The following is a 242,390-nucleotide window of genomic DNA, read 5'->3' on the forward strand; positions in this document are numbered from 1 at the left end:
TGACATTCTGGATTTGGACGGCAATAAAATCACAGACTAACCCCTGTAAATGTTTACAATACCGTACGACCATATGAGAAACAATTAGCGTCCGAATAGGGATAAACTGACAGTATGCTTTCACTGACCTTTGAAAGGGTTCTGCGTACAGCGCCGTCTTTCATTTAGCACAACTTTTCCCTGTATCGCTGCCATAGTTTGAGCTATAATTTACTTTAATTTTATTAATTACTTTTATTCCCTTTAAATAGACTTCTAAGCATTTACTGCATAATTGTTTGCCAGCTGATGTACCTTTGGTTAATATAATTAAAAAGCTAACAACAATCAGTGTAATTACAATTTTATTCTGTGCATGAAAACACTTGAATTAGCCTAATTGAACACTGTGTGTATTAACTTGAGAATTATATTCATGTAAAGACGTTTTTTTTTTTTTTCCAGTGGTGGCCACCTGTTAACAGATAAGGCAAAGCTAACAAACTTCCGAACGTATGACTTACTGAAGGTATACTTAACTACATTTCGGTATTACACGTATTAAAGCTTAAGGTTTAACTTAAGAACGACGTAGCGTTAAGAAGATTTTGGGAAACGCAGCCTTGATCATTTAGAGGCCAAATTTGTGTATCAAGCTTTATAGGGTTAATATGTTTTAAACATTTGCGGTTAATATTGAAGATGATGAAAAAATATTCATTAGGCTTGTTTCAGATTGCTTGTGAGGGCTGGTGTTGTAAATTAGAGCTTTGAATGTGTTGTTGCTATGGATGTGGGCTGAGTGGAATGGGTTAATGATTGCTTGTTGGTTTGGGCATTCATTGGTCTTTCGCTGTTGATTGGGTTGACACTTGTGTAATTTGGTTCACTAATCACTTTTGTTTTCCCAGCACAAGTTTGTATTCATTTTCTTTTAATTAGTTTTAATGACACCAGAATAAACATCCATACATATATATGTCTTTGGAGGAATTTTGAGTCACAAGTCATGGAACCAAACATTTCTATTTCTATTTTATTAGTGTCACGTCTGCAGTGGGCTGCCCATCCATCCAGTGTGTTCCCTGTCTACGGCACAAAATGCTGGGATGGGCATCCCTGTGACCCTACAGGACAAATGGTTTGGAAAATTAATGCATGTATATTGGTGCTTGCAAGCATCTCTGTTACTTTTACTGCAATCAATTATATTGATTTGAACACAGGCTTGGATCTAAATATTAAAATCTAGCCACTAACTCATCACACATCATTATACTATGGACATGAATGAGACCCCATATCAAACAGCTCATTGAGGTGTGGAGTGCTGTTACTTTTATAAACTCAGAATAACAGTTTTGTCATGGTGATGATAAAATGGCCATACACTGATAGACGGACCCAAGCCCTGAGACATCACTGAGACTTGGACACGTTTGCTAGTACCTAGAACACCCCAGCATTGGCAACCACCAAAAAACATCATAGCAACTACACAGCAACATGGTAAAATCTAAAAGCTTTTGCATAGACAAACTTATCGGTAACACTTTATTTAAAGGTGACGTAGTTACACGTTATTACATACTTACTATTGTAATAACAGTAAATTATGCATAATTACAAGTAACTAACCCTAACCGTAACTCTATAGTAAGTACAAGTAGTTAATTGATATTACTCAGGAATTATTTGAAGTACAATGTAACTACTCCACCTTAAAATAAAGTGTAACCAACTTATGTTAATTTATATATCGCTTTTCACAATCCTATTGTTTCACAGCAGCTTTACATAAAATCATGATGTAAATATTTATAATACCTTAATATCTCAATGCCTTATAGTCGCATGTAGCTGATTAGAGCTGGGCTAAAACATATTTAAAATTTTGCAACAATGCAAGCAATCGAGCAGTTGAGATATAGTAAATGTAGGCTTACAGTATGTAAGTAAATGTGTGGATTAAGTTGGACATACTTTTAAATCCAACTTTATATATAGAGTTTACTCTTTTCCCAGTTGACCTGAAGACCCAACTGGCTGTGAAGCCCTCGAAGGGTAGGACTTTGTACTGACTTCGAACCCTCGAACGCAAAAAACACAGGTATGGCCTGCATTGCGGAAGGATAGAGATCTGAAGTGCATGTCCTTCAGATCGAACGCTGTAGACCCATCTTTCTTGGGTACAATGAAGTACGGGCTAGAGAAGCCAGTCTTTATATCGGTTGGAGAGACTGGCTCAATCGCATCTTTTGCCAATAGGAAAGGTGGAGGACAGGGACCTGGCTCGGAAGGACCGAAGGCGGCCCGAAGTGGGGTCTGAGTGTGCGGTGCAACACTTACCTGTCTCCACGTGACGGCAGGGGGTGCGTGAGAAGGCGTGACCGGGTCCTCGAACGCATCCAAGTGCTGGCTGGCGATACAATAGGGGGCTGAGGGGTGCAAGGCTTTACAGGGTTGCACACCGCCAGTCTGGCCCTCTTGGGACCCAGGAACAGAGGAAATTGCTCTTTCATTAAAAATGTGGGTGCCGCTGGCTCTGCTTTTTTGGGAGCCAGCGGCGGAACGGACACACACACAAAAACAAAGAACTCCACCTTGCCCTCCTCTAGGGGGAGGGAGTGGATCGGTGACCAACTCCAAGAGCTCTTCCCTCCATCCCTGAGTGGCCCGCTCAGGAGCACAACACTTGGCAGCGCCTGGAGTGGGCTGGGCGCCCCATCTGCGGCCGGCTCCATGCTGAGGCCTGGGTGGAGGCTGCTGAGGCAGTCCAACGGGAGCGGAGGCGGTGGCAGACGGAAGCCCTGAGCGACGAGCAGGCGGAGGATCTGCCACTGGCGGACGGGTGGAGGCAGCAGCGGGCCGCCGGGGCAGGATGTGCTGGATGGCCTCCATCTGCTTCTGGGCGGCAGAGAACTGTTGGGTAAAGTTCTCTACCGCATCGCCAAACAACCCAACCTGTGAAATGGGGGAGTCCAGGAACCGAACCTTGTCCGCATCCCTAATGTCTGCCAGGTTGAGCCAGATATGGCGCTCCTGGAACACTAAGGTGGACATCGCCAGACCGATCTCGCGAGCTGCAACCTTTGTGCCTCGGAGGGCGAGGGTGGTTGCAGTGCGGAGCTCACCCATGAGCTCATGGTCTGGTCTACCCTTGTGCTTGTTCATGAGTGCCTGGGCCTGGTGGACCTGAAGCAACGCCATGGCATGCAGAGAGGAAGCAGCTTGTCCACAGGCTTTGTAAGCCTTGCCCGTAAGGATTGATCAGAACTTACAGGCCTTAGAGGGGAGACGAGGATCCCCCTTCCACTAGGTAGCGGTCGCCGGACACAGTTGCATCACGACAGACCGCTCCACTGGAGGGATAGTCTCATAACCCTTCGCTGCTCCCCCATCAAGGAGGAGGAGGGGAGGAGCTGCTTAGGCGGTTTCTGGCAGAGAAAGGTGCCATCCATGCTCTCGTAAGCTCCTCATGCACTTCAGGGAAGAATGGTACTGGGGTGGCGGACTGAGAACCAGCTCGGCCCGCCCCGAGAAACCAGGCATCCAACCGAGATGGTTCCAGACACGGTGGAGGGTTCCACTCGAGCCCAACCGCCTCGGCGGCCCTTTTCAGCGTAGCTGTCATCTCTGGATCCAGCTCAGGCAACACTACTTTTGCAGAGGGAGTTAGTGCAGCCAAGTCATCATCTCCAAAGCCCAGCTCACCCTCCAATGCTGCGATGGACATCCTGTCCTCGTGAGGGGCCCCGAATGAAACGGCTGGGCGGTCCACTACAGAGGGAACAGCGGGCTCAGTGGGGAGCTCCACCGGCTGAGGAGTGAGGGATCCACAAGGCTTTGCTGGGCGAGTTACCCCTCAATGTGATCCTCAGAAAACCCAACCCACACGGCATATTAGCTTTCGTCTAGGAAGTTGTCTGTGTATACCCGCGCTGCGGGGCGGGGCGAAGCTCATTTTTACAATACTCGAAGATGACAGGCTCCCTAAGCGTGATCCGTGATCCCAATCAGTCGACACGTCGACTACGTCGAACGTGAGCGACTGAAAGGGAACCCGAGGTTTTGATCCATTTATAAAAATTTGATGTAGTGACACACCTAATTACTATTTGGTGTATATCAAAGATAAATGATGCATGAAAATGACAGGGTTAAAATTTCAATCATATCACCCACCCTAAAGCATTTTAACTGAGGAGGAAAGTCATGGCATAATATTTATACATAACATTGTACATAGTACATAATATCTTTAGTCCACTTTCCACAGAGTTTACATCATAAACAGTAAGGCTTATGTTTAATTAAGGATACTTCTTTGTATTACAATGATCATTTGTAATAGCTAATGAACTAAAAACCAGAGAAAATGATTACTAATTATATTTAAAATTAGACTATAGACTTAAATAAATGAAGGCAATCCCTGGAGAATCCATTCACTTTAGCTGTGAAATTGACCAGGAAATCTTTCACCCATAAAGACTTCACAAAAGGAATCTGAAAGGTCAGAAAATTGCAGCAGAAGATGTGAAAATCTAACCCAAAACCTCCCAACGTGGCAGTTTTGTGCCAGAAGTTCAATGTTTTACAATCCTCAATTGGCGAATAAATAAATGAAGGCTTCTTTTGTTCAAACTTAAACCAGATAAGCTGTACAGCACTGCAGTGACAGCACAGTGTGTGTGAGTGTGTGTGTGTGTGTGTGTGTGTGTGTGTGTGTGTGTGTGTGTGTGTGTGTGTGTGTGTGTGTGTGTGTGTGTGTGTGTGTGTGTGTGTGTGTGTGTGTGTGTGTGTGTGTGTGTGTGTGTGTGTGTACATTGTGGCAGAGTTTGATGTCTCAGACGCACTCCCAGATGTTGACTATTGCAATATTAAAGTATCTTGTGTAAATGTCACTGAGTGCAGTAAGTGAGCGTGAGAAGAGAGAGTGGGGTGCATGAGCGAGAGGAAGATGGAGGCAGGTGAGACAGATTAACTACGAGTAGAACAGAATGCTAATGTACTGCTGACTCCATACTGTGCAGTATGCTATGTTCTGCCTATTTGGTAGAAATAGTATGGTAAGTTTCCAACTAGAATTTTATATTCCCTGATGTGGGTGATTTCTATTTGGTTGCTTACGGGCCAAAAAGAGCCATAGATTGCAGTGAAGTCTTTAAATAACTTTTAAAGGAACCATAGATGCCAATTGAGAACCTTATTTTTAAGAGTGTTCAATGTAAATCTATAAGTAAATTCTACATAATTTACTATATGACCCTGTCATTTCAAAAGAGTTCCAATTCTTTCTTCTGAGAAGCACAAAAGATGATATTTTGAAGAACTTTGTGGGCCAACTTTGAAGTGTCTGAGATTTTTTCAGAATATCTTCTTTTGTGTTCTACGGAACAAATAAATGCATACAGGTTTGGAACGACATAAATTATCGTTTTCATTTTTTTTTCAGGAATCATTGAAATTTGAATGTACTACCAGAGATGGTCTTATTGGGAGATACAAGAATCTGTGGCGCTGTCATGTTACAATGTGTTTAAGTTCTGTTTTGTGATCTGGTTTCCCCCTGTCTTTGTGATTTTGGTTTAGTTTTGTTAGTTTTTCCCGCTCCTCGTTTGTGTTCAGTTTCTTCACCTGTGTTCAGTAAATTATCATATTAGTCCCTGTTCATTTAAGCCTTGTGTTTTCCCTCAGTGTTTGTTGGTCATTGTCCGTGTATGGTTGTGTCTCTGAAGTCCTGGAGTTTAATTTTGTTCTTGTATGTTTATAGAAGTTAATTTTGTAAATAAATCAACTATATCGCAGATCCAGTGTCCTCGTCTTCAGCTACCTGCACACAACCTGACAGAACGACCAACCTATTAAAAAAAAAGATGAGCCGAAGGAGGAAGAACAAGAAGGTGAGCCCCATGGAAATACCAATCCTCTTCCAGAAGGAGCTCTCTCTTGAGAAGTATGCGGGGCGTTACCTAGACCTCTATGATGACATGACTCAGGGTGAAGAGGAACTGAAACAGAGTTTCTGGGGTGGTCTGAGAGACCCGCTAGCCCAGATAATTCTGGTAAAGGACCTAAAAATGTCCTTCTTGGAGTTTGTGGATCACACGCTGTGGGCGTGTGGATCCAACTACCTCGTAGAGGATCTCCCACTCCAGCCAGTTCCAAGTCCGGTATGCCCTGAACCCATCCCCTGCCCGCCAGAGCCTGAACCCATCGCCTGCCCGCCGGAGCCTGAGCACACCACACGTGAGTCCACACGAGAAGACACAGCGCTGATTGTAATGTCTGCGGCGATTCTGTGTGTGTGGGCTACACGCACATCAGCTCTGGCCCATGAGTCCAGTTCCAAGTCCCATGATGTGCTGGTCCCGTCCAGTTCCGAGTCCCATGACGTGCTGCTCCCGTCCAGTTCCGAGTCCCATGATGTGCTCGCCCCGTCCAGTTCCGAGTCCCATGATGTGCTCGCCCCGTCCAGTTCCGAGTCCCATGATGTGCTGGCCCCGTCCAGTTCCGAGTCCCATGATGTGCTGGCCCCGTCCAGTTCCGAGTCCCATGATGCGCCAGAGCCCGTTGATCCTGCGCCAGAGCCCGTTGATCCTTGCGCCAGAGCCCGTTGATCCTGCGCCAGAGCCCGTTGATCCTGCGCCAGAGCCCGTTGATCCTGCGCCAGAGCCCGTTGATCCTGCGCCAGAGCCCGTTGATCCTGCGCCAGAGCCCGCTGATCCTGCGCCAGAGCCCGCTGATCCTGCGCCAGAGCCCGCTGATCCTGCGCCAGAGCCCACTGATCCTGCGCCAGAGCCCGTTGATCCTGCGCCAGAGCCCGTTGATCCTGCGCCAGAGCCCGTTGATACTGCGCCAGAGCCCGTTGATCCTGCGCCAGAGCCCGTTGATCCTGCGCCAGAGCCCTCTGATCCTGCGCCAGAGCCCACTGATCCTGCGCCAGAGCCCACTGATCCTGCGCCAGAGCCCACTGATCCTGCGCCAGAGCCCACTGATCCTGCGCCAGAGCCCACTGATCCTGCGCCAGAGCCCACTGATCCTGCGCCAGAGCCCACTGATCCTGCGCCAGAGCCCACTGATCCTGCGCCAGAGCCCACTGATCCTGCGCCAGAGCCCACTGATCCTGCGCCAGAGCCCACTGATCCTGCGCCAGAGCCCACTGATCCTGCGCCAGAGCCCACTGATCCTGCGCCAGAGCCCACTGATCCTGCGCCAGAGCCCACTGATCCTGCGCCAGAGCCCACTGATCCTGCGCCAGAGCCCACTGATCCTGCACCAGTCCTGTCCAGCCCAGAGTTTCCTTTGCCGCGGGTCCTGCCCAGCCCAAGACCCTCTTTGCTGCCGGATCCACCCTTTCCTGTCAATTTCCCCATTAAAATTTTGGGGGGGCGCCCACCCGAAGGGTCCTCACCGCCATGGCCGCCCGAGGGTCCGACAGCTCCGCCCTGGACGCCCGAGGGTCCCACAGCTCCGCCCTGGACGCCCGCGGGTCCCACAGCTCCGCCCTGGACGCCCGAGGGTCCCACAGCTCCGCCCTGGACGCCCGAGGGTCCCACAGCTCCGCCCTGGATGCCAGAGGGTCCCACAACCCCGCTCTGGATGCCAGAGGGTCCCGCAGCTCCGCCCCGATCACGCCCAGAGCCTGCTCCGCCCTGGCCACGCCCACAGCCTGCTCCACCCTGGCCACGCCCACAGCCCGCTCCGCCGTGGCCACGTCCACAGCCCGCTCCGCCGTGCCACGTCCACAGCCCGTTCCACCCCAGTTCCCCGAGCTATCAGCTCCGCCCTGGAGGGTTCCCTCTCCTGTGCAACCGCGCCCTCGTCAGCCTCCAGGGCGCCCACCCTCCCACCCTTTTGGATGTTATATGGCACGAGGACGCGCCATCGGGGAGGGGGGAGGTACTGTCATGTTTCAATGTGTTTAAGTTCTGTTTTGTGATCTGGTTTCCCCCTGTCTTTGTGATTTTGGTTTAGTCCTGTTAGTTTTTTCACCTGTGTTCAGTTAATTATCATATTAGTCCCTGTTCATTTAAGCCTTGTGTTTTCCCTCAGTGTTTGTTGGTCTTCGTCTGTGTATGGTTGTGTCTCTGAAGTCCTGGAGTTTTATTTTGTTCTTGTATGTTTATAGAAGTTAATTTTGTAAATAAATCAACTATATCGCAGATCCAGTGTCCTCGTCTTCAGCTACCTGCACACAACCTGACAGGCGCTACCATTAGAGAAAGCATAACGGCTAACTTTGATCATGTGTGCCTTGATAACCAATCACATTACAGCCTCGATGTCATTGAATTTCATTCAGAGTTATGCGAAAGTCAATGACTGTTTGCTGATACCATAGAAATTAATGAGAATTGCTGTAAACTGAATCATACCTGTCGCGCAATTATCCGTGATAAAAGGTATATGTTGTGGTGGTTTATTATGTTTATATGCGACAGTCATCAATGAGGAGCTGCCGCCTTACCTATCATTTTGTTGTTTGTATATGAAATGATTAAAGTTATGTTTATCTTTTGCCGGTTCCCGCCTCCTTCTTCCCTGAACTTTAAACTTTGTTACATTGGTGTCAAAACCCAGGAGGAAGGGTGGATGTGCTGTCAGAGAGCCCTCGACGCTGAGGGGGATCGCGGCACTGTGGAGATTGGGCAGCATGAAGGATCGGTGACCGCCATTGGCTGCCCGAGGCGGTTGTGCTGGAGCGTTTTTTTTGGAGCAAGGTTGCCGTGACCAATAAGACGAACAGAAACTTGTGACCGCCATTTTTTAAATAGCAGCTAATCGAGCTAATAGCAGCTCGATTGTAATCTCCATCTATGCAAATCACAGCGAGCTGCACGAACGCCGTGATTGGATGCCATTGTAGGTTTGCAAAGCCATTAGCATCAATAGTAACGCAACAACTGCCATTGTCAATGGAATTATAGTTTGAGATGCATCGGAGCTGCGGGAGTGTTTGGAGAGCATACAACTCCTTGAGCTTTTGGATTGCTCTCGCAGTGCTTTGATGTCATCCGTCGATCGGTCTGCGAGAAGCCGATGCATCTCGAACAAGCCTGGTGCGTTTGTGTTTGGCGCTGCCACACTAGGGTTGCTGGGCAACATGAGATGTATACAGTAACGTAAGACCTCGTTCTGTGGTGACTCTCTGGCCTGTGGAAAGGCAAACCGGTTCTTAGGAGGCTCGTCAGTCGAGTCAACTCCGAACCGGCAATAGCTCTGGCTCTGAACTAGCACCCGGTTCATGCTGGTGGAAAAGTGGTAAGAGCGAAGGAACAGGGAGTCAGAGGAGCCATCATTGTCCACCAGGAGGCAGAGGAGTACGGAGCCGTCCACTTAGTAGCGTCCAGAAGCATCATATGGCACCGCAAGTGAGAGCCTCTCGGCTGGTTGAGGACCGAGCGGCAGTTTGTCCGGGAAACGGACCAAGATTATTAACTTTTTCCTCTCTCCTCTCTCGTCTCTGTCTCTCCTCATCCTTCCGTCTCCTTTCCTCTTGCCTCGTCCATCCTTACCTCCAGGTTGAGGGGGTGGCTGGAGCGCCATATTGTTTATATGCAGCAGTAGTCAGCAGCAGCCTTAGGCCATGTGTCCACCAAAGCATTTTTTCACACAGCTGGCGTATATTTCCAATTGTTTTCAATGGGAGCGCCGCGTTTTTTAAACGCCATGATTAAACAAGGTGCTGAGCATTTTTTTCATGCTGAAGCGCTGAGCGCCCGCCGTTTTTACCGGTCGCCGAGAGTTGAAGAATGTTCAACTTTGGGTAAAACGCAGCGATCATCACTGTCACTTTTTACCCAGCCGTCCAATCACAGTGGAGGAGGGGCGGGACAAATACAACACCGACCAACTGTCACAACTTTCTTTCTGTACAACGACATCAACCAGCAGAGCTAACTGAACAAAATGGATGAAAAATGAAACTTTTTTTATTATTAAATTATCTGTGAAATCAGTTACAAGTTAACTGTGCCGCGGATATTCTGTATCATAGCAACGAAGCGTCTCAACTAAAAAAACGCTACACTGCCAAAACCCTCTCAAGCGGCCACAGCTAGGCATATTCAGCAGAGCGCCCAGCGTTTTCAGCTGACTAAAAACACTTTTGGTGGACACACGGCCTTAAAGTCCCCCTGTAGTCAATAATTGTATCCCTTAAAATCTTTGATCACCTAAATGACATATTTAAAAGTTTTTTTCCTTGAAAAAAATGTCGTCTTAAAATAGCTTGAATGTAACTCTACAACCTAGCCTCATTTAGTATACGTGGTTCTAGTATACGTGGTTCTACGTGGTTCTAATATGCAAATGAGCCCCGCCTCCACTCACTCACACAAGCTCAGAGATCCACTCGTTGACGATCACACGTTGACGTGATTGGTTACAAGGTAGTTTGTGACATCAGAAACACCAGTGATTTCAAACCCCTTTTTGAGACTGTCTTTGATTTTAAGGAGAGAATACTCACTAATGGTGTTGACTTGGTTCGTCTTAAAGCATATTAAAAATGCCACACGTTTCCATTACCCATCAAATTGCGCAAAATTTAAATTGCAAAAGGAAAATACGCCCAATGGAAACACGTCGATTTCGCAAAAACTCCCCATTTATCGCTGTAATTAGTTGGTTTTTCAGGCAGTTTGAAAAAATAATATTTTGCAAAACTGCAATGGAAACTTTTTTCCGCATTTACAGATCACCTGAAGTAGATGGCACGGTATGTTTGGACAGAAGACAAGACAGAGTCCTTTATTAAACTTAATTAATTATGAATACTGAAATAAAGAATACTGAATTCTAAACAACAAAGAAATGCAACAATTTATCAAGACCTTGAATCAGATATGAGGGAGAAACACCCAGAAACATCTCATACACAGCCGCTCGCAAGTATAAGGGGCTTTAATTGCCATTAATGCTTGGATAGCACACCTACGTCTCCTTCCATGAAAAACAATGGCTAGTGCGGTGGCTGTGATACATGCAAACCTACCAACATCCGTTGCCATCATTTTGTAACCGTTTTTTATTGACATTCAGAAAGTATGGCAAAAGTTTGGCGCAAATCTGTAATGGAAACGCGGCTATAGACATATAAACAACATTAAAAGCTTGATTTTCACTACAGGAGGACTTCAAACTAGAATACAGATTTTTTTTTTAGTATAGTCTACTTTAATGTTTACCTGGAATCATCAGACAGTCATATACCTTCCCCGGGGCTTTGGTTTGAGGATGTTGTTAAAGTAGTGAGGTGTCACAAACAATCAAGCACTTTCACTCTGTGTGCTGCATGGCCCATAGTGCTGTACTCATATTTGGCTTTTTAATAATGAAACGCTTTTTTGGAAAGGCAAGATGAAAAATTCATACAGAAATCTGAAGATATGCCATGAAATCAAGCCCAACGCTCTTACTGACACCGGTGGGGTCACACTCACTCTCCACGAGCTCAATAATTCAGCAGTGAGAGAAGATACTATAGTAAACCTAAAAGTGTGAGACACTTTAACTTACTACAGCCAGGTCAGACTGAACTGCAGCAGGCTTTCATTCATTATTGGCACTGATGTGAAGACATTTGTGTGTGCGCACATGTGCTTGTATGTCTGCCCCATTGCAAGAAGCTTCTGAAATAATAAGCGGTGCGTGTTAGCAGTCACCACTAGACCTTGGGTCACAGCCAGAAGGGGCCAATTATAATTGATGGAATCTCCTTGATTTACTGTTCCATTCATATCCATTTGTGTCATGCTCCATATATCACAATTTCCTATGCAAATGATCCGCTTACACATCACTTTGATTAATGACGCGTTGACAGTCGCATTAGGGACGTTTTACGCGATGCTTTCAATGTACAGTATCCTGGTGAGAAGCAGTAGGAGTCGCACTGACATCTGGTGTGCTTTACTAGGCACTGCAGGAGAGAAATAAGGTGTTGCCTTTGGAGCATTACGTCATAGGACATCGTTAAGATTGTTTTAATAGCCTATACCTTGTTCAATCCGCTTCTCCTCATCTTTGTTCTTGTTTAGCAGCTTTACATCATAGCAGGAGAGTTTCTAGCCTTTCGTCAGTACAGGCCCCCATCAAAAAAGGGACACTATATATATAAATACTATTTTTTATATACTGTTTTTGATATTAATTGTCTTTACCTGCTGTATAGACTGTTGTTCTTTCACAAGCTGCACATATGACAAGCCGTTTTAGCTTAAATTGGACCCAGCGTTACTCGTCGTAATTGCATTTTTACTAGTAAGAATTCAATAATAGATCTCTACAATTCAATTCTTACTAGTAACAATTCCAATTAGAGAGCTCTACAAATTAATTTTTACTAGTCATACGTCTCCATTGACTTCCATTCATTTTTAATTAGAGAGCTCTACAATTGAATTGCTACTAGTAAGAATGCAATTACAGAGCTCTCTAATTGAATTCTTACTAGTAAAAACTAATTAAAGATATGTATAATTGCAGAGCTCTGTAATTGAATTAAAGAGCTCTGCAATTGCATTCTTACTAGTAACAACTGAATTAGAGAGCTCCGTAATTAAAAATGAATGGAAGTCAATGGAGACATATAACTAGTAAAAATTAATTTGTAGAGCTCTCTAATTGTATTGTTACTAGTAAGAATTGAATTAGAGAGCTCTGTAATTGTAATTCTAACAAGTAATAATTGAATAGTACAGCTCTCTAATTCAATTATTACTAGTAAAAATGGAATTACGACGAGTAACGCTGGGTTCAATTTAAGCTAAAACGGCTTGTCATATGCACACGCGCAATGAGCTGCCTACTTCTTGACACGATAAGATATTTGCAAGTTTTGTTTCATATACAAAGGATTGCAGGTGAATATCACTTCATCAAGCGCATTTGTTTTCTGTCTTATACCTCGTTATGGTGTAAGAAACCGTTGCAACAATTCGGTGTGAGATTGAACTGCCCGAATGAAACAAACTGAATCGCGTTTCAGTCCCGATTATGATTCGATTATGGTAAGCCGGTTGACTTTTATTCATTCCCAGGATGTGAATTCAAGACAATTCAATTTTCACTAGTTAAAATGGTAATTCTCTTGATATCAGGAATTACATTTCCACTAGTAAAACTGGTAATTCTTGATATCAATGACATCACTCGCTGAAATACGAATTCTTGATATCAAGAATTAAATTTCAACTAGTATAAATATTGGCTAATTCTTGATATCTGTAATTGTATTTTCACTATGTCTGCCATTCAAATTAAATTGTTGATATCAAGAATTGATTTCTTACTAGTTGAAATTCCCATTTCACATACTGTATCAGAAATCCAATTATTACTAGTAAAAATATATTTATATACACTCACCTAAAGGATTATTAGGAACACCATACTAATACTGTGTTTGACCCCCTTTCGCCTTCAGAAATTCCTTAATTCTACGTGGCATTGATTCAACAAGGTGCTGAAAGCATTCTTTAGAAATGTTGGCCCATATTGATAGGATAGCATCTTGCAGTTGATGGAGATTTGTGGGATGCACATCCAGGGCACGAAGCTCCCGTTCCACCACATCCCAAAGATGCTCTATTGGGTTGAGATCTGGTGACTGTGGGGGCTATTTTAGTACAGTGAACTCATTGTCATGTTCAAGAAACCAATTTGAAATGATTCGAGCTTTGTGACATGGTGCATTATCCTGCTGGAAGTAGCCATCAGAGGATAGGTACATGGTGGCCATAAGGGGATGGACGTGGTCAGAAACAATGCTCAGGTAGGCCGTGGCATTTAAACGATGCACAATTGGCACTAAGGGGCCTAAAGTGTGCCAAGAAAACATCCCCCACACCATTACACCAGGACCACCAGCCTGCACAGTGGTAACAAGGCATGATGGATCCATGTTCTCATTCTGTTTACGCCAAATTCTGACTCTACCATCTGAATGTCTCAACAGAAAATCGAGACTCGCCAGACCAGGCAACATTTTTCCAGACTTCAACTGTCCAATTTTGGTGAGCTCTTGCAAATTGTTGCCTCTTTTTCCTATTTATAGTGGAGATGAGTGGTACCCGGTGGGGTCTTCTGCTGTTGTAGCCCATCCGCCTCAAGGTTGTGCGTGTTGTGGCTTCACAAATGCTTTGCTGCATAACTTGGTTGTAACGAGTGGTTATTTCAGTCAAAGTTGCTCTTCTATCAGCTTGAATCAGTCGGCCCATTCTCCTCTGACCTCTAGCATCAACAAGGCATTTTCGCCCACAGGACTGCCGCAAACTGGATGCTTTTCCCTTTTCACACCATTCTTTGTAAACCATAGAAATGGTTGTGTGTGAAAATCCCAGTAACTGAGCAGATTGTGAAATACTCAGACCGGCCCGTCTGGCACCAACAACCATGCCACGCTCAAAATTGCTTATATCAACTTTCTTTCCCATTCTGACATACAGTTTGGAGTTCAGCAGATTGTCTTGACCAGGACCACACCCCTAAATGCATTGAAGCAACTGCCATGTGATTGGTTGATTAGATAATTGCATTAATGAGAAATTGAACAGGTGTTCCTAATAATCCTTTAGGTGAGTGTATATACATACACTCACCTAAAGGATTATTAGGAACACCATACTAATACTGTGTTTGACCCCCTTTCGCCTTCAGAACTGCCTTAATTCTACGTGGCATTGATTCAACAAGGTGCTGAAAGCATTCTTTAGAAATGTTGGCCCATATTGATAGGATAGCATCTTGCAGTTGATGGAGATTTGTGGGATGCACATCCAGGGCACGAAGCTCCCGTTCCACCACATCCCAAAGATGCTCTATTGGGTTGAGATCTGGTGACTGTGGGGGCCATTTTAGTACAGTGAACTCATTGTCATGTTCAAGAAACCAATTTGAAATGATTCGAGCTTTGTGACATGGTACATTATCCTGCTGGAAGTAGCCATCAGAGGATGGGTACATGGTGGCCATAAAGGGATGGACATGGTCAGAAACAATTCTCAGGTTGGCCGTGGCATTTAAACGATGCACAATTGGCACTAAGGGGCCTAAAGTGTGCCAAGAAAACATCCCCCACACCATTACACCACCACCACCAGCCTGCACAGTGGTAACAAGGCATGATGGATCCATGTTCTCATTCTGTTTACGCCAAATTCTGACTCTACCATCTGAATCTCTCAACAAAAATCGAGACTCATCAGACCAGGCAACAATTTTCCAGTCTTCAACTCTCCAATTTTGGTGAGCTCTTGCAAATTGTAGCCTCTTTTTCCTATTTGTAGGGGAGATGGGTGGTACCCGGTGGGGTCTTCTGCTGTTGTACCTTGTACGTTCTGCGCCTCTGAGTTCATAAAAAGCCCAGGTGAGTAAGAATCAGTCAACTAACACGGTGAGTAATGTCTTGTCCTGTTATTGTCACCTGCACTTCATGTTACATGTTTAGCATAGCCTTCCCCGTCGGCAATATAGGGTTTATATGTGATAAATGCAAGGAAACAGTCAGGCTGACGGAGAAGATTTCAGAATTAGAAACACGCATCCAAATTTTTATTGAGGATAGTAAGTGTGCTAGAGCTTTAGATTCTATTTTGGATGCGCCTAGCATAGTGAACTCTTTACATGATTCGGTTCCGGCTGAATTATTGCCTGTGCAGCCAGGCAGATGGGGTGACAGTGAGGGATCGCTCTAGTCGCGGATCAAAAAACCACTATTCTGTTCCAATTACCACAACAAATCGATTTGCCCCACTCAGTGAAACACCCACTGAGAATTCTGTTGATTGTGCCCTGGTAATTGGCGATTCTATTACACGGAACGTGAAAATAGGGACACCAGCCAACATAGTCACATGTTTGCCGGGAGCCAGAGCGCCTGACATCAAAGCAAATTTAAAAGTGCTGGCCAAAGCTAATTGTAAATTCTCTAAGATTGTTATTCACGTCGGCACTAATAATGTTCGACTCCGCCAGTCGGAGATCACCAAAATTAATATTAAAGAGGTGTTTGAACTCGCAAGTACGATGTCAGGCACTGTAATTTGCTCTGGCCCCCTTCCTTTTCGAAGGAGTGATGAGATAGTTAGCAGATTGTCATCACTCAATGGCTGGCTGTCTAAGTGGTGTCCGCAAAATAATATAGAATTCATAGACAATTGGAAAAGTTTTTGGGGCAAACCTGACCTGTTGAAAAGAGATGGGATGTAGGGGATGGTGCTGCTCTTCTCTCTAGTAATTTGGCTCATAGTCTTAGAGACAAAACATGACAATCTGGGGCTCAGGTCAGGAAGCAGACAAACTGGCTAAACCGAGCGTCTGCTAGCGGCCTCGCGTCACCAAGGTCAGATAAATCCCATCACATAGAGCCTCTTTCACCTAGATATCATCATATAGAGACTGTTTCTGTTCCCCGAATTTGGAAATCCAAAAAACGTCCAAACCGATCTAAGCTTAAAAATGTAATTGATATTCAACAAATAAAAAATAGATATAATACAGATGAGCAAACGATAAAGCTTGGGTTGCTGAATATTCAATCCATTACTTCAAAAGCGCTCATAGTTAATGATATGATTTCAGATTATAACCTAGATGTGCTGTGTATGACAGAAACCTGGCTAAAACCAGACGATTACATTACTTTAAATGAGTCCATCCCCCATGATTACTGTTATAAACATGAACCTCGCCTTAAAGGAAAAGGGGGAGGTGTTGCTTTCATTTATAGTAATATTTTCAAAACCATTAAAAAATCTAGTTTTAAATATACTTCTTTTGAAGTGTTGGTGCATAATGTAAAAATATATAATGTAAACGATAAATCAAGTTTGAGAATTCTGCTGGCAACTGTATACAGGCCACCAGGGCACCATAAAGATTTTATAAAAGAATTTTCTGACTTTCTATCAGAATTAGTATTGACTGCAGATAAAGTCCTAATTGTTGGTGATTTTAATATACATGTAGATAATGGAAAAGATGCAATGGGATTGGCATTTAAAGACATTCTTAACTCTATTGGAGTTAGACAACACGTGTCAGGACCTACTCATTGTCGTAATCGTACTCTAGATCTAATATTATCACATGGAATCAATGTTGATGCTGTTGAAATTCTGCAGCAGAGTGACGACATCTCAGATCATTATCTAGTCTCATGTAAATTACATTTAGCCAAGGCTGCACAGCCAACTCCGTGTTACAAGTATGTTAGACCTATCACTTCTGCCACTAAAGATTGCTTTATCAATAATCTTCCTAATCAGTTTCATCGTCTCAGCATCCCAGATAGCTTAGAAGAACTTGATATTGCAACAGAAACTTTTAACTCTCTCCTTTCCAGCACTTTAGACACAGTTGCTCCGTTGCGCTTAAAGAAGATTAAAGAAAATAGTCCAACGCCATGGTACAACGAGCACACCCGGGCCCTTAAGAGAGCAGCCAAAAAAACGGAGCGCAACTGGAAGAAAACAAAACTAGAGGTATTTCGGATTTCATGGAAGGAAAGCTCGATTGCTTACAGAGAGGCTTTAAAAGCTGCTAGATCTGCTTATTTTTCAACCCTATTAAAAGAAAATAAACATAATCCAAGGTATTTATTTGAAAAAGTGGCTACACTAACGAAAAAGAAAGCTTCAAGCCCAGAAGTTTCCAAGAAACACAGCAGTAATGACTTTATGAACTTCTTCACTTATAAGATTGATAATATTTGGGACAAAATTATAACTATGCAACCGTCTACTACAGCATCACATCAGGGAGTGCATTATAGTCTCCCTGAGGTAAAATTTGATTCATTTGTTGCCGTAGGAGAGGAAGAATTTTGCAAACTCGTTAATTCATCTAAATCGACAACATGTATGTTAGACCCTATACCGACTAAACTACTGAAAGAGATGCTTCCAGAAGTCATAGATCCTCTTCTTAACATCATTAATTCGTCTTTGTCTCTAGGATACTTACCAAAAACCTTTAAGCTGGCTATGATTAAACCGCTTGTTAAAAAAACGCAACTTGATCCTACAGAATTAGTCAATTACAGGCCGATCTCAAATCTACCTTTTCTGTCAAAGATATTAGAAAAGGCAGTATCCTCACAACTGTGTTCCTTTCTTGAAAGAAATGGTATCTGCAAGGATTTCCAGTCAGGATTTAAACCGCACCATAGCGCTGAGACAGCTCTCATTAGAGTCACAAATGATTTGCTCTTATCATCCGATCATGGTTGTATCTCTCTATTAGTGTTACTTGATCTTAGTGCTGCATTTGACACCATTGACCACAACATTCTCTTAAATAGACTAGAAACTATGTTGGCATTAGTGGAATTGCATTAGCATGGTTTAAATCATATTTATCTGACCGCTATCAGTTTGTAGCAGTAAATGAAGAGATGTCTTATCGATCACAAGTTCAGTATGGCGTACCACAAGGCTCAGTACTACGACCGCTGCTGTTCACTCTGTACATGCTACCTTTAGGAGATATCATTAGGAAACATGGAATTAGCTTTCACTGTTATGCTGATGATACTCAGCTCTATATTTCTTCCAAACCTAACGAAACTCACCAATTCACAAAATTATCGGAATGCATAGTTGATATCAAAAATTGGATGACTAGTAATTTCCTACTACTAAATTCTGAAAAAACAGAGATTCTACTTATTGGACAAAAAACTTCCACACGTAATAACCTAGAATACCGTCTAACACTTCATGGCTGCTCTGTTAAGTCTTCGTCGTCAGTTAGGAACCTGGGTGTGCTCTTTGATACCAATCTTTAATTTGAAAGCCACGTGTCTAGTGTCTGTAAAACCGTATTTTTCCATCTTAAAAATATATCTAAATTACGTCATATGCTCTCATTAACAAATGCGGAACAACTGGTTCATGCGTTCATGACATCAAGGCTAGATTATTGTAATGCTCTACTGGGTGGTTGCCCTGCACGCTTAATAAACAAACTACAGCTAGTTCAAAACGCAGCCGCTAGAGTTCTTACCAGAACCAGGAAGTACAACCACATTAACCCGGTTCTGTCAACACTGCATTGGCTCCCGTTTAAACATCGTATAAATTTTAAAATATTGCTGATTACTTACAAAGCACTAAATGGTTTAGCTCCCCAGTACTTGAGCGAGCTCTTAACGCATTATAGTCCTTCACGTCTATTGCGATCTCAAAACTCCGGCCAGTTGATAATACCTAGAATATCTAAATCGACTGCTGGCGGTAGATCATTTTCCTATTTAGCACCAAAACTTTGGAACAATCTACCTAACATTGTCCGGGAAGCAGACACAGTCTGTCAGTTCAAAGCTAGACTAAAAACACATCTCTTTGACCTAGCACTCACATAACACTCTATAGACTTCTATAATTCAATATTAGGCTGCTTAGATTAGGTCAGCCGGAACTGGGAACACTTCCCTTAAATCCTGATGTACTCGTTACATCATAAGAAGAATGGCATCTACGCTAATTTTAGTGTCTTTGTTTATCCCAAGGTTTTCCCGCAGCCTGCCGGATCCAGGCCGTTTCCAGATCTGACGAAGGACTTTCGCCTGGACCCGAGAACAATGCAGTGCTGAAGTGCCAACTAGCCTCTCCCTATGGAGGATCCCTATACCACTCTACAGATAAAGCGTTGTGGAATTTTTCGGTTTGCGTACCTACCCAAAGTGATAAGATAAAATAAAATTCTGCATCAAAATTTAGACAAGACCAGTAGTTTGTTTAGGTATGGTTTGTAAGGAATTACAAACCTGCGCACATATATTCAAACGCACATAACTATAGAATCAATTCTTAATGCGCATGTGAACGCCATCAGCGTCTATCACAGGTTCACGTTTAAAGTCTGTTTAGAGAGAACGATGTCGTCTTAGCGGCCCCTAATTTAATAAAAAATGATCATTTAGACGGAAGTGAATCAATCAAAAATAACTTTAGCTGGAAAAAACATTTTTCAAGAACCACTATAAAACCAAACCAATCTCTGTTACCTTAAATTATATGTTTATCTCTGTAAAGCTGCTTTGAAACAATCTACATTGTTAAAAGCGCTATATAAATGAGGATGACTTGACTTGACTTGACTGCCGCATATTGGATGTTTTTCCCTTTTCACACCATTCTTTGTAAACCCTAGAAATGGTTGTGCGTGAAAATCCCAGTAACTGAGCAGATTGTGAAATACTCAGACCGGCCCGTCTGGCACCAACAACCATGCCACGCTTGTTAATTGGTAGATATTAACACGCATTGGTTAATTAGATAATTGCATTAATGAGAAATTGAACAGGTGTTCCTAATAATCCTTTAGGTGAGTGTATATCAATAATATCAAATATTTTTGTGAATATTTTGTCATTTACTATATCAAGCTGTAATTGTCAAATGATGTGAATAAAATAATTAACTATTAATAACATTTGCTAGCTATACAAATTAGCCTTACAACGAAGTAGTTAGCTAATCTTATTTCAAAAATACTTAAAATGTCTTTTCCACTACAGCTCAAACAAAATACATAATTCAAGATGTTGTGGAAATGGCATTTGCTGGTTTAGAAAAAATGACAATTATCCTGTGAAGTACAGTATATGATGGAGATTGTAACATTTAGAGTTAGCCTCAGTCTCCTCCTCAGCATCGTGATGTTTCGGGCCAAAGATTTATTATGGACCTACAAGGCCCTGCGGACACACTCTTTGGAAGATCCGTCTGGTCACACACTCTCAAAGCTGCAAAGGTGTTCAGAATAAAGGATTAGCGCTGTAGAGTCGCCTGGAACAAATAACATTTCTCGTTTCCTCATTTATTTCACACTCTGCCAAGAGTCACTGGCACACTTTCAAGAGTTGTCCATCTATCTGGGTTTCGGGCCATTACAGGACATTAGTTCTGCTCTTACACTTTTTACTCCTAACTGTATCAAAAAGGGAACCCGTAAGACTTTCGTTCATCTTCGGAACTCAAATGAAGATCTTGATGAAATCTGAGAGCTTTCTGAAACTACTACTTTAACACTTCAAAAAGTTATCCATTATCCATTAACTAAGTTATCCATTAACTAACCCATTAAAGGATTAGTTCACCTCAAAATGAAAATTTCCTAATAATTTACTCACCCCAATGCCATCCAAGATATCCATGTCTTTCTTTCCTCAGGGGAAGAGAAATTAAGTTTTTTGAGGAAAACATTTCTGGATTTTTCTTCGAATACCGCCCCACTCAACCGTGAGAAGAAGAATAGTTCAAATTGTATTGGTCGCTTTGTAAACAGTGGGGTGGTACTTCCGCCGGCACCGGCGACATCGAGCCTGGCATTTCAACGTGATGACGTAGTTCCCAAAACGCTGGTTGTCATTGAAGTCCATTATTTGAAGAAAAATCCAGAAATGTTTTCCTCAAAAAACTTATTTTCTCTTCCACTGAGGAAAGAAAGACATGGATATCTTGGATGGCATTGGGGTGAGTAAATTATTAGGAAATTTTCATCTTAAGGTGAACTAATCCTTTAAGAGATTGTAAAACTAATCCCTATGAATTGAGCGGTTTAGTCCAAATTTTTCTGAAGAGACGATCGCTTTATATGATGAACAGATTGAATTTAGGCTTTTATTCACAACATTGATCATCTCAAGATCAGCTCAAGCATTTCGCTCGACTTGCAAGAACAAATTAGGTTAATTCTCGTGTTACGCAGCATGTTTGAGCTTCTGCAAGAACCAATGAGGTTTGTTCTCTTGCGTAAAGCACATTCGGTTGAGCTTCTGTTTGTTTACTGATCAATGTTTAAATATGAATAAAAGCTTAAATTCAATCTGTTCATGATATAAAGCAATCGTTTCTCTTCAGAAAATGTAGAATAAACCGCTCAATTCATATGGATTAGTTTTACGATCTCTTAATGAACATTTTGAAGTGTCAAAGTGGTAGTTGCGTAGCTGTCAATGGAGGGACAGAAAACTCAGATTTCATCAAAAAGATCTTCATTCGTGTTCTGAAGATGAGTAATTAATGACAGAATTTTTATTACTTTTTAACCTTTTTTTGAGACAACACTCAAAAGATATTGCAATGGATCTAAACAATGAAATGAACAACAATGGCATCATAATAAAGAAATATCTAAAAATGGCTTTGGAAGGAAAGATATTTTTATATTTATGCTTTGGATTGTTCTTAATGCACAACAATGCATCTCATTTATTCTTATAACAGTGCATTTCATTTCCGCTCTATAATTCATTTTATTACAAAACATTTTTTGGCAGAGACAAAAACAACATTTAAGTTATCAAGAATTTTTTTTTTAAAGAAATCAAAACATGCTAATTAGAACTTTAACATAACATACGCAGACCAAACTCAAGCCAAAAGACAGACACAGCAAGCTCACCCTTTATACATCAAATCATATCTATTTAAATTTTGCTATCAAAAATGTACATTTGTATAACTAACAGTGCAAGTGATCTTATAAGAGCAGATGACTTGTTCTTACTGACAAATTAAACAACAATAATCTAAACTACATTAAGCAGAAAACCATTAACACTGTGCATAAAGATATAAAGAGCAAGTAAAAAGAAATAAATACAAAAAATTACTGTTTTAAAGCCCAAAACACTGACATGACAAACTTGTGCGACAGAAGAAATCAAAATTCAAAGTTACCTAAAACAATAGTGTAAATTCAGTGTGTTCATCATCCCTTAAAAGACAAAGTCAAACTCATTTTCATAATACAACGTGACGTAACTCTGCTGAAAGATACTTTGCTGAGCAAAGTCATGCATTTGAGCCCCTTGGAGATACAGATCAGAATGTGCTGAAATTGTTCCACTCTTTTCACAAACAATTGCACAATTGCATTTTTTCCATCAATGTAAAGCTGATAGAAGCATTGCTTGTGAAAAACAAAGGCATAAAACCCCCCGACTTATGCATCTCATGTGCAAAACAGTATTACAGCCAATATTATCCTCCATTCAATGATTATTTCGGCAGAAACAAAAGACGAATATGATATTTCAATAAAAACAGTGCCAACAATCAATCTGAGTGTTAAATTGTTCATACCTCCCAGCTTCACACCTCTTAAAAGAAAAGCGTAGTTTATAAAACAATGTTGGAGGTGTTTTACTGGGACTCGACGCCTGTTTGCATCTTAATAAAACCGTCAGCTCAACACGCAGTCGGAATCCTAAATGTTGTTTGGTCGATTTCTACAACGCACACAGCAGAAAGACTCTAACCTTACACGAAAATGCCTGAATGCTTGTACATCAAACTACAAGTTGAAAATATTGCAAGACTAACGGCTGTGAAGATGGTTAATAAAAAAGAGAAATAGGAAGGGATGCCATTGCTATCGCCATCTTCCAGCGTGGATGTGACTGTGAAAGCCCTTAAGAATGTGAGGGATTGATTGCTGTCCTGTGAACCTCAGCCCTTTCAGTCGATATATAAGAGTTGAACAGGCAGTGGATGTTCAGATCCCTCAGCTCAGTAGAAGAGACAAGAGTGCACACTATTAAAGAAGCACAACATTTCAAGTACACTGATAAAGATGATGGCGATATGATTTTGAAAGCCACCGATTCACATAAACAAACTTTTTGAAATCAGTCGGGGTTCAGACTACACGATATCAGCCTGATTTTGGCGTTTGACGTAGGGTGTTGTGGTGATTCGTAAACGACAGTGGCCGTTGCTGGCGAACGATAGCGAAGGCGCTTCAGCAACCCGCTGAGTACTGGAATTAGCATTAAAGGGATAGTTCACCCAAAAATGACAATTCTGTCCGTTTTTACTCATTGAAACTTGCCAGCCCCGAAAAGTCATTAAAGACATCGTTAAAATAGTCCAAGTGACTACAGTGGCTCAATCTTAAGTTTATCAAGCGACGAGAATACTTTTTGTGCGCAAAAATTTCCTCGAGGTCCACAGAGAAGGAAATGAATAGTTGAAACAAAGTTGTTATTTCTGTTGTTTTTTTACGCACAAAAAGTATTCTCGTCGCTTGATAAACTTAAGATTGAGCCACTGTAGATACTTGGACTATTTTAACGATGTCTTTAATGACTTTTCGGGGCTGGCAAGTGTCAATCCCTGAAGAAGCCTATGGACTAGTATGGAGGAGTGATCCAGCTCTCAGATTTCATCAAAAATATCTTAATTGGTGTTCCGAAGATGAACGAAGGTCATACGGGGTTGAACAACATGAGGGAGAGTAAATACTGACAGAATTTTCATTTTTGGGTGAACTATCCCTTTAATGCTAAAACACTGCTTCGCATCTGAAATCGCATACTTCCCTACTATAGTAGGCAAAAAACAGTATGTGACAATAGAAGTCAGAATTCATAGTATTCATGAAAGAGTAGGCAAAAAGTACACGGATGATCTACTACTTCCGGTGAGATTCTGAAGTGTGCATATGATGAACACTTTACTATCCCATGAGGCCTGGTAGGCCAGATGCTGGTAGGTCACATGATAATGACAACATAGCAAATGTAGTACATCCAGATTACATTAATACACACATTCATACTTTATAGAACATACTTTTTTAGCAGTCGTGAAGTAATTACTTATTCAAAATAAGTACCTACTCAAGACAGTACGCGATTTCAGACGCTGACAGCATTTATTTCGATAGATAAGAGTATTTGTTTACACTCGTTCCTGAAGTCAGTCACTAGTTCCGCCTTCCCTATGACATCAAACTTCGCCTTCCCTATGACATCAAACTTCGCCTTCCCTATGACATCAAACTTCGCCTTCCCTATGACATCAAACTTCGTTAAAGACGGCATGCAATGATTGGTCGAGAAGCAATGTGTAGTCTGACATGTTTCTTTTCCACGACACAAGAATTAAAATCTGACACAGTGACTATCGTAACGGACAAAATATTTTGTATTCTTCTAAACCCGGCATAAGTTAGTGATGGTATATAAAATGATCTCTACACACTTCACATGATAACTAGCAATAAAAACACACAAGGCAGAAAAAGGTGAATCTCACAGAAACTGTCAAGAAACGTCCAAGTATATTTCACATCAAAAGCACCAAAAGAGAAATTATTTTGCATTAAAATTTTTTAAACAAATTATAGTACTCCTTTTATTACCATAATAGCAAAATTAATATATGATAAAATGTAAGTTTAATAATGTTTTCACATTAGTAAAATTTTAGTCGCATTTGTACACAATTTAATTGATTATAATTTTACAAGTAAAGAGAATGAGAAAGATTTTTTTTACAATTTGGGAAAGGGAATTGTGGTTAACCATCATTTAATGGTATTTAATAGTCCATATAATAAATATAATATAATATATTTTCTTTCTATATCATTTTTTCTTGTGATTTTGAGTAGAAATACAACTGAAATTTCTTTGAGATTCACCCAAAAGTGTGGGTAAGAGGAAATATGTCAATTGACACTTATTTGTCAATTTCCTTGACAAGTCCTGTATTGTAACTGGTGATTCAGTGACTTTGTAAGGTCGGACTTCATAGGTTTCTAAAAATGTAAAACGTTTAAAATACTATACCATGCAAACATCGAGAAAACTTCTGAAAGTAGTGATATGTAAATGGCCTGTACATGATTCACATAAAGCTTTGCTCGTGGATCATTAAAATACATTAAAATGCAAGTCCACTCTAATTCTCACATATGGCTTTGCTCTCTTGTGGCTTTCTTGACCACTATTCCCTAACATCTCATCTTTCCCTGATCTCAGTTTTACGCGTTTCAGTCGTCTTTGCGGTTAAAGAACTCTCTAAATGGAAGTGGATGCCCACCACATGACATAGCATTTTTACATTCATTTTTTACATGTCTATAGTCTCCTCAAATGATGAAAAAAAATAAAAATAGCGATGGAAACGCCATCTGAGTTTCCTTTATAATGTAGATCATTTCCTTGGCATCGTGTTCACAGAGTCACTGCGATTAAAAATCCACTTTTCCTCCAAATGACTTGAAAATATTGAACTTGCCAGCACAGGGTTTTACTCCTGAAGAGTTGAATTTGTTGGCATATCAAGGTTATATTATTTCACTTAGTCTTTTTCATCCTGCAAAGCCTTTGCAACACATTCTCTCACCACATCAGAGCAACGGGAGCTGTCACAGTTTAGGACCCTCGTGGGGATTCAGAGATTGGCTATTCTGCGTCTTGGAATGGGAAGCGGATGAGGAAGAGGAGGAAGTTGAGGAAGAGGATGAGCTGCGCCTCGTCTCCACACCGGTACTGGTCATTTTCATCTTCCGACGTTTAGCTAGCGGCGCATTGTCGACGCTCTTAAGGAAAAAACCCTCACGCTTCCCCCGGTTAAATGCCTGTGGGAACAAAGAGATATGATGATGCAAAGTTTTTTTAGTGAGTGGCTAAACAGAAGAGTCAAGAAAATTCCAGGTGAGTGATCTTTCAATGGAGGGACACAAATCTCTCAGGTGTCATTAAAGTGCCTCTATTATGCATTTTCGACTATTACATTTTACCTGTGTAATATAGCTGTTTGTGAATGTAAAAGTTCTGCAAAGATTTAAGGATCAAAGTGCACACGCACCAATAATGTGATTATTTCCAATAAGATGTAATTGTTTTACATGACACAAGCAGAACTTTTCACTCCTGTTTACATGTAGTTTTCACAACTCTGATTATGTTAAGTATTGTGGTTATTTTTACCGCCATTATTCGCATACCCCTCAGCACAAATGATGAACACATGCAGTAGGCATGTTACTGGACACTGTTTTAACATACTTTGATCAAATGCAAAACAAATTTCTAAGGACGTATTGATATTATTCAGCGATTAAGGTGTTTACATGCCTGTTAATTGCAAATAAAATCAGCATACGGCATATGGTTTAATGTGAGTGTGGTTACTACGCTTATGAGCTTAATCGCATTACTTTGATTGGAGAATTGTGTTTACATGAGGTACAGTTTAATCGCAATAGCCTACGGTCTTCATTGGCTGCCCGCCAACGTCTACTTTGAGGCTGTCTTTGGTTCTCTGCAGTTTTAAGGAGAAAATACTCAGCAATGGTGTTGACTGAATTTGCACATGGTTTGTCTTAAAGCATATTTAAAACACCACATAGATATATAAACAACATTAAAAGCTTGATTTTCACCACAGGATGACTTTAAGTGTTTGTTTGTTTTTTTACCTTGGATGTATGTAAACCTATTGTAGGAGAAACCTTTAATATAGAATAGAAGCATAATAGATGCACTTTAAAAATATAATTTGTGTTTCGAAGATAAACAAAAGTCTTATTATCAATGTATTTTGTACTGTATGAACTTGTTAATCTCCCTTATGCTGAGGAAGGAAAGGATGTACCAACATCAAAAATAATAAAAGCAAACATTATTTTTTGTTATTCCATTTGGTATGGCTATTAACTGTACATAACAAATAACATTCCTCATGACAAGAATTTTACTCTGGTGCATCACTACTCAATACAGCAGACAAAAACGCAAAAACTTGACCTTATAGGTGGCATTGACGTAGGTACGGACAGTCGGGCCGGTGGACTCCAGAACATCAGGGGTGCAGAGAGGGGTGGAGGACATGACGCCACCTCCCTGAAGCCAGGCGTTCTCTTTCAGAGCCGAGAGCTTCAGCCGTCGCTCAGGATCTACGGTTAACAAACCTGTGAAGATGAAGAGGGACATAAAACTTGAGATGGAAGCTAATTTTGGGGCTGCCAATATAAGGATCCTTCAGCCACTAAACCACCATCTTCAGGGACCATCACACTCTTACCTTCCATCAGGGCACTGAACCTCATCCATCTCAATCTAAATGATCAAATGACAGCTATAATAACAAGCACTTGTGCTGAAATTGGACTGAAATGCGTTTGAGTGCCTGCGGGTCCCTGATGGCTGGGTAAGGAATCACTCATCGAAAGCTTTGGAGTGGTATAAAGGTATTAAAACGTATTTCACAGCTATTTCAGGCTGTAATCAATAGAGGCTCCAAGTATTGGATGAATGCAAGTAAATTTCAAATGTCTCAGTGCTCTAAACCCATAAAGATTCCAGTTCAGTAACTATGGATGATCACAACCTATTTTACAGAAGACTTAATAAACTAGAAGATCCTGTAGTAAGGGCTTTTCTGAGTGAAACCTCAATTGAAGCCTAATCAGAAACCTGATTTAAATGACACACATTCAGGTTATTCAAATGAATTTTCTGTGTAGGGAAGGATAATATACAATCTCAGAAACTGCCTACTGATTTTGGGACAAAACAGGCTACAGAACTGAAATAAGTGAAAGGGAATCTATAGCTATATTCAGACAGTTATCGTTTTACACGGGGACATAAGGTAATTTCCAAATTTACTGGGGCTAGTCTGTGATTTTATTGCCATCTGAATCCAGAATGTCAGTGTTTTTCTCCCACCACCTGCGCAAAAGTTATTTTGTACACTTTTACTACTGAAATGCTGGAAACTGTTTAGAGGAATAATAATAAAAAAAACTTTTAAAATGGGTAATTATTATTATTATTATGCAACTACTTATTTTACTAGTTGAACAAGCAGTTGGTTCCAATGTTTACCTTATGTGAAGAGGTTGTGTTGACATGTTTCAGCTCATTTACGGCTTGTCAATTTTCCTATTTTTAGGTAGGATATATACATTTATTCAAATGATAAATAAGATTATTATTTTCCTATAGTAAAATTAAATATGAATTTATTCATATTATTTAAATAAGTGCACCTGTACTTTTGGGGCCAGAATACGCTTATTTCACGCAGCCGTTATTGTGAAATCGATAACGAGGCTCCGGTGGGAAGAAAACCGGAAGTGTCGCCTTTAATAATAGGAGAGTCGCGAATGCGATGGCTTATTGTTGTGTTTAATGTAGAAATTAGTTATTCTAAAAATGTACATACATTTCTTTCATACTTTAGACTATAAACAGTGAAAATCATTTATAAATTTTTTTTTTCAGAAAGTAAAAAAAGAAGCAGGAACGAACTATATGCATATCCTATATTGGAAATTAACATCCAATAGTGTAAATCGCGGCAGCAGCTTCAGGTTGGTAGTCCAAGGCATTGTTGTTTATCTTTACTTCCGGGGTTCTTCCCAATGGAGCCTCGCTTTGGATTTCAAAATAACGGCTGTGTGAAATAAGCGTATTGCACCACATTTGTGTCATCAAAATGGAGTACGTTTACTTCTGTTGCTAGGTAACAACAATGCAGGAGAAGGCGGCAAAATGGATAATGTTGTGTGCGTCACTGTTGCGCATCAGCTCATCTACTGCAAATGCACTACGGTTTATCCCTCCACTCCGCTTGCAGTGTCAGTCCAGCTTGTAAGGAAAGTGAGTGGGCACACACAAACACACGTTGGGTATCCATGTTTTATGGATACATTCGGGAGTTATCCAAAGCACATCAATTGTTACAGGAGTTCCTCAGGGATCAGTTATTGGACCTCTCCTCTTCCCCATTATACAGTATATCACAGGGACACAGGCACATGGTTTGTCCTATCATTTGTATGCTGATGACACTACTTATTTTATTTTTATTCTATCACTAATAATATACAAACTCTGTATTGTATCCTCTAACCTTAAACCTATTAGTAACGAAAATATTTCTGAATTTTTACATAAAACATTTTGTAAGATTTATTAGATGTTTTCCTCATGGGGATATTGTGGGGAAATTTTGCTCCCACAACATATGCTTTAGCAGGACCACACACACAGTTTGACTAAATCATACGTCATCCATAGCGGTTCATTTTCGATTGCATTCATATCAGCAGCGAACCATAACAGAGATCACAGGAACCCCAGTCCACCTTTTTATGTAGACTGAGGTAAACCAAACTGAAATGAATCCAGGTGTTCAATATTAATAATAATAAATTCATCATTTAACTACATTTTTTTTTTACTGCCCAAGTTTACCTCTCACTAGATCTTTGGCCTCTTCGGACACACCCTTCCAGGCTTCTCCATCCAATGAGAAATCTCCCTCTTTAATCTTATGCATGATGTCAGCTGCATGCGACGATGTCATGCCTTTTTTCTCACTCTGGAATGGAACTTGACCAGAGAGCATGGTGTACTGACAAAAAAACAAAAAAACATTTATAATATCAGCATGTTACATTAAATTTTTGTTCTTACATTTTTTTAACAAACTGTTTTTCTGAAAGTCTGATTTTTTTTTGAGAAGTATTAGTAAAGTTTACTTTTGGAATTTATCAAAATACCAGAGTAACATTTTCAAATAAATAATGTGTTAATTTTCTCTATTTAATCAATTAAACGTAACATTCACCGACACTGACCTCTCCCCTGACTAAAACAATATGGCAGCCCAGGCAATACATATAAACACTCACACCTACCAAAATCACCCCAAGGCTCCAGAGGTCGCACGCCTGGTCATATCCTGAGCTGTGGAAGAGCTCAGGTGCGGCATACTGCAGGGTGAAGCAGGGGGTCTGCAGGGGGGCACTCCCGCTCCCGGCTGGAAACAACCGCGCAAAACCAAAATCAATCAACTTCAACACGGAGTCATCCGTCTCATCAGCAAACAGCACGTTCTGCCAGTGGAGGTGAAAAAAAAGAGAGACAATACGTGACAAACTGCTATGCATTAACACAACAAACCACAAGAGCTTCTATGTTACAGTCATTTGACTTCATGTGCATGTTGTGGCACTGTTGATCCAATTATGATGCATCGCAATGTATTGAAACGTGCAATGCGCATCATATTGTGAGGCAGTTGATCTAAGTGAAGGTTGAAAGATCTAATTTAGGAAAAAATCCCACTGATGAAGATTAATGTCGACAGTCGTCAGATGTTGACGGCCCATTAAAATTCCACAGCGCAAAGACGAAATCAGCACATGGATAGCTGAGCACAGAGTGAACGCTGAAAACAAAACATCACAGAAGTCAAATCAAGCAAACTATGAGTGATGATCACACAGCTGACGGGAGATCTGATTGAGAGAATGAGAAACTGACTAAAGCAAGGCCAGTTAGTACTGCGACAGATGCCAGCATATTGCTTTCCTCAACGCATGACAGCATCCTTTTATACGTTTAGAGAAAGAATTGATTAAATAGGCACTAAGGCTGCTCATTTATTCATTCTATGTTAGTCCATCCTTGCGTTCATTTATCGGTTTGCGGTTCTATTGTTCAAACCTCAACAAATCTACACATTTGTTGATGCATATCAATTCTCAACAATCGAAAACGTTTCACTATTCATTTTTTACTCATTTATTGATAAACTGATACCAGCTTAGCTTTTTCACTCTCTTCTCTCTCACAGCGAGTTGAAACACACCGTGTGTGTTTTAATTAAATAAGTGTGTGCAGCTCGGTTCACAGTAAATGCAGCTCAGCCCATTTTCTGCATATGCTGTGAGTTTAATGTGCATTTGGGACACATGCACCAGTTGTGCTTGCTTTATTTTTTCCCACATTCGCCAACATTTTTGTGGACAGATGATTACAGCATTTCGCTAGATTTGTAATGGGAAGGTATTGTATTGAAGTTATACATTGGAGTATCGTGACAACATTAGTATTTGTGATGCACTGACATTTTAGCAAGTAGAAATTATTTCAGTTTTGACCAAAATATTTTTGGAGAGCCAAAATCATTGACTGACATGGTGATCCAATCCAAATTTTATATATGCAGATTTATTTTTTACAGCCATTTTTGATCATATTTACTAGGGGTGCCATTAATTCTGACCACAACTATATATATATATATATATATATATATATATATATATATATATATATATATATATATATATATATACACACACAGTTGTGGTCAGACTTAATGGCACCCCTAGTAAATATATGATCAAAATTGGCTGTAAAAAATAAATCTGCATTGTTTAATCCTTTTAATGTTTCATTCAAAAAGTTTGCAAAAATCTAACCATTTCATTTAAGTAAAATAATTGAAAGTGGGGGGAAATCACATTATGAAATAAATTTTTTTCTCCAAAACACGTTGGCCACAATTATATGCCCCCTTTTATTAAATACTTTTTGCAATCTCCTTTTGCCAAGATAACAGCTCTGAGTTTTCTCCTATAATGCCTGAGGAGTTTGGAGAACACCTGACAAGAGATCAGAGACCATTCCTCCATACAGAATCTCTCCAGATCCTTCAGATTCCCAGATCCATGTTGGTGCTTCTTCTCTTCAGTTCAGCCCACTCATCTTCTATAGTGTTCAGGTGAGGGACTGGGACGGTCATGGCAGATGCTTCATTTTGTGCTCCGTAACACATTTTTGTGTTGATTATGATGTTTGTTTTGGATTGTTGTCCTGATGGAAGATCCGACCACGGCCCATTATAAGATTTCTAACAGAGGCCATATATCTGAACAAGATGTCCAGGACCTCCATCTAAAAAATATGCCCACAACATTAAAGATCCAACGGTATATTAAATTGAACACATGGTGTACTTTTTACCCTTGTTTGCACCAAACCCATCTAGCATGTTTGCTGCTAAAAAGCTCTTTTTTTAGTTTCATCTGACCACAGAACCTAGTCCCGTTTGAAGTTCCAGTCATTCTGACAACTGAATATGCTTTTGAGAGTTTGTTTTTGGATGAGCGAGGAGGATTTTTCTTGAAACCCTCCCAATACATGAGTGGGGATGTAGGGGTTGTTTGATTTTTTTTTTGGTGGGCTTCTGACCCCAAGACTCAAGTAATCTCTGCAATTCTCCATCTGTGATCCTTGGAGAGTCTTTGGCCACTCAATCTCTCCACCTCACCGTGCATTAAGACAATACAGACACACATCCTCTTCCTGGCAGATTCGTAACATTGCCCTGATGGTCAAAACGGGGATTTTCAATTCTTCAGCTATTTTTTTACAGTCACTTTATATTTTGTGATGGCCAATAATCTTTTGCTGCACATCAGAACTATATTCTTTGGTTTTACTCATTGTGATGGATGGCCTTTGTGTTTCCTCATATTTATACTCCTGTGAAACAAGAAGTCATAGCTAGACAATTTCATGTTCCTAGTCACCCTGGTGTGTTAAAAAAAAAAGAGGTAAATATTAATGGGAATATACTTCAGATATATTTTACTCGTAAAAAATTCTAGGGGTGCCAATAATTGTGGCCAACGTGTTTTGGAGAAAAACATTTATTTCATAATATGATCCCCACCCCCACTTTCAATTATTTTACTTCAATGAAAGGATAGATTTTTTATTTATTTTTTAATGAAAGATCAAAAGGATAAACAATGCAGATTTACAACCATTTTTGATCATATTTATCAGGGGTGACATTAATTCTGACCCCAACTGTGTGTGTGTGTGTATATATATATATATATTATATATATATATATATATATATATATATATATATATATTATATATATACAGTGCTTAGCATAAGTGAATACACCCATGCTAAAGTTGACTAAAAAGAGGAATAAAAAAAATATCATCTTTTGGAAATTACCTAGAGTTTGGCATGGGGTTATTTCAGTTAGCCTAACAGCTGGTTTGATTTGCATTGAGAGATGATCTTATGGAAAGTACCCCATGCCCCATGGTGAAGGGTATGTGATGATTTGGGGCTATTTTAAATCCAAAGGCCAAGGGAACTTTATCAGGATGCATATTATCCTGGATCCATGAAATAACTGGCCTTTAAAAATTAAAATCTGCCTGTCTCTATGGGAATATAACATAGGGGTGTGCTGACTTATGCCCCCTGTATTTTAAGAAAGAACATTGATTTATTTACGATACATTATTCATTCACAAAGAAAATTGGTGTCCTTAAAGGTTGGATTTTTCTTCATTTTTTTAATTAAGGCATTAATATAAATTTCCAAAAGATGGTTTTTAATTCCTCTTTTTAGTCAACTTTAGCATGGGTGTATTCACTTATACTAAGCACTATATATATATTAGGGATGTGACGGTGAGGATATTTTCCCACACGTTAATCGACGTGTGACAACACCAATAATACCGGTATCACCGACGGGGGCTTTTAAATTAAAGGCAAACGTAAAATGTGCGCGTTTGCATGCACGGGCATGCATAATGGTGCGGTCGTGCGGAAGAGAATTGTTTTGTTATTGTGCCCTGAATTGGCGCTAATTTGAAAACGAAACCTTTTTTTTTTTTTACATCGCTTATAAAAAGCTGGTGTGGCAATGTGCACTTCACTTTCACTTTTAAATTAGTGTCAATTCATCATTCGCAGGGAGTTTGATTGACATTCGATCTGACCAATCAAAAATCCACCATTTTTGTCCGACAAAGCAGTCAGGAGGGTTAGTAGATTAACTTTGGTGGATTTGAACTTGGCTTTAACTGAGGCAATCTGTCACGACACATTAAAGAGAGACAAAACGGTAGGCATATTTATTGTTTAATTTTCTTTGACTGACCAAATTTGAAAGTTCAGACTTTGTTCCATAATATTACCTGCTCAGTCCTGTCTGTCACGCATTCATTTAAGACTTTATTTAAATAATTTAAGAGTACTCTTATGAGGAAACTCGACAAAACTCGTTCAAGCCCGAAAGAGAACTCTATACAGACGCGCATTTTTTTGTTTTTGTGGGTCGTGTGTGTGTGTGTGTATAGGAGGCAGGACTTAACGGATACTGCGTAATTGCGTTAAATATTTTAAACCCATAAATTCTTTTTTTTTTGCGGTGCCGCGGTGGGCAAGTGATGAAACCGGTGTTGCTACTGAACACCTTGTAACACCGGTAACACCAACTATCATAGCAAGCCTAATATATATATATATATATAAAAGCTGTGACGTAGTTATTCTGGTTCTTTTTTTTTTTTGGGCTAGTACAAGTTCTGAATGGCCAGTAACTTAAATAATTAGTAGCCAAATTGGCCGGTGAGTGAAAAAGTTAATTTCAAACCCTGGTTACAAGGGTGTTGCTAGTTAGGGGCTAATTCCTTTTGCCCTAATAGAAATCGGTAACATCTGTAATTCTTTCTCTCTGTATCTCTGTACCTCTGGTTTGAGGTCTCGATGTACGACTCCAGCCTCATGCATGTAGCTGACCGCTGACACCAGGCTCTTCATCAGCTGACTGGCCTCCCATTCTGCAAACATCTTCTTTTTCCTTATTCGCTCCAACAGCTCGCCACCACGCAACAGCTCCATGACCAGATACGTATGGTACTGGGAGAGATGGAATGTAGAAAATGGGAGCGAAAAATAAAAGTAGTAACATAAAAGGATAAGGTTTAAAAAAAAAAAAAAAAGCAATACAAGAGACCTAAAATGTATTATATACATGACCAGGTATGTATGCAAAGGCAAAAAAAGAGTCAAAGTACTAATTTTAATCAAAAAACTCAAATGTTTTTTAAGGATATGGTTATGACTAGTCTAAAACATTATAATTCGCTTAAAAACAGAAGAATTGTGAGAGCTAGGTACATGCTGCAGTGGAAAAACATACCTGATCGGTATAGACCTCGTGGAGTGTGACGATGTTCGGGTGAGATTCACACTGGCGTAGTGCTGCGACCTCTCTCTGAGTCATGGCCTCCATCCTACAATGACAGAAAGACTCAGAGTAGGAAATCGTCAACAATAACATTGTAATTGTTGATTTAACGATGTGCGAACTGACATTATCAAGTTATGTCACTCATTTTACGAAAACACGCCTTTCACTGCATGATGTATCCTATTATAATGCAGTTAAAATGCCAACAGAAATTCTTTTGCGCATCTTAGAGCAACAAACACCAATGTTTCATTACTGAATTAATCAGCTTTTTTAATGCATTACAGGGCTCTCAAGTTTTGAAAAGAGGCAAGAGTGACACCCAGCCGAGGGAGGATACATTTTTTTCATTGGTTTTTGCTTTAAATCTTACCCAGATACAATAGTGCTATTTTCTGATTGGCTATTGTGTAGTTCGACGAACAACACCAGAGGCGACGCGCTTGATTCCGCGCGGCCAGAGTTTTGGGCGCTGCGGCATATTAAATATATTACAAATAGTTTTTCAGCGTGAGAAATACAATGTGTGGCGGGAGAGCGTGACAAAAGACCGAAATGAGTGACTGTCACGCTCAATGCGTGACACTTGAGAGCCCTGCATTATTTGAGTGAATGATTAATTAATCCATTAACAAAGACACTTTACTTTAGTTTCTGAATGAATAAGACGTTCTGAACGAATCATTTGAATGAATGATTCAATGGCTCACTCATTAAGACCGTTAGAAAACTATGCAATATTATTTTTCCATTTAATTATTAAAGTTCTGTACTAATTCTAAATACGATAAATAAACCTACTATACCTGAAAAACTTCATTTATTCAATTCATATTTTTGTTATATTATATTTGTCCTATTGTTTGTAATTGGCTTTTTTCTTAGAGAAATTAGATAAAACGACACAAAATAATATCATGAAATAAGTTCATATTTATGATTTCATATTTAAAATTTTTCATTTTGTTTCAATATTCACTTTTTTTTTTACTATTTAAAACTCATAGTATTATTTACGCAATTGTAAATGAGGTGCAAATGTGCATATGCCACCTCTGAGCCATATTAAATGCATAGATAAGCAAACATGTACTAAATGCCACTTCAGATGCAGCTTCTGTGCCACCTGTGCAGTGCAAAAATGCCTTTTGTTGATGATGATATTATTGGATTGGTAGCAGCCCTATAATGTTGTATTATTCTAATTTAGTTTATTGATTAAATGTAAGAATTTGACAAAAGATGATTGATACATCATAAAGTTTAGAAACAATTATTGAAAGGCCTAAATCAGCCAAGGTACAAGCACAAAAACACACTTAGCTAAATATTATCGTTATCTACAAAATCCCAGAAAATATAGATACACACATTTTCTCAATATCAAACACCCCTAGTGCTAAAACCTTGTAGATATTGTTTTACATTAAAGGGGGCTTATTTTTTTCAGTAGTTTTGAATGACTTTTCTACTAAACAAAAATATATTTTTAGAACATTGTGTTTGTTTTCTCCTGATGCTTACCTTTGTTAATTCATTCATAGGAAACCTCAAGTAATTACTTTAAAACCTCAAGTGATGATATAAAGTATGTGATTTTTAATGTGGATTGGCTATGAACAAATCTGGTTTAATGTCTCTACCTTCGGCTGATGATTTTCACAGCGTATTCCTGGCCACTCTGCCTGTGTCTGCACTTCCTGCAGACAGAAAAACTGCCCTCGCCCAGTGGCGACCCCAGCAGGCACAGCTCATAATGCTGAAAGAACTGAGAGTCCTGAAAAAAGACAGAAGAAACAATGATGTTTTAAATTTTTTACCCATCCAAAAAAAAAAACTATTTTCAAAGATTTTTTTTTTTTTAAACAGGCAGCTGTGTACCTTTAGCATAGAACTGCGCTGGACTATAGCAGAACCAGGCCGGTCAACATTCACATGAGCGTCCAGAACATCCGCCATAACCACATTCTTATTGAACAAGATAGAAGGAGCCACAAAGGAGTAGCCCTGAGAGAAAGAAGAGACTGGATCACTACAAAGATTGATTTGGTAACAGTAAAATCCCTGCTGAGAAAAAAAAAAAAACAGGCTGAACCAGCCGAAGTGGCTTGTTGGTTTTAGATATTCTGGCAGAATATTGTATTCTTTAAAAAAAAAAAGTTCTGTATAAGAAGATTTGGAATGACAAGTTGAGCAAGTAAAGATTTTTCACTTTTGGGTGAATTATTTCTTTAAACTGGTCTAGCTGGTCTCCCAGCCTGGTAAAGCTGGTGTTTGGCTGGTTAGACTGGTCTGGTTTGGCCAGCTGAGGTTAGTTCAAGCTGTATGTTTCAGCAGTTAAAGCTGAATAAAAGAACATCGTGGAACAGAGTATACATGGCAGAGAAGGTGTTGAAAAGAGTGTGTTGTGACTTGATCTAGGAGACTAGGTATTAAGTTACCAAACTGAAACTGTATGTGTACAGTACAGTTACGCTATCTGTTGCTAATAATGGAGGGTTGTGGCAGGAAAGAAGATTTAATGTATTGTATGCATGCATGTATCTCCATGAAAGGGACACAGGGACAGGTGTTTGTGTGCGCGCGAGTACCTGAAACAGTCGGTCCGTACTAGGTGGTGTGCTGGCAGGGGAATAGACCGGATCCATTCCTGTAAACTCCTCGGCAAAGTTGCCCACATCCAACTCATTACGTAGTTCTGGTCGGAATGGGCTCTGAACCTTTTTCTCTGCCAAGTCCGACCAGTTTAACCCCTAGGGAGACCAACCAGTTGAGGTTTGTGACAATCTATAGTGACACCAAAAAGTATCTGGACACTTATGCCACTTAAATATGTATGAAGGTCACTGTATTAGATAACAAAGTATCAAGTACCAGTTGTTTGTTTGTTAAAAAAAAAAGATTCTCAAAAAAAGATTTTCTGAATAAACATTTGTATACAACGAGGTTTGTTTTACAGCTAATGAGGGGGGGGGGGACTTCATTTTATCCATTGGTTGGTGACTGGATTGTAAAAAAGTGAGAGAAGCATACCAGAATAGAGGCAGATATGAATGCAGTTAGCTTAACTGCAGTACATACTTGCATACGTAGGCAGAGACAAGTCATATCACAGGAAGAGCAAGTTATGACATTTGATTAAAGATTGTGGATTGTGAAACAGTTGGGCTTTACAAAAAAAAAAAAAAAAAACTTTTTCAAAGGAGGAAGCAATGAAACAAACAATATTGAACAATATTATTGAACTACTCAAAACCAATAAACAAGCATTACAATTTCATACTGTTAGTAAAAGGGTTAGCCGATCATATGAGTAGGCATTAACAGGTCATTTGTGAATCAGATAAAGGACAAAAAGCAATGTAAAACTAAATTATGAAAATGATTGGTGCCATCACCGAGCCCTGTTGTTTTTCAACCCTTCCCAACAACCACCTATAACAACTACTATTCACGATCTTATCCATTTCTGATGAAAAAAATTTAAACAAATCAAGCCACTCCTACATTTTCCCACCAAAAAAAGGTCAAATCAAAGTAAAATGGGTTGCAAACACAACTACTAGAGAGAAATAGAGAAAAGCTGAGACAAGGATTAAGAAATCATTAAAGGGATATTTCACCCAAAAAATAAAATTCTGTCGATATTTACTCGCCCTCATTCCGTTCCAAACCCATAAGACTTTTTAAAATCTTTTTGATGAAATCTGAGAGCTTTGAAGCTTCAAAAAGTTCATAAATAGATCGTAAAACTAATCCATATGAATAGAGCGGTTTAATCCACTGAAGTTCATGAAGACTGCTTTATTTGACAAAAAGATTGAATTTAGGCTTTTATTCACATATTAACATTGAAATTTGGACTAAACCGCTCAATTCATATGGATTAGTTCCACGATTCCTTTATAAACTTTTTGAAGCGCCAAAGTGGTAGTTGCGTAGCTGTCAATGGAGAGACAGAAAACTCTCAGATTTCATCAAAAAGATCTTCATTTGTGCTCTCAAGAGAAACAGAAGTCTTACAGTTTTGGAACGACATGAGGGTGAGAAATTAATGACAGAATTTTCCATTTTTGGGTGAACTTACCCTTTAAATAGACATGAACAGTCAAACTGCACCATCAGATAAGCGCTAAATAAATGGCACTGTCTCGGTCAATGATCTGAGCCCTCCAAAACTCTTTCGGACGAAACTGAACATTGATTTTCTCATTGTTGGTGCATCACTAATTAGGAGATTACAACCAGATTAAACACAGAGATCAAATGTGTGGAATAAAAACAGCTGAAAAGCAAAAAAAAGAACCTTGAAGAAAGGATGACATTTGATATCCTCGGCTCCTCGGGGACCGGAGCCCAATCTCTTATGAGGGTCTTTCACAAGTAACTTTCGCAGGAGATCCTGAGCCAAGGGCCCAATGATCGAGGGGAATGGAGGCTCACAGCGCAGGATGCGTCTGCCAGAGACAGAAAGCTACTTTAATTCTGGGAAATAACTTACGAGATGCAATCATAACAGTATCACTGGCAGTTCAAACACTGTGTGTATATGGACGTGTGGAGAAAAATATTGGGATCAATGGAGGTTTGCCTGTGTGTGAGCGAGACTCACTTGGACACCTCACTCTGGGAATTTCTCTCTCCTTCCAGAGTAAACGGAGACGCTCCCGTCAACAGCTCAAACATCAGAATCCCCAAACTCCACCAATCCACTGACTACAGAAAGGGAAAGAAGGAATTATTACCACTATTTTACACGTCATCAATCAAAATGTGGAGAATCTCTCGAAAGCCTGTCAATAGCCCTATTAAGATGGTAAATGTTTCTCATGGGCACATCAGGTCAATACAACATTTACAGGGGCTAGTAGGTGATTTTATTGCGGTCTGAATCCAGATTATCTGTGTTTTTCTCACACCATTCAAGTAAAAATTCCCAGGTTGAATTACAACGTTTTTGCCCAACACAAAGGTTGTGTGGTAATTTTGTCATGCGAATCCACATCTCTGAGTTTACAAATGACAACCTTTATAAAGTTATTGAACCAAACTGAATCAACGCTGAACGGACTGAATAATGACTGTTTACTATTGTCTTTTTAGAGCTGCTTTAACAGCAGAATTGAATTCTTTTTGCATCATTGAATCATCATTTTCCTGTTTATCACTGTAAAGCTGTTTTGAAGCAATCTATATTGTATAAAGCGCTATATAAATAAAGGTGACGACTTAAATCACCATCCGTGCAAATTTATTTTTACAGACATTCCCACGAGAAACAATTACCGTTCGAATAAGGATAAAAGCATGCCATATTTTTGGTATATTCTTGACCAAAATCAAGAGTATAAATGTATATTTTGCAAGAAATTAAGACGGACATTATGTAAAAAAAAAAGTAACAAATTTTAACCACAAATTCTCATTACAGTAATCTTCACCCAAATTTGTAATACTTGATTTTATGGCTATAATATGGAAAGAGAGATATATTATTTAAAAGTTAATGTGTATATTTTTATGTAACATTCTTTAACAAATCTAACATTACAAATACATTCTTCCATCACACCTTAATGTGCAGAGGCAAAATATAATTAAGACATTTGTAGGATGAAAATTACAGTAGGAGAATCATTTATGTAAATAGTAGCAATGTTTCCATACACCTATTTTTATGTGCATTATGGGATATCGCATTAAAAAAATGTTTGATGGAAATGCCAAGATGCACATAAATTCTAAAAATGCACATAAAAAACTTTTGCGCTCAAATGTGGTGGATACATTTTTATCCGATATGACAACATGCACATAAACTACAATGGAAACACATTTATCAAATAAATCCCTCAATGCAAAACAAAAAAACTCACGTGACTTTGCCTTAACAGAGGATGTGATTGGATAACTGGACTAACCAGCGGATCAGTTTCAAAGTCTGTCATCAGAATGATTTGGTATAACGACCTCCCAGAAGTGCCTCTCATGAATGCATTTTCAAACACTAGGTTTTCATTTGCAAAAACGCCAGTCATTTACGAAGCAGGAAAATAGTGCCAAAGTGGCTTCCCAGATTGCAGCAACTTTAATTTTAATAACAGATATTTTGTACCAGTTTCCCAGGAGGTGACAATTTGAACACATGGATGGATGGAAACTGTGCTTTATTCGTAAATGTTTTATACCATATTCCAGATTCAAATTCAGATTGCTTTATTTAGTGCCATGTCAGCATCCAAGGCTATCTACACCAAAGGATGATCAATTTTTAAAGTGTCCATTGCTTGAAGGCAAGATTTAGAGTCTGTAAAATTATAGAATCCTTTTGTTGTGTATTTTCAATATGTCCCAAAGCTAAAAGTAAAGCACGTGCTTCAGCAGAGAAGATAGAACACTGTTTTGGAATACGGATTCCATAGCGTTGATGTCCAGTCAGCCATATTCCCATTTTACAGATAAGTTAAATTCACAACTTTCGATGGTAACATCCAATGAATCCAGTGAATGAGAAATACAACTCAAAAAACCAAAAACAAACTGGTTACATTTCTAATATTTTGGTAGCACTTTATTTTACAGTCATGATCCCCATGTACACATATGTACTTCTTATAGTATTTACAATAACTTTGTAATAACTAAGTACTAATCCTGAACCTTAGATTACCCTTTACTTTCTTGGTAAGTAAACTGTAAGTACATGTAGGGGCGCATTTGTTGCGTAAAATAACATAACAAAATTTAAAAAAATTCTTTCTGCAATTATATCTCTCTTTTTCCTTTCGATTCTAAATGTTACATGCTTTTGTGAGATTAGTCAGATAATTTTCTCTCACCTTGCCATGACCAGCTTTCCCTCTGATAATCTCTGGTGCCATGTACTCTATAGTGCCACAGAATGAGTACGTCCTCTCTTTCTACACATGAACAAAGCATATCAGCATGACAACTGCACACTGGATTACAAGACAATATGGATACAATGAGAGAGAAATATAAACTACAGTTATTATTTATTCGTTTTTATTTCCTCACCTCCTCTTCCAGAAACTCTTTACTCAGCCCAAAGTCTGTCAGAACCACATGACCATCACTGTCCAACAAGATGTTCTCCAGCTTAATGTCCCGGTACACAATGCCAAGCTGGAAACACAAAACCAAATAAGGTTCTTAGAAAAACCTGATAATCTGTTAACAGTCTCCATAACAAATATCATCATAATCTCTTTTTTATAGCGAACACAATTTCAAAGTTTGATCTAAATTTTTTATTTCAGTTTGATAAAAATGTATAATAAAATATTATTGATAATTATAGCTAATTATATTTCTCCCAAGCAATTATTACAAGTGAACAGTATTAATCAAATTTAATTAGTTGCCTAAGTGATTTTAACTTCACCAACTTGTATATCTGTAAGTGTGTATCTAATATTTATTAAATGAAAAAGTGGACAGGAGACACTACAGTAGCTAGTAGTACCTTGTGTAGGTGCTCCAGGGCCAGAATAATTTCCCCCACGTAGATCCTCACCTCATCCTCGGAGAAATGATCTCTCTGATACAGGTGCGTAAACATCTCTCCTCCACTCACATAGTCTTGCGAAACAAACACACACTCACAAAATTGTCCAAACAACATCAACTTACTTACTTACGGACGAATAGCTAGAAGTCAGAGGTGGGTGGAATGACCAATGTCTTAAATCATTGGGGATGAGTCATTTTACATTACAGTAACAGCATATATAACAACAGTTGTTATTGCTGAAAACTTGAAGACTACACCATATATACACACACATATACATAAACCTAAAACTAATATATTTATACTTGAATGTGATTAATAGTAATTTGTGCTATCAAATCGATTAATCGTATGTAACATAAAAAAAGTTTTTGTGTGTATATATATATACACACACTATATTACTATATTTATAAACTTTTATGTTAGATGTGATTAATGTAAGACTGAAATAACTAGTTAAGGAACGATCACTCCTCGAGTGGACAAAGGGCCCTGCTGAAAATTACCATCTGAACAAGTCTCACCCCAGAATCATTCTAATCTACATCTTTTACCTTGACCCCCCATTCTCTCCCCACTTCTTTTCCCTCATGCTGAAATCATCTGAAATTCATCCAAATGGTTTTAATGTGAACTATTATCATACAGTTTTATACATGTTTGGTATCATTTGAAATGTCTCCGTGCAGCTGGTACAAATGTCTCATTCCCAAAGAAATAAACCAAAAGGTAATAAAGTTTAGAAATATCTTGCACACAAAAGGGTGTGACTTTCAGGCAAATGGTCGTCTACTCACAAAAGTTGTGACCTGCGAATGCAAATTACCATTGATAGCACATGTTTACATTTGAAATGAGTTCTGGCTATATAATGTGAATGCAGCAAAAGAATCAGGGCCTTTTCTGTATCTCAGATGCCAAACTCTCAGCTTCATGTATTTCTTAAATCTCGGGTTAACATTTCTCCTCTTTATTCAAGAGCATTTGAAATTTTGTATTGATTATCTTTGAACTGATTATGAAATTGTTATGATACATTTACCTGACATAATAAATTGTTACATTTGATTATTCTAACTGACTTTGACATTATTTACATTAGAGTTAAAATGAATAGTCAAACATTCCCTCACATTTAATTGATGCACGTATATCATTAAAACCTTTTTCATTTATCGAGTCGGATGAAATAACGAGTTAATACATATGAGAAAATGTATTGAATTTAATCAAAAATACTTTGCCACGAGAAAAGACCTTCCGTGCTGGTTGGATGACGGACTTTGGGCGGACCGAGCGCGAGTTTACAATTAATCAATTTGAGAGCTCAAATTTAACGCCACTGTAAAAAAATACTCAATACACACCTGTGTGTGCGCTGTAAAAAAAAAAAATTCGAAGTTGTAAATAAAACATGCATATTTTTTTAGGTCCGTTTTACAAGAATATACTAATTCAGTCTTTCTACTTAAAAAAAAAATCATTATGTTAAATTCATTGTTTCTTTGTGATTAATTGTGAAATATACCAGTAATTTCTATGTAAAAAGTCAGTCAAATTGCATATTAATGCTGGGTAACGCGTTATTTCGATAGCACACTCCGGTGCTTACCTAGTATGAGATGCAGTTTGGTTTGCGTCTGAAAGGCGTAATGGAGGGTGACCAGGAAGGGTGACTGGCGAATGTGTTCCAGCACCTGTCGCTCTGTTCTAGTGTGCTCAGCAGTCTTTGCCTTCTGAACAATGGCTGCTTTCTTCAGAACCTACAGGGGGAAAGACCGTAAAATCATTTCATATTAAGAATGTGACACTCAACAGTAATAATAAATACGTTTTTTTACTTTATTTTATTTCATGTAATAAAAATGTTTTTTTATATATATAGTTTTAGTTAATTATAATAAGCATGTGAAGAACACAACAACAACAAAAAAGTGGTGGTAACATTATTTTTTAAATAATGTCTCATTTGTTAACATAAGTTAATGTACTAACTAACATGAACTAACAATGAGCAATACATCTGTTACAGTATTTATTCATCTTTGTTAATAAAAATAGTTGTTCATTGTTTGTTCATGTTAGTTCACAGTGCATTAACTAATGTTAACAAATACAATTTATGATATTAGTAATGTATTAGTAAATGTTGAAATTAACATTAACTAAGATGCTGTAGAAGTATTGTTCATACTTAGTTCATGTTAACTAAAGTAACCTTATTGTAAAGTGTTACCAAAATGGTGATTTCATTCAAATCTGCTGTAACAGTAGACAAGTGAGAGCTGTATAAACTAACATAATGGCCAGTTATGTTCCAGCAGAGTATTTATTTCTATGATATGATTGAATTATTTAAACATACCTGTATTTTTAAAAAGAATGCCCCTTAATGAAAAAATAATGATTCGGAAACCTTTTAAGCACATTATAACTCTAAGAGCATATTTTTGTTTGTTTTTACTAATTGAAGGACAAGCAAAAATTCATGTGTGATAATAGACAGTACAAACCTTCATGGCGTAGAGTTTGTCTTTATCATGGCCACTGATTTTTCTGACCAGGAATACTTTCCCGTAAGCTGATAAAGAGAAGGAAAAGAATAGATGCATCTACTTAAAGGGATAGTTCACCCATTGTGTATTAAATAAAACCTCGGCTTCTGGGTAATTTCTGCACTCAAACGAACAACGTTTGAAATCAAATGCCCCTAAGAGTCACTGCATCTGCCAAGTAGACTGTGATAGAAAAATATATTATGAATTATACATAAAATAATCAAATGCTTCCTGTAATTAATTTGTTGTTTATAAGGCAGCATTAAAGATGCACAGTGTTCGGGCGTATGCTAGGTCTGATTACATGTCTGGAGTCTCTAGTTGATTATTTCACTGAATGACTGAAGAAAAAAAAGTGTTTGGCTCATTTGCAGTGAAAAAGAAATGTTGGAGATATAAAAGAGAATATTAACATATACTTTGCTGCTAATTTATGTATAAAATGTGTTAGATATACTCCATAATTACAACCTCATGGCCATCATTCATGTGATCACCTTCTTTCATAATCACTTTGTCTGAGTATAAACATTCCCAATGATCTTTACGGGATGGACAAACCAGTTACGGGATGGGACAGGACAGTGCAGCGCTCTCACCTCCGGTGCCAAGCACTTTGAGGAGTTCAAAGTTCTCCATGCCAACTTTCTCAGTGTATCCTGTGAGGTTTGCTGGGAAGGGACAAACAGTGTGTATTTACACAACAAATCTTGCTCTCGACCCTTTAAATCCCCCCACATACATATTTAAATAAATATGATATACAGTGCATGTAGACATCTGGCTGATAACCTAAATGACTGAAAACATAAGATGGACAACTCTTTAACGTTCTGTCATTAATTACTCACTAACTCAACCTGTAAGACTTTTGTTCCTCTTCGGAACACAAATGAAGATCTTTTTTAATCTGAAGATCTTCTGAAATCTGAGTTTCTGTCCCTCAATTGACAGCGACGCAATTACCACTTTGACCCTTCAAAAAGTAAAACTAATCCATATGAATAGAGCGGTTTGGTACAAATTTACTGAAGAGACACAACCGCTTTATATGATGAACAGATTGAATTATTGAACATTTTATTCACATTTAAATATCGATTAGCAAACATAAACAGAAGCGTAACACGAGAATGAAACTCATTGGTTCTTGCACGTCAACTGAACATGCTTGAGCTTAAATTTACCACTGATGTGTGCCTTGATAAATGTTTAATTGTGGGGGGAAAAAAGCCTAAATTCAATACGTTTGTCATATAAAGCAAGTCTCTTAAGAAAATGTGGACTAAACCGCTCAATACATAGCCTATGGATTAGTTTTACGATCTCTTCATGAACTTTTTGAAGCATCAAAGTGGTAGTTGCGTAGCTGTCAACGGAGGAACAGAAAGCTCTCAGATTTCATCAAAAAGATCTTTATATTTTGTTCCGAAGATGAACGAAAGTCTTAAAGGTTTGGAACGAAATGAGGGTGAATAATTAATGACAGAATTTTCAATTATGGGTGAACTTTCCCTTTAAATACAATGGTCAAGTGGTATTAACATCAGCACACTACCACCACTTTTTGTAAGGAAATCAAAACACATCAGGGTAAATGAATGCAGTCACCTACCATTAGTGATCTCGAGTTTAACAGTGCAAACTTTACGGCTGGTTTCTCGGTCGGAGTCCTCGCCACTGCCACTACTGTCTCCTGACATGATGGCTCTGACTTCTACAGTATTTGATCAGTAAAGTGATTTTGACAGCCCGCTCTTCCAATGCACAAACATCTATATTATGTACAGCAAAAGTCGACGGGTTTCTGTTATAAAGCGAAACTTTGCAATTTATGACAGGGTGAATGACATGTTTTTGTTTTTGTTATTATCTCAGCTCACAAATCCCTTTGACATCCTGCTGTGAACACTAATCTTCATGCACGACCTAAATATTAATCTCCACTTTTGTTAGGCGCGCGGGCACAGCGATATAGTTTAATATCTTTTAAAACAAGGCGACGACACACGGTATATTCAACACTTGAAATGCAGTTAATTGATTATTATGTGGGCCATAAATGGCTGTTATTTCCGTATTTCCAACTTCGACACAACTGACGTGAGGTCGTCTGCAACCGCAGTGAAGATCGCTGTGCGAGTGTTTACGTTTCAGCTGATCTCGTTATCGCTGTTTTAGCTTAAACCCAATAAAACAAAACGATATTTGCTCCGCTAACGAGTTATACTCTGGTAGCGTACGTGCTAACTATCAACGATGACAGATCACGTTAAAAATGTCCTTAACAGCGGATTGACTAAAGCTGAACAAACGTATTTAAGTCCATTGCACCTTCCTTTCGGGTGTAGTTATGCCTGACTCGCGTTAAAATGTGCGCTTGTTGTGAAAAGGAAATTAATTGAACGATAAATTCCTGGAAGAAAGTGTAGTAAGGACCATTTCAGCTACGGAAGCCGAAGTAGTGCGGCTGTCTGATTCGCGAACCAATGGTTGTTATGAACCGGTTCTTTTTATTGATTAAGTCGAACCAATTCACCTCTTAAATTACTCGAATTATGAACTTGACTGTGTTCATTTTCTTTAGGATCGAAACATAAAAAGAGAAGTGCTGTATTTGTTTATATTTTTTGTTACAAAACATGACTTAAACCCAAAGAAAACCCTTTTGTTCTATGACTCGAAAGAATCACTTTCTGAACTGGTTCATTAAAATGAACTGTTTGAATGAACCGATTCGCTAAAATGATTCTGACGTTCCGATGGCAAGTGCCGCTATTGGAATCGGTTTCAGAGATGTGTGGTTGGGTTGGGTGGGTTGGTTCTTCTGTGTAGGTGGTGAAAGAGAAAAGCTGGTGCAATACAACTAGCCAACTCTCGTACTAAGGGACAGCCTCTCCCATAACGACACTTTATCTTGCACACCCTTTTTGAATCTCAAGTTGTAGGCTATTTACATTCTACGTCATGTGGAAGGTCGATTTTGAGTTGTAATCATTTAGATTGCATTTAATTTAGATTAAGCTTGTTATTGCTGACAGATGAGAGAGGTTAATAAAAAAAAAAGCTTGAATGCATAACACTTATAGCAAGGCATATTGGCACACTATATGGGGTAAGTTGTCACAGAGACAGTAATAGGAATAGCTTACTTCAAAACTATCTAAATATCTTTTTATCTTTAAATATATTGTAGGCTATTTGAAAAACAGAATATGAAATACAAAACAATTTATTTGTATTATAATATATTTAAAAGACATTATGTTTTGAATGATTCCTCTAACTGTTCCATGACAACCCTTACCCTAAAGTGTTCCAACATGGCTTTGCTATTCACCTTATTTTTCAGGTAAGTGTGGGCGCGGCCATTTGTGCGGCTTCCTGTGTCATTCGCTTCCAGTTATTTTTTAGCTGTACAAACCAGCTTGTTATGCTGCTTGATATTGCAAACTGGTATTTCTTACCATATTACCTTAATTATAAACATGCTGGTTTTTGGCACAAATAGTTTTACAATTTACTGCACTTTGATTCTTCTCGTTATTTCCATATAGCGGCTAATAAATCGAAAGTCTTGCACATTCATAGAAAACAATTTACTTCCGCATTGAAAAATAAGGTGGATAAGAGGTTCATGCAGGGCCTAAAGCTAACTTTTTGCCAAATCTGCCAATGGCTGGTGACTTAAGAAAATGTACCAGCCATAAATATTTTTACCAGCCATGAAACATAGATTAATCCTTATTAAAGTTACAAAAGTTATTCAGTCAAGACCAATGAGTGATTGTTCTTTGTCTCGTGTTGTTTGATTAACATTAAAAACAGAGACAGCAGCAGGAATACAGTATAGGCTGCTGTCACTTTAAAAACTAATGCACAGGTTTTATTTATGTTCACATAAGACATAACTGACGATGTTATGTTTACAATGATACTTGCCAAGACGGGAATTTTGACATAATTTTGTTTGAATATATCTGCTCAAGAGCAAGAAGACGTGAAAGAGAACTCAATTGAGATGTAGATTTCTGGGCGCACACGTTGGATATTTTTACAGTGTGCGTCTAAAAAATAGAGCTACCTTTTACATCTTCTTGCGCTTGAATATTTAAATTGACCAGGCTTAAATTTTCGTGACGTTGCAACACTGGGCTGTCAGCTGTCACAAACATTGCTTACATTTGTTCATGTTCATGTTCTCACATATTTGCATTGTTAGGATTTATAAAAATGTTACCGGCCAACTGGCTATTGACCGTTTCATATAGACCTACTCGCAAACACCGATTTTTACTCGCATTTAGTGCTTGGCGAGTGTTAAAGGTCCAATATTGTCAAAACTGAAATATCCTGGCTTTTTTCATGATAACAGAGGTTAATGAAACTACCATATGAGTTTCAAAACAGTCGATCCACAGACAAATGTACACTGCCTGCATAAAGTAGCTGTGCCTTTTCAGGAGCTGTTGTGGCTTCTGTATAAATGTGATGTCAGAACTACTCAGTCACCACCCCCACCAGTGGTGGGTCACACAGAAAACAACAGGCCAATCAGAAGAGAGGCTCATGAATATTAAGTAGACAGGCCAAAATCGACAAGTCCTTGGCAGAGCTACTGAGAAAGGAGCTGTAAAAATATATTGAGAAGGTTTTTGGTACTTATACCGCAAATGTATATTCTTAAGGACATCAAAACCTAAAATAAAACTTCAGAAAGTTGGGACCTTTAATTTTAGGCCCTGGGTTCATGCATACACACATTTTTGTTGTTGTTGAGGACAAACACATTACATTTTAAAATATATTAAATATTTTTAAACTGTGTTTTTGAAAGGCAGTGAGCATCAGAATCACTTTATTGCCAAGTAGTGCTTTCCCACACAAGGAATGTGCTTCGGTAACAAGATGCTACCATGGCTGCTATAATCAGCGCCAACTTGAGAATAATACAGCATGACATGAGGAGAGGTGAGGAGAAAAAAAAGGCGACCCCCAGACTATGCTCCTGTAAGGAGTACAGTCTGGGAACAGGAAAAAACACCTCAGCAACATTAGCACATAAACAGTACAATCTACAACATGAACAAGACATTGCAACACGTGTGGGGAGTGGGGGATGAAGTTAGTCCAGCCCAGGCAAGCAGCCATCCGGTCCTGCAGACCCCCCTGTCAAACTGGGGATACGAAGCGGCGAATGCGGGGGATGGGGTGTGGGGGGGGATGCATATTTGTGTATATGTATGTTCATTAGTGTGTAGGCCTGGAGAGAGTCGCTAAACCAGCACCATAATCTAGATGCCTCAGCATAAGAGCATAAGAGACTTCTTTCAAAAACATTAAAAAAACTAATTATTCTAAACTTGTAGTCGAATGCAAGTTGTATACTATATATATATATATATATATATATATATATATATATAGGCTAAATGGACTGACATGAATTGGAGTTTGGACATTCATCTTCCCTCCTGGTGTTAGTTATAATCGGATGCAGTGTGTGTGAGTGCTGGTGCAGCAGTTTGTGTATTAACAGATTAGGGCAGGTTAAAGGATTAAGGACGCAGACACACTGGGCTTTCACTGTATACTGTCATCAACCATCATCTTTCATTATCCTGCACCTGCCTCGGACATGCAGATACTTATGTACATGAGAAAGTGGGTGCGTATCTACCCAGCTCATGTGATTGTGCAGATCTTTCTGCTTGCTTATTGTATGCATAAATGCACCTCTGTGTTAATGTGTACCTGTGAAAGTTTGAAAGAAAGAATCGATAAAAAGACAGAAGTGTGGGGGTATGCATCTATTTCCACAAAATATGCACTACTCAACGAAGCAGTTCAAAATGTCAGATTTTATTAGACCTGACAGTAGTTTTCTGCGAGTGCAGTACAGTGTTTCATAGCAGAGCATTGAGTATCATCTACACCATTTTTTAACACTTACAATGCATTTAATTCCATGCTGTATGCAAAACCAAAAATTATTTAATGACAAGTATTTATGTTTACAACATGCAATTAACACTGAATGAGAAAAAAATATGAAATTGTCTTCAGATTTTTAATAATAATTTATTGAATGAATCATTTCCAGCATCAAATAATTTGCTTATCCACATTACAAGCGAAAATACAACACAATCAAAATCATCAGAACATATTTATTAGGGTACGTTCACACGACAACGATGTACTAAAAACAGAAAAGTTGTCAAAACAATCCCGTTCTCACGGATCTGCGAAAACGATTCAAAACACTGTATTCTGCTGCTCTAGGCCAGTAGTTGGCGATGTCACTTTGTAAATAAACCCTATGTCCCTATAGACTGAACACGTAAAGCGCATGCGCATGACGTCAGTGTTTTCACAAATTCGCATAGTTGTAGTTTAGAAACAGAAACGAAGAGTATCATTTACAAAACTTGCATTTTGAATCCTGTTTTCAAAGGTTCGCGTTTCCAGACCCCCAAAACATAATTGTCGTGTAAATAAACGTTAAAAACGCATAAAAAGTTTCCCATTTTTAGTTGAACATGGTGTTGTGTAAACGGCCCCTTAATCAGCAATGTGGAGATTTCTTAGTGGTGCTCACTGCAGTGCCAAATGATTTTAGCTCCTCCCCTCTGGACATAATGGGTGGAGCTTGACCTCCAGCTCCACCTCTGTCCTAATGGGTGGAGTTATGTTTAGTGATAGGGTTATGGGTAGGGTTAGGGTGTGGTTGGACTGTCTAGCTCCACCCATTGGTTTTGCAGTGAGCACCTCTCAAGATTTTAGGCCAGTGAGATTTGACAGTGGGCGGGGCTACCCAGTGTGATGCCAAAGAAATAGAAACCTAGTATCAATGTGTTCTATCGTTTCTCAAGGTTGTTGGCTGGTTAGAACAAAATTTGTTTTGGAAGAGAAAGCTTTATCGTGTCATGGGTAGTACACAGTGTAACTACTATTGTTCGAAGGAGCTAAACCTTGTGAAAAAGAAGTACTTTTAGCATATTTTTAAAAGGAGTACTTATCAATGAAATAATATGGTCAAGTGCAAGTTGAATTTAATGTTTTCAGATATTTAATGTCATGTTATACACAATTAAATACAAATGTATTTAGTTTACATTTCTGTTAAATGTGAGTATGTTAAATGTGAGTAGTGCTTTTTCACCCATTTAAGTAGGACTTATGTAATTTCATAATTACTTCTGTTGTTTTTTAAAGTGCGCTGTCGAATGGTAAACTAAAATATGCTTTAATTTCATTTCTATTGAAATGTGTATGTCATGTATTTAGATATACAAGTTGCAATTTAGTATATTTAAAAATATTTATTTAAATGTAATATCGAATAACACTACAGTTAAAATTATAATAAAGTACTTCACATGTGATCTAGTATGTTAGTTAACACATCAAAATAAGTGTACTAATTTAAAGCACAAAAAATTACATAAAGTCAAATATAATTTAATTTTGACAAATATAACTTAGTGTACTTGAAAGTGCACCCTCTTTAAGAATACTTAAGTGGCCTTTTATTTCATTAGTATTATGTTACCTGCAAGTACATTTTTAAAAATGTTGCTTTTAAGATTTGAAGTACACAAGTGCACATTCATTACAATTAAGCACATTTCTTTTTCACAAGGGCATTGTTTTGCATGTTTCGGTTATTCCAGATTACAATCATTTACAAAGATCCATATGGTAGCAGTAGTATATTACTGAATCAGCCTTTTTTAGGTGTATGATTTTGTAAATGGTAAAATAATGTAAAATAACTTTCAGTTAACACAACTGCTCAGTAACTCTTAAATATTCAACCATTAATGATGGAAATGTAAGCACATTGCTAGTCATTTCCCAGGCAGAGCTGCACCAGGTTTCTCCTGACAGGAATGAACAGACGTTTACTCACCCCAAGGTAATAAAACATTAGAGTGCTGCAGAATTGGCAGTGTAATCATTCATCATTTAAAAGACTTCTCACCAAATTGGGTGAAATTTTGATGCTGTTCATTTATTTCAGAAACAACCATTTTAGAGTGTTAACGAAGTATACAACTCTTTGAGATGTGTGTTTAGGTCAATACAACGGATATATATGTATATAAAAATACCAAAACATTAATTAATTGATTGATTAGCTGTCAGCACCCTCAGCCTCCAGCTGGACCGATTTCAGTGGTCCTGATTCTTTAGCTGGTTCCAGACGCCCCTGCTTCGGCTTGGGCTTCAGGAGGGTTTACCTGGTTCAGCAACAGGAGCTTCAGCAAAGGATCCAAATACTCTATGATGGTCTCCTTCACTCCTTTCTCAAGCAAGTAGCCCTCGGTTTCGATCTCCACATTCTCCTGTCCAGCAACGGCCTCCATAGACGTCTGCAGGAGGCGCACACTGGCCAACACTGAGCTCTGTATAGACGAGATGCCATTGATATGGAAAAATGGGTAGAAATGGCTGGTTAGTACAGGTATAGTAGAAGTCAAGTTACAAGTTATAAAATATTAACTTAAAAAGATATTTATTAACAAGAATTTCTGGGTGTTTATTTGTCAAATTGTGTTCAGTCTGAAATTATATATACTAACCTACCAACACTGTATGCACTGAAATTGCCTTTTTTTGCCACACTTGGTAGCCCAGTTATCACAAATGCATTTCAGTAACTGTAATGAATGCACTGCAATGAATTACTGTAAGACAGAACTTATTCATATCAACTGAGGTGATGTTTGAATTTAGGGTAACACTTTGCAATAAGGGCCCATTAGTTAATAAAAAATACTGCTGTTCATTGTTAGGTCATCTCAGTTACATTAAATAATATTAACAGATACAATTTTAATAATGCGTCAGTAATTGTTGAACTTAACATTAACTAAGATTAACAAATGCTTTAGAACTTTTTCATTGTTGGTTCATGTAGTTAAAAAATGTTAACAAACAGAACCTTATTGTAAAGTGTTACCAAATGTAACTTTTGTAGTATAGGGGTAGTTTACAAAGAAATGTAAGTAAACTAAACTGGAAAATGAAATTGGCTAAACCTTGTTGTCCACAAACCAACTGATATTAAACAGCATATTTGATTTTTAATGCGAATGAAAACAAAGTTGTGATCTGTTCAATGTCCATTCAGTGGGTTACTGTATGTTGTCTTGAAAGGTGGTTGAAGGTTTGATTTTCAAAACTCATGCTAGATATGAGCTTGTTTGTTTTTTGTTATTTTTGGAAAGATTCAATATTTCCTATTCTACCATACACAACACTACTACAATCCATTGAATTCATTGGTATATCTATCCGTCGCTAGTCTCAGCCTTAGCTGTCATGACCACGCACTGTTGACTGGGCATTTGATGCATATGGCAAACAAAATTGGAAACACTTCAGGAGTTTCGAAGTCGTCATTTGATTGGTTGAATTCTACAGGATTTCCGGGAGACATGCGTCTTGCGTTCTTTAACATTTCACCTGGAAACAAAGCCTTTGTGATGCCAAACCCCCTCATGGCAGAACAAAGCTGTCGTGGTATGTGACAATGAGCGCTTATCAAAAGTTGACGGCATACTTCCAAGAGTTTTACATGGCGGTCTGTTATTATTGGGACATCGACTTTACATTTTCACGACCTAAACATGGCCCTGTACCAAATGAACTGTGATTGGTTGCTTTACATGTCAGTCAGACGGCCTCTTGGTTGGTCCTTGGCCAATGAAAGCTGCAGACCTTCTGCCATCAAACTGAAGGTCTGGCTACGTGAGACTAATCGCTCTCATTTTAATTTATATTTAAATAAATATGGTGTCTACCCTGATTAAGATCCATTGCGTACATGCAAACCTGTGACAATGTACCTGAATCATAAAGACAGACAGAACTGCAGCTCCAATGGTGTTCATCAGACCCATGTAATAGTTGACCAGGGCTTCTCTGCAACCACGAATGAAGAGGTTGAGTTCTTCGGTCTCATGCTCGTAGTTGTAGTGGGCAGAGTTGTTGGTGATTTTGTATTGGATACAGGGTCTGGGAGAACTAGGGTTACAGCAACTGAAGGGCACGCCGTCAACCAAGTAACGGCCATCCACATTGCTCTTAATGCGGCTAAAGGATTGAAGATGAAGAAAATGGAAGAAAAGAGCACTGAATGATTGCAAACTGTTACGGCAGGTCATATGAGATAGTTCTAAATTGCTGCTCATAAAGTTAAAAATAGATCTCAAAAATATCTTAACTTAAATTTTCCTCAGTTGTACTTTATGCTTTTTATTTATACCTTTGTGCTTTTATACAGTGATGTTACATTTAACATTTTCATTGGCGAAATGTGGTCATTTCAATAACAGTAATTCATGCAACTGGGAATCTCCCACACAGATTTTTCAGTTCCATTTGGTCACATGGACCACATTGACCAATAGTAAGCTGCTTGGTTTAAAAGTGACTTTTGTGTGAGCTACATCGCTACACTATTGACAATAAACAATGGACCTTTTTGCTGACAAATTTCGCTAATGTGACTGTACATTTATTAACAGACACATGAATGTCTGAGTCAACGTTTTCACCTTTGTCTTGATAGCATGGCTATAAAATGTCATATAGCCTTTAATAACATCTCTCACATGTTTATTTTTTTAGCATTGTTGGGAGGAGTAAAATTTACTTATGTGGTTTCAACAACCAGATGCATTTACACTTGTCCAGTTTCGTCTGGAATGAGTCTAGATCATCTCATGAAGTGGTTTGAGTGATTGGATTTAAATCCGTCTCAAATGCGTTTCGGAGGGTATTTACATCGGGTCTTTTCAAGATTGGATAGCTATGAAGTGACCAGGAGTAAACAGGCCCTAAGGTAACTACATCGGTTAAGGTTAGGTATAGGGGTAGGTTCAGGGTTAGTATCTAGCAATTATCCAGTTATTGTAATTACTATAATGAACATGGGGAACAGGACTGTAAAATAAAGTGCTACCAATTTTTCAGAACTAATTTCACTTTTCTAAGCCATTTTGGTGGTTTTTGTGGAAATTCAGTATAAAGTCTGAAGTTCTCCTCAAGTTCACATAGGTGTCCTAAGCAGAGTAAGCGCAGAGATAGTTTACCCCAAAATGCCCAATACCATTTACCCAATTACCAAATAAAGGGATAGGTTACCCAAAAAGTTTAATTCTGTCATCATTTACCTACCTCCATGTCTTTCTAAACCTGTTAATGCCCATACAATAAAAATCATGGTGTGCAATGTTGTTTTGGACCCCAAAATCATTGCATGGACAAAAACAGTTGAACATTCTTCAAAATATGTTCTTTTGTGTTCTGCAGAAGACAGAATGTCATACAAATTTGGAACGACCTGAAGGTGTGTAAATGATGTCAGAATTGTAATTATTCGATGAACTGCTTTATCACTTTAACACTTTTAATTGACATTTTCTTTGACTCACTCCTTAACTTCCTTAGAGCTGAAATCCAGGTAACGGTTGCTGATCCACTGCACCTCAAACCAATCCCTGTAGTCGCTGTTTCCACAGCACTGGAACTCCATCTGAAGACGATCAATGGTCTGCTTCTGGTAGCAGCGGCCAGGGGTGTCGGTGTCCTTGTAGAAGCGAATGCCGTTCTTCAAGCCGATTTTCAACGAGGACTCTAGGCTGCCCATCATGGCGTAACTCAAGATGACTGAAAACAGCATGAGGGTGGTGAAGAATATCGAGCATCCATAGAAGGGCTTTAGGAAGGTTTTCCATTGTGGGAAACGCCCCGCATCTAGGGCGTCCTGGCAGATTCGACTGGCAAAATAATTAATGCCCATTGAAGCCAGACCCACAATCAACAAGGTGTTGGGCACACAGTGGATGTCTGTGTTGTCCATTACCTAAAGGACAGGAGGATGTTGATGTCAGTCCATTTTGAGCTCACTGTGTATATTGAATTTGCTTAAAGGGTAAGTTCACTCAAAAATCAAAGTTTTGTCATTAATTACTCATCCTCATGTCGTTTCAAACCCATAAGACTTTTGTTCATCTTCGGAACAAAAATGAAGAGCTTTTTAATGAAATCGGAGAGCTTTCTGTCCCTCCATTGACAGTCTATGCAACTACCACTTTGGCGCTTCAAAAAGTTCATAAAGAGATTGTAAAACTTATCCTTATGAATTGAGCGGTTTAGTCCAAATTTTCTGAAGAGACTCGAACGCTTGATATGATGAACAGATTGAAACACAACACGTTTGAGCTTCCACAAGAACCAATGAGGTTTGTACTCGCGCGTCAAGCCGGTTCGGTTTGCGCGTCAAGTTTCTATGTTCGCTGACCAATGTTTAAATGTGAATAAAAGCCAAAATTCAATCTCTTCATCATGTAAAGCGATTGAGTCTCTTCAGAAAATTTGGACTAAACCGCTCAATTCATATGGATTCGTTTTACGATCTCCATAACCTTTTTGAAGTGTCAAAGTAGTAGTTGCGTATCTGTCAATGGAGGGACAGAAAACTCTCAGATTTAATCAAAAAGATCTTCATTTGTGTTCCAAGGATGAACGAAAGTCTTACGGGTTTGGAACGATATGAGGGTGAATAATTAATTACATAATTTTCATTTTTGAGTGAACTGTCCCTTTAAACAAGCTTTGGAGAGTGAGCAATTTTTTATTAGAGTAGATATATAAAATCAGTGTAGAATAACCCCTAAATTAGCTAAGTATGTTCAATAATTTTTTGAGAATAAGAGAAAGCTGATACATTAAAAGCACTAAGTTTTGACTTTGTTTTCCATTATGTTTACAGAGAGATTCGAGTGAATTTGATAATCCATTGGGACTTGTAAACCAATTAGTAACTACCTAAGCTTCATCAAAGTATTTTTCCTTGCTTTCTTTAAAGAAAAAAATATATATTTAAATCAGAATCAGTGTGTGTGTGTGTGTGTGTGTGTGTGTGTGTGTGTGTGTGTGTGTGTGTGTGTGTGTGTGTGTGTGTGTGTGTGTGTGTGTGTGTGTGTGTGTGTGTGTGTGTGTGTGTGTGTGTGTGTGCGTGTGTGTCAATACAAATATTGGTGTGAGTAACTAGACAAGTATGGCCCTCTTCAGATAGATGTCACTCTTTATCAGCAGGTTGATTATGACCCATCTAGACGGTCAAACCAGCTCAAAGGACAGTTCCTTAAGCCAATTATGACCGGCTTAGATAATATTTATATTCACTTGGGATAATCCATGTCAGATATTTCTGAATCGTTTTAGCCCTTAACATAGTTATTTATTAATTACTAAGATCATTGTCAATTTACAATAGAGCTTCTATAAACTTCCATGGACTAAATCAAGGCCATAAAAAAAAAACACCTTTGTACAAAAAGTTAATTTGCTACTGAATGCATCAAAGGCTATTTTAAAGCTCAAAGCGAATTATTGCATAGTACATGGAATTATTAGCAAAAAACATCAAGCAAATGAAAAATATGAGGGTTAAATGGATACCTCTCCCCTCCTTCGAAGCTCAGTCTTTAGGAAGCATCCTAAAGTGAAGGTAATCGCTCCACCCAGAGTTGACATCCATGAGAGCAGCCACAAACCCTGGGCCAACTTCACCCTTTTCTGAAAAGTGAACTTCATCTTACCCACAACCATTGTGAAAGAGTATTATGATGTAAACTTGAGAAAAAGGGAAGACTAGAAGAGTGTGGAAAAATACAAAACGTTGCCAAAATGTGAACTCTTTGAAAGAAGTCCTGAGAATCAGGTTGGAACTGCTGGAGGTTCAAATTTTGCGGGAAAGAAAAAGAAAAAAGAAAACTTTGTTTGTTTCAATCCGTTACACTTCCTTTGTTAGAATTTAAGATCAATTAAATTTCATCCAAACAACGCAGCCGCTATTCTGTATGTCGGTGTCACTTAATCCGTTAGCAAATTTCAGTCCAGGTTTTTGTGTGGTGATCCCCCCCGTAACGATGCTAAAATGAGCCAGATGCCCACTCAGTGGTGACCGTGGTGCCCTTCCACCTCCATGCCCATGCTTGGGTGAGACACACTGGACTTGGCCAAAGTTAGAGGTCTTGTGCGTCTTACCTGTAATCCATAAACTATCCTATTACAATGGTCCTCTCCAATGGGAAACAAGGCCACTGTCTGCTCAGCAAAGCAAGCCGTGCATCGCTGCATTGCATCTCATATGTAGAGGATAAAGATGATGAATAACGACAAGGAAGAGATTGAAAGGGTTATGATAGCCAGCCGTGAAGAAAAGTGGCAGCCATTGTGCTTAAAGCTGTCTTTAAAGTTGATAGATGTTAAATTTTGACTGCATACGGTGCTGCATTTTGTAGACTGTAGAAATTATTAGGACCGTTGCCTTCCTTTAAAGTTCAGACTTCCCTGAGTATAGGCGGCCATGAGAGCATCCAAAGGGAAGATCCTGTTCTTGTGCTTAAATACAAAAACACCCATTAAGATTGATAGAAAAAACGAAAAAACTGTAATTCACACATTAACGATCTTCATCAATTTTCTGCTCTGTCCAACCCCTTTGTGTGAAGGATAGCAAAACGACGTTACGCATCAACAAACTTCACTTCTCTTAAAAAATGAAGGATTCAAAAACTTTTATGAGAACCGAATTTGTTTACAATAAAAAAATATTTCAATCATGACAACTCTCTGAACAGTTTTAGGGCCAGATTTACTAAATAGGGCAAATTAGCGTGAGAGCACAAAATCATAAATGCAAAGATGGGAGTGGAAAGTTCTGCGTGTGATTTACTGACTAAAGAACACAGATGTGGCTGGATACTTTCCATAATGACCAACGCAATCCATCAGTTAGCATCTGGTTTAAGACGTGCTTTTTTGGGGGCAGTAAATAATGACGCAAACCTTAGTAAATCACCTTGCATGATTCATATAAATACTCTCCTCCCATTAATTTAGCATCTGAAAGGAAAAACTCCTACAAAAGTTATTCCAGCAGCCATATCACCCTGTAGCCCAAGACCGGTTGCCAGCTGAAGCTAAGAAGGGCTGAGCCGGGTCAGTACCAGGATGGGAAACCTCCTGGGAAAACCAGGTTTCTGCTGGAAGATGTGTTAGTGAGGCCAGTAGGAGGCGCTCACCTTGTGGTCTGTGTGGGTCCTAACACCCCAGTAAAGTGATGGTAACAATATACTGTCAAAGAGCACCGTCATTCAGATAAGACGTTAAACCGTGGTTCTGACTCTCTGTGGTCATTAAAAATTCCAGGATTTCCTTCGATAAAGAGTAGGGGTTGAACCGCGGCATCCTGGCCAAATTTGCACCTTGGCCTCTGTCCATCATGGCCTCCTGATCATCCCCATATGCTGATCTACCGTACACAACACTACTACAATCCATTGAATTCATTGGTATGTCTATCCCTTACTAGTCTCAGCCTTAGTTGTCATGCCCACGCTTCATCACTGTCTCCTCTCAACCAGTAAGCTGGTGTGTGTGTGAGTGTGGTGGGCGTTCTGGCACAGTATGGCTGCCGTCGCATCATCCAGGTTATGCTGCACATTGGTGGTGGTTGAGGAGATTCCCCCTTCCATACTTAAAGCACTTTGAGAACCTATAAAAGTGCTATATAAATGTAACAAATTAATTATTAGTCAGCCGCAAAAAATAACTCTGCCCATGCCTTTTTTGGCACAGTTTATTCACTGTGTGTCTTTAGTGAATCCTAACAGTATTTTTTTTACGCCAAAAGAGGGTTTGCACTGGCACAAGCTGTTAGTTAATCTGGCCCTTAGCATGTTATTTAATATTGCAATGTTAATGTATTTGGTCTGGCTGGATCTGCAACGCTGCTGCTGCTACAGAGCAAGTATGGACTTGTTACTGCTATAGATACACAAGTTGCTGTGAGCCTGTAAGATATGCTGCTGCAGGATAAATAGACATACATAAATCCCGAGCAGATCTAGACAGGTGGAGCTGGGGGAGGTGGAGGGTTTCAGAGAAAGCAGGACTAGCCCACAACAAACAATGAACCAGACTATTTAAATGCTGAGCAAGCAATCTCATTGACTGCACGATCAGCAGAGGCCAATTAGCTTGTGCCATGCTGTAATGATGCAATATCAGCCTGCGCCCTCTAGAGTGTCATGACTGAAATATAGATTACAAGTGGGGAAACACCTTGGACAGGGCTCACACACCAGTCACAATTACATTCACACATACAGGCAGTTTTTGTCTCTCCAGTTCACTTATCCTGCATGTCTTTGGTTTGTGGGAGGAAACGCTCGCTGACAAGGCGAGAACATGCAAACTGCGGGGTACAATACTTCAAAAGCGTTTATTAATATTAGCTAGTGATCATTTCAAAAATTACTAATTCATTTTTAAAATCAAAAGTTTTATCTGTAAACATGAGTTATTGCACTGTGAACTTTCTCACTTAACATTAACAAAGGTTAATAAATGCTGTAAAAATATACTCATTGTTAGGTTATGTTAGTTAATGCATTAACTAAAGTTAGCAAATGAGACCTTATTGTAAAGTGTTACCGTGATGTGCTTACATGGATGTAAAATAAACTTTGCTGAGATGTCATTAGCTTTTGATTTGATTTCAGTTCTTTAATCCATATCTTATTCCAGCTTAATTCTTAAAATGACTATAGGCTACTAAGTCATTTAAATGACTAGTTGACATGAAATACTTTGGGGAATTTTAATTTAGTCAATGTTTGGTGGTGTGACATGTTAAACTGCATTTACTGTAAGTTTATTCTGATTTTAAACAACATTCATATTAATTGGGAGACTACATGAAATATTTTTACTTTTAATCATGCTTTTTTTTACACTGAAGGGCAATATAAAATGAACTATTATAAAATGAACTATTTAACTAAAAAATAGTAACCAAAGTATACTCATACAGTATATAATAATTTATAATATGTATTTCAATTTTCTTTTCTATTATTTATGGATGTATCTTTAACTGTGTCTTTATTGTCAGGTTTTTAGTTATAGGAATTCAGGTGCAATTGTTTGTAAATTACTTAATACAACTGCATACAATACCCACTGAAATGAATATAAGAGGCTTACAACATTAATATTTGTTTTACTTTCATTTATTTATATCAGCATAGTTATAGACATTAATACAAACTGCAACAGCAAGGCAATATAGGATGATGCATTATAGAGTTTGTAGAAGCGGGTGCACCGTTTCATAAACAAAATCAAAATGACATTCTACTGCAAAATCCTAGGAGTTTTTTTTCTTTCTAAAAACAAACACGATGTTCTTATTCTTTAATGTTCTATTATATTGTCATACACACAAACAACATGCATTACATTTACAATTTATTTTACATTTTTCTAATGGAAAAACATATGGAATGAAAAAAATTGCATGGAAAATGTTTTTCTTATAACCTTTTGCTTTTAAAAAAAACTGTATGTGAAGTATAGTCTTAAAGACAGGACTCCGTTTACCTTAGTTTTTCACTCCTCCCTTAATCAATCAATGTTTTTATACCTATTTATACCTCTTCAAGTTGCTGCTAAGGTTATCAGACACAAATAAAGCTTTAGAAGTAAGAGTATTAGAATAATTACAAATGCATAAGCACATGCACTCAAACAAAACATTAAAAATGCAAATAAATATTGAGTAAATATGAATATCTACTAAGCAGGCTTTACAGCTTAAATTATTTTGTCTTTAAAAATACCAAACCCAAGAAGTATACGTCTGACTAGAATCAAGAAAACAATGTGAGATACTCTTGTGGCATCAAGATCTTTAGGGGATCAAGCGTTTTCTACAGGTGAATACGTCAACAACACAGAAAATCAAGATGGAAAATCAGATCAATGCGGATCTTTCAGTGGTGAAATATCTTTCACTATGATCTAAAACTACAGAAACAATCTTTAAAGTCGTCAAGAAATAGCATTCGCAACCCACTTTACTTCTCTAATGAGTTATTATTGCTACTGAAACTGGATGTTCAGGGGGAAAAGGCAGGGACTTGATCCATCAGGAATTAATTAAAGAATGAAAAGAATGCAAGCAGACCTGAATGTGAGTGTGCAGATGATCCTCATATTAATTTCAGCCTCCCTTCGCTGGGAAGCGAGGCTGAAAGTCAAATTCACCCATTAATTTTTCGTTACTCTTATTGCTGTAATCTTTATTACATTAATAAGCAATAAACATCAACCAGCATTTAATTGCTACATTAACTATTAGCAAAATGCTTTATACAGTAGCCCAAAAACAATGACGTATTAATCACTTTTTTTATTGCAAAGTGAACAGCTTGACGAGAAGTCGTATATAAAAGCCTGTAGACTGATTTTTTTGTGAAGGAAATGTAAAGGATGTAGCGTTTACGCGCGCTCCTGTGAGCCTCTCTTCCATTCAATGACACATGCAATGAATGCTTATACAATGTTCAGGAAAATTATGAAAGAGCCATTCTGTACTGAAATATCAATGTGTCATGCAAAGAAAAGGGATTCGTTCAAACTATAGTCTCACATAACCAGATCTATAAAGTCCGTAGTCTCAAATATACTTTATAATCAAACATAACCTTAAAGGTAAAAAAAAAAAAATCATTACCTTATCTATCTGTGAAATGCAGAGCTGGTTTAAACAGATCCACATTGCTATGATCAAATGCTTTCTTAACTGCTATTTTGTCATTTTTGTTATTGAGAGGAAAGTGAGCAGCACATACGTTCGTCTAAACGAATCAGCAGCGTGGATGTTTGTTAACAATATATCGCTGCAAAGGTATTTACAAGTTTTTTTACTATTAACCGAAGAACGAAAAAGAACTTCACTGTGTATATCACGTTCAGTCTCTTCTAGCACAAGCAATAAGCTGCTGGCTGCAGTTCACTTAACGGCCACCGGTGTCGCTATCGCTAATAACAAGGGTTTCTCAATTCTACACATAGCCCCTTTAAGACTTCACTACATCTCAACCTAAATTCCAACTTCTTACAATTAATTATTTTTTTTTTAATTAGTGATGAAATACGTTGCCAAAGTGCCTTTGCCACAAATATTTTGAAACCATAAGTGCTATAATAATAAATGTATAATAAATATTCACCATTTTAAAATGTCACAAGTGTGTACTCTCTCCATCATGAATATAGTGGTTGAGCATTTTTTGAGCAGACTCCAGACCAACCATCCCATTTATATGCTCTCCAACACCACGGCTGTTCGCTTCTCTCCAATCACATTCAATCTCATCCTCGTACAACACTTGCCTGGTGCAAACTTGTGATTGGTGGAGGTCCATCATGGATTTATGATGATCCTGCTGCTGCTCTTGCTGCTTCAGAATCCCTATGGAGTGGATCTCTTCCAGACTAGTAGAGAGCACACGAATGGGAGAGCCCAGATTACGTACATCTGTGATGTGGTAGCCATCGCAATCTGGATCATCAGGACCCTGATTGAAGCAGCCCAGGCTTACATCGTCGATAGGAATCGGTAAGGTTTCGGGGTGGACGGTGAACTTGAGATGTGGTATCTGTAGGCCGTGAGGAGGTTGATGACATTTGCTCTCCTCACCCCCAGATTCGCTCTCCGTATCCACATTTCCCTTTGAATATTGGTTCACCCCCTCCCAACAGCCTTGTCTCTGCTGCCATTGGTAATACGATGCATTTCCATGATTTCCCTGCGAACCCCTCAAGACGCAGATCTGTGCCTCCTCTCCCATTTCTGACCAATCAGATTCCTCCTCCTCTGGGAGTGTTCCCAGCGATTGGTCGTCGCCATGCATTGAGACTTTGTCGTAACGATCACTATCCATGAACTGAACTGGAGGTGGTGCGACTGGAAGTGGAGTTATGGGATCGTCAGACTTCAAATGTTTCACCAGGGCATCCTGTAGCATTGATGTCACCTATAGTATAATGGAAGGGTATTGGAACGTCATTAAATTAAGGAAAATAATTCTGATTAGAGGCATATTTGGAATAACCATGAACTAATTATTGTACATAAGAATTAATGTAATATAACGGTAGGGCTGGGAATCGATTAAAAAAATTATTAATGCTTGGTACACACTACAAGATATTCTGGTTGACTTTGGACCGATTTCTCCCTTTCGACAATCCTAGATAAAGTCCCGATTATCTTGATGGCTTTATAGATTATTTTATCATATTTTCCTGTGGTGTGAGGCGTGTAAAGAGTGACCAAACCTGCTCGGAAGAACATTGCCCCGATCGCTAATTGTAAATATTCAACAGTGGCATGTCAATATAAACATTACTTATTATAAAAATAGCTAAATCAAACTCTCACATTAATGGTCTCTAGACTGTGAATGGTCGTTTTTGCCGCAGACAGTTGATCTGTGAGCTCAGAGATTCGCTGGTTCAGGCGATCGCGCTCTCCATCCATATTCTGTGCCTAAATGGAAGTAACAAGACAGACAGATGTAACAATAAAGTCAAATTTAATACAAATACAGGTTGTTTTGAATTTGAAAGTGCTTGTGTAAATCAATGGTTTATTGATATTATGAGATTGTGAATTCATTAAAACCAATGTACTTAATTCCTTAGGGTGGAACTAAGATTGAAGAATTAAACTGCGCTTTACCACACAATGCAGTTTTTTCTCCAGAAGGTGGTTGGTTTGTTGTGTGCAAGAGTAGTTGTCCTGAAGTCTGATGAAAGAGAAAGAAAGAAAGAAATGTCCTTACCCTAATACACTTTAACAGAATAACAAGAACTGTAATGTAAAGTTTTCAGACACTTAAAGGGTTAGTTCACCCAGAAATGAAAATTCTGTGTGTAATTACTCACCCTCATGTTGTTCCAACCCAGTAAGACCTTCGTTCATCTTCGGAACACGAATTAAGATATTTTGATTAAATCTGATAGCTGTCTCACTCTTTCATAGGCTGTTAGGTAATTGCATCTGCCGTCCCAGAAAAGTTAGTAAAGACATCGTTAAAATAGTCCAAGTGACTACAGTGGCTCAACCGTAAGTTTATCGCACGATGAAAATACAGAAGACTTTATTCAACTATTCATTTTCTTCTGTGTGTGCCTCTGACGTGAGTTCACGAGAGCGCCACGACCCATACGCGAGAACTAAGATGACACAGATGTGTCTCGATTTAGTGTTTAAAATGATTCTAACTGTGCATTTCCTGGATGTCCGAATCGTGAGAAACCAACAATAAAGCGTAAAAGTGCTTACCAAAGCCGCAAAATGAATGGCTTACCTTTCACACTTTCCCATCAAATGATCTTCTCACTTCTCGCGTATGGGTCGTGGCGCTCTCGTGAACTCACATTAGAGGCCCACACAGAAGAAAATGAATAGTTGAATAAAGTCATTATTTTTGCGCACAAAAGTACTCTCATGATATAGGCTACTTAAGGTTGAGCCACTGTCACTTGGACTATTTTAACAATGTCTTTACAAACTTTTCTGGGTCGGCAGATGCAATTACCTAGCAGCCTATGAAAGAATGAGCCAGCTCTCAGTTTCATCAAAAATATCTTAATTTGTGTTCCGAAAATGATCGAAAGTCTTGCGGGGTTAATTACTGACAGAATTTTCATTTTTGGGTGAACTAACACTTTATTTGCATGTTAATTCATTAATTATTTACTTAACTAAATAAAAATATGTATTATAGTTCAACGTTATGTTAAATGCACTTGTGTGCAAAGTGTTTTTTTTTTACCCACTTAAGTGGGACTTAAGTACATCTTCATCTTAAAATATGGTTGAAGTGTACTGCTGAATGTATTGACAAGCATTTATGATAAACTAATGCATAATTTTATGCAATTTCTTGTAGAATCTTGTATGTCATGTATTATATATATTTGTAGTTACACATTTGTAATGCTGAAGTTGTAATTGAAAATATTGAAAATACATTTACTTTAAAGTTTAAATGTTTTATTAAGTACCACACTACAATTTAAATTGTAATCAAGTACTTTACATCTGCTTTAGTCAACACATTAGAATAAGTGTACTTCTTTCGAATGACAAAAGATTGTTAAAAGAAAGGATTTATAATATTGAAATCATGAAAGTGTACTATTTTTAAGTACACTCAGTTGGCTTTTTAATTAATATTATATGAATTTCTTTTTTGTAAATACATTTAAAATCTGAGGAACACACATTCAGTACTATTAAGCAAACTTCTTTTTCACAAGGGAAATTTGGGTTTGCTCAGATGAAATATTAGAGAAACCTGCAGGGCTCTTTCTCTTGTTGGAGCAAATCTTATAAAACTATTAAAAGCTAAAACAACACATTAATTGTTAAATGCCATAAAAAATCTTCTTTTGTCATGAAAAGTCATGTCTCATATATCCTCTTATAAAAAAAAATACATCTGTTGTGTATGAAAAAAAAAAATTAGTGTATGCAAAATGAATAAATGGAGGATGTGCACTGCCTTCCAGACCACAAAACCTGACTGAAAGTTTGAGCTCAAATCATGCTAAAATCAGCTTTTTTTGGACTGGTTTATTTGATGTGCATGCATTATACATTAATCCAATAGAATAGAATAGAATAGAATAGAATAGAATAGAATAGAATAGAATAGAATAGAATAGAATAGAATGTGCTATATAGCACAGTACAATTTAGTCTTGTGTCTCACCTTGTGAACCGCTCCAATAAGCTGTTTAGCTCTATGCGAGTTCTTTGTAACTCAGATTCAATCAGCTGGTGGCCAGTTTTGAATTCAGATCCCATGCATTCCATTCGCACAGTGGTCTGCAGCAAGCTGTGGTGGAGAACCTCATTCTGCTCCTGTAACATCCTAGATTGAATCGACAGACGTTAGACAGACAGACACCTCCATGAATAGAATCACATATAGACTGTAAGAGACACAGTGCTTCTATGAGTGATGGCATCCCAGGAGGGGATCATTTACATCTGAGTGTATCTTAAAGCAAGTTGTTTCAGTACCAAACAAAACTGAATAGCAATTTCCAGACCCAAAGTTTAGCAGGCTGCATGCAAAAAAAAAGAATGCAAAAGTAAACAATGGACTCACATTAATCTCTCCAATTCTGAGTCCTTTTCCTATGCAAAGGTGAAATTGGTTGCAAATGTGGAAAACCCAACAACAATTGATATAAAATATGTATGTTTTCATTCTACTTTAACACTAAAGATAAATATACTCACTTTTAGGAATGAGGATGACTCTTGGTAGCTCACTGTCGATTGGTCGTCCTGGATAGTGGAGCTAGCGGATGAATCTGACTTGTTAGAATGAGGAGAAGTGGACCGCTGGCCAACTGGAGAGTGGCGAAGATGACTCGGGCGATCATCATTGTGATGATCCTCTTTGAAGTGGGAATGATAGTGGTTTGATTCAGAATGAAAGTGGTGATGTTCTGTATTGGAATGCTGATTCTGCGATTCTGGGTTGTCATGGTAATGATGGTGATCTTGAGAATGATGATGGTGGGATTCTGGTTGGGAACGATGATGAGATTCTGAATGCTCATGATGTTGAGGATGGTTAGACTCTGCATTGGAATGGTGATGGGAATTTGAATGGGAATAATGGTGGGATTCTTGAGATTTGTGGTGATGGTAATGATCAGGTTCAACAGGGGGGGTTTCATGACTTCCTGAGGGGATATGGTTTGGGTGAGATTCCAGAGGATCATGTTCACTGTGGTGGTGGAGTTCTAAACGGGAAAGGTGTCCTTTAGGATGTGATGCGTTGTGATCTTGGGATTCTGAATGTACGTTAGGATGATTTTCATAATGATGGGAATTAGCGTGAGCAGGGCCTTTTGGATAACTGTCAGATGAGTGATGGTGATGTTGATGAGGACTATGGTGAGAGTCAGTATGAGAAGAATGATAATGGTGTTCCGGTGTAGGAGATGCATTATGAGAATGAGAGTGTTGGCGATTTTCAGTGTGAGAATCAGAAGTGTGATGGCGTTGGATGGTGTTGGATGAGTGATTAGGATGGGAATGATGATGATGATGATGGTGATGGTGAGATTTGGGGTGAGAGGACTCATGGTCAGAATGATGGTGTTGCAATTTCACATCAGACTGGTGGTGACTTTCTGTGTCAGTAGAAAGATTAGTTGTACTACCATGCTCTCCATGGTGGTGGAGAGCAGGAGGCGAATAATAGTGGTGAGATTTTGAATGGGAATGATGGTGGGAAGGTTCTGAAACTGAGCTGCTGTGACTTCCATGGTTGTGAAGTGGCGGTGAAGGTGAACGTTGATGGTGGCTGTGGTGGTGTGATTCTTTGTGAGAAGGATGAGCTTCTGGATGGGAAAGATGATGGTGAGTCCCTGACTTAGAAGAGTGTGTTGAGCTGCGGTGAGCTCCATGATGGTATTGTGATGGAGAGGGTGAATGATGGTGGGAATCTGAAGGAGAATGATGGTGTGGTGATGGGCTATGATGAGTTCCATAGTGCTGATGAGATGGCGATGGTGAATGATGGTGATGAGATTCTGGATGGGCATGATGGTGATGAGGTTCTTGATGGGAATGACGGTGATGAGATTCTTGATGGGAATGATGGTGATGAGATTCTTGAGGGGAATGACGATGGTGGTTTTCTGATTCTGGAGAACAAGGACATGAAGGTGGGCTATGATAATCTTCATTGTGATGGTGGTGAGAAGGAGATGATTTGTGGTGTGAATTTCGATGATTCGATGAATTGAAATGTTTCTCTTTGGGGGCAATTTGGTGCTGCTTCTGACCTTTGTGACCACATTCAGTCCCAGATGAAAGACATTTTGAGGAAGAGCTAGTATTGCTTGTATCACTTCTTGCACTGTCATAACGACGCCTGGGAACAGCCTGATGCTGTTGTTGATTGATGAGGTCCCTTTCAGAATAAGGATGCTTGTTGGAGCGGGAGGTCTTGCTTGAATGTGAGTGACGTTTGGAATGGGAGTACTTACTGGAGTGCGAGCGTTTGCTAACATGGGAATGAGCAGTTGAAGTTATGGAGCTAGCACTGCTTCCCGGCCGGCTTCTAGTAATTTTTGACTTCTTTTCACTTTTATGTTCAGGCTTTGGGGACAATGTCATTGGAGACGTTGAAGTCTGTCCAGGGCTCGAGGGCCTATGGACATCTGTTACCCCAAGGGAAGTAAGTCTTGATGGGCTAAGCACCTGCCTTGTGATTTCGTTCAAAAAGGCAGAAAACTTTATCTTCTCCTTCACAAAGATCTTATGGGCTTCTTGTTTCCTTTTCTCCCGCTCTTTCTCATCCAAGTCTCCAGCACCAGCATGATCCACTCGCCTGGGCAGAACCTCCATAGACTTGGTCTTTCTTATGTTTGCAGCCGCTTTAGCGTGATTCTGTTCTTGCCCCCTATTTCCCTTTTCATTCTGTTCTCGGGAATATGTTGCCTTCTTGGCTGTCCCTCCACCCTTTTCTTTGACTGTCAAGTTCTTTTCCATGCTTGTAGACTTCTTCTGTTGGCCAGTAGCTTCCAATAAAGGCATTGTATCTGCATCATCCTCATCATCCCCATCATCCTCAAAGGCTCTCCGTCCTCTGCTGATATCCATACATGATTGTGAGTGCTGTGGACGTCGAATTTCTCGCTTGGACTCGGCAGCCAATGGGGCTTTTTCCAGACTGGCTTCAGATGACCAAGAAGAACCAGAGGAAGAGGAAGACGAAAAACTAGAATTGGAAAAATATGATTTGGAGGAAGAAGATGAAGAGGAATTGGAGGAGGAAGATGAATCAGAAGAAGAGGAATCGGAACTGGATGAGCTTGATGAAGACTTTGAACTAGAGGAAGACCCAGAAGAGTTTGAGGAAGTCACTGAAGCTTTAGAGTGAGTTTTCTTTTTCGGTGTGTGATGTTTATCTTGAGGTTGTTGATAATGAGGATGGTGATGATGATGGCTTTTAGCTTGGGAGTGATGATGGTTATAATGCTCATGAATGAGATGACCACTGCTGCCATCTGAGGCACTATAGATGAAAGTGAAGAAAAATTATTAGTAGCTCTTACTAAGGCAGGAATCACTGTTACTACTGCTTATTCAAAACTCATGACTTATAAACTTATAAATGATGTATGAACTCATCCCACACCATTTTTGCTTGGGCTAGTCAGCAACTGCTTAGCAATGCCCATCAACCATTCAGGAGATAGTACTTGCATTTTGATCCTGTGTACACCTGGTATTAAGATGCGTTTTGGTCGATCGGATCACAAGTAGACAAGGGAGACACACTTGTTTAAACCTGGTATTTTAATCCATCTCTTTTATCCACTTTGAACCACTTCCGTCCTGATTTCTTCAAGGAAAGGGTCTATGGGTGGGGAAATTAAATTTTTTTTTTTAGATCTTTCGATCTAATGGATAAAATAATCTTGTGAAATTTACATATGTACATGACCGGAGACAATGGAAAAACATCGGGAGAGTATCAGCTTTTGTTCCTGATCTGACAGCCGCAAGACTACGCCGAACGCTGTAAGTGTGTGTTACAAATCAGGAATGTTGAAAGAACATTGTGCTCGGTACAATTTTCGTATTCAAACCAAACTTGGGCCTTCAGCCAACAAAGTTTAAATCCTGGTTGGCTAGCGCATTTCCCATAAAGTTTACACATTAGATCACTAGCCGGTAGAGTAGGCAGTTTTTTATGACTGTTTGAACGCATTCAACCACATGAGCGTTTACTGTATGAAATGCGTTTTCGATGACTTTCAGAAGTGGTCGAAAGTGGACAAGCTCAAAACATTTTAGTTTTAAGTGAAGTGACGTGAAGGCCAAGTTTGTAGTTGAGTAACCCACACTCGAAATTTGTCACAATTAGTTAGTTCTAGTTAGTGCACAAACATTAGGAGCAGTGAGTAGTGAACACAAGAGGTGAACACACACACCGCAAACCATGGACATACACACCCGGAGCAGTGTGCAGCCATTCACTGTGGCACCCAGGGAGTGATTGGGGGTTAGGTGTCTTGCTCAAGGGCAACTTAGTCATTTCCTGCCAGTATTGATAATTGAACCCGCAACCTTCGGGTTACAAGTCTGACTCTCTAACCGTTAGACCACGACTGCCCCCACATTTAGCGTCATCCACTTGTGATCCGATCGACCAAAACGCATCTTAATGCCAGGTGTAAACATGGAATAAAAATATTTTTTGTATTGATTCTAATGCTGTATTTATCTGCATTTTACAGTAATACAATGTTGTGCTTTAAGATAAATGCAACCCCCATGTGTATATACATTATGCACATTTATATTTATATATAAACTACTTTTTTTATTACATAAATTAACAAAAGTGCTTTTATTACAAATACGTGTAAATCTATCACCTCTTATCTTCATGTTCTTCTGGAAGATGTGCACCATGGCGATGAGATGAGTGCCGACGCTCATGGTGAGGATGCTGATGGTGTTGACTATGGTGATGTATCTGATGATGAGCCATTCCCTCTGTTCTTGCTTTTTCTCAGAAAGACAATGGAACTGAATTGAATAGGTCTTGAGTTGTAAAACTGTTGCAATTTCCTTGATTCCAGAGCAACAAGGCGTCCTCTGCCTCTCAGTGGGAAGTACTGTGGGAATATGTTAGAGGTATGATAGTGCTAGTAATTTATAAAGTTAAAAAAATCAGTAACAAAAAGACAAAAGATGTCCACATGGTAAAGCATGTCTGACAATTAAAACTATTAGAACATCTGAATAAACTACTGACGTTTTAAGCATTGACATTTAGATTATCTAAACAAAAGTGTTAATATAAAATATACTTGATCTAAGACAAATAAACAGGAATTTTAAAAATTCTTAAATACTTGAGAGTCTAATAAACTGTACTACATATCTCGTTAATTTTATTACTCTACATAAAAAAAAAGTCAGCTTGTTGCAATATCTTACCGTAAAATGGTTACAGAGAAAAGAAGCCAGACTTCCTCAAGGGATCTAAGAAAAATAAGTATTGAGTAAAACCAATTTAAAAGCACAATTGCAATACTTAATTCCAAAGGGAAAAAAATACGAAAATGCCTAAGCCACACCAAACAAATGCTGCGTGTTTGAAGGGTTCAGGAGAGATGATGAGAGCTCTGCTATTTTCACAACTTTTCTATCCATGTTTGTCCGTCCCCTTTATTTGACATGGCTGATTTTCCAGCAGCCATCAGAACAGTGTGAGCACCAGATGTCAATAATTCCTATCACTGTCTGAAGTGCCCGTGGCAAATTTGTGCCACAATGGTAACAACATCAATTTAAAGCTAAAATAACTCTTGAAGGGGAGATTATTTTCCATTATAGGCAGTGGCTAGTTCTTATTATTATTATTGAGGCATCAGATTAAATAAGATGCATGCATGATTTTATTCAATTATATATATATTTAGGTTCTTAGAGATTATTTATAAATGTTTAAAAAAAGAGTTCATCTTTTGATTTGACCTTGTATATGGTTGTTAGGTCATTTAAATAAAACGTTGATAAATTAGTAACCTGACGTAGTACTTTTTTTTTTTTTCTCTATGTTTCATAGTTTCCCTTGCTTCAGGCCTGGGTTGTGTGTCTGTCATCACTATTGATGCATATGTTAATGCAACAGAGATGAGGATGGAATCATTGAGAATCAATTTAAATTTACAACATTAAACATAACACACGTTCGCAGGCACATGTTTTCCCCTCACCATCCAAGCCAAGATTTAACAATGTGAAACATCAGAATCACTCCACTGAAGTCATAAATGTCAAAAAACATTGATCAAAAAAAAGATGAATACATATCTTCACAAAAGTTCAGTGTGTATAACAAATACAATCGCAGATGGTACTACTTCATATTACTCACAGCCATTGTCATATAAATAAAAATAATCAACCTTTAAATTATATAGACTGAATGTTAAAAATTTTCACAGAAAAAAAAAAAACCAAATGTAAATATCATCAAGACTTACAGTAAGCGACTTCCCCTATGCTTTAGGTATGAAATGCAATTTGCATGAATTTTGTTGCGTCTCAGGGACACGAACAAATAAAGTGTAAACAAGGACGAAATTCCACTATTGCAAATCCTATTGATTTTCATGGTTTTGTCTTTTCCTGAGCAGTGGCTAAAATTTGGATACGTTCATCTCAGAGTGTCCTCTAGCTTTCTTAAAAGTCTTTCTCAAAACCTGACAATGTCTATTTAGAGGACCGGAGTGCAAACGCTTTGACCAGACTGCAACTTCAGTTTATTTATTAGAGCTGATCTGGCACTTTCTAAAGTTTCATAAAACTGCATCATCAAACAATTTTTTTAATGTAATTTATAATTCTACTAATTATTTGTAGGAAAACAATATAGAGACTATGCTCTGCTGCACTGTCTAACAATGCCATTTATTTGAAGACTTTAATGCTAAAATAGTGCAACATCGTGTACCTTTTTGCTTAAATAAGGCACATAAGGATGTTTTAATGCTAAAATACACTGTAACAAAATATTTTTCAAAGGCTGTAAATAAAACATTACTGGAACAGGTTTTACAATAAATTACTTTTTCAGTCTTTCTACTTCAAGTAATGTTTAATTTAATGTATTTCTTGCTGTTTCTTTGTAATTATTTGTGGAATTTATGAGTAGAAATTTTTTATAGTCAATCCTAACTTTTTTCAGTGCAGTTTTGACAATATTCAACTGTGATAACCATATTCATAAGTGCCAAAAACACCCCTTTTGCTTAAATATAAGCGAGCATCATAGGGAATTTTAAGCTCCTATTATAAGCGCATGAGCAGATCTCCAGTGTTTGCTGTTATGATGCGTTTCCTATTTGTTTATTCCATTCCGTGCTAGAGACAATCAATGATAAATTGTGTAACACTGGTCAGGCACCCAATCATAATCAATGTCAAACTGCAATGAGATTTAACCTTCAGAAAAAACAAATGGACACAGACCCAAACACAGCTGAGCCCTGAATGAAGGCCAGACAAGGACGATCATTTCCCATCAACTTCCTCTTATTATATAATCGCAGAATGCACAGAATTCATTGCCAGCATGTCTTCAGGAAATATTCACCTCTCATTGATTATTGTTGTACAGCCAAACAAGATTTAGCAGTCCAAAGGAAATTCTGTAATGTTAAGTTACATTATTCTATTAAAATATATACACACACATAAATACATATATATATAGCCTATATATAAACTTCATTGATAAGTAGTATTCACCCCATTATTGCTTAAAGGGATAGTTCAGCCAAAAATGAAAATTCTGTCAGCATTTTCTCACCCTAAAGTTGTTCCAAACCTGTATGAGTTTCTTTTCTCTGTTGAAGATGATAGTTTGAAGAATGTCGGTAACCAAACAGTAGTCTGGCCTCGTTGGCTTCCATAGTATTCTTCTTCCAACTATGGAAGTCAATGGGGACCAGAAACTGTTTGGTTACCAACATTCTTCACAATATCTTCTTTTCAGCTCAACAGAAGAAAGAAACTCATACAGGTTGCAATTTTCGATTTTGGGTGAACTATCCTTTTAACAGCCCAGGCTAGATGAAGTTTGCAGTTAGAGATTCACACTAAACAAGATATACATGTGGTCAAAGTGAGTCACTCATGTTCAGTTGCTTGATTGATTGCACAATAAAACTTTGGATAACACTATTTCGACATTCTACCAGCTATAAGTAACTTTGGGTGTCAACTTATTCTAACCCGAACCTAACGGTCGACTAATATTCTGCTGCGAGCTAGTTGACATATAGTTGCAAATTAATGAATGATAGTTGACATGAAGTAACTTATAATTAATAGAATGTCTAAAGTGGAGTATCGAAATAAAGTGTAACCAAACTGTGTGATGGTTTCACATTAGTCTCATTTATTTCCCTCATCACATAAAAGATCAGACAACGAAAGACCATGTTAAATAAGACATTTATTTTAAACAAATATGAATGACATCATAGCTCGATCAGTATAACAATCGATCTCAGCATGTTAACAGATCTCTCTTCACACAGGCACTGCTCCACCATAGAGCAGTCAGCTTCTGTTACTGATGGATGGATTGTGTGTTTACAGACTGATTAATGTACAGAACCTCCGACATACCGCAAAACAAATGCTCTGGAACCATGTCAGAACATATTAACACTAGATGAACAAATGAATACAGCGATGATCAAGTGCTCTCTAGTGGTGAGGCTCAGGAAAACAGGACTTGAAGCAAAGATTGCTCTGTTTTCCACTGGTAAAAGGTTCCTATGTACATCTAAAAACATTTATAGCTCAACTAATCTAGAATTTAAAGTCTATTAAAGTTTCAAAGTAAATGAGACTTTATGAAATTTATCCAGACATAATTTATGAATATAAATGTAATACGAGAAGAGCATGACAACGGTCAAGTGATCATCCCTTCTGCCACCAAAGGATCAGAGGAAAAACATCTGAATTTTACAATCTCTTACTCCTCCAAAAATGCTATTTATGAAAACATTAGGCCACTACAGTTGTGTAGTGATGAATAGTGATAACGCACATTTAAAGGAACGAGACAAAAAAAGCCTACAAAGGGCTAAATGATTTTAACCAACTAATATGAGAAAGTGAAATAAAGACCACCTTCAACAATATGTTTTTTAATGGTGAAATCTCTGAATGATGACTGTAGCATCGGGAAATTATCAAATTATATAAGGACAAAACATTTGTTTGATATTTAAAAACATGCTTTAGTTAAACCATCAAGATTTTGCAAGCAGGAACAAACAGATGACAATAAAGCATAATGAAAAACACTTAACCTAGAAGATGTCAAATATGGCGTGTCCTGAAAATGTCCAGAGCGCTTGAAGCTCCTTTTGAAATTTCATTCAACAAACAGATCAAAACTTTCCGCTTCCTCGAACTCTGCATTCAACTTTGCGGCAAGAAAATCCAACTCTGACATCTGAAAGAGCAGGAAAAACAATATTTAAAAACTGAATAAATAAGAAGTGTTTAATAAGGGGAAAAAGTCATTTACGTAACTTAATTTGGTGAAGCAGAAATTACACACTTCACCTTTAAACTGATCGAAATGTTTTATTGTATCATACGAAAGCTCGTTTCTGCCATTGAATAAAAATATAGAAGTCTTCTCATAATTACAGGTTTATGTCTCATAATTCTAACTTTTTTCTCGGAATTCTGAGCCTACATCTTGCAATTCTGTTGTTGTTTTTTTTGTCGTTGTTTGTTTGTTTCCGCCACGGTAATTGCGACATTTTATCTCATAATTTAGACCTTTTTTTTTTTCAGAATCCAGAGATCAAATCTCATATTTATTAACTAGGAATTGTGCAAGAAATATCTCACAATTCTCAGTTTAAACAGGACAAAAAGTCACAACAACATTCTTTATATTTTTATTCCATGGCAGAAAAGGAATCCTTCCCCGACTCTCTCTCACCTTTATCTGTTGAACACGCTTCCTCCTGGTGGTCTTCTTCCCCAGACAAACACCAGGGATGTTTGGATCCACTTCAGGAGGGTGTGAGGCACTGTCCTCAGCAGCGGAGGCGTTAAAAGACCCCAGGGAGAAGGACGCAGAGCCTAGAGGAACTATTCGAGATCTCTCAGTTTTACGCATCACCTCTGGTGTCTGCAGCCTATCGAAACCAAACAGGGTCTCTCGGTTGTTGGGAGAAGAGGAAGGTGCAGGCTGGCATTTGGGGCTTTCAAAGGACTTGTCCCCCACACTCAGGCGACTGTAGGAGCGCCGCACTTTTTGGGACCAGACGGGGTCCTGGTCTGCTTCTTTGGGCTGAGAAGAGGGCGATGAAGGAGGCATGATGGGCGAGAGGATCACGGTCTTGAGTGATGTTGCTACAGCTGGGGATGATGTCAAGACTTTGGAGAGCTTTGTTGGCACTTCAGACGAATGTTCCACATTCTCCTTGTTACTGTCAGACGGGGCCTTGAAGAACATTTGTCATATGATAACATTATCGATTGGTGGTACAGTTAAAAACAAAAAGCATGATATTGGGCTTGTCAGAATTACCTGAGTTTTCCTGGGTGCAATCTTCCTAACAGTGATCGAGCGTTTCACAGCCACAGGTGCAGCCTTAAAAGTGACAGATATTACACATCTATTATAAAGAGCTAAATCACCAAGTTTACTGTTGCATGATTCAGTAACACTTTATAATAAGTATAAAGTACTTGTAAATAATTTACAAACTCTTCATTTATAAGTGTCATCTCTACAATAATAGGCTCTGTAGACTAGAAATAGTTCTTTCTTCATTCATTGTCATTTGAATTGAAGTTGTTTATGCAGATAAAGCTTTCTATCCTAAACTTGTGTATTTATGGTTCTACCAAACATACATTTACTTGCATTTGAATAGACGTGAAAACAAACAATACTAATGTAGTGACAGCATCTAAAATGTAAATTATTTACTAGAGGTGCGGGAGAAAAACAATCTATTCACATTTGAATCGCAATTCTATCTTCTACCGATTCGCATCGATTCACAAATTTCGAATATCGATTTTCTAAAGTGCGACACTTCTTTAACTTCACTGTACTGCTTAAAGTTGTTGAAACGTTATTAATCCCAATAAGCCAGGAAAAAGGACTTGTCAGCTTAATAATAATGACTAGCATGGGAAGAAAAACTAAATAAATTTCAAGATTTACCTTCAATTCAGTCAAACAGGAAAAGTAACAAAACAGTAATCCAGAATTAAATCTATATTAAATTATATATAATATTTTTGTCTTGATGACTATATGTAAACATCTTTTATGTAAAATATCTTATTCAGGACAGTACTAAATTAAAAAAAAAATTTCTTTCTAAATAAAAAAACATTCATTTTGTATAATCCCTCATTATTGTTAAATTTGTAATAAAATAATTAACATTTAGCAGATTCTGCAAGGTGTATGTAAACTTTTGAGCACGACTATATCGTATGCAGGTGTGGAACCATAAAATGTTTGTCCAATCACTACTTTTGGATTGAATTACACCTGCCTGTCAACTTCTGTATTTTCATACATTCGCACAGCTGCTAGCGCAGACATCACACGCATCAGCGCATTTTATGCTATGCAGAGTTAGACAGACGTCAAAAACTAACAGCAGCCACCTTATATGGTTCCTCCTGAGCAAAAACAATGAGCTTATGCTGCGTTCACACCATAACTACAGTCATTCGTAAAAGATGGAAAACAGTGACGTTATACTCAGAGCGGTTCGTGACTTGAATTTATGCGTTTCAATGCCAACACTATCAACGGAGAAATGAATCTGCAGCTGTCAGCTGATACACGTCAGTGCTATTTAAGTCGTTTATGTTCATTATTATGTGCTTTTGAGACATGAGGCTGTTTAACGCTGTCTCTCCTGACACTTTTTTTTGCTCCTTGCTGTACGTGTTGTTTGTTTTGAAGGATTCATGGCTATAGAGATGCTCTGAAGGGAGGATGGGATCTTATGCTTTCAAAGATAGCTTACTATTGCAAGACTCTTGCCTACCCTACCTTTAACGGGATAGTTCACCCAAAAAAAAACACTAAAGTTGTATGAATTTCTTGCTTCTGTTGAAAATAAAAGATGATATTTTAAAGAATGTTGGAAAACCAGATATTTGATGGGACCCATTGACTTCAATAGTATGTTTTTTCTCCATTATACTATTGCCTATCAACTGTTTGGTTTGCTATATTCTTCAGAATATATTCTGTGTTCAGCAGAAGAAAACTCATACAGCTTTGGAACAGCATGAGGTTGAGTAAATTATGACAACTTTCATTTTTGGGTGAACTATCCCTTTTATCACGACATTTCTGTTCCGTGTAACTTCTGGTGAGAAGAAAATGTCAAATATTATAATAAAACTTTGACAAAAATATTACACATTTCTGCAGTCCTATAACAGAGACGTTTTGTCGGAGTACTTTCTAGTGAACTCACATAGACTGTAAAATTGAATAGAGATTTAAGTCACTTCCGTGTTGGTTTCAAAAGAGAGACGGGAATGTTGCCGCGCTTGTGAACTCACCACAACTTTAGAGGCCAGATTTTCATCATTTGCAGACAATCTGCAGGACCTCCTTCGTGCTGGACTCGTTCCATTCGACTCTGAGCACAGACAAAAATATTTGTTTTTTAAAAAGACAACAATATTTGTGATTTACTCACACAAAGTAGAACATTTTTGTATTATAAAGCCATTTTAACTTTCACTCCCATCCACTATTTCTCCCATACGACCATTCGCTAGCATTAACAGTTAGACAGTTACGTTAGCAGCCCTGTTAAAAGTTAAATGTCGTGCTTGTACACAGTAACGTTAATAAGTTAACACTCACTTCTGATTTGATCGCTGCTTTTCCTCGACGTTAATCGCGTCGTTTTGTTGCTCATCTTGCGAGACAATCCGGATCCAGACACTAAAGCAGTGAGCTTACACTATGAACAACACACGAGAAACTTAAAATGCGACAATCACAACAACAGCAATGCTGCATGTATGCTAACAGAGCTGTACCTTTGTTTTACGTACACTAATCAATATCTGACTGTGTTGTATGGGATAATATCAAACAAAAACACGTTAATTAAAAAAATCCGTCTCTTTAGATATAAACGATTCTGCTCTTCTTTCAAATTCGCCCGCCTTCCCATGTAGTAGCAGGACATGGCGGATGCAAGGGGGTGGGGCTAAGCAACTACTTCCGGTGGGTTAAATCGTGTCTTCCTTTGGGGGGCGCTTGGCACCATAAAACCGCTTTCAAATATCAGGATGTTTTTGGTTGATACTGTTAGACTATAAAGTATATTTTAAATGTAATTACTCGAAGTGTTAATTCCTGTCATACATATGAAAACTGGCCAAAGTAATATCGCTGAAAAATGTAACCGGCAGAACGTGAACTCTGTTGACAAATAATGAATAGGCGTGAATAGGATATTTGGGTCTTTTTCAAAACTTTCCCCTAATGGGATTCTTCGGGGCTTTTTCCCCTTACTCACATACATAATTAGCAAAAACGTCATTATATTATGCTCCGTTTGTCCATGCTAAAAAACAATTTCAAAAAACGTGTAATTTTTGTTTGTCTTGATGTAAGTAATCGACTTGGTAATTTCCATGGTGATATCTAAAGGTTAAAGTTTTTACCCTATTCACGTGAGAAAAAGAATGAATAGGCTAGAATAGGATATGTTTGGGTCTTTTTCGAAGCTTTCCCCTAATGGGATTCTTCGGGGCTTTTTGTTGTTTTGTTTAACTCAGGAGTCAGGACATATTGAGGATACAAAATCATTTAAGTTTGCTTCTGTTGCAATTTGTAGGTTGACCCCCATTTTGACTTAAAATGACTGGACTATAAATGTCACCATGAATTCAAAACAGACAATACTTTTTTAAATCTTTTTTGCAGTTTTAATATTATTATTTAGCCGTGCTCATCATCATTTTTACAATTATTTTTTTACAATTGATTTTTTTATCAAAAATAATTATCTTACGTGTTTCTGGCACGAAGGCGGGGCAACCTGTTACTCACATGAGATCACGGGAAACTATCCGACAATCCAATAAAAAGACTAAACTAAGTCCCTTTTTTCATTAGGATTATGTCGGATATAGGCTTCTACGCCACAATCGGGAAGAAAAACTTTTGTTTAATGCAGACTTTTTCCCCCTATTAAATAAATGTGGGAGTTTTTTTTAATAGTGACATAAATATAAACCATGTTGCTAAATGATATTCAGTATAATAATGCAAGTTATTGTTGAGTGTCGATGAAGGGGTTATTTATCTTTACCGTGTGGCCAGTTAGGTACATAAAGAAAAAATGTTTGGGAAAAACAGTTCACTCTTGACAACATCAGACAATTTTATTTGAAAATTATGTTTATTGTTACTCACTGCTTCGTTTATCAGGCAGTTTCATTTTGAAAAAACATGTCTGGCTTTGAGAAGAGCCAAATAGCCCTACGTTTTCTACAGACAGTTCGGGAAGTTTTTCAGGGACATACACACATATTTTAGAGCAGCACATTAGAATGAACATGTAACACGACAAAGATTTTTTTTGCACTTAAAATATATTTTATGAAGTTTCTTTCCATTCGATTTTCGCCATTTGACATTTATACAAATACATGTCTCACAAACAACAAGGGAAACATGCTGACTTTACTGAAAACAGCCCCCCCTCCGCCTCATACCTTCCAGATCTATACAACTTGTAATAAAGTAAAAAAAAAAAAAAACAGTAAGATGATGGTTACTTGTTTTTTTCCACAATTATTTTTGGGTAAACATTTTCCTAACAGTCATCCTGAAAGATACAGACACACAGACACATTTAGTCGTTGTTTAAAAAAAAAAAAAAAATTATGAGATATAATGAAATTTTCACAATCCTAGAATAACTTACTCTTTATATTACTTCTCTTACAGTATCCAAACTGTGACGTGTGAAAGGCTGTTGAGAAGTCGAGCCTCCCTTCCACTAGAGGTCAGCACTTAAGTTGAAACACCTGAACACAAACACCTTTAAAGAAAGTACCTCAATTCCACATTTTCTGGTTAACCGTAAAAACAATGATCATTTACTACAAGGTACTTTTTCCAGGTACTTTCCTCCGAACAGTCATTCAGTGCAATAAAGGCAGGTAAAATTGCCACTGAGTAAACTATTGATGCTTGCTTTAAAGTGACTGAAATGTTTAGGCTTATATGGTGGTAAACACACAAGTGAAAAACCACACAAACTCACAATAGTCTTTTGTGCACTGTTTGATTCAAGGCATGTTATTGCAAGTATAAATGCTGCGGGATCATGGTAGCAAAACCCTAGAAAGTCTGATCGTCGTTGCAGGAGTCTGTCCAGTGGCCGAAGACCTCACAGATGTCACAGTAAGGTCGTTCATCGCTGGGACTGCCGTGGTAGGTGGTGTGCGGGGGGGAATCCAGCATCTGGTCCTGGGTGGGACAGTCTTCGGTGTCGTGTTGGTCGAAGCAGTCGCATATGTCACAGAAGAGACGGGGAGGGGGTTTCTTTTTAATCGCCATCTCAGCATGACTAGGTAGAAAAGACAAGGCTCTTAGACGCTGTGTAACATGAACTTATGTATTAACAGTTTTTTTAGCCCAATATACTTGTGTAACACATTTTATCTGCATATTAACATGATAAACTGAACAAGGCCAAACATGGATAACCCAAGCTGAAATAATCCAATTCAAATCATTGAAGTAACGCTCTTTACATTTAGGAATACGCCTCTATAAAATTAAGTACACACAATGACTTTTTGTTTGAGGAACTACAAAATCTTTGTTAGTCAACTAATATAAAACCAGTAATTAAGTTAACTGAAACGTTTGTTGTGTTTGAAGATTACATGAAAATAAATGAGTGGATTTTGGGATTGTATGCTGGGATTTACAGAAATAAAAAAGCACCTGTTATGAGTGTCTATTTCGGTTGCACCGTTTCCGTTGAGCGCTGCTTCAGCCATCTTCTCTAGTTTAGATTTGAGGTCTTCGTTCTTCCGCTGCAGTTCCACAATAACCGTGTTCAGGAATTCAACCTTTCCCAAAGAAATCGGCAAAGTCAATTAACATGATTCAATAAACCCAGAGAGGTTGCTTTTAGAGATTATATTATGGCATCTATTCTGATACCATTGTTGATATGTAATATTGCAATGCCAACTTGTTAAAATTAGATTTCTATTTGTAGGATTTTTTAGATATCTGTAAATGACTAGTACATTTTTTTTTAAACTTTAATTGTTAATTGATTTTTTTTTTACTAAGCATGGAAAAATTTATCATCCTGTCAAATCATTTTGAGAGTCAAAACATTAAAATGAAAAACGGACAACAAGATTCTGACAAGATGAACACTTTGGTGAATTTTGGTGGTTTGATCCAAAGTTTGATCCAGCAAAGTCCCGTCTGAGTCGTGTTCGACAATCACGATCACTAAAGTTTTGCCATGAAATCACTCTGCTTGTATCATTACTTTTTTTATTCTTAGTTTTATGTCAGAAAACTGAATAGAGGAAACAGTCTGGAAACACAATTATTTTTCCATTCGGTTTTTTCAGAGTTTTTTCAGACCTGGAAATTAATCAAATCAAATCACATTCCATGCTTTTCTAAACTGCGTAGGGACCCTGAATTCATTTGTGCAACTTTTTATTAAGAATTAATAGATTATATCACTAATATTATACATGGTTAATGCGAAAAGTGTGTGAAATGCCTACAAAAAAAACCAAAAAAAAAAACCTTTATTACTAATTTCTAGGAACAAAACAACTTTTTTTTTCTTAAAACACTGTAACTGTGCGTTCACACCGCCGCCGGCGAGAGCTGCAAAATTCTCACTCGCCGCCCTGCCAGCGACGCCGTGCAAAGATTCGTGGACGCTCAGGTGCTCTAAAGTAGATCGAATGCTTGGTCTTTTTTAAAACTTCATTTAAAGGGGCCGCAAAGCAAACAAGCATGTCGATCGTTATTTTTGCAGAAAATTGATCAATGGAAAGAACTTAACAATTACAGTGACATGTTTGCTAACGAAATTAACCAATTAAAAGCCATGTGTGTGGTGTGGCTTTTGTGTTCATGGTTAAGTTCTATTCTAATTTACATTCCCGCAGAAAAAAAGTGTATTAGCGCGAAAATCTTGCCTATAAATAGTGTTGCGCGCCTTCTTATTAAATTCAAATGATCAACGTCTCTATTTCGCTTGGGAACTAATGTGGTCGGAACCAAAGTTTACAGACTGCGTTCTCTGGAATCCTCTCAAATCCTCTCCTCTCATCCTCTTTCTACACTTTCGATTCTGCCGCCGGTTGCGGCCGAACCGCGTCATAGCTCATTACCATAACGATGATCAGATTTCAACTTCTCCTCGCCCTCTCGCCGCCCAAGACGCGCCGCGCCACCCTCGCCGGAGCTCGCCACCGGCTCTCATTGAAAATGAATGACTTCCAGCCACTTTGACGTTCTCGCCGGTGGCGGTGTGAACCCACAGTAATTGTTCACTCTTGTAGGTCAGTGGGCCAAAAGAGCAGTATGTCAATATAATGATGGGTATAATGTTCGGAAAAAGGTCCAGTCTGCATACCTGATGCTCAGCATTCTCCTTCGCCTCCCTCCATGTTTTTAAGACAGAATCATCTGGTTGGAATGTAAAACACACACATATAGATAAAACAAAATCTATAGTCTTACTGAATTTTACATTTAACCCATGATATTTATTTTTAACTGATTGAATAGAAACATGCTGGTTTAAACTAACGATGAAATCCTGTGTGGAGTGTTACCTGAGCTGGTGCCGGTGCTCTGAGCGTCCGCTAGACTTTTCTCGAGAGCCCTCAGTCGCTCCTGCAGATGAGTGTTCTCACTCTTGTGGGATTTCAGATTGGACTGCAGCGTCTCTGTCGTGTCACGCAGACCTGCTATCTGCTTGCAAGAACCACACACACACACTTTAGCAAAACTGACATTTTCACATACAAACTCTAATCCAAAAGGACGTTACCTCATTTCTCAGAGATTCTAATTCTTTGTCCTTTCCTGAGATCAAGGCACTCTGTGTTTGGAGAGATTGCTGAAGTGCTTCCTTCTTTTCTGTCTCTTTTGTTAAAGTGCTTTCCCTGTGCAGAAGACAGATTGTATGTGTGCATTCTGCATCCGTTAAAACGGCAATATAGGGTCAGCATGTCTATATTAAAACACAGAGCAAGGACTTCTATTTCAAAATTGCTGTACATTTCCTGTACTTGCTTACCTCATTTTTATCTTCTTCAATTGACTGTTGAGGCTGTCACGCTCATTTTTGAGCTGCATTAAGAGTGAACAGAATATAATATTTATGCACAATGAAAAGCCAAAACCCTTATTTAATCCATATTAGTATTTTCAGTGATAAAGTCTGGTGCACTTTTCAGCTTTTTCTGCCCAAGTACCACTCACTGAGACATTTCAACTTTTTTGTTTTGCTCTTATGGGCAATTTAAGTGTGGATTTATCTGAAAATTAATACAAATAAACTGGCATGGAAAAAAAATGTAGATCATATTTACGCAATATTATATTTTGCCAAATCCTGTGCAGTGTCATTAATGCCTCAGCTGGAATCAGGTAAAAGTAATAAAAAGCTTGAGATTTCTACAGACCTGTGGCTGTCTGCCTATTCATGGCATACAGGAGCGCACTACTACATACTGTATATGATGTGCTTAAAACGTAACCCTACATTACCCTATTTAAGGAAGCCTATAACAACATCACATTTATTACTTGCATATTATACATTTAAAGTACAACCACAAGCAGCAATTACCGGGGTCCAAGCACCAAAAGTTCATGTGAACAAATATGCATGGTGATACTCGTGATTTCCTTGTATCGTTCCAAATATTATGTGTTTTTACTGCAAAGTCAACTTGAATCTTGTATGTCCAGATCCTGAGATTTAGGGTTTGATGTAAAATCTTACAAAAATACATGATAGCTCAAAAAGGAAATCATGAAAAATTCAGCCATTCAAACTGATGGTAAAAATTAGACCTAAAAAGATTTATTAGCCATTGCAACATTAGTATTACAGCCCTCATCTGTCATTCACAATTTGTGATATTTGGCAAGTTTCCTCAGACTGTCCTGTTGGAAATGTGCACCAAATTTTGTGAAGATTGGACATTCCATTCACAAAATATATAATATTAATTTATAATTAGTCGCTATAGGTCACACCCACAAATATATCGGCCTAATTTGAAGAAACTTGACATGTCCTCAGAATCTCCTGATGTCTATGCATCATGTTTTGTTCAGTTTGGACATTGCAGATATACGTAAATTAGTAAAAATGGGCATTGCTTGACTATTTAATTTGCTCGTATCTTTACAACACTTTGACCAATCAAAATTCTTTTGATAACTTTCCATAACCCTCAGGTCATTGTTGTCATAACACACTACGGTAAGTTAGGTATAAATAAACTAAAGTTTTGCAAATATATAGAAGAAATTTCAATGCGTTCTTCGTCAAATTAATTTAATTCCATAACTGTTTGTCGACATGCTCTTAACATGATGTGGTTTGATTATCGTTTTAAAAAGTAGGTTTTTCTGAAAATCAGAAGAAAGATGTGAATATATTGGCTTTTGGTGGCGCTAGAGGTTTTGAGTTAGAGAATCCAAATTTGCTGTGGTGTTCAGACTGTCCTTTAAATTTCATAACTTTCATACAAGCGCTTCTATGGGCTGCTATAGACTCAATTGCGAGAGGAGGAAGAAACTAACAATAACAAGCCTTTGGTGCTTGGCTGCTAATAATAATAAAAATAATAAATCTGAGTAAAAACAATAGGGTTTCATGGTTCATCCTCAAACCCCATATAAGAAAATCCTACAAATACAATAGGATTACACTTAAATACACTTCATTTCTGTCCATTACATTAAAGCCAGCTCTTGATTGCATAAAGCCACCAAATTAATTTACTTTGGATGTTAAAATATGTTCTCAAACTGGGATAACCATTGTGTAATGTGTGACAATTCTTCTCGAAAATCATAAAAAAATTAAAAAAAAGATTATATAAAGAGCCATAATACCTCATTCCTCAGAGAGTCTAATTCTTTGTCCTTTTCTGAGATCAAGGCACTCTGTGTTTGCAGAGATTGCTGAAGTGCTGCTTTCTCCTTTTCAGATTCACTTGTTAAAGTGCTTTCCCTGTACAGAAGACAGATTGTATTGTACGATGTGTGCATTCTGCGTTCATTTGGGGGTTGAAAAAGTCTCTATGCATGACACCATTACAAACAATTTCTGTTTCCTTACCTCATTTTCATCTCCTTCAACTGATCATTCAGGTTGTCACACTCCTTTTTGAGCTGGATTAAGAGTGAATAACATTTAGGGCTTTTAGCTCTACAATTAGCAAATTAATCATCACAAAAAAGATACAAAGGGATGGTTCACCCAAAAATGAAATTTCTGTTCCAGATGACACTAGTATCCAGTGTCCAGATAATTGAGCTGAATTCATTTTTGGTAGATTTTAATGCTGATGTTGTGCATGTTTAAGTTAATATTTTATGCCTTAAAGGGATAGTTCACCCAAAAATGAAAATTCTGTCAGTATTTACTCTCCCTCATGTTGCTCCAACCCCGTAAGACCTTCGTTCATCTTCGGAACACAATTAAGATATTTTTGATTAAATCTGAGACCTGGATCACTCCTCCATAGGCTTCTTCAGGGATTGAACTTGCCGGCCTCGAAAAGTTATTAAAGAGATTGTTAAAATAGTCCAAGTGACTACAGTGGCTCAATCTTAAGTTTATCAAGCGACGAGAATACTTTTTGTGTGCGCGAAAACAAACAAAAATAATGACTTTCAACTATACATTTCCTTCTCTGTGGGCCTCTAGTCAGTTAACGTAGAGTGATTGCGTAGTGCTACGTCACACGTAGGCTCACTATTGGCCGACGCTGGTCATGTGGGTGATGCGTGTGACGTTTAACAACAGAAGCTTACGCTATTACACTAGTGAACTCACTCGAGGCCCACAGAGAAGGAAATGAAGTTGAAATAAAGTCGTTATTTTTGTTGTTTTTAGTGCACAAAAAGTATTCTCGTCGCTTGATAAACTTAAGATTGAGCCACTGTAGTCACTTGGACTATTTTAACAATGTCTTTATTAACTTTTCGGGGAACAAGTTTCAATCCCTTAGAAGCCTATGGAGGAGTGATCCAGCTCTCAGATTTTATCAAAAATATCTTAATTCGTGTTCCGAAGATGAACGAAGATCTTACGGGGTTGGAGCAACATGAGGGAGAGTAAATACTGACAGAATTTTCATTTTTGGGTGAACTATCCCTTTAAGGCATAAAATATTAACTTAAACATGCACAACATCAGCATTAAAATCTACCAAAAATGAATTCAGCTCAATTATCTGGACACTGAATACTAGTGTCATCTGGACACTGAATATGTTAGAAAACATTTCAGATGCAAAACAATCAAATCAACGAAATGACACACATTATACAGTTAACATACATTTAGTAGAATGTTACTGTCTTTGTGGCTGCTGGCAAGGTCCATGGTTAGCTTTTCCTTCTCATTTTTCAGAGCATCCACTGCCTGGGTATTTTCAGCAGCTGCTTGTTTTAACTCCTCACTGAAACACAACCAGCGTTTACTCACAACACAGAGAAACATAAAACAGTGTGAAGGAATCTTACACCACTTCTAAAAATAACTATAAATAAAAGCAGTTGTCAACGATTCTCTAACCTTTCCTAGAAAGCTGTAGTGCACATGTAAATGGGTCGACTGTATGGTCTGACATGATCGTGCCATTTATGAATTAGGCTATATATGCTAACAAGAATAATGCATTACTACAGGTAATGGTGACATGTATTTAGTCGAGGATGTGGTTTTCACACTGACCATTATAAAGGGGTGTAAATATTTGACCTGACAATTCTTTAAACTGTGAAATCTGGATGGGGAAAAAAATATGCATTAGAATTTATTTCTAAAGCATCTTAAGCATCTGTGCTGGAGATAGATAAAAGTTTACCTTAAAATATATGTGAAGAATTGTATTTTGAATGCGTTATACATTGGGTATTATTGTAATGATTATAATTGGTTTATTAAAATCCATAATCAATGCATGGAAGCCCTTTTCCTCCCCTAATTTTATACATAGTTGAATTAAAAGTCAATGAAATTCCAGTAAAAGATTGAGATAATTTAGCATTAATCCAGCTAGCTCAGCTATATTTATGGTCGGAAAAATAGAAAAAGTAAATAAATAATGGTAACACTTAAGTTTAGAGTTCAATTCTCACTATTAACAAGTTGTTTATTAGCAGGCATATTACTAGAATATTGGCTGTTTATTAGTACTTATAAAGCACATATTAATGCCTTATTCTGCATGAACATATTATACATCTCTTAATCCTACCCATTACTTAAACTTAACAACTACCTTGATAACTATTAATAAGCAGTTATTGGGACTTTATTGAGGCAAAAGTCGTACTTAATAGTGAGAATCGGACCCTAAACTAAAGTGTGGCCTAAATTATATATACATTTTTTTTACAGAGTTTTAAAAGTTTATCTTTGATTTAAAAAAACCTCTTCATAAGAATCAACCGAAAAGTAAAGAGTCCTAGAGTTTCAGAGTCCAAAAATATGCTTCAAAAATATGCTTCAGAGATATTGGACTCATGCATATGCTTCAGAGATATTGGACTCATGCATAAAGGGAATAAAGAAGGATCTTCACCCATTAACGCAAACTTGTGGGTTAATCTAGAGGGTAAATATCAATGAAAAATGACTAAAAATTCACAATTCTACAAAACAAAGAATTGCAGTGTGATAATGGTAAAGACACTCACATCTCTTTACTGAGGCTGCTGATCTTCTGACTGTCAGAACTCACATTCTCTTGATACTCGGAGTTCTGCTTTGTTAGAGCATCCAGCTACAAAAAGTACACAGAAAAACATTTAGAAATATTTTGGCCATCTTCTGATCATCAAAAAATATACACCACATACGGCAAGGACAACCTGAAGCCGGCACTAATAAATTATGAATAATTTTGCACACATCTTTACATAACATTGTCAGATAACACAGAAATAATATCGACTCCTCCCAGTTTTCATAAAAGAATGGAAATAGCGCAAAGTGGAGAAAGACATTCTGCAGGTTTAAAATCAGAAATATTTTTGTTAACACATTTTCATGGATTATTCAGTAACACTGTGCTATTTGGGTTGTAAACATGTCTAAAAATAATCCGTGACTTTATAGATGGATGAATTTCTGGGTGTGCATTACTGAAAATTTCTGTGTGGATTTTTACCCCTGAAAACAGCCTGTTGTTAGTATCCTTACTTGTATGGTTACTAGTTTTACAGGGTTGAATGCATAATACTCATATTTAAGATTAGTAACAATTTTATCACAACAGTCTCATGTAAACATGTATTTTGGTTATTATATAAAGAGCCATAATACCTCATTTCTCAGAGAGTCTAATTCTTTGTCCTTTTCTGAGATCAAGGCACTCTGTGTTTGTAGAGATTGCTGAAGTGCTGCTTTCTCCTTTTCAGATTCACTTCTTGAAGTGCTTTCCCTGTACAGAAGAGAGGTTCTATAATGTGTGCAATCAGCATTCAATGAAAAAAAGAAAGAAGAAGTAACATTTAACATCCACGGACGCTTTCCATTGCACAAAATGTTCTTTAAAATTGAAATTAAAAATTTTGGAACTTTTTGGAACCTTTATTTTTAAGAGTGTATGGACACCTTATGGTGCTTCTTAAATTCTATTTAGAGTTTGAAAGTTCCTGTTCCCTGTATTAATTAATTGTATGAAAAAGAGCAGCTTGTCTGCTAAACATCCTCTTCTGTATTGTACACAAAAAACAAACAAGTCCCTTTACGGCATTTCAGGGTGTAGGACTGACTGGGATAAAAATAAAAAAAAATTGGCATGTCTATGGGTATTACAGTATTTTAAAGTGCCTTAAATTATGCTTTTTCAGATATTACCATTCATGTAGTGTGTAAAAGAGCTGTTTGTGAATGTAAAAGGTCTGCAAAGTTTCAAAGATCAAAGTGTAGATAAATGGAGTTAATGTCTCCCAAAAGAAAGAACCGATTCTGAACTGCCTGAAACGTGTCGTCAGTAATTCCAGTCTTACTTCCTGCATGAACCTAAGTGCGTTTGTAACATATCTGCATAATGCCAGCCTATGGTCTTCATTGGCTGCCCGCTAACAACATCTCCTTTGACCCTTAAACACTGTAGTTGTAGCTGAGACTGGAAGAGTTTGATTTGTGCTGTTGACATGTTGAGAAGACAGCGTTTTCTGCACTGCGAAAAAAATCCACTTTGGATGCACTTCCAAAAGATGATGAATTGATACGTTAAAACCACCGTAATCATTACAGTTCATATCACTGTGTGTACAAGTCCTGAGGAAGATACAGAGCTGAAATTCAGATATGCTAATGGTGGTTTGGTTTCCTGTAAGCGACTGGGCCATCCGACCAATCAGAGGAGAGGAAACGCTCAGAAAAGGCGGGGTTTAGAGAAACAGAATCCTTGAATGAACTGTTTCAGACACTGTGAGAGAAGATTGAAGGGTTGGTCAAAATCCCTTGCCTCTTCAAATACATCTATAATCATATCATTTTGAATGTATATACCTCCTTTATAAAAATCAATAATCAAATATATTCATTATCACATCATAATTTTTATATTCTTTGTGCTTGTGAAATTATATTGTCTTAAATGCATGTGATGCAAGTAACCAGTTTCTTTTAGGTGCATTCCAATCTTACTTTGAGATTGCACGCAGTACACGCAGGACACGAAGGCCACGTAACCCACAAGGCTGTTTGTCTCTTTCTCTGGTATCAGTAGAGGGTCCTAAAGGCAGCGTGGACACATATGATTCTTCGCTGGACATATGGTCAAGCTATATTGAGCGTTACTATATCGAACTTTAATTGTTGTATTAAAATGTATTCTTTCCAGTATATTTCCTTCCTTCGGAGTAAATGCCAGTGATCTGTTTTTCTCCCAAATGAGTGAATGTTTTAGCATTATGTTTTGGTATACTTAACTGATAATAAGGAGCTCAGACTCTCTTCAGCCTTGATGGGAGCTGTTATTTGCTAGTGTCTGTTATGTGTGTGTGTGTGTGTGCGTATGACATTCTATGTAGGTTCTGGACGTTCGGACCAGACACCCCGGCGCCCTTCTCTAACCTGCAAGGCCACCACAGACCTAAATCTAATGAGTGGACGACAACTATCCTGACTAATGGCGATAGGCACCCCTATCTCCTCACATGTGTTAAATTGTTTAGGCTCTTAATGTTTCTTAGCCAATGAGAATCATTCAACCTGTAAGCAATGACGTAGCTTAGACCTTGGAAATGGTATAACTGCTGTGATCTTTGTAACTGTAAGCGGGGCGGCCTACGAACTCCTGTGCGAGTATTGAAGCTGACTTCTGCTGATGAAACTGCAAACTATCTTCAGTAAATATTTTCTTTAATTTTTTATAATTCTGACTCTGGGTCTTCATTCTTCCTATCTGGTTGTGGGTCTTTAACTGTACACCCCTTACAAGATCCTTATACATAAACTTGGTTTTGACAACTAGGGAAAGTTCCTTACCTCATTTTCATTTCCTTCAACTGATCGTTGAGACTGTCACTCTCCTTTTTGAGCTGCATTAAGGTGACAGTGAAGAGAATTTATTTACTTCTCACAAAATAGTACATATAGCACAATAATAATAGTACATATAGTATATGAGCACAAAATGATATTCAAGTTATTGTTAGGTTAGGAATAAAAATACTTTGCCAACAAACTACAAAGTTTACAATAAAATGTACATAAAAAATGATGGTTATTATTTAATTTAATTGAACAACTTTTTTGTCACTTTGACAAGTTTGAAATAAAAAATTGGAGAAAATAAATTATATAAAGTATTTCCTTGTGCAATATAAAAGAGTAAAATATTACATGTCATTTGGTTAACATACATTTAGTAGAATGTTACTGTCTTTGTGGCTGCTGGCAAGGTCCATGGTTAGCTTTTCCTTCTCATTTTTCAGAGCATCCACTGCCTGGGTTTTTTCAGTGATTTCTTGTTTTAACTCCTCACTGAAACACAACCAGGATTTGTTTACGCAACAGAGACACAACAACTTATTTGGCTTATTATTATAATTTGTATCACACAGAAATTACTCAAACTACACAAGTTCAACTGATAAAGAATTGCAGTGTGATAATGGTAAAGACACTCACATCTCTTTACTGAGGCTGCTGATCTTCTGACGGTCAGAACTCACATTCTCTTGATACTCGGAGTTCTGCTTTGTTAGAGCATCCAGCTACAAAAAGTACACAGAAAACAATGAGCAACTTAAAACAAGCACTAGTTAATATCAATGATATTCCAGTCACTCCAACTAGCCACTTTGGTGGATTGAATTTGATATCATATATTCATTTTCCAATTGTAGCCTTTTAAAAAGCCATCTGAAATAATAAACTAACTGCAATTAGGAGGTCGGTCATTTGCCGTCCAGGGCCCAAAGCAGTGGAACGCACTTCAACGCCGCCTACGAAGCATCACCATGTTGAGTGTTTTTAAATCGCAGTTAACACATTTATTTACACAAGCTTTTAACACGTAGCCTCTGACTTGACTGCTATTTTTATGTACTCATGTTTTTATATATACTGTTGTCTATTGATGTTTTTACTGGAAAGCGCCTTGTGCACCTTTTGGCTGTTGTAAGGCGCTCTACAAATACAATTTGATTGATTGATTGATTGAGTGCAATGTAGGGTTGTCAAAAGTATAGATTTTTTGATACATATTGATACTGAAATATCTAAAACGCTTCCAGTACTCACTTTGTATGGAATAGATACACGATACCAGCTTCGCTTTGTCACGCTATCGCTCCGACAGCAAGTTAGAAACAAGCCCGCCTCCCTTCACTCACTTGTTTCATTTGCTCTGGAAGAATACCGTTGCTGTCACAGGGCTTTAATTTCAGCGTGGGATTGCACGTATTGCGGATTTTATGCTCACACCCAAAGTGCTCACACATAAAGCCACCTCTCAATATTAAAATTGAGTTTTTTTCATTGCATATTGTGCTTAAACAATCAAATGCACTCAAAACAGTCAAAATGCTAGTCTTAGCGAGTATTCCCGTAAACACGGTCAGTTTTATTTTAGGTGAACATAAACATTTGAGAAAGAAAACGCATGTGTAACAGTACAGGCTCTGTGCATCAGGTCTTAAAGCGACAGAAGCCTAATATCCCTGCTGTCAAATTATGAGATAGCATTAAAAATATCTATATGGCAGTTTTCCCCATGGTATCGATTGTGGCAAGTAAACATGCTGAAGTGGCTAGTAACTTTGGAAAACCACTAGCCACAGTGTCTGGTGAGCAAAAAAGTTAGTCAAACCCTGGTCACAATGACTAGAAAATGACTAGAAAACTCAGAGGTGCTGAATGTAATAACGTTTGAAATACTGTAAGTCTTCCTGTCCTCGGCATGCACTCACCTTGCCCTGCATTTCTTGCATTACGTTTTTGAGCTGTGTCACAAGGGCCTCAGTCTCAGACTTGTCTTTCTGAAGTTGAAAGTTCTTCTGGGTCAACTGCTCCAACGAGGCCTGTGCAGTCTGTTCTGCTTTCTCTGAGGCCTAAGTGCAAATTAGCAGTGGGGACAAAGTTACAGTAGCAGCTTTATTTTAATTAACAAAAATGTTTTAATAGTTTAAATCATTGTTAACCCAGGACTGCATAATTAAAGTTTTGAAAACAGTGGGAGTGAAATGACTGCAACATAAAACTACAATACGTTTAAGTGTCAAAGCATCATGAGACTCAGCTTATAGGAACGGAATAGATGATTATTCTTAACAAATCATTATATATATATATATATATATATATATATATATATATATATATATATATATATATATATATATATATATATATATATATATATATATGTGTAGGGCTGGGGCGGTATGGAGTTTTTCTAACCGCAGTTGAAAAGCAAGATATTCCCACGGTATAGCGGTAAACCGCTTTAAATAAAGCAAATATAGCAGACATATACTCAGGAGGACGTGGAGGCGCGGGCGTGATCTCTTGTGCGTGAACTGGAGCTCGTCTCATAAATGAACTTGCCTCACAGACATGAGAAATAAATAGAAAGCTTAATGTCTACTTTTAAACAAAATTCAAAACGAAATAACATTTTAGGCTACAGTAGCCTCAGGTAAGTTCAGGTATGCCGATGTGCGTTATAGGGTATTTATTTATTTATTTTTATCCCTGTGCGCCGATCAGAGAATGAGTTCACTGCTGTTATTCTGGGGATACAACATAGCCAATAGGCTATACTAGGGACTTTAGCCTTTAAATATCTTTGCTGCATTGGATCAGCCTGCTTTCTAGAACAGCCAAGAGCTTTCTAGCCAAGAGCTTTATAGCCTCGTGGCAGCAGCGCCTTGCATCGCTCAGACCTTAAAACAGTCAGCCAAAACGTTGGTGTGGAAAGATGATGAGTTTTGTAATGCGGTTGCGTATGAAATAATAATAGCCCATCCGCGCATCTTTAATACAAATGGAATGTTATTGTGTCACGGAATATTGCGCTCCCCAACTAGCGAAAGCTCGGATTTGCTCCATCTTTTGACAAGTTTTGTTTAGAAAACCTTAAATCCATGCAAGACACAATGTCATTAGAATCAATTAATCCATGTCATTAGACAAAATGTGCACATGTGCAGACCAATGTTTTATACACAGGGATGTATATATATATATATATATACACACACACATATACATACATATAAACATATATACATATATGTATTTATTTATTTATTTATTTTTAAAACAAGTTAATCAATAAATGTAGAAGTGTTGTTCAGACCTTTACTTACAACCCAGTGCATCAATAAAGAAGCAAAAATAGTCCCATGGTCTTACCGCAGCTTTTTCTTTGAAGGTTATCAACTCTTCAATCTGTTTCCTCAGCTCTAGACTTTCATCCTGAGACACACGGAGCTCCTGTTGTACTTTTTCAAACTCGCTGTGTAATTTCTGCATTTCTTTTGAATGGTGTTCCACAGCATCTGCAAGCGCTTTCTCTCCCAATGCATCCATGTCTTTGGCTTTAGCCTGATTGTCTTCAGCACTCTTCTCCTGAGGAGTCACGGGGGAAAAAAGCCAATTTTCAGGTTATATTAGAGACTCATTGACCAAGAACATTGAGAAAGGGGACTTGGTCGAAAAGTAATGATTTTTTAAAATGTTGAAAGTGTTAAATCATTACAGTTAGTGGCACATTTACACGACAACGATGTACTAAAAATAGAAACTTTTTTCCTTTGCATATTAAAAACGCTGTATTATGCTGCCAGGCCAGTAGTTGGCGATGTCACTTTTTAAAAAAACAATATGCGCCTATAGACTGAATATGTATGTGAATGGCGTACACCATTTTCACAAATTCGTGTTTTTGTACAATAACAGTATCGTTTTCAAAAAACGGCACTTTGAAACCCGTTTTCAGGAACCCAAAATGTCGTTGTCATGTAAATAAATAGCAAAACTGCATAAAAAGGTTAACGTTTTTAGTTGAAAACTTTGTCGTGTAAATGGTCCCTTAAACACCAGAATAAAACGATGCCTTTATTCCAATTGGTAGCAATACAGGTGAGATTGAAAGTTGAAAAGTTCTCACCAAAAGCTGAATCTTCTCCTGTAGGTTAGAAAGTTCTGCTCCGTGTTTCTGCGTGAGGATTTTGGCTTCCTTCTCAGCCTGGACTTGTGCTTGAGATCGACTCTCCTCGGCCTGAGCTGCCTTCTCCCGCTCCTCTGCAAGCTGGTTCTGAAGCTCCTCTAGTGTCCTGAAATTAGATATGATTTGTAAATTAAGTACGATTTCCTCAAATAAGGTTTGATATGTGATTGTGCATTTTAGTCCTCCAAAATATGATCAAATGTGGTGTAAATGTTAGGCCCCACAAAACAAATCAAGCTAATAATATAAACTGAGGTTAAAGTGCCCCTATTATGCAAATAATTTTGTTTTGTTTTCTAAAAGAGTCGGTTCGTTCAAAGATTCGGACTCTCTAAACCCTTCCTTTCCGTTAGCCTACTCAGCTCTGATTGGTCAGGTGGCCCAGTTTTTTTTGTTTGTTTGACGTACATTGTAGATGAGATGTTAGTTGGAGTTAAACTGATGTGGTATCATTGTTAAAATAAATTTTAACCACTGACTCTTCACATCCTCATCCTTTTGAAGTGCATGAATTTGCTTTCGCAGTGCAGAACACAGCGTCTTCTCGACATGTCGCCAACACGAACCAAACTCTTCCAGTCTCAGCTGCAACTACAGTGTTGGAGGGTCAAAGGAGATGTTTTTGCAGGCAGAAAATGAAGACCGTAGGCTGGCATTATGCAAATGTGTTACAAACTTACATAGGTTCATGCAGGAAGTAAGACTGGAATTAGTGACTTTCTTTTGGGAGACATTAACTCCATTTATCTACACTTTGATCTTTGAAACTTTGGAGACCTTTTTCATTCACAAACAGTTAATATTCAAAAAAGCATAATAGGGGCACTTTAAAACTTAAAACGTTTACTTTGTTTTCTAAGCAGTTTCATCAAATATATTAAAAGCACACCTCTCTTTCCGGTTGATTTCCTCATTCAGCTTTGTTATTACAGACGAACTGTCTCCCGATGACTTTGACATGTCCATAATGTCATTTTCAAGTTTAGTCTTGTCTTTGGTCAGCTGTAGACACCTTTCTTCGTTTGCTTTCAAATTTCTCTGTAAACCTTAAGATGAAACAAGATAGCAATCATACATGTATATACATACCGTAAATAACAGAAATAAAAACATGACATTTTAATTAGTTCCTCTTTTGATTCATATATTGATTGATGAACTTGGTACTGACCAGCAAATTGACTCTTCACATCCTGTAATTCAGCAGAAAGAGATGTGTATTGTTCATCTTTATTCCTGAGCTCCTCACGTAACTCTGAGATAGATATTAATCGTCACACTGAGTGTAAAGTTCATTGAGCTTTATAAAGTCTTACATATGTTAAGGTCTAACTTTGAACAATAGAGTAATCTGTGCATGGACATACATACCTTGATTAGTCTGAGAAGATTTGGCTTGGTCGTTAGATGTTTTTTCAAGATTCTGTTTCTAGAAAATTAAGAATGTGAATTTATTTGAGGACCATACCTGAAACATTAATTATTTGTTAATTAATGATACACCACACAACCAAAATTATTGTATATTTTGTTGTGTGGTGTATCAGAGGGCCACCATAGTTGCACATTCATTCACTCACTGAGTCAGTCAAGGTGGTTCCTGACTTAAACTCCTATACATGCTAAACATAGACTCCAAATCCCTGCCACTCAACCAGACTATAACCAGCTGTGTCATTATTTATGCCGTTCACATGCACCTGTGATACTCAAATATGAAAATGCTGTCATCATTTGTTCACCCTATAATTGTTTCAAATATTTTTACATTTATTCACTTAGCTGACGCTTTTATCCTAAGCGACTTAAAATTGCTAGATATGTCAGAGGTCGCACGCCTCTGGAGCAACTAGGTGTCTTGCTCAGGGACACATTGGTGGATCTCACAGTGGATTCGAACCCGGGTCTCTAACACCAAAGGCATGTGTCTTATCCACTGCGCCATCAACACCCGATGTATGACTTGCTTTCTTCTGAAGGTCATAAAAGACGACATTCTGAAATGTCCAATGTGGTTTGGACCCCACTGACTTTCATTGTGAATGATGAAAGAATATTCATTTTTGGATGAACTATACTGTTAAGTACTTTTATTTTCAGTTACTTGAGTGCTTTTGCTGAAATATTTTTTGTCATGAGATACTTTTAACTTGTACTTTCACTAGTCAATTTCCGTAGAGTTACTTACCAGCTCACTAACTTCTTGCTCCAAAGTGCTCTTTTCCTGCAACAGGCCATTCAACTCTTGCTGTTTAACCTCTAGTTCTGAGTTCAACCCAATGACCTAAAATAAGGTGTACCACCATAATGAAGGGAAATGATAGGGGACAAAACATGAGTAATGTCACACACAAAAAACTCACAAAGACCAGTGCCAGTCATACAAAGTGGAACTTAAAAGTAACTTATGGAAAATAAAATCTCAGAACACTGGTAATGTTAACATGATGTATCATGCACTAGGGCTGCAGAGTTTTGGGATTTTTTTCTGATAACAATTGTGTTGCGAACCGGGCCACTCGTTGAAGCTGCAAACCCTGGAGGATAATGAGCTGTTCAGGTGTAAATGAACAAAGTGCTGCGCTTCCCTCTGAAACACGCAGCACGTATATTTACTTCCTTAAATTGCAGTCTTTGTGATTTAATCACACCAAACCATATTGCAATTATAGGTTTTATTTTGTTTTATCATGCAGCCCTATTATGCACACATGAAATACACAATAAAAATGAATGAATGCATCACACTTTTTACTGCAGGACCTAGCAAAACCTGGTGTATTGTGAACCATTAAAAAAAAATGTTGACAATACTGATGCCCATTCTGACTCAATGCACCTTGAATGTGTGCAAACTGAAATTAAAATTTAAGAACTATGGCGGATGGAAATATCAGCATATGAGTCCTACAGAACTTCTTTTATCATTAAGCTTGACAGCCCTAGTATCCATGCGAAGATTTAATGTGTCAAACGATAAAGAATTTGCTCTGTTATTTATCTGTTGTTATTCTTTAGAGCAAAGTTGTTCACACATTAGCGTGATAAAGAGATGATAAATGATAAATGAAAAGTGAATGAATGAGAAAATGGAGAGCTGGATGTGCTTGATAGTAGCTAGCTAACACCCTGCTAGCACCCTGACCCCGTGAATGGAAGGTGAGAAGAGAATGACTTATCAAATGTATCCAATAACTGGCAGATTGATTCCAAAGATATGTGACAAATTTGAAAGAAAATGGCCACCAAGGTTGCGATCACAACTTATATGGGGTGTAAATGTAGGGCTGGGCGATAAAACGATAACGATAATTATCGCGATAAATTTTTTCTCGATAAAACGATATCAAGAGGTCGATAAATGTTCGATAATGTTTATGCGCAAAAAGGGGAACGAAACTTGTTTGAACCGCGCGCCACACAGACCATTTATCCGCTCGGTTCAAAGTCCAAACCGCAGCACAGCGCGAGCTCACTAGAGCAGACGCGTTTACTCTGATCGGTCAGAGTGAAGCGCTTCAATTCAGCGAAGAACACAAATATCCAGTTTAAACCAGTTTAAAGGCAGATGAAACAGCGCTGACTAAGACAAACGGAGAAACACTGTGCGCAACGATACAGTCAGAATCTGAATTGATACTGAATCCATTTACCATGGATTTACTAACTGCACCATGAAATGTGGGATATACATATTGAATTGTATTATATTATTAATGTAGACAATGTATTAAATGACGAATGGAATATAATTACAGTATTTAATCATGTATTTAGGCTACAGTTTTTCATACAAATACCATAGAAACCATAAAGTTACATTTTGCCATGATAGATGTGCTTTAGGCTATGCCTGGTTTTATCTGTGGTTATCATGATATAAATGCATGTTACTGGATGACCAATGGTTCATTTTAATAAAACTCAAACAGTCAGAATATTACATTTTGCCAAATAAAAATGCGGTCATTACTTTTTTTTAAGAGATGTTACTGTTTTTGTTAATGAACATAAATTTAACATAGTAGTATTATCTTGAGTTAGGGTGCAGATTTACTGGCAATTCACTGTCAAATATGCGTTTCGAGACAAAACATGTAATATTAATATTGCAGCCTGCACTGCAAACTGTGCTGAAGATACGTGCCATCAAAGTCAGGCAACACAAACCTGTTTCAAGACTTGAAACAATATCCTCCATTAGCACATGCAGAAACTAAGAAATATATTTTTCTATTCAGATATTTATTTTGTTAAGGAAAAATGACAAATATTTGAATGTTCTACCTGAGATTTGTGAAATGTTCACCTGTTTGGCAAGTGTTTGTCACGATATGTTCTGACAATAAAGAGTAGTTTAAAAACACAACACTGGTTTCTACAACTTTCACTTAGGAGCAAAAATCTCCCTTTAAACTTGAAAGAAATAAAGATTTTGACGTTTATCGCGATAATTATCGATATCGACTGATATAAAAAAAATTATCGTGATAATTTTTTTGGGCTATATCGCCCAGCCCTATGTAAATGATTGTATATTATGTGATGTTTCACTAATACACAATGTATTTTATATCTCCTCATTCTGAACAACTTTGCCTCAAGAACCACCGCAGCCAATCAAATTGTTTGTTAAATATTTGAGATTACTTTAAAAAATACTTTAATAATCCAGTACTAGGTTTTTCGATCAACGTCGTCAAAACCAGTGTAGTACAAATATAAGACTCCCTAGACCAATAATTATCAAAAAATGTTGTACTTTAGTATTTGAACGGCTATAACAGGGTCATTTAAATTATGGGCATGACCAAGTACCCAAAAACCTATCATTCCTAAATAAAACAAAAACGTTTAGGTGAGAGGTTCAGTGGTCAGATTTTAAATTCCTTGTTATACATGTTCTACATGCATACTGTGTATATTACGGTCCTGTAGTTGTGGATTAAATGGAAATGAAGGCCTACCTTTTCTTCCTGAGATCTGGCTTTACTTTTTGCCTCTTCTATATTGGTCAATAACCTTTGCATCTCTTGGTTTCCTTGACTGTGCTGTGACTGCAGAGTCTGAAGGGCTGTGTTTTGCGCCAAAACTTCTTGCTCCTTTTCATGAAACTGCTGAGCTAACTTAACTCCGGTGTCCTCTAGCTCTTTCACCCTGATCTCAGCATTGTGAAGTTTTCCCAAGACATCCTCCATTTCCACCAGGTGCTGCTCCTCCGCCTTCTCCAGATTGGTGCGTAGCGTTTCTATCAGTCGTTCGTTCTCTTCAGTGACTCTCAGGAGTTGTGCCTTGTGTTCTTTGGCTTCACTCGTGCTCCCCATGGCTTCAGAAGCATGCTTGTTAGTGAGCTCCTCAAGCTCAAGTTTATGTGTCGATTTCAACTGTCCCAGAGCATTACGTAGCTCGGTTTCACCAGCCTCATGGGAGGCTTTGAGCTCCTCCAAGACTTGCTGGTGTGAGGCCTCTGCTGATACCAGTTTAGCACGCCACTGCTCAATGATTTTTGAGTTCTCTTCCTCAGATCTTGCCAGCTGACCTAAAAGCTTCTCATTATCCTTCGACAAGTGACCTGAGGCTGACTGGAGCTGTGACAAGGACTCGCCATGTGCTTTCTCTCGAGACTCAAGCATCTCACGCAAAGATAACAGCTCTGCTTGGTGACTGTCGCTCTGAGCGGCCAGCTGTGTACGGAGGGAACAGAGCTCCTCCTGGAGTGATACCACGATAGAGTCAGGAAACCCATCCTGCCCTGGAACAGCTTCCAATGGCTTACGAAGAGCAGCAACCTCCTTATCCCTCAACGCAAGATCCCGCTCCAACTCCAAGATACGAGACTTCTCAGAGACTGTGGCCACCTAAAAGAAAAATTAGTTTTTTATCAAACTATACATGCTGTATGGATAATTGAGAACTTATTTTACGGTATGTATATGATCATCTTTTCAGGTTTAAAAGATGTGGATAATTAGAGGTTTTCATAAAAATTAAGTTCACCTAAAGGCCATGACACACCAAATCGACATCAAAGAAGTAGTGGCGATAAAAGCAAACTGTGTTGGTGCATTGCGTCACCATTGTCTGTGCCAAAAAGTTGCACTTGAACACACTGCAAAGACTACAGACAATGGCCTTCCAGCATGTGCATGAATCATGTTGATCACTTTCTTCCTTCCAAACAGCAATGTCATTATGAAAATATTCCTGTATTGGAATGCTCAGAACATGTAAAATTAGAAGAGCCTTCTGTGTGCACTCTTGACTTCATTGTTTGCTTGCTTAAATCACTGTTATTAATGCACGTTTGATTATTGAAGAGCCAATCAGAGTGGTATCTTTCACCGACTGCCAGACGCTGATTCAACATGCTCAATTAGCCAAAAAGCTTCCAAAAAGTGTCTGACCAGTGCTGACAGTGCAACAAAACGGCACAAAAGCTGACAAACACTTAACAACGGCCCAACTTTGGCCAACCATCAAGCTTGGTGTGTCACAGCCTTAAGCTGTAGTACTAAGTAAAAATCACTGAAACAAGAAATCTGGGATTGAATGGGAACAACCACCAACCCCTAAATTAATCATCTAAAAGGGTTCCCACACTTAAATTGATTTTCAGGAGCTTGTCAGTTGGCACTTGATGGTTGCAGGATCAAGGTTTTGTTTTTTTTGTTTTTTACATTGTTGGGCAGATTTTTATTGGTATGCAAGTTTTTACTTCTAAATAAAAACCTTAAACCCACGGTTCTACACAACCACTCCCTAATAGCAATATGAAACATTTTAGAGCAGAGAAAAAAATTAACAATGTATATTCCCTATACAACTTTCTAAGGTTGTTCTCATTTCCATGGGACAATTTTTAAAAATCCCCTGATTTTTTTTCTGGTTTTCTGTAACTGTGGGAACCCTGATATAAAAACAAATTTGTGTTCTCCTATACATGTATATATATTAAGACAGCACAATGGAATTGCAGCAATGAGATATTTAGTCTGTGTTAGTAATCATTCATCAAATTAGTTATTAATTGGAATAATTGAACAACATGCAGTGAAGATCCCTGCAACACCCTAACATGAAAAAAAAAAACTTCTTAGCTGGGGCACTCAAAAAATATTTAGGCCTAAATTTAAGATTTATTCATCTGAATTGCATATAAAAATGTAATTCATTAAAAAATTATAAAAAAAATTCCATCCATTTGGGTTACACAGTTTTAACAGTTTATTAGAATAATAATAAATAAAAAGAATAAACTTATTGCGATAAATATCTGTCAGTCATACATCTACAAGAAACGGGTAAGATTTCTGCACTCAAAAAATCTTGCCATAGTTTATTAACTATTTGCATCTAATTTTATGTAAATAAATTGTATACAATTTATTCAGATTGATTAGAATCAGCATAAATGTTCAATGTGAAAAAATTTATTCAGTTAAAAAGTTTGAACATGGTTAAAATATGGCTAGCTGTGGAATAAGCAATATGAAATGAATGCAATTGAAATTTGATTTATAGAAGAGATGAGTCCCACAGAAGAGATGAATCCGATTGGTTCAAAGCGCGTTTTATGGGTAATCGCTTTAGTGCCTGGTTACAAATCAGACAAAATCACTTTATTATAGAAGTCCTTTGAACTACATTTTAAATAAGTTAAAATGTCTTTTAACTTATGTTTCATATACTAGTATATAATCAAAGCTATAGATTGTGAATTTAAACATTTTTCCGATCTTAGTGTTTTTTAGTTAGCTTAGATAGTAGCATATCATGCAGCTATTCGATGAGCGTGCTAATGTTAGCTGAGCTTTACCTGAGCTTATTTTGCCTTAACGTATTCACAGCAATTCGTAATGCAATTATAATTGTCATTATTTTTATCCTAATAATCAGCGCAATATGTTGTACAAATTTTGGTATTAACAGAAAAGAACCATGAAATAATGTTAATTTGAGTTTATTACTGTTTTTCTTATTAACAGTTTATACATTTAAATAAATGACAGATGAGAACCGATTTAGATCAGGCATACTAATGGCCTACTAATGGAGTCCTAAGCTGGGACCCATCTCTTTAGTGGGACTCATCTCTTCACCACACCGTTCTTTGTTCTTTTCTCAAAGTAAAGCTTAACTCCAAGGTTTACAGAGTCGCGGCCAAAGCCGATTTGAAAGGCTGCTGTTCGCCAGCAGCAGCAGCCATCTTTGTTTTAAAGTAGCAAATAATTGACACGGAACCGTCGCAACTCTGCCGTCATTATGTTAAGCCCGCCCACCGACTCTATACACGATGTGATTGGCCAGACTAGAGTTTGGTTTTTCCAGCTTGCAAGCCAACGGAGAGTTGCTAGACGACACTTGCTGCAAAATAAAATTAGCTGCCGCTAGATTTCTAGGCTAGATAAATATATAAACCTGGTTATTGTGTATTTAAACACATTCAGATTAATTACGTTTTATTTATGTATGACTGACATATATGCATCCACATTAAAGGGACATTGTGTAGGAATCTCTCCCATCTAGCGGTGAAATTGTATTTTGCATTCAAACGAATTGTGCTCTCCAGCACCTCGCTTTTTCAAATGCGTGTTGCATCTACGGTAGCTGTTATGTACCAAAAAGCTGTGACAGGATGTCTTCTAATAGCACTTCGTCGAGTTTCCCTTCGGATGAACAGGTTGGTTATTTCAAAAAACTGCAACTTGACGCAACGAACAAACGAATGTTACAGTATGAATAATAGCCTTTTAAACTTGCCGGGGCAGTGACAAGCGCCTCTCACTGCTCTGCTCCTCCGTTTCTGCTGCTTTCAGTGACGTGACGCTGGCTCTGAAAGAAAACGTGTTGTGGAAACGTGTTGGGCTAGTACTTTTTGACCCTCTCTGCTATTATAGTTTTTCAAGATGGCGGAACGACATGGAAGCATCCGTGGACCTACCCGTCACGTGTATATAAAGATAATAAATTCTTTGTTTAGGAGGATAAGTCAGATAATTGGCAGAAGTATTTGTACAGCATTGAGGACATATTTATGAACAAAATATTTATTTTAGATAATAAATACCTAAAAAACTACACATAGTCCCTTTAAGAATATTAGTTAACAGATGTTTCCATCTATGCGTGTAGAGATGGATAAATGCAAATTTTATATGCAATTTAAATCCATACATCTTAAATGTTGGCCTAAATTTTTTATTTGAGTGAGCACTGTAGCTCCTGTGACATATCTTCAGTGATCCTTGACCCGTAGCCCAGGTGAAGCTCCATTACCCTAGAGTCTTCTAACTCCCTCTGAAGTTTGTCAGCTTTGGTCTTTTCAAAGAGAAGACTCTGTTCAAGCTCCTTAAGGAGGGCATGCTCCAGCTGCGTCTGCGTCTGTTAGTACAGAGAGGGGAGAGGAGAAACACAACCAGTGCCACCATCACATGCCAGCCTTATGCAGAAAGACGAGGGGTGAGGAGGAAAGTTGTGGAAATGTAAACCAGTAAAAGAGAAGGATGGTGTTGTGATGAATGCAAGTCAGATCAATGCCACAGCTGAGGAAAGTGTGAGGAAACTTTGCAGCAGAGCTCTTGTCAATGCTTAAGGACATGCTGATGATGGCCAAATTAATAAAAACACCAGAAACTGAGCGCCATGCAGTATTATTGTGATTGAGGGTTAGGAACAGTAACAAAAATGGTACTTTGACCACAACAAAAAGCAGAGGAACAATGGTGGGAGGAAAATCTGATAACTTAGTTATTCCAGTTATAACTAAGCTCTAAATCAAATGAAACTTAATTATACTAATCTCAGAAGAAGAAGAAAAAACACGAGACCTTCATGTAGGTTAGTGAGTGACTTATGAGACTTACAGAATAATTCATAATTTCTTTCCATAAAAAAAAATCAAAAAACTTATTAAAAAACACAAAAATAACACCATGTACACATTGTGTGGGCTTGATGATGGACTTCAAAAAAATTGGTAATTTAGCCATCTACTTAATTTTTTATATAAATTCACTTCTATAACAACTGACCTTTGTTAATTTAGAACAGTGAAACAAATTTACATATACTGTTAGTGTTGCTACAGCTGTGTTTATATACACAATACATTCAGAAAGTATTCAATCCCCTTCATTTTTTAACATTGTAGTGCCTTATGCTAAAATGTCTTCATTTCTTTCACATTAATCTACACTCCATTCATCATAGGCACAAAGCAAACCCTGCTTTTCTCCAGACATGATGTTTAGAACTGAGGTTCATCAGATCACAGAATCTTAGGTGTGTTTTTTTTCTGCACTTTATTTTACAGTACATGTACTTACAGCGTACTTACCTAAGAAAGTACAGGGTAATATAAGGTAACTACATGGGTTCAGGTTAGGTTTAGGGGTGGGTTCAGAGTAAGTACCTATTTATTGCCCAGTTATTGCAATTACTATAATAAATATATCGTATAGGGAACAGGACTGTAAAATAAAAAGCTTTTTTTTGCTAATTCCCAGAAGGCTTTCTTGTATCTCTCCACAAGCTCCAATACTCAATAGCCGCGTTTCCACTGCCGGGCCAGGGCCGAGCCGTGCTAGTGTGAACCAGGGCCAGTGGCATTTCCACTGTCACTTCCGGGGCTTGATCGGGGCTTACTCAGGGCCAACGGCCAGGATTTCTGGCCCGTCGAATACCTTGGGCCAAAGCGGGCCAGCTCGGGCTAGAGGCGTGGGCAAAGTAAAAGGCGGAGTTTATCGGTGTTAGGGAAAGTTATGGTCTGCGGCAAAGCCGGCAAGATGCACATTTCACTTTTTTATATCGCGCAAAAATAATCGCTGCTCGAAATGGAGAATTGACTGTACTGGTCTGTCGAAGATACCAAAGCTCTTCTGAGCATTTGGGCAGAAGAAAGGGTACAACGTCAATTTGACGGCGTGTGAAGAAACGAGGATGTTATAAAATACATTGTGCTGAATTTTCTAAGCTAAGCATTCAGCGAGCAACGCTTCAAGTTCGGGAAAAAATAAAAAAGTTGTGGACGCAGTATTGTACAAGCCGATTAAAACGCACAATGGACAAAGCGGAGCTCAGAGATGAAACTTTCCATGGTTCGACTTGATGGACGGTGTGCTGGGTCACCGTCCCTCTGTTAGTGGCGAATAGCGAGACAAGTCGGACACTATTGCAGCCACGGCCGGTGAGTTAATATACATGCTATCTTCCTAACTTAAAAAGTAAATAAATTCATAATACCCGCTGAAATCGGTTGGGTTATATGACATTTGATCCAGAAAGGCGTGTTAGGGGCGGTGTTTAGGGCAGCGTTGCGGGGCTACTGGCCCGGCAGTGGAAACGCAAGCCCGGTGCTTAAGGCCTGAGGCCACTGGCTCGGCTCGGCTCGCTTTTAGCCCTGGCCCGGCCCTGGCCCGACAGTGGAAACGCGGCTAATCAGAATGACCATCAGGTTATTTTTAATGGCCTTCCTGAGATCTGTGCTGCAACAAAATCCAGGGTGTGGCACAATAGTTAAAAAGGAAATGAATGAACTATAACTAATTATAAATATTTAGATCATCTGTAGGAATTAACTTGTATGTAGCAGAATTAATACCACAAAAAACTAACCAGGGCTGCGTTTTCCCCAAGCATCATAAGCCCTAAGTTGATCGTAGAAACCATTGGTGACAATTGTTCCACGATCAATTTACGCTTACGGCGCTTTTGGGAAACGCAGCCCTGTTCACCCAGTGAAAACTCAGTGTTCATTTTTTTTTTTTTTTTCATTTTAAGAAATGTTCATTTCCGGGCCGGGGTATGGGAATTAACTTCTTACTGTACAGTACGACTCAGAGCATGTAGCCAAAATCTGCATGATTAGGGACTCCAGTACACGAGCATGAACCACAAACAACTTTATGTGTGACAAGAAGACTTTATTAAATAGACTAAACACTTAGACTAATCTAGCATACATACACATTCATGCATACAGTTTAGCAATGGAAAGAGAGCTGAAGCAGAATACAGGAAAGCAAGAAGTTATCACAAATTCAGCAGATCTAAAGCTTTGGGCAAACCATCAGTTTCTTAGTTCTAACCTAACACACCCTTCTTTCAAAGGGGTAAGGGACACTTAATATATCAAATAATGAGACTCAGTTTGATACACGTCGGAGTATAAATTGAATAATGTGTCCTGATGCAATTTTGATGAGGCTCCATCTGATCTTTGCTGAAGTTGTCTTGATGAGAGAGACCCAAAAGGAGGATCTCTGATGAATGAAAAGACAAGGCCGTAACCTGGCACAAACTTAGGGATCCTTAAAAGACTTCTAGCTCAGCACACACTCTAGTGAGCCAATTAGGAGTTGTATTTTACGAGGGAAACTTTATGATCCTTTGTCTTCTAACGGGGTGTTTTCATAAGATATTAGATTAGGTGTTAAGAAAAGAAACTTTTAAGATTATTCTAATACTAATATGTAACCGAGTTAGCAAACTGTGAGTTAAATAAATATGAACATGCTATACATGTACTTATTAATAAAATTGCATACGCAAAACAATGTAAAAGGAAAATCTGGGATACATGTTTAAATGTACTGGGATACATGTACAAAAATGGGATAGGAAAACTGGATACATGTTTATACATCAAGTCATTTTATATAGAGATTATATAGAGTTAGAAAGGGCTTACTTGCCTTTCAAAGTGAAGTGAGTGAAACTCTCTCTAAACTCCTTTAATTTATAAAACCATCTTATCTTGATGATTTCTCTTTGTTGCAATGGTAACCAGAGGCCCGGTTTTCCAGTTGAAGTATTGGGAGTAGTTTACAGAAACTCTACACATAGTTAACTTTTTGGGTGAGGGGTATCGTAGATAATATTTGTTAAATATGACAAATAATTGTGTGTCTGATCTGTCGCAGTCACTACATTCCCCCCTTTTGCACATTGTTGTCTGACCTGTAGACAACAGCGAGCAATGGCAAAGGAGCAGGAATATTGAACAGGTATCTGGTGGGCTCTCTGGTAATTCGTGCCTCCCACAGTCGTGGTTGATGCTGTTCTCAGGTTATGGTGTAGGCTGTCGCAAGGTGTAGGTGTCCAGGCTGTGCTACAGGTGTCGAGACATTGTCACCTGTCATCCTGCCAGGATTCAGAAGTTCTTTCTTCCCAGTAGTCCTCAGGTGAGTTCTGTTCAAGGAGTCTCTTGCTACTATCAGCAGCTCCTGTAACTCGGGAGGAGGCAGGTCTGGCTGTCTTCGTGCAGCCAGATCTGTTTGTACCTGTTTTGAAGAGTGTTGAGGTGGATGTTGCTGTCGACTGCTGCTGGATATCCAGTGAGATTTCTAGGGTATTATTCTAGGGTATGGTGGCGTTCCATGCTCTGCTGACTGGAAGCTCTTGTATATTTTTATTGAAGGACTTTGCGTTGTAGCAATTCTGTGTGGCTTCTGGTGTCAGCTGGGAATTTTGGATGTTCCTCAGACACTCTGCGTCAATGTGTGTTCGTGGACATCACGGTCTCCTGCAGAAGTTGATGCAGAGTAGAGTAGTCATTTCTAGCCAAATGTGTTGAGGTCTTTGACGGATACTCCAAGTGCCGCTTCAGGGTTCCTCTGAATGAATCCTTTTTCTCTGGTGGTTGTTGAGGCTTTCAGGAACCCCTCCCCACCTTCGTGTCTTGGTTGGAGGAGTTTGCTCTGCTGATCGCATGTAGGGGAATGAGATGTCTCTCCAGCTTTGATTCCTTTTGCACCAGTTAAGAGTGTCTCAGTTCTCTTTGGACCATGTCAAGTTCGTCTTAGCTGTTGTCCAGCTGCTGCGTCAGAGCTTCAATTCTAGCTCTGGATGTTTTCAATTGACTTTCACAGGCCCCAATTCTGGCGTCTTTGTCCAAGAGTTCAGAATTTTGCAGTTTTTAACAGTGATTCTTTATGAAAAAGTGTTTTTTCAACCTGATCTTGTTCAGCAGTTGTCAGAGTCTTTTGAAGTATTTTGATTTCATCAGAGTCCTTGTGTCTGGCCTGAGCCTCGATCTCTAGCTGGTCTGTGTTTCTTTGAGCACGTGTCAGCTCCTTGCGGGACTCTGTGATCTGTTGCATGAGGTTGTTTACCCCCTGTTTCAGATCCATGAGGTTGTGGGCTAAGGAGATGATAACCTTGGTCAGCTCTGTGTGGTTGTCCTCGCTTGGGTTATGCGTCATTAGTCCCCTTCCCTCGTTGTCCAGTTGCTTTTGGCTCTCAGCACACCTGGGTAGAAGGATGTTCCTCATAATGCCTTGCCAGGCCTCCAATTCTCCTGTCTTGACAGTTAGGTTGAGCACCTGTGATATTCTGGCACACTTGTGGTGAGAGTAATGGACAAGAGACTTATGCAAGACCAAACTGACTTTGAGCAAAAGGTGTAGTGGGACAGCTAGGTGTATAATGCACAGCTACGTTTTATCAGGTGTGGTTATCAAGTGAAGTGCGTACTCGAATATTATTATCTTAGCTGTGGATAGCAGGATGCTTAGATTTGTGTGAATCTGAATAGATTCGTTGAAAGAGGTGTAAGCAGGGGTTTACTTGTTGACTTAAAACTGTTCTTATTGTCAAATTAAAACACAGAACTTACTGATGGTTCAACAAAGGCTTGGTTTCTGAAGAAACAAGAGGAGAAAGCAAGAGGAAGTGGATAGCGTTTCTATTCAGATTGTGTTTATTAGTGGTGATCAAAATTATAGTTATGCCTTAGCAATCATTTAGATTGTGCTTGTGTATCAGGGTCAAAAAATTGGAGCAACTGCTGCAAATAAACAAAATCAAGAAGGAAAGTATGTTTAGTTTCTTTTGAGGTTCAATAAGATAATGAAACCAAACTAGAACTAGAGGGGAAAAAATAAGGACTTGATCACCACACGTGTGTTCCCAACCTTAAAGTGGATTAGACCAGGGTGCTATTAAACATCCTCAATAACTATGAAAAATCTTAATGCATAATTGAGGTACTAGCATTCAGGAAGGAATGCACCTAAAAAGGTTACACTAAAAATTAGCTGAGATTAATTAAATATAAGAAAAGAGAAAATCAGAAACCAGGGAGTAGGTTGAGAGGAGATGGTTATTCACTTCACACTGCATCCACACAAGCTGCATTTAAAAGTTAAGCATACAATGCTAATTTGTAATGGTAATAGTTTGGCTTAAGTGCTTAACGGCGTTAAGTGAGGGGTGCTTTCAAATAAGGCATACACAGTCCATTAACATGTGTCGCTTTCACTTTTAGAAATCTACGACGTTGTTCTTACATTCGGTAAAATCCAAATTTTACTAATGCTTTTGGTTTTCTGGTACTTGTTTAAGGAGCAGTTACAAATCTTAACTATTATTTAACACTTGCTTAAGCATACACAGTTACGTGCCCTTACACAGTTACGTGCCCTTACACACAAATGAGGCACAGTTTACAAATTTAATTCCATTTGACAAGTGAAACAATAATATATACACAATAATAATAAAAAATATGCATATATGAAGTTAGATATGCTTGTAGATATGAAGTCAAAATTTAAATGAATGGCATCGATCTAACTATAATTTAGAAGGCCTTTATGATGTAGAATGAGGAACATTGTTAGAATCTACCTTCATTACACTGTACTGAACAGATTAAGAAATTCTGCAATGGGGATTTTAATCAACCAAAGCAGAATAATTCATTCTGGAACAGTTTATACATACCGCTGAGCTGAGATTACTTTGTCAGAAGAGAATTGCGCTTTAACACTGACATTAGGGTTTCTACTCTAAAATCAGATTAACCTTAACCACTGATACCATTTGAACATATGCTGAAATGCATTAAGACTCTTATAGCCTGTTTACACTTGGTATTAAGATGCATTTTGGTTGATCAATCACAATTGGACGATGCTAAATACAGGTGTAAACGGGGTCTAAAACGTTTTGAGCTTGTCCACTTTCGCCCACTTCCGGATTGCTTTCATGGTGCAGATGCTCATGTGGTTGAATGTGTTCGAACAGCCACAAAAGACCGCCTACTGACCTAATGCATAACCATTATGGGAAGCGTGCTAGCAAGATTTAAACTTTGTTGGCTGAAGACCTATGTTTGGTTTGACTTTGAAGACGAAAAACGAACCAAGCACAATGCTGTCTCAGCATTCCTGAATTCTAACACGTACTCACAGCGTTCGGCATGTTCTTGTGGCTGTCAGAGCAGAAACCAAAGCTGATGCTCTCCGCATGTTTTTCCGTCGCCACCGGGCACGTTCATGTATAAATTGCGTGAGCTTTTTTTGTCCATTAGATCAAACGATCTGACAAAATAATTTACATGCCCATAAAACCTCCCTTCAAAGTTATCAGGTTGAAAGTGGACAAAAGAGACGTATTAAAACACCAGGTGTAAACATTGTGTCTCCCTCCTCTACTTGTGATCCGACTGACCAAAACACATCTTAATGCCAGGTGTAAACAGGGCCTTAATTACATTAGAGGTGTCAAGCTATCGCTTTATCTGCATTTAGAAGCCAGCAACCTCCATGCGTATTGCATGTCGCGTCCTATTCTGACCGGAATTATCAAATGCACACTTTTAGGCTGACAGTGGTTTAAGCTCATAACCTTTGTTTAATCATGCACAAATTAGCCCAAAAGTGAAATATGATTAATTAATTATACACCAAGATATAATTAAATATAAATATTTAGATCTGCAGTAATAATTAACTTGATGTAGAGAATTAATACCATAATCAACTAACCTGTTTGTCTAGCAAACAGTGTTAATTGTTTATTAACTCAAAAAATGTTCATTTCCGGGGTATGGGAAATAACCTTAATAGTACTAAGAGCATGTAGCCAAAATCTGCATGATTCGTTATATGAGCATGAACCACAAACAATCTTATGTGTGACAATGTACACACTTTAATCTAACATACACACACATTCATGCATATAGTTTAGCAATGGAAAGAGAGTTGATGCAGAATACAGGAAAGAAAGAAGTTATCACAAATTCAGCAGATCGATAGCCTTGAGCAAACCATCAGTTTTTTTGTTCTAACATCCTTCATTCAAAGGGGTAAGGGACACTTAATATATCAAATAATGAGACTCAGTTTGATACTTGCATGTCTCGCTCATTTGAATCTGATGCAATTTGTTGAGACCCCAGCTGATCTTTGCTGAAGTTGTCTTGTTGAGAACCAAAATGAGGATCTCTGATGAATGAAAAGACAAGGTCGTAACCTGGCACAAACTTAGGGGTCCTTAAAGACTTCTAGCTCAGCATCATCTTCACATCAGAATTTCTCAGAATCCCCCTTGTGATCGGTGACCACATGCGAGGATGTCACACATTCAAGAAGTTAGTGGGCAAACAAGGAGTCGTATTTCCGGAGAGGAATTTTACGATCCTTTGTCTTCTAGCAGGGTGTTTTGCATATGAAATAGGATTGGGTGTTAAGAGAAGAAACTTTTAAGATTCTTATAATACTAACATGTTACAGAGTTAGCAAAAAGTAATGTTAATTTATTAAAATCACAGTTCATAGATACCCAACATCCTATACATGTGATCTTGGTTAACTACAGTGTGCAATTCTGAATAATTCCTTCAAATGAGTTTGAATTGATACGTACGCAAAACAATGTAAAACGAAAATCATGAGAAAGGAAAATTGGATCCATCTTTATACATCCGAGTCATTTTATAGATAGAATAAGAAAAGGTTTACCTGTCTTTCAAAGTGAAGTGAGTGAAACTGTCTAAATTCCTTAAAGTTGTAAAACCACCTTATCTTGATGATTCTTCTTGATGAGACCTGGTTCTCCATTTGCAGTTTTGGGAGTTGTTTACAGAAACTCTACACATAGTTTGCTTGTTGGGTGAGGGGTATAGTGGATTATTTGTTAAATATAAAGTGCATGTCTGCATGTCTGATCTGTCTCAGTCATTCAATCAGCTCCCTAGTTCTGATCAAGGAGTCGGCCATTTTAAACTTAATCGCAAAATCCTTGTGCACTGAAACGTTCGCTCCCTAAATAGTCCCACAATGCACCATGAAAACGATACTCGGTTACTAACGTAACCTCGGTTCTGTCTAGAGAGGGAACGAGTATTGCGTAAGTTTAGCTTACGCTACGGGAAAGATTCATCTTCTCGAGATACTGAAGCCAAAAAATTATCCTTAATTTTGTATTCCTTGTCAACGCAGTGCAGCAGCTAGCAGACCTAGAGCAGGCCATCTCGCGTGCTCATTGGCTGCCCTGCGGGCAACTGCTGCAGCCTACCAGTGAGCCCGGCGTGACGTCACGCCCAATGAAGGGCGCCCGCGCCTTCATAGCGTCACAGCCCGCCAGAATGGGCGTGGCTTAGCGTATAACACTAGGGGCTGTAGGCTGACTTCCCTGGTTTTCGTCGACTGAAGCGAAGTCGCTCGTGGCGCGAGCACGGCCGGTTACGCAATACTCGTTCCCTCTCTAGAGAGAACCAAGGTTACGTTAGTAACCGAGTATCGTTCTCTTACGAGAGGTTCTCTCGTATAGCGTAAGTTTAGCTTACGCTACGGGAACACTTTGTCAACGCCGTGCGCGCCAAGCATCCACATGAGACCCCGAGCTTTCAGGGGAACCCCATAAGTGGAAAAAATAAGGTGGCCAGCCACGCGGGCCATCACTTGTACATAAGCACACATAGGGAATACAGAGCAGCGCGCCGGTCTGTATAGGCACATGGCACATACCCTACTTAGTGCAGCTCAACCAGGAGAGCTGAGTCATGTGAGAGTGATCTGAGCAGGAGATCTGGGCAGAATACACCTCTCCTTCAGACTGACAACAGTTTAGCCTGCAAGGCAGGAACTTCTAGGTTATAAACCTGACAAAGGTAGACGGGGAGCTCCAGCCCGCCGCTACACATATGTCATGGATAGAAATTCCACTGGACCATGCCCACGAAGAGGCCACGCCTCTCGTGGAATGAGCCCTGATGCCCAGAGGGCATTGCAGACCTTTTGACGCGTAAGCGGCCGCTATAGCGTCTACTATCCATCTGGAGAGGCTCTGTTTCGAGGAGGCGAGACCCTTGGTGCGCCCACCAAACGAAACAAAAAGCTGTTCCGAATGCCTGAAGGAGGCGGAGCGCGTAATGTAAAACCTCAGCGCTCTGACAGGGCAGAGGAGATTCACATCACCTTCGCTGTCAGATGCTGGGAGAGCTGACAACGAAATAACTTGCGCTCTGAATGGAGTGCCCATCACTTTAGGGACATAGCCATGTCTAGGTCTGAGGATGACTTTAGAGTCATTCGGTCCGAACTCAAGACACGACGCGCTGACAGGCAGCACATGCAGGTCCCCTACACGTTTTACTGACGACAGTGCAGTCAGAAAGACGGTTTTCAGTGATAGATATTTCAACCCCACGGTGTCTAGTGGTTCAAATGGAAAAGCTTTCAGGGCCTCGAGGACCAATGAAAGATCCCACATGGGAACCGACGGGGGGCGCGGCGGATTCATCCTTCTAGCTCCTCTAAGGAAGCGGATGGCCAACTCGTGTCTTCACAATGACTGGCTGTGCGTCGATTCTGCGAACGCTGCCACGGCCGCCACGTATACATTGAGCGTGGATGGGGACCTTCCCTTATCCAACAGCTCTTGTAGGAAGGTGAGCAGATGCGCCACCCCGCATGTCCGCGGGTCCAGACCTCTGTCGGTGCACCATCCAGAGAAAACCGACCATTTAGACGCGTAGAGCCTTCTCGTGGAAGGGGCTCTAGACTGCGTGATCGTGTTCATCACTCCTTCTGGCAGGGCAACGAGTACCCGTTGATCAACCATGCATGCAGAGACGAGCGCTCTGGATTGGGATGCCAGATCGTGCCGCGAGCCTGAGAGAGGAGATCTGCCCTCACCGGATTCGGCCATGGAGCTGTATGTGACAGCCCTGCTAGTTCCGGGAACCAAATCTGATTCTCCCAACGCGGGGCTATGAGGAGCACAGAGTGGCGCGTTTCCCTGATTCTCTTGATCACCTGTGGCAACAGAGAGACCGGAGGGAAAGCATATAGCGGGAGGCTGGGCCAAACCTGGGCCAGCGCGTCCTCGTCCTTCGAAAAGACCGTCGGGCATTGAGCGTTGTCTTTTGACGCAAATAGGTCGACTTCCGCTTTGCCGAATAGGCGCCACAGTTTCTGGACCGTTTGGGGTGCAGGGACCATTCCCCTGGGGGAACATTGTCCCTGGACAGTTTGTCTGGGCCGTCGTTCAAATGGCCAGGCACATGCGCCGCCCTCAGCGAGCGCAGGTGCATCTGAGACCAAATAAGGAGGCGTTCCGTCAGATTGCAGAGATTTCTGGATCTGACACCGCCCTGACGGTTTACATAGGATACCACAGACATGTTGTCCGAGCGGAAAAGAACATGCTGGTCCTGTATGAACGGGAGGAAGCACTTCAGCGCGTTCTCGACCGCTATAATTTCCAGACAGTTTATGTGAAAACCCTTCTCCTGGTCTGACCACTGGCCAAAGGCAGGTCTGCCCTCGAACAGTGCGCCCCAACCCGAGTTGGACGCGTCTGTCGAGATGACTTTACGATAAGAGATGGTTCCCATCATTACTCCCTGCTGGTACCAGTCGGCCACTAACCAGGGCTGCAGAGCTGCTATGCAGGCCTGAGTCAATCTGATTTTCTGGCCGCCAGACACCCGGCGGGACACGCGAGCATTCAACCAGCGTTGGAGCGGAAGCATGCGCAGTAGGCCCAGCTGGAGCACCGCTGCAGCTGATGCCATACAGCCCAACATCCTTTGAAATGTTTTCAAAGGAAGAAAGCTGCCCTTCTGGAAAGATGCGGCTAGGTGGTGTACACGGCGCGCGCTGTGTCGATAAACGAGCCGTCATGGTCACCGAGTCCAGTGATATTCCTAAAAAGGAAATTGACTGGCTGGGCAGTAATGAGCTCTTGGTCCAATTGACCTTGAGACCCAAGCTTTCCAGATGACTGAGAAGCACTGTTCTGTGAGATAGCAGTTCTGTCTCTGACTGTGCCAATATCAGCCAATCGTCCAGATAGTTCATTATTCGCAGCCCCTGACTTCTCAGGGGGGCGAGCGCCGCGTCCATGCACTTTGTAAATGTACAGGGTGCCAGGGACAGGCCGAACGGCAGGACGGTGTAATGATATACCTGACTGTCGAAGGCGAATCTCAAAAATTGCCTGTGACGGGGTACTATCTGAATCTGAAAATAGGCATCCTTCAGATCTAGAGAAATAAACCAGTCCCTCGGGCGAACATGCGCGAGGATTTTCCTGGTCGTAAGCATTTTGAACGGTCTTTTCGCAAGCACTTAGTTCAAATGTCTCAGATCTAGGATAGGTCTGAAGGCTCCGTCCTTCTTGGGTACGAGAAAATATCGGCTGTAAAAGCCTGACTCGCTCAGAGAAGGCGGTACCTTTTCTATAGCCCCTTTGCACAGCAGCTTCGCTATTTCTGCGTGAAGTAGGTGTGCTACTTCCGCATTCACTATCGTCGCGGTCCGGGCTTGAAAGCGCGGGGGACGGCGAATGAATTGAAGTGTATAGCCCTGCTTTATTGTGCTCAACACCCATTCTGAAATCCCTGGGATAGTTTCCCACGCAGCTATGTGAGCCGCTAGGGGGCGAATGGCCTCCGGGTTCAGACCGCCACCATTTGCGGGCTTGTGAAACTGAACCGGAGCCGAAAGCGCGGTGCACGCGCTCTCGGTTCTGGGCAATGGCTGCTCGCTGAAAAGCCGAAACCGGCTGATTTATGTGAGATGTCCCAATCATAAGGGATGGGGAACAGTCTTTTGTCATTTTTTTTTCCACTTTTTGACGCGCGAGCAGCGCTCCAGGCTGAAAAGCTTCCTGTAAGCGTGAGCGCGGGCACGAGACTTACAAGTGTATTTGACGCCCCGATCATAATGGATGGGGAGCGTTTTATTAATGCCCTGCGTTTTGTGATAACACTTAAAACGAGCGGGCGGAGCCCGGGGGGAGGTTTGTGTTAGCAAGCGTGAACGCACTCTGGCGGGCACGAGACTTACATTCATAACCTGCTTTCTTGATCGTGTAACAGAGCGGGCAGATAGTGGGCACAGACTTGTGGACACATTTCTTACATTCAACACTCGAGCGGCTTTTCTGCGCTTCATGAGAGTGTGCTCTGCGAGGTTCGGAGTGCTTATGTGTAGTGGTGAACACTGGGGCGTAGGCACTTTCATTACACTTACAACACCGACTGCATGAGCCGGACCAGACATTAAATACTCTTTTTGAGATTTTTCTGGGTCGCCGTGAAAACGGCGTTTGTGTGCAGGCGAGAGGGTCAACAAACCGGCTCGTTGGCTGCTAATTGAACCACTGCAGTAGCCTGTTTGAAGGGGACTGACAGGGAATAAACTTAAGCACGCACGTCTTTTCGGAGGCGATGTGTCTGTTAGCAAGTTAAGCGTGAGCGCTCGTGAGCGGGCACGTAACTTACATTCTTAATCTGACATTATACTCACTTGAGATTTCTCTGGGTCGCCGCGAGAACGGCGGATGTGTGCAGGCGAGCGGGTTGCATTACCGGCTCGTTGGCTGCCAAATACACCACTGCAGTAGCCTTATCTAAGGGGACTGACATGGCGAGACATTTCGACGGCGGCGCGCAAGCCCGTCCGGGTCATGCAGAGAGCTCGAGAGGGCTCTGCATGATGCGCGAACGGGGACGCGAGGGCGGGGTAGCTCTCTTGTAACGTAAAGAGAGCTAGCCGCGTGCTCGGTGGTCGAGCAGAACTGGAACAGTGTTTGTACGAGGGCGCGCGCACGAGTAGTGGGCACGGGACCTACATGTAACACAGATGATGCCCGTCCGGGTCATGCAGAGAGCTCGAGAGGGCTCTGCATGACGCGCGAACGGGGACACAAGGGCGGGGTAGCTCTCTTGTAACGTAAAGAGAGCTAGCCGCGTGCTCGTATGTGTCCCTCGGCCTCATTCTCAGATGCGACGGCAGTGAGGCTCGTGAGCGGCAGCTGCGCGTCGGTGAGGAGAGGCGGGGGGTGTTGAAGGCTTCGAGTCGAGCCCGCAGGGTCGACAGCGGAAGCGCTTCACAGCCGGAAGTGTGAGGCGTCTTAAAAAAGACACTCGCTGCTCTTTTAGAATAGGTTTTAGAATAGGTTTTAGCAAGGTAAAGGATACGTCGCCGGATAGCGTAGCTCGCACGGATGGCTGAAGGTGGCGAAGACGGCCGGCTTCCTCAGCGCCCTCCTAAGCTGGCTGTCCGCTGTTCGACGGCGGCGGTGGCTTCTCTCAGATCCAGCAATGCGAAGAGCTCGCTGAAGAGACGAAAATCAGGGAAGTCAGCCTACAGCCCCTAGTGTTATACGCTAAGCCACGCCCATTCTGGCGGGCTGTGACGCTATGAAGGCGCGGGCGCCCTACATTGGGCGTGACGTCACGCCGGACTCACTGGTAGGCTGCAGCAGTTGCCCGCAGGGCAGCCAATGAGCACGCGAGATGGCCTGCTCTAGGTCTGCTAGCTGCTGCACTGCGTTGACAAGGAATACAAAATTAAGGTTAATTTTTTGGCTTTAGTATCTCGAGAAGATGAATCTTTCCCGAAGCGTAAGCTAAACTTACGCAATACGAGAGAACCTCTCGTAAGAGAACCAGGGAGCATCAATTACTCATGTTCCCTTAACAGAACCTTTGAAGCGGGAAACAAATCACACGAGACAGCTCAATCATTAAGTCCAGACCTGATGTTCGCTCCATGCAGTTCCTTTGACCTCATGGCTTTGGAACCTTATAGTATAGACAGGTGTTTGTTTCCAAATCATGGCAAATCAATTGAAATTTGCCACAGGTGGACACCAATCAAAGTATAGAAACATCTTTGGCTTTCAAACAGATGAGCATGACGCTAGCAACGTCAAGGTCATGGGTTCGATCAACAACTGATAAATGCATAAATCTCAAAGATGATCCAGAGAAAAAGGATGCAACTGAGCGGGGGGGAAAAAAGGAGGTGCATGAATACTTTTTGAATGCACTGTACATATGGATATAAAAATTTTTTTTTAATTTGGATGACCAGAGCTTAAGACTAAATTAGTCAAACTTTTTTTCCTTAAAACAGTTTATAACTTTTTTAAGTCCGTTACATAAAAACGTACATTGGCCTAATTTGATACCGAAAAGTAAGACTAACCGTTCATTGACTAACTGTTAGTAGGTCATACTAGATTTTAAGACACTGTCTTTACATAATGGCTAGGTTTATGCAACTGGCCCCAGGCTTTGATGTTATAAAAAAAAACTACTATACAATAACTAACCCTATACGATTTCTTGCCTGCTCCTACAAATTCTACACTTGTCTTTCAATGTCACACTTCAGATTTTAAGGGACTCAAGAACAAATAAAGGTGAGGAATTTGTTCAAGTATGTAAGCATCTGCACTAAAAGTCACTGTCTATGTTGCTGATTTGCATGTTTTTTTGTTTTTTAAATCAATTGCCAAAGGTCTCTTGAATAGATTAAAAGTCCAAAAGCTATTTTTGAATAAGTAGGTCAGGACATGAAAACAACTCAAATTAATGATAATGAAGGCTGGAAACACATATCAAAAGAACATCCCAAACCGGACACGAGACAAGATCGTATAAACTTTTGCCATTTAGAGTTTAGCTATTCACTTCATTTAGTATGTTGGGTATCATCCGCATGACATTTGTTATAAATAAACCACACATGACAAAACTGCAGATGAGGTGAGTGCTTGGTTATATTTAGTGGTCTATCAGAAGAATTTAAAAGGTTAATTCACCCAAACATTACTCACCCTCATGTTGTTCCAAACCCATAAGACTTTCGTTCATCTTTGAATCACTAATGAAGATCTTTTTTAATGAAATCATGACAGATTTCTCTCATACAGAAAGCTCTCAATTTCATCAAAAAGATCTTCATTTGTGATCCAAAGATGAACGAAAGTCTTATGGGTTTGGAACAACATGAGGGTGAGCAACTAATGACAGAATTGTCATTTTTGGGTGAGCTATCCCTTAAGAAGCATCAATTTAGACACCTACACTTTCATGACTGAAACCAACAAACTGTAGAATTTGGACAGTATTTTAAAACATAGCAATGTGGTGCTAAAGTGTGCGACTAAATGTTTAAATGCATGTAGAAGTTAACTTGGGACATGGTATTCTCATGTATGGTAAAAGTGGACTCGTCTTAATGTGGCTCAAAATCCAAATCAGGGAATAGTTGATCAATCAAAACTAAGCAGCTACTGTCAGTCCTGTGGTGTCGTGGGCTGTGAATATTCTCACATGACATACACTACTACTTACTTTGTTTTTGAAAGTCACCAAGGCTGCATTTACAGTATTTGACCAAAAATACAGCAATTCAAATTACTGAAGAGAGTAAGTGTGAAATATTTTTACAATTAAAAATAACTTTTTTCTATGTAATTTATTCCAGATGTTAAAACTGATTTTTCAGCATCATTACTTCAGTCATCAGTGTCACATGATCCTTCAGAAATTATTGTTATATGCCGATTTGCTGTTCAGTTATATATAGTCTATTATTGATGCTCAATTATTATTGGTTCTTATTATTATCAATGTTGACAACAGTTTTTGTCACTTAATATTTTTTGTGGAAACAGTGATAATTGTTTTTAGAGATGATCTGAAGGATCAAGTGAAGAGAGGGAAATGGGGGGGGGGGGGGACTTCAAATGAATAATATATAAATAATAGACATGAATACATTTCAAAATGTGAAAAATATACTATCTGTTTTCCCACAGCACGCAAACCTGCAGCTTTGAAGTTTGTGTTCTCTGAATTCAGCCAAGAATCATCTAAGACATGTAGAGCAAAAATCATAAATCTTAAAATACCTCCAAATCTCCTTTGGTAATGCAAGCTTCCTCCACCCGAAATTGCAGGTCCTCCACCTTCCTGTTTGGGACAATAATTCTTTATCATTTTCAGCTTGTATTTTCATTTTACTTTCTTATGCAAGATGTATTGTAAGATTTTTGTTTCATTGAAGGGCAAGAAAAATAAAATAAATGTTTTAATTTAAAATAAAATTAAAAAATATTTTGAAAAATGTCCAAAAAGTCAAAGGTAACCAAAACAGTTTGGTTGTCAACATTCTTCAAACTATATTTTTGTCTTCCACAGAAGAAAGAAAGTCATGAGGTAAATGTAAATACAATTTTTATTTTTGGGTGAACTATCCCTTTAAAGCCCACTTGAAATTGCTAGCATTAGAAGGAGGGAGATTCTCATTCTACGCATTTTATTGGACAAAAATGTGCACATTCCCTTGTGGCGTCAATATCAATTTTCTTAATCAACGAATATTGTGTCTATTAGCTCGAAGGCCATCGGTATACAAACATATATAAAAAGCCCCAAAATTCTAACTGATATAATGGGTTGTTCTGATTAGATCTTCATAAGTGGATAGAATAATACTACACCTCTTCTCCTCCTCCAGCTGGTTGAGCAGTTCCACCTTCTGTCTGTCTGCAGCCTCCACAAGCGCTCGCAGCTGGTCCATTTTGGCATCAACCTCCAACGCATACTACAGGAACAATTCAAAACAACTACATTAATCTAATTTTATAACTTGCATCAATCTTTTCCCTAGCTGTAAGAAAAACGAACTGAACTGACTGACTACATAAATGGATATAATAAATGTTTTTTACTGGCCATGAAAGATGATAGATAGTAAAAATGAATGTGGTCAATTTTTGGTCAATTAAAAGACAGACTTATACATGATCTTTATAAATTGATCTCAAAACAAATACACCTAAAAAAAAAAATCAAGCAAGTGTCAAGTGGAAGTAAAAAAGAGAAGTGAGACTTATTAGAACTCCAGGAGTGCCCGTTCTTCCCTTTTCATTAGTTTATAACAGTTTTGTCTAATAACAGAAAGCCAAAGGCTATACTACTTTTTCCCATATACCATCAGCATTCAGCAAATGCACATTCATATAACTTAAATCAGTCTTTGGCGAATCCAATTAGATCTTCTGAATTGTACATTAAAGCCTGCATAAAAACGTGTACTCTGTTCATGATGGTCCATCTGTGCGAAGGATCCAAGTCGTGTGAATTGTATGCAGAGAGAAGAGTTCTGCAGTCACTGGACATCCACAATCATTTCTAGGTTTCTAGTTTTTTAAAGTAAGCTAAACTATATCCATTTTGCCTTAGTGTCATATCCATGTCCTACTCACTGTCTGTATGTAAAATGGTGTTACTTGCTGTTTTGATTCCCTGTGTGCACCGTTTACCAGAGTGCACTGTTGGACCCATAGAAATGTATACGTAGATGCCAGATTCGACAGCGTTAACACCGCCATCTTGGGGGGTCAGTGTGTCGTCACTCACGGTAAGAATCAATGATGCCACAACATTGCACATTTTCAGGTTGTGAAACCACCGAGATTTAAATTCCCAGAGAAATGGAATAAACTTTTACAGGTGAGAATGTGTTGGTTTGTTTATATATGTGTATTAACTCAATTTTACAAGATTTTACTATAGTACTTTTTATTGTTTTTACTTTTACTGTGATAACTTTTTATCCTGTTAGCTGACGCCTTAGTCTTTTTGTATTGTGTTAGTTTAGAAGAATCATCTGCTGAAGTCTATTGCAGATATAGATATTCATACATGTGTCTAACTATGGTTGTAGATGCTCAGTCAACTTGCTCTTGAATGTTCACAGACCGGCTTTGACCGTTCCAATATGGCGGACGGCTTATGTATCACGGCCCACAGAAACAGCCGCTATGAGGAATCTATGTTTAGATATATCTATGGTTGGAGTTGGACCCAGTTGCATAAACATATCCACTGCATTAAGACTGTGCCTTAAAAACGAGTTTGATTACCCCTTGGTTAAATGCTGTTTAATCAGTCTTACTTTTCAGATTTAAATTAGCCCAACCTATGTTTTTATACAACTGACTTCAAGTTATGACCAGTCTTAAAGAAATAAGTTAGGTGACTCACTTGTAAGACCAGTCAAAGCTGTTTATGCAACCAGCCATTGGTTACAATGTTTACTTCTGTTTTATTCATGTTTATTCAAAATGTTTGAAATGTTACATTTACATTTTCACATTTCAAAATGGAAATAGCAATAGAGGCCTGAGATGGAGTGCGTAATAAAATAGCTAGTTCTAATAATAGAAGAGTGTTTTAAAGGGGTGGTTCGGAATTTTGGACATCGGGCCTGATTTACAAGTTAGCCTGTGTGTTATTTACCATTGGAGTCAGTTTTCGAAAATGTTCACCCAGTCCTTCCAGTTGCATAGTTCGCCGGTGTTAGGCTAGCGCGAGTCAATGGTATTGGTTAGCCTACCATTAAAACAGTTTTATCCACTCCACAGTTCACCAAAAGCACATCAATTATAACATCAGACTATCGATGTAAATGTCTGTTGAGAGAATAATGTTAGAAATCAAACTACTCAATGTAGTTTGACATATCAAAATATATTTCAATGATCGCATTACCATCCATCCATCCATCTTCCTCCGCTTATCCGGGGCCGGGTCGCGGGGGCAGCAGTCTGAGCAGAGAAGCCCAGACTTCCCTCTCCCTGGACACTTCCTCCAGCTCTTCCGGGGGGACACCGAGGCGTTCCCAGGCCAGCCGGGAGACATAGTCTCTCAAACGTGTCCTAGGTCTTCCCTGGGGTCTCCTCCCAGTGGGACGTGCCCGGAACACCTCCCCGGGAAGGCGTCCAGGAGGCATCCGGAACAGATGCCCGAGCCACCTCAGCTGACCCCTCTCGATGTGGAGGAGCAGCGGCTCTACTCTGAGCTCCTCCCGAGTGACCGAGCTTCTCACCCTATCTCTAAGGGATCGGCCAGCCACCCTGCGGAGAAAGCTCATTTCGGCCGCCTGTATCCGGGATCTTGTCCTTTCGGTCATGACCCAAAGCTCATGACCATAGGTGAGAGTAGGAACGTAGATTGACCGGTAAATCGAGAGCTTTGCCTTACGGCTCAGCTCCTTCTTCACCACAACAGACCGGTACATCGACCGCATTACTGCAGAAGCTGCACCGATCCGTCTGTCAATCTCCCGTTCCATCCTTCCCTCACTCGTGAACAAAACCCGTGGAGGAGTTTAAGTATCTTGATCGCATTACATTTAGAGGAACTAGTTTCTCAGCAGCGGCGGAATTTTACTTTTACTCCAGGAGTATTTTACAGAATTTTACTCCAGGAGTAGTACTGCGCCGGAAAGTAAACAACAGAATCGCACTACGTTACAGTCGGAACGTCAAGTAGCCTCAATTTTGAAACCTTCGATCGGAACTGAAAGAATTGGCAAAATGGTTATTCACTGTAGTTTTAGAAATTGTACAAATAAACCAAAAAGATGGTCAACAAAACGTTTCTACAGATTTCCAGTAAGAGATCAGGAAAGGAACCAACTGTGGCTTCTTGCTGCTGGCTTGGATAAGGAGACACTGACAGAGACACTACTAAAGGCCCGAATTTGTAGCGATCATTTAAGATCAGACGACTTTGTACAAAGTGATCGAAACGATAACAAGTCACTGAGTTGGAATGCAGTTCCAGCCGTCTTTCCAGATTCACCAACAGCTACAGATGAACAGGTAATAACTTTTGTTAGGCTACTCTAACGTTAGCTAGCTAATGAAGCTACTCTTTCATAACTGATAGATCGACACCGACAACGTTAGTGGAGATAACGTTACAGTTCAATGCATTGTGGAGAATTTTTTCTCTTTCTGACCTTTTAGCATCCATCTCGATTAGTTCTTTGTCTGTGTATTCTGGCTCATACATGTATGGTTCGTTGAATAACACACATTCCTCATCTTCATCGTCTTCAAAGTCCGAAACATTGTCATGGCTTTCAAACGTGGCCATAATCATGTCTTGTTGCTTTATTCTTGAAATAAACTCTGTTTCTGTAGTGATGACGAGTGCCAGCGGCAGGTAAATACACTTGCGTGATTGTCATGTGGACCGGCTCTCTCGGTTGCCTAGGTAACTTAATATCACTCCGCCGCTGCTGTAGACTACGCTGATAAATACAGGGAACAAAGTATAACTATTGCAATGCGATGAAAGGGTAGTTTGATTTCTAACATTATTCTCTCAACAGACATTTACATCGATAGTCTGGCGTTATAATTGATGTGCTTTTGGTGAACTGTGGAGTGGATAAAACTGTTTTAATGGTAGGCTAACCAATACCATTGACTCGCGCTAGCCTAGCACCGGCGAACTATGCAACTGGAAGGACTGGGTGAACATTTTCGAAAACTGACTCCACTGGTAAATAACACACAGGCTAACTTGTAAATGAGGCCCGATGTCCAAAATTCCGAACCACCCCTTTAAGGACAAAAACATTATTTTAAAATAACTATTTTTAAATAAAGCACATAAAAATGTCATTGACAACCCGCACAGACTTGTAGCTGCATTACCACCTCAGGTTTGCATTATTTTCCACAATTCAATGGCCCGTCATCAATTATTTAATAAATTGATCAATATACAAATAAAAAAAAGAAGAAATCGCTGGGTCCAACCTGCTCCTGGCCTTCTCTCAGTAACGTAAGCTCCTGCTCCACTTCGCCCACATGGCTGGTTGCCTTGGCAACCTCAGCTCTCTCCAGGTCACGTTCTGCCATGAGTTGCTCAATGTGTTGCTGTTTCTCCTTTAGGGCCTCCTGTAGTGCCGTAGTGCCAGAGATCTTCCTCGCATACCTTGTGGATGTCTCTGTCAACTTCAGAGAGAAATCCAATCAAGATCTTAAAAACTACATCAGATACTGTATTGCCTACATTTACTTGTATGATATTGTCTCAGTAACGCGGTAACATCATGTCCATTGTTCAGGTATGACCTTCATTTGTGACAGTAAATGGACTAAAAATCGAAAAGGTTTTTGTGTTTTTCGCGTACATACATCAAAATGATCCCTGTTCATGCGGATCCGAGAAAACCAAAAACGCTGTATTCTGCTTGCTTATTATAACTGATGCATTTTATAACAAGTCTCATTTGGGTAAAAAGCAAGCCATTCGTACGTTGGTTTCTCTGAAATGCTGCACACCTAAATAGTGAGATTGTTCAATGAATTTGATATCAAAACTTTGCTTTATTCGTTTAAGCGACTTGAATTGTCAGCTGGCTCAATCGATTGAGTTTGTCAAACAATAAACAAAAATAACTGATGACAAAACCCATTTTGCTAAAAAAAAATTCAATTCCACTTTGGTGCTGTTAGTATCCCAAAAATTACACAGCTTTAGCATGCTTAACAGGGTTAAAATATGCAACCAAATATAGGTTTGCATGTGAGGTGGCATTTGTTACTTACCAGTCCTGTACGGCTTGGCTTGCAACTAGCAGAAGAGGCCACAGAGCTCATGGAGCTGATGGAGGAGGCACTAGGGCTGCGTTTCAATCCTCCTGGTGTGGTCGATGTCTTCCTCACAGTGGTCTTTGCCTTTGCTGTGGTAGTGGAGGGAAAGCCTATACGGGTCACCTTGTGCACTGGTGCAAAGAGGCCATATTTGGGCTGACACTGGAAATACCTAATGACACACAAATCCAGCCATGTAAAACTCCTAATATTCTTTCAAGACAATCTACCTTTAATAATTTAAGAACAGGACACACTACCTGGTTCCAGCCACAGCACCATCGTTCTTTCCCAAGGGCTCATCCAGCTCAACTCCACACCACTCACCCTTGGCAAAATCAGTTTCGCCTAAGAAACGCACTACGCCAGCTTTCGAGCCAGCGACCTAAAATATGTGAAGGAAAAACATGACATGAAGGAGACATTTTTGGGTGAACTATCACAAGTGGATATAACAGTGCTCATCTTGTGTTGTAAATCATAATACTCTTAAAAGTTATAAACACAAATAGGCAAGTTGTCACGATTATTCTTGAAATTATACAAAGTACGTTTTTTATAAGGAACTACATCCTTAAGAATACCCTATAATGCATTACAAATACAGGCATCAAAAAAAAATTACACACTTTTTTTTTAGTCCTGTGGTGTGACAAATGAGTTATATAGTCTTTCAAATTAATTATAAAAGATGCATGAATAAGTACAAAAGTTCAAAATAGTTTTAAATGGATAATAGTGCACTGCAGGACATGCCAAGTTCTGAAAACTACCATTATTTAATGTAAACGTGCTCACATGTGCTGCGTAACACACGAGAATGAACCTCATTGGTTCTTGCACTTCAGGAAAACATGCTTGAGCTTCCGTTTATATTAAAAGATTAATTCACATCAGAATTAAAATTTCCTGATAATTTACTCCCCTCCATGTCATTCAAGATGTCTTTCTTTCTTTAATCGAAAAGAAATGAAGGTTTTTAAAGAAAACATTCCAGGATTTTTCTCCATATAGTGGACTTCCAAGGTCTTCCACTATAGAAGGTCCAAAATGCAGTTTCAAACAGCTTCAAAAGGCTCTACACGATCCCAGTCGAGGAATAAGGGTCTTATCTAATAAAACAATTGGTCATTTTATTAAAAAAATAAAATTATGTATATACTTTTAACCACAAGTGACGTAGTTGGAAGTACCAACCTAGCAAAGACAAGTCAAACGCCCTTTACAAAAAAAAAAATATATATATATATATATATATATATATATATATATAAAAAATGGAGAACAGAGTTTTTTTCCGCTCCGAGCAAGACGAGCATTCGTTGTTAAAAAGTATATATATATATCATTCACTACGGGCAACCCATGTCCCGGGAATAATGATTATGGGGGTTGATCTCCTGTCCAGAGGAAATCCTCTGTATGGAGAATGGACTCTCCACCCTCAGGTAGTGAGCCAGTTGTGGGAGAGGTTCGGCCGAGCTGCCGTAGATCTCTTCGCCTCGCACGAAAACACTCAGTGCCATCTATTCTTCTCTCTGGCGAGAGATGGCGCGCCTATGGGTGTGGATGCTCTGGAGCAACCGTGGCCAAACGCACAACTGTACGCGTTTCCTCCACTGAGTCTGATCGTTCCAACTTTAAGAAGGGTAAGAGAGTACTGTCACTCAGTCATAATGATGGCCCCGAACTGGCCAGGGAAGTTGTGGTTGACAGAGATAATTCAACTCCTTTGCAACCAGCCTTGGCCTCACTCAGGAAATGGAGTGTGTTTGAGCGATGGTGCGCACACAGACACGTCGTCCCTTTTCTCTGTTCTGTAGTGGATGTGTTATGTTTTCTGCAAGCTATTATATTAGGTTATAATGGCATGGGTCTCTGTCCAACGGTTCCAAGCAAGCTTAAACGCCATCCCCAAACAAAACACCCATTACTCATTGGAAAAGACAAACTATTTTATGCGTTTGAGGGAACAAATGAAGAAACAGGCTAAATTGATGAGAAAGAGTACCATGGTGTCTGAAAAGCGCTCGAAGCTATAGCTACCTAGTTGCTGAGGTGGTGGCAAAGTCAAAAAAATGTTGTTGTTTTTTTTTTGGAGCTGCCATCAAAAACAACAGGAGAGGAAATATTTAAGGTGATATCCGAATATGTTGAAGGAGGACTAAACTGAAAACTGTAAATGTGTTTACCGATAGAGCAGCATCTAAGAATAAGACCAGGCCAATGAAGGGATTCGTCAGTAGAGTCAAAGAGAAAAATCCAAGCGTCGTGGTGACGCACTGTTTTTTTTTGCATGGTGAGGCACTTGTTGCCAAGACATTACCAAAGGAGCTGTCGGATGTGTTGGACAGTGCAGTGCATTGTCAACTTTATAAAAACTAGACCTTTGAAAAGCCGTCTATTCGCCACCTTATATGAGGAGATGGGTGCAGAAGACCATCAGACTATTGCTTCATACAGTAGCAGTATTTTACAGTCTGTTTGCACACGTGCATCAGCTGCCCCTGCCACGCAGAGATTTTACCCCCTCTCCTAATGCCTCAGAAAATCTGATCTGCCTGTTTACATGACAGTCGCATTGGCACATATCGGATTTATTTCCACATATGAATGAGGCCTGAAACCAATCTCGAAATATCCAAATGCATGCATTTTTTTTCTGTTTACACGGTCATAGAACAAATCTGATCGTTCTTACACATGACTAAAATAAAAAATCTGAATTGGGTCACATTTCACTGACAGTGTAAACAAGGGCATTGTGAGGTAATTTCTACGCATCTAAAAACTCTTGAAGAAAAATTATCTTATTATTTTCCCTCAACTTCATCTGAAGCCTTTGACAGGGTGCGAGAGCCATTTAGCTCAGCTGCAATGGACAACGCAAATGGACTGAGCAACAAGAGCAACTTGCCAAAATGAGACAGGACCGTGGTTTAACAATTACATACAATGACCTGCCTTTGGACACTTTCTGGTTGACTGCGGCCAAAGAGTATCCAGTCATCGCAGACAGTGCAATCTCAGTCTTGCTATCATTTTCCATAACTTACCTATGTGAGCTCAGCTTTTCTAGTCTGACTTAGACTACATTTAGAACAAAAACAAACAGAGAAAGATTAAGAGCAGTTGACCAAGAGCTCCGTGTGTTGTTGTCATCAATTCCAGCCAGGATATCATATTTGTGTTCATCAAAACAAGTTCAAGTTTCACATTAAATGTGAGTAGTCTATTTTAAATATTAAATGCCGTTTTAACATGCCATTTGAACCCTTACAATGCACTTTTGTGCAATTTTGTTATATTTTAGTGCTTAATGTGATAGTGGTCTGCCGTTGGATTTTTTACATATCAAAAGTGTGCCGTGACAGAAAAAAAGGTTGGGAAACACCGTAGAGCACCTTTGAAGCTGCAATTCGGACCTTCAACCCGTTGATGTCCACCACATGGAGAAAAATCCTGTAATGTTTTCCTAAAACCTCAATTTCTCAATTTCAACTGAAGAAAGAAAGACAGACATCTTGGATGACGTGGAAGTGAGTAAATTATCAGGAAATTATCAGAAAAATTATACTCTTTTAACTAAGGGTAGTTTTCAGAAATTGGCATGTCCGCTTACATTCCTCATTCCAAATACACGCAATCGGTGTAATACACATCAATTTACAGTCACTATTATGGAGAAGCCAATAATGCTTTGACTGAGTCTGACCACCTTGAGAACCTTGAATTATTGTAACTTGATACACAATAATGCTCATCACGACACACTCACCAGAACTCGATCATTGATCTTCAGCTCCCGTTCACCTTTCTTGACCGAACCAGACTCCGACAGATTTGACACCGATTCACTTTTGGACCGCACCAGATCTGAGGCAGGTGCAGCTGTTTTAGTGGGTGAGGCTGGTTTCTTGGCTGAAGCAGATACTGATGCATTAGAGGGAGTGGGTGACCCGGCACGAGACGGAGGGGCCGTCGTGGTGTCATCCGCCTCACCTTCAGTGCGCGAAAGCTTCGAGGGACGTGTGAAAATACCCTTTAATGCTTCACACTCAAAATAGCGCACACCAGACACCGAACCATCATTTTTCCCAATTGGCTCATCAAGCACAATGCCAGCCCATTGGCCCGGAGCAAACTGAGTCTCTCCTAAAAACTGAACGACACCTGCTTTGTTGCCATTAACCCAGACATGATCCCCAATCTTGTATTGCTCGCCTGCATCTTGGGCTTCGGCTGAGGATTTGTCATTTTGAGTTGGTTTGGAAGCACCTGTTGCAAAGGAAGAAAATATATAGGCTTTGTTCAGAATCCCAAACTACTACAGCATGCAGTATGTGCACTGTGCATGCTATACACATTGATTTTTTATCAAATTTGTATTCATTTAATAAATAACTATCGTCATATCATATACATACAAGCTGCATCCAAAATCGCATACTTCCCTACTCTATAGTAAGTGAAAAAATGTATGTGACAAGAGTAATATATCTGAATTTACAGTTCTCATAAAAGAGAAGGCAAAAAGTACGCAGACCACTTACTACGTCGAGACATTCTGAACTGGGCATACTATCCCATGAGGCCACGGGAGAATTTATGAATGATAGTTAAGCAACACAACTGATGCTGGTCACATGATAATGACAGCATGGCGAATGTAGTACGTCCAGATTAGTAGTAGTACTTTACTGATCCCAGTTGGGAAATTAAAGAAGAATTACATTCTTACTATATAGAAGGTACTTTATTAGTGGTCGCAAAAGTAATTACGTATTCAAAATAAGCACCTACTCAAGAATTTGTAATTTTGGATGCAGCCATAAAAACTCAAAGGTCTTCGCGTAAACGGTCAAAATAAAAGTTTGGTTTAACTTGAAGAAATTGTGACAGAAATTATACTTTATTACTTTCTTACATTAAATTTAAAATTACACCAATATGTCAGTAAACTGAACCTTAAAGTGGTGCACATTATAATCAAACTGGGCGAAGGACTAAATGCAACTGGTCTTGTTGATGCTTTTCTCATGATCTTTCTGTAAATAAACACAGCATATGCAACTCACTGCACTTCGGAGTAATGACATTTACATGTTAATTTAGCAGATGCTTTAATTCCAATTCTTTTTCCAATTGTAAGTATTACATATGCAGAATATTCCATTCCTAATCCAAACATAGTCATTCACTACTAAGCTACATTAGAAAGTTTCCAATAATATTGTTTATATTGTATAACATTTTATATATGAAAAAAGGAGATGGCCCTTACCAGCAGAAGGAGTCGTCTTCGCGACGCCCGCATTGGCTGGTCTACCAATTTTGCTGGGCGCTTTGAGTCCACTGGGTTTTGATGTGCTCATTGTAGGTCTGAAATTTCTGTCTGTCTAAACTTGGACTTTTCCTCTCCAACAACCATTGAAAATTAAATAAAAAATAATTGAGGAAGAAAGGGGTGCAGCAATGTCTCTGGAAAGAAAGAAAGAAAGAAAGAAAGAAAGAAAGAAAGAAAGAAGAAAGAAAAGATAAAGATATCAGCCTGTTTAAACAGTGCAGCGATGTGTCAGGCTTTTTGCCATTTCAGTAACTGTGTTCATGCAACACATTTCGTTCCATTGGTATGTTGGTATAGTTGAAAGTGTTAAGCCTATTTCACACTGCACACATTAGCAATATGTAACGGCAAGCTTCTGTTTTTGTTTATTGCTGTGAAACAGAGCCGTTACTCTATTCAGATTTGTAACAGTGAGTATTTCTTTCAAATTATATATATATATATATATATATATATATATATATATATATATATATATATACACCGGTATATAAAAAGTAGGGCTAGGTATCGATTCAGATGTTCCGATTCGATTTCGATTCGACTCAATGAAAATAGATTTAATACAAATCCTATATTTACAAAAAAGAACAGTGAACATAAGTTTACAAGTGGTTAAAATAATAAATAATAAATTAAGAGCCACAAATCTGTATATTAAACTCTTTTTATTTTAGGTACACTAGGGTACATTAAAACAGAACCCAACTCTATATTTCAAATGCATACAATGAATAGACAGGATTTTGATGCAAGATGGAAAATTGATGCTGAAAATTGGACAAGTCCGAACAGGCGCATGCCTTGTTCAAAAAGGATCAGGTTAATTTATGTTTAAGATAAAACCAACATAAAATCTCACCGCATTTGCTGTAACATGGAGGCTGCAAGCTTATGAACAGTGTAGGAACACTAATACTGGCTTTTGGGTGATAGATAAATAAATAAATGTGGAAAAAAATCGATTCATGCCCTTTGAGAATCAATTTTGAATCGCCCACATTTAAAAAAAATCTTTTTTTTTGCCCATCCCTAATAAAAAGAACATCAGGAATTACCCATTAAAAACAAAACTCAGTCAGTGAGCTTGTACAGAAATAAAGTGCGTGATGATGGTTCTTTGCTCACTTTCTGTGTAGGCCTATAGCCTAATATTTCCAATTTAAAAAAAGTTTGTTTTTCATGCTGCAGCAGCCATGTATAAACTGCAAAGTTTCGGGAGTGACAAACATTTAAATGCAAGAGTAGATCTGCTAAATTATTGCACGTATTACTCATATCATGAAAAAAGATTTTGGTTATCCCTCCCCTATCCCAAGCCGTTCAGAATTGTGAAAGGTTAGCAAATGTTAACATGATTGATAATAATGCAATTGTTGCAAACATCTCTGTAATTATGTAATTATTACAAAATTTTTATTTTTAGTTATTTATTTATTTTTAAATAAAGAGGAGGGAATTATCAAAAAGCAGAGAAGGAACATGCTGGTCAAGTTATTATTTTTTTAATTTATAAACTGTAAATTCTGTCAAATTGTTCAGTTAATTTTACTGTTTTGCCATGGTATCAATTCAGTATCTGTATCGAAGTCATAATTTTGGTATTGTGACAACACTAGTACGATGATTATACAGATCACATTTTCATGTAAAGCAGTTATTTTTTCACGATATGAGTCAGCATATTTAAAAGCACTTGTTAAGTGAAGGTCATATTCCCTATATTCACTGTAAATCCAAGACTGTAAGCTTTAAATCTACACCAACACCAGCTTTAAATCTAGGCTACACCTATTTTGTGTTGGTTAAGCAAGTGGTTGAGTAAGGTGATTTGAGTTAGCTTCGGATTTACGAATTTATGGTTAACAATTAATCGATTATTAATTTAAACAATGATTGATTATAGGAATTAACAGCAGAACGTACAGCAGATTATCATGAATGATTTAGATAAACCCCCCCAAAAAAAAAAAAATCACATTGCAAAGATGCTGAAATAATCCTCAGAGTAAAGTGACATGATAACTATACACATGCTGCACATCGTCTGAAAGGAGAAAAGTTTCAAGCAATCAGAGATTCTTTAGTGGACTACAAATAACAACTACAGATCGGTGAAATTCATTTGACGCAATTATAATAATAAATTTTTTTCCCGTTATTGACCAAAAATATATTATTGGCTGCCAATTTCTATCTCGATATATTGTATACCTCTACTTAGTGCGATTATCAAATCACAAAAGGCTGCGTAAATTATTTATTTTTTGCATGCGTCTATTAGAGTGAAGTGCAGCTTGAGTTTGAGCCAATTATAACATGTATTTGAGAAAGCAGCAGCATTTGGGATTTTCCAATATTTTCGTGGTTTACACTATTTCCCCTGAAAATAGTTTATAAACACAGAAACGTGACGGCCTCCTTGCTTTTTTCCACCAGACGACATAAATATCAGTATTGTAATTGGATTACTTTTTACAAATTGAATTACAACTATTTATTAAACATTATTATTATTAGTTACAATTATAATAATAATATAAATGTTGCTTGGATGCCTTAGCACCAATATGAGACGTTTTCATGCGAGTTGATATGTTTATCATATTGCAATTCAAATTAGGGATGGCCATTTTTGGCATTTTTTTTTATATATAAAATAAGTACTGGATAGCCCTTCAAAACGATAAAGCTTAGGATTAATTTGGGGATGGGAGGGGTTATACGCATCATGACGAATGAATGAACTGGAGCACGCTAGTCAGAATATAACTCCCGTTGTGACGGGGATAGCTGGTCTTCTGCGACCATTGTGGATGCGCTCTTCTTTACAACAACGCTAAAAACACAGGCAACTAAAGCACAAAGAATTTACAACAATCTATTGCAATATATTCTCATTATGTAGATTGGCGCTGCACATCTTGCACTTTAATGTATTTTCATTATCAAAGTGATTCCGGGATAACTGCAAGCTTTCAAAGCCATTTCACATCAGTTCTTTGTTTCAGTCGCATGACTTTTTCCACTGGTCCACCCTATTTATCACCACCAGAGGATCAAAGTAACGGATTACAGTTATTGTAAAGTAATTGGATTTGATCCATAACAAGTACCAGAAATGACTTTTTCTCAGATCTCACCAAATGTAACATTCACAGACATGCATTTAATCCTAATCCATCTAATCCATTTACTGGCAAAAGTCCACCTGTGTGATTATTAGACTCTCGCTGGTATAAAATGGATTGTGGATCTGTAAAAATGTTTTCTAGGACTCATGATCTCTGTTTGTGTGTTTTTGGATTCACCACCATTTTTATTTTTGCTCCACTGTTGGTCATAAATTGGGGCAGTCATAGCCTAATGGTAACAGAGTTGGACTGGTGACCCAAAGGTTGCTGGTTCGATTCCAGTACCGGCAGGAATATGACTGAGGTGTCCTTGAGCAAGGCTCCTAGCCCCCAATCGCTCCCCGGGCGCCACTCAAGGCTCCCCGCTGCTCCTGTTGTGTGTATCCACGTTTGCAGTGTGTGTGTGTGTTCACTACTCACTACTCTGCTCCTAATGTGTGTGCACTTACTTGGATGGGTTAAATGCAGAGGTCAAATTCCAAGTATGGGTTACCATACTTGGCCATCACGTGTCACTTTCACTTTCACTTCACTTTTCACTTAAACAAGGCAGATGAGTGCAAGAAAAACAGCACAAATGAAACCCAAAAAAGGTTTTCATTCAAACAAAGACAAATGTTAGGCCTACACTTTGTTTAACTATTTCAACTGACTATGTTTGTTCAGAAATTTGGATGGAAAAAGAACAGGTTACAGATTTATCAAAGGCTCTCAATCAGTAAACAGGTACGAGTCCAAACCACTACTGTACATTTCAGCAACATAAGACAGTAGTGCAGAAAAATATCCTTAATTCGGGACTCACACCGTGAACAAATTGGTATCTGGCAAAAAAAAATTGCCTCATACTTTGGTGAGCAGATAATATTTAGTTTTTTACCCAAACTCTGACACTTTAACACTGGGTTTTAAAATACAATTAATATTTACTAACATTATCGATTAAGCTGCAATGAGACTATCGGATGAGAACATAAATTTAAATGAATTGAGATGATGCAGACAACATCAACACCGTTACGAACTGAATTGAATTCAGTTGTTCAGAATTCAAATTGAATCGACATTGAATTATGCTGAATCTTCTGTAGAGCTGCTTATAGCTAAATTCAACTTGTTCCATAATTGATTAACTTTGCAACATTAACACTGTAATTGAGCTGAATTGAAAGAACATTGAACTAAATTGAGCTGAATAATGACAATCTTCTATAGAGCTGTTTTACAGCTGAAACTGCATTTGTTGCATAATTGATTAATTTTACAACATTAATATTGTTATTTTCCTGTTTTGTACTGTGAAGCTGATTTGAAACAATCTGTTTTGTATAAAGTGCTATATAAATAAATGTGACTACACTGTTTATTGTCCGCTGTATGCAGAGACTCAAACTCAAGGAGATACAAGCAATAATGGGTTGTTCAATGCACTTCAAAAACATAGGCTTGCTTTACTTATAGAGATGAAGCAATACCAAAATTCTCCACCAATAATGATAGCCGATTATTCAGAATGATATCTCCAAATCCCAATAGTTAATTTTTTTCCAACTAATGCTGTAAACTGGGATTCCTCTCATTTGGTTTTGAACGCTTATATCTTCTATTTGAGAATTTTGTAATTATTTTGGAGCACACTAGTTTATAGATAGTAAGGCTATAGATATATAGATAGTAGATATATAGATAGGTTTACAGATAGTAAGGCTAACATATGCATACTAAAAGCCAAAAACTATTCCATTTTGATTTCATGGGGACTTTAAGTTCAAGTTCAAATTTATTTGTAAAGCACATTTAAAAACAACCTAGTTGACCAAAGTGCTTAATGTCAGGATACACAGACTAATAAACAAAACAAACACAGTAGAGAATGTCACAGTATCAAAACTCAACTCAAAATGAAAGCTAAGGAATACAGGGAAACAGTCTTAAGCAATGACTTGAAAATTTCAGCAGTCCGAGCTTTTCTTATATTAACGGCTAGACTATTGCAGAGGTTAGGAGCAGCCACTGAGAAGAATCGGTCCTCCCTTTTTTTTTTTACCTGGATCTCGTAACATCGAGAAGCATAAAGAGGAGCCAACCAATTTAAAATCTTAAAAACAGGCAATAAAATCTTAAAATCAATCCTGAGGTGTACAGGAAGCACAGTGGAGCGAGGCTAAAACTGGGGTAATGTGCTCACGCTTCTTAGTCCCAGTTAGTCGAGCTGCTGCATCCTGATGAAGAGATGACTGATCCAATCCAACATATAAAGAGATACAGTAGTCTAGTCTAGATGTTATAAAAGCATGAATTACTCATTCAAATACTTGCGCGCCAGGTAGTTCGTGACTTTAGCCAACTGTCTCAGCTTGCTTTTACAACAGAACTAATCTGTTTTTCAAATTTATTAAAAGCACTGTCAAATAACACACCGAGATTCTTGGTAAAAGAACAAATATGTGATCCTAAAGAACCAAGAGCATCTATACGGGCACTTTAATCCCCAGGCCGAACGAACAACAACCTCAGTCTTATTTTCATTAAAAAAAAGAAAGTTCTGATCCGACCATATTTTTAAAGCAATGGCTGAATTGAGACTTTGCAATTTGTTTTGATGGGAAAATAGATTTGTACATCACCCGCAAAACAATGGAAGGAAATATTTTGTTTTTTTGAAATTTATTAAACCCAACCATGTTACCAAAAAAAATCACACCTCAACAGAAGCACAAGTGTTTTGCACATCATGAGAACTGTATTTTTTTAACCAAATAGTTAAATAAACCCAAACTTCTATAAAACCTACAAACTTTTATAAAAGAAGACAGACAGACAGATAATTCGCATTCTGAGTTATCTAATCACTATCTGTCTCTTCAATCAAAACAAGCTCCCTGTTTAACACTGGACACGGAAAACAACGACAAACAAGACAAACAGTTCCCAACTTCAGTTGTGTAACGTTACATGTTGACATGCAGCACAGTTTACAAATTTCCATCAAAAACTAGAATTGATTTAGGCTATTATGGCATAAAATCTAGTGCTGCATGTAATCATTCAGGCGCCACATCTGGGCTTCAAAATCAGAGCCGATTTACGCCAGAGCTTGACAAGTTACCAAATCTGCTTTAGGATTTCAACCAAAACAACGACACAATATCTGAAGAACAGAATATAATTTACAAAACCTGAAAATAAACTATTGGTTGCTTGACGACGAATAGGCTACTTTAAAGTTTCCACCTTAACGCCCAAATGAGTAGCTTTAATGAGTCAGTTTTTAATTAAAAAAAAAAGGGGGGGGGGGGGGAGTTTAAAGCAACCATCAGAAACCAACACGACGTAACACAGATTAGCATGATATCTTTTGGCGTCATATGACTTTCCCCCAGTAACTTATACGCAAATTCCAATACGCAATGAACATGGAGAAAGTTCACTAGTCCTCATGACGACTTTCCGCAATGTCACATCTTGACTAATCGGACCAAAATAGAGAACCCTATTCACTAACACCGCAGTGCTAGTCAGCGCACATCCACGATAAACGCATTTTAACAACAGGTTCGGTTTACAACGAACAGCTGATAGCAAACAAGGATAATGTTACCGAGGGCCGAGGAGCAACCTGTATTAGATGGGGAATTCTGACTTAACAACTTCCGATGGAAAATGCGTTCTCCTCGAGATCCACAACACCCACAGAACAAGCACTTAACCCAGGAATCGCGATACTCACCTGCTGTTTCCCGGCTGCGTAGCGCTATCAAAAATCAATCGCGCTGAATTCTCTTCAATCTACTTAGCTTGACGCCTGCGTTGGTTAAGGATTTAACCTGGTGCGTTCAAGCACCCACTTCAGCAGTGACACGAGTAGCGTGATGACGTATCTCTCTAGGCCCCGCCCACTCATGGTCAACGGGAGGCGGGCAGCTGTAAAAGCAAATGCGGTCATTCGGCGGGAGGATTAAACACGCGGAAGATGTAGTATTAACAACATCAAATTAATTATGTAATTCAAAACTACACATAATGTGTATAAAGTCTGTGCAATCAAAGACTAAAATAAGTTGAAAGATGCCACACAACAAAGTAAGGTCTATTTAATTGAATGAGGGAACGTTTTTTTATATATAATCTGCTTTTATTTAAAAGTTTTAGTTGGCCCAATTTTGTGTATTTGATATTTTTATTATTATTTTTTTCTGTATTTTTTAGGTTTAGTTGTTTTATATAAACTAAACTAAAATGAGAAATGTTGCCTTGGCAAATGTATCTGAAATAAAATTAGTTTAACTTTATATTTTATCTCAAGAAATGAAATGTTTATGGTTTTAGTTAACAATAACCCTGATATCTATAGCTACTGAAAAAGCTTATTGTACTTATATTTTCAGTGCTTTATACAATATAGTAAATAGGCTATCAGTGTGAGTTTCTCAAAACTCAGTTAGCTACAACTCAGAGGATATTGTCAGTGAATAAAATTCCTTAGAAAAAGCAGTTTTACAAACATTCTAAATCATAAACATCTTAAAGATATTTTCTAAATGTCTATTTAACGTCTGACAGGAACATTATTGCAGATGAGCAGACACTCTAAAATAATACATCTTGCAGATGTAAATGCAGACATCAAGAAGTCTCTGTGATGTAGCCTATACGTGTGCTATCCGGGAACAGTCAGCGTCATTGGAATCTGATAACAGGATAACAGCTAGATGGTGTATAACATTAGCGTATGCACTGCAGGCCAAAGCATCTTTTTCTATTGTGTAATTCTATTGTGACCAGTGCTGGAAATCACTGGGGGCACTCTAGTTGAGATTTTTTATATATTTTTACATTAAAAAAAATGTAATCACTTTTAATTTTCAGATGTATTAAATATAAAATATTCTATAATCGTATTATGATATCATTAAACACATTTCATGTTTCCTCCAAGCAACTTTTTTTTCTTGAGTATCAATCAACATGGGAACATGAAAGGTCAATAAACAACATTTATGAATTGTGTGTTTATGAACACTATCTCTGCTTGGATTTTGGCTAAATTAAAGATACACTCTGTAAGAATCTACAAATGTGGTGCATTCAAAATTTAACAGACATCACAAACAAACTTTTTAAAAATATTTGTCCTCAGGTTAAAGAAAACTGTAATATGTTTTGCATGACGACCTTTAGTGTCAGTTTAGTGCTTTGAAAATCAACAATTACTAAACATTAAAGGTGAATCCAGTTTTCTGGGAAGCTAATTTGCATTCTAAAAATCACAACAATTTGGATAATAATGTGTTTAGAATATATAATAATATTGACTCATCCATTTTCTTAAAATAATGGTTAAAAGGGTTGAAATGTGATGTTTATTATTTTATATACTTTTTTGTTTTGAGGACTGCTGAATCTATTTTCCCACCCAGAATTTAAAGTGCATCAATGTTGGTCTTCCCCTCCTTCTCACAACCTGTTTCATGAGGATATGATGCTATTTTACTCAATGAGCTGCACAATTTTTTGTTTGTTTAAAACAGAGATCACAATTCAGCACGATTCTGAAGATAACTAAACAATATATAATATATTTACTAGAGGTTCTGACAAAATGTTAGTTGCTGCAGTCCATTAAAAAATATTTAATTAATTTGAATAAATGGTTCAATGATTCATTCATAAAGACATCAGTTGTTTCATTCTGGGTGAATCAGTGATTTTGATTAATGATTCAATGACAAATACAAAAACAGTCACTTGTCGCCACCCACTGGCGGAACGATGTAATTGATATAATTTTTATTTACTTTCAAAAGTTGATCTACTCTATTTTGATCAATAACAATAACCTCAGTGTTTTTGTACATTAACAGGATGCAGTAATAGAGTGTAAAGGACTATATTTAATAAAATTATTAAATGGATGCTGACTCATTGGGACAATAAAGCCCTCCCTACACCAAACCTAACCGATAAACACTTTATTATTAAACAGTCGCTGGGCACTTTATTTCCACTTTTCAAGTATTTTCTTCATTTTTATTTCAAATAAATGCCATTCCGATAAGATATGTGATGGGCAAAAGGCGATTTTGTACTCTGGTCGAATGTGTCAAAGACTACATGCTGGTGCCACACTCCCTACGGCCTACTCCACAGCAGACGTAAAGTGGACTGCGTCTTTTAGCCAAAATAAACAGGCTATTTACACTTAGAGCCACTCCATTATCAGAAATGTAAAAAAAAAAAAGGAAAACATTTTTTTAAGTGTGCATTGGCCCCTGGCCCTGTGCCCATAAAATGCCCATTGGATAACCCAGCCCAAACTCTCAATAGCGGGAGTGTGGGGCTCGCTCCCATCCTCTCATACTCCACTGGGACTCCCACGACATTGGTTGGTACAGCCGCCTCGCACACCTGGTCAAACGGGCTTCCCTCAGACTCTGATCTTGTGGAAAGTACACAAACACAATGAAGACACAGAAGAGACCGACAGCAATGAACAGAAACAGGAACTTTGGTACACGTGCAAACAAGGATAATTAATGACACACACCTCAACTGAATAACAACTAATCTGAAACCATGACAACAAAATTCACTATGGAAACAACGCAAACTGAAAACAAAGTCCAGTGGGCATGACAGACTGCAATACTAGGCTACTAATAGTAATATTGATATATAAAAAAGCACTATTAAAACAAGGCAACTGAAATTGTTTGACTTTTATTCTATGCTATAATGTGTTTCTATAATACAAACATACATGATATATGTTAGCTTTCAAGGAATATGGAAGCAAAATGACCAAACATAAAAAATAAACTTCTGTTATCTTTGCAAGCACGGACTGTTAGTTGAATCAGTCTTTCTTTTTATTATATAATTAGCATTAAACAAACAATATCGTTTTTATACACAGTGATAAAAGATTATTAAAATGAAAGATTAAAAAATGATTACAACCACCAAATAGGTGGCGATATATTTACCAAGAATGTAAATCGGCATTAAACAAAAGAAGAAGAAAGTAGAATGGCGCGCTTGTTCTTAACGTCCGTTTCCATGGTGACTCGTCGATTCGTAGAGGATGCGAGTTAACTGTGAACATACTCAAGGTTGGCTGATGTTACTCCCGGATGAGTATTTAGAACCAGCATACCTCGAGTAAGCAAGGTTTGGTTTAATCAACCACGAGTTAAGTGTATGTTTGACGGCAAGATAACATTGCTTTCTTCAGCGGCTGCGCAAATGCAGATTTGAATGTTCGCTATGATAGTAACGTTATAGCTATTAACTTACTTTTCAAATGTTTAATACACACAGCTGAGTCGTTGTATAAGTAATATCGCGTGTTTGTTTGAATCGAGATCACGATCTTTTAATGATTAATCGTGCTGCTGTTATACAGTATTTGTGTCTCAGTCTGATCTTTTCAGGCTAGACATCATTATTAAAAAGAGTTTAGTTTACATGAAATCCGATTAAACCTGGGTAATTTCAGATTTAATCCACATCAAATTGTCAGTTACGCAGAAGACCCGCCCACAGAGTGACGATGACCAGTGACGCAGTGACCAGCCTGCATAGGAATGCGATATAGAACGTGACGTCACAATCGCATACAGGTCAATTAAAGCACAATTTCACACATTCTCTTCATTACTTTGCTGACCGTTTTCTACTGGCATTTCTTGCAGCGTAGTTTGTTAGCATTTGAAAATGGGTTCAAACATATCTTGTGTTAAATGTGTAGATGTTTCTGACAGTGTGGACAATTTACACAAAAAAGAGAAAGGCAAGAGGAAGGCAAAAACCAATGAGACCAGCTCTAGTCAAGGTAAGAAAGAGGATCAGACATGTCAATGTTATTGGTATATGTAGAATATGTAAAGTTCTGTTTTTAAAGTTTAATAAATAATAATAATAATGCTCAACCATTAATTGAAAACCTTTACTAGAGAATCAGTAACATGATATACTTGACATATAGTGGACACTACACACCTTTAATGACAGATGCGTAAATGCCTTTTAAACAGACGTTAAAATGTATTACCAAGGTGAAATTGCTCAAGAATAATACTAATTAATTATTAATTATGCCGCGTGATGTTTGCCCATTAGGCCAAATTCATTGTCTGAAAATGAAGATGTTGTGCTAATCAGATGGCAAATTAATGAATTCTACATTTGAGCATGTATCGTTACCTAAAGGGTTACCAAGCAACATCTGGATTGCCCAATTAATATTCACACAGACACAACTGAATGAAAATTAATGTATGGGTCTTGGTGTATGTTTTGAAATTTGAACTATTTTTAATTTGACACTTAAACAGAGAACAGAACATTCCTGCATGTGCTTACTGACTGACAACTGAGAAAGCGGAATGCATGAATGAGACCTGTGTGAATGCCCCAAAAAACTCGCTTCATAATTTACAGCAACCTTAGTTGTAGCAATATTAGTGTATAGTAATGTCTACGGTTATGCAATCTTTTATTAATAGTATTTCATTAAAACCATCTTTTGGTTGATATGGTTTCCCCCTTTAGATCAGACTTCTCAGCATGTCACCAGTACCAGCGAGCCTGAACTCCTCAGCGTTGCAGAGGAACCTGGTCATGCTGAAGTCGACGACGAGTGGAGTGATGACGCCTTCCAGGACTTAGTCGGAGATTCGTCAGAATGGGGTGCCGACGTCCTCAACTCTTTGAGTTGTGTCTTCTCAGACTTTAATGTCAATACCCTCCAAACTCCAGTCTGTGTTGCGACTGACTTGAGTGTTGACGTCCTCCAAGCTACAGTCTGTGCCACATCCGACTATAGAGTTCCAGTCCGAGATGTGGCCTACTATAGAGCCAATGTCTCTCGAGTTCCAGTCCGAGATGTGGCCTACTATAGAGCCAATGTCCATCAAGTTCCAGTCCGAGATGTGGCCTACTGTGGAGCCAATGTCCCTCAAGTTCCAGTCCGAGATGTGGCCTACTATAGAGCCAATGTCCCTCAAGTTCCAGTCCGAGGTGTGGCCTACTGTGGAGCCAATGTCCCTCAAGTTCCCGTCCGAGGTGTGGCCTACTATAGAGCCAATGTTCCTCGAGTTCCAGTCCTTCCAGACTGCAGTGTGGACGTCCCCCAAGTCCCAGTCAGTACCACATCAGCTCCAGACTTGGATGTGGCTGACTGTTGTATTGATGTCCCTCAAGTTCCAGTCTGTGCAATATTAGACTGTAGAGATGATTTCCCTCAAGTTCCAGTCTGTGCAATATCAGACTGTAAAGATGATGTCCCTCAAGTTCCAGTCTGTGCAATATCACACTGTAGAGATGATGTCCCTCAAGTTACAGTCTGTGCCACGTCAGACTGTTTAGTCAATGTCCCCCATGTCGGACCAACAGGGGACACTGTATCACCTCAGTTGAAGCAACTGGAGGATAATGAGATTATTAGTGAGTTGACTGTCATGACTCCAACATAACACAATACAGACAAACTTTTGATATTATATCTCTCTTTACTCATGTCAACTCCTCCTATTTTTCTTTTAACAGATGTCGGTTCATGCAGCTATGAAATCGGCAGGAAGCTCGGTGAAGGAGGCTTTGGAAGCATTTATGCCGGGATTCGCTTGAGAGATGGCCTTAAGGTATCACTTATTTTACTTACAATATATATTTTTTAAATTGCCCTGTTTTACACTTGTCTCACTCTCCTTAGTGTATCTTATGTACACTACTTAGGGCAAACCTGTTTAAATTGTTAGACGTGCTCTTCAAGCTTAGAATTTGAATTCATGAATCTGAACATGTCTGTCCAAGGATAATGACTGAAATTATATGACCTCTGCACACATATTTTAAATAATTCTAACACAAATCCATTTTTTGTTTTGTTGATCAGGTGGCGCTGAAATTCGCTGATAACGCGGGTATAGATTGGATCGACATTGTAAGTACTCTGTTTCTTTCAGTACATTTTTCAATAGACAAACTGCTATTGACAGTAGTTTAGTAGTGGTCTACATCTTTTCTCCAGGTAAGATCATAAGAATTGTCTTTCTTCTAGGAGGGTAATCCTGAACCCGTTCCACAGGAGATCGGTCTGCTAATGCTTGCCAACAAAGGCCACAGGGTTCCACAGATCATCCAGCTTCTGGACTGGGTCGAAGAGCCTGAGCGATACATTATGGTTCTAGAGTGGCCTACACCCTGTGAGAACTTGATCGAATTTTTAGATCGCTACAAAGGCACCATCGAAGAGGACGTAGCATTGGTTATTATGCAGCAGGCAACACTCGCAGCTCAAACATGCTGCCATCGTGGAGTGCTGCACCGCGACATAAAGCTGGAAAACCTGCTGATCAACCCGTACACCCTGGAAGTCAAATTGATTGACTTTGGTTGCGGCGAAATCCTGACCAATGCGGGATACACGTCCTTTGCTGGTATGTATTATTTCTCAGAGCTGTAATGTGGGTCTCAAACTTTGATGATGAGTTTGAGACCGTTCGACTTGTATGAGGCAAGGTCTCACAAAGCATCACGTAATGGAATCAATAGCATCAAAAATGTCTTCCATGCTAATCAATGTCTAGTCAAAAGGGTTTCTTTAATACTGGCTTATTATACAAGAGACAAAATCTCTGTCTTCCAGGCACAAAACCGTACTGCCCCCCTGAGTATGATTTAAACGGCGAGTATCACGGAGAACCAGCGACAGTTTGGTCACTCGGGATACTCTTGTTTGCACTGCTGTGTGGGCAATTTCCAGAGTCAGAAGACTTGGACGAGCTCAATGATAACATCTGGATCCAAGATGGCTTGTCACAAGGTGAGATCTTCATTTCAGCAAAGGACACTTGTAATTATAAATCATACAAAATAGAACAAAGTAATAAAGTAATAAAATTGGTTGTGTGGGTAATGCAGTAATATTTAGATCTTTCAGCTTAGACTCTTAATCAAAGAGAGCGAGTGTGAAGTTTAAGATAATAATAGGACTTCTCTTCTCTTTCTTTACAGAATGCTGCAAATTACTTTGCTCTCTCCTGCAAAGAAACCCAGAGAAGCGGCTTGAATTGGACAATGTCTGTCTCCACAACTGGTTTAAATATTTTAATTGTCAACCTGAGGATAATGAGATTATTGGTAAGTTTACTGTCATAACTCCGAAATTACACAAGACAAACACACGTTTTAAACAATATATGCCTTTACTCAGGCACAAAGCAGCTTTCATGTTAACTCTTCTTATTTTTCTTTTGACAGACGTCGGTTTCTGCAGCTATGAAATCGGCAGGAAGCTCGGTGGAGGAGGCTTTGGAAGCGTTTATGCTGGGACTCGCCTGAAAGATGGCCTTGAGGTATTACTTATTTTCTTTACATTGTTTGTCTATCAAAATGTTCTTGCCCTATCTTATACTCGAATCACTCTCTTCTTTTAAAGCATTCTCAGTGTATCTTATGTTCACTACTTAGAGCACTTGACATTTCAGACCTGTTTAAAATGTTAGACATGCTCTACATGATTAAAATTTAAATTCATGAAAATGAACATTTTTGTTCAAGGTGAATCACTGAAATGATATGAACTTTGCACACACATTGTAAATAATTCTAACACAAATCCATTTTTTGTTTTGTTGATCAGGTGGTGCTGAAATTCGCTGACAACGTGGGTATAGAATGGATCGACATTGTAAGTACTCTGTTTCTCTCAGTCTATTTTTCAATAGACAAACTGTTATTGTCAGTAGTTTAGTAGTGGTCTACATCTTTTCTCCATGTAAGATCATAAGAATTGTCTTTCTTCTAGGAGGGTAATCCTGAACCCGTTCCACAGGAGATCGGTCTGCTACTGCTTGCCAACAAAGGCCACAGGGTTTCCCAGATCATCCAGCTTCTGGACTGGGACGAAGAGCCTGATCGATACATTATGGTTCTAGAGTGGCCTACACCCTGTGAGAGTTTGATTGAATTTCTAGGCCGCCACAAAGGCACCATCGAAGAGGACGTAGCATCCGTTATCATGCAGCAGGCAACACTCGCAGCTCAAACATGCTGCCATCGTGGAGTGCTGCACCGCGACATCAAGCTGGAAAACCTGCTTATCAACCCGTACACCCTGGAAGTCAAACTGATTGACTTTGGGTGCAGCAAAATCCTAACCAACACAGGATACACGTCCTTTCCTGGTATGTATTATTCCTCAGAGCTGTAATGTGGGTCTCAAACTTTGATGACGGGTCAGAAGCCGTTCGACTTGAATGAGTCATGGTCTTACAAAGCATCATGTAATGGGATCCACCATTGTGAATCAATAATAGCATCAAATAATTTCTTCTATACTAATGAATACCTAGTCAAAATGTCGCTTTTATACAAACTAACAAAATCTATTTTTCCAGGCACAAAACCGTACTGCCCCCCTGAGTATGATTTAAACGGCGAGTATCACGGGGAACCAGCGACAGTATGGTCACTCGGGATACTCTTGTTTGCACTGCTGTGTGGGCAATTTCCAGAGTCAGAAGACTTGGACGAGCTCAATTATAACCTCTGGATCCAGGATGGCTTGTCACAAGGTGAGATCTTCATTTCAGCAAAGGACACTTGTAATTCTAAATCATACAAAATAGAACAAAGTAGTACAAATTGGTTCTGTGGGTAATGCAGTAATATTTAGATCTTTCAGCTTAGACTCTTAATCAAAGAGAGCGAGTGTGAAGTTTAAGATAATAATAGGACTTCTCTTCTCTTTCTTTACAGAATGCTGCGAATTACTTTCCTCTCTCCTGCAAAGAAAACCAGAAAAGCGGCTTGAATTGGACAATGTCTGTCTCCACAACTGGTTTAAGTATTTTAATTGTCAGCCTGAGGATAATGAGATTATTGGTAAGTTTGCTGCCATAACCCCGACATAACACAAGACAAACACAAGTTTGATACAATATCTGCCTTTACTCAGGCACAAAGCAGTTTTTATGTCAACTCCTCTTATTTTTTTTTAACAGACGTCGGTTTCTGCAGCTATGAAATCGGCAGGAAGCTCGGTGGAGGAGGCTTTGGAAGCGTTTATGCTGGGACTCGCCTGAAAGATGGCCTTGAGGTATTACTTATTTTCTTTACATTGTTTGTCTATCAAAATGTTCTTGCCCTATCTTATACTCTTTTCAAGCATTCTCAGTGTATCTTATGTTCACTACTTAGACCACGTGACCTTTCAGACCTGTTTAAATTGTTAGACATGCTCTACATGCTTAGTATTTAAATTCATGAAACTGAACATGTCTGTTCAAGGTTAATGACTGAAATATGAACTCTGCACACATATTGTAACTAATTCTAAAACAAATCCATTTTTTGTTTTGTTGATCAGGTGGCGCTGAAATTCGCTGACAACGTGGGTATAGATTGGATCGACATTGTAAGTACTCTGTTTCTCTCAGTCATTTTTTCAATAGACCAACTGATATTGTCAGTAGTTTAGTAGTGGTCTACATCTTTTCTCCATGTAAGATCATAAGAATTGTCTTTCCTCTAGGAGGGTAATCCTGAACCCGTTCCACAGGAGATCGGTCTGCTAATGCTTGCCAACAAAGGCCACAGGGTTCCCCAGATCATCCAGCTTCTGGACTGGGACGAAGAGCCTGAGCGATACATTATGGTTCTAGAGTGGCCTACACCCTGTGAGAGTTTGATTGAATTTCTAGGCCGCCACAAAGGCACCATCGAAGAGGACGTAGCATCTGTTATCATGCAGCAGGCAACACTCGCAGCTCAAACATGCTGCCATCGTGGAGTGCTGCACCGCGACATAAAGCTGAAAAACCTGCTGATCAACCCGTTCACCCTGGAAGTCAAATTGATTGACTTTGGTTGCAGCGAAATCCTGACCAATGCGGGATACACGTCCTTTCCTGGTATGTATTATTTCTCAGAGCTGTAATGTGGGTCTCAAACTTTGATGACGGGTCAGAAGCCGTTCCACTTGAATGAGTCATGGTCTTACAAAGCATCATGTAATGGGATCCACCATTGTGAATCAATAGCATCCAAAAATTTCTTCCATGCTAATGAATAGCTAGTCAAAATGTTACTTTAATACAAGCTTATAAATCAAACAACATCTTTGTCTTCCAGGCACAAAACCGTACTGCCCCCCTGAGTATGATTTAAACGGCGAGTATCACGGGGAACCAGCGACAGTTTGGTCACTCGGGATACTCTTGTTTGCACTGCTGTGTGGGCAATTTCCAGAGTCAGATGACTTGGACGAGCTCAATGATAACTTCTGGACCAAAGATGGCTTGTCACAAGGTGAGATCTTCATTTCAGCAAAGGACACTTGTAATTCTAAATCATACAAAATAGAACAAAGTAATACAAATTGGTTGTGTGGGTAATGCAGTAATATTTAGATCTTTCAGCTTAGACTCTTAATCAAAGAGAGCGAGTGTGAAGTTTAAGATAATAATAGGACTTCTCTTCTCTTTCTTCACAGAATGCTGCGAATTACTTTGCTCTCTCCTGCAAAGAAAACCAGAAAAGCGACTTGAATTGGACAATGTCTGTCTCCACAACTGGTTTAAGTATTTTAATTGCCAGCCTGAGGATAATGAGATTATTGGTAAGTTTACTGTCATAACCCCGACATAACACAAGACAAACACAAGTTTGATACAATATCTGCCTTTACTCAGGCACAAAGCAGTTTTTTATGTCAACTCCTCTTATTTTTCTTTTAACAGACGTCGGTTTCTGCAGCTATGAAATCGGCAGGAAGCTCGGTGGAGGAGGCTTTGGAAGCGTTTATGCTGGGACTCGCCTGAAAGATGGCCTTGAGGTATTACTTATTTTCTTTACATTGTTTGTCTATCAAAATGTTCTTTCCCTATCTTATACTCTTTTCAAGCATTCTCAGTGTATCTTATGTTCACTACTTAGACCACTTGACCTTTCAGACCTTTTTAAATTGTTAGACATACTCTACATGCTTAGAATTTAAATTCATGAAACTGAACATGTCTGTTCAAGGTTAATCACTGAAATATGAACTCTGCACACACATTGTAAATAATTCTAACACAAATCCATTTTTTGTTTTGTTGATCAGGTGGCGCTGAAATTCGCTGACAACGTGGGTATAGAATGGATCGACATTGTAAGTACTCTGTTTCTCTCAGTCATTTTTTCAATAGACCAACTGCTATTGTCAGTAGTTTAGTAGTGGTCTACATCTTTTCTCCATGTAAGATCATAAGAATTGTCTTTCTTCTAGGAGGGTAATCCTGAACCCGTTCCACAGGAGATCGGTCTGCTAATGCTTGCCAACAAAGGCCACAGGGTTCCCCAGATCATCCAGCTTCTGGACTGGGACGAAGAGCCTGAGCGATACATTATGGTTCTAGAGTGGCCTACACCCTGTGAGAGTTTAATTGAATTTCTAGGCCGCCACAAAGGCACCATCGAAGAGGACATAGCATCCGTTATCATGCAGCAGGCAACACTCGCAGCTCAAACATGCTGCTATCGTGGAGTGCTGCACCGCGACATAAAGCTGAAAAACCTGCTGATCAACCCGTACACCCTGGAAGTCAAATTGATTGACTTTGGGTGCAGCGAAATCCTGACCAATGCGGGATACATGTCCTTTCCTGGTATGTATTATTCCTCAGAGCTGTAATGTGGGTCTCAAACTTTGATGACGGGTCAGAAGCCGTTCTACTTGAATGAATCAAGTCCTTACAAAGCATCATGTAATGGGATCCACCATTGTGAATCAATAATAGCATCAAAAAAATTCTTCCATGCTAATGAATAGCTAGTCAAAATGTTACTTTAATACAAGCTTATAAATCAAAAAAAAAATTTGTCTTCCAGGCACAAAACCGTACTGCCCCCCTGAGTATGATTTAAACGGCGAGTATCACGGGGAACCAGCGACAGTTTGGTCACTCGGGATACTCTTGTTTGCACTGCTGTGTGGGCAATTTCCAGAGTCAGAAGACTTGGACGAGCTCAATTATAACATCTGGACCAAAGATGGCTTGTCACAAGGTGAGATCTTCATTTCAGCAAAGGACACTTGTAATTCTAAATCATACAAAATAGAACAAAGTAGTACAAATTGGTTGTGTGGGTAATGCAGTAATATTTAGATCTTTCAGCTTAGACTCTTAATCAAAGAGAGCGAGTGTGAAGTTTAAGATAATAATAGGACTTCTCTTCTCTTTCTTCACAGAATGCTGCGAATTACTTTGCTCTCTCCTGCAAAGAAAACCAGAAAAGCGGCTTGAATTGGACAATGTCTGTCTCCACAACTGGTTTAAGTATTTTAATTGTCAGCCTGAGGATAATGAGATTATTGGTAAGTTTACTGTCATAACCCCGACATAACACAAGACAAACACACGTTTGATACAATATCTGCCTTTACTCAGGCACAAAGCAGTTTTTTTATGTCAACTCCTCTTTTTTTTCTTTTAACAGACGTCGGTTTCTGCAGCTATGAAATCGGCAGGAAGCTCGGTGGAGGAGGCTTTGGTAGCGTTTATGCTGGGACTCGCCTGAAAGATGGCCTTGAGGTATTACTTATTTTCTTTACATTGTTTGTCTATCAAAATGTTCTTGCCCTATCTTATACTCTTTTCAAGCATTCTCAGTGTATCTTATGTTCACTACTTAGACCACTTGACCTTTCAGACCTGTTTAAATTGTTAGACATGCTCTACATGCTTAGAATTTAAATTCATGAGACTGAACATGTCTGTTTAAGGTTAATGACTGAAATTTGAACTCTGCACACATATTGTAACTAATTCTAAAACAAATCCATTTTTTGTTTTGTTGATCAGGTGGCCCTGAAATTCGCTGACAACGTGGGTATAGATTGGATCGACATTGTAAGTACTCTGTTTCTCTCAGTCATTTTTTCAATAGACCAACTGATATTGTCAGTAGTTTAGTAGTGGTCTACATCTTTTCTCCATGTAAGATCATAAGAATTGTCTTTCTTCTAGGAGGGTAATCCTGAACCCGTTCCACAGGAGATCGGTCTGCTAATGCTTGCCAACAAAGGCCACAGGGTTCCCCAGATCATCCAGCTTCTGGACTGGGACGAAGAGCCTGAGCGATACATTATGGTTCTAGAGTGGCCTACACCCTGTGAGAGTTTGATTGAATTTCTAGGCCGCCACAAAGGCACCATCGAAGAGGACATAGCATCCGTTATCATGCAGCAGGCAACACTCGCAGCTCAAACATGCTGCCATCGTGGAGTGCTGCACCGCGACATAAAGCTGAAAAACCTGCTGATTAACCCGTACACCCTGGAAGTCAAATTGATTGACTTTGGTTGCAGCGAAATCCTGACCAATACGGGATACACGTCCTTTCCTGGTATGTATTATTTCTCAGAGCTGTAATGTGGGTCTCAAACTTTGATGACGGGTCAGAAGCCGTTCGACTTGAATGAGTCAAGTTCTTAAAAAGCATCATGTAATGGGATCCACCATTGTGAATCAATAGCATCCAAAAATGTATTCCGTGCTAATGAATAGCTAGTCAAAATGTTACTTTAATACAAGCTTATAAATCAAACAACATCTTTGTCTTCCAGGCACAAAACCGTACTGCCCCCCTGAGTATGATTTAAACGGCGAGTATCACGGGGAGCCAGCGACAGTTTGGTCACTCGGGATACTCTTGTTTGCACTGCTGTGTGGGCAATTTCCAGAGTCAGAAGACTCGGACGAGCTCAATGATAACTTCTGGACCAAAGATGGCTTGTCACAAGGTGAGATCTTCATTTCAGCAAAGGACACTTGTAATTCTAAATCATACAAAATAGAACAAAGTAATACAAATTGGTTGTGTTGGTAATGCAGTAATATTTAGATCTTTCAGCTTAGACTCTTAATCAAAGAGAGCGAGTGTGAAGTTTAAGATAATAATAGGACTTCTCTTCTCTTTCTTTACAGAATGCTGCGAATTACTTTGCTCTCTCCTGCAAAGAAAACCAGAGAAGCGGCTTGAATTGGATAATGTCTGTCTCCACAACTGGTTTAAGTAATATATATATAATTTTTTATTTTTTTAATTTTTTTTAATTTTTTACACCTAATGACCGGACGGGCCGCCCCAGCTCCAGAACTCCCTGTCCCCACACACCAATGCACACCCTGTATTGATGTGCGGGTACTATCCAGGCAGACACAGCCTGTACATGCCCAAGAAGAGCCTCTGGAAAAAAGATCGCTTGTCCCAAGTTTAGATCTTCATTTCCACAAAGATTACTTGTTATTATGTATCATACAAAACAGAACAAAGTAACAAAAGACAGTCATTCGGATACTGCAGTAACTTGATTCTCGATCAAAGAGAGCATGTATGAAGTTTAATGTAATAATCAGATGTCTCCCATCTGTCTCAACAAAATGCTGCCATTTCATTGGCTTCTGTCCCACACACCAATGCAGACGCTGCATTGATGTGCGGGTACTATCCAGGCAGACATGACCTGTACATGTCCAAGAAGACCCTGTGGAACAAAGATGGCTTTCAACAAGGTTAGATCTTCATTTCCAGAAATATTACTTGTAATTATGTATCATACAAAGCAGAACAAACAAACAAGTGCACATCATCTCCTTCCACAGACTGACAGACTCCAGATAAGGCATCGGGACCTAGGTTGAGACATCCTTTCCTGTGATTTACTTCGAAGTTGAACTGCTCCATCCTAAAAGTCCACCGGGTCAATCGAGAGGATGTTTTGGGACTATTGAAGGCCCATGTTAGAGTAGATATCGCTGTAGATATCAAACTGCCTCCCTTTAAGGTAATGCCTCCATTTTTCCACCGCCCAGACCACAGCCAGACACTCTTTTTCCGATGTGGAGTAATTTAGTTCTGCTCCTTGTAATGTCCTTCAAGCATATGCTATTACTCTTTCCCCCTCAGGTGTTTGCTGGGTGAGAATAGCTCCCAGTCCTACATCACTGGCATCAGTATGCACCTGAAAAGGTTGGTTGAGGTCAGGCTGCATCAATACAGGTGGGTCTTGCAACACCTGTTTGATGGTATCAAGGCTCGCTTGGCATTCCAGGGTCCAGTCCCATTTTACTTCCTTCTTTTTCAGGTGATTTAAAGGAGCAGTGATGTCTGTAAAATGGGGAATGAATTTGTGGTACCACCCTGCTCATCCCAAAAAGCATTGGATGGCTTTAAGGTCTTTTGGAGGAAGGATACTGAGCAACGGCCTGAGTTTTTTCGGGGTCAACCTCCACTCTTTTTACTGAGACAATGTGACCAAGGAACTTTAACTGTCGTTTAAAGAAATGACACTTCTTCATGTTAAGGGTAAGAGATGCATGGTTGGTAGTATAGTGCTCAGATGTTGTATGTGTTCATCTAATGATCATGAATAGATGACAATGTCTTCTATGTATACCAAACAGAATTTGCCTCTCAATTCTGCCAGGACCTTCTCCATAAGCCTCTGGAAGGTGGATGCGGCATTCCTGAGCCCATACGGCATAGAACAGAATTGGAATAGCTCCTGGTAGGTGATGACTGCGTTTTTCTCTTAACTCCCTTCCTCCATATCCACCAGCCAGTATCCTGACTTCAAATCCAATGTGCTGAACCAGGTGGCGCCATCCATGGATTCCAGGATGTCATGAATAAGCGGCATTGGATAAGCTTCAGGTATGGTCTTTCTGTTAAGCCTCCTATAGTCCACGCAGAACCTGCAGGAACCGTCAGGTTTGGGGACGAGGACTAGGACCAGCCTGGATCAACCTCAGATCCTTCTGAGGGTTCTGAGAAATGAGTGTTAGTTCCCAGGTTGGAGGTAAGGCGTAGGGTAGTAAATATATAACCGCGCTCCATTTTCAGGCCATATCTGCCTTGGCCTACGTCCACGATGGTTTCAGCGGCTTTCAAGAATTCCAAGCCAGCTATAATGGGAAAAGCCAGGTGGGCGTCCTTCATTATATAGGTGTCCACACTGCATACTTTATCATGCCACGTATAACTGACTGTTTGTTTCCTGATGCATAGCCTAGTGAACTTTTCCATCAGTCATGATGAATCTTTGAGAGGAAACTGGAGTGCCCGATGAAGCCTCTCCTCCCAACTGTCTTCACAGGTTCTCCTGTATCAGGTTGTAAGTGCTCCCTGTATCCAATACCGCCTTCACTTCTTTACCTTTTACTGTTACAGGTACCAAGAGAAGGGAGGTCATTGAGTGGGGTTGTGCTATGGAAAGTCCTGCCAGTTTTTTCCCGAGCCTTGGTGCACAAGCCCACCTAGACAAGGGTCTGTCTGGCCTTCCTCAAGTTGTGTTGACACGTCTGGACAAACTAAGGCGTGGGCAGAGGGAACCGCAACTTCGGATTCCAGACTCGGAAAAATATGTGGCTGGTAACTACATTCAAACGAAGACAGGCCTGTGGACGATACTGGTAACGAGTTATGTTCGTACTCAACACATGTGAGATGCTGACTCCAAGAGGGTGGATTCAATAGACACCAAACATCGCAACACTCGTTCCAAATCTTGGTTGGCCCTCTCCGTTTGACCGTTGCTCTGAGGATGGAACCATTAACCTAAAGGAAAGATTTACCTTCGTCCCCAATAAATGAAAAAATTCCTTTCAAAATTTGAATACAAACTGGGGTCCCTTGTCCGAGACCACGTCCGTCGGGAGGCTTTCTGAATGCGAAAAATATGGTCTATGACAGCTATCAAGATGTAAGCCCGTCTAAATCGGCCCAATGGAGGTTTTCCGATACAACGGGTGAAGGTCTCTGTGTGTTACTGTATTCTGCGTGGCAAAGTAATTTGATTAAATTACATACATTTCTTCATATAACTCGTTATTTCATCTGACTCCATGAATGAAAAGGTTTTAATGATATCTGTGCATCAATAAATGTGAGCGAATGTTTGACTATTCTTTTTTAACTCTTTACTGAAAATAATGTCAGAGCCAGTTAGAATAAAATCAAATGTTTAAAATTTATTATGTCAGGTAAATTTATCATACCAATTTCACAATCAGTTCAAAGATAATAGATACAAAACATCAAATGCTCTGGAATAAAGAGAAAAAACGTGAACCTTGCCGGAGACCATTTGCCTGGAAGACTCCCCAACCTATCATTTCAAATGATATCAAACGTGTAATACGATATGATAATTATTCACATTAAACTATATAGATTCTTGGGTGAATTCAGGTAGGGATGGGTGAAGGGAATGATGTGTAAATTGGGAGGTGATCAACTCAAGTGTGATCGTGTCTCGAATGAGGATGGTAATATAGCAAGAGAGTTCAAATATTAATTTCCTTTGTTTTCTCAGAGAATAGCCCTCTCTTCCAGTTTTTCCAGCCTTACAACGGTCTCTCTGGAAGAGGGTAATTTGAGCAGTGGAATGAAAGGAGTTGCTTTCGAGAACCTGTTCACCATGGTTAAAACCACCGTGTTGCCCTGCGAGGGAGTGAGGGCAGTGACGAAATCTATTGCAATGTCTGACCAGGGGTTGAAAGAGACCGGCAAGGAGTTGATTGGAAGTCTTACAACTGGTGCAAACCGAGCAGGCCAATACAAAATGACGTGTCACAAGCCATAGTTTGCCACCAGAACCGTTGCTTTATAAGAAAAATGGTACGACTCACCCCCGGATGACAAGCCACCTTGGAACAATGAACCCATCAAATAACGTCGGGCTGTAAACTCAGGCATGAATAAAACTTCCGGTGGACACCCGGGCGGAGGCGTTACCCCAAGTAAGGCCGTGCGGACCTTCGACTCAATCTCCCAAGTCATTATCAAAACCATACGTTTATGTGGTAAGATGGGCTCGGGAGAAAGTGGGCATTTAGTCAAAAACACAGAACAATGCGTCAGGTTTAATGTTCTTAGAACCCGGACGCTAGGAGATGGAAAAATCAAAACGACCGGAAAAAAGTGCCCACCGGGCCTGCCTTGAGTTTAATCATTCAGTGGATCTGATGTACTCAAGGTTCTTATGATCGGTCCAGACGATGAAGGTTTCTCCTGAACCCTCCAATCAATGACGCCATTCCTCCAAGGCGAGCTTGACTGATCAAAATGTTAGGCGTTACAAAAGTCCAGCTTTGTGAAAAAGAAAGCGCCCTGCAGTCTCTTGAAAGCCGAAGACATAAACGGCACAGGATAGGTTTTCTTTACCATGATGCTGTTTAGTCCTCGATAATCAATACAAGGACGCAGGGAACCGTCTTTCTTTCCCACAAAGAACCCTGGACCTGCAGAAGAAGAGGAATGGCGGATGAGTTTGTCTGCTAGAGAATCAGAAATAGATTTCTTCCTTTTGCTTTACTGCCATTCATAAATCCTCTTCCGTGGCTTCATGGTGTAGTAAAGTGTTCATCTTATGCACACTTCAGAATCTCGCTGGAAGTAGATCATCTGGGTACTTTTTGCCTACTATTTTATGAGTACTTTGAATTCAGACATACTTCTTTGTCACATAATTTTTTTACCTACTATATAATAGGAAACTATGTGATTTCAGATGCAGCCCAAGTGTTTCGTTTCTGAATAATTCCGTGATTTTGAACAATATGTGCGAGCCAATGATTCAATGAGACATTAATAAAAACAGTCACTTGGTTTATTCCTGAATGAATCAGCTGTTTTGAGCAAATCCTGTGAACAAATGATTCAGTGACTCAATCATTATGGTTTGCCGCCACCTACTGGCAGTTGTAATTTTCAATTTAAAAGAAGGTCTATTTCTTTTTTTCCCCAACACTTCAAATTTCTAATTAAAATATTAATCTCATTTATGCAAATTTGTTTACACTGACTTTATTTGATACAATAGCCAGTTATTCATTCTCATTAATAAAGTATTTAGAGGAAAATCTAGTCTAGTAGTTTTCAATTACATCTATGTATTTATGAAATAATAGTCTAGTCGAATACAAATACATGTCTATTTTGTTCATTTTAACTATGAATTACCACAGTACTGCAATGTATCATGATACTACTTGTATCTTGATATTTCAGCTGGTATAGTATTGTAAGATAAGTTTTTGGTAACACGACAACCCTAGATGTTAGCAGCGAAAAATTTGACTGGAAGGGTTCATTAAAATGACTTACTTTCGTCAGCTACAGCTCGTTAGATCTAGCACTCCATATCTTCTAAATCAGACACAGATAAAATTGTGCGGTAAGACTAAATTTATTTTGAGTGAATTATAACATTCATTTGAAAGAATTACAGAGAGGTGTACGATTGTGCGTGTGAAGTAACTAACGATGAAGCGATGAAGTGTAATAATTCAAAAGCAGCGATGTCACCACCTCGCTGCTGAAAAATATAATGTAGCTAATTAGTATCAAAGTAACGGGGCAGCGTTGACAATCTGTGCTCATATCGGTCTGGGCAGAGCAATCTCCCATCTGTGTGTGTATGTGCAGCGTATTAATACAGAGCGGCGGTAAACTGACCTACCGGTGCATTGGATGGTTTAAACGCACACAGCCCATGGTATAAAGAAAAATAAAATGAAGATTATCTAGAACAGGCAAAGACTTAGATTAATAAAAGATAAAAACTGTAAAAATTCAAGTGCAATGATTTAATTTTACTACCAAGTTAGAGTTAAAAACTTTTAATTGAGTGAGAATTCTTTAGAAAATTAAGCTGAAAGATATTCACAATAAATTACACAGATAATCTATGGCGGGCAAACAAATGAGTAATACATACAATAATTGAAATAACAGAAAACTGAATGGGAAAAATATCAATAAAAAAAATTGCGCACAAATCAAGTACCCACAGTCAGTTAATATTCAGGTACAAATCAAATGTAACCTTTTTGTGTTTTTAAAAATCACACGATAGCAATAAAAAGATACAAAGCACCAAAGTAAAACTACTTACAAAAGGACTGTAGTAAGAGAAAAAAAACAATGCTTATTGTCCACAGGTGGGCAGTAAAAATGGACGACTGCAATTATTTTTTGTTTTTTGCCTGATTTCTTGGAGAGCCTTTTAGTAAATCTCGAATCTTGAGGTAAACCCCTGTTGTTTCAGCAACTTCTGTAAATTCAGGAGTGTCTTCAAAAGGAATTATTCCCTCAGCAAATCTGCTACGGTGCGGGACGAAAGCTACTTTATTCATGGCAGGTTCCTCCGTGTCATCAGCCACTTGAGCGTTCGACTCTTGTGTGCTTATCTGTGGAGAGGCTGAAGTTTCATTCGTTGCGTTATTATTACCGTTTTCCTCGTAAATTTCATCCAGGACGATAATATCACTCAAATCGATCACGTTTTCATTGATTGAATGTTTTTCCTGAACATCACAGGTTGTTTTATCTCCTATCTCACCCTGGCAATTAGTTACTGGATCACCGGGTGAAGTTGGTGTGCTCTGGATTTCATAAGCATGACTCAAGTCCTCCAACTTTTCTCCTTCTTCCTCGGTGTCAAGCTTAAGCGAAGTGACAACACTGGGTGAACTTGGGATGGGGGTCCCAGAAGCTCCAGCTTCGGAATCACTGTTGGTTGTAGTATCTGCTTTTTCAAGGGCTGCCCAAAGAAGCCTTTGTTGCTCCTCCAGTTCCTCCAAAGTCAGCCCATCCTCTGACTCTTCCCCCTCCGTCATCCCCCTCCCTTGGGTGGATGGAGAATCACTTGTAGGTGGAGTTGCTGGTGGAGTACCCTTAGGGACTGGAGGTGTGGTTGGAGGCGTTCCCAGCGGTAGAGGTGGAGGAACGCTCAAGGATGAACAACCAGGAGGGAGTGGTGGGTGGAACTGGAAACCATCAGATCTCATTTGAGGCGTGTCATGATCTGTAGAAGAACGAAAACTAAATCATCATGATTGTCTTTCACGATAATGAAGTATTTTTTTAGTGAGACAGACATGTTGGCAACAAAAAATATTCAGGACACAACAATAGACCCTGACACATTTAAAGGAGTGATTCACCCAAAAATTTAAATTCACAACCACCACTTTGACACTTCAAAACATTTTACTTCGTAAAACTAATCCATATGAATTGACCAGTTTAGTCCAAACTTTTCTGAAGAGACTCAATCGCTTTATATGGTGAACAGATTGAATTTAGGCTTTTATTCTGAAGATGAACGTCATGAGGGTTAGTAATTAATGACAGAATTTTCATTTTTGGGTGAACTATCCCTTTAAAACATGCCAACTGAGACGCGCTAATGAAATGTCACCGCTATGGTCCTTGATTTTGGCCCTACAAAACTATTTCGTCCAAAACCAAAAATGATTCTCTACCACTTTACTTCTTGTTACAGCACAATATAAACATCAAAAGATATGTAATCGCTCAGTCAGTTTCTACAGTGGAAAGACGTCAATAAAACAGCTTGTAAACAATGTCACGAAACATTACAGTTACCTTAGGAAAATCATTCAATGTCCATAAGCTTAAGAAAAAAATTACACTATAGTAGGGCTGGGCGATAAAACGGTATCGGTATTTATCGACAGTACACCATTGTTAGTAACGATATAAAAATGTTTTATATAGCGCTCGATTTTTTAATTAAAACGAGCGTATCGCCCGTAGATCTTACTCTGTGGTAGGGATGGCTCGATACCACAATTTTGGCTTCGGTACGATACCAGAACCTAATACCTCGGTATCGATACCACAGGTAAAAAAAAAAAAAAGTCTCAATTTAAGTGACACTTAAAAAACACTGCTTGAAACTCTCCACTACCAAAATGTGCAAAGAAAAGGTATCAAAATGTACAAAAAATAATAATAATAATAATTAAGTCAGGGAACATACAGTAGGTTAAATTTTGATTTTGAAAAAAAAAAAACTGAAATTATACAGTTAAAATAGGTTAATATCTATAATAATAGATTAACATATAATAATAATAATAGAATAATGACATGACATGTAAACCATTAGCTGTCATGCATCAACAGAGAATTCTCAACATTTATTGCATTTATTCATCTTGGTTTGGTTACTGCTTGGGTTCATATTAGTTTAATGCTGTGCATTAAGTAATGATAACATGCTAAACATGTATTAGTATATTTAATTTGCTAGGTCATTTAATTACTGATTGATATAGATTAATAAATGCTATAATACTGTTAGGTCAGGTTACCTAATGAATGTTGACAAATGTAGCTTAATTGTAATATTAGTAATATTCATATTACTACTATTACTCTCTCTCTCTCTCTCGGCTTATTCCTCTAGGGGTCGCCACAGCGGCACTAATATGCCATTCATTTTACTATAGCGTGTCATGCAAGCAGATTCGAGCTTTCGTGTTTACCGTATCATATATAATTGATAAGCTCTTACGTATGTGCGCTGTTCAGTGTTCAATAAAAGTCTAAATTATATCAGTTGAATGATGGACTAACCTGTCGATCTCTGAACTCTTTGAACAAGTCAAGATGAGCAACGGATAAGTCAAGTGCTATAGGCAGATTTGATGTGTTGCCTCCCCGTTTGCAGAGTGGTGCATTGAGATCTGTTTCTTTACTTTTCTCATTACATTTGTTGGCAAAGTAATGCCTTATTTCACTCATACTGCTCTTTCTATTTATTAATTTCGGGCGTTTAGAAATTCGTTTGATCCATCGTGTTCCTCTGTTGTCACCGGTTTCGCGTGACCCGCGTCATTTTAGGTAGCGCACTGCCGCCTAGCAGTGAACTTGAAACAACAGCGCATCAAATACCGAATTGAACAAAATTATGATATTGTACCGTTTGAAATATAATATATACCGGTATTTTTGCAGTACCGGTATACCGCGCATCCCTACTTTGTGGCGTCTGTCGTTGCTATTCAACCATGAACTGCGCTCTCCACATCATGTTGACTGAAGGTTTGGTTCATTCGACCGTAATTCGTAAGTGGACTGTGAAGTTAAAGATGGCGTGACCACCACAACGTTGCCCAACAACAAATGACAAACGTAATGAAAGTGGAACGAAAACTGCGCTACTCATTATTTAGTGCTTTACGCTCAGTTTGGACCAATGTCTGTGCAGCGCGAGCCGATCTCGATCAAGCGACACTGTTACTACACAGCGCTAAGAGATCCAGTAAAGAAAGCAATTGAATTCGCCACAGAAGTAAAAACATTACTGCGAGATCTAGTGAGAAGCATTCACATTTCTCTGTTATTACCATAGATCTCTATTACCCCTTTTCCACCAAAAAGAACAAGGTGCCGGTTCAGAGCTAGAGCTAGTGCCGGTTCGGAGTTGGTTCGACTGACGAGCTTTGAAAGAACCGGTTTGCCTTTCCACAGGCTAGAGAGCCATCACAGAGCCAGATCTTACGTCACTGTATACTTCTCATGTTGCCTAGCAACGCTAGCGCGGCACACACAAACACACCATCAACAATGGCGGTCGTTGCGTTACTGTTTATGCTCATGGCTTTGCAAACCTACATTGGTATCCAAACACGGCGAATCCAGCACGTTCGTGCAGCTCGCCGTAACTTGCATTAACGGAGATTACAATCGAGCTGCTATTAGCACGATTAGCTGCTATTTAAAAAATGGCGGTCACAAGTTTCTGTTTGTCTTGTTGGTCACGGTAACCCCGCCCCCAGCCGCTGACGCAAGCGGTTCTTACTTCTAGACCAGCAATGATTTGGTGCTACTTAAGAACCACTTTTACTGGTTCGGAGGTGGTGCTTTGGTGCTCGAAAAACAAAGAATCGATTTGAAACTAGGCTCTGGCTCCGAACCAGCACCAGCTCTGCCTTGGTGGAAAAGGGGTATTTTAGATCAAACAGCGTTGGCGTGTAAACCAGGAGACACATTGTGCCATGAATAATCTAGTTATAGGTTTTAAGTCCACTATATAGAACAAATATAGAACTGCCTTATGTGCAATTTAAATGTTTAAATTAATCATTAGGGCTGGGGCGGTATGGATTTTTTCTAACCGCGGTTGAAAAGCAAGATATTCCCGCGGTATAGCGGTAAACCGCTTTAAATACAGAAAAAATACGCTTTAAATACCACCCCGCCCCCAATCCAAATCACAGTGTTACATACTATGTATGCACATAAGATTTTTTACAAAGTATATAATTTCACTGCAAAGATGCCATGTCAAGTATGTATTTCAGAACAATCTGTTCTCAATAAAACCTACAGTGTCTTAACAAAATTGAAGCTGTGTACCTGACTCTATCTCCATATCCGATGCCTGGTGGGGTTGCTCTGAATTAGATCTCAATTTCTTTGTCTTCTGGAGAGTGGATTCAGACTCTTGACGCCTCTTACTGCAGCTGGTGTCCTTCTGTGCACATACGGAGGTCATAAATTCCTTGGGAAATATCAATAAAGGCAATAAACCAGAAAAAAACTAAAATATATTGAAAAGGGTTTTTACCGATGGAAAGTTACTGCTTAAAAAAGCAGCAACATTTTGCTTCCATTGCTGAGGCTGCATTGGGATAGACCCGAAAGACCTGTAATCCTGTATATTGGGGGAAACACAAACACAAACAAGGGTTTGTTGGATTTCAACAGAACAGGCTTAATAGAGGGAAAACTGCCATCTACAGCCACATTTGCAGACTGTCAGCTTGTAGAAAAAGGGTGTGTCTCAATCAGCTCCCTAGTTCAGTAATCAAGGAGTCATCCATTTTAAGGGCTGTCTCAATCCCAAAATCCTTCTTGTGCACCGAAACGTTCGCTCCCTAAAAAAAATCCCACAATGCACCGTGAAAACTAGGGAGCATCAATGTTAGATGTTTTTTTTTAAATATTACTGTATTATATTTCTGCATAAACATACACTGCTACTAAACAGGTAAAGAACATAATTTATCTAAGATTTATTATCAATTTACAGCAGAAAGGTTGCAGGTAAATGTTACAATCAATGTATTTATCAATGTACTTTTAAATAACATAAAAAATAAATATCAGAAAGATATCTGTGCTGCTGTTGTTCATAAATATCAGAAGTGATGTTGTACATCGAGGATGTTGCCATGTAGCCAGAAATAGAGCCATCCCAATGTGTAGTGAGTCAGTGTCCTCCTCACCAGTGCGTGATTTCGAGTACGCAATATACTGATTCACGATCTAGGGAGCTGATTGAGACGCACCCAAGATGTTCTACATTTCCTGAAGAGAATGTCAGTGGTAGATGTTACATCATCTTCGTTTTGTCTGTAGCTAAAGTTTCACCATACCAAGTTGCATCACGATGTGGAAAGTAACACAAGCATTTCTTTGTTTGTGTTGTGTCCAATTAGAGTGTATGTACACTTACATCTCTTATGTTGGGTGACGTAGAGACATTGAAGCCAGGAAAGTCAACCAGCTTGGAGACATCATAAGATGTCTTTTGGCTGAGGTTATTTTCATCTTCATCATTTGATCCTTGCAAAGAAAAGTTAATGAGTCAATGGCAGTATAGTTCCACTTAAAACACACTATCCTTCCTTAATCACGCTTATGAAAGGTGAAGGTCGTGCAGTCCTGTGGTCAGCTGCAACCAACCCCTCAAGTATGAAAACAATTAGTAATAACTTTACAATTATGGGGTTTCGTAACCTAAGAGATTTGTTGCTCACACAGGCCATAATAAAATACCAAACTCAGTCTTACCATCATAGAGAATCAGGCCTGAGTTTTCCATTTCTGCCTCTTTTAACTAGCCAGGCGGGTATCCGAGCTCCCTCATGCGGTATATGAATGGAGGAAGGGTGTTTACAGTGATCCCAAGAGCATCAAGGAGGTCTTCACTACACAAAGACAATATAAACTGCATATCAGCTGAGTCGACTTTCAGAAAAATGACATTTCACAGACCAGGCGTAAGCGTAGTCCCGGACTAAAACGCATGTTTGAGCCGTTTTATCTGAAAGCAACTTGCACTGATATATCTTAAAATATGTCAGTTCCATTGTTTGTCTCAAGATGCACACCAGTCATGTTTCTTTTTTCTAAGGCACGTTTATAAAAGCTACTTAAATGCCTTAATTGAACTAAGGCCTCATCCTGGCTTAATCTAAGCTCTGTCTGTGAAACCAGGCCTATAACTCCCAAATTAAAATATATGGGCAAATAAATGTGGGTGGAAAGACAAAATGCCTTTGTTATTTTATCAGTACTCGAGTCAACTGTATGTACAAGTCTATAATATTACATGCAATATTTAATAACCCATTTTCTAAATCAGTATATATATATATATATATATATATATATATATATATATATATATATATATATATATATTTACGAGACTGTATGAGAAGGAAATCGAGTCAGCCGACCTGCTATACATTGCTGATTCTGAACGAACTCGTCTTCGAGATTAACTAGTTCTCAATCGCATTTTTAGTCAATAAAATATTAACACAATAGTACATATTTGACCATTATTTTTTTGACATTATACAGGGGAAGCTGAGCTTCCCTTACAGTCTTAAAGAAATCGCCTCTGGTGTCCACACTGCATACTTTATCATGCTTCTTATAACTGACTGTTTGTTTCCTGATGTATAGCCTAGTGAACTTTTCCATCAGTCATGATGAATCTTTGAGAGGAAACTGGAGTGCACGATGAAGCCTCTCCTCCCAACTGTCTTCACAGCTTCTCCTGTATCAGGTTGTAAGTACTCCCTGTATCCAATACCGCCTTCACTTCTTTACCTTTTACTGTTACAGGTACCAAGAGAAGGGAGGTCATTGAGATGGGTTGTGCTATGGAAAGTCCTGTCAGATTTTTGCCGAGCCTTGGTGCACAAGCCCACCTAGACAAGGGTCTGTCTGGCCTTCCTCAAGTTGTGTTGACACGTCTGGACAAACTAAGGCGTGGGCAGAGGGAACCGCAACTTCGGATTCCAGACTCGGAAAAATATGTGGCTGGTAACCTTAACTACTTTCAAACGAAGACAGGCCTGTGGACGAAACTGCTAACGAGTTATTTATTGATATTGTAAGTACTCTTTTTTTTCTCTCAGTCATTTTTTTCAATAGACCAACTGGTATTACAAAGCATCATGTAATGGGATCCACCATTGTGAATCAATAACATCAAATAATTTCTTGCATGTTAAAGAATACCTAGTCAAAATATTGCTTAAATACAAACTTACAGAATCTATTTTTCCAGGCACAAAACCGTACTGCCCCCCTGAGTATGATTTAAACGGCGAGTATCACGGGGAACCAGCGACAGTTTGGTCACTCGGGATACTCTTGTTTGCACTGCTGTGTGGGCAATTTCCAGAGTCAGAAGACTCGGACGAGCTCAATTATAACATCTGGATCCAGGATAGATTCCATAATAGACAGATCTGGACTGCAGTAAACAGGAGGCACATCCCTTCTATGGCGCAGAGTGTCTAGAAACCACTCAGTTTTAGCATGTGCAGAATGAGGCCTGGCATTGTCTTGCTTCCCAGGAAAGATGTCATCTTGATGGTAGTTTATGTCTCTGTACAATCCAAATACATGCCTCCATGTCAATGGTACCTTCACAATAATGCAAGTTACCCATACCGTTTGCAGTGATGCACCTCAATACCAGCACAGATGTTTGCTTTTGGACCTGTCGCTGGTGAAAGTCTGGATGGTGCCTTTCGTCTTTAGGACTGAGAACTCGGTGTCCATTTTTTTCCAAAAACAAGCTGAAACATGGACTCATCTGACCACAGCACACATGTCCACTGTCTTCTAGACCATCTGAGATGAGCTCAGTTCCAGAGAACTCGCCGGCATCTCCACATAGAACCGATGTAAAGTTTTCTCCTTGCGTAACAGAGATTCAAGTGGCATTTCTTGATGCAGCGTCAGACTGTGTTCAGTGAAGACGGTTTTCCAAATTACTCCTGAGCACATGCGTCTGTATTTAACAGAGTAACATGATGGTATCTTGTGCAATGCCATCTGAGGGCTCAAAGGTCACGCACATTCAACAGAGGTCTACTGCCTTACACAACACAGACTGAGATTTCTCTGGATTCCCTGAATCTTGTGACAATATTATGTATGGAAGATGATGAAAGACATAAATTATTTGCAATCTTGCATTGAGAAATGTGATTTTTTTAATTGTTTGACAATTCTCTCATGATATTTGGCACAAAGTGATGAGCCATGACCCATCTTTGCTTAAAAGGACTGAGAAGCACTTTTACACCCAAACATGATACTCTCAACTATTACCAATTCACCTGCTCATTGTGGACTGTTTCAAAATAGTTGGATAATCTAATTTGGATAATCTTTTCACTTTTATTTGGTCTCTGTCCCAACTTTTGTGTTGCAGCCATCAAAATCAAAATTTGTTCTATTTACAAAATACAATTATGTTGGTCAGTGAAAACATTGGAAAACATTTCTTTGTACTTTTGTCAGTTAATAAAAGGTTAAATAGAATGAACACATCACAGATTCTTGATTTTATTGCATTTTACAAAATGTCCCAACTTTTTCTGATTTGGGGTTGTAGTAAGAATTCAATTAGAGATCTCTACAATTCAATTCTTACTAGTAACAATTCCAATTAGAGATCTCTACAAATGAATTTTTACTAGTCATATGTCTCCACTGACTTCCATTCATTTTAAATTTCAGAGCTCTCTAATTGAATTGTTACTAGTAAGAATGCAATTTCTGAACTCTCTAATTTAATTTTCCTAGTAAAAAAATGAATTAAAGGTATGTATAATTTGACTTTAAAAAGTGTGCAGGAACCCTGTCTGCAATTGCATTCTTACTAGTAACAACTGAATTAGAGAGCTCTCTAATTGTAATTGCTACTAGTACGAATTGAATTGTAGAGCTCTCTAATTGAATTCTTACTAGTAAAAATGCAATTACGAGTAAGGCTGGGTAGAATTTAAGCTAAAACGGCTTGCATAAGAACACATTCTCATCGACTCGGCGATGCGGTCGAAAGTAATGCACTTTCTTCTAATTGCAGCCACCCAAGAAATTCAACGTCTCCTTGTCACATCGGAGACATGCTCTCCTTCGTGTGTTTTCCATGTAGGGAAAACGCAAAAACTGTAACGCATGGTTCCTACGGTTTCCACGAAAATTGTGTGAGACACTGGAGCAGTTTTTTACACAACAGTGTTTTCCAGGCATTCTAAAATAGTGTGACAACCTCCTCTACTACCAATACAAACAATGAACGGTGCTGGCGGGTATCCTCCCAAAATGTCGGAAAGGGAAGGAGGTCTCTGGGGGCGGGGTGCTGTGTCGTGACGACATCTCCTCATTCTCAATAATTTCAAACCTGAACCTAACAAATTTTTATTCAAAGATCAACAGTCTGTCATAGTCTTTAGTTTGCCACAAAAAACAACAACATTAAAATCATGAACTCAAATGTCATTGTGAAAAAATATTTAAAATATTTTGAATGAAAATTAGCTTATCAATGCACATAGATATAAACACTAGATGTCGCCTTGGCTACGGCAGTTCATTGGAACGAATGCATCAATAGAGCCGCCATCTTGAAACAGGGGAGCCCCTCCTCTTTGCATCAGTGTCAATGTAGGAAAAGGTCTAACGGAAATAAAATCACCATAAATCGTCATGAATACGATTTTCTAGTTGTTTTGGTTCCTTCCAATGGTCAGATATGTATTTATTATAGAGTCCAGAGAAATTTAAAAAAAATGTAAAATAATTTCACAATCTTGTGAAATGCAATCCCTTGCTGTCTGGTTTTTAGATGTCGTTTGTGTGAACATCCATATGCAGCACAAAAGTCCAGGATCATCCATGAATTCAGCGTTACCTATCTACTTCCTATGACAAGAGCCCTGTTCCAAGATGGCGGCGGTTTTGACGCATGCTTAGAACCCCAAGGCGACATCGAGTGTATATATCTATGGTCAATGCATGTCTAAGTTCGCCTACTGTAGAACGTCAAAAAAAAGAAACAAAAAAGATCCTGCTGCCGGCAGCGGCTGGCTGCAGGACGACTCAACCTCCACGGACAGTTTTTAATGTTTTATAAGACAATAACTATTTAAGATTTTGCTTTAGTATAATTTCCGGGACAACAGCATAGATTTCGGGTCTGTCCCGCATTTTTCGGGACGTCTGGTCACCCTAGCTACATTCCAGTCGTCGTCATAATATAATAGTAGCCTTATATGAATGCAATTTTTACACACACACACACACACACACACACACACACACACACACACACACACACACACACACACACACACACACACACACACACACATATATAAATGTCTAACCACACCTAACATTACTTTTATTTTGAAAAGAAGGAAATGGGTGTAATCTGTTTTGCATCTAATGAATATGAGTTTTATTAGTAATAATTGAATTAGAGAGCTCTCTAATTGTAATTTTTCTAGTAATAATTGAATTCGATTATTAGTCTGTGCGCTGCCACGCTATTAAAACGTATTAATTCCCTGAAGGCCTATAGGTGTGAAATGCACGGCCCGCCACTGACGAATTTTATATAGATTATGTATTTTTAAATTGTTAGATGACATGACAACCATAACGTTCTGGCAAATAAACCTTAAATCTATATTTAACTATACAGTGTTTCGCCACATGTTCAATTCTGTTTTGTGAAGGACTAATCAAGGAAAATTTCAGTTTGTTTTGTTGTACTTTGTTCAATAGGTTCAAGGGGTAGACCAAGCTTAGACGTGACCAGGGAACAACTGCAGCTGTTGCTTAAGCAGGGGTTCAAAGCCAAGGCCATGGCAAGGATGCTTGGATGCTCAACCTCCTACATGTACCACAAACTCCGTGCCCTAGCTGGGAATATGAATGAGGGACCGATTTACCCAAATTGATGATGATGCTCTAGAGCAGTGTGTACAAAGGCTTCATTGACAGTATCCCAAATCAGGTTATGAGGTATGTCTAAGCATATAAACACACACACACACACACACGCTGAACAATGTTGGTCAAACATTTTGTAGCTCTGTACGTGCTTACTTTCTTACTAATCTTTTTGAAAATAACTATTTGGGGGGGAAATAAGTAAAATGATGTGCATATGAGACATTTCCAGGCTTAAAAAAGGCATCAACGTGTATTTGCAACTGTAGACATAGTTTGGATTCAATTTCAGTTGCAGATTTTTACTCGGCTTGTTAACATTAATGTGGGGCATTATTGTTTCTAATCAACCATGAACAAGCACTCTGTTTTCACAAGTTTCTGTTTCAAAACAGATGATGCAAGGATACCTGTCAGCTGAGGGGATTCATGTACAAAGACAACGTGTGCGTAAAATGCTCAGTAAAATTAACCCAGCAGCAGCAGCTGAACGGTGGAGCTGTGCTGTTGCAAGACGAACATACTTTGTCCCGCATCCAAACAGCACATAGATGGGCACATGCACCTTATAAGGTATTAACTTAAACATTTCATCTGTGCACTTAAATCCATTGTACATTCACTCTCTCACACATACACTTTAAACACTCTCACTCTCTTATATTTGCAACACTCAATCTCTCTCACACACACACTTTGTTTCTGTCACATATAGTTGTGGTCAAAAGTTTGCATACATTTTGCAGAATGTGCAAATATGTTATTTTTAACAATTAAATGATCAAAAAGAAATTGCATGTCTTTTTTTTCTTTTCCTGCCCAGAATAAGCTATTTCACATAACAGACGTTTACATCTGTATACTCAAGACAAAATTGCTGGATTTATAAAACCATTCTAAAGTTCACACCCACTTTGATTCTTAATATTCTGTTGTTACCTGGATATTTTCACATTCTTTGATAGTTGTTTACTAGTTCCTTATTTAACCCAAGCAGTAAAACTGTCTACTGTACTCAAATTCTCCAGATCCTGCAGATTCATGCATGATTTTGAGATCAATCATTCAAAAAGGGGGTGTAAACAATATTTGTGCAAAATTTAATAATTTAATTTATGTACACAGATGGGGAATAGTGACACATGGAGGGATTGATGGACACTCACGAGTCATCACTTACCTAAGAGCAAACCTTGACAGTGTTGGCCAGTTTTGTTGGAGCAACAATTCAGTATGGACTTCCATCCAGAGTGAGGTCTGACAGTGGTGGAGAAAACACTCAGGTCGCTTTGCTTATGAATCTGATTTATGGTGATGAACGGAGGAGTCACATCACAGGAAGATCTGTACACAACCAGCATATCGAAAGGCTCTGGAGAGATGTTTTTACCCAGGTTATTCAATACTTCTACCAGCTGCTTCATTCCTTTTAGGATGAGCAAATTCTGGATCCAGACAATGACATACACAGATTTTCTGTACAACGAGTTTACCTGCCAGTCATTCAGGAAAGATTGGACACTTTCAGAGCAGCATGGAACAGTCACTGGCTACGTACTGAATCAAATCTTACACCCAACCAGATATGGATGGAAGGTATGGTTGCGAACCGTCAACAGGACACAACAGCCATTAACAATGTTTTCAGCAGAGACCCATACAACTTTTTTTTCTTGAGTATCAATCAAGATGGGAACATGAAAGGTCAATAAACAACATTTATGAATTGTGTGTTTATGAACACTATCTCTGCTTGGATTTTGGCTAAATTAAAGATACACTCTGTAAGAATCTACAAATGTGGTGCATTCAAAATTTAACAGACATCACAAACAAACTTTTTAAAAATATTTGTCCTCAGGTTAAAGAAAACTGTAATATGTTTTGGATGACGACCTTTAGTGTCAGTTTAGTGCTTTGAAAATCAACAATTACTAAACATTAAAGGTGAATCCAGTTTTCTGGGAAGCTAATTTGCATTCTAAAAATCACAACAATTTGGATAATAATGTGTTAGGAATATATAATAATATTGACTCATCCATTTTCTTAAAATAATGGTTAAAAGGGTTGAAATGTGATGTTTATTATTTTATATACTTTTTTGTTTTGAGGACTGCTGATTCTATTTTCCCACCCAGAATTTAAAGTGCATCAATGTTGGTCTTCCCCTCCTTCTCACAACCTGTTTCATGAGGATATGATGCTATTTTACTCAATGAGCTGCACAATTTTTTGTTTTTTTAAAACAGAGATCACAATTCAGCACGATTCTGAAGACAACTAAACAATATATAATATATTTACTAGAGGTTCTGACAAAATGTTAGTTGCTGCAGTCCATTAAAAAAATATTTAATTAATTTGAATAAATGGTTCAATGATTCATTCATAAAGACATCACTTGTTTCATTCTGGGTGAATCAGTGATTTTGATTAATGATTCAATGACAAATACAAAAACAGTCACTTGTCGCCACCCACTGGCGGAACGATGTAATTGATATAATTTTTATTTCCTTTCAAAAGTTGATCTACTCTATTTTGATCAATAACAATAACCTCAGTGTTTTTGTACATTAACAGGATGCAGTAATAGAGGGTAAACCACTATATTTAATAAAATTATTAAATGGATGCTGACTCATTGGGACAATAAAGCCCTCCCTACACCAAACCTAACCGATAAACACTTTATTATTAAACAGTCGCTGGGCACTTTATTTCCACTTTTCAAGTATTTTCTTCATTTTTATTTAAAATAAATGCCATTCCGATAAGATATGTGATGGGCAAAAGGCGATTTTGTACTCTGGTCGAATGTGTCAAAGACTACATGCTGGTGCCACACTCCCTACGGCCTACTCCACAGCAGACGTAAAGTGGACTGCGTCTTTTAGCCAAAATAAACAGGCTATTTACACTTAGAGCCACTCCATTATCAGAAATGTAAAAAAAAAGGAAAACATTTTTTTAAGTGTGCATTGGCCCCTGGCCCTGTGCCCATAAAATGTCCATTGGATAACCCAGCCCAAACTCTCAATAGCGGGAGTGTGGGGCTCGCTCCCATCCTCTCATACTCCACTGGGACTCCCACGACATTGGTTGTTACAGCCGCCTCGCACACCTGGTCAAACGGGCTTCCCTCAGACTCTGATCTTGTAGAAAGTACACCAACACAATGAAGACACAGAAGAGACCGACAGCAATGAACAGAAACAGGAACTTACACGTGCAAACAAGGATAATTAATGACACACACCTCAACTGAATAACAACTAATCTGAAACCATGACAACAAAATTCACTATGGAAACAACGCAAACTGAAAACAAAGTCCAGTGGGCATGACAGACTGCACACAATACTAGGCTACTAATAGTAATATTGATATATAAAAAAGCACTATTAAAACAAGGCAACTGAAATTGTTTGACTTTTTTTCTATGCTATAATGTGTTTCTATAATAAAAACATACATGATATATGTTAGCTTTCAAGGAATATGGAAGCAAAATGACCAAACATAAAAAATAAACTTCACAGCCATGTTATCTTTGCAAGCACGGACTGTTAGTTGAATCAGTCTTCTTTTTATTATATAATTAGCATTAAACAAACAATATCGTTTTTATACACAGTGATAAAAGATTATTAAAATGAAAGATTAAAAAATGATTACAACCACCAAATAGGTGGCGATATATTTACCAAGAATGTAAATCGGCATTAAACAAAAGAAGAAGAAAGTAGAATGGCGCGCTTGTTCTTAACGTCCGTTTCCATGGTGACTCGTCGATTCGTAGAGGATGCGAGTTAACTGTGAACATACTCGAGGTTGGCTGATGTTACTCCCGGATGAGTATTTAGAACCAGCATACCTCGAGTAAGCAAGGTTTGGTTTAATCAACCACGAGTTAAGTGTATGTTTGACGGCAAGATAACATTGCTTTCTTCAGCGGCTGCGCAAATGCAGATTTGAATGTTCGCTATGATAGTAACGTTATAGCTATTAACTTACTTTTCAAATGTTTAATACACACAGCTGAGTCGTTGTATAAGTACTATCTCGCGTGTTTGTTTGAATCGAGATCACGATCTTTTAATGATTAATCGTGCTGCTGTTATACAGTATTTGTGTCTCAGTCTGATCTTTTCAGGCTAGACATCATTATTAAAAAGAGTTTAGTTTACATGAAATCCGATTAAACCTGGGTAATTTCAGATTTAATCCACATCAAATTTTCAGTTACGCAGAAGCCCCGCCCACAGAGTGACGATGACCAGTGACGCAGTGATCAGCCTGCATAGGAATGCATTATAGAACGTGACGTCACAATCGCATACAGGTCAATTAAAGCACAATTTCACACATTCTCTTCATTACTTTGCTGACCGTTTTCTACTGGCATTTCTTGCAGCGTAGTTTGTTAGCATTTGAAAATGGGTTCAAACATATCTTGTGTTAAATGTGTAGATGTTTCTGACAGTGTGGAAAATTTACACAAAAAAGAGAAAGGCAAGAGGAAGGCAAAAACCAATGAGACCAGCTCTAGTCAAGGTAAGAAAGAGGATCAGACATGTCAATGTTATAATATCAAATGTTAATGTTAAAATATCAAACATGTCAATGTTAAAATGAAGATGTTGTGCTAATCAGATGGCAAATTAATGAATTCTACATTTGAGCATGTATCGTTACCTAAAGGGTTACCAAGCAACATCTGGATTGCCCAATTAATATTCACACAGACACAACTGAATGAAAATTAATGTATGGGTCTTGGTGTATGTTTTGAAATTTGAACTATTTTTAATTTGACACTTAAACAGAGAACAGAACATTCCTGCATGTGCTTACTGACTGACAACTGAGAAAGCGGAATGCATGAATTAGACCTGTGTGAATGCCCCAAAAACTCGCTTCATAATTTACAGCAACCTTAGTTGTAGCAATATTAGTGTATAGTAATGTCTACGGTTATGCAATCTTTTATTAATAGTATTTCATTAAAACCATCTTTTGGTTGATATGATTTCCCCCTTTAGATCAGACTTCTCAGCATGTCACCAGTACCAGCGAGCCTGAACTCCTCAGCGTTGCAGAGGAACCTGGTCATGCTGAAGTCGACGACGAGTGGAGTGATGACGCCTTCCAGGACTTAGTCGGAGATTCGTCAGAATGGGGTGCCGACGTCCTCAACTCTTTGAGTTGTGTCTTCTCAGACTTTAATGTCAATACCCTCCAAACTCCAGTCTGTGTTGCGACTGACTTGAGTGTTGACGTCCTCCAAGCTACAGTCTGTGCCACATCCGACTATAGAGTTCCAGTCCGAGATGTGGCCTACTATAGAGCCAATGTCTCTCGAGTTCCAGTCCGAGATGTGGCCTACTATAGAGCCAATGTCCATCAAGTTCCAGTCCGAGATGTGGCCTACTGTGGAGCCAATGTCCCTCAAGTTCCAGTCCGAGATGTGGCCTACTATAGAGCCAATGTCCCTCAAGTTCCAGTCCGAGGTGTGGCCTACTGTAGAGCCAATGTCCCTCAAGTTCCCGTCCGAGGTGTGGCCTACTATAGAGCCAATGTTCCTCGAGTTCCAGTCCTTCCAGACTGCAGTGTGGACGTCCCCCAAGTCCCAGTCAGTACCACATCAGCTCCAGACTTGGATGTGGCTGACTGTTGTATTGATGTCCCTCAAGTTCCAGTCTGTGCAATATTAGACTGTAGAGATGATGTCCCTCAAGTTCCAGTCTGTGCAATATCACACTGTAGAGATGATGTCCCTCAAGTTACAGTCTGTGCACATTCAGACTGTAGAGATGATGTCCCTCAATTTCCAGTCTGTGCAATATCACACTGTAGAGATGATGTCCCTCAAGTTACAGTCTGTGCCACGTCAGACTGTTTAGTCAATGTCCCCCATGTCGGACCAACAGGGGACACTGTATATCCTCAGTTGAAGCAACTGGAGGATAATGAGATTATTAGTGAGTTGACTGTCATGACTCCAACATAACACAATACAGACAAACTTTTGATATTATATCTCTCTTTACTCATGTCAACTCCTCCTATTTTTCTTTTAACAGATGTCGGTTCATGCAGCTATGAAATCGGCAGGAAGCTCGGTGAAGGAGGCTTTGGAAGCATTTATGCCGGGATTCGCTTGAGAGATGGCCTTAAGGTATCACTTATTTTACTTACAATATATATTTTTTAAATTGCCCTGTTTTACACTTGTCTCACTCTCCTTAGTGTATCTTATGTACACTACTTAGGGCAAACCTGTTTAAATTGTTAGACGTGCTCTTCAAGCTTAGAATTTGAATTCATGAATCTGAACATGTCTGTCCAAGGATAATGACTGAAATTATATGACCTCTGCACACATATTTTAAATAATTCTAACACAAATCCATTTTTTGTTTTGTTGATCAGGTGGCGCTGAAATTCGCTGATAACGCGGGTATAGATTGGATCGACATTGTAAGTACTCTGTTTCTTTCAGTACATTTTTCAATAGACAAACTGCTATTGACAGTAGTTTAGTAGTGGTCTACATCTTTTCTCCAGGTAAGATCATAAGAATTGTCTTTCTTCTAGGAGGGTAATCCTGAACCCGTTCCACAGGAGATCGGTCTGCTAATGCTTGCCAACAAAGGCCACAGGGTTCCACAGATCATCCAGCTTCTGGACTGGGTCGAAGAGCCTGAGCGATACATTATGGTTCTAGAGTGGCCTACACCCTGTGAGAACTTGATCGAATTTTTAGATCGCTACAAAGGCACCATCGAAGAGGACGTAGCATTGGTTATTATGCAGCAGGCAACACTCGCAGCTCAAACATGCTGCCATCGTGGAGTGCTGCACCGCGACATAAAGCTGGAAAACCTGCTGATCAACCCGTACACCCTGGAAGTCAAATTGATTGACTTTGGTTGCGGCGAAATCCTGACCAATGCGGGATACACGTCCTTTGCTGGTATGTATTATTTCTCAGAGCTGTAATGTGGGTCTCAAACTTTGATGATGAGTTTGAGACCGTTCGACTTGTATGAGGCAAGGTCTCACAAAGCATCACGTAATGGAATCAATAGCATCAAAAATGTCTTCCATGCTAATCAATGTCTAGTCAAAAGGGTTTCTTTAATACTGGCTTATTATACAAGAGACAAAATCTCTGTCTTCCAGGCACAAAACCGTACTGCCCCCCTGAGTATGATTTAAACGGCGAGTATCACGGAGAACCAGCGACAGTTTGGTCACTCGGGATACTCTTGTTTGCACTGCTGTGTGGGCAATTTCCAGAGTCAGAAGACTTGGACGAGCTCAATGATAACATCTGGATCCAAGATGGCTTGTCACAAGGTGAGATCTTCATTTCAGCAAAGGACACTTGTAATTATAAATCATACAAAATAGAACAAAGTAATAAAGTAATAAAATTGGTTGTGTGGGTAATGCAGTAATATTTAGATCTTTCAGCTTAGACTCTTAATCAAAGAGAGCGAGTGTGAAGTTTAAGATAATAATAGGACTTCTCTTCTCTTTCTTTACAGAATGCTGCAAATTACTTTGCTCTCTCCTGCAAAGAAACCCAGAGAAGCGGCTTGAATTGGACAATGTCTGTCTCCACAACTGGTTTAAATATTTTAATTGTCAACCTGAGGATAATGAGATTATTGGTAAGTTTACTGTCATAACTCCGAAATTACACAAGACAAACACACGTTTTAAACAATATATGCCTTTACTCAGGCACAAAGCAGCTTTCATGTTAACTCTTCTTATTTTTCTTTTGACAGACGTCGGTTTCTGCAGCTATGAAATCGGCAGGAAGCTCGGTGGAGGAGGCTTTGGAAGCGTTTATGCTGGGACTCGCCTGAAAGATGGCCTTGAGGTATTACTTATTTTCTTTACATTGTTTGTCTATCAAAATGTTCTTGCCCTATCTTATACTCGAATCACTCTCTTCTTTTAAAGCATTCTCAGTGTATCTTATGTTCACTACTTAGAGCACTTGACATTTCAGACCTGTTTAAAATGTTAGACATGCTCTACATGATTAAAATTTAAATTCATGAAAATGAACATTTTTGTTCAAGGTGAATCACTGAAATGATATGAACTTTGCACACACATTGTAAATAATTCTAACACAAATCCATTTTTTGTTTTGTTGATCAGGTGGTGCTGAAATTCGCTGACAACGTGGGTATAGAATGGATCGACATTGTAAGTACTCTGTTTCTCTCAGTCTATTTTTCAATAGACAAACTGTTATTGTCAGTAGTTTAGTAGTGGTCTACATCTTTTCTCCATGTAAGATCATAAGAATTGTCTTTCTTCTAGGAGGGTAATCCTGAACCCGTTCCACAGGAGATCGGTCTGCTACTGCTTGCCAACAAAGGCCACAGGGTTTCCCAGATCATCCAGCTTCTGGACTGGGACGAAGAGCCTGATCGATACATTATGGTTCTAGAGTGGCCTGCACCCTGTGAGAGTTTGATTGAATTTCTAGGCCGCCACAAAGGCACCATCGAAGAGGACGTAGCATCCGTTATCATGCAGCAGGCAACACTCGCAGCTCAAACATGCTGCCATCGTGGAGTGCTGCACCGCGACATCAAGCTGGAAAACCTGCTTATCAACCCGTACACCCTGGAAGTCAAACTGATTGACTTTGGGTGCAGCAAAATCCTAACCAACACAGGATACACGTCCTTTCCTGGTATGTATTATTCCTCAGAGCTGTAATGTGGGTCTCAAACTTTGATGACGGGTCAGAAGCCGTTCGACTTGAATGAGTCATGGTCTTACAAAGCATCATGTAATGGGATCCACCATTGTGAATCAATAATAGCATCAAATAATTTCTTCTATACTAATGAATACCTAGTCAAAATGTCGCTTTTATACAAACTAACAAAATCTATTTTTCCAGGCACAAAACCGTACTGCCCCCCTGAGTATGATTTAAACGGCGAGTATCACGGGGAACCAGCGACAGTATGGTCACTCGGGATACTCTTGTTTGCACTGCTGTGTGGGCAATTTCCAGAGTCAGAAGACTTGGACGAGCTCAATTATAACCTCTGGATCCAGGATGGCTTGTCACAAGGTGAGATCTTCATTTCAGCAAAGGACACTTGTAATTCTAAATCATACAAAATAGAACAAAGTAGTACAAATTGGTTCTGTGGGTAATGCAGTAATATTTAGATCTTTCAGCTTAGACTCTTAATCAAAGAGAGCGAGTGTGAAGTTTAAGATAATAATAGGACTTCTCTTCTCTTTCTTTACAGAATGCTGCGAATTACTTTCCTCTCTCCTGCAAAGAAAACCAGAAAAGCGGCTTGAATTGGACAATGTCTGTCTCCACAACTGGTTTAAGTATTTTAATTGTCAGCCTGAGGATAATGAGATTATTGGTAAGTTTGCTGCCATAACCCCGACATAACACAAGACAAACACAAGTTTGATACAATATCTGCCTTTACTCAGGCACAAAGCAGTTTTTATGTCAACTCCTCTTATTTTTTTTTAACAGACGTCGGTTTCTGCAGCTATGAAATCGGCAGGAAGCTCGGTGGAGGAGGCTTTGGAAGCGTTTATGCTGGGACTCGCCTGAAAGATGGCCTTGAGGTATTACTTATTTTCTTTACATTGTTTGTCTATCAAAATGTTCTTGCCCTATCTTATACTCTTTTCAAGCATTCTCAGTGTATCTTATGTTCACTACTTAGACCACGTGACCTTTCAGACCTGTTTAAATTGTTAGACATGCTCTACATGCTTAGTATTTAAATTCATGAAACTGAACATGTCTGTTCAAGGTTAATGACTGAAAAATGAACTCTGCACACATATTGTAACTAATTCTAAAACAAATCCATTTTTTGTTTTGTTGATCAGGTGGCGCTGAAATTCGCTGACAACGTGGGTATAGATTGGATCGACATTGTAAGTACTCTGTTTCTCTCAGTCATTTTTTCAATAGACCAACTGCTATTGTCAGTAGTTTAGTAGTGGTCTACATCTTTTCTCCATGTAAGATCATAAGAATTGTCTTTCTTCTAGGAGGGTAATCCTGAACCCGTTCCACAGGAGATCGGTCTGCTAATGCTTGCCAACAAAGGCCACAGGGTTCCCCAGATCATCCAGCTTCTGGACTGGGACGAAGAGCCTGAGCGATACATTATGGTTCTAGAGTGGCCTACACCCTGTGAGAGTTTGATTGAATTTCTAGGCCGCCACAAAGGCACCATCGAAGAGGACGTAGCATCTGTTATCATGCAGCAGGCAACACTCGCAGCTCAAACATGCTGCCATCGTGGAGTGCTGCACCGCGACATAAAGCTGAAAAACCTGCTGATCAACCCGTTCACCCTGGAAGTCAAATTGATTGACTTTGGTTGCAGCGAAATCCTGACCAATGCGGGATACACGTCCTTTCCTGGTATGTATTATTTCTCAGAGCTGTAATGTGGGTCTCAAACTTTGATGACGGGTCAGAAGCCGTTCGACTTGAATGAGTCATGGTCTTACAAAGCATCATGTAATGGGATCCACCATTGTGAATCAATAGCATCCAAAAATTTCTTCCATGCTAATGAATAGCTAGTCAAAATGTTACTTTAATACAAGCTTATAAATCAAACAACATCTTTGTCTTCCAGGCACAAAACCGTACTGCCCCCCTGAGTATGATTTAAACGGCGAGTATCACGGGGAACCAGCGACAGTTTGGTCACTCGGGATACTCTTGTTTGCACTGCTGTGTGGGCAATTTCCAGAGTCAGATGACTTGGACGAGCTCAATGATAACTTCTGGACCAAAGATGGCTTGTCACAAGGTGAGATCTTCATTTCAGCAAAGGACACTTGTAATTCTAAATCATACAAAATAGAACAAAGTAATACAAATTGGTTGTGTGGGTAATGCAGTAATATTTAGATCTTTCAGCTTAGACTCTTAATCAAAGAGAGCGAGTGTGAAGTTTAAGATAATAATAGGACTTCTCTTCTCTTTCTTCACAGAATGCTGCGAATTACTTTGCTCTCTCCTGCAAAGAAAACCAGAAAAGCGGCTTGAATTGGACAATGTCTGTCTCCACAACTGGTTTAAGTATTTTAATTGCCAGCCTGAGGATAATGAGATTATTGGTAAGTTTACTGTCATAACCCCGACATAACACAAGACAAACACAAGTTTGATACAATATCTGCCTTTACTCAGGCACAAAGCAGTTTTTTATGTCAACTCCTCTTATTTTTCTTTTAACAGACGTCGGTTTCTGCAGCTATGAAATCGGCAGGAAGCTCGGTGGAGGAGGCTTTGGAAGCGTTTATGCTGGGACTCGCCTGAAAGATGGCCTTGAGGTATTACTTATTTTCTTTACATTGTTTGTCTATCAAAATGTTCTTTCCCTATCTTATACTCTTTTCAAGCATTCTCAGTGTATCTTATGTTCACTACTTAGACCACTTGACCTTTCAGACCTTTTTAAATTGTTAGACATACTCTACATGCTTAGAATTTAAATTCATGCAACTGAACATGTCTGTTCAAGGTTAATCACTGAAATATGAACTCTGCACACACATTGTAAATAATTCTAACACAAATCCATTTTTTGTTTTGTTGATCAGGTGGCGCTGAAATTCGCTGACAACGTGGGTATAGAATGGATCGACATTGTAAGTACTCTGTTTCTCTCAGTCATTTTTTCAATAGACCAACTGCTATTGTCAGTAGTTTAGTAGTGGTCTACATCTTTTCTCCATGTAAGATCATAAGAATTGTCTTTCTTCTAGGAGGGTAATCCTGAACCCGTTCCACAGGAGATCGGTCTGCTAATGCTTGCCAACAAAGGCCACAGGGTTCCCCAGATCATCCAGCTTCTGGACTGGGACGAAGAGCCTGAGCGATACATTATGGTTCTAGAGTGGCCTACACCCTGTGAGAGTTTAATTGAATTTCTAGGCCGCCACAAAGGCACCATCGAAGAGGACGTAGCATCCGTTATCATGCAGCAGGCAACACTCGCAGCTCAAACATGCTGCTATCGTGGAGTGCTGCACCGCGACATAAAGCTGAAAAACCTGCTGATCAACCCGTACACCCTGGAAGTCAAATTGATTGACTTTGGGTGCAGCGAAATCCTGACCAATGCGGGATACATGTCCTTTCCTGGTATGTATTATTCCTCAGAGCTGTAATGTGGGTCTCAAACTTTGATGACGGGTCAGAAGCCGTTCTACTTGAATGAATCAAGTCCTTACAAAGCATCATGTAATGGGATCCACCATTGTGAATCAATAATAGCATCAAAAAAATTCTTCCATGCTAATGAATAGCTAGTCAAAATGTTACTTTAATACAAGCTTATAAATCAAACAAAATTTTTGTCTTCCAGGCACAAAACCGTACTGCCCCCCTGAGTATGATTTAAACGGCGAGTATCACGGGGAACCAGCGACAGTTTGGTCACTCGGGATACTCTTGTTTGCACTGCTGTGTGGGCAATTTCCAGAGTCAGAAGACTTGGACGAGCTCAATTATAACATCTGGACCAAAGATGGCTTGTCACAAGGTGAGATCTTCATTTCAGCAAAGGACACTTGTAATTCTAAATCATACAAAATAGAACAAAGTAGTACAAATTGGTTGTGTGGGTAATGCAGTAATATTTAGATCTTTCAGCTTAGACTCTTAATCAAAGAGAGCGAGTGTGAAGTTTAAGATAATAATAGGACTTCTCTTCTCTTTCTTCACAGAATGCTGCGAATTACTTTGCTCTCTCCTGCAAAGAAAACCAGAAAAGCGGCTTGAATTGGACAATGTCTGTCTCCACAACTGGTTTAAGTATTTTAATTGTCAGCCTGAGGATAATGAGATTATTGGTAAGTTTACTGTCATAACCCTGACATAACACAAGACAAACACACGTTTGATACAATATCTGCCTTTACTCAGGCACAAAGCAGTTTTTTTATGTCAACTCCTCTTTTTTTTCTTTTAACAGACGTCGGTTTCTGCAGCTATGAAATCGGCAGGAAGCTCGGTGGAGGAGGCTTTGGAAGCGTTTATGCTGGGACTCGCCTGAAAGATGGCCTTGAGGTATTACTTATTTTCTTTACATTGTTTGTCTATCAAAATGTTCTTGCCCTATCTTATACTCTTTTCAAGCATTCTCAGTGTATCTTATGTTCACTACTTAGACCACTTGACCTTTCAGACCTGTTTAAATTGTTAGACATGCTCTACATGCTTAGAATTTAAATTCATGAGACTGAACATGTCTGTTTAAGGTTAATGACTGAAATTTGAACTCTGCACACATATTGTAACTAATTCTAAAACAAATCCATTTTTTGTTTTGTTGATCAGGTGGCCCTGAAATTCGCTGACAACGTGGGTATAGATTGGATCGACATTGTAAGTACTCTGTTTCTCTCAGTCATTTTTTCAATAGACCAACTGATATTGTCAGTAGTTTAGTAGTGTTCTACATCTTTTCTCCATGTAAGATCATAAGAATTGTCTTTCTTCTAGGAGGGTAATCCTGAACCCGTTCCACAGGAGATCGGTCTGCTAATGCTTGCCAACAAAGGCCACAGGGTTCCCCAGATCATCCAGCTTCTGGACTGGGACGAAGAGCCTGAGCGATACATTATGGTTCTAGAGTGGCCTACACCCTGTGAGAGTTTGATTGAATTTCTAGGCCGCCACAAAGGCACCATCGAAGAGGACATAGCATCCGTTATCATGCAGCAGGCAACACTCGCAGCTCAAACATGCTGCCATCGTGGAGTGCTGCACCGCGACATAAAGCTGAAAAACCTGCTGATTAACCCGTACACCCTGGAAGTCAAATTGATTGACTTTGGTTGCAGCGAAATCCTGACCAATACGGGATACACGTCCTTTCCTGGTATGTATTATTTCTCAGAGCTGTAATGTGGGTCTCAAACTTTGATGACGGGTCAGAAGCCGTTCGACTTGAATGAGTCAAGTTCTTAAAAAGCATCATGTAATGGGATCCACCATTGTGAATCAATAGCATCCAAAAATGTATTCCGTGCTAATGAATAGCTAGTCAAAATGTTACTTTAATACAAGCTTATAAATCAAACAACATCTTTGTCTTCCAGGCACAAAACCGTACTGCCCCCCTGAGTATGATTTAAACGGCGAGTATCACGGGGAGCCAGCGACAGTTTGGTCACTCGGGATACTCTTGTTTGCACTGCTGTGTGGGCAATTTCCAGAGTCAGAAGACTCGGACGAGCTCAATGATAACTTCTGGACCAAAGATGGCTTGTCACAAGGTGAGATCTTCATTTCAGCAAAGGACACTTGTAATTCTAAATCATACAAAATAGAACAAAGTAGTACAAATTGGTTGTGTGGGTAATGCAGTAATATTTAGATCTTTCAGCTTAGACTCTTAATCAAAGAGAGCGAGTGTGAAGTTTAAGATAATAATAGGACTTCTCTTCTCTTTCTTTACAGAATGCTGCGAATTACTTTGCTCTCTCCTGCAAAGAAAACCAGAGAAGCGGCTTGAATTGGATAATGTCTGTCTCCACAACTGGTTTAAGTAATATATATATAATTTTTTATTTTTTTTATTTTTTTTAATTTTTTACACCTAATGACCGGACGGGCCGCCCCAGCTCCAGAACTCCCTGTCCCCACACACCAATGCACACCCTGCATTGATGTGCGGGTACTATCCAGGCAGACACAGCCTGTACATGCCCAAGAAGAGCCTCTGGAAAAAAGATCGCTTGTCCCAAGTTTAGATCTTCATTTCCACAAAGATTACTTGTTATTATGTATCATACAAAACAGAACAAAGTAACAAAAGACAGTCATTCGGATACTGCAGTAACTTGATTCTCGATCAAAGAGAGCATGTATGAAGTTTAATGTAATAATCAGATGTCTCCCATCTGTCTCAACAAAATGCTGCCATTTCATTGGCTTCTGTCCCACACACCAATGCAGACGCTGCATTGATGTGCGGGTACTATCCAGGCAGACATGACCTGTACATGTCCAAGAAGACCCTGTGGAACAAAGATGGCTTTCAACAAGGTTAGATCTTCATTTCCAGAAATATTACTTGTAATTATGTATCATACAAAGCAGAACAAACAAACAAGTGCACATCATCTCCTTCCACAGACTGACAGACTCCAGATAAGGCATCGGGACCTAGGTTGAGACATCCTTTCCTGTGATTTACTTCGAAGTTGAACTGCTCCATCCTAAAAGTCCACCGGGTCAATCGAGAGGATGTTTTGGGACTATTGAAGGCCCATGTTAGAGTAGATATCGCTGTAGATATCAAACTGCCTCCCTTTAAGGTAATGCCTCCATTTTTCCACCGCCCAGACCACAGCCAGACACTCTTTTTCCGATGTGGAGTAATTTAGTTCTGCTCCTTGTAATGTCCTTCAAGCATATGCTATTACTCTTTCCCCCTCAGGTGTTTGCTGGGTGAGAATAGCTCCCAGTCCTACATCACTGGCATCAGTATGCACCTGAAAAGGTTGGTTGAGGTCAGGCTGCATCAATACAGGTGGGTCTTGCAACACCTGTTTGATGGTATCAAGGCTCGCTTGGCATTCCAGGGTCCAGTCCCATTTTACTTCCTTCTTTTTCAGGTGATTTAAAGGAGCAGTGATGTCTGTAAAATGGGGAATGAATTTGTGGTACCACCCTGCTCATCCCAAAAAGCATTGGATGGCTTTAAGGTCTTTTGGAGGAAGGATACTGAGCAACGGCCTGAGTTTTTTCGGGGTCAACCTCCACTCTTTTTACTGAGACAATGTGACCAAGGAACTTTAACTGTCGTTTAAAGAAATGACACTTCTTCATGTTAAGGGTAAGAGATGCATGGTTGGTAGTATAGTGCTCAGATGTTGTATGTGTTCATCTAATGATCATGAATAGATGACAATGTCTTCTATGTATACCAAACAGAATTTGCCTCTCAATTCTGCCAGGACCTTCTCCATAAGCCTCTGGAAGGTGGATGCGGCATTCCTGAGCCCATACGGCATAGAACAGAATTGGAATAGCTCCTGGTTGGTGATGAATGCGTTTTTCTCTTAACTCCCTTCCTCCATATCCACCAGCCAGTATCCTGACTTCAAATCCAATGTGCTGAACCAGGTGGCGCCATCCATGGATTCCAGGATGTCATGAATAAGCGGCATTGGATAAGCTTCAGGTATGGTCTTTCTGTTAAGCCTCCTATAGTCCACGCAGAACCTGCAGGAACCGTCAGGTTTGGGGACGAGGACTAGGACCAGCCTGGATCAACCTCAGATCCTTCTGAGGGTTCTGAGAAATGAGTGTTAGTTCCCAGGTTGGAGGTAAGGCGTAGGGTAGTAAATATATAACCGCGCTCCATTTTCAGGCCATATCTGCCTTGGCCTACGTCCACGATGGTTTCAGCGGCTTTCAAGAATTCCAAGCCAGCTATAATGGGAAAAGCCAGGTGGGCGTCCTTCATTATATAGGTGTCCACACTGCATACTTTATCATGCCACTTATAACTGACTGTTTGTTTCCTGATGCATAGCCTAGTGAACTTTTCCATCAGTCATGATGAATCTTTGAGAGGAAACTGGAGTGCCCGATGAAGCCTCTCCTCCCAACTGTCTTCACAGGTTCTCCTGTATCAGGTTGTAAGTGCTCCCTGTATCCAATACCGCCTTCACTTCTTTACCTTTTACTGTTACAGGTACCAAGAGAAGGGAGGTCATTGAGTGGGGTTGTGCTATGGAAAGTCCTGCCAGTTTTTTCCCGAGCCTTGGTGCACAAGCCCACCTAGACAAGGGTCTGTCTGGCCTTCCTCAAGTTGTGTTGACACGTCTGGACAAACTAAGGCGTGGGCAGAGGGAACCGCAACTTCGGATTCCAGACTCGGAAAAATATGTGGCTGGTAACTACATTCAACGAAGACAGGCCTGTGGACGATACTGGTAACGAGTTATGTTCGTACTCAACACATGTGAGATGCTGACTCCAAGAGGGTGGATTCAATAGACACCAAACATCGCAACACTCGTTCCAAATCTTGGTTGGCCCTCTCCGTTTGACCGTTGCTATGAGGATGGAACCATTAACCTAAAGGAAAGATTTACCTTCGTCCCCAATAAATGAAAAAATTCCTTTCAAAATTTGAATACAAACTGGGGTCCCTTGTCCGAGACCACGTCCGTCGGGAGGCTTTCTGAATGCGAAAAATATGGTCTATGACAGCTATCAAGATGTAAGCCCGTCTAAATCGGCCCAATGGAGGTTTTCCGATACAACGGGTGAAGGTCTCTGTGTGTTACTGTATTCTGCGTGGCAAAGTAATTTGATTAAATTACATACATTTCTTCATATAACTCGTTATTTCATCTGACTCCATGAATGAAAAGGTTTTAATGATATCTGTGCATCAATAAATGTGAGCGAATGTTTGACTATTCTTTTTTAACTCTTTACTGAAAATAATGTCAGAGCCAGTTAGAATAAAATCAAATGTTTACAATTTATTATGTCAGGTAAATTTATCATACCAATTTCACAATCAGTTCAAAGATAATAGATACAAAACATCAAATGCTCTGGAATAAAGAGAAAAAACGTGAACCTTGCCGGAGACCATTTGCCTGGAAGACTCCCCAACCTATCATTTCAAATGATATCAAACGTGTAATACGATATGATAATTATTCACATTAAACTATATAGATTCTTGGGTGAATTCAGGTAGGGATGGGTGAAGGGAATGATGTGTAAATTGGGAGGTGATCAACTCAAGTGTGATCGTGTCTCGAATGAGGATGGTAATATAGCAAGAGAGTTCAAATATTAATTTCCTTTGTTTTCTCAGAGAATAGCCCTCTCTTCCAGTTTTTCCAGCCTTACAACGGTCTCTCTGGAAGAGGGTAATTTGAGCAGTGGAATGAAAGGAGTTGCTTTCGAGAACCTGTTCACCATGGTTAAAACCACCGTGTTGCCCTGCGAGGGAGTGAGGGCAGTGACGAAATCTATTGCAATGTCTGACCAGGGGTTGAAAGAGACCGGCAAGGAGTTGATTGGAAGTCTTACAACTGGTGCAAACCGAGCAGGCCAATACAAAATGACGTGTCACAAGCCATAGTTTGCCACCAGAACCGTTGCTTTATAAGAAAAATGGTACGACTCACCCCCGGATGACAAGCCACCTTGGAACAATGAACCCATCAAATAACGTCGGGCTGTAAACTCTCAGGCATGAATAAAACTTCCGGTGGGCACCCGGGCGGAGGCGTTACCCCAAGTAAGGCCATGCGGACCTTCGACTCAATCTCCCAAGTCATTATCAAAACCATACGTTTATGTGGTAAGATGGGCTCGGGAGAAAGTGGGCATTTAGTCAAAAACACAGAACAATGCGTCAGGTTTAATGTTCTTAGAACCCGGACGCTAGGAGATGGAAAAATCAAAACGACCGGAAAAAAGTGCCCACCGGGCCTGCCTTGAGTTTAATCATTCAGTGGATCTGATGTACTCAAGGTTCTTATGATCGGTCCAGACGATGAAGGTTTCTCCTGAACCCTCCAATCAATGACGCCATTCCTCCAAGGCGAGCTTGACTGATCAAAATGTTAGGAGTTACAAAAGTCCAGCTTTGTGAAAAAGAAAGCGCCCTGCAGTCTCTTGAAAGCCGAAGACATAAACGGCACAGGATAGGTTTTCTTTACCATGATGCTGTTTAGTCCTCGATAATCAATACAAGGACGCAGGGAACCGTCTTTCTTTCCCACAAAGAACCCTGGACCTGCAGAAGAAGAGGAATGGCGGATGAGTTTGTCTGCTAGAGAATCAGAAATAGATTTCTTCCTTTTGCTTTACTGCCATTCATAAATCCTCTTCCGTGGCTTCATGGTGTAGTAAAGTGTTCATCTTATGCACACTTCAGAATCTCGCTGGAAGTAGATCATCTGGGTACTTTTTGCCTACTATTTTATGAGTACTTTGAATTCAGACATACTTCTTTGTCACATAATTTTTTTACCTACTATATAATAGGAAACTATGTGATTTCAGATGCAGCCCAAGTGTTTCGTTTCTGAATAATTCCGTGATTTTGAACAATATGTGCGAGCCAATGATTCAATGAGACATTAATAAAAACAGTCACTTGGTTTATTCCTGAATGAATCAGCTGTTTTGAGCAAATCCTGTGAACAAATGATTCAGTGACACAATCATTAAGGTGTGCCGCCACCTACTGGCAGTTGTAATTTTCAATTTAAAAGAAGGTCTATTTCTTTTTTTCCTCAACACTTCAAATCTCTAATTAAAATATTAATCTCATTTATGCAAATTTGTTTACACTGACTTTATTTGATACAATAGCCAGTTATTCATTCTCATTAATAAAGAATTTAGAGGAAAATCTAGTCTAGTAGTTTTCAATGACATCTATGTATTTATGAAATAATAGTCTAGTCTAATACAAATACATGTCTATTTTGTTCATTTTAACTATGAATTACCACAGTACTGCAATGTATCATGATACTACTTGTATCTTGATATTTCAGCTGGTATAGTATTGTAAGATAAGTTTTTGGTAACACGACAACCCTAGATGTTAGCAGCGAAAAATTTGACTGGAAGGGTTCATTAAAATGACTTACTTTCGTCAGCTACAGCTCGTTAGATCTAGCACTCCATATCTTCTAAATCAGACACAGATAAAATTGTGCGGTAAGACTAAATTTATTTTGAGTGAATTATAACATTCATTTGAAAGAATTACAGAGAGGTGTACGATTGTGCGTGTGAAGTAACTAACGATGAAGTGATGAAGTGTAATAATTCAAAAGCAGCGATGTCACCACCTCGCTGCTGAAAAATATAATGTAGCTAATTAGTATCAAAGTAACGGGGCAGCGTTGACAATCTGTGCTCATATGGGTCTGGGCAGAGCAATCTCCCATCTGTGTGTGTATGTGCAGCGTATTAATACAGAGCGGCGGTAAACTGACCTACCGGTGCATTGGATGGTTTAAACGCACACAGCCCATGGTATAAAGAAAAATAAAATGAAGATTATCTAGAACAGGCAAAGACTTAGATTAATAAAAGATAAAAACTAAAAATTCAAGTGCAATGATTTAATTTTACTACCAAGTTAGAGTTAAAAACTTTTAATTGAGTGAGAATTCTTTAGAAAATTAAGCTGAAAGATATTCACAATAAATTACACAGATAATCTATGGCGGGCAAACAAATGAGTAATACATACAATAATTGAAATAACAGAAAACTGAATGGGAAAAATATCACTAAAAAAAATTGCGCACAAATCAAGTACCCACAGTCAGTTAATATTCAGGTACAAATCAAATGTAACCTTTTTGTGTTTTTAAAAATCACACGATAGCAATAAAAAGATACAAAGCACCAAAGTAAAACTACTTACAAAAGGACTGTAGTAAGAGAAAAAAAACAATGCTTATTGTCCACAGGTGGGCAGTAAAAATGGACGACTGCAATTATTTTTTGTTTTTTGCCTGATTTCTTGGAGAGCCTTTTAGTAAATCTCGAATCTTGAGGTAAACCCCTGTTGCTTCAGCAACTTCTGTAAATTCAGGAGTGTCTTCAAAAGGAATTATTCCCTCAGCAAATCTGCTACGGTGCGGGACGAAAGCTACTTTATTCATGGCAGGTTCCTCCGTGTCATCAGCCACTTGAGCGTTCGACTCTTGTGTGCTTATCTGTGGAGAGGCTGAAGTTTCATTCGTTGCGTTATTATTACCGTTTTCCTCGTAAATTTCATCCAGGACGATAATATCACTCAAATCGATCAAGTTTTCATTGATTGAATGTTTTTCCTGACCATCACAGGTTGTTTTATCTCCTATCTCACCCTGGCAATTAGTTACTGGATCACCGGGTGAAGTTGGTGTGCTCTGGATTTCATAAGCATGACTCAAGTCCTCCATCTTTTCTCCTTCTTCCTCTGTGTCAAGCTTAAGCGAAGTGACAACACTGGGTGAACTTGGGATGGGGGTCCCAGAAGCTCCAGCTTCGGAATCACTGTTGGTTGTAGTATCTGCTTTTTCAAGGGCTGCCCAAAGAAGCCTTTGTTGCTCCTCCAGTTCCTCCAAAGTCAGCCCATCCTCTGACTCTTCCCCCTCCGTCATCCCCCTCCCTTGGGTGGATGGAGAATCACTTGTAGGTGGAGTTGCTGGTGGAGTACCCTTAGGGACTGGAGGTGTGGTTGGAGGCGTTCCCAGCGGTAGAGGTGGAGGAACGCTCAAGGATGAACAACCAGGAGGGAGTGGTGGGTGGAACTGGAAACCATCAGATCTCATTTGAGGCGTGTCATGATCTGTAGAAGAACGAAAACTAAATCATCATGATTGTCTTTCACGATAATGAAGTATTTTTTTAGTGAGACAGACATGTTGGCAACAAAAAATATTCAGGACACAACAATAGACCCTGACACATTTAAAGGGGTGATTCACCCAAAAATTTAAATTCACAACCACCACTTTGACACTTCAAAACATTTTACTTCGTAAAACTAATCCATATGAATTGACCAGTATAGTCCAAACTTTTCTGAAGAGACTCAATCGCTTTATATGGTGAACAGATTGAATTTAGGCTTTTATTCTGAAGATGAACGTCATGAGGGTTAGTAATTAATGACAGAATTTTCATTTTTGGGTGAACTATCCCTTTAAAACATGCCAACTGAGACGCGCTAATGAAATGTCACCGCTATGGTCCTTGATTTTGGCCCTACAAAACTATTTTGTCCAAAACCAAAAATGAATCTCTACCACTTTACTTCTTGTTACAGCACAATATAAACATCAAAAGATATGTAATCGCTCAGTCAATTTCTACAGCGGAAAGACGTCAATAAAACAGTTTGTAAACAATGTCACGAAACATTACAGTTACCTTAGGAAAATCATTCAATGTCCATAAGCTTAAGAAAAAAATTACACTATAGTAGGGCTGGGCGATAAAACGGTATCGGTATTTATCGACAGTACACCATTGTTAGTAACGATATAAAAATGTTTTATATAGCGCTCGATTTTTTCATTAAAACGAGCGCATCGCCCGTAGATCTTACTCTGTGGTAGGGATGGCTCGATACCACAATTTTGGCTTCGGTACGATACCAGAACCTAATACCTCGGTATCGATACCACAGGTAAAAAAAAAAAAAAGTCTCAATTTAAGTGACACTTAAAAAACACTGCTTGAAACTCTCCACTACCAAAATGTGCAAAGAAAAGGTATGAAAATGTAAAAAAAATTATAATAATAATTCAGTCAGGGAACATACAGTAGGTTAAATTTTGATTTTGAAAAAAAAAAAATCCTGAAATTATACAGTTAAAATAGGTTAATATCTATAACAATAGATTAACATATAATAAAAATAATAATAATAATAGAATAATGACATGACATGTAAACCATTAGCTGTCATGCATCAACAGAGAATTATCAACATTTATTGCATTTATTCATCTTGGTTTGGTTACTGCTTGGGTTCATATTAGTTTAATGCTGTGCATTAAGTAATGTTAACATGCTAAACATGTATTAGTATATTTAATTTGCTAGGTCATTTAATTACTGATTGATATAGATTCATAAATGCTATAATACTGTTAGGTCAGGTTACCTAATGAATGTTGACAAATGTAGCTCAATTGTAATATTAGTAATATTCATATTACTACTATTACTCTCTCTCTCTCTCTCTCGGCTTATTCCTCTAGGGGTCGCCACAGCGGCACTAATATGCCATTCATTTTACTATAGCGTGTCATGCAAGCAGATTTGAGCTTTCGTGTTTACCGTATCATATATAATTGATAAGCTCTTACGTATGTGCGCTGGTCAGTGTTCAATAAAAGTCTAAATTAAATCAGTTGAATGATGGACTAACCTGTCGATCTCTGAACTCTTTGAACAAGTCAAGATGAGCAACGGATAAGTCAAGTGCTATAGGCAGATTTGATGTGTTGCCTCCCCGTTTGCAGAGTGGTGCATTGAGATCTGTTTCTTTACTTTTCTCATTACTTTTGTTGGCAAAGTAATGCCTTATTTCACTCATACTGCTCTTTCTATTTATTAATTTCGGGCGTTTAGAAATTCGTTTGATCCATCGTGTTCCTCTGTTGTCACCGGTTTCGCGTGACCCGCGTCATTTTAGGTAGCGCACTGCCGCCTAGCGGTGAACTTGAAACAACAGCGCATCAAATACCGAATTGAACAAAATTATGATATTGTACCGTTTGAAATATAATATATACCGGTATTTTTGCAGTACCGGTATACCGCGCATCCCTACTTTGTGGCGTCTGTCGTTGCTATTCAACCATGAACTGCGCTCTCCACATCATGTTGACTGAAGGTGTGGTTCATTCGACCGTAATTCGTAAGTGGACTGTGAAGTTAAAGATGGCGTGACCACCACAACGTTGCCCAACAACAAATGACAAACGTAATGAAAGTGGAACGAAAACTGCGCTACTCATTATTTAGTGCTTTACGCTCAGTTTGGACCAATGTCTGTGCAGCGCGGGCCGATCTAGATCAAGCGACACTGTTACTACACAGCGCTAAGAGATCCAGTAAAGAAAGCATTTGAATTCGCCACAGAAGTAAAAACATTACTGCGAGATCTAGTGAGAAGCATTCAAATTTCTCTGTTATTAACCATAGATCTCTATTACCCCTTTTCCACCAAAAAGAACAAGGTGCCGGTTCAGAGCTAGAGCTAGTGCCGGTTCGGAGTTGGTTCGACTGACGAGCTTTGAAAGAACCGGTTTGCCTTTCCACAGGCTAGAGAGCCATCACAGAGCCAGATCTTACGTCACTGTATACATCTCATGTTGCCCAGCAACGCTAGCGCGGCACACACAAACACACCATCAACAATGGCGGTCGTTGCGTTACTGTTTATGCTCATGGCTTTGCAAACCTACATTGGTATCCAAACACGGCGAATCCAGCACGTTCGTGCAGCTCGCCGTAACTTGCATTAACGGAGATTACAATCGAGCTGCTATTAGCACAATTAGCTGCTATTTAAAAAATGGCGGTCACAAGTTTCTGTTTGTCTTGTTGGTCACGGTAACCCCGTCCCCAGCCGCTGACGTAAGCGGTTCTTACTTCTAGACTAGCAATGATTTGGTGCTACTTAAGAACCACTTTTACTGGTTCGGAGCTGGTGCTTTGGTGGTCGAAAAACAAAGAATCGATTTGAAACTAGGCTCTGGCTCCGAACCAGCACCAGCTCTGCCTTGGTGGAAAAGGGGTATTTTAGATCAAACAGCGTTGGCGTGTAAACCAGGAGACACATTGTGCCATGAATAATCTAGTTATAGGTTTTAAGTCCACTATATAGAACAAATATAGAACTGCCTTATGTGCAATTTAAATGTTTAAATTAATCATTAGGGCTGGGGCGGTATGGATTTTTTCTAACCGCGGTTGAAAAGCAAGATATTCCCGCGGTATAGTGGTAAACCGCTTTAAATACAGAAAAAATACGCTTTAAATACCACCCCGCCCCCAATCCAAATCACAGTGTTACATACTATGTATGCACATAAGATTTTTTACAAAGTATATAATTTCACTGCAAAGATGCCATGTCAAGTATGTATTTCAGAACAATCTGTTCTCAATAAAACCTACAGTGTCTTAACAAAATTGAAGCTGTGTACCTGACTCTATCTCCATATCTGATGCCTGGTGGGGTTGCTCTGAATTAGATCTCAATTTCTTTGTCTTCTGGAGAGTGGATTCAGACTCTTGACGCCTCTTACTGCAGCTGGTGTCCTTCTGTGCACATACGGAGGTCATAAATTCCTTGGGAAATATCAATAAAGGCAATAAACCAGAAAAAAACTAAAATATATTGAAAAGGGTTTTTACCGATGGAAAGTTACTGCTTAAAAAAGCAGCAACATTTTGCTTCCATTGCTGAGGCTGCATTGGGATAGACCCGAAAGACCTGTAATCCTGTATATTGGGGGAAACACAAACACAAACAAGGGTTTGTTGGATTTCAACAGAACAGGCTTAATAGAGGGAAAACTGCCATCTACAGCCACATTTGCAGACTGTCAGCTTGTAGAAAAAGGGTGTGTCTCAATCAGCTCCCTAGTTCAGTAATCAAGGAGTCATCCATTTTAAGGGCTGTCTCAATCCCAAAATCCTTCTTGTGCACCGAAACGTTCGCTCCCTAAAAAAAATCCCACAATGCACCGTGAAAACTAGGGAGCATCAATGTTAGATGTTTTTTTTTAAATATTACTGTATTATATTTCTGCATAAACATACACTGCTACTAAACAGGTAAAGAACATAATTTATCTAAGATTTATTATCAATTTACAGCAGAAAGGTTGCAGGTAAATGTTACAATCAATGTATTTATCAATGTACTTTTAAATAACATAAAAAATAAATATCAGAAAGATATCTGTGCTGCTGTTGTTCATAAATATCAGAAGTGATGTTGTACATCGAGGATGTTGCCATGTAGCCAGAAATAGAGCCATCCCAATGTGTAGTGAGTCAGTGTCCTCCTCACCAGTGCGTGATTTCGAGTACGCAATATACTGATTCACGATCTAGGGAGCTGATTGAGACGCACCCAAGATGTTCTACATTTCCTGAAGAGAATGTCAGTGGTAGATGTTACATCATCTTCGTTTTGTCTGTAGCTAAAGTTTCACCATACCAAGTTGCATCACGATGTGGAAAGTAACACAAGCATTTCTTTGTTTGTGTTGTGTCCAATTAGAGTGTATGTACACTTACATCTCTTATGTTGGGTGACGTAGAGACATTGAAGCCAGGAAAGTCAACCAGCTTGGAGACATCATAAGATGTCTTTTGGCTGAGGTTATTTTCATCTTCATCATTTGATCCTTGCAAAGAAAAGTTAATGAGTCAATGGCAGTATAGTTCCACTTAAAACACACTATCCTTCCTTAATCACGCTTATGAAAGGTGAAGGTCGTGCAGTCCTGTGGTCAGCTGCAACCAACCCCTCAAGTATGAAAACAATTAGTAATAACTTTACAATTATGGGGTTTCGTAACCTAAGAGATTTGTTGCTCACACAGGCCATAATAAAATACCAAACTCAGTCTTACCATCATAGAGAATCAGGCCTGAGTTTTCCATTTCTGCCTCTTTTAACTAGCCAGGCGGGTATCCGAGCTCCCTCATGCGGTATATGAATGGAGGAAGGGTGTTTACAGTGATCCCAAGAGCATCAAGGAGGTCTTCACTACACAAAGACAATATAAACTGCATATCAGCTGAGTCGACTTTCAGAAAAATGACATTTCACAGACCAGGCGTAAGCGTAGTCCCGGACTAAAACGCATGTTTGAGCCGTTTTATCTGAAAGCAACTTGCACTGATATATCTTAAAATATGTCAGTTCCATTGTTTGTCTCAAGATGCACACCAGTCATGTTTCTTTTTTCTAAGGCACGTTTATAAAAGCTACTTAAATGCCTTAATTGAACTAAGGCCTCATCCTGGCTTAATCTAAGCTCTGTCTGTGAAACCAGGCCTATAACTCCCAAATTAAAATATATGGGCAAATAAATGTGGGTGGAAAGACAAAATGCCTTTGTTATTTTATCAGTACTCGAGTCAACTGTATGTACAAGTCTATAATATTACATGCAATATTTAATAACCCATTTTCTAAATCAGTATATATATATATATATATATATATATATATATATTTACGAGACTGTATGAGAAGGAAATCGAGTCAGCCGACCTGCTATACATTGCTGATTCTGAACGAACTCGTCTTCGAGATTAACTAGTTCTCAATCGCATTTTTAGTCAATAAAATATTAACACAATAGTACATATTTGACCATTATTTTTTTGACATTATACAGGGGAAGCTGAGCTTCCCTTACAGTCTTAAAGAAATCGCCTCTGGTGTCCACACTGCATACTTTATCATGCTTCTTATAACTGACTGTTTGTTTCCTGATGTATAGCCTAGTGAACTTTTCCATCAGTCATGATGAATCTTTGAGAGGAAACTGGAGTGCACGATGAAGCCTCTCCTCCCAACTGTCTTCACAGCTTCTCCTGTATCAGGTTGTAAGTACTCCCTGTATCCAATACCGCCTTCACTTCTTTACCTTTTACTGTTACAGGTACCAAGAGAAGGGAGGTCATTGAGATGGGTTGTGCTATGGAAAGTCCTGTCAGATTTTTGCCGAGCCTTGGTGCACAAGCCCACCTAGACAAGGGTCTGTCTGGCCTTCCTCAAGTTGTGTTGACACGTCTGGACAAACTAAGGCGTGGGCAGAGGGAACCGCAACTTCGGATTCCAGACTCGGAAAAATATGTGGCTGGTAACCTTAACTACTTTCAAACGAAGACAGGCCTGTGGACGAAACTGCTAACGAGTTATTTATTGATATTGTAAGTACTCTTTTTTTTCTCTCAGTCATTTTTTTCAATAGACCAACTGGTATTACAAAGCATCATGTAATGGGATCCACCATTGTGAATCAATAACATCAAATAATTTCTTGCATGTTAAAGAATACCTAGTCAAAATATTGCTTAAATACAAACTTACAGAATCTATTTTTCCAGGCACAAAACCGTACTGCCCCCCTGAGTATGATTTAAACGGCGAGTATCACGGGGAACCAGCGACAGTTTGGTCACTCGGGATACTCTTGTTTGCACTGCTGTGTGGGCAATTTCCAGAGTCAGAAGACTCGGACGAGCTCAATTATAACATCTGGATCCAGGATAGATTCCATAATAGACAGATCTGGACTGCAGTAAACAGGAGGCACATCCCTTCTATGGCGCAGAGTGTCTAGAAACCACTCAGTTTTAGCATGTGCAGAATGAGGCCTGGCATTGTCTTGCTTCCCAGGAAAGATGTCATCTTGATGGTAGTTTATGTCTCTGTACAATCCAAATACATGCCTCCATGTCAATGGTACCTTCACAATAATGCAAGTTACCCATACCGTTTGCAGTGATGCACCTCAATACCAGCACAGATGTTTGCTTTTGGACCTGTCGCTGGTGAAAGTCTGGATGGTGCCTTTCGTCTTTAGGACTGAGAACTCGGTGTTCATTTTTTTCCAAAAACAAGCTGTAACATGGACTCATCTGACCACAGCACACATGTCCACTGTCTTCTAGACCATCTGAGATGAGCTCAGTTCCAGAGAACTCGCCGGCATCTCCACATAGAACCGATGTAAAGTTTTCTCCTTGCGTAACAGAGATTCAAGTGGCATTTCTTGATGCAGCGTCAGACTGTGTTCAGTGAAGACGGTTTTCCAAATTACTCCTGAGCACATGCGTCTGTATTTAACAGAGTAACATGATGGTATCTTGTGCAATGCCATCTGAGGGCTCAAAGGTCACGCACATTCAACAGAGGTCTACTGCCTTACACAACACAGACTGAGATTTCTCTGGATTCCCTGAATCTTGTGACAATATTATGTATGGAAGATGATGAAAGACATAAATTATTTGTAATCTTGCATTGAGAAATGTGATTTTTTTAATTGTTTGACAATTCTCTCATGATATTTGGCACAAAGTGATGAGCCATGACCCATCTTTGCTTAAAAAGACTGAGAAGCACTTTTACACCCAAACATGATACTCTCAACTATTACCAATTCACCTGCTCATTGTGGACTGTTTCAAAATAGTTGGATAATCTAATTTGGATAATCTTTTCACTTTTATTTGGTCTCTGTCCCAACTTTTGTGTTGCAGCCATCAAAATCAAAATTTGTTCTATTTACAAAATACAATTATGTTGGTCAGTGAAAACATTGGAAAACATTTCTTTGTACTTTTGTCAGTTAATAAAAGGTTAAATAGAATGAAAACATCACAGATTCTTGATTTCATTGCATTTTACAAAATGTCCCAACTTTTTCTGATTTGGGGTTGTAGTAAGAATTCAATTAGAGATCTCTACAATTCAATTCTTACTAGTAACAATTCCAATTAGAGAGCTCTACAAATGAATTTGTACTAGTCATATGTCTCCACTGACTTCCATTCATTTTAAATTTCAGAGCTCTCTAATTGAATTGTTACTAGTAAGAATGCAATTTCTGAACTCTCTAATTTAATTTTCCTAGTAAAAAAATGAATTAAAGATATGTATAATTTGACTTTAAAAAGTGTGCAGGAACCCTGTCTGCAATTGCATTCTTACTAGTAACAACTGAATTAGAGAGCTCTCTAATTGTAATTGCTACTAGTACGAATTGAATTGTAGAGCTCTCTAATTGAATTCTTACTAGTAAAAATGCAATTACGAGTAAGGCTGGGTAGAATTTAAGCTAAAACGGCTTGCATAAGAACACATTCTCATCGACTCGGCGATGCGGTCGAAAGTAATGCACTTTCTTCTAATTGCAGCCACCCAAGAAATTCAACGTCTCCTTGTCACATCGGAGACATGCTCTCCTTCGTGTGTTTTCCATGTAGGGAAAACGAAAAAACTGTAACGCATGGTTCCTACGGTTTCCACGAAAATTGTGTGAGACACTGGAGCAGTTTTTCACACAACAGTGTTTTCCAGGCATTCTAAAATAGTGCGACAACCTCCTCTACTACCAATACAAACAATGAACGGTGCTGGCGGGTATCCTCCCAAAATGTCGGAAAGGGAAGGAGGTCTCTGGGGGCGGGGTGCTGTGTCGTGACGACATCTCCTCATTCTCAATAATTTCAAACCTGAACCTAACAAATTTTTATTCAAAGATCAACAGTCTGTCATAGTCTTTAGTTTGCCACAAAAAACAACAACATTAAAATCATGAACTCAAATGTCATTGTGAAAAAATATTTAAAATATTTTGAATGAAAATTAGCTTATCAATGCACATAGATATAAACACTAGATGTCGCCTTGGCTACGGCAGTTCATTGGAACGAATGCATCAATAGAGCCGCCATCTTGAAACAGGGGAGCCCCTCCTCTTTGCATCAGTGTCAATGTAGGAAAAGGTCTAACGGAAATAAAATCACCATAAATCGTCATGAATACGATTTTCTAGTTGTTTTGGTTCCTTCCAATGGTCAGATATGTATTTATTATAGAGTCCAGAGAAATTTAAAAAAAATGTAAAATAATTTCACAATCTTGTGAAATGCAATCCCTTGCTGTCTGGTTTTTAGATGTCGTTTGTGTGAACATCCATATGCAGCACAAAAGTCCAGGATCATCCATGAATTCAGCGTTACCTATCTACTTCCTATGACAAGAGCCCTGTTCCAAGATGGCGGCGGTTTTGACGCATGCTTAGAACCCCAAGGCGACATCGAGTGTATATATCTATGGTCAATGCATGTCTAAGTTCGCCTACTGTAGAACGTCAAAAAAAAGAAACAAAAAAGATCCTGCAGCCGGCAGCGGCTGGCTGCAGGACGACTCAACCTCCACGGACAGTTTTTAATGTTTTATAAGACAATAACTATTTAAGATTTTGCTTTAGTATAATTTCCGGGACAACAGCATAGATTTCGGGTCTGTCCCGCATTTTTCGGGACGTCTGGTCACCCTAGCTACATTCCAGTCGTCGTCATAATATAATAGTAGCCTTATATGAATGCAATTTTTACACACACACACACACACACACACACACACACACACACACACACACACACACACACACACACACACACACACACACACACACACACACACACATATAAATGTCTAACCACACCTAACATTACTTTTATTTTGAAAAGAAGGAAATGGGTGTAATCTGTTTTGCATCTAATGAATATGAGTTTTATTAGTAATAATTGAATTAGAGAGCTCTCTAATTGTAATTTTTCTAGTAATAATTGAATTCGATTATTAGTCTGTGCGCTGCCACGCTATTAAAACGTATTAATTCCCTGAAGGCCTATAGGTGTGAAATGCACGGCCCGCCACTGACGAATTTTATATAGATTATGTATTTTTAAATTGTTAGATGACATGACATCCATAACGTTCTGGCAAATAAACCTTAAATCTATATTTAACTATACAGTGTTTCGCCACATGTTCAATTCTGTTTTGTGAAGGACTAATCAAGGAAAATTTCAGTTTGTTTTGTTGTACTTTGTTCAATAGGTTCAAGGGGTAGACCAAGCTTAGACGTGACCAGTGAACCATTGACCATTCAGTGCAGCTGTTGCTTAAGCAGGGGTTCAAAGCCAAGGCCATGGCAAGGATGCTTGGATGCTCAACCTCCTACATGTACCACAAACTCCGTGCCCTAGCTGGGAATATGAATGAGGGACCGATTTACCCAAATTGATGATGATGCTCTAGAGCAGTGTGTACAAAGGCTTCATTGACAGTATCCCAAATCAGGTTATGAGGTATGTCTAAGCATATAAACACACACACACACACACACGCTGAACAATGTTGGTCAAACATTTTGTAGCTCTGTACGTGCTTACTTTCTTACTAATCTTTTTGAAAATAACTATTTGGGGGGGAAATAAGTAAAATGATGTGCATATGAGACATTTCCAGGCTTAAAAAAGGCATCAACGTGTATTTGCAACTGTAGACATAGTTTGGATTCAATTTCAGTTGCAGATTTTTACTCGGCTTGTTAACATTAATGTGGGGCATTATTGTTTCTAATCAACCATGAACAAGCACTCTGTTTTCACAAGTTTCTGTTTCAAAACAGATGATGCAAGGATACCTGTCAGCTGAGGGGATTCATGTACAAAGACAACGTGTGCGTAAAATGCTCAGTAAAATTAACCCAGCAGCAGCAGCTGAACGGTGGAGCTGTGCTGTTGCGAGACGAACATACTTTGTCCCGGATCCAAACAGCACATAGATGGGCACATGCACCTTATAAGGTATTAACTTAAACATTTCATCTGTGCACTTAAATCCATTGTACATTCACTCTCTCACACATACACTTTAAACACTCTCACTCTCTTATATATTGCAACACTCAATCTCTCTCACACACACACTTTGTTTCTGTCACATATAGTTGTGGTCAAAAGTTTGCATACATTTTGCAGAATGTGCAAATATGTTATTTTTAACAATTAAATGATCAAAAAGAAATTGCATGTCTTTTTTTTCTTTTTTCTTTTCCTGCCCAGAATAAGCTATTTCACATAACAGACGTTTACATCTGTATACTCAAGACAACATTGCTGGATTTATAAAACCATTCTAAAGTTCACACCCACTTTGATTCTTAATATTCTGTTGTTACCTGGATATTTTCACATTCTTCGATAGTTGTTTACTAGTTCCTTATTTAACCCAAGCAGTAAAACTGTCTACTGTACTCAAATTCTCCAGATCCTGCAGATTCATGCATGATTTTGAGATCAATCATTCAAAAAGGGGGTGTAAACAATATTTGTGCAAATTTAATAATTTAATTTATGTACACAGATGGGGAATAGTGACACATGGAGGGATTGATGGACACTCACGAGTCATCACTTACCTAAGAGCAAACCTTGACAGTGTTGGCCAGTTTTGTTGGAGCAACAATTCAGTATGGACTTCCATCCAGAGTGAGGTCTGACAGTGGTGGAGAAAACACTCAGGTCGCTTTGCTTATGAATCTGATTTATGGTGATGAACGGAGGAGTCACATCACAGGAAGATTTTCCAACCCAGGCTCATGGGAAATACGTTACTCTGCCTACATTTTTGCAAAACCTAAAATACGTACCTCCAGGTACGTTTCCCTGCACTTTTCGGGTGAAAAGTCCACTAGAGGCGCTAAGTGGTATCATTTTTTCTCCGTTCCAGATGGTTAAATAAAGTTTATAAAAACAATAATATGAGTAATGTACAGACTTCTCAGTAGGCCTATACACTCATTTTAATATAAATTAGGATTTTTTCCCACGCTTTTGAGGTGCCACACAGCCCAGTCTCACGGCAGTTCGTGATATGGTCACGTCATTTAATCTACTGGTTCGTGATACGGACACGTTTATTTCGTTATTTTCGTGATATCAGCATTTTTATTTATTTATTTAATATATTTATTTGTTTACTAATGTAATGCACGATTATTTCTGCCAGTCGGGCAGCTGTTTAATCGACATTTATTCACGATATCTTATCATGTTTATGCAGTGGCGGTTCTAGGGGGTGGCCAGGGGGGGCCAGTGCCCCTGTGACAACAAGCTTGGCCCCCCTTGTGGCCCCCCTAAATGTGGAGTGTGAAATAATTACAAAACTTACAAAGTTACAAAACTGTTTTTTGCTATCGTTGTTTATCATTGTTATCGTTGTATGCCTATCATTTTTTATTATTCTATTTTTGTGGATTTGCTTGTTGACGTGACAATTCGCATCACATTCGCGGGAATCGCGGCAGAATAACGTCTGTCTCATGCACGCGAGAGAGGAGAGAAGAAGAAAGCTGGTAAATGTCAGTTCAGTTGTAAGTTCATTCTTTATGTGCGTATGGGGTGTGCGATGTGTATTTTTTATTATGATATTGTAATCAAAACTATAGTAGGAGGCACTGTGAGCTGACATCGCATTTGTCTATCGTCCTTTCACTGCTGTGTGCAGTTCATAGGTAGCCTATGCCCCCAAATTAGTTTTTGTCTTATATTTATATCATATTATGTTCTTATATTAGAATATCAAATCAACAAGTGCGCTGTTTCCCGTGCACAATTGCAACTGTGATTGATGTTATACAACAGTTAAATTAACAATAAGTTAACATTGGGAGTTACTTTTTAGACACAATATTGTCAATATTGTTTGTTTTCCCTTTATTTCGCCGACTAGAATTTCAAAATGAAACCGTAGCAGAGTCAGACAGCGATGATTACTTGACTGAAATCCGCGTTTGGAAAGGAATCACTTGCTTCTTTCCCGAATGAATCAGCCGTTTGAACGAATCGGTTGAATGAATGACTCCCTCAACTCACTTAAGACAGGGACTTACCGCGGCCTACTGGCGGTTTTAGTTTCATATTTAAAGTACCCTTTAATTAAAACTCAAAATTCGAAATCATTTCATATTTAAACATTGATTAAAAAAAATCTCATAGCTTTATTTATGCAATTGTAAATGGAGGGTAAATATATTAATGCCGCTTCTGTGTCTCCTCTGCACTGCAAAGATGGATTTTGATTGAATGATTTAATTTGACTGGTAACAGTGGTACTGTATAATTATTGTATAATTAAGTATTATTGTATAAATAAGTAAAATTACTGTATAATTTGAATGTTAGTATTTGACATAAAAGTTGATGCATAACTCTAAATAAGTTTAGAAAGAATGTCCATAGGTGAAATTGCCCCTGGAAATCAATTTAAGGTGGCAAATTTTGCCCTTAATTAAAAAATTAATTTCTGTCACTGCTGTGAGCTGACCACTGCATAGAATATGAAAAATATGAATATCTTTGTGAGTCTGCTGTCAACAACAGGCCTAAACCAGCCATGGCACCAGCACAAAAACACAATCAGTATCATCTAATTATTATCAACAAAACGTTGAAAATATTGAGATATATTTTTGTCAATATTGCGCACCCCTAATGTACGGTATTAATTTTAGATTTCTTCAGGTCTTAAAAAGCCTTAAATTTGACTTTAAAAAGTGTGCAGGAACCCTGTAAACGGTTAGACATAGTTACCTAGCAAGTCAGTTATTTTCAGTAAATGAATTAATAAGCTTCTTGGTCCCCATTGCTTTTGCTCTATAGTTCTCACCAAAATGAAGAGAAAGAAGGACATCATGTCAATTACAGTTACTGTGACTAATACTGAATATGTAATGCAAATGTAAAAATATAATGGAAATGCAAATACATTGAATGATTATAAACATGGTATTTTGCCTGTTAATGCCTGCAGTGCAGTGCAGAAAATGATATGACAACAATAAAGTCTAAATGTAACTGGCCCCTCTAACAGTACAACTGGCCCCATCTTGGCCCCCCCAGTTTAAATGGTCTAGAACCGCCACTGTGTTTATGTATTTATTTTAATGTTATTATTTCGGTCTTATTGCCAGGGACGCTGGACTGCTTTGCTGTTTATTGATTTTAAAAAAAAAAGTATAAACGACTACACGAATTTTATCAGTAGGAAATCGCGTTGAAGAAGTCTCCTTCCGAACACATCGCGATATTTGGCATCAGTTCATGTGTGCCAGATGTTGGTGAGTAGCAAAATACACTGTCCTAATAATGTTTGATATATTGTCTTTTCTGATGGTCGAAATGAATCAGATTAGCTCATGTTCAGTCACTGCATTATCTGTCATCTCCACGGAGGCTTTGCGTTTCATTGCTTTCTAATTCAAAACAGGGTGATTAAACACTATCTGTCACGTGACGTGCTACAGGCCTAGACCTTCTATCAGCTAATCATATTCATATTAGGTTTAAAGTAAGTTAGTACAATTAGTTCCAAAGTGGTATTTGTAGTAGAATCACAGTAAAAACAACACTTACCTTGCTTTTACCACAGTAGCCTTAGTTTTACTGTGATAGATGTGGTAAAAGGACAGTAACCACAAAACTTACCACACTTTTACCACATTATTTGTAGTTTTAATGTGATATTTTTTGTAAATGCATATTAACCACAACACTTACCATGCTTTTACCACATTATTTGTAGTTTTAATGTGATATTTGTTGTAAATGCACACAACACTTACCATGCTTTTACCACATTATTTGTAGTTTTAATGTGATATTCGTTGTAAATTCACAGTAACCACAACACTTACCATGCTTTTACCACAGTAACCTTAGTTTTACTGTGATAGGTGTGGTAAAAGGACAGTAACCACAAAACTGTCCGTGCTTTTACCTCAGTATTGGTAGTTTTAAAGTGATATTTGTTGTAAATTCATATTAATCACAACACTTATCATGCTTTTAATGCCAAATAATGTAACAAGAAATATTTGTAAGGTAAATCAGTAATTTTTCCATTAAATAATCCAATTTATTTTACATAATGATATTTTCTTTTCTCTTTTTTTTTCAGCTGAAAAGACCAAAAGGGCCTTTCGGACTCAGTCAGCTCATTATTGTTTGAGGAGAAGTAAACGGGAGACGAAAAGCTACAAAGGCAAATATTCGCAATGGTATGTATGTGTTGGTTTTAACCCTAAATCAAACATTTCATCTATTATTTATTTTTATTTATTTTATTTATTATTTGTTGTTTCTTAAACCTTTTCTTACAAAACCCATAGCCCAATCAGTACAAACATAGTCTCAAAGTCTTAATAATTCACAAGATTTAACAAGTTGTCAAATTCGTACAATACTTGTACATAATCATGCAGCTTTTACTTCTTGTGCTGTCAATGGCTAGTGCCTCAATTCCTGTACATATTTATCTCCATATTTGTAAATCAGTTGCGCACCTTCTTGGAAAGTAGTCGGATGTCCCATACACTGTCAGAAAAGTTTATATTAATTGCATTGTATTCATTAAAATTATTACAAATTGGACCCTGTCTGTTGATGTTCCAATGATACATGATGTCTCTCCACAACTCATAACCTTCCTCTGTTTGCAAGAGTGCAAAAGCTAATCTGACTTGTCACATGACATCAGATACTCGATTATTTTGTCGTAATCAGATCAGTTACACTGATACATATAACATAGCTATTTCAGTATGGACTTCCATCCAGAGTGAGGTCTGACAGTGGTGGAGAAAACACTCAGGTCGCTTTGCTTATGAATCTGATTTATGGTGATGAACGGAGGAGTCACATCACAGGAAGATTTTCTGTACAACGAGTTTACCTGGCAGTCATTCAGGAAAGATTGGACACTTTCAGAGCAGCATGGAACAGTCACTGGCTACGTACTGAATCAAATCTTACACCCAACCAGATATGGATGGAAGGTATGGTTGCGAACCGTCAACAGGACACAACAGCCATTAACAATGTTTTCAGCAGAGACCCATACAACTTTTTTTTCTTGAGTTTCAATCAAGATGGGAACATGAAAGGTCAATAAACAACATTTATGAATTGTGAACACTATCTCTGCTTGGATTTTGGCTAAATTAACCCTCTGGGGTCCTTCATTTCAGGGTCAAACTCAGGGTCTTCGGGACCAAATGGTCCGGAAGGGTTTGATTCATATTTATTAAAAGAAAATCATTTTTTATTTTTTTTACTTGTTTTTTTATAATATTTTTTCTTTTATTTTTTGGTGTTTTGAGATAATTTAAGATTTATAATTAATATTTATGCAATAAATATGACCCATTTCCCCCCCATTGAATATAATAGAAAATAAAAAAATATTTTTTTTTTTTTTTTTTAAAGCTGTATTTCATTTTAGAGTCAAGCCTAGACCTCATAAAAGCAATTTTTGAAATTAGATGGATGCCATCTGGTGGACAAACTGAGCATTTTAAAAATGCAAAACCCATATGTAATCTGAATTTATTCGTTTGTTTATGTATAAAAGTGTGTGTGTGTGTGTGTGTCTGTTTTGCACTCTTGATGTTTTATAGATACACCCCTTCACTGTTGTGTGCTTTTTTTCTGGATCGTGGCTGATTTGTAGATTGTATGCACAAAAAAACTCTGTATTGTCACATTTTTGCCAATTTCCCATTCATTTCCTATGCGGGTCCATTTGGTCCCGAAGGCCCTGAGTGTGACCATTTTTTTTACAACCACTTAGACTATTCAAATCCTGTCCCCAATTTTTTGGGGTGTTCATATACCAAGTACCAACAAAGTCACCAAATTTCGGACCATTCCGATGAAGCTATGATTTTACACATTTTTTTATTTAAATTCTTCGGGACCATTTGGTTCGAAGAACCCCATACACTCTGTAAGAATCTACAAATGTGGTGCATTCAAAATTTAACAGACATCACAAACAAACTTTTTAAAAATATTTGTCCTCAGGTTAAAGAAAACTGTAATATGTTTTGGATGACGACCTTTAGTGTCAGTTTAGTGCTTTGAAAATCAACAATTACTAAACATTAAAGGTGAATCCAGTTTTCTGGGAAGCTAATTTGCATTCTAAAAATCACAACAATTTGGATAATAATGTGTTTAGAATATATAATAATATTGACTCATCCATTTTCTTAAAATAATGGTTAAAAGGGTTGAAATGTGATGTTTATTATTTTATATACTTTTTTGTTTTGAGGACTGCTGATTCTATTTTCCCACCCAGAATTTAAAGTGCATCAATGTTGGTCTTCCCCTCCTTCTCACAACCTGTTTCATGAGGTTATGATGCTATTTTACTCAATGAGCTGCACAATTTTTTGTTTGTTTAAAACAGAGATCACAATTCAGCACGATTCTGAAGACAACTAAACAATATATAATATATTTACTAGAGGTTCTGACAAAATGTTAGTTGCTGCAGTCCATTAAAAAAATATTTAATTAATTTGAATAAATGGTTCAATGATTCATTCATAAAGACATCACTTGTTTCATTCTGGGTGAATCAGTGATTTTGATTAATGATTCAATGACAAATACAAAAACAGTCACTTGTCGCCACCCACTGGCGGAACGATGTAATTGATATAATTTTTATTTCCTTTCAAAAGTTGATCTACTCTATTTTGATCAATAACAATAACCTCAGTGTTTTTGTACATTAACAGGATGCAGTAATAGAGTGTAAACCACTATATTTAATAAAATTATTAAATGGATGCTGACTCATTGGGACAATAAAGCCCTCCCTACACCAAACCTAACCGATAAACACTTTATTATTAAACAGTCGCTTGGCACTTTATTTCCAATTTTCAAGTATTTTCTTCATTTTTATTTAAAATAAATTCCATTCCGATAAGATATGTGATGGGCAAAAGGCGATTTTGTACTCTGGTCGAATGTGTCAAAGACTACATGCTGGTGCCACACTCCCTACGGCCTACTCCACAGCAGACGTAAAGTGGACTGCGTCTTTTAGCCAAAATAAACAGGCTATTTACACTTAGAGCCACTCCATTATCAGAAATGTAAAAAAAAAGGAAAACATTTTTTTAAGTGTGCATTGGCCCCTGGCCCTGTGCCCATAAAATGTCCATTGGATAACCCAGCCCAAACTCTCAATAGCGGGAGTGTGGGGCTCGCTCCCATCCTCTCATACTCCACTGGGACTCCCACGACATTGGTTGGTACAGCCGCCTCGCACACCTGGTCAAACGGGCTTCCCTCAGACTCTGATCTTGTAGAAAGTACACAAACACAATGAAGAAGACACAGAAGAGACCGACAGCAATGAACAGAAACAGGAACTTTGGTACACGTGCAAACAAGGATAATTAATGACACACACCTCAACTGAAAACAACTAATCTGAAACCATGACAACAAAATTCACTATGGAAACAACACAAACTGAAAATAAAGTCCAGTGGGCATGACAGACTGCAATACTAGGCTACTATAATGAGTAATATTGATATATAAAAAAGCACTATTAAAACAAGGCAACTGAAATTGTTTGACTTTTTTTCTATGCTATAATGTGTTTCTATAATAAAAACATACATGATATATGTTAGCTTTCAAGGAATATGGAAGCAAAATGACCAAACATAAAAAATAAACTTCACAGTCATGTTATCTTTGCAAGCACGGACTGTTAGTTGAATCAGTATTTCTTTTTATTATATAATTAGCATTAAACAAACAATATCGTTTTTATACACAGTGATAAAAGATTATTAAAATGAAAGATTAAAAAATGATTACAACCACCAAATAGGTGGCGATATATTTACCAAGAATGTAAATCGGCATTAAACAAAAGAAGAAGAAAGTAGAATGGCGCGCTTGTTCTTAACGTCCGTTTCCATGGTGACTCGTCGATTCGTAGAGGATGCGAGTTAACTGTGAACATACTCAAGTTTGGCTGATGTTACTCCCGGATGAGTATTTAGAACCAGCATACCTCGAGTAAGCAAGGTTTGGTTTAATCAACCACGAGTTAAGTGTATGTTTGACGGCAAGATAACATTGCTTTCTTCAGCGGCTGCACAAATGCAGATTTGAATGTTCGCTATGATAGTAACGTTATAGCTATTAACTTACTTTTCAAATGTTTAATACACACAGCTGAGTCGTTGTATAAGTAATATCGCGTATTCGTTTGAATCGAGATCGCGATCTTTTAATGATTAATCGTGCTGCTGTAATACAGTATTTGTGTCTCAGTGTGATCTTTTCAGGCTAGACATCATTATTAAAAAGAGTTTAGTTTACATGAAATCCGATTAAACCTGGGTAATTTCAGATTTAATCCACATCAAATTTTCAGTTACGCAGAAGCCCCGCCCACAGAGTGACGATGACCAGTGACGCAGTGACCAGCCTGCATAGGAATGCGATATAGAACGTGACGTCACAATCGCATTCAGGTCAATTACAGCACAATTTCACACATTCTCTTCGTTACTTTGCTGACCGTTTTCTACTGGCATTTCTTGCAGCGTAGTTTGTTAGCATTTGAAAATGGGTTCAAACATATCTTGTGTTAAATGTGTAGATGTTTCTGACAGTGTGGACAATTTACACAAAAAAGAGAAAGGCAAGAGGAAGGCAAAAACCAATGAGACCAGCTCTAGTCAAGGTAAGAAAGAGGATCAGACATGTCAATGTTATTGGTATATGTAGAATATGTAAAGTTCTGTTTTTAAAGTCTAATAAATAATAATAATAATGCTCAACCATAAATTGAAAACCTTTACTAGAGAATCAGTAACATGATATACTTGACATATAATGGACACTACACACCTTTAATGACAGATGCGTAAATGCCTTTTAAACAGACATTAAAATGTATTACCAAGGTGAAATTGCTCAAGAATAATACTAATTATTTATTAATTATGCCGCGTGATGTTTGCCCATTAGGCCAAATTCATTGTCTGAAAATGAAGATGTGGTGCTAATCAGATGGCAAATTAATGAATTCTACATTTGAGCATGTATCGTTACCTAAAGGGTTACCAAGCAACATCTGGATTGTCCAATTAATATTCACACAGACACAACTGAATGAAAATTAATGTATGGGTCTTGGTGTATGTTTTGAAATTTGAACTATTTTTAATTTGACACTTAAACAGAGAACAGAACATTCCTGCATGTGCTTACTGACTGACAACTGAGAAAGCGGAATGCATGAATTAGACCTGTGTGAATGCCCAAAAACTCGCTTCATAATTTACAGCAACCTTAGTTGTAGCAATATTAGTGTATAGTAATGTCTACGGTTATGCAATCTTTTATTAATAGTATTTCATTAAAACCATCTTTTGGTTGATATGATTTCCCCCTTTAGATCAGACTTCTCAGCATGTCACCAGTACCAGCGAGCCTGAACTCCTCAGCGTTGCAGAGGAACCTGGTCATGCTGAAGTCGACGACGAGTGGAGTGATGACGCCTTCCAGGACTTAGTCGGAGATTCGTCAGAATGGGGTGCCGACGTCCTCAACTCTTTGAGTTGTGTCTTCTCAGACTTTAATGTCAATACCCTCCAAACTCCAGTCTGTGTTGCGACTGACTTGAGTGTTGACGTCCTCCAAGCTACAGTCTGTGCCACATCCGACTATAGAGTTCCAGTCCGAGATGTGGCCTACTATAGAGCCAATGTCCCTGGAGTTCCAGTCCGAGATGTGGCCTACTATAGAGCCAATGTCCCTCAAGTTCCAGTCCGAGATGTGGCCTACTATAGAGCCAATGTCCCTCAAGTTCCCGTCCGAGGTGTGGCCTACTATAGAGCCAATGTTCCTCGAGTTCCAGTCCTTCCAGACTGCAGTGTGGACGTCCCCCAAGTCCCAGTCAGTACCACATCAGCTCCAGACTTGGATGTGGCTGACTGTTGTATTGATGTCCCTCAAGTTCCAGTCTTTGCAATATTAGACTGTAGAGATGATGTCCCTCAAGTTCCAGTCTGTGCAATATCAGACTGTAGAGATGATGTCCCTCAATTTCCAGTCTGTGCAATATCAGACTGTAGAGATGATGTCCCTCAATTTCCAGTCTGTGCAATATCACACTGTAGAGATGATGTCCCTCAAGTTACAGTCTGTGCCACGTCAGACTGTTTAGTCAATGTCCCCCATGTAGGACCGACAGGGGACACTGTATCACCTCAGTTGAAGCAACTGGAGGATAATGAGATTATTAGTGAGTTGACTGTCATGACTCCAACATAACACAATACAGACAAACTTTTGATATTATATCTCTCTTTACTCATGTCAACTCCTCCTATTTTTCTTTTAACAGATGTCGGTTCATGCAGCTATGAAATCGGCAGGAAGCTCGGTGAAGGAGGCTTTGGAAGCATTTATGCCGGGATTCGCTTGAGAGATGGCCTTAAGGTATCACTTATTTTACTTACAATATATATTTTTTAATTGCCCTGTTTTACACTTGTCTCACTCTCCTTAGTGTATCTTATGTACACTACTTAGGGCAAACCTGTTTAAATTGTTAGACGTGCTCTTCAAGCTTAGAATTTGAATTCATGAATCTGAACATGTCTGTCCAAGGATAATGACTGAAATTATATGACCTCTGCACACATATTTTAAATAATTCTAACACAAATCCATTTTTTGTTTTGTTGATCAGGTGGCGATGAAATTCGCTGACAACGCGGGTATAGATTGGATCGACATTGTAAGTACTCTGTTTCTTTCAGTACATTTTTCAATAGACCAACTGCTATTGACAGTAGTTTAGTAGTGGTCTACATCTTTTCTCCAGGTAAGATCATAAGAATTGTCTTTCTTCTAGGAGGGTAATCCTGAACCCGTTCCACAGGAGATCGGTCTGCTAATGCTTGCCAACAAAGGCCACAGGGTTCCCCAGATCATCCAGCTTCTGGACTGGGTCGAAGAGCCTGAGCGATACATTATGGTTCTAGAGTGGCCTACACCCTGTGAGAACTTGATCGAATTTTTAGATCGCTACAAAGGCACCATCGAAGAGGACGTAGCATTGGTTATTATGCAGCAGGCAACACTCGCAGCTCAAACATGCTGCCATCGTGGAGTGCTGCACCGCGACATAAAGCTGGAAAACCTGCTGATCAACCCGTACACCCTGGAAGTCAAATTGATTGACTTTGGTTGCGGCGAAATCCTGACCAATGCGGGATACACGTCCTTTGCTGGTATGTATTATTTCTCAGAGCTGTAATGTGGGTCTCAAACTTTGATGATGAGTTTGAGACCGTTCGACTTGTATGAGGCAAGGTCTCACAAAGCATCACGTAATGGAATCCACCATTGTGAATCAATAGCATCAAAAATGTCTTCCATGTTAATCAATGTCTAGTCAAAAGGGTTTCTTTAATACAGGCTTATTATACAAGAGACAAAATCTCTGTCTTCCAGGCACAAAACCGTACTGCCCCCCTGAGTATGATTTAAACGGCGAGTATCACGGAGAACCAGCGACAGTTTGGTCACTCGGGATACTCTTGTTTGCACTGCTGTGTGGGCAATTTCCAGAGTCAGAAGACTTGGACGAGCTCAATGATAACATCTGGATCCAAGATGGCTTGTCACAAGGTGAGATCTTCATTTCAGCAAAGGACACTTGTAATTATAAATCATACAAAATAGAACAAAGTAATAAAGTAATAAAATTGGTTGTGTGGGTAATGCAGTAATATTTAGATCTTTCAGCTTAGACTCTTAATCAAAGAGAGCGAGTGTGAAGTTTAAGATAATAATAGGACTTCTCTTCTCTTTCTTTACAGAATGCTGCAAATTACTTTGCTCTCTCCTGCAAAGAAACCCAGAGAAGAGGCTTGAATTGGACAATGTCTGTCTCCACAACTGGTTTAAATATTTTAATTGTCAACCTGAGGATAATGAGATTATTGGTAAGTTTACTGTCATAACTCCGAAATTACACAAGACAAACACACGTTTTAAACAATATATGCCTTTACTCAGGCACAAAGCAGCTTTCATGTTAACTCTTCTTATTTTTCTTTTGACAGACGTCGGTTTCTGCAGCTATGAAATCGGCAGGAAGCTCGGTGGAGGAGGCTTTGGAAGCGTTTATGCTGGGACTCGCCTGAAAGATGGCCTTGAGGTATTACTTATTTTCTTTACATTGTTTGTCAAAATGTTCTTGCCCTATCTTATACTCGAATCACTCTCTTCTTTTAAAGCATTCTCAGTGTATCTTATGTTCACTACTTAGAGCACTTGACATTTCAGACCTGTTTAAATTGTTAGACATGCTCTACATGATTAAAATTTAAATTCATGAAAATGAACATTTTTGTTCAAGGTGAATCACTGAAATGATATGAACTTTGCACACACATTGTAAATAATTCTAACACAAATCCATTTTTTGTTTTGTTGATCAGGTGTTGCTGAAATTCGCTGACAACGTGGGTATAGAATGGATCGACATTGTAAGTACTCTGTTTCTCTCAGTCTATTTTTCAATAGACAAACTGTTATTGTCAGTAGTTTAGTAGTGGTCTACATCTTTTCTCCATGTAAGATCATAAGAATTGTCTTTCTTCTAGGAGGGTAATCCTGAACCCGTTCCACAGGAGATCGGTCTGCTAATGCTTGCCAACAAAGGCCACAGGGTTTCCCAGATCATCCAGCTTCTGGACTGGGACGAAGAGCCTGAGCGATACATTATGGTTCTAGAGTGGCCTGCACCCTGTGAGAGTTTAATTGAATTTCTAGGCCGCCACAAAGGCACCATCGAAGAGGACGTAGCATCCGTTATCATGCAGCAGGCAACACTCGCAGCTCAAACATGCTGCCATCGTGGAGTGCTGCACCGCGACATCAAGCTGGAAAACCTGCTTATCAACCCGTACACCCTGGAAGTCAAACTGATTGACTTTGGGTGCAGCAAAATCCTAACCAACACAGGATACACGTCCTTTCCTGGTATGTATTATTCCTCAGAGCTGTAATGTGGGTCTCAAACTTTGATGACGGGTCAGAAGCTGTTCGACTTGAATGAGTCATGGTCTTACAAAGCATCATGTAATGGGATCCACCATTGTGAATCAATAATAGCATCAAATAATTTCTTGTATACTAATGAATACCTAGTCAAAATGTCGCTTTTATACAAACTAAAAAAATCTATTTTTCCAGGCACAAAACCGTACTGCCCCCCTGAGTATGATTTAAACGGCGAGTATCACGGGGAACCAGCGACAGTTTGGTCACTCGGGATACTCTTGTTTGCACTGCTGTGTGGGCAATTTCCAGAGTCAGAAGACTTGGACGAGCTCAATTATAACCTCTGGATCCAGGATGGCTTGTCACAAGGTGAGATCTTCATTTCAGCAAAGGACACTTGTAATTCTAAATCATACAAAATAGAACAAATTGGTTGTGTGGGTAATGCAGTAATATTTAGATCTTTCAGCTTAGACTCTTAATCAAAGAGAGCGAGTGTGAAGTTTAAGATAATAATAGGACTTCTCTTCTCTTTCTTTACAGAATGCTGCGAATTACTTTCCTCTCTCCTGCAAAGAAAACCAGAAAAGCGGCTTGAATTGGACAATGTCTGTCTCCACAACTGGTTTAAGTATTTTAATTGTCAGCCTGAGGATAATGAGATTATTGGTAAGTTTGCTGCCATAACCCCGACATAACACAAGACAAACACAAGTTTGATACAATATCTGCCTTTACTCAGGCACAAAGCAGTTTTTATGTCAACTCCTCTTATTTTTTTTTAACAGACGTCGGTTTCTGCAGCTATGAAATCGGCAGGAAGCTCGGTGGAGGAGGCTTTGGAAGCGTTTATGCTGGGACTCGCCTGAAAGATGGCCTTGAGGTATTACTTATTTTCTTTACATTGTTTGTCTATCAAAATGTTCTTGCCCTATCTTATACTCTTTTCAAGCATTCTCAGTGTATCTTATGTTCACTACTTAGACCACGTGACCTTTCAGACCTGTTTAAATTGTTAGACATGCTCTACATGCTTAGAATTTAAATTCATGAAACTGAACATGTCTGTTCAAGGTTGATGACTGAAATATGAACTCTGCACACATATTGTAACTAATTCTAAAACAAATCCATTTTTTGTTTTGTTGATCAGGTGGCGCTGAAATTCGCTGACAACGTGGGTATAGATTGGATCGACATTGTAAGTACTCTGTTTCTCTCAGTCATTTTTTCAATAGACCAACTGATATTGTCAGTAGTTTAGTAGTGGTCTACATCTTTTCTCCATGTAAGATCATAAGAATTGTCTTTCTTCTAGGAGGGTAATCCTGAACCCGTTCCACAGGAGATCGGTCTGCTAATGCTTGCCAACAAAGGCCACAGGGTTCCCCAGATCATCCAGCTTCTGGACTGGGACGAAGAGCCTGAGCGATACATTATGGTTCTAGAGTGGTCTACACCCTGTGAGAGTTTGATTGAATTTCTAGGCCGCCACAAAGGCACCATCGAAGAGGACGTAGCATCTGTTATCATGCAGCAGGCAACACTCGCAGCTCAAACATGCTGCCATCGTGGAGTGCTGCACCGCGACATAAAGCTGAAAAACCTGCTGATCAACCCGTTCACCCTGGAAGTCAAATTGATTGACTTTGGTTGCAGCGAAATCCTGACCAATGCGGGATACACGTCCTTTCCTGGTATGTATTATTTCTCAGCGCTGTAATGTGGGTCTCAAACTTTGATGACGGGTCAGAAGCCGTTCGACTTGAATGAGTCATGGTCTTACAAAGCATCATGTAATGGGATCCACCATTGTGAATCAATAGCATCCAAAAATTTCTTCCATGCTAATGAATAGCTAGTCAACATGTTACTTTAATACAAGCTTATAAATCAAACAACATCTTTGTCTTCCAGGCACAAAACCGTACTGCCCCCCTGAGTATGATTTAAACGGCGAGTATCACGGGGAACCAGCGACAGTTTGGTCACTCGGGATACTCTTGTTTGCACTGCTGTGTGGGCAATTTCCAGAGTCAGATGACTTGGACGAGCTCAATGATAACTTCTGGACCAAAGATGGCTTGTCACAAGGTGAGATCTTCATTTCAGCAAAGGACACTTGTAATTCTAAATCATACAAAATAGAACAAAGTAATACAAATTGGTTGTGTGGGTAATGCAGTAATATTTAGATCTTTCAGCTTAGACTCTTAATCAAAGAGAGCGAGTGTGAAGTTTAAGATAATAATAGGACTTCTCTTCTCTTTCTTTACAGAATGCTGCGAATTACTTTGCTCTCTCCTGCAAAGAAAACCAGAAAAGCGGCTTGAATTGGACAATGTCTGTCTCCACAACTGGTTTAAGTATTTTAATTGCCAGCCTGAGGATAATGAGATTATTGGTAAATTTACTGTCATAACCCCGACATAACACAAGACAAACACAAGTTTGATACAATATCTGCCTTTACTCAGGCACAAAGCAGTTTTTTATGTCAACTCCTCTTATTTTTCTTTTAACAGATGTCGGTTTCTGCAGCTATGAAATCGGCAGGAAGCTAGGTGGAGGAGGCTTTGGAAGCGTTTATGCTGGGACTCGCCTGAAAGATGGCCTTGAGGTATTACTTATTTTCTTTACATTGTTTGTCTATCAAAATGTTCTTTCCCTATCTTATACTCTTTTCAAGCATTCTCAGTGTATCTTATGTTCACTACTTAGACCACTTGACCTTTCAGACCTTTTTAAATTGTTAGACATACTCTACATGCTTAGAATTTAAATTCATGAAACTGAACATGTCTTTTCAAGGTTAATCACTGAAATATGAACTCTGCACACACATTGTAAATAATTCTAACACAAATCCATTTTTTGTTTTGTTGATCAGGTGGCGCTGAAATTCGCTGACAACGTGGGTATAGAATGGATCGACATTGTAAGTACTCTGTTTCTCTCAGTCATTTTTTCAATAGACCAACTGCTATTGTCAGTAGTTTAGTAGTGGTCTACATCTTTTCTCCATGTAAGATCATAAGAATTGTCTTTCCTCTAGGAGGGTAATCCTGAACCCGTTCCACAGGAGATCGGTCTGCTAATGCTTGCCAACAAAGGCCACAGGGTTCCCCAGATCATCCAGCTTCTGGACTGGGACGAAGAGCCTGAGCGATACATTATGGTTCTAGAGTGGCCTACACCCTGTGAGAGTTTAATTGAATTTCTAGACCGCCACAAAGGCACCATCGAAGAGGACGTAGCATCCGTTATCATGCAGCAGGCAACACTCGCAGCTCAAACATGCTGCTATCGTGGAGTGCTGCACCGCGACATAAAGCTGAAAAACCTGCTGATCAACCCGTACACCCTGGAAGTCAAATTGATTGACTTTGGGTGCAGCGAAATCCTGACCAATGCGGGATACACGTCCTTTCCTGGTATGTATTATTCCTCAGAGCTGTAATGTGGGTCTCAAACTTTGATGACGGGTCAGAAGCCGTTCTACTTGAATGAATCAAGTCCTTACAAAGCATCATGTAATGGGATCCACCATTGTGAATCAATAATAGCATCAAAAAAATTCTTCCATGCTAATGAATAGCTAGTCAAAATGTTACTTTAATACAAGCTTATAAATCAAACAAATTTTTGTCTTCCAGGCACAAAACCGTACTGCCCCCCTGAGTATGATTTAAACGGCGAGTATCACGGGGAACCAGCGACAGTTTGGTCACTCGGGATACTCTTGTTTGCACTGCTGTGTGGGCAATTTCCAGAGTCAGAAGACTTGGACGAGCTCAATGATAACATCTGGACCAAAGATGGCTTGTCACAAGGTGAGATCTTCATTTCAGCAAAGGACACTTGTAATTCTAAATCATACAAAATAGAACAAAGTAGTACAAATTGGTTGTGTTGGTAATGCAGTAATATTTAGATCTTTCAGCTTAGACTCTTAATCAAAGAGAGCGAGTGTGAAGTTTAAGATAATAATAGGACTTCTCTTCTCTTTCTTCACAGAATGCTGCGAATTACTTTGCTCTCTCCTGCAAAGAAAACCAGAAAAGCGGCTTGAATTGGACAATGTCTGTCTACACAACTGGTTTAAGTATTTTAATTGTCAGCCTGAGGATAATGAGATTATTGGTAAGTTTACTGTCATAACCCCGACATAACACAAGACAAACACACGTTTGATACAATATCTGCCTTTACTCAGGCACAAAGCACTTTTTTATGTCAACTCCTCTTTTTTTTCTTTTAACAGACGTCGGTTTCTGCAGCTATGAAATCGGCAGGAAGCTCGGTGGAGGAGGCTTTGGAAGCGTTTATGCAGGGACTCGCCTGAAAGATGGCATTGAGGTATTACTTATTTTCTTTGCATTGTTTTTCTATCAAAATGTTCTTGCCCTATCTTATACTCTTTTCAAGCATTCTCAGTGTATCTTATGTTCACTACTTAGACCACTTGACCTTTCAGACCTGTTTAAATTGTTAGACATGCTCTACATGCTTAGAATTTAAATTCATGAAACTGAATATGTCTGTTTAAGGTTAATGACTGAAATTTGAACTCTGCACACATATTGTAACTAATTCTAAAACAAATCCATTTTTTGTTTTGTTGATCAGGTGGCCCTGAAATTCGCTGACAACGTGGGTATAGATTGGATCGACATTGTAAGTACTCTGTTTCTCTCAGTCATTTTTTCAATAGACCAACTGCTATTGTCAGTAGTTTAGTAGTGGTCTACATATTTTCTCCATGTAAGATCATAAGAATTGTCTTTCCTCTAGGAGGGTAATCCTGAACCCGTTCCACAGGAGATCGGTCTGCTAATGCTTGCCAACAAAGGCCACAGGGTTCCCCAGATCATCCAGCTTCTGGACTGGGACGAAGAGCCTGAGCGATACATTATGGTTCTAGAGTGGCCTACACCCTGTGAGAGTTTAATTGAATTTCTAGGCCGCCACAAAGGCACCATCGAAGAGGACGTAGCATCCGTTATCATGCAGCAGGCAACACTCGCAGCTCAAACATGCTGCCATCGTGGAGTGCTGCACCGCGACATAAAGCTGAAAAACCTGCTGATCAACCCGTACACCCTGGAAGTCAAATTGATTGACTTTGGGTGCAGCGAAATCCTGACCAATGCGGGATACACGTCCTTTCCTGGTATGTATGATTCCTCAGAGCTGTAATGTGGGTCTCAAACTTTGATGACGGGTCAGAAGCCGTTCTACTTGTATGAGTCAAGTCCTTACAAAGCATCATGAAATGGGATCCACCGTTGTGAATCAATAATAGCATCAAAAAATGTCTTCCGTGCTAATGAATAGCTAGTCAAAATGTTACTTTAATACAAGCTTATAAATCAAACAAAATTTTTGTCTTCCAGGCACAAAACCGTACTGCCCCCCTGAGTATGATTTAAACGGCGAGTATCACGGGGAACCAGCGACAGTTTGGTCACTCGGGATACTCTTGTTTGCACTGCTGTGTGGGCAATTTCCAGAGTCAAAAGACTTGGACGAGCTCAATGATAACATCTGGACCAAAGATGGCTTATCACAAGGTGAGATCTTCATTTCAGCAAAGGACACTTGTAATTCTAAATCATACAAAATAGAACAAAGTAATAAAATTGGTTCTGTGGGTAATGCAGTAATATTTAGATCTTTCAGCTTAGACTCTTAATCAAAGAGAGCGAGTGTAAAGTTTAAGATAATAATAGGACTTCTCTTCTCTTTCTTCACAGAATGCTGCAAATTACTTTGCTCTCTCCTGCAAAGAAAACCAGAGAAGCGGCTTGAATTGGACAATGTCTGTCTCCACAACTGGTTTAACCCTTTGACTGTCCCTTTTTTCGCATAGACATAAAAATCACTATCTAAACTTAAATGGTTGTAATTCAAGAATGCTTTGGAATATAGACCTATGGTTGTTCTTGTTTTAAAGAAGACATTTTCTTTATGACATTTAGACATTTAGAAATTATTTAAAATAAAACAGAAAAAAAGTTATATAAGTTTGAGTTTATGAACATGTGCAATGTAAAAATATAAAAATTAATATTTTATATAAATTATCCCAGCCTGGATCAACCTCAGGGTTCTGAGAAATTAGTGTTAGTTCCCAGGTTGGAGGTAAGGCGTAGGGTAGTATATATAACCTCTCTCCATTTTCAGGCCATATCTGCCTTGGCCTACGTCCACGATGGTTTCAGCGGCTCTCAAGAATTCCAAGCCAGCTATAATGGGAAAAGCCAGGTGGGCGTCCTTCATTATATAGGTGTCCACACTGCATACTTTATCATGCCACTTATAACTGACTGTTTGTTTCCTGATGCATAGCCTAGTGAACTTCAGTCATGATGAATCTTTGAGAGGAAACTGGAGTGCCCGATGAAGCCTCTCCTCCCAACTGTCTTCACAGGTTCTCCTGTATCAGGTTGTAAGTACTCCCTGTATCCAATACCGCCTTCACTTCTTTACCTTTTACTGTTACAGGTACCAAGAGAAGGAAGGTCATTGAGTGGGGTTGTGCTATGGAAAGTCCTGCCAGTTTTTTCCCGAGCCTTGGTGCACAAGCCCACCTAGACAAGGGTTTGTCTGGACTTCCTCGAGTTGTGTTGACACGTCTGGACAAACTAAGGCGTGGGCAGAGGGAACCGCAACTTCAGATTCCAGACTCGGAAAAATATGTGGCTGGTAACTACATTCAAATGAAGACAGGCCTGTGGACGATACTGGTAACGAGTTATGCTCACTCATGTGAGATGCTGACTCCAAGAGGGTGGATTCGAAGACACCGAACATCGCAACACTCGTTCCAAATCTTGGCTGGCCCTCTCCGTTTGACCGTTGCTCTGAGGATGGAACCGAGAGGAAAGACTAACCTTCATCCCCAATAAATAAAAAAATTCCTTTCAAAATTTGGATACTAATTGGGGTCCCTTGTCCGAGGCCATGTCCATCGGGAGGCTTTCTGAATCCTAAAAACGTGGTCTATGACAGCTATCAAGGCGTAACCCCGTCTAAATCGGCCCAATGGAGGTTTTCCGATAAAACGGGTGAAGGTCTCTGTGTGTTACTGTCTTTCCACGTGGCAAAGTAATTTGATTAAATGAAAAACATTTTTTCATATAACTCTTTGTTTCATCTGACTCCATAAATGAAAAGGTTTTAATGATATCTGTGCATCAATAAATGTGAGCAAATGATTGAAAATATTTTTAGTAAAGAGTTAAAAAGAATAGTCAGAGTCAGTTCGAATAAAATCAAATGTTTACAATTTATTATGTCAGATAAATGTATCATACCAATTTATTTCATTATCAGTTCAAAGATAATAGATACAAAACATCAAATGCTCTGGAATAAAGAGAAAAGATGTGAACCTTGACATTATGTCATGATGCGAAGTGTTAGTCTGGGTTACAGAATCACCCCGAGCTTCCTGGGGCCGTTTGCCCCAGCTGTGCGTAAGTTACAACTTAGCCTAGTTTTGACGTAAATGGGAACTAAGTTACAACTTACGAAAGTACTAAATATTTTTACGTTGCACCATTAAACTTAGTTTAATATGGAAGCCCGTTTCCGCCATAGTTGAGAAAAAAAAGATTATCTAAGTCATAATAATGAGAAAGTTTCTCATAATTATGACTTAGTATCTCATTATATTGAGAAAGTTTCTCATTATTATGACTTAGTATCTCATTATATTGAGAAAGTTTCTCATAATAATGACTTAACATTTCATAATAATGAGAAACTTTCTCATAATAATGACTTAACATCTCGTAATAATGAGAAACTTTCTCGTAATTATGACTTAGCATCTCGTAATAATGAGAAATTTTCTCATAATAATGACTTAACATCTCGTAATAATGAGAAACTTTCTTTTAATAATGACTTAACTTAACTCATCTCACAATAATGATAAACTAATTGTGATGCATTGTGCGCTTATGGACGCATATGTCTTCATGGCGCCGGTTATGGATGCTGGTTCTTTTGGGCTTCTGCGTGATGGATTTTAAACAAATAGAGCAGTATTTCAGACGAGGACTAACAAATCGTGAAATACTAACTCTACTGCAAGAAGTACATGGAGTCAAATTTAGCAATCGCACCCTTGAGCGACTTTTGAGTAAACACCAGCTTTGGAGGAGGAAGAACAAGACTGATGAAGCTGATGTGGCAGCTTTCATTCAGCAACAACTACAAACATCAGGACAGTCGCATGGTTACAGGTGGATGCATCAGAAATGCTGGCTCAATGGAATTATCACTGACAGAGAGACAGTGCGGGTGATTTTGCGGTTGCTAGATGGCGAGGGAGTTGACCTGAGGTCTAGGAATCGACTTCGTCGGCGAGTGTATTTTAGCCGTGGACCTAATTATGTGTGGCATATCGATGGATACGATAAAATAAAACCATACGGAATTGGTATAAGTGGGTGCATAGACGGTTTTTCAAGAAAAATGATGTGGCTTGAAGCTTACAGAACAAACAATGATCCATCGGGTTATTGCTGGGTACTTTATGACAGCTGTCATAGAGGCGGAAGGCTGCCCTAATATGGTGAGATTGGATCTCGGCACAGAGAACGTCAATGTTGCAGAGATGCAGAAATTTGTGCATCACGGAACGCATCCCGACTCTGCTTGCGTCAGTTTTGGGCCAAGCACCAGCAATCAACGGATTGAGAGATGGTGGCTTACACTTAGAAGTCAGTGCATCCAGTTTTGGATGAACCTGTTTGACAATCTAAAAGAGGATGGATATTATGCTGACACTTTCCTGGACAAATGTTTGATCCAATTCTGTTTTCAAAACTTAATACAGGTAAGTCACACGTTTTCTTTTGTTAATTTGTTTTTAACCCAAAATGAACATTCTGTCATCATTTATTCACCCTCATGTTGTTCCAAACCTGTAGGCCTAAATATGTTTCTTTCTTTTGTTGAACATAAAGGAAGATGTTCTGAAGGATGTTTTGTCCCCTTTGACTTCCAAATAGTATAAAATATACTATGGAAGTCAGTGGGGACCCAAAACTGTTTGGTTATCTACATTCTTCAGAATATCTTTCTTTATGTTCAAAAAAAGAAAGAAACTCATATTTAGGCATACAGGTTTGGAACAACATGAGGGTGAGTAAATTATGACAAAATGTTCATTTTGGGTGAACTATCCCTTTAAGTCTATTAAATATTATGTTTAAACATGTTGACAATAACTTTGTATCTCTAAAGTATGATTCTAAAGTAGTTATGAAATGCAATCTGGTAGTTACATGGCACAACACATTAAACTGCAAGACTCCTCAAAAGATGTCTATTCAACTGTGGATTTTTACATCAAACTCAGGGAGTTGATAAATAACGAACTAAGTGCCACAGACTAAAATTATTTGTGAAGCATAAAAAAAAACAAATGTTATTCTCTGCTTAATAGATAAAATGTCGGGCAGCAATATCTTGATATGATCACACAATGCATCTCATTTGACTTGTACACTGTATTTCACTTTACTGGTGTAAACCTTAACACCTAGTATTGTAATGCTGTGGAGCATTTAACTGAAATGAAAAGGCAGGCCTACTATGTTCAAAATATAAAAATAAAATAAAAAAAGCTGCATGGGTTTTGTGCTGCATAAATGCAAAGCAAGCAGGCAATTCTTTAAACAAAAACAAAAAATTGTAAAGTTTATGGTACAGTATTCATGAAACAGCATTGGGTGTACTGTTGTTGGAAAACAGCACAACATATCTTTGCATTGCAACATATCCTTAAGACATTACATACTGAAAGGAAAGCAATGCTTACTGTAGCAACAAACAAATGTTCAACTAACAGTAATGCTATAAACACAGCAACACTAAAACAGGTTTGGATGTAATGCAACTGGGTAAAAAAAAAAAACATCCATATCTTTGCACTGGAATTGTGCAATATTTGTATATCTGTAAGACATCATATAAGTAAAGGAAATGCTCATCAGTGAGCAGCAACAGCGAACAGTCTTACAATTGACAATAACATTGCCACTTTATAATAGTTTTAAAAATCTTTAAAACTTTTTCAAATTAACAGTACAGCTGTACATTCACACAATTCAGAAACAACAGTTTAAAACAAACAATACACAAGGCAAGACAACTTTTATGGTGGTGCATAATGTGACTTCACACAGAGTACAGTTTTACATTTAGAAGCAGTACTCTTTTCTCACTTCATTAGTTAGATAAAGTCCATCACCCACACATTGCATTCTAAGACTTTGTTCATTTCGGATCTGAAATCAGGATAACTGTCATAGAAAACTGACAGCTCCAAGACACAACCACAAGTGTGTGCAACTGGGCGTCGTTGGAAGCCTTGAACCTGTGTAAAGTCAACGACGATAGTTTTCCCCAAAAAAAGATCCGAACCAGTGCAGAATCTAAGAAACCGAGACAGACCTTGTGTGCCAGATTCCCTAAGGTAAGCGGTTAAAAACCTTTGAATCTCCCTCTGCTGGGTATTCATGTTCTCTGGGAAAGAAAGAGCCCTCAGAACCTTTCTCACAGTTGGCTGCAAGTTTTCATACACAGAGGAAATGTCATCAAGATGACTGATGGCAGTGGAAAGCATGTTTGCCCACTGCTCAATGACAAAGGCAGGCTCTTGAATCAGTTTTTTGTGGGCAAGTTCTTGCAAGATGTCCTCTGCATTGTTCTCTGTTGGAGTTTTACGACAGCTATGGCCATCCAAAACCTCAAGCAGTTCTTCTTTGTCAACAGTGTTGAAGTCAGATCGCCAGGCTTCAAAGACTGCTTGTTCTGATTCTGGAACAAACTTCAGGAAAGTCTCAATGACATTGCTTTTCGCACTTCCAAAAGCGGCCTGCTCCAAGATTACTGGAGCTATTTTAGCAGGAAGGTACTTTTCCTTTTGCCATCCAAAGGCAATTATACGGCCTACACTTTCCCAGTGCATTTGTCCAAAATCATGCCTAAGGAAAGGCACCTTGAAAGAGCTGCCCATAGTGCACTGTTCATAAAACTCATTCCAGAACTCAGAAAGACAGTCTCTCACTACTCCTCCTTCATCATGGCCCCTCTCAACTTTTCCATCTGGTGCAATAATTTGAATTTTTATTTCACACCCTAACACGCTTTCATCCAAAAAATGAGCAATGAGTTCTGGGAGGACATGACCACGGTGGACAACTAAGATCCTCTTTATTTGTTCACTATGTGCAATGGTGTTCAGAGGTGAGAGAGGTAATGTATCATCCAAAATTTGATCATCCCCATTAAAAATGTCTCCAGTGACAAATGTGACAGTGTTGCTGTCATCCAAAGCATTCTCATCTAGGTTGGTGGAAATTATCTCTGTTGAATAAAGGAAAGGCATCTCTGGTTCCATGTTGCTCCCTATGTAAACCACATCTGTGTTATCTGTATTTCCTGATCTTTCAGCTGGCATTTTTGTTGGGGAACTGTTCAGTTCTCGTGTAGTGAGAGCCACATCCATTTCCTGTTGCATATGTGAGCCAGAGTTATTTTTCTTCTTTGTTGTGAGGTAGAACCGTAAAAGTGGCAACCTGGTGTCTGCATACAGTTTTCCAACTGTAATCTCGTCATCAATAGACATTTCTTTGTAATCCATTAAATCTACCTCAAACTCAGTGATGTCTCCATCTGGGCTTTTTCCATCTCCAAAAAACAGCTTGATTGCTTGCTGAATCAAATCAGATTTCTTGGATTCTTTTGATACATCTACCTTTCGTGTGCCACCACCCCTTCTTGTTCTCACTTGTTTGAAGATTTCATTTTCTGTATCGTAATTCATCCATCCTAATTCTACCTTTCTCATAGTCTTCTGAGCATTCTTTGCTGTGTGTTGTTGACTTGTTGTGGCAGAATCATCATACTTAAATTTTTTGTATATTTTAGATTTCAATCGCTCAAAAAGTTTTGATTTCCTGTTATTGGGGTCATTCCTGTTATTGGCTTTCTGTCTGCAAAATCCCAAAATGGCCAAACGATCACCATATGATGGAAAGTATGTCTTTAGCTGTTCATCTGTCATTAGTTCGATGACACTGGCATCAATCTAGAAAAAAAAGGAAATGCAGGTTTAATATTTGACATTTGAGTTTGCATGTCAACATACAATTTTCACTGATAAATGGTTGGGTGCATATATATATATATATATATATACACACACATTAGTGATGTCAATGTTAACGCATAAGATACTTTTTTGTCCAGTTTAACGCGCTATAATATTTAACGCAATTAAAGCAGCTTCCGTTTTTTCTGTCGTCCTTTAGCTAGCATTATATTATATGACCACGCTATTATTCATGCAATGCTTTTAAACCATTCAAGAGAATGGTGAATTCATGTGTCAGAATGTCTTGACACACACACGTCGCACAGAAAGACGCGCGCCATTATCCTGCGCCAGAATAGAGTTCTGAGATTGAACGAACAATAACACACAACCCAGTCAACCAGTTAATCTCACAGTGATGTCACCATGTGGTCACAACGTCAGCAATCTGGGGTCACAGTGAGCTAAAAGTTTAACTCACTGTGTGCTCAAACTATGGCCACAATATGAGCTCATCCCAGCTAGGAAGGTTATTATTCTATAAATGTTTTGAGAGCATTACGTTATGTTCTTGTAATCTTTTCTGTACCTAATTTTATTTTTTGTTACCAGAATGTTCTCCTTAAAAGTAGAGATGCACAGATTACAATTTTCTAGGCCGATTCCGATTTTTCATGAGTTTGGCCTGCCGATACCGATTTTAGATTCCATTGTTTCTAACCACTTTACAGCAAACACAAATATTTATTTTCTATCTTTTCTTTAATAGAACATAGAACATTTTTTGAACAAATTAAATAAAATAGAACTATATAAATTATTACTCCTGGTGTGGGAAATTCACATATCTAAGTGCAGTGTTATGGTATGGAAGAACCATTTTCACTTCCAATATTCAACAAAAAAAAAAAAGTGATATAGGCCTATTTACTTATTTAGGAAACTAAACTTCTGTATGAAATCAGGTAATGCCAATAAAATAATATATAAATAGCAAATAAAAATGAAATAAATATAGCCTTGCAGTATAAAGATATTTCTCATAACACACACACACACACAGGCCTATTGCAATCACAAGTTTAAATGGGTAAATTTTCTATAAATATTTTTGAGTCTTCATTTTCTTTTCTGACATGGTCTACTATTCCATGCAAATTCTGTGCATTTTGGGTACTTTTCCGTGTGCACGTGTGATGCTGATGTTGTTGCGCGATGTTATTCATGCGGCGCCCGAGTGCATTTGACCAGCATAAAATTGGAATATGTCAGACTGACCGGCCGGTCGCCGATCATGGCCGATCACGTGAAAATCGTCCGATTCCGATCACCAGCCGATCAATCGGTGCATCTCTACTAAAAAGGTAGGATAACCCTCTCTAAAAACATTTTAAACATGTTTAGTGATAACATTGAAAGAACATTATCCCCTAACATTCTAAATATTTGGCGAGAAGTTTCCAAGCAGACACAGGACTTAACCTCTTAAAAGAAGTTTGATTGTAATTAATAGTTTGGTCACCATTGTGGAGGTCAGTGTTTGCTCTAGTTGGGCTCTTTGGCCTTGACTATTTAATGTTAGTTTTTCTCTGACTCCTAATAAGTGTCTGTTATAGCAAGAGAAAATGTGATCAAGTAATATTATGTTGGCTACTTGTTGATAATAAAGATATTATCATAATGTAGTGGCCTGATTTCATCCAGGGAATGGTCTCTAATATCAATTGAAAAATCCTGATCATAAAAATCCAGGATTTATACAGCATGAGATCCTGCAGAATTTTAATCTTTTACATTTTTAATGCAGAGTATTTAATACTAAAAAACAAAATCTGTGTACATTGTTTTAAATCCCTTCATAGAGACAAACACAAACCTCAAGAATCAGTGCGTGAATCTCAATAAGAATGCACCAAAAATGCATTGCAGCATTAAGCATGTCACCGTTATTGAGATTCACACGCTGATTCTTGATGTTTGAGTGTGTCTAAGTGAAACAGTAGTTCAAAATGTTAGGTTTTGTTTATTATTATACAGATTGACCTATTTAAACAATGTTCAAAGTCATGCTATATGAAAATTACTATAATAAATTACTAGAAATTAATAACACTGATCAACTGATCAGAGCACTACATGATCATTATATCATTATCAAGTAACTAACATGATCTGATCACATTTTCTCTTAATATTCTTGCCATAAGACAGTTACAGCTGCCAGAGGAAAATCTAAGATTAAAACTTTTAGAGTCCAACTGCCCAACTAAAACAAACACTGATCACCATAATGGTGGCATCAAACCAAACTATTAATTTCAATAAATCATCAACATCTAAACCTCTGCTAATCTCAATAAGAACTTCTGTACACATATGACAAATACATCTGGTTAGTATAGTAATAAGTGAAGCTTGTAATGCTGTTTGTGGAGTTGTTTAATGAAGTTGGAGCCTGACATCAGATGTTTGGATGTCAACCCAAATTTAATTTTCAACCCAAATTTGAAGTCTGAGCGATGTTGGAGTCCATGTCCAATAACATTTCTAGCTGAGGTGACTCACATTTTGGCCATATTATGAGGACACCGTGAGTGCGCTGTGCGGTTACACTTTTAGCTCACAGTGGTCATATGGAGAGAAAAATGTCAGTTTTGTTGAGTATCCTCATAAGAGCAGTCTTAAATGAGTTAAATAAAGTCTTAAATGAAAGTAAAGACTAAAGAGTTTTGGGAATGTGATAAGAGATTGAGATCCTCGTCTCTGTCACATGTTTGTGTGTTTCAGACATAACTTTTGTACTCATAATATTATGAATAAGTACATAAATTATTTTTTATAGTTATACAAGTATAAAGTGTTTCATAGAATCATACATTTATTTATTTTACATGGACCCTTTTCACAGACTGTGCTGATTCTTTTCCAAAGTTATCACCAACACAAATCTAGTAAGGTTAATTTAGCCAAATTAAGTTAATACATTTATAATGCTATATATTGTGTTGTATTACCTAAAAGTTTGGTTTAACTAGAAGAAATTGACTGAAATAATTATATTAGCCTACTGTTGTACAGTAGATTTAACTACGTCTTAATGTAATAAAAATACTACTACTACTAATAATAAAGTGTGCATAGAAGGTTGCTTATTTTTCACTTGATCTTTTTTTAAGCAATGTTAACTTTTAAACAGCATGTAGCCTTCATATGTATTATGTACTTATGATTACCATCATAAATAATAAAGTAATTGCATTTCATTTAATATTTTTTTCAAATAGTTAAATAAAATAGAAAAATAGTTCCAACAGATTTTGCTGTGGTATCGAAAATGGTACCGAGAACCGTAAAATTGTAATGGTATTGGTACTGAATACTAGAATTTTGGTATCGTGACATCCCTAATAAGGCCTAATTCTGGCTTAGTCTAAGTCCTGTCTGTGAAACAGGGCCTAAGTGTACTAAATGAACTTAAATGTAATTAAAGAAAGTATAAATTACCAGTTTTTGAAACCATTAAGTATAATCCTAAACCCCTGCATCTATGCTGCATTTTTGTCCAGCTGCATTGTCTCACCTTTTCTTGTTCCAGTTTCTCAATGGTTTCCTCTGGAACATTCCTCATTCGCAGAAACTCAATTAGTTCATCCATCCTGTAGACATACATATGCCAGTTTTTATCCTCTCTAGGCCTTCACTCACATGACAAGTTTGATTACCACCAGTATATATTTAAAGAACACACACACACACACACAAGGAGTATATCAAAAATATAGTTACTACAGTAAACTCATGGTCATGAGTTTTTTATGGCTGGTGTATTTTAAATCGTAGATTTGTAGATTTAAGTTGTAATTTATATGTGCACAATTAAAAGGATTTTTTGTCCTGTTTTCTCTGAAAATGTTGTTTAGATTGGGGCTGTTTTGAACTTGCTTCAAAAATACCTCAATGAGGTCTGCATCGAGAGTTTAGGTACAGTCCCTAGTTTGGGCAGTGTTTAAAATGTTTGGTTCTGCGCTTTGCTGTTGATAAAATGTTCCATGATTAAACGCACCTGTTCAGCTCGCGCCGCGCGGTTCAAACACAGCAGTTTTTCGTCTCACTTTTCACTTTCGTGTTTAGTGTTCGATGATTAACAAACGCGACATAGCCTAATCAAAGAGATTTGGTAAATTTAGTAATCTACCAATGGGAACGACAACTAAGAGAATCACAACCTGGCCCTCTGTTCACGCAACCGTAATCGATAAACCATGCAAACGTTTATGATATGCTACGTTTTAACTTACAATTACTTTTAAAAAGTGTTCAGCTGTTGTTGTACATGCATACTTACATTCAAAACAGTTCTTCACGCAGCACACCTCGCTTCAGTCGCTTGCTGACCGCATGACGTGCACACAATGCACATTGCGCCTGCGTGGATTAAGTCATAATTACGAGAAAGTTTCTCATTATTACGAGAAGTTAAGTCATTATTACGAGAAAGTTTCTCATTATTACGAGATGTTAAGTCATTATTATGAGAAAGTTTCTCATTATTATGAGATGTTAAGTCATTATTATGAGAAAATTTCTCATTATTACGAGATGTTAAGTCATTATTTCGAGAAAGTTTCTCATTATTATGACTTAGTATCTCATTATATTGAGAAAGTTTCTCATAATTATGACTTAGTATCTCATTATTATGAGATACTTAAGTCATTATTACGAGAATTTTTCTCATAATTATGACTTATTATCTCATTATTATGAGAAACTTTCTCAGTATAATGAGATACTAAGTCATAATTATGAGAAACTTTCTCAATATAATGAGATACTAAGTCATAATTATGAGAAACTTTCTCATTATTATGACTTAGATAATCTTTTTTTTTTTCTCAACTATGGCGGAAACGGGCTTCCATAGGTTTAAATGTAACTCTACGTTCCAAATAAATATTTACGGCAGCCTTCGATCAGGAGTAACGGTTGGAATAAAATATCAGACAGACTAAACTGCATCAATAACTGCCTCTTCTTTTGCCTGACAGACTTCAATTCTTTAGACATAATGCTGACATTTACACTTGCTTACATTTTAAGAGAGAGAACATTACGTGAAAAGATAACTTTGTTAGCGGCTCTCTTTAACACCAATCCGTCCTAAACAGCGCTGCTGTGTGCATCGGTCCATTTTGTGCATATCAGTCATAATCCATAAACGTACTAATATCTTATGTTTTTTATATCAATATTTATTTATTGATACTTATTTCGTTTCAAATACAGTTTCTGAATGGTATTTACATATAAAAACACTTATGTTATTCATGATCAAGTATCGTATTTAATGGAAACTTATTTTTACAGTTAGTAACATTAGGCAAAAGTTGTTAGAATGAAGGATAAACTGAAATTCACAGCAATTCAACACAACTTCTGCTCACGTATTTGAAGGATGCTACTGGGTCATCGAGGCTAAACGTCATATTATGCGACTACGCATTACTTTACGGAGAGCTTACGACCTACTAACTGAGTTCTGCCTTACGAACAAATGGTGCAACGGAATATAGTACAGAGTTAGTTACAAACTAGCTAGTAGTTACCAGAGCCATATAGAGTGAGAGTTGCGACAACTCCATTGACTTCAATGGAACGGTTTTTTACTGCAATGGCGGCTCGCGGAGCCTCTCAATAGTTCCCGGAAGTAGCAGCAGCGCGGCAGAGTTACAGCAGAACAGTCCGTTTGTGATGCTCTTTTATAAGGTAATGCGTTTAAAGAATAAGATTGTATATTATCAGTACATCTGAATCAAATTAACTTATGTATTAAAGCATGCTAGTTGATTATTGCTCTCTAAATTAGTAGTTTTAAGGGACGTTATCAGGTAAAATGGAGGTCTTTGGATAAAGTTAATACCGCATAACAAACCACGAACAGCCTATTAATGGTTAAACCCGTTCTATTAATGCATGTTTAGCCTTTGTTGTGTAATAAGAGGGAAAAGACTTCTAAACAGGGGTTAAATATAACATTGGGAGTTGTAATTGATTAAATGAGAATATCGGTTTCATTCCATATTAAATGTTCAATAACGGGACAAAATCCTTATTTTAGATTTCATATTTGAGTAAGCAAAAACGTATGGTTCGAGTTTTTTATTCATTGTGTTTCTGTTGACTATTAGCCTACCTGTCTATTATGTTTCAGCTCAGCTGATTTGTATTGATGGGAAAGGGAGATGAAAGTTTATAAGTAAGATTAAAAACCATGCTTAAAACGGCAGCAAGCCATTTTCTAGATCAAATCACACTAGGCTAAATGGGGTATTATAAATACCATAACTGTATTATATACTGACTACTATATACAATTTATCCCGTTTTTGTTTCCTTTATCTCTTTCAACACAAGAAGCACAAAGGGGATTCAGTGGATCCTGAAGACTCCTGCACTGACTCTGTACCCTCACCTTCAGTCTCAGCTCCCTGGATTTTGCAAGACTTTACTTGCTCCTTTTTTTTAATAAACATTAAACTTCCCAGTGTTGGTCTTTGTGAAAAAGTGCAGATACACCTAAGTATGATTAGCACAAAATGTTTAGTTCTATTTAGATTGTTCCTGACTTGAGCATATTTCTGCTCTCTGTGTCGGACAGTACAAGAACAACATAGAGGAAAGGACAGACAACATGCTTGACGTGCAGTTTATTAGACATTTATAAATCCCTTTGTGCTAAATCAGTGCAAAAGTGTGTGTGTGTATATACATATATATATATATATATATATATATATAGGTCATAGACGAATAAACAAATAAATGTTTTTAAATCTTTTCAAAACTGATGTAATGTATATTTTTGTGTCATCAATGTATTTAAACAAGTTTCAGTTGTGAACATTTCTAAGTGTTTAAATTCACCTGAAAGTGTACCAACCTACACATACTTGAAAGCAGTTTTTACCAGTATTTGATAGAGATCTACATGGATCATTAAGGCTCCTCTGGACAATGCTTTATCGTGCATACTGTAATTACCATAATTAAAACATCATTTAAATTAGTATTTTAGTCTGTTCATTTGTGCGGACATTTGCACAACCTGACATTTTGGGGGGTTAAGATATAACAGGACTATAAAATATATCATGTATTCATTTATATAGTAATAAGCTTGCATAAGCATTGTAAAAATTAAGATGAATGCAATTTTACATTTTACTTGTTTGCAATGGCTTTTTAAGACAATCAACTGTTTCCTGCAAGTCTCCTGTCCTTGTGAAACCATAGTGAACATTACGTGATAACCCTTAAATAACATACACGTTTAAGAACACAAAAATTCTTCAAAACAACTGCAAAACGGTCTTTAACCAAGGTAAAGTTAGCCAGAAAATATGTTAAAGGCAGGCAACGCTGGTTGACCACAATAAACATTAAATATTAGCAGACTTGTATCTTTTAAAAACAATATTGCTGTAACTACATACACATACTACATCCAAATGTCAATGTATTATATACATATTGTAAACCAACGCATTTATTGACTACAAACTACCAAAAATCACAGTTCTGCTCTCTAACTCCATTGATTTGAATTGGCGCCGAAGCACTTACTGGAACTATCTGAAGTCTACGCGAATCACGTGACAACCAAGCATTTAGAACTTCCGTTGTCGCAACTCTCTCTCTCTGGGTGCTTCTCAATATCCCTCCTCGTCTCCTCGTTCCTCTGTCCTCCATCCTATGACCCGGAAACCGATCGAGCTCAGCCATCTTGAAGGACATCTCGGCCGTTTCTCAATATGCGTTCTTGTCTGTACTTGTGTTCTTGTGGACTTGTGAAACGTCATCAGTCGCTGCCCAAGTACTGTCTCAATACACAAGTTTGCATTTTGGCAAGAACGGTTAAAAATCCCGGAAGTGTTCTTGACACGCCCATTTTACCGAGGATGCATCGGTTGGTAACTTGTGTGAACTTGACGGCAGAAATATCCCAGCATTCATTTCGGCATTCAAGGAAGGAGCGGGGAGCAGAAAGGCAGAACAACAGTACGTCGTTTTTCTACAATTTCGTATGCTATTTCATCACTAAATTCACTTCTGAGAACATTTGATGCGAGAAATCTACTGTGTAGATTTCAAATATTGCTATTTTTACGAAAATTTATGGCGAATCGAAAATATGCTCAAACATTTTCGGTAGTGAAGAATCTCCATAAGCGCACGGGGGTGTAGCTAGCGAGCCAACCGGCCAGTCATGCTAAAAACCTGGCAGTTATCATCAATAATTCTTGTTATGTTTGGGTACTGAAGACGGAGCTGTGCGGGGGTATTGCGCAATACCAGCAAGACCACATCGCCTCAAACTGTCAGCAGGGTTCTGTGTGCTCGTCACCTTGTAAGTTCATTCTTCCAAGAACAACTAGCAAGAGCGTTCTCCCCAAGAACACAAGTCCGTTCTTTGCATTCTTGGTTTTGAGAAACGGCCCTCAATTCTCTAAATGAACCGCGAAGAGGCGAGGATCGAGGAGTGAGGAGGCTTCCAGAGGTGTCATGAGCGAGGATACACAGGTGTATCCTATGCGGAAGAGTTTTATCGACTAAACGTGACGCGCGTATACATTCTCCTCCCCCTTCACATCGATCACAATCTGTTTTAATGTACTTTACCTCTGCAGTTTATATAAACCACACATTACACATATTTCAACAGGGTATCTTGCTTTATTATTATTTAATTTGAATTTCTTAAATAAACAAACTTCAACAACATAAGGGCAGATCCTTTGAGCGCTGCTGATGACGCTATGAAGTGACGCTCGAGTGATCAATATTCCAATGTATAAAAAAAGCTTTCATTCGATTCCTCCGTCCTCATTTTCTTTCCTTGCGTCCTTCCCTCAAAACCTACAGGGGGTGGAGCTGAGACGCTAGGAAAGGAAGCGAGGAATGGAAACGAGGATGCACAAATAAGAAATGAGAAGCACCCTCTATATGGCTCTGGTAGTTACTAAGCCTCTAGTGTGGACTTTACGTTCCAATTTAAGAAAGAACTTACGAATGGCTTGTGCAACCCTACCCTGGTGCATTTCATAATATAGACAGACCAAGGCAGAAACCTCTTTTCAAATGTAAACATGAGTTCACAGTGGTAATTTTCCTTATTACCTGATTTGAGTGTACACCTGCTGAGAGCCGGAGACAATTTGCCTGGAAGACCCACCCGTCTTTATGTGAAAGTAATCTCTAAACTCTTATTACCTGTTGTTTTACTCTTTGGGAATGAGATCTTTGTACCAGTCGCACTGAGACATTTCAAATGATATCAAATGTGTAATACGGTATGATAATTATTCACATTAGACTATATTCTTGGGTGAAATTGTTTTGGTAATTTCATGACTTGACAGACGCCTGTTAATTCCTAATTGAATTAGAGTGCTCTGCAATTGTAATTCTTACTAGTAATAATTGAATTAGAGAGCTCTATAATTGAATTCTTACTAGTAAAAATGCAATTACGACGAGTAAGGCTGGGTACAATTTAAGCTAAAACGTCAACGTAACCACTGAGACCTCGTAACCCATTGCTTCACCCAAAGGTTCATTACTCGAAGCTTCATTCAGCATTGCTCACTAGTGACACCTAGCTACTGTGCAAAGAAGTAGCAGACAAATTAATTAATCCCCCCCCCCCCCTTCTGTTTCATTTATTTATTTATTTATTTTAATCTTTCATTTGCAATAATAAAAAAAGACCTGAGCAGAATTGTGTCCTTTGCCTGGGTATACAATGAAATATGTAGCCTATCTTTCTCTGTCTGAATTTACTTGTGCAGAGACAACTGTCACACACACAGTCAATTAATTATTCATAAATTGTTTGGATAGTGACAGTATGAAAAACAAAAGTGACACTTTGTTGAGTGCAGTGCTTATGGTGGAGGGAGTGTAATAAAGTAAACTGCAACAGAATAGTCTGGGGTGGAAAAAAATAAGAATTGTTTCTGGGGGGGTTTGTGCAGTGAACTGTTACTAGTTTTAGTGCTGTGCTTATGGCACTGGGGATATAGAGGAGCAAACTGCAACACTGCAGTTTGGGGTGGGTGGGTGAAGGAAGGATTACAACAGATTTTTATTGAGAAACAGAATTTTTGTGTTGGGGTTTAGACCTCTTCTTGGACAAAACCTCTCCAGCCTTGGAAAATATCATTTCACAAGGAAAAGAGGATGCAGGGGAACACAAAAATGCCAGTGCCAGCTGGTATAAATGAGGATACTGATGCTTTTGTTGAGGCCAGACATTGGAGGATCTCCTCTTTCTTGCCGGCTCCATTACCAGGAAAAATGAAGAGTCGCAAAAAAATCCAAAAGGGCAATCCAAGACAAAAAGCAGTCCAGATCCAACAATCCAAAGCAATCCAAATAAGACTATAATATACCAACTATAATTAATAATAACAATATACTATAAGTATTCTAACCTGATATATTGTAATAATATACAGCCCTAACACATATGACTCAATAACGACAATGACAATGAGAGTTCTCTGACTCTAGGGTGGCCATACGTCCGGATTTTGGCCGGACAGTCTGGATTTTAAGCCCCCTGTCAACATAACAACATAACGTTAAACACATTTAAAGACCTTTTTAGAGAGCTTAACCGAATGAAAATGTAGAGAACACTATGGCAAGCCGTTTTACCTTAAATTGTACCCAGCCTTACTGGTCGTAATTGCATTTTTACTACAACCCCAAATCAGAAAAAGTTGGGACATTTTGTAAAATGCAATGAAATCAAGAATCTGTGATTTGTTCATTCTATTTAACCTTTTATTAACTGACAAAAGTACAAAGAAATGTTTTCCAATGTTTTCACTGACCAACATAATTGTATTTTGTAAATATGAACACATTTTGATTTTGATGGCTGCAACACAACCCAAAAAAGTTGGGACAGAGACATGTTTACCACTGTGTCACATCACCTTTCCTTTTAATTACACTTTTTAATCATTTGGGAGTTGAGGATACTAATTGTTGGAGTTTTGCTAGTGGAATATTTGCCCAATCTTGTCTGATACAAGACATCCGCTCAACAGTCTGTGGTCATCATTGCCTGATTCTCCTTTTCATGATGGGTCATACATTTTCCATAATAGACAGATCTGGACTGCAGTAAACAGGAGGCACATCCCTTCTATGGCGCAGAGTGTCTAGAAACCACTCAGTTTTAGCATGTGCAGAATGAGGCCTGGCATTGTCTTGCTTCCCAGGAAAGATGTCATCTTGATGGTAGTTTATGTCTCTGTACAATCCAAATACATGCCTCCATGTCAATGGTACCTTCACAATAATGCAAGTTACCCATACCGTTTGCAATGATGCACCTCAATACCAGCACATATGTTTGCTTTTGGACCTGTCGCTGGTGAAAGTCTGGTTGGTGCCTTTCGTCTTTAGGACTGAGAACTCGGTGTCCATTTTTTTCCAAAAACAAGCTGAAACATGGACTCATCTGACCACAGCACACATGTCCACTGTCTTCTAGACCATCTGAGATGAGCTCAGTTCCAGAGAACTCGCCGGCATCTCCACATAGAACCGATGTAAAGTTTTCTCCTTGCGTAACAGAGATTCAAGTGGCATTTCTTGATGCAGCGTCAGACTGTGTTCAGTGAAAACGGTTTTCCAAATTACTCCTGAGCACATGCGTCTGTATTTAACAGAGTAAGGGGGCTTTTACACTGGGCTCGTTTGCTGCGGTCCGAACCCGGGCGCGATTGTTCCCGGCGCCCCCCGCAGCATTGGTCTGGTTTCACACTCAACTTGATTCTATCGAACTCTGGTGCATTTGCGTGCATCTTACGTCATTGCAAACGTGCACAGCGCATGATAGAAAACACGACGTGGGTCAATATATTGTGTTTTTTTATTAATTTGGTGCTATTATTCATAGCTGAGTAAACAACGCAGGTTAACTGTGTGTGTGTTTCACATAATCTGTCTTTCCGCTGCTTGCAAATGGACTCTTTTGAGGAGACAGTGGATTTCCATTAATTTGTTTCCCTGATTGCACCCACTATGCGCAAATACACTGCAGACTCACTCTTGCTCG

At 38.8% G+C, this 242,390-nt stretch overlaps 10 protein-coding genes and 4 long non-coding RNA genes across 23 annotated transcripts; 6 read left to right on the plus strand and 8 right to left on the minus strand.

Annotated features, from left to right (window-relative positions):
* Positions 1-22,138: 22,138 nt before the first annotated feature.
* Positions 22,139-48,173, minus strand: rps6ka4 (ribosomal protein S6 kinase, polypeptide 4). 2 transcript variants are annotated; one of them, XR_013195663.1, is made up of 19 exons: positions 47,321-48,173; positions 46,305-46,376; positions 45,661-45,728; positions 44,760-44,910; positions 43,097-43,212; positions 42,649-42,756; positions 42,450-42,530; positions 40,223-40,326; positions 39,917-40,067; positions 38,202-38,363; positions 37,492-37,617; positions 37,254-37,387; positions 35,560-35,653; positions 35,106-35,276; positions 30,442-30,639; positions 29,996-30,155; positions 27,539-27,702; positions 26,021-26,367; positions 22,139-23,824 (listed from the first exon to the last, which is right to left on the minus strand). XR_013195663.1 is itself a non-coding variant. In XM_077206631.1 (18 exons), the coding sequence occupies exons 1-18, from the start codon at positions 47,406-47,408 to the stop codon at positions 26,155-26,157; spliced, it is 2,361 nt and encodes a 786-aa protein (XP_077062746.1). In that variant the 5' UTR covers positions 47,409-48,173; the 3' UTR covers positions 25,908-26,154. The 2 variants fall into 2 exon arrangements, 1 of the variants encoding a protein (XP_077062746.1); XM_077206631.1 differs by lacking the exon at positions 22,139-23,824 and having other exon boundaries at positions 25,908-26,367.
* Positions 48,174-52,167: 3,994 nt separating this feature from the next.
* On the minus strand, positions 52,168-59,754 carry rom1a (retinal outer segment membrane protein 1a). The gene is made up of 4 exons (XM_077206632.1): positions 59,185-59,754; positions 57,153-57,583; positions 55,563-55,809; positions 52,168-54,116 (listed from the first exon to the last, which is right to left on the minus strand). Exons 1-4 carry the CDS (start codon positions 59,332-59,334, stop codon positions 53,901-53,903), a joined length of 1,044 nt encoding a protein of 347 aa, XP_077062747.1. The 5' UTR covers positions 59,335-59,754; the 3' UTR covers positions 52,168-53,900.
* A 4,680-nt stretch (positions 59,755-64,434) lies between these two features.
* LOC143715041 (uncharacterized) lies at positions 64,435-73,816 on the minus strand. Of its 2 annotated transcripts, XM_077206634.1 has the most exons (9): positions 73,774-73,788; positions 73,634-73,678; positions 73,066-73,308; positions 68,900-71,696; positions 68,766-68,794; positions 68,364-68,525; positions 66,323-66,389; positions 66,023-66,130; positions 64,435-65,615 (listed from the first exon to the last, which is right to left on the minus strand). In XM_077206634.1, the coding sequence occupies exons 3-9, from the start codon at positions 73,179-73,181 to the stop codon at positions 64,821-64,823; spliced, it is 4,074 nt and encodes a 1,357-aa protein (XP_077062749.1). In that variant the 5' UTR covers positions 73,182-73,308; positions 73,634-73,678; positions 73,774-73,788; the 3' UTR covers positions 64,435-64,820. The 2 variants fall into 2 exon arrangements, with proteins under 2 accessions (XP_077062749.1, XP_077062748.1); XM_077206633.1 differs by having other exon boundaries at positions 73,634-73,816.
* A 2,827-nt stretch (positions 73,817-76,643) lies between these two features.
* On the minus strand, positions 76,644-81,483 carry cdca5 (cell division cycle associated 5). 2 transcript variants are annotated; one of them, XM_077206659.1, is made up of 6 exons: positions 81,278-81,483; positions 81,099-81,179; positions 80,789-80,868; positions 78,774-78,836; positions 78,180-78,686; positions 76,644-77,678 (listed from the first exon to the last, which is right to left on the minus strand). In XM_077206659.1, exons 2-6 carry the CDS (start codon positions 81,151-81,153, stop codon positions 77,598-77,600), a joined length of 786 nt encoding a protein of 261 aa, XP_077062774.1. In that variant the 5' UTR covers positions 81,154-81,179; positions 81,278-81,483; the 3' UTR covers positions 76,644-77,597. The 2 variants fall into 2 exon arrangements, with proteins under 2 accessions (XP_077062774.1, XP_077062773.1); XM_077206658.1 differs by having other exon boundaries at positions 81,099-81,482.
* A 1,148-nt stretch (positions 81,484-82,631) lies between these two features.
* On the minus strand, positions 82,632-142,073 carry clip1a (CAP-GLY domain containing linker protein 1a). Of its 4 annotated transcripts, XM_077206640.1 has the most exons (31): positions 141,912-142,073; positions 134,985-135,181; positions 133,479-133,978; positions 129,961-130,085; positions 129,656-129,872; positions 128,861-129,058; positions 124,742-124,845; positions 124,151-124,211; positions 107,483-107,587; positions 103,171-104,061; positions 100,392-100,487; positions 99,575-99,632; positions 99,375-99,458; positions 99,093-99,249; positions 98,144-98,309; positions 97,387-97,602; positions 95,940-96,080; positions 94,657-94,742; positions 94,389-94,509; positions 94,012-94,064; positions 91,834-91,951; positions 91,206-91,291; positions 89,842-89,962; positions 88,615-88,667; positions 88,389-88,506; positions 86,554-86,606; positions 86,305-86,419; positions 86,087-86,225; positions 85,885-85,937; positions 84,210-84,337; positions 82,632-83,826 (listed from the first exon to the last, which is right to left on the minus strand). In XM_077206640.1, the coding sequence occupies exons 2-31, from the start codon at positions 135,073-135,075 to the stop codon at positions 83,598-83,600; spliced, it is 4,683 nt and encodes a 1,560-aa protein (XP_077062755.1). In that variant the 5' UTR covers positions 135,076-135,181; positions 141,912-142,073; the 3' UTR covers positions 82,632-83,597. The 4 variants fall into 4 exon arrangements, with proteins under 4 accessions (XP_077062755.1, XP_077062756.1, XP_077062757.1 ...); XM_077206641.1 differs by lacking the exon at positions 107,483-107,587; XM_077206642.1 differs by lacking the exons at positions 88,389-88,506; positions 88,615-88,667; positions 89,842-89,962; positions 91,206-91,291.
* Positions 110,107-119,948, minus strand: LOC143715055 (uncharacterized). The gene is made up of 2 exons (XR_013195667.1): positions 115,466-119,948; positions 110,107-112,506 (listed from the first exon to the last, which is right to left on the minus strand). It is a non-coding gene; the product is annotated as an uncharacterized LOC143715055 (long non-coding RNA).
* A 4,152-nt stretch (positions 142,074-146,225) lies between the features above and the next one.
* Positions 146,226-156,251, plus strand: LOC143714806 (uncharacterized). Its single transcript, XM_077206242.1, has 27 exons — positions 146,226-146,238; positions 146,735-147,628; positions 147,731-147,825; positions 148,080-148,127; positions 148,245-148,623; positions 148,833-149,009; positions 149,201-149,326; positions 149,447-149,541; positions 149,829-149,876; positions 149,994-150,372; positions 150,586-150,762; positions 150,947-151,072; positions 151,192-151,286; positions 151,557-151,604; positions 151,722-152,100; positions 152,321-152,497; positions 152,682-152,807; positions 152,929-153,023; positions 153,294-153,341; positions 153,459-153,837; positions 154,061-154,237; positions 154,422-154,547; positions 154,670-154,764; positions 155,035-155,082; positions 155,200-155,578; positions 155,799-155,975; positions 156,160-156,251. Exons 1-27 carry the CDS (start codon positions 146,226-146,228, stop codon positions 156,249-156,251), a joined length of 4,998 nt encoding a protein of 1,665 aa, XP_077062357.1.
* Positions 156,252-156,841: 590 nt separating this feature from the next.
* Positions 156,842-158,155, plus strand: LOC143715054 (uncharacterized). Its single transcript, XR_013195666.1, has 5 exons — positions 156,842-157,019; positions 157,142-157,234; positions 157,320-157,540; positions 157,639-157,742; positions 157,831-158,155. It is a non-coding gene; the product is annotated as an uncharacterized LOC143715054 (long non-coding RNA).
* Positions 158,156-160,822: 2,667 nt separating this feature from the next.
* LOC143715050 (zinc finger CCHC domain-containing protein 8-like) lies at positions 160,823-167,981 on the minus strand. Of its 2 annotated transcripts, none has more exons than XM_077206654.1 (5): positions 167,849-167,981; positions 167,511-167,620; positions 166,620-166,706; positions 166,409-166,523; positions 160,823-163,043 (listed from the first exon to the last, which is right to left on the minus strand). In XM_077206654.1, the coding sequence occupies exons 1-5, from the start codon at positions 167,877-167,879 to the stop codon at positions 162,205-162,207; spliced, it is 1,182 nt and encodes a 393-aa protein (XP_077062769.1). In that variant the 5' UTR covers positions 167,880-167,981; the 3' UTR covers positions 160,823-162,204. The 2 variants fall into 2 exon arrangements, with proteins under 2 accessions (XP_077062769.1, XP_077062768.1); XM_077206653.1 differs by having other exon boundaries at positions 166,409-166,526.
* An 8,860-nt stretch (positions 167,982-176,841) lies between these two features.
* LOC143715056 (uncharacterized) lies at positions 176,842-178,403 on the plus strand. The gene is made up of 4 exons (XR_013195668.1): positions 176,842-176,936; positions 177,300-177,399; positions 177,528-177,611; positions 178,100-178,403. It is a non-coding gene; the product is annotated as an uncharacterized LOC143715056 (long non-coding RNA).
* A 377-nt stretch (positions 178,404-178,780) lies between these two features.
* LOC143714818 (uncharacterized) lies at positions 178,781-187,661 on the plus strand. The gene is made up of 26 exons (XM_077206251.1): positions 178,781-178,946; positions 179,141-179,235; positions 179,490-179,537; positions 179,655-180,033; positions 180,243-180,419; positions 180,611-180,736; positions 180,857-180,951; positions 181,239-181,286; positions 181,404-181,782; positions 181,996-182,172; positions 182,357-182,482; positions 182,602-182,696; positions 182,967-183,014; positions 183,132-183,510; positions 183,731-183,907; positions 184,092-184,217; positions 184,339-184,433; positions 184,704-184,751; positions 184,869-185,247; positions 185,471-185,647; positions 185,832-185,957; positions 186,080-186,174; positions 186,445-186,492; positions 186,610-186,988; positions 187,209-187,385; positions 187,570-187,661. The coding sequence occupies exons 1-26, from the start codon at positions 178,781-178,783 to the stop codon at positions 187,659-187,661; spliced, it is 4,257 nt and encodes a 1,418-aa protein (XP_077062366.1).
* Positions 187,662-188,251: 590 nt separating this feature from the next.
* LOC143715053 (uncharacterized) lies at positions 188,252-189,941 on the plus strand. Of its 2 annotated transcripts, XR_013195665.1 has the most exons (5): positions 188,252-188,429; positions 188,552-188,644; positions 188,730-188,950; positions 189,049-189,152; positions 189,241-189,941. It is a non-coding gene; the product is annotated as an uncharacterized LOC143715053 (long non-coding RNA). The 2 variants fall into 2 exon arrangements; XR_013195664.1 differs by having other exon boundaries at positions 189,049-189,941.
* Positions 189,942-192,813: 2,872 nt separating this feature from the next.
* LOC143715051 (zinc finger CCHC domain-containing protein 8-like) lies at positions 192,814-199,401 on the minus strand. 2 transcript variants are annotated; one of them, XM_077206657.1, is made up of 5 exons: positions 199,269-199,401; positions 198,931-199,040; positions 198,040-198,126; positions 197,829-197,943; positions 192,814-194,452 (listed from the first exon to the last, which is right to left on the minus strand). In XM_077206657.1, the coding sequence occupies exons 1-5, from the start codon at positions 199,297-199,299 to the stop codon at positions 193,614-193,616; spliced, it is 1,182 nt and encodes a 393-aa protein (XP_077062772.1). In that variant the 5' UTR covers positions 199,300-199,401; the 3' UTR covers positions 192,814-193,613. The 2 variants fall into 2 exon arrangements, with proteins under 2 accessions (XP_077062772.1, XP_077062770.1); XM_077206655.1 differs by having other exon boundaries at positions 197,829-197,946.
* Positions 199,402-212,415: 13,014 nt separating this feature from the next.
* LOC143714819 (uncharacterized) lies at positions 212,416-224,011 on the plus strand. The gene is made up of 27 exons (XM_077206252.1): positions 212,416-212,467; positions 213,716-213,799; positions 214,517-215,365; positions 215,468-215,562; positions 215,816-215,863; positions 215,981-216,359; positions 216,583-216,759; positions 216,951-217,076; positions 217,197-217,291; positions 217,575-217,622; positions 217,740-218,118; positions 218,332-218,508; positions 218,683-218,808; positions 218,928-219,022; positions 219,293-219,340; positions 219,458-219,836; positions 220,057-220,233; positions 220,665-220,759; positions 221,030-221,077; positions 221,195-221,573; positions 221,796-221,972; positions 222,157-222,282; positions 222,404-222,498; positions 222,769-222,816; positions 222,934-223,312; positions 223,536-223,712; positions 223,896-224,011. Exons 1-27 carry the CDS (start codon positions 212,416-212,418, stop codon positions 224,009-224,011), a joined length of 4,974 nt encoding a protein of 1,657 aa, XP_077062367.1.
* The last annotated feature ends 18,379 nt before the right edge of the window (positions 224,012-242,390 follow it).

Source organism: Siphateles boraxobius, unplaced genomic scaffold (genome assembly GCF_051911475.1).
Source record: "Siphateles boraxobius isolate OS27281-9 unplaced genomic scaffold, OSU_SipBor_1 56, whole genome shotgun sequence".
NCBI classification, from domain to species: domain Eukaryota; kingdom Metazoa; phylum Chordata; class Actinopteri; order Cypriniformes; family Leuciscidae; genus Siphateles; species Siphateles boraxobius.

What these genes read in the sequence shown, in the direction of transcription:
- LOC143715051 (XM_077206655.1), bottom strand. Translation starts at nt 199,299, where the DNA reads ATGGAAAACTCAGGCCTGATTCTCTATGATG. An exon ending in CGTCACCCAACATAAGAGAT is followed by an intron (nt 198,127 to 198,930) that starts GTAAGTGTACAT and finishes CCCAATATACAG; the next exon opens with GATTACAGGTCTTTCGGGTC. An exon ending in TAAGCAGTAACTTTCCATCG is followed by an intron (nt 197,947 to 198,039) that starts GTAAAAACCCTT and finishes GTATGTGCACAG; the next exon opens with AAGGACACCAGCTGCAGTAA.
- rom1a (XM_077206632.1), bottom strand. Translation starts at nt 59,334, where the DNA reads ATGGTTGTGGGTAAGATGAAGTTCACTTTTCAGAAAAGGGTGAAGTTG. An exon ending in AGCTTCGAAGGAGGGGAGAG is followed by an intron (nt 57,584 to 59,184) that starts GTATCCATTTAA and finishes CCTGTCCTTTAG; the next exon opens with GTAATGGACAACACAGACAT. An exon ending in AGCTCTAAGGAAGTTAAGGA is followed by an intron (nt 55,810 to 57,152) that starts GTGAGTCAAAGA and finishes TCAATCCTTTAG; the next exon opens with CCGCATTAAGAGCAATGTGG.
- LOC143715050 (XM_077206653.1), bottom strand. Translation starts at nt 167,879, where the DNA reads ATGGAAAACTCAGGCCTGATTCTCTATGATG. An exon ending in AGGCCTGATTCTCTATGATG is followed by an intron (nt 167,621 to 167,848) that starts GTAAGACTGAGT and finishes TTTCTTTGCAAG; the next exon opens with GATCAAATGATGAAGATGAA. An exon ending in GGATATGGAGATAGAGTCAG is followed by an intron (nt 163,044 to 166,408) that starts GTACACAGCTTC and finishes GTTCTTCTACAG; the next exon opens with ATCATGACACGCCTCAAATG.
- clip1a (XM_077206640.1), bottom strand. Translation starts at nt 135,075, where the DNA reads ATGAGCACATCAAAACCCAGTGGACTCAAAGCGCCCAGCAAAATTGGT. An exon ending in TAGAATCTCTGAGAAATGAG is followed by an intron (nt 86,226 to 86,304) that starts GTAACGTCCTTT and finishes TCTTGCAAGCAG; the next exon opens with ATAGCAGGTCTGCGTGACAC. An exon ending in AGGAGAATGCTGAGCATCAG is followed by an intron (nt 84,338 to 85,884) that starts GTATGCAGACTG and finishes TCTTTGGGAAAG; the next exon opens with GTTGAATTCCTGAACACGGT.
- LOC143714818 (XM_077206251.1), top strand. Translation starts at nt 178,781, where the DNA reads ATGATGTCCCTCAAGTTCCAGTCTGTGCAATATCACACTGTAGAGATG. An exon ending in CCAGGATGGCTTGTCACAAG is followed by an intron (nt 182,173 to 182,356) that starts GTGAGATCTTCA and finishes CTTTCTTTACAG; the next exon opens with AATGCTGCGAATTACTTTCC. An exon ending in GGGATACACGTCCTTTCCTG is followed by an intron (nt 186,989 to 187,208) that starts GTATGTATTATT and finishes TTTGTCTTCCAG; the next exon opens with GCACAAAACCGTACTGCCCC.
- LOC143714806 (XM_077206242.1), top strand. An exon ending in AGGATACACGTCCTTTCCTG is followed by an intron (nt 150,373 to 150,585) that starts GTATGTATTATT and finishes CTATTTTTCCAG; the next exon opens with GCACAAAACCGTACTGCCCC. An exon ending in CCAGGATGGCTTGTCACAAG is followed by an intron (nt 150,763 to 150,946) that starts GTGAGATCTTCA and finishes CTTTCTTTACAG; the next exon opens with AATGCTGCGAATTACTTTCC.
- LOC143714819 (XM_077206252.1), top strand. Translation starts at nt 212,416, where the DNA reads ATGAAGAAGACACAGAAGAGACCGACAGCAATGAACAGAAACAGGAAC. An exon ending in GCTTGAGAGATGGCCTTAAG is followed by an intron (nt 215,563 to 215,815) that starts GTATCACTTATT and finishes TTTGTTGATCAG; the next exon opens with GTGGCGATGAAATTCGCTGA. An exon ending in GCCTGAAAGATGGCCTTGAG is followed by an intron (nt 217,292 to 217,574) that starts GTATTACTTATT and finishes TTTGTTGATCAG; the next exon opens with GTGTTGCTGAAATTCGCTGA.
- cdca5 (XM_077206659.1), bottom strand. Translation starts at nt 81,153, where the DNA reads ATGAGCAACAAAACGACGCGATTAACGTCGAGGAAAAGCAGCGATCAA. An exon ending in AAGCAGCGATCAAATCAGAA is followed by an intron (nt 80,869 to 81,098) that starts GTGAGTGTTAAC and finishes GTCTGTGCTCAG; the next exon opens with AGTCGAATGGAACGAGTCCA. An exon ending in ATCTGGCCTCTAAAGTTGTG is followed by an intron (nt 78,837 to 80,788) that starts GTGAGTTCACAA and finishes GTCACTTTTAAG; the next exon opens with GCTGCACCTGTGGCTGTGAA.
- LOC143715041 (XM_077206633.1), bottom strand. Translation starts at nt 73,181, where the DNA reads ATGGCTCATCATCAGATACATCACCATAGTCAACACCATCAGCATCCT. An exon ending in GAAGAACATGAAGATAAGAG is followed by an intron (nt 71,697 to 73,065) that starts GTGATAGATTTA and finishes TTTCATCTATAG; the next exon opens with TGCCTCAGATGGCAGCAGTG. An exon ending in TTATTGGAGCGGTTCACAAG is followed by an intron (nt 66,390 to 68,363) that starts GTGAGACACAAG and finishes CTCTTTCATCAG; the next exon opens with ACTTCAGGACAACTACTCTT.
- rps6ka4 (XM_077206631.1), bottom strand. Translation starts at nt 47,408, where the DNA reads ATGTCAGGAGACAGTAGTGGCAGTGGCGAGGACTCCGACCGAGAAACC. An exon ending in GTACGGACCGACTGTTTCAG is followed by an intron (nt 37,618 to 38,201) that starts GTACTCGCGCGC and finishes TCTTTCTCTCAG; the next exon opens with GGCTACTCCTTTGTGGCTCC. An exon ending in GGAGCCTTGGGGTGATTTTG is followed by an intron (nt 30,156 to 30,441) that starts GTAGGTGTGAGT and finishes TTTTTTTGTCAG; the next exon opens with TACACCATGCTCTCTGGTCA.